Raw genomic sequence first — 243,080 nt, 5'->3', positions numbered from 1 at the left:
TGAAATCAATCTACTTTTTCATGATATTCTAATTTTATGACCAGCACCTGTATGTCTTAATTACTTTTTTGGGAGGCGGGGTTCCAGAAGTTAGGAATGTACTTTACGACCCGGAAGTGCGGGAACAGAATGTAGTAGACAAGAGAACGCTCCAGCTCCTCATCCCTCCCAGATCCAGCACAATGCAGCATTTCTTTTTTCCCCATTTCTCGTGGCACAAGTCGACTCGAGCTAATACTGCCCTCCGGTTTGAATCGATACATTTTTATCACATAATTACATAAAGACTCCGCTCGGATAGGATTCCTGTCATGACTGATTCGAGCGGCAATTTGAACCAGCACTGGTGGCATGACAGGTGCTGCAACTAATCTGATATTACGTGTGGGTGAGATCCAGAGGAATGGTTCATTTCCATATTTTATACTCGCAGACGTTTATCTTGTCACGCCGATAAACCGTTGTAAATTAACTTGTCAATGTAAGAGAAGGGATTATAATCACGAGAACGGGAGGCCGACTGCTCTTGATTTTGCTGTTGTTTCTGTTTGATGTTTACCAATATAAATAAACCAGTGATAAAAGAAAGATTGATCTTTTCTTTTTCAGCTTTTCCTCTGAGCTTCACCACATATGAAATCTGTGAGGATCATTTAGAAAAGAACAACAACAAAAACTCCCTTTGTTGCTGCTTGCAGAAGTGCTTACAATTTGGGACTTTCTGTCATCTTTCAGCAGCTTAATTCCCGCCTCTCTGCAAGTGGTGGACCTCTGACAGATCCCAGAAGTCTCGTGTTTGTTCAGAGAGAGCAGGGAGGCTGATGATGAAAAGAGGCTTCGCCAGTCATCGGGGACGCCTCTCGCTTGCAGATCTTCTAGCTCATCTAACAGCCCTGTGTCTGCTCTCGCTGAAGCCAGCTTCTGCAGAAACCTGCAGCAGAAGAGGTTAAACACAGCTTCCCGCAGTGGGAACCTATTCAGGGCTCATTGTACAGCGACAGTGGAAGGACTGAAGGTGTGCTATGCTTTATCCTTTGGAACAGAATATCTGTGTTTTGGTGGCTGGGTGCTTCAGGGTTAATTTTATATATGCTGGGATACCACAAACATCAGCTTTTTTTAGAGGTGAAACCTTCAAGGATCAGCTGCTTAGTCTCTAAGTGTAAGATGTGAATTAATTCCTGTCATCTAAACTGGATGCATTCATCATTTCTTGCTCATTACAGGCGATTAAAATGCTGAGAAGCTTAGGCTAAGGCCTTGGTTCAGTTTGCTGGCAGGAGCCAAAGTTGTTTGTTAATAATAGATGCTATTCTGGAGTGAAACAGAGTGGCAGAGGTGTGTGTTTTGGTGTGGGGGGGGAGGAGAAAGGCATAAATGGAAGGTTTTGTGAAACAAATACATTGAGGAGGGTGGGAGGCTGAGACACAGGGGTTGAGGATGAAGATGCAGGAGTGTGCAGCAGATAACTCAGAGATTTAGAGAGAGACAAGAGAAAATGCAGAGCTGGGGTGCAGAGGATCAGAAAATAGCTACTTTTGTATAGCAGTCCTACAGCCTCTTTTTCTTAGGTATTCAATGCACCTTCTCTGAGATGGTGAGCATGTGGAGGAGGCTTCAGCGAGGTGAGAGCCCTCAACTGGAGGTCAGCCGGCAGGCATAGCAGTGTGTAACCCTGCAGCAACATCAAAACCACATGGTTTCCTTCATCAGAGTGCAAGAGCTTGACCCACTTTCTAACCCCATTGTAATGTGTCACCAGGCCCCTGAGCGGCCTCTCCCCTCCTGGTACATCCTCATGACCCCACGCTGTAGTCAGTCTACTTTCCTGCACCATGCTGACAGCTGAAAGCTACTGTCATGTCTTTTTTGTGGAACTACAAACACAATTTAAAATCCCTGGCAAAATACAGTCTTGGCTCGTCCCCTGTTTAAACGTTGAACTAGGTCCACTGCTTTATTGACTTTGAGTTTGTCAGCTTCTGTCACTTTAAAACTCAATGTATGGACCTTGTGTTGTGCAAGAAACCCCAACCGAAGCATTTTTAAAGGTTAATTAAAGGACTCTGACAAAACACAGCTTAAGGTACACCAAGGTTTAAAAAATTGTTCAAACTCACAAAGGTAATTATTTTACAGTCCATTAGTGCTAAAAGTTATCTGATAACACAGCTGGAACAATCAGTTATTCTGTTTCTATTAAGCTTAGAATAATGGAGCGTTGCCAACCTTTTTACCTTTTACTTCATACTATTACTTAAAGGTTTACTTCAGCTCTTTCTTTGTGGGATCTCCTGGACCTTTTTGGTAAAAGTATTATGGCTAAACGCCCAGGGCAGCATGGTGTTGGGGGTTGAAAGGAGCACTAAAAAAGAAATATCAATAAAAGAAGCCAAATCATTTTTTTTTTCCAGTTGCACAATAAGTTGTATTTATGTCGACTATTTTTACCTCCAGTTCAAATGTCAGAAATGGTTTCTGTACAGGGCAGGTTGGTAATTTCTAATGGTGCACAAGGGGTCTTTACATTTTCAAATAATTTAGGGTGTATTTAATCATATGTAGCACTCAGAATGTGATTTGGATAAATGTACCACTTTTATCAGTCCTAGGAGTGTTAAAAGTTACAAACAGTTTTTAAGCTTTGAATTGTTCTGTTACTGAATTGAAAAATGCAGTTTTGGATCATGATGGATAATATCAGGGAAGCCTGTCTGGGGGGTTAGAGGACTGCTGGAGGACCGCTGGCACCCTTTGTCTACCAACCAACACACTGTCTGTGTCCTGATAGCTCCAAGTTTATAAATCAGGAGAGCATTGATTTTTTTTTATTATTATATTATATTCCCAATACAATTGTTCTTTTGAGATATTCAACCCCAGTAGTGGTATCTCTCTCTTCAGTTGGTATACTTTTTTCCAACCTTTTTTGAATTGTGTTCCCCTTTGGGCATTTTGTCTTACAATCAGTAGCCCTTACAGTTGAAACTATTGATGATTTTCCAAAAGTGGAACATACAATAACTAATTATAAGATAAAACATATTTTACCTAATCTTTTAATTTGAGCACTTCATTAATAGGCATTTAATGCTTTCCATCTCAAATAAAAAAATATATATAAATATGTTGCCTGGAGTTCAGTAAGGAATCAAAATAAATACAAAATAAAATCATATTATAATGTATTTTTAAAACTGGAGCTCGTCTAAGTATCTCCCTTATAAATACATTTAAACTTCATGAATTGGTAAATAATTACAGAAAAAAAATATATATTCAGACTAAATAAGTTTTATTTTGTTTTTATCAAGACACCTGATCGTGCTTGATGTGTGTCACAGCTGAAGGTATAATCAAACATGTAAGAAAAACATTTTTGCTGATAAAAACTTGCTTCTCACAAAGTAGAACAGATCCCAGCCATATTTTATTTTACTTTCCAAGAAATAATATTCAATATTTTCATGTACCCCTGTGCAGACCCCAAGTGTTCCACGCACCGTCGGTTGGGATTCACTGCCATACAGCACAAAGGTTCCTACCCTCAGACTGCCTGATCCTACAAAAAATCACAGTGAAATATTATATAATTTCATTATTTGTGAGCAGTGGTGCAAAAAATACACAAATTTGTTACTAGATGCTGCAGTTTAAAAACACTTTGGTAAAAATTAAAGTATCAACTTGACCTCTGTACTCAAATAAAGGGAAAGAGTATGTGCTCCAAAAACTACTTAAAGTATGAAAGTATAAAGTAACCTTTAAAAAAAACAGCCAGATGCCACTATGTGAATTTAAAGCTCAATTTTTCGACTATTTCGAAAAATTCTTTGAGATAGGGCCAAGGATGAGGGAGGTCTCGTTGGTCTCCATATCCCGATACGCTCTCGCCTGTGTCCAACCTTTCAGACATTTTAACATATTTTCCTGAATCCTACATTGTAGCATGATATAGACAATTCATGTTTGCAGTTTGAAGAACACCTGCTTGCTTCTGATGATTTCCTTTAGCTAACCAATGAGTGTTTGCGTTATATGACTCATCCACTTACACTAGTTTTCACTAGATGTGGATGGCACCAATGATCTGCATTGGATGGCGCACATGGCGTGAAATAAATATTTAGAAACATTAAACCGAAAACTAGAGTAAACCTTTTGGTCTCAGACTCAGACAAACAAAATAGTAGTCATTTGTACAAATGTTATAAAAACAGCACCAGCAACCAATGTGTTTGGCTATGTGATGTTTTAAGAACTTTACATAAATATCCATCATTGCTATTATTTTTATAGTTTAGTTTAGTTTAACCCCAACTTTGGGAATCAGTGATCTAAAGGATGACAGATTATTTTCTATCATAGAAATGACTCTTAGATATGACCTTTCCGATGTAGATTTTTTTTTTTCTGTCAGCCTTGGATCTTTTTTTGTCCTCCAATTATTCACCTTCACTGATTTAGAAAAAAAATCCATCAAACTTTAAAAGGTCTTCAGAGAGAAACCTAGAGAGCTTCATGTATAGAAAACTTTAAAAGATTCTAAGGCTGAGTTGCTCATTGGGCTTTCATTTCTTAATGGGATTTTTATTTGCATCTGACCAATGATGAATTTCCATCAACACGCCATCTGATAACACAATGGACTGCTTTTAATGGCAGTCATGTTATGGAGAAAAATTACCGTCCATCCTAGCCCTGTTGTGTTCAATCAGTGGTCAACTGTTTTATTTAGAGAGATCCTTGTGCCCACTACAACGAACTGAAGAGCCTTTTAGTGGCTCAGTTTGAGGGGAGTAATGGGAGAACCGAGCTCCTCCAACAAGTGTGTTTAGCACCTTCCACTGGCAGTGTTTCATTATCTCCAACCCAGCAGGCGGTGTTAGTCAAAGTCACACATGAGACATCATTTCTCTGGCAGGCATTGTTCCTGAGAGAACATGTAAAAAAAAGAAAAGAAAGAGATAGTGTTGAGCACAACCAAAACATCACCAGCATCATCCTGGAGGAGGAGGAGGAGGAGGAGGAGGAGGTGGAGGAGGAGGAGGAGGAGGAGGAGGAGGAGGAGGAGGAGGAGGAGGAGGAGGCGTTGAGTAAAATATGTACAGGCAATTCCAAAGACTATGCATTATTGAGAGGAGTAAATGGGTCTGGAATGAGCATCATGGCTCATTAATAGTGAATGTGATTACTGTTTCTGGGAACACAGCAGTCGGGACAAGAAGAAAGATCATTTAAACGGTCAAATCCAAACTAAAGGTCTGCTTGTTTACTCAGCACCAACTGTCACATGAAACCCATGACTAAAGCCGAAAAACAGTCTCTGCCAAGTGTCCTGTGGCGCTTACTAATGCCTTACCCTGAAAAGCTACTCCCCATCTCGACTGGTTCAGACTAACGTGTTTGCCGGCAGAGTTTGGAGACAGGTGCTTTTGTCAAAGCCGAGACAGAAAAAGAGCGAAAAGTTTGCTTAACATGGTTGATATGTGCTGAGTGAAGGTGACAATCCAGTCGGTGCCTGTGGAGCGACTCCCCTCCTGGTTGACAAACAGATTTAGTGAGACATCGTAATCCGGAGGCACATTTACAAGATCTAATTTGACATGAACCCAAATTATTGTGTTGCCCCCCTGGAGGGGTTCCCACGCTGAACGAACAGATGCCTTCCCCTCTTACTTATCCACTCTCTCTCTTTCTCAGCCTCCAATCTTTCTGTTACATATGCTTCAGGGTGATGGACGACTGGAAAGGCTGGCTGCAGTTTACGCCAGGCGAACTAGACACCATTAGGAACCATTTTCTGCCCATTTCCCTGATAGCTGCTATCTCTTATAGAAGTGATTTGCTCTCCTTCTCTGGACTGTGCGTTTCTCTGCCAATGATGGATCTCCCATTGATTCTCCGGTGCAGGAGATCACTGAAAGAGCAGTGCAGCAGCCAGCAAGATGTGCCAGGCGGCTCTCATCTATTTATCAACTGCTGGTGAAGGGGGACATTTAAAGCTTCAATCACAGTGATGTACTTGGAGTGCTAATCTTGTTATCACTTCAGGCTTATGATACCAGAGAATATGGTATTATTTGAGGTCATGTGTCCATATTATTATCTTAAGTGCCACCAGACATTTACAAGGTCTTGAAGAATGTATCATTCCCCCCTTTTCAGACTTATATCAATGCATCTCAACCAACACAACAGGAACATAACTTTGCCAAGGAAAGGAATGAAAAAAGAGGTTTATTTATTTTTTCATGTTTAGATTGCATGTTTATACAATCTTTTTACTTTAATATAACTAAATAAAATCTAGTAGGAGTAGGAGCTCACTTTCTGGTAGGACAGTGACCATTAACATTCAGCCAGAGATAGAATGCAGTGCCTTTGGAGATGGTCCAAATGCTGACATTTAGACGAGCAGGTAAAATACAGTCAGAGTTTAATGAAAAAGTTTAGTAAGGCAGCAAAAGCCAAACCGGAGCTATAGAGATATATAATAGATGATCTTGCAAAGAACGAGAGTAAACAGCAGATAGATAAAGGGAAGCTGGAAACTGGGATAAGGATGCTGAAGTCTTACAGGACAAGAAAGTGGAAAACTGAACAGAACTAAGCAGAATTAAAACCATCAAAATACGTGCCAGAAAATCAGAAATAATATTAAAAGGAATTAAAATACAGCAAAAGTATAACTTTCTCAAATGAAACAGGTTTCAAGAATTACAATAACAATCAGTAACTTTAGAATTGGCCTAGTAAAAGTCCAGAGGTCTCATTTATCAAGGATTTTGTGGGATCCATGCTAACAGAGTACTTTTAGTCGACCTCCCACAAGCCCACATTCAACCATTGTGGTGGATAGGCATAGTTTTGATCACTTGGTATCAGCAGTAATTTATAAGATCACCTTTTTTGCTCACCTGGTGAGTTGCAGTGAGTCGGTGATGGGGGATGTCTACTTTTTGCTGACCGCTTTAAACTTTGTTTTTGTTCTCTTTTGCCCTTGATCACGGCTGGAACCTGTGAATTCATTTTTTTGGATGCTGTATTGCATGTTTTAAAGATCAATAAAACAAAAGGATCTGAACTGAATCTTGGACCGAACCTTTGAATAGCGAGCACCTCAACAAGGATTCCCCTAATCAGCTGCTGCGGAAATAACCATATTTGAAGAAATAATAACTGAACTTTATAGTCCTACAATGGGGAAATTAATTCTCTGCATTTTAATCCATCCCATTGGGGAGCAGTGGGCTGCCATTTGCGGGCACCCGGGGAGCAGTTTGGGGATAAGGGTCCTGCTCAGGGACCCAGAGTGGAGACTGTTTAGATCGAACCGGGTACTTGCAACTTTCTCACCATGGAATGCATGGAATGCACTGCATTAAAGTCGTTGCATGTTTAAATAAGCCAGCTGATCAATTTTAGTAAGTGGTTACCAAAAGAGGAAAAAAAAACGTGGTTTAACCAACATATTGCTGTGTGAGGTTAAAAGTCAGATTGATATATTCAGTAGCTACCATTAATAAGATTAAGTATTATTAATAAAACCCTCAGAATCTAATATAGACTAATCATATTAACAATGACATCCAGGCAACATTTTGCTTATGGCTGACTGTGATATCCCAGATTTATGGATAAATTTACAGAATTATTTTATTCCTAAAAACAGATTCAGGCAGAGAGTCAATTAACTGATGATTATGTTTAACACCAATTTGCGCTTAGAGCTGACAGGAACCACAGAGTGGTTAACAGCTGTAATTAATTAGAAAACAAACAAAACAAAGCCCCTGATGATCTGGCAAAGCAGCCCACCTATAAGGTTTAAAGCTACGGTGTGAAATAATCACAGGGATTTACTGACAGAAATGTAACATAAGTATGTAATTTAATATCTTCTATGAACTGAAAGTCTCAATCTTTGTGTTGTCTTAGAAATTGCAGTTTATAATTATAATTTCATAGGAGTCGGTTCCCATTTGTGGAGGCAAAATACTAGTTTGAGCTAAACAAATTAGTGACTGTAGAGATCGCCATTACAATGTGACTGCAGAAAGCTAGGGCTACTGCTCTTTTTATTTGCTATGAGTTAAGGGGCTCGCATCTTTTTCCTTAGCTTAGTCCATCTTTTGTTTTTTTGTTTTTGGTAAAACGGGGATGAATTATCATGACAACAGAGGTAAGGGGAGATGGCATTCCTGAACTCAAGAAGGAGCATCAGGGAAGCAGTAAAATAACACCAGTTCAGAAAGTTTCAGAACCTGGACAAGGCTGCCTGACCGGTTCTGAACTCGTCCCTCGTCAGGAATGCTGTTCCTGCTCACCTCCTATACTGCTAAGCTCAGGAGGAGGGCGGAGGAGCACAGTGGGGGATTTGGAGAAGCCTGCCAGGCAAATAGATACCTGAAGGAGAGCCTACGGCTGGCCCAGGCTAAGAATAAAAGTCATTCCAAAAAAGTTCAAAACAAACCACTGGACTTTGCTTTCTAAGTTTGAAGACGTTTTGCTACCATCCAGGAAGCTTTTTCAATTCAAAATGACAGATTTGGAATTGAGCTCAAAGCTTTATTTAGTAGCCCAACAAGTTGTTTTGGCTTAGAAAACATGCAAATTGAACCAGAAGAACAGGTTCGCCCCTTAGGACTGGGGAGTCGTTTTGGGTTCTTTGTTAAACTGCATTACCTGATACCGGTCTACGTTTCTGAAAAGGGGGGTTGTTAAGGGCAGTTGTTGGTTTGGCAACCCAGGTGAGATGTTTTGTCCCCTTCATGGGGGTGGGGGGTTGAGATGAAAGCAGGAAGGAATCAACTGTATCTCTGCACTGTAGGTTTTTGTGAGCTGAAACCTGAGTCCACCCCCTCTGTTTAAGGTTGGTTTTTCTTTCTTAACGTAACTGGCTTCCTTCAAACCCCTATCAAACCCCCTGTCTTCTTTGTCCAAAATGTGAGCATTGTGGTCCTCTGATGAGTGTCTCTTGTCCATAAGGTTCAAGCGGACAGCAGAGTCCTGTCCAGAGGAGGTAGCTCTTCTGTGTTGGGCCATGCGTCTGTGATCAGAGCATTCCTCATTGCATTGCACTGCATACACCACTCCTCTCATCTTTGCTCTTGGGGTTTTGTTTTTTGGATGCACTAGTCTCTGTTTAAGAGTCAAGCCAAACAAGAGTTGCTTGGGTTGAAATCTACTTGGATTTTGTGTTTGGAGAAAATCCTCCTTTAACTTTCTTGGTAGGACAAGGAAACAGTCCATCAAGGGTCAAATTTGAACAGCTTTTTTAAAAACCACCCACAATCTTCTTAAGAGGATTCTCAGCTTCATCCTTTTGTTAAAATTATTTTCTCTATCTTCCATTTTGATAAAAAGAAAAGCTTTAATCATCTGCCTCATTCACTTAAACTCAATTCATGATACTTTCTCATCTCCTAATTTGTATACAGGACTGTCTCAGAAAATTAGAATATTGTGATAAAGTTCTTTATTTTCTGTAATGCAGTTAAAAATCATGAAATGTCATACATTCTGGATTCATTACAAATCAACTGAAATATTGCAAGCCTTTTATTGTTTTAATATCGCTGATTATGGCGTACAGCTGAAGAAACCCAAATATCCTATCTCAAAATATTAGAATATCGTGAAAAAGTATACTAGTAGGCTATTCAACTAATCACTTGAATCGTCCAATTACCTCGAAACTCCTGCAAGGGTTTCCTGAGCCTTGAAAAACACTCAGCTTGGTTCAGTAAACTAAATCACAAGTATGGGGAAGACTGCTGATCTGGCTGCTGTACAGAAGACCATCATTGACACCCTCCATCAGGAGGGTAAGACACAAAAAGAAATTTCTCAAAGAGCAGGCTGTTCACAGAGTGCAGTTTCAAAGCACATTCACAAAAAGTGTGTTGGAAGGGGGAAATGTGGCAGGAAACGCTGCACAACCAAGAGAGGTGACCGCAGCCTTACCAGCATTGTGAAGAAGAGCCGCTTCCAGAATGTGGGGGAGCTTCAAAGACAGTGGACTGAAGCTGGAGTCCAGGTATCAAAAGCCACTGTTCACAGACGTGTCTGGGAAATGGGTTACAATAGCCGTATTCCCATGGTCACTTCTGAACTCAAGACAACGGAAGAAGCGTCTGACTTGGGCAATGGAAAAGAAGCATTGGACAGTTGCAGAGTGGTCCAAAGTCCTCTTTTCAGACCAAAGCAAGTTTTGTTTGTCATTTGGTAGTCAAGGCGCCAGAGTCTGGAGAAAGGCTGGAGAGGCGCAAAATCCAAGTTGCTTGAAATCCAGTGTGAAGTTCCCACAGTCAGCGATGGTTTGGGGAGCCATGTCAGCTGCTGGTGTTGGTCCACTGTGTTTCATCAAGTCCAGAGTAAATGCAGCTGTGTACCAAGAGTTTTTAGAGCACTACATGCTTCCATCTGCTGAAAAGCTCTATGGAGATGATGATTTCATTTTCCAGCATGATCTGGCACCTGCCCACAGTGCCAAAACCACCAGTAACTGGTGTACTGACCATGGCACTACTGTCCTTGATTGGCCTGCCAATTCCCCTGATCTGAACCCCATAGAGAACTGTGGAGTATTGTGAAGAAGAAGCTGACAGACACCAGACCCAACAATGCAAATGAGCTAAAGGCCGCCATTGAAGCATCCTGGGCATCCATAACACCTCAGCAATGCCACAGGCTGATTGCCTCCATGCCACGCTGCATTGATGCAGTAATCTGTGCAAAAGGATTCCCAACCAAGTACTGAGTGCATTAATGGACATTTTCAAATGTTTGATTTTGTTTTGCTTTTATAATTTTCTTTTTTTACTTGGTCTGAGGAAATATTCTAATATTTTGAGATAGGATATTTGGGTTTCTTCAGCTGTACGCCATAATCAGCGATATTAAAACAATAAAAGGCTTGCGATATTTCAGTTGATTTGTAATGAATCCAGAATGTATGACATTTCATGATTTTTAATTGCATTACAGAAAATAAAGAACTTTATCACAATATTCTAATTTTCTGAGACAGTCCTGTACATGTCAATGTACATGAGACAACCATATTAAATAATTTATGGATCTGATGCTGTGATCTAAAGTAAACAAACCTCATTATCACTTGACAAGAAGGGTAAAGTGGGTGTTGCCAAGGCCATTTTGTACCATGACGGCCTTCATGTTTTTGGAGGGGAGAAGCGGTAAGGTACAGTTTCATTCAGCCACAGTCTGACCATTAGATGTTGCTGAAAATTACAAAGCTTTAATGTAGGCAAGAATGGTTGCATGTAGACTGAAGCTAAATTCATTTTTTCCTGATCTTTCGACATTTATTTAAAATATATATATATATATATAATTAATATTTATTATTTTATTATTAATTATTATTTATTTTAAATATATATATATATATATATATATATATATATATATATATATATATATACACTATATTGCCAAAAGTATTTGCTCACCTGCCTTGACTCACATATGAGCTTAAGTGACATCCCGTTCCTAATCCATAGGGTTCAATATGACGTCGGTCCACCCTTTGCAGCTAGAACAGCTTCAACTCTTCTGGGAAGGCTGTCCACAAGGTTTAGGAGTGTGTTTATGGGAATTTTTGACCATTCTTCCAGAAGCGCATTTGTGAGGTCGCACACTGATGTTGGACGAGAAGGCCTGGCTCTCAGTCTCCGCTCTAATTCATCCCAAAGGTGTTCTATCGGGTTGAGGTCAGGACTCTGTGCAGGCCAGTCAAGTTCATCCACACCAGACTCTGTCATCCATGTCTTTATGGACCTTGCTTTGTGCACTGGTGCACAGTCATGTTGGAAGAGGAAGGGGCCAGCTCCAAACTGTTCCCACAAAGTTGGGAGCATGGAATTGTCCAAAATGTCTTGGTATGCTGAAGCATTCAGAGTTCCTTTCACTGGAACTAAGGGGCCAAGCCCAGCTCCTGAAAAACAACCCCACACCATAATCCCCCCTCCAACAAACTTTACACTTGGCACAATGCAGTCAGACAAGTACCGTTCTCCTGGCAACCGCCAAACCCAGACCCGTCCATCAGATTGCCAGATGGAGAAGCGCGATTCGTCACTCCAGAGAACGCGTCTCCACTGCTCTAGAGTCCAGTGGCGGCGTGCTTTACACCACCGCATCCGACGCTTTGCATTGCACTTGGTGATGTATGGCTTGGATGCAGCTGCTCGACCATGGAAACCCATTCCATGAAGCTCTCTGCGCACTGTTCTTGAGCCAATTTTGAAGGCCACATGAAGTTTGGAGGTCTGTAGTGATTGACTCTGCAGAAAGTTGGCGACCTCTTCGCACTATGCGCGTCAGCATCCGCTGACCCCGCTCCGTCAGTTTACGTGGCCTACCACTTCGTGGCTGAGTTGCTGTCGTTCCCAAACACTTCCATTTTCTTATAATACAGCTGACAGTTGACTGTGGAATATTTAGGAGCGAGGAAATTTCACGACTGGATTTGTTGCACAGGTGGCATCCTATCACAGTTCCACGCTGGAATTCACTGAGCTCCTGAGAGCGACCCATTCTTTCACAAATGTTTGTAAAAACAGTCTGCATGCCTAGGTGCTTGAATTTATACACCTGTGGCCATGGAAGTGATTGGAACACCTGATTCCAATAATTTGGATGGGTGAGCAAATACTTTTGGCAATATAGTGTATATATAAATAAAATTATCTCTTTAGAGTCCTAAAATGGGGAAATTTATTCTCTGCATTTTGACCCATCCCCTTGTTGAGCAGTGGGCTACCATTGTATGGCGCCCTGGGAGCAATCAGGGGTTAAGGGTCCTTTGCTCAGGAACCCAGAGTGGAGGCTTTGGGATCGAACTGGATACTTGCAGCCCTCTCAGAACTCAAGCACACTCCACCTAGGCCTCATCCGTTTTTACAGCACTAGTGGTTGATTTTTTGGTACAGTGGGCTGACAGAAAAGGGGGTATGAGAGAGAGAGAGGGGGAGAGACATGCAGCAAAGGACCACCTTTCAGATTCGAACCCCGGGTCAGCCTCTTTGAGGACTAAGGCCTTCATACATGGGTCGTGCACGCTGACCACTGCTCCTCCGAACCACTAAACGATTCAGAGGAACTATGTACACACACCGCCATTTTTAGGTTCATATTTATAGAAAAAAAAAATATGAAAGAAAGGAATTTACTACCAGTGTCACATTTAAACCCCAAAGCTTATAACTTGGTCAAATATGAGAAGTTCTACGGGTATGGATAAATTTCCAAAGCATTGTAGCTATTACTCTGTTAATCCATGTCTCCATTTCACATTCATATTGGTGAATATCCACTTACAGAAATCAGCATGGCCTTAGGCCTTAAATAACCAGCTCATGGAGGGATTATGAAAAGACCATGTTTCTGAGTGTTAATCGTATTTGTTGCACTCAGTGGAGCAAGTGTGTCTTATAAGATGATGCATAAATCCACAGCATGACATGTAACATGGATTTTACACTGACTGGGATCTGACTGATCAGCTGATCAGACAGAGCAGTTGGAAGTGGTCCTCGTATTCAAGAAGGCATCTTCATTTAACCGGCAGTCTATTTTCATTATAAAGTCTGCAGGCTGATCATATCTCTGCACTGCCACACAGGAATTTGAAATGTAGATGCAGGGGCTTCGCTTCCTTTTGATGGCAGTTCACCTTCAGCTACCGACTGGAGTGAGAACGTGACAGGGATGCAGAAATAAAGCAATAATCAAACAGAGGTGGATTTGTGAATGACAAGTGATGACCGATGATAGACTGATACAGGGAGGAGAGGAAAAAACAAAGCAACGAGATAAGAGTGAGCGCATTGGATGGATGAACAAATGTGGAAGAACGTCGGCGTTTGAAATGTTTGCACATCTGCAGCAAATCCATAATGTAACCTAATGCTGCTGGAAGCATCCAACAAGCTAAGCAGACAAGCGGCTGTTTCCGCTGTGTGAGCACAATTCTTCAAAACAGAAAACACAGTGGTTAAAAAATGTTTCTCTTTTTGTCTGCAAATAGAGCAAAAACACATTAAAATGGCTTTCTGATACAAAGAGAGGAAAACATGTAAGTTGGAATAGAGAGTGTTAGATGTTAAAACATAGATTATTATTATCTGGTGGGAATTCTTTATTAAACAACTGTTCAAATCTTTAATTTTAAGAATTACGTTTTAGGCATAAAAAGAAAACAGGTCAAGCCATTTTTAATTTAAGTAACATGGTTCCCCACCCAGAGCGCTCACTCATTTGGGGCGGCACTGGCACTCAATACAATGTATCTATAGTTTGACTCCAAAAGCACCTTTTCTTTTGTTTGCATGTCCAGGTGGGAGCAGCACTGCAGTGAGGCTAGACACAGACCTTAATTCATGGCTTCTAACTTTTTGATAATTCAAAGATTATTACGCTGTTATATAAGAACTTTTGGGTGTGTTCACTCATTTCTAGTTGGAGTTGTAAAAATATAGCCTGATCAGTTTGAACTTTTGTATCTTTTACCCTGAATTGAGTTTTTTTTAAGGTACTATTTGAGATTTCTGAAACCTTTAGTCTTGTTTTTAAGCGTATTTTACAAAATTTTGATTACCTTAAGTTGATATTTACATTACAACTGCCTTAATTTGGAGTGCTGGCTTAGTGGTTAGACCAGTGCGTTTGTGCTCTGAGAAGTTTGCAAATACAGAGTTCGATTCCCACAGACTGAAATCTGGTTCCTGGGCAAGACCCTTAACCCCACACTGCTCCCTGGGTGCCACACAGTGGCAGCCCACTGCTCCCCAAGGGGATGGGTCAAATGCAGAGTGAATTTCCCCATTGTTGGACAATAAATGGATTTACATTTTTTTTTTTGTAAAACTTAAACTCAACATTGACAAATAAACTAAAACTGAATTTTTATATTCTTTCACCTATGTACATATATGACGTAATGTATATAGTTAAAAAATACATTTTAGATCAATAATTTGTTATCAGATTTCCCTCTCTGGTTTTTAGTTCTAATTATTACTTATTTTTTTGTATTTTTTGCTGCTCTACTATGGGCTCCGGTGGTATTAGCTGGATGTTTAATGTCACACAGCCCTGGTTGATACTGTAAGCTGTTTATAGGTGAGAATTTTCAGACAGAAACTAACTCATGCTTCATGGAACTAATCTGCCATGTCTGGACTTTTTAATCTGTCTCCAAACAGCTGAAAGGCAAATTCAATTAAAAAAGACATGCAATAAAAAAATAAATAAATAAATCTGCAAAGATAACTTAGATTAGGCTATTTCAGAATCTATGGAAATTCCACAACCGCATCAATTCCTAATGTAACCCTGATCATTCATCAAAAAGTAAAAATCTTTTCTAGGTATATTTGAGATAAATGTGTGCAAACTAAAATCTGGAAGAGTGTGCCTAAAAGGCAAAAAAAATATGGTAATCATTGTTATATGTGCCTGGTGTTGTGATTTTGTGTTCTATTTAATTCCCAGCCAGCTGGGAATTTATATTTCTGATACTTTAAGATGTTTATTGCCTTCCCCCGGTAGGGGTGGTAAAATATCTTATTTAATCAGATATTATTTTGGCTGTTATATATTGTTTATGAACACATCCCCTACTAGCTGTGTGTTAGAACAATAACTGAAAGAGTGAATCGAGCACGGTCATGGTCATGTTCAAACAGTTAATTCTGCACATACACTACCGTTCAAAAGTTTGGGGTCACATTAAAATGTCCTTATTTTTGAAGGAAAAGCATTGTACTTTTCAATGAAGATAACATATACACCTATGTAGATATTGCACCAAAAACCAGACATTTGCAGTCATTTATCACATTAGCAATGCACAGAGTGTATTTCTTTAAAGTTAAGACTAGTTTAAAGTTATCTTCATTGAAAAGTACAGTGCTTTTCCTTCAAAAATAAGGACATTTCAATGTGACCCCAAACTTTTGAACGGTAGTGTATATGAAACAAATTCACCACAACTTCTGTACAAAATATAAGTTTATTAACAAAAATCATTCAGCTCCAAGTCAAACATGTTTCAGTTTAAAACTCTTAACTAAGACTAGTGAAACTCAACTAAACTACTATGTACAAAGAGGAACGGGAAACATGTTTGAAAACCATATTACAGTTTAAGATGGATCTTGTGTTTTAAACCATAGTTTATCTGGAAGAATTTGGGATGTGATCAAATTAGCTTTTCTCTAATTTAGAGAAATTAGAATGTTTTCAAACAATGCAAATCCATAAGGTAAATAAAACAATATTTGGCCAAATAATGTTTTATTGAATGATTTGCTTAATCAAGAACCAATAACCTTTAGGGAAACAATTCTTTACCCGCTTTGAAATATCAAGCAGCGACTAGACATCAGGATTCCATTCAATGACTCTTGGTCATACTTGGTAATGGAAATGTAATGAACATACAAGGAGCACATGAACACTAATGTTATATCAGCGTTTAAACCCTTAGTGAAATAAAGCTTGTTCAAGCTTCAACAACAGCTCACAACATATTTCAGTAGCATAGCGTACCATGCAATCTATCCTGTTAGCTTTGTCTTTACTCATCAGTAAACACATGAAATGATCATCATCATTAAAAGAGATATTATTTGTTCTGTCCCTAATTTTGCCAGACCTGCAAACCTTTTTGTCCATTTCCATTTGCAGACATCCCAAGTTCCAAAAACTCATTTGAAATTAGCATCCATGGACAGATACGCTGCACAGGTTTCACCAGCAACCTCCTCCCCACACCCCGCTCTCTCTTGTTGTCTGCGCAATCGCAGTCATTCTCATCCCCACATAGTGCACAAATTATTGTTTTGCCTGATCGCTCTCACTCGCATGAAAAAAACACCACCTCCCTCAGTCTAAAATCCAGGGTAATTTATCCGACTCGCGGGCATCCGTGAACAACTATCTACACTGCAAAAACAATCCAGAAATAAGTAAAAAATGGCTTAAATTAAGTATATTTAGCCTTAATTTGAGCAGGTAAATAAGATGATTTGCCAATGGAATGAGTATTTTCACTCTTAAAATAAGATAGTTAGATAATATTTACTTGAAATAAGACGATAAAATAGTTTTTTCTTATTTTAAAAGGAAATTGTCTTGTTCCATTGGCAAAGTGTCTTACTTACCTCCTCAAATCAAGGAAAAACACACTTATTTTAAGAAAAAATAACTTATTGAGATTTATATTTTTTGCAGTGTATATCAGGGAGACTCTCTGAACTTCCGGGAGACTTGGGATGTCTGCATTTAGAAGGCTTGAGATTCTTCCAGCTGCAGCTCAGTAGTCAGGTCACAGCAACCAGGGGTTTCTTTGTCTCAGTGGCTTACATCAAGGCAGGCTTCTCATCCAGTCTAGATCTATAAGTTCTGAAACTCAAGAGAAATGTCTTGCAAAAAGTCTGTTTTGCAGCATTTTGGTTCTGAAAGTTTCTGACTTATCCTTGATGATTCTGGAGATCTGGGTCCTGGGCCTTGGATCTCCATCTTGTTGGAGATCCTGCTGAAGTGGACCACAGCTTCATGGGCAAGAGAGCAGGAAAAGAGAAAGAATCCTGTGTGTTCTCTGTTTTTCTTGTCCTCACAGAGAGGGGGCTGGCAAGTCACACCTCTGTGGGCGGTCTTGTGGAAGAGTTGGCTGAAAAGGGGGGGTGGTTGGAGAGATCTTACAGCTGGTTATTCACCAAACTTGTGTTCTCTTCTCGGGTCACCGTGTCAAGATGAAATATTGACACTTGTTCCAAATGTAAAAAAAAAAACATGATCATGGCTTATGGTCAGGTTCCAATTTTGAGCTCTTGAAAATTTGTTTTCTTTTTGGAATCATATCAGTGAAGTTTAGTTGAAATGATTCAGTGAAATAAAAAAAAACCCTTCATACTACAGAAGAGAGGCCTTTCTTTCCCTGGACTGAATGTTATATTGATCTTGGGCCATAATCGATCCATTTGAACTGTTATTTTTCCAAGGTGGAATGATGATAAAACATCTTAGGAGCACAGTTTTCAATTTGCCCTGCATTTTCTCTAATTCAGTGTTAAAACACAAATAGGCACTTACACCTGGATAAATTTTCATCAACAAGTTTAATTAATCCTTTTTAAATGTTTTAGTCATCAGACTATACATATATATATATATATATATATATATATATATATTTTGAATATATTGTGTCCCAAGTGAAGCAAGTTGAGAGCATCATGAGCCGAGGGAGATCACGAGGAGTGCAATTCTTTAAGGTTAACACCTTCAGGTTTGACAGAAGCTGCAGCTGTTTGTGAGAATGATACAAAGTTTTATGGAGCTAGCAATAATAATTCTGTCTGCGTGAATATTTCAGGCTGAGGCTTTCATGAGTAAACAGTATCATCTGGAAAACCTGGTGATGGAAGTTGATGAGTCATACTATGCAAATTGATAGTCTCACTATCATTTTGCATAATGTAAATTGAAGGATGACATATTACTACAAATCAAAAAACTGCCCTTCAAAGTAGTAAGTAGATGGCTGAACCCTTGGTGTCCCCATAAGACAACAACCCCAATCATTATTGATGATGGATGAATGAGTTAGAGTTACACTACAACCTCAGCTCTATTTGAATATTCAGACTTAAATGTCAGTTTCTGTGACGGGAAACAACTATTCTTATAAGAATCTATTCAATAGAGTTGAAGGCTGTATGTTGTTTGAAAGAAATGTATTTTGTATTATGAATCTGCCCCCCAATACTCTGGATGTTGTGCTCTGTGAACACAATGAATAAACTGTATATTTTAAGATTTTTCTTTTATATACTCTCAATCTTTTATTGTGAGTGTCCTTCGTTCTCAGGGAGAACTAGAATATAGATAAACCCTTTTTTTTTTTTTTATATAAAAAGTTTGAGTCAAATATCCAATCAGGACCTTGCTCATGGGTATAGATCATTCTAACCTTGAATTGGGAACATATTCAATCTTGTGCCTCCAAATTTATTTAACACCGTGATGGAGGGTGTATGTGCACTTCTTACTGAGGCTGTTTGTCTTGGTAAATAACTAACTTTTAAAATAGGTCATCAGTCTGTCTGCAGTGCTGCAACTGTTGTGATTTGGTGGTCTGAAGGATTTTTACTGTCCCTGGAAACCTGTTTCAGTCATTAGACACAGGATGGTGTTCTGATTGAGGAGAAACTTCCGCTGAGGGAGAAAGACAGCTGAGCTTTCTATTTTTAGGCTGCAGACAGGTTCTGGGAGAGCCGATAATGGGACCAGAGTTGAGACATCCAGACAGGACAGGAAAACAAAGGGTAAATCACAAAAAGCTAGAAATCAAACTTCTAAGTGGCTTGACATTTCCAAGAAGAGACCCTTAGATGTTGATGTTTGCATGCTGGCAGGCAGGAGCGCCGTGCCCTGACATCTGCAGCAGCAGTCCTGGTGTTCAGGGAAGGTGGTGGTGGTGGGGGGAACTCAGTCTCTTTCTCCATCTCTCACACACACATGCTCTCTCTCCTCTGTTACCTTGGCAACATACTTTCTGCATAGAAATAGCATCTCTTGCTGTGTGCCCCCCCTACAACACACACACACTAAGCAGACTTTAAGAGATTTCAATGTGTCTTGAACAGATTTGACCTACAGAAATGGAGTTATTACTGTTCAACCTGTCTTACAAGCAAATTGGCTGTGTGAAGAGGCAATTTAGGACTTAAGGGGGAGATTCTCACTGACAGGCTCTCATTTTACAACAGGAGATGTAGAGGAAGGTGTAACTTACAATGAAGCTCTGCATTTTAAGGGCAAAGATCTCTCCCTCAACTAAAATCAAGTCTATATTATCCAACACCAGATCCTATGCAGCTGCAAGCGTCAGCTTGACAAGGAGGAGGAAAAATCTCTCCAGGGGAGTTATTAGGAAAATGTAAAACAAACGTTAAACCACTGCAGAGAGAGCTGCAGTTTCAACATCTCAACCACACACACAGATAAAGGTTTAGTGTTATCTCACTCACTCGGCCTCAGCGTGATAAACCTGCGTTTGCTCGCTGTCAGAACAGCCAGACGAGCTAATGAAAGAAAATTCAGGGGCTGAGATTGCTGGTGAGATCCAGCTCAGCTGCAAATAAACCAGGGTTTGACCAAATCGGGTGGCGGTGGGGGGAGGATGGAGAGAACAGTGGCCAGATAAACATGCGGGGAAAGTTTTTTTTTACATTTCTTTTTAAAAAAGGGTTTGAACCCCTAGGAGAAGAAGCTGTAATGAAATAAGCATCTGAAAGAGAGCAGGTGTTGAAGGCTTGACAGACTTCAGCTGCATAACAAGTAGCGCATTCACTCTTCTCCCCCTGCTTTTGTCAATCAAAACATCCAGTGCTGTAAATAAATGCTCCCTCAGAAGAAGGGGAGAAGAAGAGACAGATATCCCCAAGAGGAATCAGCTTTACATACCCTGACTTGCTTTCTCACTCGCGAACAAAAACAAGAGGGGGGGAGGGGGAGGCTTGAACGTCACTCCAGTCAAAGTAACTCCCAGGTAGAGAAGAGGGAGAAAAGAAACTGAGCTTGGTTGTGAATTTAAAGCAGGTGCATCAAGCTCCAACTCCGAGGCTAAAAAGGCCAATGATGCATCAAGAATGCAAGGAGGTGAAATTTGTTGATTTCCTCAACTGGCAGACCGGGACGACAGGAGTTTTCTAATAAGGAAAGGCTCAGGACAAAACTCTGAATACCACCGAGAGCTAACAGTTTTAGTTTTTTTAAAGTATTTACACGTTTTGTCTCATCACAGTCTAAACATTGTACATTTTAAGAACAATGCCGCATTGCATTAGAGATTTTTCAACTCAACTCACCTGCTCATTCTGAAGCAAATTATTCCCACAGCATGATGCTGCCAACACCACATTTCGTTGTGGGGATGGCGTGTTCAGGGTAGTTAACTTGCTGCCAGACAATGTTTTACATCCAGTTTTAAAAAATGTTTTCTGATGTAACCCAAACGAAGCTTGCTCCACATGTTTGTGCCTAAATGGATACCATATCTAACCTATCAGCTGAGGTACACAGTGGTATCCTGGTAATTTATGCGGGATAAATAGTGTTCCATCATACATTCAAAGCTTAAAACATTGTCTGAAAATCCTAAGCTGACCCAAATGCATTCACAACCACTTCCGGGAACACTTCCGGGACTTCTCTGCTGTGTTCCTTGGTATGTTTACCTACTGAGATAATATATAAACATATCATTACTTTTTGGCTAACCTTTTATGGCAGTTAGTTTGACGCAAGTTTATTTATACATACTATAATAAACAAATCTATTTAGATCTTTTACTTAAATATTCCATTAAACATCTTAAGATGTGAATGTGAAATTGTTTTAGAGGTATGAATATTTTTTAAAAGCACAGCATTTTTACTTTGAAATAAGCAGTTGGTGACTGAATGGCTGGAGATCAGCACCATGGATAGCACTGGCACTGCTGTTTGGAGCCTGTAGAAGTGAGGGGGGGGCGGCGGCAAAGAGCAGGATCTTAGCGGGACGCTGACATAGCCAATTGTGCTAATCCTGCTGGCTGTGCAGAAAAAGGGGAATGGACTTACAGAGAGTCAGAAAGTGCCAGTGGAGCCCCAGGAGAGGTGGACGGAAATCCTCCTGAAGGGAAACAGCTTTTAGGAGGTGATCCTGAGCTCAAAACGAATTAAAACTGACACAAGTTGTCCTTGTGGTCGGTGAGATTTAGTTTAGTTTGATCCTGAAATGAAATACACTGATGCAAGGTGTTTTGTGGTTTTCTGTTCTCGCTAATAACATCTGTTGTTGATAAGAAGCGATAAGATTGAACTTTGAAAATTGTCAGCTTTTTTTAAAAACTCAGCTGCAAACCTGTTTTCACCCAGTGAAGATGAATTCAACTTGTTTTCTAAATGGCTTTATATGCACATGTTCAGGATGCAAACCTGGAGATTTCAAATGATGCTTTATGTGTTTTTTAATCAGCCTCCTGGCTTTAATTTTTCTACTCTAGACTTACTGTGTGACATTTTCATCAGGGGTTTTCTGATATTTACTTGATTCTCACACAGCCGGCTCTGCACCACCTGCTGAAACTCAGGAGGGAGTCTCTTTTCGCCCACCACTGGATTTTTTTTTCAAAACAACACCGTGATGATTTCAAACTTAGCTTTAATGGTTCAGATGTGTTTTTTTTTTTTTTGCTCTGGCCTAAAGCTTCATTGTGATTCTAATGCAGACCAGAGACGGCTGCAGGCTCTTCTAGGGCCCTAAACAGAGTTATACTGAGGTGTCCCAATTACAATTTAAACCTTTATACTGAACATGCTTGCATTTTTAAAACTTTTTTAGCTTTTCTCAAACATCTCTACATTTAATGTAATTACCTTTACAATATACTGCTGGTATTGTAATGATATAAAATGTCCTCAGTAGGGGGGACCCTCATCTTTGTTAGTTTTCTTGTACTTTCATCTGTCCCTTGAGCAGATGTGTGTTCCATTCTGCAAACAGAATAGACAAGAAACCTAAAGAAGCATTAGGAAAACTGTACCTGCAGATGGATTTCAAAGGATCCTCAGCCTATTATGGAGATGTGGGGCCTGTTATCCTATTCAATTTTAGACGTTTAATGTCACTTTATTACTAATTACATTTAGATAAAGTTACATTTTGTTTTTTTCAGGTGTACAGCATATATACTTACATAACCTTCAATGTGATAACACTATAACCACCATAGTATTTGAATGCTTCTCAAATAGTAAACTCTGGATCGCAACTTATCTGAAGGGACTGCTTAACAAGAAAAAAACAAGCCTTCAAAAAGGGGAGATATGGAATTAGTGAGGAGTATTAAGAAGTAACTTAAGGTCAAGATAAGAGAAAGCAGTGAGGCCATAGGAAGAGGCTGGAAAGCAATCTCTAGCAGAACAATATCAGAGATATGTGGTCAGGGATGAAGAGGATCACATGCTTCAAGCAGGAGGAGGATCAGACAGATGGAAGTCTGGAGACAGCCAATTAACAGAATTCTTTCTTAAATTGGTTCAGTTCAGGAACAGCTGGAACTGCTGGAGATTTCTTCACAAAGAATAATTCTACATAAAGTGAAGAACATTATGGACAACAGTTAGCACCTTCTTCTGAAGATTGTTAAACAGCAGCAGTGTGTCTCCAGTAAGAGGCTTCTCCAGATCCAGTGCAAGACAGACAGCTACAGAAGATCCTCCTGCCTATAACTATCAACACCTGCAACTCTTTCAAAAACTGCCAGTGAGTTTCAATTCAAAACACTTTATTTCTCCCAAAGGGAAATTAAAAGCTGCAATAACTCATTTTGTATTTAATTTTTTTTAACCAGCTGTAGGTGTCGATATTTCTAGACAGGAAGGAGTTGCTGCAACATTTAATTTCCCCTTTGTAATTATTTAAGTGTTTTTTATTTTTATTGAATCATCACACAAGTAAACATTCCCTGTTGAAAGAATTACAATACAAAGGAGGTAGAAAGAGCATCCCACTATTTATTGTCGGATATAGTTTGGGATGTGTGATGCTATAGTTCCATCATCCAAGTGAGCCTTCTTAAAGTGCAGGGGATCATGGGGGTTTGAAATACCAGGACCTTCTAAAGGTAAACCGGTGAACCTTAGATTGCATCATGGGGCCATGGAGGACAGTACTACTATGATTTTAAGATAATTATTATAGTTAAACAAATTTATATTATACCGTCAATATTTGAATAGTGCCATAAAGATTACATAGTTTAAAACGGAGCATACAGCCCAAAGCCGAACCAAAATAGCTGTAGCAGCACAGGACGCATATGTACCTGCTGCTGTTCATTTTTGTAAGAAGAGATAAAAAAATGCATTTTTGGAAGGCAAAGACCTCCTGATTGGCTAAGACCAAACTTTGGTAGGCGGGCACTAGGTGTCTCTTGTCCAACTAACTTGGAAAGCTCTGCTGGATGTCGAAATTTTCCCAGAAAGGATTTTATAGCATGCAGACTAAAAACATGTAAATTAAACAGAGTGATGAAAGATAGCATCCGCTAAAGACCTAATTTACTTGTTCCTCAATCAAAATAACACCAATTGTTTGCCGATACAAGAAAGGAAAGCTGATCCTTTAGTGTAAATTTGCATTTGAGTCCCCCTTGGTAACCAGCATAATCTTCCTACAGAGACCTTCCCAGAAATAAAACCAGAGAAAAACAGAGTAGTTTGACAGAGTTGGAATGACCCATTTTATTGTGGGCTGTTGAAATACATGGATGTAAATACCAACAAAAGGAAGATAATGGTTGACATCTGTACATTACATTCTAACAAAGAAGTGATGCTCTCGCAGTCTTTTCCACCTACACGTCAGACCCCTTTAACTGTGACCGCCGCCGAGTATGATTATATTACTCATTCATCTGTGTTAAGACAGTTTATATAAAATATAAAGAAACTCGTTGACTAAAAGTTTAATTGGTTAACACTTTAAATCACACCTCTACCTATGTCTACTTAATCTTAATACAGCCATACAATACAAGTATACAAGGTTATTTTGTGGTTAGAGAAAAGTACAACCAAAGACGGTGTGGAAATGCAAACATACAGTTGGGTTTTAAACTCCTCCTAGGTGTGTATCAGGTGGAACAAGGCTGCGGCCTTTTTTAGGTCATAGGTGGGGTCTTAAAATGTAGGAAAATAAAAGAGGAAAAACTGTTTGACTTAACACAGCCTGAGAACAGTGTACAATATGCACACTTGGAGGGAAATTAAAACAACAAAATAAAAGTACTAATATATACCGCAGTTTCTCTGACTTCTCAGGTAAAAATAAATCTCTGATTTTTGCCCTTGGGTTCCATCTTCTGGTAACAAAGTGCCAATAGAGCAATGAAGTGGTGCAGGTAGGGGGTAGGGTCTGCACCAGGTTCCTCTTCCAACATGCCAGCAGGGAAAAAAGGGCTTTAGGTGAGGAGGAAACAACAAACAAAGTTTCAGTGTTTTATGTCTTTTAAACTGTCAGACTTTTTCCATGTTTTTTTCTTTTTGTTTGTTTTATAAATCATTAAAGTCTCAAGGGTTGTCATCACATCTTCTAAAGGTTGTTTTTTTCCCCCGCCTGGGCAACTGGACGCTGACGAAGGGGCTCTCACTGGTTGTTTTTGGCTTTTGCGTGTGTGAGAATGTGAGACTTGAGGTTGGTCGACTGGGCAAATTTCTTATTGCAGCCGTCGAAGGGGCACACGTAGGGTCGGTCCCCGGTGTGGATCCTCACATGTGTGCGCAGGTTGAAGTCTAGAGAAAACCTTTTCCCGCAGCCTTCAAAGGTACACTGGAAGAAAAAAAAATAAAAAACCTCTTATTAACCTCAAGAAACAGCAGAGTCCTTGTTTTGTTTTCAAAGACAAATGCAATCTTTAAGGTATCATTGTCAGGAATAGCTAAATTAGGGATAGAAACAACCAGCAGCAATCATAGCGGAATGGTTTAAATTGACGCAAATATGGTTAAAAAAATAAAATAAAACAATGTTCAATGACTATTTAATACCATTTCTAATAACCTGCTTCATATTTAAAATCCAGTGCAATAACTATATAAATATAAATACCCATTTAATACCCTGATCAAAAACCCACTGCAATAATCCTGTTAAGAGACTTCAGCTGTAATATACATATATATGGACGCACTGTGTCTGTGTATATATATATATATATTTTTTTTTTTTTCTTTCTGCACTGTGAGATCAATAAATTCAATTAAGTTCATATCCATACAACTGCCTGCAAAGTGCTTTAATTGCTCTATTCTGCTTATAGTGACTATCTGAAAAATTCAAGAAGAGATTCTAGAAAGATGCTGTTTGCAGATAGAACTATAGATGGGTGATATTGAATTATTTGTGTATTTAATTTTAATCTATTTAATTAAATGTTTGTTAAAGAAAGAAAGCATTGAACATTATATGATTGATTATAATCCTCACTGCAAACAAAGGCTGAAAATAACAAAATGAATGCATGGGCCATTTCAACATTAAGTAATGTGATTAGAGCACTAAACAGCAACAAATTAGTTTTGTGCTTTTTTTTTTTATAGATACCGATATTCCTATGCTGTAGAACAGATGTTGGAGAAAATGCTTAAAGTCACAGTTTCTACCAAACCTTTTTAGGTTTTTAAATATTTAATTGGCAGTTTGATCACTTAAAAAGTCTTTGTTAATATAAGGAAACAAAACAAAAAAGGAAAAAGAAATCATGAATCACGATTTGTTATAAAACAGGGAAAAACTTCTAAGAGTCATCATGCAAATCCAATGTGAGGCTGTAGATAAAAGCATGAAGAAGGCGAGCAAGGTAAGGCAATAAACAAGCCCTGATGCCGACCTGGAAGGGTTTCTCCCCCGTGTGAACGAGCTGGTGGCGTTTGAGCTTGGAGCTCTCGACGAAAGCCTTGCCGCACTCTGCGCAGACGTGAACACGAGGTCCGTGGGTATGCAGATGCTTCCTCATTGCCGAGTTATCCCTGAACATCTTTGTGCAGCCCTGGGGGGGAAATCAAATGAAGCACGGCGCAGAGTTGACAAACAAATAATGGGAGGTTCGCTGCAGAGAGGATGTCGATATTCTATTGATGCGTCAGGGGGTTATGTTTCCCTTTCATACAAATGTCAGCGACAAGTGCTCTCAGCGTTTTGTAGAGCTTTTGGAAAGAGGCTCTGAAAAGCGTAGAACAACAGATCTATACCACACTGAAGTGGTGATGCTCTGTTAACAGCCAAACTAAAAGAGCAGGCTGCTCGCAGAGCAAAGAAAACCATTTACATTAACGGCTCCACATAAAAGCTGATTGAAATTGTGCATCAGAGCACTCAAGTGCTATCAATGCTTTTGAAAAACCTTTATTAAAAAATAAAAAAGGAGAGACAAAACAACAAACGGAAGCATTAAACTTGTGCAAACAGCAAATTTTGTTTTGATAAGAGTTTCTGTGAGATGCAGGAACTTTAGACTCACTTTATGAGGACAGGCTATCGTCCGAGGAGCATCATCTTCTTTAACCTTTCTGGGCTTCATTCTAATGGGGGCGGGAGGACATACATGATTAGAGGCATTTAAAAATAAACAAAAGGCATTCTGTTTAAGAAATCTATTGGCAAAATTAAAAACTGTCCCCTTTTTCTCTAAATCAGCTCCATCTGTTCAGCACCACAAACAAAGTCAGACCAAGGACAGAAATAGACCCTTTAATGTATAAAAGATAATTTCCATTCCTTATGCTGATTTCAAAACTACTTCCTCAATTAAAGAACCCACAGTCCTTTTTTAGAAAATCTCCTTCATGTCAGAAAAGAAATCCTCAGAGTCGTTCAAAATCAGAATCAGAAGGTCGGAAAATCAGAAGCCGTGATTGGTCGGGAGAGCTTGTTTGCTGCATCTCCACTTCAAAGTCAACCGCAAGCGTCACTGTTTCAGCTCAGGAACCAAAGATGATGCCGGTAGCTAATGGGAGCAATTCAGGAAAGATCTAAAGGAAAAGCATTCCAGCAAATTCTGTACATTTATGAGTTCATAGATCTAAACCTCAGTCAGCAGCCTGTATTTAGACAGACCAAACTTTCTATTGTTTGTTAGGCTGCTGCCTCAGCTCGTTTTACAATAAACGTGCCGTTTTATCCATATTTGACGAGTTACTTATAGTTTGCCTTTAGCTGCCTCTTTTTTGCAAAAACAAAAATTCAGCTGAGCCTTTCCTTTCCCTTTTCAATTCCTTCTTGATTTTATCTTGTAAAGTAATTACACTGTATACTGCTGGTATGTTCTGACATGTTTAAGCGTTTTGCTGTGAGAAATCCTATAGTTTCGTAGCCTCATATTTCTGCTCTCCTGCAGTCTCTGGGAGAGTTGAAGTTGCAAGACATGGGCAAGACATTTCAAATGTGCACTGGGTTACATTACACTAAATTAAGTTGGATGTTTAGCAACTATTTTAAAGTAGTTTTAAATTGTTATTTTTCAGTTAAATCAGGTCCAAATTTACTATTTTCTAGGAGACTGGGAAATGTCACTTTCATTTGAATATGAACCAGGGGTCCATTGAGCTTTAATGTCATAGTAACTTGAAAACCTAATTCTGATCAAGGTAGGACAAACCAAATTTAAACAAAATGTTATCAAGGTAAAAATGACCATAAAATATTTAACATTTTAACCCTCTACCATATTAATGGACAATAATAAAAACCATCAATGCATATCCAGACTGTGCTGTGATCCTGAAGGAACTGGTCCAACAAACAGGGGAGCAGGGTAAATGCTAGAGCTCTGTAACCTACAACTCATGCCTGGAGGAAGGTTGAAAATGGTACACAAGTTAAAATCTACTTACAAAAAAACGGATACTTCTAGAACCTTCCAGGACCACTAAAGCTAAGGTTTCTGGATATAATTACAAGAAGACAGAGCTTATTACAATAAAATCCCCAACTTTTTATGCTTTCTATGCTATTCTCTAACAACAAAAAGCAACAACTAACAACTTCACAAGACATTTAATTTAAACCCTGTAACATCTGCATTTCAGATCTAAAAAAAAAATTTTTATGTTCAGGAACACCAATAAGCTAGTATCTATACTTAAATAATAAATAAGGGTTGATAATACATGGTGAAGTCAAATTAGGTAGACAATTTTAAGATCTGTCCAGGGAGAACAGACGAAAAATATCCTTCTGCCTAATTCTGTGTAAAGTGCAAAATATCGTTTTTAGTATATATACATATATATATAATAACTAAAAATAATATTTTGCATACCACACAGGGCATTATTGATTTCACTAAACAGAGTTTGTTCATCCTTCATAAAAAACATAACATGTTAAGGAAAGTAGGAAACAATCCAAACGTCACCATGGTAAAAATGCATATTTTGACCTTTCAAAAAACAGCAGAAGAAAGCCCTCAGTGGGTCTGTGTTGACAGTGTAAACACGCCTGTTTGCCGCTGGGAGGCGCTGAAGCAGAAACACTCACCTGGCAAATTCAGCCAGCTGTTTGGGGTCTGAGAGGTCGATCCCCGGGATGCCACCAGGGGGCAGCTTCTTCCCCGTCATGTACTCGGAGTAATCCGGAGGAGAGTTCTCCCCGACGATCTGCTCCTCCACCACTGACTCATGGTCAATGTCTTTATTGTCATCTAGGAAGACATTACAGAGACTGAACCGATAACATATTGGTGGGACCCTGCCTACGAGCCCCGGGAGTTAGAAAACATCTGCTGCAGCATCCAGGCCACCTGATTATGTTAACAAGCACTTCAGCTCAGCATAATTACTGAATAACATTAATACATTTACCATTTCCACCCAGCTGGAGTAATCACTAAATAGCTGTTTTATTTTAAGCAACAATTTGTATAATCTTGTGCAAACGCTTACTTGTAAGTTATTTTTAAATCATGACTGAACTACGACTGAATTTCATCATGGTATTTAAATTAATGTTTTTTTTTTATTAAACAATACAAAACAGATTAAATAAAAGTTAAATGAGATTAAGATTGTAATTTTTCATTAGTGATTTGATTAACGACATGAATAAACAGATTGACAACAAAAAGAAATGCAAAAGCACTGTCATTTTAAAATAATCATTTAAATATTGCCACTAAAAATAAATTATAGGTGTTTGAATCTGTGAAAATAAATTTACTAAAATAAAAACTCACAAGTTCAGCGAAGTAAATTACCTTTTAAATCTTAAACACACCATTAAGTGGGAAAAATGTGTTAATAGTACTCTTCAGCATCCAGCAGAGAGCACTAAAAATAGAGTAGCGCATTAAGAAGATAACTAGGCTAGGGAACTTTTTTGAAATAATTAATGAATGTATTAAATTGAAGCTCTACAGTGTTTTCTTAAAGCTGCTTTTATAAAAGGTGACTAATTATTAACTGATAGCTTAGCACACCGTTGCTTTTAAAGCTACATGGTGGTGAACTGTCAGCAATAGTAACCACGCAGGGCTAACGGCTAATATAATATACCGAATGCATAGCACTTAATTACAAGAAAATCATCGTTATAAAGCCTAAATCCCTGCTAATAGTCGCCCCGAGGGCCCAGCGGCTATAAGTGCTGATAAAGTGCGCCAAAGCTTTGAGGCCTGCAGTCCTGTCGGAGCCAGCTCTCTCCAGTCCAGCAGCACGGCCGCCATCTCTGCCCGGCCGCGTCTATCGCCATCTTTTCGGGGCCGCCGCCATACTTACGAGTCTCGGGGAATATGGCGGCGCCCAGCAACACTTAAAACATGGCCTCCCTTCAAAACAAAAACATTTCCATATGCTATAGCTTGGTTTTTCATCGAAAAACCAGATTAAACGCTGCTTTTCACAACGACGCGAGTGAACACTCCAGGAAATAGTCTGGTGCAGCAGGACAACGCCCTGGTAACGAGGCCTCATTGCAATGGAGCTTACACACACAGTTAGGCTAAAGTTACTCACCCGATGCCCACATTGTAACAGAAAATTCTCCTTCTAGAGTCTTTATTTGCACCTGCTTCTGTTCCCATTTTCTCCCCCCAGCCTCGGCGCCACTTAAATAGCTCTTTTTGCCTGCTTTCTTTCCACCAGTGCCTCCTCCTCGCTTCACCCGACCCACTGAGCTCTTCCCAGCCACAGTCACTAAAGTCTGCTCGATGTATTCATCCTCGACCCCCGGAGCTGGTACCGGGATGAGGATCTGATCCTCGAATCCGCCCCTGCCGTCCGTGTGCAGGTCCGAATCGTCGCCGCCGACCACCTCCTCTCGGGTCTGGACCAGGATAACCTCCGAATGGTGGTGGATCGAGCTGGGGTCGTCTGTGACCAGCGGTTGCAGCGCGATCATGGGCTGCCCGTCGTCATCGTCGTCATCCCCGCCGACCACCGTGGTCTCGATAGTCTCCACCGGTATCGTTTCTACTTCTATTTCGTGCAGCTCCACGATCTCGGCCGGCATCTCCGAGCCGTCTGTCTCAATGTACAGAGTATCTCCGGATGCCATGTTGAAATCCGCCAGTTTGACTGTCTCATTCACGCCTTTTTGTGCTCCTTGTGTTTGGACCACATAAACACTCGCTCACACACCCCCTCGGTCCGCGGCTGCCTCCGTCTCTTCCCCCTGTTCTTCGATAACAACTCTCCACTCCGTTACAAGCCAGTTCTCGTCGCCACTATGCTCTGTCATAGCAATCATCGCGAGATTTCGTTGTCCAAACGAGAACGGTTTTGCTTTGGTATGGGAGATTCCAAATCCTCTGGATTTAATATTTTAACTTTTTTCCATAGCTTCCTAAACTTTATAAAAAGTCTTTTATTACAATTGCCTAACTTATCATTAAATGTGTATCCCATTAACTTTTTATATGTTTAACTTTTCAGAATGCCCACTATGTCTGGAATTATTTTTAATTTAAATTTGTTTAAATATTACCAGTTTATTCTTTGGAATACCAATAAAATCATGTGTTTTATTTACAAAGCATAGACATATTGAAACGAACTGTGCATTCAGAACTAATTTGCATACATTTTTCATGCTTTCCTTGCAAGGAATACAGAACACTATAGGTGCTAAGAAATTGAAAAACATAATATATGTAAACATCTTTACAAATCAGACACTATTATATTGATGTATTCATTATTCATAAAAATTCATAAAAAAATTCATAAAAATAAGAAAGGATTTAAATAATGGGATTTACTCTATTTTTTAAAGTTTTTATTTCTGTGTTGGGTGCTGCAATGCACACTGCTATAATTTAAACGATCACTGTCGCTCATCAAACAAACTTTAACACCAGACTTGTTTATCTGTAGGACAAGTTAACGTCTGACCATTCACCTCATAGTTTTCCCCACACACCCAACCTTTATCTTTCAGGATCTAAAGTGTCACAAAAAAGAAAATAAAAAAAATGTTATTTATTGGTTAATTGAATGTATGATTAAATAATGAAATAGAGAAAGCATAAACATATAAATAAGTAATTGAATGAAATAAATTAAAAAGAGAGTTATTTAAAATGTTTTTCATTTTGTGAAAAAGCTCAAACGTAACTCCTTAAAGTCAGTGAGTGGGACTAAAACTTTAACCAATCAGATTTTAGAACCTTTAACTTTAGCCTTGAGACAGTTAAGTACACAGCAACCATATTTACTTCATAAAATTACTAAATAAATTTTGAAATAAACTGCTCATCCTTTAAAAATACATTTCAACGAATTTTTTACTTAACAATTTCAATATGGATCTAGAATAAAAGACACAGTAGTTTCAATGTATATACCGGTACCTGTTATTTATTTCTTTTATACTACGATGTCACTTTTGGCCCTCCATTCTGCACTGCATGTAAAGAAGAGAAAATGTCCCAGTCTGAGGCGTGAATTTGACACACCTTGTATTGCTTTATCTTTTCTGCTGTATGTTGTGACTGACATAAAAGTTTTATGAGGTACCATTTTTAGTTTTCTTGTTCCATTAAGTCAGCCCAGTTTTATTAAAACTCCTACTGTGGTAACTGTGTTCATACTTTCACAAGTTTCCCCAATTAGAAATTTTACAGTTGTGAGATGTAGCATCTTATGAGGCAAAAATGTGAGGTATCAAACTGTTTAATGCTTATATGCATTTACATTTAATCAAATCCAGAAATCACAGTGTATGAATTTGTAACTATTTATTTGTTTGATAAAGTGTGTCTTTGGAGGGAGCTTAAACTCTGTGTTTCTGAGCGACAGCCCAGAAACCTGACTGATCAAGGGAAGATCTGTGTGGAGGAGTGGGCCAAAATCCCATCTGCAGCATGTGTAAACCTGTGAAAAACTACAGGAAACTTTTAACCTCTGTAACTGCAAACAAAGGCCACTGCAACAAATATTATAAAGATGTTCGCCCCCAAAATTTGTCCACTAAACCTTTTATTAAGACAGCATGGATGTTTAAATGTATGCATCTATTTGTTAGCAAGGCTGTAGGAAAGTATAGTTAGTCTTTATTTAGAAAATATGGATGTTGTGCTCATTCCAGTGTAGATTGACACTGAGGTTCTGGCGCCTATCCGTTTTTGGCCACCCCTTAGTGTACTGGCCACTGGCCACCATTATTAAAGTAATTATAAGTAATTTTGCTCTTCTTGTTCTGTAAGATGAACAAAAAGAAAAAAAAAAAAAAAAACAAGACCAAAAGCACAAAAGAAACATGACACCTATATTTATCCAAGACATTGTTCACAGTTTTATTTTAATTCATTTGAAACTCATTGTGTTTCTTCCCCCCCCACCCCCGTCAAACCAGGAAGCACGTTGTTAGAAGGGGAGACAAGAAAATGAACAACACTGCACCATATCCTTGCAGCCAATAAACATTTTTTATTAACAACGTGATCACAAATACTCTGGTGTTTAAATCTGGTGTTTTGTTTTTCTTTTTTTTTTCTTTCATTTTTACCTTAGAAGATTGCATTATAAAAGAAGTTTATTGGTTTCATGTTGAAGCCTATTTTTCTATTCTTTTTTTCAGCTTCTGCTGTGGTTCCAAATGTATTTGTATTGGCGAAAAGGATAAACAACATGTTTAAATTCCGGGAATAAAAGCAGAAAATGGGAACTGCTAGTAAATATTTCTCAAACAAAACTAAATAAACACCATATGAAATAAAAATGCTTTACACTGACGCTCAATAAAACATTATCATTACTATCATGTATATTATCATCAAAAATTCCCCATTGTTGCAGGTGTTTAAAAGCACCTCATTTCTGCCAGTTATTTTATGATAGTAATAATACAAAATTATATTAACAAAACATATTCAAATAAACTCCAAGAAAAAAAAAAACAAATAAAAATAAGTTTAGATTTTGTGAATTTCCTTTGGGGTCAAAGGCAGAGGGAAGAGGTGGGCAGACAAACAGACAAAAATTGTTAATAAAACAGAGTAATCAGTGCGAGAAAGTGGCCCGTTCAGGTCTTTTTGTCCAAACAAACAAACCAAATGTTACACAGACACGTCGGAGGTGTTACGGGTGCCGCGTTGCTTCAACACCACAGCTGAAAAACGATGAGTAGATATCACAGTTTGGGCCTCGGACTTTTCGTCCTCCTTGTCTTCAGGGCCTCAGCAGCGGCTAAAGGGGCATTGGTTTTGGAAAAAAAGCCGTCCGGGTCTTAAAGATTATGTCGTGCTAACTCGACTGAGTTCATTTCTAAGGGCTGTGAGGAGAGAAAAGATGTGAAATCTTAAGTTAGGGTTAAAATGCAGGACGGTAGGTTTCAATACATTCATATTGCAACATGTTTATATACATATATATATATATATATATATATATATATATATATATATATATATATATATATATATGTTGCAATATGAATGGAGATGAGTTAACAGCACTCTGCTTCAGGGTCTTCCCTGTTTAGATGAAGCCTTAGCTTCAGATCCCAGGATAAACTGAATTTATCCGAAAGCTATTTAAAGAACAATTTCTTGCAGGTATTTTATATTTTCATCCATTTTAATTGTATTGCATGAATTAGAGGACAGATACAGCTTATGAGATGTTTCTTTTTTTCTTTCTTTGTACATGGAATAATACCACTGTAAATGGAACCTACTGGTAAAGATGTGTTTAAAACATCTTGACACTAAATTTTTTTTTAATGGTGAGGGATAACCTAAAAGATTTTAGGACATAAAAAATTTTTTTTTTCATTTGTTTAAGGGTGTTAACTAAGAGGGTAGTTAAGATGTGATGTTTTGGTTTGTTTTCTTTTTACTTAAATCACCCATTCTTATTATTTAAATACATGAAACTAAAGAACACTATTTTAAGTTGATTAGGAAGTAAAAAAACATACTTACATTTTCCCTGGATAACAAATAAGAATTAAAAAAAACATTTTATCTTAAAGAAAAAAGTAAAGAAGAGAACGTAACAATGACCTAAACCACTGGATGAGCCAGGAAAAAGCAAGTTTCCCAGCTAAAACTATGCACCTTTGGAATCAGAGCAACAATAATTAAACATTAAGTTTTGCTTTAACTAAACATTGCTCAAAAATGTTATAGTATTTAATATTATAAAATAAGATTCCACAAAACAGGTGTCTAAATGTGATGAGAAACGTGTTTCTCTCCTTTCAAAGCTGATTTATTTTTACTGTATTTTAGCTACAATATCCACATATTAGCAGAAAATAAAATGGTTAAAAAACATTTGTTTAGATGGCAAACATTCGGATCAGGTTATTGCATTTTTCATATTTATTTTTCTTACAATCTAGTGCTACCTAGTGGTTACAACTGCACATAACTTGCAAAGGCATATTCCATGGACGAATAAAGACATTCCTGTTTACAGTTATGAAGGGAAAAGAAAACATACCATCAATGATCTCATCTTTCACTTTATGCAGTTCACGAAAAACTTCATCCAAGATTTCCTGTAGAGCAATAGCAGAAAAATTAGCCTTCTCTTTTCCTACGTTGGACATACTGTTTTACACAAAACAGATGTGTACATATAGTATGAGTGTTTTCTGCATGCCGAGATGACAGAGCAGTGTTCTTCACCTCACCTGCTTCATCCTATCAAGATCTAACGAGTCGGAGTCACTGACACTTCCTGCTGTTCGTAACCTGCGTGATAAAAAGGGGATATTTTTAGAAAATCATCTGTCTAACTGACTGCTGCTCTCCTTAAAGCTCTAGTGAAATAAAGTGCAAAGCTTCCAGCTCTCACCTCGAAACCATTGACCTGTCTGCAGAGTTAACTCGGTCCCAGGGCTTCTTCGCACCATCTGTGTGACAAAAGCAAAACTGGATCAAATAACTGGCAGGAATTCATTGGAAATCACCGATAGACTAATTTCTCCCATGGGTCACATGATATGTTACTGTGTAGTTTGTGCTTTCCTGGTCTTTGCTCTCCTACCTGTGGAATTCTGCGCACCCCGAGTATTGGGCGAAGGAGAGTTTGCATCATCCTAAATTAATACAGACGTGGGGGGGGAAAAAAGATAAGAAAAGCTGTATCAATGTCATCACTTCAAGTATAATGCTTTGATAGTTTTAAACAATTTTATTCCATTAGGTTTTCCAATCCACTTACATTTTGGCTGTCGTCAGGCTTCTCTGAAGCCGCTTTCCTTCTGGGGGAAAGAAGAAGCCTTAATTAAGAATGACATGTTTTACATAAATAAAAAAATGACTATAGTTTTTGTTTACTAAAAAGAACGGGGGGGGGGGGGACTGTTCCGGCTGTTTTTGCGCAACTGTTTGAATAGAACATAGTCTTGTGGAGCTTTTGAGTTGATTGCTCTGACCTTCGTGCCAGGAGGGCGTTCATCTCCTCCATCAGTCCTCCACTACCACCACTTGTTCGGTTGGCTTCATTTTTGCTACCTGAAGAGCTGTCCTCAGACTGACATGGAGAAAGAACAGGTAAACAACTGTTTGTTACTTTTAAAAACACCTTAGAAAGCTACTTAGTTTAGATAAGAAGATATAACTCTGGTATAAAATCCTTTGAAGATTTAAATGCTGAGTTCTCACTCTTTGGACACGGCGTAGTTTGGCTCCAGCGATCATTGCAGCGAGACCTGTCGGTGCAGGGGCCTCGTCTCCCTGGTTACCGCCTCCTATAGGAAGCGGTGGAGGTAGAGGAGGCTGAGGGGCCGCTGCTGATGGCGGCGGGGGGCCCGGTGGCGGTGGAGGAGGGGGAGGGCCTCCCATGTTTACAGGTGGAGGTACTACAGGTGGGGGTACGGAGAGCACAGCAGGGTGGCCTTGGAAAGGAGAACCTGGAAACAATTAAACAGAAAGGAAACTTTTTATTTGCCTCAGGATGCTGTTAACGACGGCTTAATCTTGGGATGTTTGTGTGTGTCTACCTGAGTTAGAGGACCGTCGTTCCCGCTCCATCTGCGCCTGCATCTGCTGCTGCTGTTCCATCATTTGCCTGAAGGCAAAATAAAAAGAAGAAAGAAACAAAAACAGCTGCTCACTCAGCATCAGAACAATCTAATCATTAAATGTTTGATTAACAACTGAAGCAGCTGAGAAAACCATTTCACACATAAAGAGAAGCTTCTAAAAAGCAGAGGACTGTTAGAAATGCTGTTTCTTTTCTGCTCAGCACATACAAACTTACAGAAGCATCCAAATAACTCATCATCCTGTTGTCTCAATAATTGACTAGATTTAAAGCTTTTTTACTATAATAATTAACTCCATTAGTTTTCAACTCAGATCACAGTCCTAGCCTCTGCAAAGCAGGCATCCCAAAGCATGATGCTTCCACCACCATGTTTCACTGGCGAGATTCTTTTTGTTGAGTGTGCAGTTGAGTCATACATTATGTCGAAGAACTGCTCATTTCTCCGTGAGAAAACCAAACTACGTTTTGAATTATCAGGAACTTTCCCTGAAGCTGAAATGCAACTAATAAAAATAAGCAATTAGATGTTTTTTTGGGGAGTGTAATGCACCATTCTTGGTCAGATTGGGTATTTAAATCAAATTCAGGCACATTCAGTATAATTCTGCAGCGTACTCATGTTGGTTCTTTAATAATAATGTATTTTAATATCATAAATCAATCATTTAATTCCCTTTTAATCACAGAGAAAACCTAACCTGCAACACTCCCCTTATTTCAAAGTGCTTTCTCATGAAAATGCATTTTTTTTCTCCCTCTATTGAAGTCTTTTTCCTGTATTCGCCCTTTTGTAAAGCACAAAGCATATGAATGTCACACCCCAGGAGAGAAGGGAAGGAGACAGCTCGTGGGGAGAAAGCAGAGTTATCCAGCTGTTAGTTGGACAGGAGAAGGACTGAGACAACAGAGCTGCAGCAGCAGAGATCTGAAACACGTGGTGTATGCGCACACATCTCCTGCCACAATCACAGCCCTAATCCTGGGAATGGTTCAGCAGATATTGGATGTGGCTGAGCTATAACTCTCTTTCTACAGTATGTGTTCCTCTAAGCCATGGCGTTTGAATCAGCCAATTAGCAAAGCAGAAGTAGGTTCAAAACGGAAACAAAGACTTAGTCCGTCCGTTCATCTTTGAGCTGTAAATATTTCAGATGTCAGCCCTAAATGCCACCTCATTGCTGCAGGGTTCTAAATATAGCTGTGAATCTTTGCTTTCTTTGCAGCAGCTCAGTCTTCTCTGTCTTTCTGTTTTTTCTGTGTTTTCCTCTTATAAGGAGAGAGTAGCTAAATATTACATGAATGCAAGGCAAAGTGAATGTTGGTGCTGTTTATTTATGTCTAGTTAGAGAACAAATGAAATAAGCGGTCAGAGTGATAAAGAACTATCAATCAGGTAAAGCTGTAACACTTTTAAAATCCAGTGTTAGTGTCTTGGTTTGGCATCACTGTTTCAGTTTAGTCTTAATCTGAAAACTTCTCCATAAATAACTGAAAATGATGTAAAAACCTGCAGAGACGGAAGATCATCACATCACATTACATCAAGAATGAATGGTCTAAATGATTGCTGATGTCTGATATACTTTAAAATATTACTTCACCAAATTAGTAAATGGGATGGAACACATTCCAAGCGCTCTAAATGAGTAAAAACTAATTTAATCAGATTCCAAATTCCTGCATTTAAGCATAACAACCATGCAGAACTGTTAGATCATTGCTTCTTTTGATCGATTATTGGTTTTCAAACTTTTTCCATTTGCCTTTTTCTTCTACTTGTGCATAGTAGCTATTTTTCACTAGCCTGGTTAATTGTTTTTAACTGAAACATGTTTAAAAAAAGAAGCTGCAGACATAATCACTTTTTTACCAAGTTCCTGTTGTGTTCTAAGTAACCATGTCTCACCTTGCTCTTTGAGCTTCGATCTCATCTGACGTGGGGCCGTTCTGAACCTGACGCTGGAGAGCTGGACCTGCAGCAATTCACAAAAGCAAAGGCAAAAAGAGAAGCACAGATAAGGCAAAGCTGTACTTAATAATCCATTACCAGCGCATTAATGTTCATTATAATTAGTGCCAGTTAAGACAATTAACCACCCAGTGACAGAGAATGAATTAGGAATTAACAATTTTATCCCCTTCTTGTGTGGTACTGTTTGATAAAAACAGAATAATTATTAATGCACAGCTAAAATGAAAGTAGATTGAGTCATCTTGTTCTTTGAAGCCAAGTTAAACACCACAGAAATGTGCGCTTTTGCATATCATTCATAACGGATTATTTCTCTAGTTTCTGCAGCAGCATGAGATAATTTTGCAAGATATTCACTACCCCTTTCAGGATTTCTACATCACAACAACAAACCTTTGCTTCTTCTACTGAGATTTTAGATGGTGGATATAATTGCGAAATCTAAGTAAAGCAGTGCATGATTGTGAGAACACATGCAAACTGCAAAGACATAACCATCATACCAGGCATAATACTAACTATAAAAAAAAGTAAAGTGGTTAATCCCGATTAAACTCACGGAAGTTTGGGAGTGCGACATGACAAAAGTCAAGGGGTATGAATACCTTCACAGGCGGCAAGAATTACTAGAGTTTCTAAGATACTATCAACGAGTCTCCTCCTTATTGCTGCTCCTCCTTTTAAAGTTTGTGCTGCAGGGTGCCTGCAATGTAATCCCTTTAACACATTACGCAGATCCGCAGATGAAGAAGCAGATAGGATGTGTGATTAATTCAAGACACGATAAGATGGGTGCAAAAGCCACTTCAGCTGAGGGATTACAATGAAATGAGGGATTCATCATCTTTTTACAACAAAGCCTCTGATTTGACTGAACCCTCTTTAGCAACATTATTAAATGTCACTCCAATGAGCCATTGCAAATATTGTCCTATATAAGGAAATGCTTCTTTAAAGGAAGAAGTCTGATTGTGATTAATGGATCTTAAAGTTCACAGTTCCCCTTTAGAGATCTCATGGATTTTTTTTAACACAAAGCTATGAAACAGGACCGAACTAAAGACCCCAGCCTGCTTTGTCTAATGAAAAGTGCGCTTTACATAATAGAGTTACAGCTCCACAATCGGGCTGCTTTCAGGGTCAGTACTCTCTCCAACGCTTCCCACTCTGATGGAAGTGGCTTTGCTTCGGCGGGGCTACAGTACTAATGGCAACCACTGATCAAATAACATAGATCCAAAAATAGCACAGGCTGAACTAAAGACATGAGTCAAACCTGGTGTCAGATGCTTTAACCTGATTGTAGACATCTGTATTTCCAGTGTTTACCTTACAAACAAAGAGGTTTGCTACTATATTTCTGCTCATGTGCTGCCATCTATTAAGGACAGAAACTTCAAAACAAGGTTTTTCTTCTAATCAAGTTGATTTTAAGTTTACTTGACCCTCTTAATGTTACATCTAAAGTTTTAGTTTAAGGGACATTAGGAAACAGAGACATCAGACATGTGTTTTGTTTTCTGTTGAATGTTCAGCCCTGTTTCCCCATTATTCCCTGATACTTAACTATTCCCTTAAGTGTACCTTATTAACTGTTAATTGGTTTCCAAACAGTTCTTTTTTTGGTCTGATACATATTTAAATAAAGTTAAGACAGCATGCAAACACTTGTGAATGAGAGTATATTCTATCTTCTCTTTTATTTTATATTGCCAGGTAAATTATTTTAATGATTTGAAGGATTTATTCTGTTGCAGTCCCTTAAACAAATAAAAAAATAAGGTTGTATGCTGATGACGTAGTGGTTTCTGTTTCTGAATGCCTGCTGATGCTCTGCAAGAGCTAACAAAAGTTATTTGATTATTTGTGGAAAAATGTTTTTCTTTAGCCATGACAGTTAATATATCTATAATCAGAAACTCAAAGGTGCAGCCCTCCTGGAAAGCCTTCAGCAGCGAAAAGGTAGGAATCATAAAACCTCAATTTTCCAGGAGGGGTGTGTTCCCACTTCAAAATACATGAAAAAGGATGTATCTGACGATGTGGGAAGAGCAACTTGCAACTCTGATCCTGTTGAAAAACATTTTGAAATACATGCTTAAGAAAAAGGATAATTACATAAAAAAAAAACTTTAACAATGTGTGATTGAGTGCAGTTGTAAAGTTGAAGTTTCAGGTTGATAACTTCGTACAGCAGCCCATCTAAAGGCATGAATATAAATAGGAATGTCTTGAGTTTTTTATCAACCCTGACCTAAAATTCAGTATTGTCACTTACGTAACTGAAGATTAATGATACCTTTATTAAAAAGCTTGTTTTTCCTGATAATTTGTATTTAAATAAGTCTTTCACACATAAGATGACACAGCTTTCTGTATTTGTAAGAAAATAATCCTATGTAATAGTTTTAAAAGCACATATAGTTATACAGCTGGTCACACAGCAGATCAATAAAACAAAATTGAACTTTTCTGCCCAATTTAGCCAGCTGTGTCCCTATAGTTCACTTGTGTCTGATGCAGTTTAAGAGCCTTAAATTTTTCTCTACCTCTCTACCTAAACAGAAGTCTTTGTTGAATCAAAAATAAGGTGTTTTAACATTTTATTTATTTGGCTGTTTGTGCTCTACAGCACTGCATCTCTTTTAATATTTTTGTATTTACCTTGTAGATAATTAAGTACCACAGCTGCTACTGCCTATCAAGACCAATAACCATGGTTCTACTAGTTCAGGTTAGGCAGAGACATGCTTGGTGAGCGTCTCGATAGATCTATTTACTCTAGACTTTGTCTTTCAATAACCATAGATTTTCAGCACACACAAATGTAGATAAAGTTGAATAAAAAAGTAAAGCATGGTTTAACCCAGACAGGAACACATAGCAGACATGTTTTTACCTACATGACATTCTGAAGAAGAGAAAGCGGCCGTGGCAGAGACAGAGACACTGACAAACGCACTCTCCTCTGACCATCTCTTGCCTTAAGCTACCTACTCTCTTCGTCATCTTCATTGTCCCCGTCCATCATTCCCCTCCCCACGCTTCTCCCTCTTCTCACCTGCCTTTCTTCCCTCCCTCCTCTACTCGGCCAACGGTATCCCCTGTCATCTTCATGTAACTGACACCAGCAGCAGCAGCCGAGTAGCGAGCATCTCTGGTTAACGTTTCAAAAGGTCGGGTTTGTCTGTAGGCAGCAGAGAGCCGTCCAATTCTGTGCATTATATCAGATTAATCTCACTCATCAGGGCTACTAAGCAAGCTATTGTATTATAATGTTAAGAGTTCATTATTTTATTTGATAAAACTTCCCAATTTTAGAGGAAAAATTAGTTGAATAAACATCCTTTATGCTTTAAATTGTAAAATAATCATAAAGGTTTCTGAGATAAGATATAGATACATTTTTGAACATCAGAAATATATCACATTAATGATATTTGAAGAATCCTTACATAAGATTACAGAAGATTTTTATCATCGCTATGTGGGAACGTACTTTGTTTTAATTGTTTAACATTTATATGTAATAAATATAGTTTATATAAAATACATTTTATGTAGTAAATACTATATATTTATGAATATTTAAAATAGATTTTTGATACTATGTAATCCATACTGTACTATCCTAGAACATAGATGCTACTTTACAAATGTCTGCTAAATAACATTGAACCAGATAAGTTTACCACCTTTTTTTTGTCTGTTTTTATTTAATATCCTATTTAGCTTGAAAAGGAAAAATGCTTCTGTTCATTTATAGAAGATAACCTTATAAAAAGTTTTACAAAACAATGTTTTTTATGTCCACTTCTGTTATATTTAATCAACTTAAAACAATTATGATGTCAGAGCTAGTAAGAAGACCAAAATAATGTTTGTCTGGGTTTATGTAGCTCAGCTTCAGAAGTTAATCCATCATAAACTGCAGAATTTCCTCTAATTTTGGACAAAGAGGTCATGCTTAAACCCTCCCTCACCACTAGAGGGAGTAGAAGACACATCAGCTTTGACAGCAAGAAAACAATTTCCTTATAACTTTCACCTAATATATCACCTATGCCAGGTCAGTGAGTGGGATTTTCATCTTTTTGCAAACATGAAACTATTAAAATATAAGTAATAATGTTGGTCTTTCTGTATAGTGCATACATGTGTAATACACGCATCATGTCATCTATTGGTGAACTTGTGTTTGGCTCCTGCCACTTAAGCCACTCTGCACCCCCGTCCCATGTCATTAAGCAGATGAAAAGGTCCGCTCTCCAGCACAGGACCCAGGGGAGATCTTCTCAATGACTCATTCAAATTAACAGGCTGGAGGGGGACGGTGGGGGACTCACACACTACTACTGCTGCTGCTGCTGCTGCTGGGGAAATGAGTGGCAAGCTGTGAAAGTCATTCTGTCTCTGTCTTGTTCTGCTGCTCCACACTTTATACTTGCCTGTTTCTCCCTTTGGGACTAACTCCGACGTGCAGAGAGAGTACTGCAGGACAAATTGCACATCTCACATGGGTATTCAATGCTGAAGGACTAGTATTTCAAACGGGACAAGATATATTTCATAAAGCAAAGACAAACAGGAGCAGTGCAAGTAACAGTTCCCGTCAAGCCTGATTGCTCCCAGTGAAACACAGCTTCTTTCAATGTTATCAATGCTGTAGTGTCCCTCAGTTCTCTAATGTCAAAGTTAATAACACTATTTAGAGTTTGTTAGAGGGCACTGTTACAAAACTCAGCTGCACTTTGACCACTATTATAACGCTTGAATAGGCTGCTGAACTCTTTAGGTCAGCATCTAAGGTCCATTTGCAGAGGATGCTGTGTCATGAAGCAGGCAGCAGTTATGGACTAAAACCTTCATTGATATACGCTTAAGGTCTTAGAATATAGCTGACAGGAAATAAAAGAGACTAAAGCTTTAAGAAACTTAATCAAAATTAATGGACTAGGGAATACACGCGAAGGATGACCATAACCTCACAATCACAACTACTCTTCTTAAAAAAAAAAAACATAAAAATCTTAAATAGGCTTTCTCAGAACACCAGTAACATAAAAAAAGTGATTTATATCACTAAACATCCCAGTAGACACTATTAATCATATTCTAAGAGGTTGTCAATCCCCTCCAAATCACTATTTTTTTCTGAGGTTTTAAGAATTATTTATTCAAGTTTGTTATTTAGACAATAAATCAAAATTCCTATCATGACGAGAAATTTGTCACAGTAATAATAAATGAGTTAAAGCGCACCTCCTTAGGAAACAACCTCTGCTTTAATTTCTGTCCTATTCAGGAGAATAAAATTGCTGTAAGTATTTCCAAAAATATTTTTTGTGAACTGTATACAATTATTTCAAATGGTATAAACGTGTAAGTCCCTAATAAGTAATAAAAAACATGATGGCCTTTATTTTGTTTTGTGCAAACTGATACTACCTAAAGAAAATATAACAAAATCTGTGGAAAATTAAAAAAACAGCAACATCAGAGCATCAGTAGTGAGCCTATCTGAATGTAAAGCACACCTCCGTCCTGAGCGCTGAGTACGTTGAGGGCAAAGAGCATGGCGTTGGAGAAGGTGGTGGCTTCCTCTTTGCTGGCAAAATTGAGGCCGTAGACCTGCCTGGCGTCCCTCCATTGGTGAAAGGTCGGGGTGGCTTGGTTGTACTTGAGACCCTTCACTATTGAATAGTTGATGACCACCTGCAAAAAAAAAAAAAAAAAGAACGAAGCGAGTTAGGGGAGGTCAGGAAACCCAAATAATAATTAATGTTAACCACAAAAAATGAAACAGCATCAGTGCTGCAACAAAACAACTAAATGGGTTTGATTGGTATGTAAATAATCCATTTTTTTTTCTCTCTCTAAAATAATTTTTACCTAACATTAAGTTTCTTATTCTAAGCATCAGTCATCATCAGTCTAACTAGTAAAATTAATGAATGAAAATAAAAAGTGATCTCCACCACTACAAAAAAACCTGGACTAATGTTTTCTTTTAGTTTAGTCATCACACACAGACACTTTTATATCTGTTTATCTATTACCACATCTACAACATAAATATCTACACTTTTCCCTGTTAGAGAAACCTCTCAGTGTGAATCCAGGACAGCCTAAACGTGTTCAGGCCTCCTACAGTCTAATAAATGTCACTCTTCTTGTCACCTGCTGGTCCTGCAGCTTGACGCCCACCACTCTGAAGGTGTTACTGGCAGTGTTGTGGTAGATGTTGATGCGGCTAAACCCCTGCTGGCCCGGCTTGATGGGGACCCACTTCTTGCTGGTGTCATCATAGACCATGACGGAGGCCCGGGCCTGGCAGATACTCTGCTCACTGAGAACCATGAAGGGACACAGAGAGGAACAAAAGGTTCAGAGTGATTCTTACTTTCAGGTTTGTCAAAAATGGTGGTTTCCTTTAAATTTTAGTATATCTTCTCTACATAAAATAATAAAAATGTCAAAATATAGCATATACAGCTTGTTTCATCCTCTGATACTTGGAATAATACATGATAGAGTGAAGCATCCCTAAACCATTATTTTCCTTGAACGCTGTGTTTGGTTCAAACATGACCTCTGTTATGACCTTCAAGTTATTTTCCTATCTTGGTGACAAACATGCTAGAGAGGGAAATGTTTCCTTCTTGCACACCACTTGTGCAGGTGACATCTTGTTTCTTTGGAGCTTCTTTTAGCGTCTTCAATTTGTTTCTAATGTACACTATCTTCTCTATAGAGTTCAAACTCTTTTGAGAGCTACAGTAGTCTTTCTGAGGGCGTCAGGCAGATCTTTGAATCTCACCGTGTGTTCACTCTCACCTCATCAGGCAAACCTGCACCAAACTCACTGTCTTTAAACAAAAACATGTTTATAAAATATAAGACACGGGGTCAGTTTATTTTGTGATTCCTGTTAATTCTTAGAAATTAAGAAAAGCATGTAAAAAGTTCACATAGCTGTTCATAAATCAGTTGGTTGTTGGACTGCAGATGAATTTTATTAGGTAAATATTATTGCTATAGCCCAGAGGTCTTCAACAGGGGGTCCGGACCCCTAGGGGGTCCGCGTAGGTACTGCATGGGGGTCGCGAAAGTCTTGGTTGATTACTTTTTTTTAATATTCCCTCCTGCAATTTTTTCGCACTAATCAAAATGTCTTTAAATACACATTAACATGAATTCAACACACTGTAGTAAACAGATAAATGAAAGCAGAAGATGTCTTTCAGTCATCAATGCACACATTCAGCGACACACAGGAGCTCTTTAAAACCTGGACACCGTTTCATTCACAACACCTGTCCCATCAACCAGGAATCAGAATCGGAAATACTTTAATAATCCCAGGGAGAAATTACTTTCGTTACATGACTCCATATGTAATAGAGTGACTATAGGACCAGTTTGATATAACACAATTTCATACAATATATATAATTAGGGGGTCCCCGCTCCATTTCGCAATAAGTTTGGGGGTCCTTGGCGAAAACGTTGAAGACCCCTGCTACAGCCATTTGTGTTAGCCAGATACTGTACTACTTTTTTCCATTCTGCTCCTTTTCATTCAGCTGTTTTATATTGTGTTGTTGGGGTTCTGTTTTCTGTAATGAATGAGATAAATCGATAGAAAGAAAGAAAGAAAGTGTTTTACACAACATGAAAAATGAACACAGTTATTTTCAGCAATAAAAACTATAAATAACTTTCTGTGGCTCGTTACTTTTTTAACATGACATTTATCAACCAAACAGATTTCTAGAGGATTGGGTAAGGTCTAGCTACATGCATTATTTAAATACATTCTCATTTTGAATGCTTTAGTCTGCCATCTCCACCACAGAGAGCTGAAGCCCCTGATTTAAAGTCTTTAAACTGGAACATAATGCTGCATGTATCCTTCCAGTCCAAAGCTCCAGCCTGAAGGTTCAGGGTAATATTAACATTTGTACATCCCTATCCGAACTCTTCAGGAATCATTTCCTTCTGTTACTTTGATACACAGTGGAAATTAAGAGCAAAAAGGGTGAATAGAAAAAGAAGAACAGAAGTTGTGAAGAAGGAAATACTCTATGTTTGTGTTTCTTCATCACCTTGCTTAAAAAACAGAATAACAGGTGATTCAGATGATGTGAAACAGTTCTCTAGTATAAATGTAGCAACACATAAGCAAATCCTAGAAACAAACACAACTCCATAAAAAAAAACAGCAGGAGATGAGAGTGTAGGAACAGGACAGATAATCTAAACATGCCAATAATTTCACAATGCAACACCTGAAATGACCGCGGTCAAAAAATACATATTTTGAACATAAAATAAGAGTGGAGGCTTCTTATTTTGAGCAATGGTTCCAAACAAAGTAAGATCACAACAGCTTTTTGGTTTATTATATACAAAAGAGATTGAAACACTAAGGCAAAAATATATGACAGCTGGTTGCTTATTTTATAGTTAAACTTCGGAAAGTTTCAAAAATCATTCTGATAAATTGGTGAAACTTATCAATTGGATCATTAATGATAGATATATCGACAAACAATGGTTAAAGCTTAAAGACATTATCAATTATATGCCAGACTCTGAAATCAAAGAGCTAAACCTTAGAGTCCTGTTGCCTTTCCAACTAATATCTCCAAAGAAATCTAGAAATGTATTAATTTAACTGAAATTTTCAGAGCAACAGCTTGCAACACTAATGAAACCTGAGCTTATTTCACCATTTTTGCACATATTAGAGATAGACGTTAAAAATAATATAGACAGAGTAAAGAAACTTCACTTTTAAATAAAAAGAAAAACAGCGTAAACAGAGAATCAGAGTCAAAGCCATAAATATTCCTCAACATCTTTACATTATCTCCTGCTTAATCGAGCTGGAGGCATCAGTATGCATCTCCTGCTTTATATCTTACCGTCTGCTCTTAGAACGTATCGTGATTCACTTTCAAGTGCACTCAAGATCAGCTCCAGCAGAGCAATGATGTGTTTAATTTATTTTGGTGAACTCGCAGAGTCCATTCATTTTTTAAACACCGTTCTAGGCAGCTGGCTATAAAAAGGCACTGCGGACCCAGGAAGCATGAATAAATGAGGTTCTTGTGCTAAAAGCGACCGGAGAAGACACGCAGGAGATGACTGAGCGCAAGAAAAAAAGAGAGGAGATAAAGCAAAAGATGAGAATTTTATTCTCTTATGAAAAGCAGACTTGAACGCAGACAGGAAGGCCTCCGGTCCATATGACTGGAATGTTCAGCAACTGCTGTGCAGAGCATGAAAACATGAAATGCTCATGAATTTAACATGACGATGCACAATCATTGCACACATTCATGGATGTAAATTCAAGGCACACAGTTTAAATGTCATCACCGGAGCTCAGGGCTCCTCCAAACTGTGCAACATTAATACCAAACCTACCGGGAAAGACAGAGCTACTGCTGAACACTTTCCTCCAATCATTATCACAGATATATTAAACAGAAGGGGGAAATATCCTTGGCATAACAACAGATTAAAATGAATGTGTTATTTTAAAGATCTGGATTAAACATAATCTGCTTCTTCTAAAAAGCAGAAGGATGCACACAATGCGTTACACTGGGGTGTTTAAAATCATTTGTGAGCCTCTTTTACAAACAATTTTTTGGAAATAATATGTTTATGTGTAAAACAAGATGCAGCATAAATCAGCCAGGGATCGGCTGACGTTTGAAAGGTTCAACACAGCAAGAGAAAGCAGTTGGGAATTTACGAATGGGAAAAATGTTTGGGCATGGCTGTAAATGTCATCACCTTGTTTACTGAATTGTGAAATGCCTGCAGAGATGTGCAGAGGGTCTGTGATGTCAAACACGTGAATTATTCATTCAGATTGCTGATTTTCTAATGATTCCTCAAGTTGTCATACATTTTAATCTCTTAAGAATAGTAGATGATGATTATACAGATACAATCCTTCCACTGAGTGTCTTTCCTGTTTGCTTCAGCTGCAGCTGAAACATTTTTCCACTCTAATCCTCTTTCAATCATAAATTAATCCTGTTTATAGCGGCAGGTGTTGGTAAAATGTTATACGTCTGATATAACCCGTCACAGGTTTCCTCTCTAACCCATGGTGTCAAAGTATGAAGTTCCTCTCTGTCTCTATTTCTGGTTCTTCCTGATTGGTTGCAATAAAATTGTCCTCCTCCTGGATCATCTACTGATTTGAAATGAGTGGCGCAGCCATATCTGTCACAGTAAAGGGACATGCTGTCGACTCACAGGAATCTCAGGGAAAAAAAGGGTCTTCATAATTAAAACCTGCATGCATCAAAACAAGACAACCCTGAAGCGGGATTCTTAAATAGCACTTTGATCTCTTCTTCATTGGATGATTTGGCAGAAGTTAAATTCCTGCAATAACTGCTTGGTAATATTCTGACTGGAGGCTGTTTTTCTTACACGTCTGCTTAATTTAGATGCAGCCACTGAAATCGTACTTGTCTTAGAACTATTGAAGCTGAGAACAACATTTCTATTATTTTATTTCTTTATTTTTAGGGTTTAGACAACTTCAATAAATTCCAAAAGTGTTCATAAGTTTTAAACTGACTTTTATTTAACATTTTGTCACATTATGACTCTAAACAGATAACACAAATATGAATATCTAGGGAATTTTAAAAAAACACACCACCTCAAAGTATTCAAACCATGAAATAAAAGGAAAATCCAACATCTTTAATCAAAATCTGAAAAATGTGTTCCCTTTGAATGAGGTATAAGTACAGTATGCAGCTTTAAGCGTATGCGTTTCTCTGTCAGGTTTCTCACAGCAGTCTGTACAGGTAGGCTCAGCTATCCACAGGAAATGATTACAGCGCTTTATATCCTGCAGACATCACAGCATCAAAGCCACTCTGTTGTTGCTCCACTTTCTGAAGGCCATGCTGCTCAAGGGAACGTTGTACAGACAACAAAGATAAATTGGACTAAAATAGTTGCACACATGGCTGTATGCTAATTCCTGTACTCAGGCAGTAAAGATTCATATCTACACACACTCCTGTTCTGGTGCATTAACACTGGCAAGGAATTAAACAACTAGTAGATGTTCTCAAATTATAACTCCAAGATGAAAACAAACTACCTGCTGTTTAAAATAATAGATAAATGTTACAGCTTATTTTTTTTTTTATTCTGTAAGACCAGCCAGATACTCAAAATGTGGTGCTGTATGGAAATAAACAGAATGAGGAAAACAAAACACTAGTAATTTGAATTAATTAGAATTAGACTTAGACAACTTTTATCATCATTTTGTATACACACAGTGTATACAAAATTATTTTTAGACAGTAAATAACAGTGTATATCGCTTTTCGGACAGTAAATGAACATTTCCATTACATAAAGTGCAACAGTGATCCAATGTAAACATTGTGGAAGAAAAAAACATGGTGCAAAAAGCTTTGATATGAAAGTTCAGAGCACTAATATGTATGGTGCAAATATGCAGAATTTTGGTTAGTTGCTATCAGTGTGATGCGGAGTCTGTGACATGATTTATTGTTCTTCAACGATTCAGCAGTCTGATGGCGGTGGGGAAGAAACTGTTGCAGAATCTATTGAATCTGCATTGAATGCTGCACAGCCTCTTCCCAGAGGGCAGCAGGGAGAACAGTCCATGGTGGGACTGTGAGAGGTCATTGATGATGTTACAGGCTTTGGAGATGCAGCCCTGGGATGAAATGTCTTTAATGGAGGGAAGAGGAGCACTGATGGTCTTCTCTGCTCTCCTCACCACTCTTTTCACCTTCTTCCAGACTGAGGCGCTGCAGCCTCCACACCACACGGAGACAGCTGGTCAGAACGCTCTCTATGGTGCTTCTGTAGAAGGAGGTGAGTGGGTGGGGAGAGGTGGGCTCTCCTTATCCTCCGCAGGAAGTACAAGCGCTTTTGTAGATCAGATGCTGTGGGATGATGGTGTTGAAAGCTGATCTGAAGTCAAGGAATAGCATCCGAACGTGGGCGCTCTTCTCCTCCAGGTGTGCCAGACTCAGGTGGAGAACAGAGGAGATGCCATCTTCAGTAGAGCTGTTCCATCAGTAGGCCAACTGGAATCGGTCGAAAGATGGGGGGCAGACTGGAGTCGATGTGCTCTTTAACCAGCTTTTCGGAGCCCTTCACCATGATTGGATTCAGTGTAATTGAGTGAGTGAGGTGACCTGAGGTTTCTTTGGGACCGGAATGTTGGTGGCAGACTTGAAGCATGCTGGCACTATGGATTGGTCCAGCAAGGTGTTAAAAATGTTTGTGAGGACACTGGCCGGCTGACAGACTCATGCACACGGGTGCACACTCATTGTACACCTGCCCAGAGTGGCTGTATAAGAGTCCAGAAACCACATTTTGTGACCGAATCCCTGGCACTGGCGGTCGTAGATGCAGGATCTATGCCTAGATTTTAGCGTTCTAATCAGCAAATTTTGTGTATTTGTCTGGAGCTGTAATAGGCCACTGCCTTCAGGCTCAGCCATCTTAAAAAAAGGTATTTGGAATTGGTGGTAAAGTAGTAATAGCATACAAAAACTAACAAAACATAAAATAAGTCACTTTTGTCCAGGCCTACTTTGTCAAATGTGTTTAAAAACAACAAAAATACTGTATAAAAAAGAGCAGCGGTACAAAACAAGTGGTGCGATCTTAAAAACGTAAAACTGTGAGGGCAAAGATTCATGATGTGTGAAGCTGCCGCGTAATTCAGAGGAGTTGTTAGAGGAGCAACTTAATGAGTCACTGCAGCTTGCTTCCAGGGTCACTAAGTCCTTCACTGTCGAAAACAAGCTCTGCCTGATTCTGTTGAGGCTTGCAAATGGGATGCATGGTCACTAGAAGGCATTGAAACATTATTTTAAACAGACAGAGAACCAAAAAAGTTATTTACTTAAAAAAAGAAGATCCAAAAAATCATTCTTATCTTATTCTCACTGCAAGCATTATGCAAATATATTGTACATTTAAATGGACCGACACAAAAAGCAAGAAAAAACCTTAAAGTTAATGGCAAATAGAGCACCTACATCCCATTTCTCATTGGGTTTAATATGCTGTCAGGCCATCTGTTGATTTATTAAAAGCCTAAAATGTTTTAGAAGAGCTAACCATAAGGGGTGTGTTTATGAAGATATTTGATAAACTTTTGCTGCAAGCTCCTCGCTAATTCACCTTAAAGCATTTAAGGGAGTTAAAGTCAGGAATCTTACATTTTTGATGTGGAAAACTATTCAAATATTTAGTGCAACAGGACATGGAGTCAAAAAGGGGTCAAAATGTTTGTAAACTTCTAAATCTTAGTTTAAACTGAAAAAAAAAAATTGAAGTTGGTATATTGAATTCCCGCAAAGCAATAATTGATGCAATCTGCTGGGTTTCCATTGATAGAATATTTTAAATCCAATTAAAAATATAACTTTGATTAAAAACTGGGCTAAAATAAAATCAATATCCTTGATTCTGACTGATTTGACTAAATTGACTTTTTAGTGATTTGCCTGTAAAGACACAAAAGAACATTTCCCAGGACTAAAATCTATAGAAATCTATAGAAAGTAAGCTGTTCTGTTGTAGCACACTTGGATCTCATGCGTCCTTAGGCCTCACCGGATGCCCCATGGCAGCGCTCCTGCTGTCTCTCTGCTGCTCTAGAGACAAGTGTCATACTTTCTACCACGAAATACAGCACAATGCAGTTGGTGACGTACAGGTAGAGGACATTTGTAGATCTGTAGCTACTCACAGAAGAAAGGTGACCTCTGTGCAACATGCAGGTCTGCACACACTGACATAATTATGTGGTTTTCTATGACCTATAGCTGCAGTTGCCATCATTCCCAATTCTGGAATACTTTCTGTCTTATTTACTGAGCTCCTGAGAGCAACCTATTCTTTCACGAATGTTTGGAGAAGCAGCCATGGAGTGGCCATGAAGTTTAAACTCTATGAGTAGCAGTCTGGGTTCATCTGCTTCTAATTGTGTGCAATCTAAGTATCTAACTGTCTTTTCCCAAATTCCCTTGTTAAATCCTTCCTATCTGCAACTCTGTTTAAAAAAATCATGAACTCAAAATTTAGTTGGGTGTAAAGAAAGAAACATTTACATTGGATATGCTTAATGTCTCCGCATCTTGTTGCATTAAGTTTTTTTGTATTTTTTTGCAGAATTTGTGGGTGAAGAAAAACAGAAAGGCTCTTTGTGTCCTGTGGCCGCCTGCTTACGAGCAAACAGTGAAATCTCCGGGCAGAACAACTGACACCGTAAATGGTTTGTCTCTTTACTAAAGTCCCTCACAAAATGTTCTCTGTTTTAGTAGATGCCGCTCGGTTGGGGAGCAGCCAGAAATGTGGCGCATTGAAACTTCTTCTGTATGCCAGCAAATGTGTTTGTTTCTGTCTTTGTGAGAGCTGCATAAAACATCAAAGCCACATGAATGGAGAAAGAGGAAGAACAGCTGACACCTGAAAGATTTATAAGTGCTTAAGCAACATGACAGAGTCTCTGCTAATCCTGAACATAGACTGAAAATTGGATAAACTGTGTTAAAATGTCTCTACAGTCCCAGCTTAGGGGCAAATAGCACATTAGCACTTCTTAATTAACATATTCATTTCTGCACCAAACAACAATCTCCATTAAAGTGACTCCAGCAATAGCAGAATGGGTTCCTGCAGCTGTGGATGTAAAAATACTGCACATATTGCTGGTGTCAGCTGTTATCACTCTGCAGAAACCTCCCTGAACCTCAGAAACCTCCAGTGCCTTAAGTACACACAAGCAAAAATAAGATGATAGATGGCTCCCAAAGTATTTTCCACCTTGCGTTAGGATCCAGCCCCACTTTATTTGGAGCAATAACATCTGTGAGTCTATTTTCCATCTAGAGATTTAGATCTTTGCCCATTTTTCTTTTTTAAACTACTGCAGACTGTAATTTCTTAGTGGATCATTTCTGCAGGCAGCTAGTAGCTCTGGATTTTTATCACACTTTGTTTATCTTTATTTACATTTCAGATTTTTTTTTTTTATAACATGCAGTATTTCAACCTTTGTGGGATGCATGAAATATCTCTGTTATGTGAGCTGATCCTTCAGTTCAGCATTAAAGTTTAAATGTTCCTCTCATGTTTAAGTGCAAAAACTTAAAGAATATAAACCATCATGCTTCTTGGTGGCCAGTAATGTAAGCGTTCTGCATGCTAAAGCTGTATGTGGTGCTGAGCTGTGGAAAAAAGCAGAGGTGGTGAGAGCAGCATAGAAAACTCTGGAGAGGGTAAGAAATGTGTCATTGCTGACATAGCTGACTTTCACACAGCCAGTCTGCTTTAATACTAACAGTTATAAAACAAAGCAAATGGGTCAATTGCAGAGAAGAAGTCTAAAAATAACCGTCCCTGAATGAACCAGGGTCCAGGTCTGCAAATCATGCTGGATCATTTCTGGAGCCACGACAGGGGAAAAAAACCCTCCCAAAACGTGAACACAGAACTGAACTGTGCTGCGAGCAATGATGTGTGCACCAGTCTGACAAAGTAACCATAATCAATGATGGACATGATCCTGCAGATCAATCTCAGAGGACTATTCAATCCGTGCACGCTTTGGAATCGCTGTAGGACACAGATGTTAACTATAAGTTAGAGAAAACTGTTTTTAGAGCCTCCACTCACATGCATGCAGCGTCACATGCTCCCAGTTTACTCTGTTGGATCTACGCTACTGCATGCTAATCTGTTGGCATGACAACTAGAGTGGGATATTCGCTTGGCCTAGAAAATATGGCTTTGCAGAAAAGATGAATGAGCAGCGAGACATGAATAAAAGACAGCCTCAGACAGCACACCCTAATTACAGACACTGCTATGTTTGCAGTAAGACTGCACATTGTCCTTTTCTCTCTGACTAGCCATCTCTGGATGCAGCACCTCAGTGTGGATGGGTGCATCCTACCCCATACATCAGAAAACGTTAATACTTTAGAGGTTATCTGGGATAGCCAAAAAGTACAAGAGCAATTTTGGCTGCCATAAAAACAGATCCTAATTTATAGTTTTCATTATTGCTGAAAGCTTTCCAACACGGTGCACAGACTTTAGGAGCTTTCTCACCTCCCATGTGACAGTATATGACTTCAGTCTATCAGCATATCAGTTCTCAGTTTAAAATGACTCAAATGATTTCCCAAAAAAACTGAATTAAAAAAATGTTTTATTTGAAATAGTTTTTCAAATAATCCCAGTTCAGTATGGAATAATTATGTGGTTATATGTAAGGCTTTAAATTGGATAGGTAATAAAATCCAAACTATTATGAAAACACTAAAATAATAATTAAATACCAGCTTAATTTGATACCAACTTCATCAGCAATTCCTATATGGCGAAAGTCCACATGCGCGAGAAATACTCCTACGAGCAGGTTCACAGACGCTCATAAACTACTACTCACATGAACATTTAACAAGTTACATGCACAGAGTACCACGGGGCCCCAATATATCGCATATGTCAGTGCTTGTTCCTTCTCTTTGCAGGTGAGGTTTGATTTAAATGCGCTCAAAGCCTCTCTCCTCCTCACGTGTGCACCTGTTTCTGCTCAAGTTTTGAAACTTTGAAGGCGTTACGCATCGGATAAAGCATCCCGATGGTAATTGGCCACTTTTCAGGAAATCCTACCTCTTGAGGCTTTACTCTTCTTGCCTCTTCCTACTAGTAAAGCAACTTCAGGCTAACCGCCTCTCTTCCAGGGATGGATGTTGATAAATAAAGTCAACATTAGATATAAGATTTTTCTGGATGAATATTGGGTTTGACTGGCTATAGGGCATTAAAAATGGTTAAAGGAAATCTAGAAAAAAAGCTTAGGTCATATATCCCTTGGTACTTTATTGGCACTTGTAACATGTTAAACATGCGTGAGACGTTATGTAGTTTATAAGCCTCTGCATGAAGTAAAGCTGCTCATAGGAGTATTTCTGGCATGTGTTGACCTTTGGCAGACCGCTGATGCCATACTCCTGATCTGTTTTCCAAACATATTGTCACATTGACAAATACATCCCTACATCGTTTTATATAGTCCAGACTAATCCTTTCATTTCAAAAAAAGAAAGACAAAAAGATGTTCATCTCTTTTTGTACCTCTGTGGTTATTATCAGCCCAGCTTTCTTTCTGTTTGTGTGACTTTGCAAAGATATTCAAATCCCCTGATGTAACAGAAGCATCAGCAGACATACAGTAACACAAGGTCACTGGGTCCCTGACTAGTTAACTGCTGCCCCATAAAAACAAGGGACTTATTTGTGAAATCCAAGAGACTGGTGATTAGAAAACAAACAAGTTTTTTTTTTTTTTTTAACTGCAAATGAATGAACTATCCCAGGTGTGTTGAAGAGCTCAGAAATACTCTACTGGGTCAAAGTCTCTGCAGATCCTTAACGGGCTTTTACATTTTGGCAGCTTTGCCCAAATTGTTGCTTTTCTGCACTTTTATAAATCTATGTTTATCTGTCTCTTAGTCTTGACCGTATAAAAAGTCCTGATCTGAGACTGATACCAACTTGTTTGATTGCACAGATTATTTATCTGATTTTTCTGGTGCATTGTTTTAAAGTTTGCCCATCTTTGGCTTTATAGAACAGATACTCTCAGAAATGTTTGCACCCCTATAATGGGAAATAAACCATGAGGAATCGTTTTAAAACATTAATTAAACTGTGTTATACGTTACCCAGCTGAAAAGCAGGACTATTTTTTGTTTTGTTTTGTTTTTTATTTATTTATTTATTTATTATTTTGAACTTTTACGGAATGTGTTATACATTCTGTTAACTTTTAATGATAATAAAAACAGAAGTCTTCCAAACTCCTCCAATAGTTTATCATCAAGGCTTTAACCATTAAATAATTATTCAATTATTAAAATAATTGTCAACTAATTTTGTGTTTAAGTCATTGTTAACTGCAATCTAAAATCTGGTAAGTTAACCTTACTGAAATGAATCTTGGAAACGGATTGCCTTGAAAAATATAAAGATTACTGCAAGTTTTATATTTTGTTCACTTAAGATCTACTTGTTCAGTGTACTGAAGACTTTTTTGTATGAACTTTTCGTAAAGCTTAATCAACTAGGCCCTGTGTATCAATTTCAGTGAAGAAGCAAAAAGAAAGCCATTCATTTTCAGGAAGCCTACTGTTTGGAGGGCCAAGTGCTCTCCAGATGTCTTTATGAAATCACTTTGATACGCTTGTATTCTTTTACGTAATTGTTAACACTTTCACAAGTTACAGATCCCATCACTCATGTTCTTCCAACTTGGCAATACAGTTACGTTTAATCCATCAATTTCCCATCTCATCTCAGACGTCCCACCTTTAATCCATGGACCGAATTTAGATATTTAGAATTATCAAGCATTTTCTGTCCAACACAACACATATGTAGGATGAGTAAAAACATCAAGTTGATGAAAAGTTCACTTAAAGTCTTTCATTAAACTGAGTTAAATTAAATGTTGTATTTGAAAGTATTTTTTACTTTTTGTTTCGAAGATTAAATATTCAGCTTTACCGAGGGCAAATTCTGTCAAACTAAAATGCTTATAAAAATAAAGCATCTTTTGCTATGTAATTAGAAATCAATTAATCTAAAGATGAAGAAAAGAAAAAAAAATTACTAGTTTTAGCCTTTTAACTAGACAGGATTTACCAAAAAGTATGGCAGTGAATCAATGTGGGGGTAGCATCATGCTGTGAAGTTGTTACATATTATCATAAAACTGATGTTTTTAATGGACGGAGATGTGAAATATAAGAGGACCTGCTGGGACGCTGAAGATGAAGAGGCATTTCACCTTTTAGTTCAACCATTAGTCTTATCCAAAATGAATAAATGTATTGAAATGAAGTGGACGTAAACATCCTGTGGGGATGTCATGCTGGCAGACCCGTTCTGGGGGTTTATTGGTGATAATGCTCTGCCCCCAACATTCCTTCTGTTGAACTGTGCACAATAGAAATCACAGTAATGGTTTGAATTTATTTATTCTGGTTTATCTAGGCCTGATTTTTTTATCAGAGGTCAATACTTTATGCATTTTGAGGTAGACTTCACAAACTACAATATGTATCCTAGAGATGCAATATGTATGCCACACAGTTCAATAATTCAATAATTGTTTGTGTGCTTCTTAAGGTTGCCTTGCAGACAGAAACAGGAAGTCTGTTGATGGTTTAACCGTTTAATAACCATTGAGAAAAATATCCTTTGATTGCACAATGCCCACTGGGGAGTTTATTTCCATTCAGCTCATTTAGGGTAACAACAGAGGACGCTGATCTGCCTGTAGAACCTTTTTATTTATGGCTAACCAGAGAATAAGCATTATTTTGTCAAAACAATCTATGTGCAAATCTTTTTTTTAACAAATTATTGAAAAACAATACTTTAAAGGGGTTCTAGAATGATTATATAGGGTATTTGATGCTGGTCCTTAAAGGAATAGTACACCCAAAACATGATTAGCCTTCATTTTCTACTCACCTCCATGCTGAACAACACTCTGGAGTACTTTTTTGATATCTCAAATGCATCTGGAGATCTGGGAGGCTTCTTGCTGTCTGCTGACATTCAAATAATGGAGGTCTATTGTGCCCGAGACAGAAAGGTCCATAAAAGTCCACAAAAACGTGTCAATATTCCTCCATACTGGTTGTCCAATGTATTCCAAGTGTCCTGAGTGGGTAGCATCCAGAATTTACTCGAAACGAAGTCATTTAGAATGTTTTTAGAGCATAAACAGTAGTGTATAGGATTTCCTGAAAGCGCGCACATGTGCGCTCCCGACGCTACGGAAGCCGGCAGACCAAACCAGCGCATTCAGCTCGGCAAAGAACTCATGCTCTTCCTCAACACTGAAGTCCTCAGACATTTTTCTTTCGTTGTTTCTTTCTTTGCACGGGTAAACAGCACATTTCTTCTGCTATGCTTGCATTATCGGCAGAGCAGACGCGAATGAACACTTTCATCTGGTTTGGTCTGCCGGCTTCCGTAGCGTCATGAACGCGCCGGCGCGCGCTTTCAGGAAATCCCATACACTACTGTTTATGCTCTAAAAACATTCTTTATGACTTCGTTTCGAGTAAATTCTGGATGCTACCCACTCAGGACACTTGGAATACATTGGACGTTGGAGTATGGAGGAATATTGACACATTTTTGTGAACTTTTATGGACCTTTCTGTCTCGGGCACCGTAGACCTCCATTATTTGAATGTCAGCAGACAGCAAGAAGCCTCCCAGATCTCCAGATGCATTTGAGATATCAAAAAAGTACTCCAGAGTGTTGTTCAGCATGGGGGTGAGTAGAAAATGAAGGCTAATCATGTTTTGGGTGTACTATTCCTTTAAGGTCTCTGAATAGGGTGTGTATCATTGGTGGGGCTGAAAATGGCATATTTGCTGTTCTATGAGCTCTAATGCAAGCCCGGTTATAAGCCCTAGAATGAAACGACAGGTTTTCTTCCTTTTATGGTATGTTCATGAATATTTAGATGAGCTGTGCGCTGATTGGTTGGTTTACGACGAGCAAAGCTGCTGAGCAAAGACGCATCATAGCAGCTAGCACTCACTCAATGAAACATCAAAATTGTTGATATGGTAGGGTGAACAGACTTCCTCTTTTTCCTGGACATGTCCTACTTTTCATACCTAAAAAAATTACCGGGGGAATTTCAAAATCAATGGGATTTTGGTCGACTAACCCCCCGCTCTGACCCGCACAGTGCTCCGTACATACACACTTCATTATTCTTCACCTTTACTAGATGTGGACATACTTTTGAATATTCTGCTGTAAAATGAGTCTTGTATTTTTGTTTTTTACTGGAGGATTCAACCTATTTCACAAGATGCATAGCTTTGAGTGGTAACTAGGTGACTGTCAGAGAGTAAACCGAAACTTATTGGCTTATTTTTCTGACTAATCCAATCAGCGCTCTGACAATCAGTCGCCTGGAACGGTTGTTGAACAGAGCATCGCTTTGGAAAGATACACTGCACACATTTCACAAGTAACCTCCTCCTCACACCCCGCTCTCTCTTGTTGTGCCTGCCCAACTGGTGGCTGATGGCTCTCTGCTGAGGTCTGGTCCAGTCAGCGGCCCAACAGTCGACGCTTCATACCCCCCCTCCCTTGGGCCATTGAACCAGTGGGCTGGTCTGGATGTCAGTTTCAGGGGGTGACAAAAGTACAGGCCAGAACCAAATAAGGCAACATCCCCGAATTGACGTCAATTCGGTGCTTCGTTTGAATTTGCCCGTTTTATTAGGGAGAGTTTAAAATTGTGAGCAGTGAAAGGAGTTGTCAATGGGGTTTTAACTTCTCTGTACGTCCATTTCACCCACTGAACTATCGTTATTCATCTATGACAAGCTAAACTTGGCTTTGCATTCTATGGCTCCTTTAAAGAAACTTTAAAGTATATATTTTTTCCAAAGTATTGTCTGGTTTATTTTCACGCCCAGACATTCCTCTGGTTTGTTGCCTATTTTTTCTTATTATCTCTGCCTAATTATATTTCAACACGATGTTTCATTTCATTTCTACAATGTGAGGCTGGACTCCTCTGTCCAACCGAAGCAGTGAGGTGGGATCCAACTATAATTTGCAGCACTTAGAGACACACAAGACACTTAAAAATACATGACAGGTGAAAAGAGAGAAGGTGCATGTTCATGTGGAAAAATAGGAAAAAAAATAGTAAGCAGGAGCATTATGGGAGCAGTAAAGTTGGGCTGTTTTTAAAGAAGGTAAAAAAAAAGTGGAGACACCCTAAGGCCTGGTTTTGCTCTGGGAGGCCATTTAACTACTTTTTTTATTGTAGTACTAAAACACTGCAACACACAGTGCAGACAATTCACATATGAGCCATTTTACAGCTCAACGTTTTCCGAGAACCATTAGACTGAGTGCTTTCCTTCAAACACCACACTCAGATGTTGGTGGATTATACAGACATACAGACAGAATTCTGTATCTGATCCATCCTGCTCAACAAAAACTTCCCAGTTTGGACATGGTGACACTTCTGCTTGTGCTACGAAACAACGGCCAGTGAATGGAAGGTTGGACATTCACAGCAACCTTCATTTCTAATCTGTCAGGTCTCCTCTGGGAATCCTAGAAAACCAAAAGCCTCCCCTCTCATCCTAAAACATAATCCCGAGGCAATAACTCACTTTAAATCACCTCTTGAGTTAAAGTCAAAAGCTTTTAAGGTGAGCATGCAGAGAAGGCTGCAGAGGACGATATCCCAGGACGAAAGAGAAGGCAGGCGCTTGCTCCTGGAAGTGCTTTGACAGGGGAACCAAGGTGAAAACATTTCTACATGGATATGCTCACTCATGCACAAATTGACTGTATCCTCACATATGAAGCCATGTTCGTGGCATTTTGATCTGCCCAGCCTTCACTGAGGAATTTGACCTCTTCACCCTGAAGCAGAGCCTGAACTGGGAGGATGAATCCACTGTTTTTTACATATACCATAACCCAGAGCAGACTCCCTGCAACCTACTCCTTCACCAGCAGACGAAATGAGACCCTGGAATTCCCACACCGGAGAACCCCCCCCCACCCAAAAAAAAAAAACAACAACAACACAATAACTACATTAAAATAAAATTCAATTATTTAATTAGAATTCTATACCATGCAAATTCTTAATTTACTCCAATTTCATTAAATCTTTGGGGAAAGAAGGTTAGTGTTACTGGGAGAGTCCCAGTATGGCGTTCTGTAGATACATCCACCGTATGTTTAGCTGGGGTTGATTGGATTGCCCAGCACTGGTTGTCATGGTTTTCAAGCTATCATGTGGTGATCCTGTGGTAACCATGACGCCCATGGCTGGTGAAAATTTCCCAGCATTCCCTCAAAGCTTCTTTCCAAGACATATGGCACACCCAAAAACCACGAATAAAATCTATTTTATTTCATGCGGTCAAACCATCATCCTTTTTCTTCCTTAATTTCACCTCCTCCTCTTTAACTCAGGGTCATATAAACCTCTTCTTCCGTATTTCCCATCAGCTTTCTCCCCATTCATCCCCATCCCCCCGCTGCTTCCTCCCCCCTCCTCTCTCTCATTTTATTTCCATCATCTGTTATTCTCAATCTCCCTCTCATTTGAATTCTCTGGAGATTTTTTATTCTGTCAGATTTATTTTTATCAACTCATAATCCTATGCAAAAAAATCACAAAAACATGCCAAAGTACTAACAGTGTTAGAGTGAGGTTTTAATATCTGATATTCCAATGTGTAAAATCTGTCTGTAGAGCTCATTATTACTTACAGTACATAATATAAGCAGAGGAGATCAAATGAGATGTTAACCTTAAACTTTGCAGCAGAACCCCTCTCACATCAGTAAAAAGACACATCATTGTCTATGATGTGGCTTCTGAGAGCAAAGACAATGTTTTTATATTGTATTTATCTTGGTTTAATCAATTTTGCAATAGTAAAACCCGCATTTTCACCATTTCCAATTGAATCTATAGAAAAAAAATTACCCAAAGTGCATATTAATGTTCTGTTTAGGGCTGCCACTAACGATTATTTAGCAAATTGATTAATTGATTAATTTTTCGAATAACTGATTACCGGTAATAATCGGATTGCCGAAGGTTCCTTAAAGAAGATGTTTTACGAAATCAAACAAGTAAAACGTTTCTACTTGAGGAGTTCTGGAAGCAGCATATTAAGAGATGCAACTTTTTTCATCTTAAATGCAAAATGTATATAATATTTTTTTTTTTTACAATTTTAATATAATTTCTTACAGTCCCTATACTCCACTTAATGATTAATCGATTACTAAATTAGTTGACGATTATTTCAATAATTGATTAATCCGATTAACTGTTTTAAGCCTCGTTCTGTTACTTCTTTATGTTGTTCTTCAAAAGTTTTAGATGATTGGAAACTCAGTTTTTAGGCTTATTTCAGCTTTATAAGCAGATCAACACCACCAGCAAGGATACATGTGTTATTTTAAATGTTTAAACCATAAACATAAAGGATAGAAAACTATGTTATAGTACTGTTGCATTATGAATAGCTTAGAGCTTCTGAAAATTCAAAAATACAGCTTCTTAAAGGATTAGCATGTTATATAAGACAAAAGGCTTGTATATACAGTTATATGATCAACTGAACTACTCAATAATGGGGGAACTAGCTCTTCATTGGCACCCACTAAAAATGAGAAAAGTCGTTGCTAAAGACATAACTCTTGCAAACACTGCTGTATGCAAAAAATATAATTAAAAAGTTAGGTGGAAGAAAACAGTGCAGCAGCAATAGGGATTAGAAGGTCTTTAGTTAGCTTTTGTCTATAACCAACTTACCCAGACATAAACACTTGAAATATATCATGCATGTGATAAATCTAATCAAAATTAGTATAAGAATCTATCTTTTTCATATTGATCCAATTAAATAATAATGTCCAACACCTTCTTATGTTTACAGATCGAAATATAAATTACCTCTTTGAATAAAAATCACAACCTTGTGTGATCTGAAAACAGCACATGGACCAGCATCCATGTGCATTAAAGCATCATGTGTATCCATTGCATTAAATCGGATTTGCTAAATGCGATTGCTTGAATTACTTTCCTGGACACATCGGATTTATAATTTCCAAAGAGGCACATAAATATTCCTGAATGTCTAAACAAAGAACATTGTGTAGGTGCAGCGAGTAGTGTGCAGCCGTTGGCCATGTGTTCAAAGAGGGCCCATCGCTGATTCATACTCAGCAAATAGAACCTTATTCTCCTGATCTGGGACGGATCGCATAAATGTTTGATATCAAGTTAAAGAAAGGTGTTCTGCTTCTAAATTCAAGAGTATATTCATATTCCCTCCTTTGGAGTCATTAATCATTTCGTAGAAAGTTTTCCTCCTTTTCTTGGTACATGGTTCAGCTTTGACTTCAGTGTTATATCAGGGATCTCTGCCAGGCTGTAATAGTGACACGCTTTAACCTAAAATAGCTGCTTTACCAGCAATGAGGCCTGTCCAGCCTAAAAGCAGCTTAGTGGGGAAAAACTCTGAGTCCCTTAAAGCTGTGCTAATCAGAGCTGTTAGAGGAGGAATTGTCAAATATATTTCATATTGGATTACAAGGACATCCCAAGCTCTCATTGCCAAGGGTTGAATTTTTTTGTTTGTTAATCCCTAAATCAATCAAAACTATGAATTCACATAATTTTTGTTCACCTAAAACACTTTCCCCTCAATTGCACCTTTGTGCACTTTTTTGTAGTTTTATAAAAGTAGATAGTAACATTTGCTTAGATACATGAATCTGCATAATTCCTTCATTTCCTGTTAGATTTAAAACTCGCTCGATTGTTGTCGGTTTGTCACTTAATGTCAGAACTGGAAGGTCAGACCTTGCAGAAAAATGGAATTTAGCACCATTGTTTATTTCCTGTATCCCAAAGCTTAGCTTAGTGCAACACCTGACTGCAAAAGCTCGATCCAGAACAATCATATCCCACCAAGACAAAGAGAGGGGAAGCTGTTGCTGATCTGAGCATGCGTCTTCAGCAACCACAAGAGCATGACGCCAGCCGTTGGCTGACGGATGCAACAAGCCACCCCGAACACTTCCAGTTTTGATTGGAGAGAAAGAATGACAACAGAAGAGACAGAAGTAGACACAGAGAGAACAAAAGAGCCCCACAGGCTCCCAAATAGACGACTACATGTCCATTAATGGCAAATCTCACTCAATTGCAGCAATATCAGCTTATCTGTTGTGGACTTGTCCAGCCTCTTTACAGGCAATCAATGCCCCCTAGTTCTCTCAATGCCCTAACACTTTTCTGCACAGCTAGCTAATACATTACAACATCCAGCCCCATCCCCCTGCAAGGGCAGTCAGGCACTCAGAGCAGCACTCACCATGTACAGAACTGCCCTTATATGCTGCAGCAGCAGCTGGAGGATCTGTTGGCGAAAAAAACCCATTGTGTGGCATTAACTAAATTCTGTGTGCAACCGATAAGAGAGTTGCAGTGATGGAAGCCATGGGATTTATCTTCAAGACATGACATTTTTCTCATCAATTAGCTTTAAACACCTTCCTTTGGTTGGAAAACCTACCTGACTTTGAACTCGGCGAGCTGCGGCTGCACACCAGGTTCAGCACAGTAGATCTGGGGGAAGTAGAATCGATGAGACGGAAGGTTGATATCCATGGTGAATGATGCAAGCCTTTAAGGTAAAATCCTATTATATGCAAAACAATAAAAAATAAAGAGAGAACTAAACAGACAATCTTGTCTTTGTCTGTCCTGATATCTGTCGCCGACACTCCCAGTAAAGGTCGAAGTCAGGCAGGGAGATAACGATCACCTTCTCCACGAATGGTTGCAAAGGTTGGAGAATGCTACCGCCAAAAAGGCAACCCTTTTCTCTTCATCTCCTCCATGCACTGAACAAGCAGTCACCTCTGCTGTCTGGCACCAAACAGGCACACTAACCTATTTCCCCACTAGCAGCTACACTATACTCAGCAGCTGTGTGAACGAGAACAAAGATAGCAGCTCTGAAACAGGCTGGCTCCCAAAGAGGTAAGAGGAGAAAATGCAGGATTTTAGTCACCAAATCATCCTTTAGAGGGGAAAGATGCAACCATAGGAGAAAAAAAAAGTGACAAAAAGAAGAATTTGGATGAAAGATTTTCCTGAAATACAAGGGCTCTCCTCAGCCACGTACAGAAGACTGAATGGAGAATGAGAGTCCTTTGGTTTTTATGCTTCAGAGGCAGAAGAAAGAAGAGGGTGGGGGAGTCAAAGAGATGGAGACCGAGAGAGAGAATCCCGGTGTTGTGAGGCGTTGCCCTCGTACTGCCTCTCCCCTCACTGTCTCATTGGATTACCTCCTCCCTTTCTGTGCCCCCCTCCCATCCTCCATCCCTTCTCTTCCCAGCTGTGACAGGAGGGAGATGGGCAACCAGCCCTGGAGGCTGCTAGCCCCCACCCCTCCTCCTGCTCCTCCCACTCTCGCCACCTGATTGGTCAGGGTGGGGATGCGTAAGCCCTGGTGGAGAGAAGGAACGAGGTTGAAGAGGACGAGCAACAGATTTTAATTCATCCGATGGGCCCTCTTTGCTTCCTCGCGTATTATTTGACGTGGCGTGCCAGGCTGGGGCGGAGCACACACACACACACACACACACACACACACACACACACACACACACACCACTATACACACACCAACCAGTATCTATATACACACAGTGATCCATCAGCTTATACTTGATGTTCATTAACCTAAAGTGACGCAGGTTGAGAGCGGAAAATAAACAAGTCCATCTGTTCTGCACATATTAAGTGTGAGCAGTGAAAGGATTGGGTAACTCTCCTTTATTATTAAAATGTGTTAAATAAATCAACAAAAGCTTATAAAAGTAAGCAGCAGTGTATAATGTAGATGTATTTGTGCATTTGATTCTCTTTGTTCCACTTTTTGGATAAATCTTCTGATTTAAATCGCAGGCTCAACATTAAAAGCAGTTTACCAACAAATCCATCCCGTTTAAACTGCAGAGCTACTTTCTTCTCAGAAAGTAAACCGCTGGTGGGTTTCAGCTCCGCTCACTTCACTAACATGTTTCTCGCTGATCAGCCGGAAAGGGTTTCCATTGATCATGTAGAATTGCTGGATGACACAGTTTGTCCTGAAATCGATGTGGGCAACAGTGCAGTTTAGGGTTTTGGACTGGTCTCCACAGGGGTGCCCTTAAATTAAAATTAAAACTATTAGACTTAAAAATCTAGTAGAGAAACAAATATCTATCGCTTGTAAAAAAAAAATAAAAAATAAAATCATAGTTTAAAGTTTTTTTTTTTGGAAAACTAGACTTTAACTACCAGCTTCAGCTGGTTTATCAGTCTTCCTCTGTGTTTTGGAATCTGATGGCAGATCGCTTTGAACAGATGGAGAAGTGGTGGAGTTACTAGTAATGACTTGGCCACATTCACATCTTTATATTAATCATACATCAGAGAACCAAAAATATGGCAGATATGTGTCAGGTCTGTTTTGTTGCCTGACAACAACATTAGAGCGTTAGCTCTTGTGTTTAAATTCAGCTCAGACTGTCGTAAAGTATTGCTCTAGGCCGCATGGTGCATTCTTTAACAGATCCGACCCTCTCAGGTTACATCGGCGTGTTTTTGAGAAGGGTAGTTTGCTGTATACTGACCTGAACAATTATTTATTATACACCAAAGTTTGAATTTAAGGCTGGAGATAATGACAACGAGACATATTTGTGCAGAATTTTTGGTCATGTGCTGTATGCATGGTGAGTTAGAGTTTTGCTTAGTTGCTTAGTTCATGATGAAACAGGCTTCATTTGGAGGCAACCAGATTTCCGTAGGGCAATAGAGGAGTAAAAATGCAACATGGGCATTAGATCAAAACTGTTTTGATTAACCATATCTTTAAAGCATGGATAAAGCATAGCATATTCATCAATTTTCCATCACGCTTTATCCCTGCTGGGGTCATGAAGGGTGCTGGTGCCTATCTCCAGCTGTCTACAGGCAAGAGGCCCTAATACACCCTGGACAGGTCACCAGTCCATTGTAGGGCAACACAGAGAAACACAGGACTAACAACCATTCATGCACACATTCACACCTAAGGAGAATTTAGAGACACCAATTAACCTAACAGTCATGTTTTTAGACTGTGGGAGGAAGTAGCAGTACCCAGAGAGAACCCATGCATGCTCAGGGAGAACACGCAAACTCCATGCAGAAAGACCCGGGCCGGAAATCAAACCCAGAACCTTCTTGCTGCAAGTTCTACCGCTACTGCATCACTAAGCAGCATAGCACATATATAAACTCATTGGGTTAGTGTTTTGCAAATAACATTCAAACCAAGATCCTGTCCAGGGCATCACTGAGCTCCTGCACAGTCTGAAATGCAACCTGGTAGTGTTGGATGTACATCCCAGAAATTTTTCATTTGATTTGCTGCTGGTTTTATATATATATATATATACATAAATACCGGTATATAAATTCCTAAAGTCTTTCAGTAGTTGACATTTTGCTCCATTTGAAAGACCAAGAAGTTTAATTCTGTTGGAATTGTTAGAAACTCCTAGACATGGGACTGATAATCTGTTCTCAAAATCTCCCACGCATCTTTTTTTAACCGCATTACTGGATTCAGACCGCGACTGAGCTGCAACTCCTCTTAAAAGTACATGATTACAAGTTTCATCAAGTAATGGATACCTACATTTGAGGAGCAGATCAACTGAAAAACAAAAGAAATGTAATTAAACCTATTGTTTGTATGCCTGGTTTATTATTAGATACAGTTGTTCAGACAACTCAAAAAGTCCTGTTTGGAAAGAGCAAAGAGGAGAGACAGATGGACAGATCAGGAAACAGTGTAACGGCTTGGTGAGGTGGAAATGAGATGCCTGGTGAGAAGAGAAAAGTGAGACCAGAATATGGAGGAGGGAAATGATGGGGACAGGAAAGAAAAAGAACAAGTAGATGAAGGTAAAGGGACCACTAGCTGAGTCTGTGTGCACCCATCCCCCACTGTGGTCTGCAGGGTCAGAGCCAGCAGCAGCAGGCTGCATTCTAATATTAAGCTACACAACTCTGCTTGGAGTGAGTAAACACAACCCTCTGTGTGAGCATGTGTGCACTGCAGCCAGTTACTCTAACCTGCCTATTAACGCTCAGCAGGAGGGATGGACGGCCTTCTGTCTGACACACAGCATGAAAGAGGAAGAGTTCCCCACACAGGACAAAATGCTGATAAGAGTGAAAATCTCTGCAACATAGGAAGTTGGTCCAGAAGTCAAAAGACAATCTTTGGAGGAATTTAAGGGGGAAAAAAGCTAATTTATCTGGGGTAAGAGGCTGGAGGTGGTGTTATAAAGTATAGGAGCCATTTTTTATTTTTATTTTTTAAAGCAATTAAAAAAAGAAACTTAAACAATTTTTATTGTCATTTCGTATACACAGAGTGTATACACAACGAAATTTCGTTTAGCACAGCTTTCAGAACATTTCCATTTCATAAAGTGCAGCTGTGATCAAATGATAACAGTGTGGGAGAAAATAAAACATGGTGCAATATGGAAGTTCAGAGCATGAAATATTTAAGGTGCAAATATGCAGAATTTTGGTGTGGTGTTATCAGTGTGATGCAGAGTCTGTGACATGATTAAGAGTTTTCTTTACAGTTAAGCTGTCTGACAGCGGTGGGTAAGAAACTGTTGCAATATCTGCTGGTCCTGCATTGAATGCTGCGAAGCCTCTTTCCAGAGGGCAGCAGGGAGAACAGTCCATGGTGGTGGTGTGAGGGGTCAGTTATAATGTTACAGGCTCGGGACACGCATCCTTAGTGAAGCGGTTCCATCGGTAAGCGAAATGGAACGGGTGGAATGTAGGGGTAAGACTGGAGACGACGTGTTCCACATAAAGGACGAAGTTATTATACCAGGAATTAAAAAGTTCCAAACAAAAATATGAATATATTTGGGGGGGTTTAAACAGAGTAAAATACTTTTTAATTCTGCTCTTTAAGATAGTAAAGTGTAACACATTCCACTAAAACAATAAAAAAAGAAAGTTGGGATATAAAATTGTTAGCCCCCCTAAAAACGTTTAAAGATATTTTTAAAGATATTTTATCACGTGCTATAACTTTCTAATGGTGAAAGCTTGTTAAATTAATTAAATCCTACTGGTTTCACCTCATAAACAAAAAGCATCATGCATAAAATAGAAAACATCAGTCAGGTTTTAAAGGACGGGGTTAAGTGTGTTATCGCTTTTTTTCAATATAAACTGGATTAACTCCATAAATTAAAGGAGAACCAGGAAGCCAGCCTGGCAAAGGTAGTGAGATTTGTCTCTGGAGACCCCAGACCACCAGCCAAGGTTAATGAAAAATGGAAAACAAAGTTTTTAAGAAGTTATATATATATATATAGATATATATATATATCTATATATATATATATAGATATATATATATATAAGCCCATAACCCAAGAAACAACCCCAACCACCCACCCGTCTTCCATGAAACACAAAAATATATGGAGGTGAAACTATTATAAAATCAGTCAGTCATAATCTTTTATGTATTGGGGTCAACTGAAATGCCAGGAGTTGTTAAGAATAACATTTTTCATGTAAATGCGACAATCTAGGTTAAATAAAGGTTAAATAAAAGATTAGTGCTAATATATTAGCTAATATTAAATTCTGCTTCATAATTTGAAACATAAATGTGACCAAAAAGACAGAAAAACTGAATCCTTCTGTAAGATGGCAAATAACAGCATCCCCATCTACATTATATAAGTATTAAAAAGCCTAAAAATCAGAATTTTCCAGCTTTCAAACCAAGATGTTTTAGCTGAAAGCATTTTTTTTCTTTTTTCTGCAATTTATGACAATTTTTTGGGAGCTCACAAACAAACATGTACTATGGTTAAAAAAAAAAGAAAAAAGAAAGACCTTCATTAGCAAAGCATTTTAAAACCCCACTGACTGGACCACCCACTGGTTCTAAATCAAGATCCCAACATAACTGAGAATATGTTGAAATAATATGATTTCATGTCTATTTTGCTCCCATGCAATTCCTCATAATGTAATCTGCCTTTCATCCCTTCATCTCTGCGAATCCACCCGTTAGTAAAGTGATGAGGAGGGAAAGAAGGGATTAAATTATGATGAGAGGTGTGTGACGGAGAGAAGATCTCTCACGTTTTCTGTCACACAACCACTGCATGACTCAGACGAGCCGTGCTGTTTAGAATACGCCACACCGATGGGGGATCAGAAGAGATTGCTGAAAAGGAAGAAAAAGAGCTTTCCTTCTCTTTCACAAAGATTTGATTATCCATCTGTGAAGCCCCCCCGCACACATCTCGATGCCTCAGCATACTTAATTATGACTCATAAACTAGGCTGCTTTCACCTAAAATGAACTGTTTTCATTATGGCAAATGACAAGCACATGTATTCACACCTGCAGCTGGATGCAGGGTAATAAAATCATTCTCTATGAACCCATTTAATACATAAGGTATATATTTGTTGCATATATATATATTTCTATTAATAGTCAACAGGTCAAAATGGAACCAGTGATTACAAACTCCACCAGTATTTGAGACAAACTACATCCTTTATTTCAGCTCCAGAATCTGACGTGGACAAAATCATTCCTCCTCCTTGAAATGCTTCACTTTTTAATCAGAAACAACATTTTCTATAAGGATCTCATCAGAACACCAAGAAGTAGCACATAATTGGGACGTGGAAGGAAGGTGATAATAGTTCCATTGAACACCAGTGTTTAACTCTCTCTGTAGTTTCTCAATTGAATTAGGTTCTGCACTTTGACCGGGCCTTTAGGCTTGGACCTAGTCCATTTGATTGCAGCTTTGGCTGCATTTTAATGGCCGTCCTCGTGCTGCTAGGGGAACCTTATACTCCATTCACACTACCCTCTGAAAAAAGAATTGTGCTGAGTTAGTTCGGACCGAGCTTGCATCAGGTAACTGTGCCGTGCTCGGTTGCTTATGACCGTTTACACACCGCGCTAGCACGGTTCCTCACCTCCTAGTGACGATCTACAGTACTACTGCTCCCTAGAGGGTAACAAACAAATCAACATGGCAGTGCCCATTCAGAATGTTTGTTTATAATTGTGATATTTTGTTGTTTGCGGAGAGTCAGGCGAAGAAGGCAGACTTTGGTGGATTTACTTGACAGGGTCGGCTTTTGGGAAGTGGATACGACAAACGATAGTCTAATCAGGGCTTACAGATGCAGGAAACAATGACAGACGTTGAGAATCACTGGATATCACGTGGCAAGGTAGGGAAGCTAGTATTTTAATGAATGTCTTAAATTACATTATTACGGAGGCTGACTGTAAGGAGATGATGCGGTCTGCTCATTCGCTCTTTGTTATCTGAGAACCGAGCCAGAACTGAACCGTGCCCAGCCCTACTGATGAACTATTACCAGTTCATTGCGATTCACTTGTGTCTGGCACAGTCAGGTTCAGTTGTGCGTGCCATTTACACTCAACAGTTATCTCGGTCACCGTGCTCGGACCGATCTCGGCACGGTTTCAAAAGAGTAGTGTACAAAGGGCTTTAGTCTTCTGCAACCATCAGATGGTTACCTTCCAGGACTGTTTAGCTTCAGCCTCCATCTGTGTCCATTATGCATCCCCACAGCATAATGGTGCCACCATGCTGTTCATTAAGGATATAGTTTGTTTAAAGCACAGTTATTTGTCCTGACTTTGAATTGTGTGTAAATGCATCATAAGCTGTGGATTTTTTGCAGCTCCTCCAGAGTCACCATTGGCCTCATAGCTCTTTCTACAATTAAAGTTTTCCTTTCCAGGCCTTACCTCAGTAGGTTTTGCAGTTGTTCCATATGCTTTCAGTTTTGACAGTTTGTTCATCAAATATCTCCAACAAACCTACAAGGAAAGTTTGTTTTCTTGGATTGCACACTTTTTAGGGTTTGGCCTCTATAAAGGACTTGAAATCCATGTATAATGTTCACATCTACAGAGGTCTTTTTAGAACTGGTCCAACATCAATTCAGCAAACACCGTCCTATTATAGTCACACAGATACCACCAATTGCTTCTGCCAACACACATCCAGTACTTCTATTGACACTGGCTCAATAAAATCAACAATTTGCTTTTAGGGTTTCATGAGACAATCCAAAATGAAACGGTAAGCCGGCGTTAACAAACTGAAATGAAACCAACTAACTAACTGTTAGTTTTGTGCTTTGTGTCAGGAGTTGGCATATGGATATTATCTTCTGAAACATCACTTTGCATGAGGAAAGTTCTTAAAATTAGAATACTATATTACTCTATTATGGTTTTTCTTGTGTGACTGTACTAAACACAAAACAAGGCATCAGGTTAAAGGTGAATATTAAACAGCATAACACTGATGGCTATTTAGAAACCAGCTGATGACCTGCATTGAATCAAACCATCTCTAGCAGCAGACTTGCTACATCATCTCTTACTTGGCATTTTATGTTTCAGAAGTGAACCTCGAGCGTAAATCATCAGGTTCTCGTGTTCAGATTGAAGTCGGACTGAATAAAAATGATCAACATTCAGCTGCAGGGAAGTGGTGCTTTGTTTGGAGCTGCAGTCGATGTTGCCACCTAGAGAAAAGCTGCATGCAGTACAGACTCCTGTAAACCACAGCGACCTGCACCCCTTTAAAAAGGCAAAGAGCTGCATTTTACATGATGCCTAATGTGCTCCACAAAAATGACAATGAGCTTTTGGTTTAGTTACTGAACGATGAAACTGACGCAACAAAGAGATACATGAACATAATTCACAAGAACAATTCACATTTCTTTACACTGATATGAGCAACTAATAGGACTGGTGTCTAACCTGCAGAGTTACTGTCAGTTTCATCAATTAAATAAAAAAAGTATTGACCATCACTATAGTTTCCTTTAAGTTGTAGCTTTGAATGTCACTATTTCAGAGTTGATCTATCACACAATTTGCATGAAAAGCATTAGATTTTGGTTATAAAGCCAAAAAAATCCAAGGGACAAGAGTCTTTGCATGGCACTGTCACACTTTATCCATAACCTTCAATCTTTAAAGCTTTCGATTGAATATTCCTCATTTCTACACTCAGAAATACGCTTTCCAATGACTCATTTTAAGATAACCAGCTTAAAGCTGATTTCCACACCAGTCACATCATGGTAACTAACTCCTGTACTGTGACTATTAGCCAAACCCCACCCAAAGTACTTGCACCAGCACTGCAGCTGATTGGGTGGAGAATTTGGCTTTCAGCTACATGTCTCCTGATAGGTTATCACAGCCAACCAGTAAACCCAGTGCTTCCATCCCAGAGACAGGGTAGTCTCAGTGCACTGGAGAGTATACTGTGAGCTGATTGGCTCCCAGGCTGGGAGGTGTGTGAGGCCATGCAGGTCTAAATCCCTGCATGCGCACATGATGACTTTATGACATAAAAAAAAGCTATGAAATCAAATGGGTGTGCATGTATATAATCTGATTGCTGTCTGATTATTTCCACCTGCTGACAGCCTCCATCTGACACATGGCAGCAGATTTTCCTCTCAGCTGATCCATCTACAATCTCCAGCCTGTTAGACTCTCTGTGCACATTTATTTATTTCCTTATTTTCCGTTTTCTAATTAAAGTTGAAAAACGTGCATGATAATTACAATCCTTAATGTTTGTACAGCAGATCCACATCTCGTCCTCTTACCTCATCTTCCTCCGCTGTCCTTCTCAATGATCCCCCTTTTTAAGTGATTTGGGGTCTTTATTTTGGTCCCTGATAATAACAGTAATAGTACAGGATAAGGATCCACCAGCAGAGAGAATAGGAACCAAGAAGCGCAGCCTCCAGTCTGTGCAGATGTTGGAGGATGTCAGGGTGTGGGGATAAAGCTGCTCCACTCTTTCTTTTGGTCGGTGTCTCATAGAAATAGCGGATCATTGAGCGGCTGTCTGTCAGGAGGCTGCTCGGTCTATCGGAGCCATTTCAGAGGAGGCATGAAGCCGGGAGGAGTGGCTGTCAGCGGCGGTGCCATCTTTCCCTGCCTCTGGAAGGGAGGCTGGATGCAGAGGAGGGGGGTGGAAGGAGCGCAGCATCTGAAATATGCATGGATGGGTGGGTTTGTTTGGCACAGCAGCGCCCTCATTTGGCTGATGGCGGAACTGAGCTGGAAGGAAGCGCAGCAGGGGCGCCACCAATGGGTGGCCAGCTGGCACCCTGGACCCAAGAAGGCCAGTTCTGCTTTATAAATAAAAATAGATAATAATATTTGGATGTGTTTTTATTTACTAAAAGAAAAGGGAAATAATTACACTGGTTAAATAAATATTTTTTTCCATCCATCCATCTACTTCAGCTTATCCGGAGTTGGGTCTCATCAGATCAGTAGGGAGGCCCAGACGTCCCTCTCCAGCCACTCCAGGGGTACCTTAAGGTGCTCCCAGGCCAGCTGAGAAACAGAGTCCCTCCAGTGTGTCCTGGGTCTCCCCCTGGTCCTCCTCCCGGTGGGACGTGCATGGAACACCTCACCAGGGAGAGGCTCCTCTCGACATGGAGGAGCAGTGGTTCTACTCCCTGGATGACTGAGCTCCTTAACCTATCTCTAAGGGAGAGCCCAGAAACACACATATACACATTTTTTTATTTATTTATACAATTCTCTTTCTGTCTTTGTCATATCGTTGCACTGTATACTAGATTTTAAGAAAAGAATAGTAATTTCTATCTTTGGTTTGACTCCATTGTACAAGTGTAGGCTACTGGCTAAACATCAAAAAAAAAAAAAAAAAACTTATCAAATTTCCGTGTTTTTTTTTTTTTTCTCTTTGCTTTAAAAACTTAAAGCGGTTCTAAATAATCTTTCAGTTCTGGTAGATTTTGTTTTCCCCCCATTTGACAAAAGCTCTATTTTTCTTGGCTGGAGGAAGACCACATTTCCCATGAGGACCAGCCTGACAATCAGAATCCTGATCTCCGGGTTTCCTGCAGTTGGATTGAATTACACTTCTGTTTCCAGTGGCAGTGGGAAAGATAAATAGTGATGAGGTAATGATCTAACTGTGGCCAAACGTTGTCATATGACAATGTTGAAAATAAGAAACGTTTACCTTTGGTTTGTACCAAATTCCTGTACTGCCACGATCGCCCACCCCCCCCCCCTTCCCCACCTCACCCAACTTATTTGATGTGCTGATGAGTTTTAGAGCCATGAAACAGATGAATATAATGTTATGTTTGATAATTTCACAGTAAAACAAAACATTCCCAGCAGGAACTTGCAGCATTGCCTGAATATCAACCCTGCACAGTTTGCATGACTATACAGTCTCTCATGGAAATTTAGTTGCATCGACATCCGCCTTTATAATAAATGGGAAGAGGGGAAGTAACATAGGCTGTAAAGCAGTCTGTACATTAGTAGTTGTTCTGTGTGGCATGTTTACTGCTAGTGTTGTAGTCAAGACCTCTCCAAGGAGTACAGAGTTATGGCCTCTAAAGGTGTTGACCTTGTCTCGGTATTCCTTGGTCTTAGTTGGTCTCGACTACAACACTAGTTACTGCCATCCTCCTCTAAGTTGTCAGTGCCAGTGAGAGCGATAGAGACCCCCTTGCACCATGACAGTGTTAGGGTCTTTGGGTTTTTTTCTGTTTTTCTGGTGTGACTTTTCTGGTGGGTGGGCCAACCCATGTTTCTGCACACCTGAGGACATTTCTCAATCAAGATGGTTAGCTTGTATATAAGGAGGTGAAGGATCATCTATCTTTTCCCAGATGATTACCCCTGGTAGTTTTCAAGCCAAAGACATAAACCAGGAATATCCTTCTTGTTGAAATTTGTCTTCTTGTGAAATTCTTTCAATGTGGACTCTGCCAGTGAACCTCAGTTCATCTCTCATGAAAAGGGTCTCACCTGTGTGCTGCAGTTCTTAGTCTTCATCACCTGCCTGCTCGCTTTCCAGCACATCGCCTCTTACAAGTACCAGCATTTTCAGATCTCACTCTCCTTCTGTGGGACCTCTAGAGTACAGTCTGCAAAGCCCACTGAATCAAACCCCTACAGATTCATGCTACCTCCCATTTACCTCTCAAGTAAGCAAATCAGTCATTTGTCATCAACCAACTCCTTCCTGATCAGTTTACTTTCTCCCCTCAGACCAATTAGAAATTCCTCTGACTTCCTGCAGTTCTCTGCTTCCAGATTCTTGTTGCTCTTGTAAATAAAACGTAAAAACTCTGTGTGATTCTGAATGTGGGACAGAGGTGTCATGTATTTAGTTGCAAGTCGACGTATAATCAGAAAAGTTATGAAAATGTTTTTTTAAGGTTGAAAATGTACTCAGTGTTGGTTTAAACATTTATTTAAGGATGAAGATTTCAACTCAGTGTTTCTGAGCAGGGTGGAGCTAGGGGGTGCTGTGGCAGGCAGATTATAGATTTAAACATATGTATGTAGGTCTTCATGAAAATCTAAAGTTTGCTAAGTGATTTATTTGGAAGATACTAATACATTTACCTGTTGGCTCACCTATGTGCTCGTCCTCATTTTCACTTACCGGTGGTGAGTCTGACATAGTGGAAAAAATGTAAATCTTTGGGAAAGTAAATTTGTTCAGGGATGTAAACTCAGGGGCGAAATGATCTTGCACATGCTCTTGCACGCATTTAATAGGCGTGCCCTCCAGGGAGCGGGTACAGGGTTGTGCATGTGCTTTTTTTTTTTTTTTAGTGGAGAGGGTGGGTCTTTTCAAAATTCACAAATATCCTCTAATATACCTTTAAGTCCAATTATATTGCTATTTATCTAACTGTAAAATCTTAAGCACATACAGGTGCTGGTCATAAAATTAGAATATCATGAAAAAGTAGATTGATTTCAGTAATTCCATTTAAAAAGTGAAACTTGTATATTATATTCATACATTACATACAAACTCATATATTTCAGATGTTTATTTTGTTTAATTTTGATGATTACAAATGACAACAAATGAAAATCTCAAATTCATCATATCAGAAAATTAGAATATTACTGAAGACCAATAAAAACAAAGGATTTATAGAAATGTTGGCCAACTGAAAAGTATGAACATGAAAAGTATGAGCATGTACAGCACTCAGTATTTAGTTGGGCCTCCTTTGGCCTGTATTACTGCAGCAATGCGGCGTGGCATGGAGTCGATCAGTCTGTGGCACTGCTCAGGTGTTATGATAGCCCAGGTTGCTCTAATAGTGGCTTTTAGCTCTTCTGAATTGTTGGGTCTGGTGTATTGCATCTTCTTCTTCACAATACCCCATAGATTTTCTATGGGGTTAAGGTCAGGAGAGTTTGCTGGCCAATTAAGAACAGGGATACCATGGTCCTTCAACCAGGTACTGGTAGCTTTGGCACTGTGTGCAGGTGCCAAGTCCTGTTGGAAAATGAAATCTGCATCTCCAAAAAGTTGGTCAGCTGCAGGAAGCATGAAGTGCTCTAAAACTTCCTGGTATGTGGCTGCGTTGACCCTGGACCTCAGAAAACACAATGGACCAACACCAGCAGATGACATGGCACCCCAAACCATCACTGACTGTGGAAACTTTACACTGGACTTCAAGCAACGTGGATGAAGTGCCTCTCTTCTTTTCCTCCAGACTCTGGGACCTTGATTTCCAAAGGAAATGCAAAATTTACTTTCATCAGAGAACATGACTTTGGACCACTCACCAGCAGTCCAGTCCTGTTTCTCTTTAGCCCAGGCAAGACGCTTCTGACGCTGTCTGTGGTTCAAGAGTGGCTTGACACAAGGAATGCGACAGCAGAAACCCATGTCTTTCATACGTCTGTGTGTGGTGGTTCTTGAAGCACTCACTCCAGCTGCAGTCCACTCTTTGTGAATCTCCCCCACATTTTTGAATGGGTTTTGTTTCACAATCCTCTCCAGGGTGCGGTTATCTCTCTTGCTTGTACACTTTTTTCGACCACATCTTTTCCTTCCCTTCGCCTCTCTATTAATGTGCTTGGACACTGAGCTCTGTGAACAGCCAGCCTCTTTAGCGATGACCTTTTGTGTCTTGCCCTCCTTGTGCAAGGTGTCGATGGTCGTCTTTTGGACAACTGTCAAGTCAGCAGTCTTCCCCATGATTGTGTAGCCTATAGAACTAGACTGAAAGACCATTTAAAGGCTTTTGCAGGTGGTTTGAGTTAATTAGCTGATTAGAGTGTGGTACCAGGGGCCATCAATTTTGAACCTTTTCACAATATTCTAATTTTCTGATATGATGAATTTGAGATTTTCATTTGTTGTCATTTGTAATCATCAAAATTAAACAAAATAAACATCTGAAATATATGAGTTTGTATGTAATGTATGAATATAATATACAAGTTTCACTTTTTAAATGGAATTACTGAAATCAATCTACTTTTTCATGATATTCTAATTTTATGACCAGCACCTGTAGAGCAACCTGGGCTATCATAACACCTGAGCAGTGCCACAGACTGATCGACTCCATGCCACGCCGCATTGCTGCAGTAATACAGGCCAAAGGAGGCCCAACTAAATACTGAGTGCTGTACATGCTCATACTTTTCATGTTCATACTTTTCAGTTGGCCAACATTTCTATAAATCCTTTGTTTTTATTGGTCTTCAGTAATATTCTAATTTTCTGATATGATGAATTTGAGATTTTCATTTGTTGTCATTTGTAATCATCAAAATTAAACAAAATAAACATCTGAAATATATGAGTTTGTATGTAATGTATGAATATAATATACAAGTTTCACTTTTTAAATGGAATTACTGAAATCAATCTACTTTTTCATGATATTCTAATTTTATGACCAGCACCTGTAATAGTGGCTTTTAGCTCTTCTGAATTGTTGGGTCTGGTGTATTGCATCTTCTTCTTCACAATACCCCATAGATTTTCTATGGGGTTAAGGTCAGGAGAGTTTGCTGGCCAATTAAGAACAGGGATACCATGGTGCCTTCAACCAGGTACTGGTAGCTTTGGCACTGTGTGCAGGTGCCAAGTCCTGTTGGAAAATGAAATCTGCATCTCCAAAAAGTTGGTCAGCTGCAGGAAGCATGAAGTGCTCTAAAACTTCCTGGTATGTGGCTGCGTTGACCCTGGACCTCAGAAAACACAATGGACCAACACCAGCAGATGACATGGCACCCCAAACCATCACTGACTGTGGAAACTTTACACTGGACTTCAAGCAACGTGGATGAAGTGCCTCTCTTCTTTTCCTCCAGACTCTGGGACCTTGATTTCCAAAGGAAATGCAAAATTTACTTTCATCAGAGAACATGACTTTGGACCACTCACCAGCAGTCCAGTCCTGTTTCTCTTTAGCCCAGGCAAGACGCTTCTGACGCTGTCTGTGGTTCAAGAGTGGCTTGACACAAGGAATGCGACAGCAGAAACCCATGTCTTTCATACGTCTGTGTGTGGTGGTTCTTGAAGCACTCACTCCAGCTGCAGTCCACTCTTTGTGAATCTCCCCCACATTTTTGAATGGGTTTTGTTTCACAATCCTCTCCAGGGTGCGGTTATCTCTCTTGCTTGTACACTTTTTTCGACCACATCTTTTCCTTCCCTTCGCCTCTCTATTAATGTGCTTGGACACTGAGCTCTGTGAACAGCCAGCCTCTTTAGCGATGACCTTTTGTGTCTTGCCCTCCTTGTGCAAGGTGTCGATGGTCGTCTTTTGGACAACTGTCAAGTCAGCAGTCTTCCCCATGATTGTGTAGCCTATAGAACTAGACTGAAAGACCATTTAAAGGCTTTTGCAGGTGGTTTGAGTTAATTAGCTGATTAGAGTGTGGCACCAGGGGCCATCAATTTTGAACCTTTTCACAATATTCTAATTTTCTGATATGATGAATTTGAGATTTTCATTTGTTGTCATTTGTAATCATCAAAATTAAACAAAATAAACATCTGAAATATATGAGTTTGTATGTAATGTATGAATATAATATACAAGTTTCACTTTTTAAATGGAATTACTGAAATCAATCTACTTTTTCATGATATTCTAATTTTATGACCAGCACCTGTAGCTTCCTCCTAATCATCATGCAAAGCAGGCTTTTGTTCTCATTATTTAAAGTCATTGGAGCAGTGTTACATAAGCTCATGTTTTCTTCCTTGGCTTGTTGAAAATGTTGCATCACTTGAAGGGGAACGAAGCCCGGAGTTCATCAAGCTCTCTGCAAGACGCTTTATTTAGAGATCATAGCTTTTTATTGTCTCTCCTGTATGAGAACAGACATACGGAGGTGGGGTGGAAACTATCATCAAACATCAAATACACAAAAGACATCAGAGCACACAGATGAGTCAGTCTCCCTGACATTACACTGTCTGAACAAATTATTGTTTTCAGAGCTATAAAGGAGAAGGCGGGAGTCCAGGAAAACAATGAACAGGTTTGACCACCTGACCAATAAAACTAGCCTGCAATAAAAATAAAAATGCAATAAAAAAAAACCTTTGCTATTCTCAAAATGAATGAACCTAAAGCACAACATTTGATGTAGTCAGACGAATTAACCACAGATATGCAATTTTAAGTTATTTGGTGTTTTTTTTTTATCTCAGTAACAGGCAAATATCCATAAAAATGCTTACATTTCAGGAAAACTGGATATTTTTTAAGGTTAATAAAAACCTTTCAATATCAGTTCGGAATGTCAGCTTGGGTCAGTAACATATCTGAAAATACTGGCTGGGTGACTTGACTGGGCTGATGTAGCTGGATGTCTCCTGCTCTGAGCTCTGGCTGGTTACGGTTTTCTGCAGGTTCAAGGTGAAGGACGGGGTTGATTTCTTTATCTGAGGCTGGATGCTCCTCTTGGTTGAAGGGGGCCCAGGGCCGGTCCCCGGCCCACTGTGGGCAGGCATTGCAGACACTGACTTGGCCTCCTCAGAAGACCCAGTCTTTCTTGCGAGGGGGCTCAGATAGATCTGCATAGTCACTAAGTTAAGTGGTGAAATGTGGTGAGGAGGCCAGGAGAATGAAGAGGGATATATATGAAGGGACATTATAAAAGGGGGAGGGATTGAAAAGGCAAATGATTGGGGAAGGAAGTGAAGGGGGGGAGGATGCACAAGTTATGGTATGAAGTGAAAAATGAAAACCAGAAAGAAGAGCTCACACACAGTTCTATCAACTACACTGTTCGGTTATTGCTCTAAGAGACAGAGCCTACCTTTGCAGTGAGTCACCCGCCTTGTTCCTGCAACAAAACAGGAGGGAAAATAATTAGCCTGCCGTCCCTGTGGCATCAGTAAATCCTTTCTCTGGTTGTGGAGAGTCACTCTCTCTTTCCTGGCATTTTTCCATTCAGAAAATACAAATCTGGAGGCACAATGAGCGTTTCCTTACCTACGCTTACAGTGGGCTCGCTGGACTTGTTGCTCCTGGAATATTGACATTTACAATTAGTAAGAGGAACAATACAGTAGTCATGTGTAAAAAAAAAAAAAATGGGTAAATGAGCATCACAAGATAAAACAAGTAAAAACACATTAAAAGTTTTTCTTTAGGTGCTTCTTACAAAATTTTTCATTTCGTTTTAGTCTAATCTGAGCATCGTCTCTCCTACATGGTTTGTGTCAAACTTTAAGCGATGCCTCCTACAGCTTTCTCCAAGCCACTCTTTCTTTATGCCAGAGTTATAATAGCTTTCCTGTTGACAGATTCTCCTACATGAGCTGTGGATCGTTGCTGCATCCCCCAGAGTCATCTGATTTTCTGATTAATCTCCCTCCCTCTATATCCAGTCACTTTGGGCGAAATGGAGAACACAGTTCTGCTTGCTTTTCTTTAGAGGTATTAAAATAAAATGTAGTTGAATACAAATGCACTCTTTCCCAGGCTTTGTGCAAAATGCTGTTTTCTAAATGTCATGTATTTTCTGTTCACACTTCATAAATGCATTTTACTTTGTGTTGATCCATTGCTTAAAATCCTGATAAAACACTCATTATCTGTGGGTGTAAAATGAGAAAACATCAGAAAGTTGGAGGAGCATGCATATTACGCTCCAGGAGCCCTATAACTGAAGTAACATTAAATCTTTGCCCTACTGCTGACTGATCAGTCTTACCCTTCGGGAGCTTTCTTGCAGACTGGGGCTGCAGCCGTTGGCCCCTTTTTTGTGGTTTTGCATGGACTGTCCTTCACACTACCTGGTGGGCTCCTTACACCACTAGAAAGAATAAAAACATATTTGATATTTGATTGAAATCCTTAGAAAAGATCATTACGGAATCAATTTGCTGCAATTAAGGATTCTTTTTTCATCTTGCATCATTGTAATTAGAAACTGAAAGCCTAAATTGAGTTTTGATTTACATCTCTATGTGTAATCATACCAGAACACCACAGACAGGGATTAGGGTGCCATGGAGAGAGAGCGTCAGGTTTTCTGACTGCACTATCTAATGTCAGAATCATTTGAAAGGTAATTGAGAGGAATTGGTTGCTGCTTTGATTTAAAGGCCAGTGCAGGGCTAATTATTGAGCATCCATGTGTGTCTCTGAGATAATGAAGGGTGTCTGCTGATTGCAACTTCTATAATGAAACACGAAGCTTCACACTGATTAGGGTGCTTTCCCATCAACGGTGTCTGTAGCAGCTTCCTCTCTTGTTTAATTGAGTTCATCATTGTCTGCTCAGAAGGAAGGAAATGAGCAGCTACCCTAGAGGTGGCGTAGGGCTGTAGTTCCTGGCTGTGGCACTGGAGGGCACTGTTGAGCTCTTTTTGAGGGTTGGAGCACTGGATGACACCATGGGGGTCCTGGTGGGCAGAGCCAGGGAGACAGGCCTGGCTGTGGAAACATAAACAAAGAAGAGAAGCTTGAAGCATATTTCAGAGTCACTCCCAAAGCAGAAGTATTAAAGTCATTTGTAATCATAAGTATTTGCACATTTCAAATTGAAGTTGTAGAGAGAAATACATTGTTCTAACTTTTAAAATTTCAAAATAAAGTTACACCGCTTCAAATAGTTGATTATACTTTTTTTAAAAATATCATCATACAGAAGACATCATGTTTCAGCGACTATTTGACTTCCTAATTTATTTACTACTGTTTAGTCCCTCCAGGAGGTTATTTTGTGATTGTTGCCTAAATTGACATGTTTCACAGGCATCTTGTTGAGTAATTTTATGTCACAGTTGAACATATTCTTTAAGCTTCTTACTGTAATATAATCTAACGACAAAGTTAAATTGCTGCATATGATTTTTAACATATTTACTATTAAAAGGACAGATAAAATTGTCATTTTCTCAAAATAGCATCTTTTTACAGATAAGTTGTGAGGAGTCATCAAAGTGTGAAAGATGAATTTTATATTGATCATTAAAGTTATTACTTCTTACATCTAGATCAACAGAAATATTGAAGAAAATTATTCCTTTTAATCCTTTTTCTCCTGTGTCTCTTTTACATATAATTATCCAGTCTGTCCTTTTGCAAAAATGTACAACTGTTTTATTTAGTTGTTTTTTTGTCTAAAATATAGCGAGGTCACAGTCTGATATATCCATTATTGTCACTACTAAATACTGGAGAAGGGAACCTGAAAAGTAATTTGATTGAAATGCATCATTCATAAAGGACACAGAAAATCAACAATTTTTTTTATCATAAGTCTATAATCTAACCAGGTTTTTTGTTTTAACTGGAGCTCTCTTTTCTTAATGAAAGTCAACTAAATAAAAAAGCTCACATACATCATATTGAAAACTGTTCACAAGTGCTTATCAATAATGAAACATTTGTTCATTATTATTGATAAGCTTTAAACTCTTCAGTTTAAAGACCAATCACAGATCTCTGCTCACCTTTTGCTCCTGGTGTTCTCCTTCCTCCAGCTGCGGTAGCTGCCGCCTGGTGCTCCTCAGAAATGTTGAGCCTCTTGAGAACATCAGCCAGCGCCAGCTTCAGCAGCTGGATCTCATCCTCCTGCATCTGCATCCTTTGCTCCAGGTATGTGAGCCGGTCGGCCACGTCCAGGCCGCTGGCTGCAGAGCTGCGGTCATCTGAAAGACGCAGAGGGAATTCAGAATGTGAATGATGGATTTTCTCTCGATATCTCTGGGTTTTGAACCTACAAATTGAGAGTTTCAAATACACCAATGGCAATATTTATTGCTATCATTTTCTATCACATTACATAACAAGTAAGACAAGATGGCTACTGCACTACAAAGAGCATGTGTGAACATCTAAAACCTCTCTGTTTTTGCCTCATAAAGTACAAATCTGCAGAGATAATCCTAAAGGCTTTGATTAAAGATTAATCTGGGTAAAATGACAAAAAATTCAATATTTTAGCAGTAGAAAAAGGACAAAGACTAATAAAATTTATAATTCACGGCCATGTAACAGATGTCTGCACAATAATGTCCCAAAACTGTTGGACAACCCGGATCATCCATATTGCCATCATGCAACACAGTGTAAACAACAATAAAATCAAAGCAATATCCAGCTAAAAAAGGTATTAATTGTTGCAGTGTTTCTGTCATAAAATCCTTCTTAATTGTTTTTCTAACAGCATCACCAAAGGAACAATGGTTCATAGTTTGGTACCATAACAGCTGCTGGATGCTGATGACAAGCTAGGGTATCTTTGCTGGTCTCTGGCACCGTCTTCAACCTGCCCAGACGTCCTCCTCCTCTTCTTCTCTTCTCGCGTACAAACTCTTTCAGTTATCTGTGCTCCTCTGGCCCTTATCAGGTATCCCCGCTCTGCCTCCATCTGATTTACCAGGCTCTTCTAGGATCGCAGTTCTTTCACTCCATTCATACCGTTTCCAGAGATTGCTTCTTACAAGGTGTTCAGTTTCTATTATCCAAATCGACAGTTTCTGTTCCTGGCTCCCTCTTGGACACTATGTTGATTTATTGAGGCTAAGCCTCTAGCTCAGGATGTGTGCCTATAAAGGTGGGGGTTGGTAATGCTTTAAAACGTCCAATTCGCCCTTAATTGTCTCTGCCCATGTGCATGTGGACTCGCATGAGCATGATTGCATGTGGATGTGTATGGGAGTGCAGAGTACAATGTTAATCCCAATCCCAATGTTAATCTCTTTGACTCCGCCCAAACAGATAATCCCATGTCAATATATGAGGGGAGGAACAAAGTAGAAACCTCAGGGCTGGATTTGAAAATGCATATTGAAGCTATAGACAACATAAAGGTTTACATTACATTTACTTTGCAGAAAAGATCATGAGGGTTAGAAATTATAATGGAGAATGTGTCAAAATAGGAAGTATTGTTCCTTTCAGCAAGATCTAAATCAAGAAAAAGTTGGTAATCTCTGGTTCTATGTCACCATGGTTCTCAAACTGTGGAGTGAGGGCTGCTGGTGGTACGTCTGCTGTTAATGTTACCCTACAGATATTTTAGTATCATCTGCTGTATTGCATTATTAACTGCAATATAAAGTCAGTTGATTCTGTTAATTTTCCATTTTCCAAATGTAAACATCTGAGTAAAAATAGGTAGTTGCATATAGCAGAAAATATTTTCTTTTGCATTACGTTCTTTATGTTTGACACAACAGACTGAAAAAGTCCAAATTCACGTACTGCTGAACTACTGTTTGAAAATGCCAACCCAGATTACAGTTCTGGAAGAATTCATTGTTTGTGATGGTGGTATTGTTATAAAAAGTTTCACTTTAATAAAGAGAAAGTTTGGTTTTCTAAAAACGTAATTACGTAACTATGTGGATCAGTGTCCTGAAAGTTACATTGTGAAGTACAGTGACCAGATGTCCCCAGGAACAGTCCCAGATTTGGACCACCTTTTCACAGCTAAACCTGTCCCTGCAAAGATCCCTGATTTGACCGTTTTTTTGAAAGGGAAAGTGTTGCATGTAGACCGTTAGTACGGTTGAAAGAGCACCTGAGCAGGTTGTGTGCAGAAACAGCTGTTAGCTAGCTGTCTTTTGTTAACATAAATATGAGGGGGAAAAAAAAAAAAATATGAAAGATGAAAGTGCGCATTCAGCGTCTGCTCTGCCGATAATGCAAGCGTAGAAGAAGAAATGTGCTGTTTACCTGTGCAAAGAAAGAAACAACGAAAGAAAAATGTCTGAGGACTTCAGTGTTGAGGAAGAGCATGAGTTCTTTGCCGAGCTGAATGCGCTGGTTTGGTCTGCCGGCTTCCGTAGCGTCGTGAACGCGCATGTGCGCGCTTTCAGGAAATCCTATACACTACTGTTTATGCTCTAAAAACATTCTAAATGACTTCGTTTCGAGTAAATTCTGGACGCTACCCACTCAGGACACTTGGAATACATTGGACGAGCAGTATGGAGGAATATTGACACGTTTTTTGTGGACTTTTATGGACCTTTCTGCCTCGGGCGCCATAGACCTCCATTATTTGAATGTCAGCAGACAGCAAGAAGCCTCCCAGATCTCCAGATGCATTTGAGATATCAAAAAAGTACTCCAGAGTGTTGTTCAGCATGGGGGTGAGTAGAAAATGAAGGCTGATCATGTTTTGGGTGTACTATTCCTTTAAATTGAGTTAAAATAACTGTTTTCTATCAAAATTCAGCGGTGAAAATTAGAGTATTTTTATTTTATTGGTGTTGGAACAAAAAACATTTAGCAGATGAAAACTGGGATCGTATCTCAATACCACTGAAGCTATCAACTTGTAAAAAAAAAAATTATCCATAGGACCAATCAGTAACCATGTCTGTTCCATTGCATATCATCAATAGAATTTCTTTGAGTATTAGGTCTTCAGTACGGGGGCCATAACAGAGGCCAGGACATGATCTACAGGGGCACTGGCCCCCGTTGGCCCCTGTGTAGAACCGCCCATGAGAAGAGGAGCGAGGAAGACTGATAGAGAGCAGATGAGGACAAGGCAGAGAAATCTACTTAGAAGTGTAATGCAGAGGGCAGACTAAAATCAGAAGAGGGCTAGAAATAATCTCAGTAACCAGCCAGACACACCTGGATTAATCAGCTTTTCCAGTAATGAAAGACAGGAAACAAAGGCTGCTGAATTTCAGGAAGTAGTGGAGCTGTGCATAGAACAATAAACCTGCTTCTTTGAGATGCATATGCATCTGATGTGGTCAGTCGTCAGTTGATAGTAATAAATATATTGTAATAATTAGTATAATAGTAATGAATTCTGGTACAGTAATAAATATATCATCCTTTACCTGCTGGCTTGGCCGCTACTTGTTTTTGATTCATGTTAACATAGAAAAACCTCATTCTCATAGGTATGTACATGTGAACAGAAGGAATGTTTGATATATTTAAAGAGGTGGAGGATCTATGTCTCCATAGACAGCCAAAGGGAAAGGCTAAGTGTTGGGGAAATCTTTGGATATGCATTTCTGGTTTATCTTTTCCTCATGTCACTCTCTCTTTAGAGCTCCTTAGACCTCACAAAATTGGAAAGCCCTGGTAACCCCCCATGACCACTCCACTCCTACCCCTTTCCTCCAGAGGCACTCCTTGTTTTTTGTCGCTAAAATATTAATAAATATGTAAAAGTAAATGAAACAATTACTGTCTCTGTTTCCTACTTTCATCTTGATGAGTATTTCTTTTTTTCTATAAGATGGAAATATCCCCAGATTTGATTTCAGAAATCTGGTTACCTTACTGTGCAGGAGCTTGTTAGCTAAATTGGTTTTAGTTGTGCTCTTTAAAGAAAGGCTGAATAATAAAGGTGAAAAAATAATAAAGCAATAAATATTTTAAAGCTTAATTTAAAACCCATATGCAGCTTTGCAAGAAGCACTAGCTAAAAATGTCATCTAAAAACCAACTTGTTGGTTTGTGAAGTTGTCTAGCTTCAAACATTTGCATCATCCTACATTTTAGAACTCTTTTCTATCTTTTGGTGCTACTTTTTAAACATAACACGTTTTTCCTCCTAACAATCATAATCTGCTGTTAGTGAGGACATAAAGCATTGAGCCAGCAGTAATCTGCCTCTCACTGAGGACCGTGATCCTCTGTCAGCTCGTGATCTCCTGTGTCTCCTCCTGTCCTGGCCATGACTTCATCCTCGTGCCACATCCATACACTCCATATGGGATTGGGATTAGAATAGCACAATAATCCTGGTGCTGTAAAAGAGAATTAGCAAAACCCCAAGCTCAAACCCTGCACTAACTTAGCAGCAAATAATACATAGTCAGGTCTCTTGGATTTATGTCCTCCGAATGTAATCGTAGACTCATAAATTAAGTGCATTCAGGTTTCATACATCTGTTTTTGACACGTTAAATGTTAAGAAAGAGACATAACGGCTTGTTTTAATCTCTGTCTGCAGATGGTATTGTTTAAATGATAGAACAGCATCTGCTAAAATACTCTGCAAAAACAGACACACTGACGCTAGTTGTGCACAATCATCCTTCATTTATCACTGAAATGAATCCCTGCAAGGAAAATGACACACTGCAAAGCCTGTTCATCTGAGTCACATCTACATTCATTGAGTGTGGGGCATGCAACCAATACTAAGCATCATTTAAGTGATATCAAAGCTTCAGGAATATGTAAGATTATGGAATATTTCAAGGGTGCCATTATTCCTACTGACTTACATTATGCAAGGAACATAATACTTAGAGTATTTTTAAAGTTTGGTGTAAAGAGGATATTTACTTATAGGGATTTGAATTTCAGCAAATAAAATTTGTTTTTAATCTTTCATAGTCATGTATTTTTTCTATTTTTTAGTTCTTTTCCTTTGAACGAAACAGATATTTAATAAACCAAACTTAAAAAATAAAAAAACAAGACAACAGATTGCTTTGAGCCACATCTCCGTGCACACCTCCGAAGATCTGTAAAGCAAAATTAAATCGACTGATCTTTTGTCCAGCAATGGGTGCAGAGAAAGGGACCACCTGAGTTTAACTGAACTGGTACATTTTTAGTCATCTTTTACTTTAAACTCACACATTTTTACCTGTCATGAAATCAGTGTCACTGTGATAGCTCTCCTTTAGAGAAGGTCTTCTCAGCAGGCTTTGGGCCGTCTCCTCCATCTGCAGGCTGTGGTTATCCATCTCCTCCATGTGTGCGTCTCCTTCTGCTGTGACTCCTTGCATGGCCCAGGCTGAAGGTGTGGGTGTATTTTGGTCTAAACTTCCCTGCAGAGCTGATTCACCGTCCCCAGTCACCCAGCTCTCCCCACCTGCTGCTTTCCCTCCCTCACCTAATATCCTGTAAGGCCTATGTGAGCAGGGTGATGTCACTCAAAGGACAGATTAAAGACCGGGTAATCCACCTGAAGCTCAAGGGGAGGACAGGAGTGTGCAGGAGTCTTTATTTTTTTTTCATTAGGTCGATAAAAAACAGCGATAAGGATCAAAGTGTCACATTTAAGGTGCTAAAATTCCTGGCTACTGCTTCATAGGAGACAACACAGTTCCTGACCTCTGTCCTGAAGAAAAACATACTCCTGACAGAGAGGGGCTGGAGAATCTGCTGTTGCATGCAAACTTACAGACAAGCACTAAATTAAACTCCCAAAAAGCTTACGTGAAGCTGCCATCCGGTGTGGTCAGCCAGGGCCTACTGTAAGGATGATGAGATCCACAGATTAGGGAGCAGAATTTGATTAATTGCAGTCATCAGGAAGACAATAAGCCGGATGTGGTAATTAGCCTAACAGGGGAAAGAAACAGCACTAGATGAAAGCTAGTTAGGTGATTACATTTGCCCCCCCTCCATTGTTTTTGTCTATTTTCCATTTTGCTGGATCGATTCTTCTTGTAGCAGATTTACCTGTTTGCTGACGTATCAAGACTTTGCAAAGGAAGTTGTCGATTCATGAGAATGAAAGCATGATAAATACGTTGTGTATGCGTTGATACAATTCTAAGGTTTCACGTTCCTCAAATGCTCGTTTTCTCTCCCCCATTATTAATGTCCCTTTTCTTAAGTCATCTTTTTCTGTCAGACTTCCTGTCGAGTCAGTTCTCATTTCGCACTGGGAGAGGAGGGTTTTTTTTCTTCTCCCAAACATAATCCAAGACTGTGGGGTTTTTTAGTTAGTTTAAAACATTTAACTTTAATAATTTTTTTTTGACATCTTCTGTGGATGATTAATCTAAAACGGTGCATAATTGAGGTGTCCTTTGCACCCAAGTCAACACACACAAAAGTATTTTACCCAAATTTTAAGATTTTTTTTCATTTATTACATAAATTTCTATTTAATTTTAAAGCAAACACATCAAATGATGTATATTCATAAGTTAAATATAGCTTATTTATTCAAACTACACAGTTGTCAGCTTTGGTTGTTTATAATTAATGAAATATATTTACTAAATATAATAGTATTGAGTGTATTTGTTTCAAAAACAGTTTATTCTTTAAACTGCATACATATCAGCGTACCTTTATCAAAATCAAACAATAAATTATGTATTTTTTTTTTTAAATAATGTTAGTAAGTAAGTGTACTTCATAAACTAAAATGCATAAACCTGATGATTACATACTTCAAATAAATAAGCTTTATTATACATTATTTAATAGGTTTGTGTTAAACTTATCTAAAAAAAATAAAATAAATGGGAATTTATGTAATGATATTAGATAAATCTTAAAATTTGGGTGAAATATTTTTGAAATAATACTCTGTGAAGCCACCTTTTTGTCCATTGGATGTTTTTACACACAGGGAAAATTATTGAATCTTTCCTATTTGCAAAGCAGCTGAAGTTCAGTCAGATTGGTTGGCAAACACCTACAGTAAATTTTCAGGTCTTTGCATAAGAGCATAATCATCTGGACTCACAATAAGTAGCTCTTGATTTGTTTCAGATCATCCTGTTGGAAATGTAACCCTTTGTAAGAGGAAATGTTCTGTAGTATCAAGTTTTTTCTTTCAGGGCTGCCCTGGATTTGCCTCTATCAGTTTCTTTGTTGTATGTAAAGCAACCCCACAGCATGATGTTACCACCACCATGCTTTGCTAAGAGTTTCCCCCCACAAACACACAAACCCAAAAACTTTGGATTTTAGATTGATGTGACCAGAGCCCATCTTCTTTGCGTTCCCATATCAACTACAGATCTTGCTTCATTTGACTTTCTTTAATAAAAGTGCATTTCTCCTTACCACTATTCTATTCGAAGAAAGACAACAAAAATTCAAAATTTTTAAGAAAATCCTGTATCCTTTTACGTTCCACTTTGAAATCATAACTCACTCTAACAGCTGTATTAGAGCCTAAACAGCTGATCCTAAACTGGTTGTGCTTTTAGCTTAAATCCCTTCAGGGTGTTTCATCATAGGTCATTAAAAACAATTATCTGCTCAGCTTCCTGCACGTTTGTAAGGCTCTGAACTTCAAAAACAAAACTAAAAGGAGGGAGCTGAATCCTTCCTCCTAACATGTTCATATGCACTGAAAAATATGGTCAGTGAGTGCAAATTATAGCCATAAACTCGGGAGTTTGGAAGAGAATTAAACAGCCCTCTGATGCAGGTCTCTCATTGGTGCCCTCCTGTGGACATGATCGGTATTACAGCCAAATATGCAGTTTCTATAATAAGAGCTCAATAAAATAATAGTTGGATACATTTGCTTAGGAGAAGGGATATACTTCGGTGTAAATAAAGTTTTAATCAAATTGATCTTAAACTAACTGCAAACCAACCAATATGTGATGATTAAATAAAAACATCCAGAGTCATTTTCACAAAGGACTTAAGATTTTATAAATATTCTCTCAACATTACATTAAATCAGTTGGGATGATATAGTCTTTCAAATAAAATAAAAAAATTCCAAGAGATCTTCAGAGAACATGATTAAGTGACAGAAATCCGATACACATAACTCTCTCTACTCCAAAAATATCTAAAACTGTATAATCCCACATTTTTGCCAAATATATCAAAATATATGCCAACAATAAGCATCAATACAGGCCACAGAGAAAGCAGAATCTCACAGGTTGGTCAGGTGCTTTTGTGTAATGGAGTGAACACACACACACGCAAACACACACCTATCAGCGAAGGTTACTCAGTGTTTCACGTCGTACTTCGCTAAAACTTCGTATTCCTGAGTGCTTGCTCAGCCTTGTTGTCATGGAAATAAGGATACAGCTGTCTCCATTCGAAAGCCTGTGGTTAATTTAGTTAGGACATGACAGCAGGCTATCTGAGTCAATGTGTTATTGCAAGGCTGACCAGCACATGGGAAGGGCAACACATGACTTACTGAGCTTTGCTCGGAAGTGCCTGCATCTATTACAGCAGCGAGAAGATAGGGATGCAAGGGAAGATGCTGCTGAATAGATAAGAGACGTTCATTGTGCAGCATCTACATACGTGCATGGCCTGACCTCCTAGGAGCTAAAGGATTAATGTACGTTCTCATGTATAAGGAGGGAAAAGCTGCTTCACCAATTAACCTGAGCACAACAGAAACAGACGTTTTTGATGATGTTATAGGTCAATAGAAAAAAATCTAAAGGAGCAGTTCATGAACATGTAGCTTGGTTTTGTTAAAAGTTACAAGCAGTCAATATCTTAACTGTAGACAGCCTCATCATTTCATTTAAACATTTATAAAAATTAGCTGGCAGCAAGGTGCAGACCAAAACCAAATGAGACTAAACTTTAAAAAATATATAGATATTTGAAAAAAACATAAATTCATTAACTTTAAATCTACAATCTGAAATTAATGCAAACTTGCATTAAACAAACTCAGAAACAAAAAAAAATTTTCTGATATTTTGGGCTTATCTTTTTCTATCATCCTGGTCTTCAAATATTTTTTTTTTTTTTTTTTTTTGTCCAAACGTAAACGTAAGTAGCGTTTCAGTAGCTTGGAGGCAATTTGTGGCCCCGAGAATGAATTTATGGAAAGAAACATGTCACTTAAACATGCGTTTCACGGGGAAGATACAGTGTAACACACCTTATCATATCCAGCAGAGTTAAATATTCATCTCATGACTATAAAGTTTAGAAGAAAAAAAAAAGCTAAAAAAGCTTTGCTGTTTGGACTTGATCCCTCTCTGCAACTAGCACTTAAGTTCAGCCCCTTTGACCAATTAAATTAGCTTTAGGGATGATATGACTGCTTATATTGTTTTAACAGAACACGGAACCATCCCTTTAAAGTCCATCCTTCTGTTGCATCGCTCAGGCTGTTATTGGACCAAACCAGACCTCCTTTACAGCAAAGGTGCTTTAGGCCAAGCTGCTCTGGTCTCACCAAAGCTAAACTATACTTACACTTCTGCTATCAGACTCACTCAGTTTCTAAGGTTACAAATAAACTATTTCTGTCTTGAAGCACAAATACAGGGCTAGGATATACATAATTAGTCCCAAATAACTTAAACTGACATCTTAATATATTCAATTGATTTCTCTATTTAAATATTCTTTTCTTACTTTAAATATAACCGCTACAGATCTTGCAAGAAAACAAAAAATACAACACTGTGCATTGGCCGCCTGCTTGTTTAGAAAAAAAGGGCGAGAGAGCATGCCTGGTGATTCCTGGGGTTTAGACATCTATGGGCTCCTGCAGGGGAGCTCCTTGCTAGCTCCTGAGACGGCCCCCGCCTCTCTTTGTTTTGTCAAACATGGACTGAGAAACAACCTGATATCAACTAAACAGAAAGAAGAAGTAATGCATATTTTTTTTTCAAGATTTGTTGAGCTCATTCTTCAAAAATAGTAACTCTAAAAATATATTGCATGTGCCGTCTTAGTAAATCGCCTTAATAAAATATTCTTAAGGAAGAGGAATTTTAAAGTTGGAAAGTATAACTTGAGTAATTCAAATAGAAAGGGGAATTATAGATGGCTCTAGATTGGGGGGTGGGGATTTACAGCTGTAGAGTACTGGAACGCACACCGACCGGAAAACAGCTGCAGGTTGAAGGCAATGGAAGAGCACATGGTTCGTGACCAGAAAAAAGTTCATCATAAAGTACAGACCCCACCCCCCCCCCAATAATATCCACCAACCGTACCCTTTAAATCCAAACACACATCTATCACAGTGCTACGTTTGCCTGCACGGCGACTCAGGACTGCATCCTGAAGCCTTCTGCACATCTAGTCACATTAACAGTGTGAATACAAACATAAATATATATATTTATATATATATAGCAGGTATTTATTTATGAGAGCATAAAAAAAAAGGAATGACTCTTGATCTATACTGATCTAAAACTGAGACTTTGTACTAACGTACTCACAGCGATTACATCCCTAATGTCTCCTTCTAAAAAGGAAAAAAAAAAGCAGCTCTGCCATTTACATCCTGCCAATTCTTTAGCATCAGCAATGTAAAATAAAGAGGCGATCGTGTTTTATTGTGAAGGAGCGCTTTAGTGCAACAAAATAGGGGGAGACAAGTGCTGGAGAAGAAGAAGCAAGAGGGGGGGAGATGGGGAAGTTAAAACTAGTGCCTCATCCTTTGTTTGGTGTCCGCTGGGTTGTGAGAAAAGAAAAAAAAAAAAACATTGAAAAGCCGAATGGACTGAATGGGCTCAGTGGCAGAGAGATGTTTTAACAATACCAAACTAAACAGCTACAGGAGGGGTGAATACTTTTGCTTTTATGTTCTGAACCATCATGTAAACTCTAGACATGTGCAGCCAAAAGCAGCGTAGCATAGCATAGCTCCCCATTTACCTCAATTAAGTTCCTCAGTCATAAAAAAAAAAAAAAAAAAAAGCGAAGTCCGACTTATTTTGGGACGGCAGATATCCTTGCTTTACAGCAGATGTAAGGAGATCTGCTGTAGAACCTATTTTATAAGTAATATATGGTCATTTTCATCCTCAGCTTACCTTGAAACTAGTGAATTATTTTCACAGAAAGCTCCACTTCATCTAAAGCTGCTTGCTTGGTTTGATTAACTAAATATCACCATATTTATCCCCTAAACACACACATACACACACGGACGCACACACCCAATGTGCAGAGTCAAATGAAGGGAAAAGGATGACACTCTCCATTAGCTGCTCCCTCAGCCATGCTTGTCGAGCGGCGTTAACACACAGCTGACAGGGTTAGGTTGTTTCCCTGGAAGCACCTGAGCGCCGCGCCGGACCGTGGCTCTGCCGGCGGCTCTCAAATGGAACAAACATGATTGTTGCATGTTCTGACTGGAGCCCCCCCCACCCCACTCGACGTCTCTGGCAGAAAAGGCATGGTGGGGTTGAGGAGGTGGGGGGTTACGCTTCTATGGAAACCAATAAGCTAAGAAAAATGGAGTCGGATGGATTTACCGGCTGAGATTCCCTACAACATTCTAACTTCTTGGTATTTAACTAAAGGGATCTGTGCTTCATAATGCGTACATGCAAACCCCCCCCACCCACCCACCCTTTCCCATTGATTGCAAAGTCCTTCAGCTGCCTCCCTCTGTGCAGGAGGCGCAGAATTGGGACGACTGATTCCAAGGTGCTCTACTGCAGGTTCTTTAAGATGCGTCCGTATCTGAAGTCGTAGACGTGCCGGCAGAGGTACACCAGCTCGGGGTCGACGTCTGTGGGCACGCAGCGGTGGGAGGGAGGGGCGAAGTCAGGGCGGAAGGGCACCATGCTGGCCCTGCCAGGTGGGGCACCTTCAGCACGCCGCTTCACCAAGGCACAAAATCTAAGAAAAAGTTAGAAAGGTAAGAGAGCATTTAATCCCAGGAAAGCGACGCTGAGAAGATCTGGGTTTTTTTACTCACCGACAGTACTGGGCCAGAGGGAGAACATAGCATCTGTCTTCTATGCAGGCCACACTATTTTCATCTTGATGCCGAGAGGCGAAAATCTCATTCTGAAAGAAACAGTGGGCGTAAAGCGTCACATCACCACACTTTAGCATGCTGTGCCAAAAGAGGGGCTGAAGAAACAACAGCAACACTTTGCAGCAGTCAGCTCAGAGCAAACTAGGAAATGGTGGGGTTTCTTTATGTGGCGAGGCCAGATGCAAAGCAAACCCTCCTCTGCTGAGCAAGAGACAGCTGCAGACTTTCACTAGAAACTGCTCCTCTCCTTGTTCAGAGGTCAAACAGATAGCATGATTTATATTTTTTTTGATTTTGCCACTGCAGTTAGGTTGGAAAACCAACCCGATATCAACAAACTCAGAGCTGCTGAGGAAGAAATAATGATGTCTCCAGCAAGAGTCGCTGTCCACACTACTATACACCAAAGCAGCCTTCATATTGATGCTACTTGTTAAAATATGCACTGCAATAGGCTCATCTCTAAACAACAAATGCTTTTATGGCACAAAAAACAGGTTGCACAACTGTCCTCTTCCCACTGGGAGAAATTATCTCCTGGCTGCAGCCTGCCGCCGCCTCACCTCACAGTGTGCTCTGGGATCCCGGCCTCCCTGGGTGTGCTCAGGCCTGTAGTACCAAAAAAGGCTCATCATCAGCTCTCCTGAGGAAGATCAACACAAATATCAGCTGAACATTTTCTGCCATGCATTCTTGCACTTAAACATCAGTCTGTGAACTGCACCACTAGGAAAAACAGTAAAGGGGCGTTAGACCACCTGGTTAAACTGGAACCCACAGATTATGAATGAAAAGCTGGATAGAATAAATAATCTTTATGGATTTTCTGTAATTTGCTTTGCTAATTTTACTTTAAAATTACATTTCTAACAGATTTATCAAATGTGGGTTTTGTTTATTAAGCAATTTATACACCAACCAAAGTAACCAAAGAGATTTACAGCCAGGTCCATTGATTTAGTTTTAAACATTTCATTTTTCTTAAAAATACATATTTTATATGTCTGAGTTACCATTTCAAATTAAATCCAACTTAAGCATATCTTTCATTACCTTAGCGGGTAATTGGCCATAAAGCAGCAGCAAGACCAACACATTTCCGTTCCACATGGAAAGCTAAAGATGCGTTTAAATATAAATTTATCCCGTTAATTTCCCTTTCCTGGGGCTTCAGTGCCGATCAGAGGCAGATATTTAAACTTTCACTGGGATTTGTTAAAGACACGGGGCATTGACCCACATTCCACCACCAGGCGAGTTTACAAATGTATTTATTTTTTTTTTAAATTCATTACTTAATCACTTAAAGAAGGAACCTTTGAAACTTTAAGTCAAGTCTTAGAAGAACGATGGTCGCTTTTGATGGGCCATCTTTATAAATAGTGCTTGATACCTGAGATAAAGAAAGTGGAATTTACAGTATCCAACAACGTCAGGATAGGGTACGTTACTGGTTGTTTTGTTTTTTAATTAAAGCAAAAATTTTAAAGAATTAAAAAGAATATGATAATGTATAAAAAAGTTAATGTTTGTCAGTCCTAAAAACTAATTTCCCATAGCTTGATTTACACATAAGGGAAATAGTAGTTTTCATCATGAGATTTCAAGGATAATAAAACTCCAATTTAAACGTTTAATTATTATAATATTACAGAACTTGATTTCAAATTAAAATGGAAACATAAGTTTGACCTGAAAACAGGACTTTGAATAACCAAGCAGGATTGATTAATGAACCAGACTGAGACAACTTAGAGGCTCGGGAGACCTTGGGAGGTGTTTTAAGAGGCTAATTAGATTCTACACCATTAATTTTCTATATTCAGCTTCTTAATATCTTAAATCTTTTTTCGCTGCACCTGAAATTCTTCATCATAAACAGACCATGCAGTCAGTTTCATGCATCCAGCATCCAGAGGCGAGTAGCTATTCCCAAGTGCATATTGGGGAAGTAGGCAAATTGAGCATCACTTTAAGTAATTTTATTGTTAGATGATAACTAAAGAGGCATTACGGAGTTTTCTAATGATACTGCCACCTATGGCCAAAACACAGAACTGCAGCATTCTTCTCCTCATTATCGTAGCTTGTATATAATACGTTTTTTTTTTTTTTACTTTCTTCACTTTAAGTGAAGTAGCCATTGGTGTCTGAGATGAGCTGGATGCCGGTTGAGTATCCACAAAAACCATCTTATTTTGCTTTGATTGTTTGCTAGGTTGGAAGTTTTAAACATGGACACGCTTGGCGTCAAACAATGTAGGAACTTCCGAACCAAAGTAAAATCCGGAAAATAGCCTACAGGCTTATAGATGCACAGGTGCTGAACTACTGGGGTGTCAGTTTGCTCATTAAACAATGTTTTCATCATAAAGGGTCAAATAAAAAGGCCATTTTAAAGATATGTTTACGTAAGTAAAAACCTAAATAATGTCTCTTTAATGTTGTAGCAGTTGTTCACACATGATAAAGATGCTCTTTAAAGAGCAAAACTCCTAAGAGAATTAGACTATTTCTGCTCATCCTGCAGGAAAATAATTCTGTTGCAGTCTAAATAACCTGGTATAATTTATGTTCTACTTTTAAATCTGCAGAAACAGAATGAAGGAGAATTTAAGGCAACCAAGCTTTCTAGACCTTTTAAATGCACCCTTTATTTATGTGAAGTTGTTACTCAGGAAAAAAAAAATCCTACTTTGTCTTTGTGTAGCTGATGGATCATTTGCAGCTTGACTTCAACCCCCCCCTTCTTGTTTTTTCTTCTCACCTGTTTTAGGGTCTTCCCACAATGCAGATATCTTAGCAACATATGGGAGGGACTTTTTCCTGGGACCAGATCGTAGTAGGACAGTGTCTCTGACACGAATCACTTCACCGTCCCTTTCCACTCCTTCATAACACATCCTCATTGCAGCCTCATCTTCCCCCTGATATTACAAACAGAAGATTCTCTTCATAAAAAAAAAAAAAAAATGAAGGAAAAAAAAATCACCAATGTTTTCCTAAAAAGGGGAGCAACCTACCGCAATAAAGACCTCCCTCTCAGTGGGGATGCCAACGGGCCGCCAGCCATTTGTGGCACGTCTACGGCTGATCTTCTTCTGTTTACTGCTGCCAAGGCTCGGCACTGGGGTGGCCTGTTTCGTAAGGAGGTGGGTGTGGCCCACGGAGGAGCCATTGGAGGCCTTTGTGCTCTGAGGGCATTCCTTAGCTAGCATTATCCTGGCCTGGGGCTGATCTCGGCCAGACAGGGGGGTCAACAGGTGGGCTTTATTCTGTGTTGAACTGGGCACACTGGATAGTGGACATTTGGAGATCGGTAGAGTAGGGGGAACCAGTAATGAGGGGCTGTGGTCACCCTGTAGGGTCGTGTAAGCCTCTGAAAAAAGAATGGAAGTTTAATATATTTTAAAAACATATATACAAATATATCACCCAAGGTAATTTTATTTAATAGTACAGAGTAAATTGGTCTGGTCTTACCTGAATCTAACTCTGACAACTACAAGAATAACTAACAAAGAACCCATCAGAACCTAGAGATCATTAAACGTAGGACCTTAACTATCTTAAATTAAACTGCTTAGTACACCATAAAACCCTCTACAGATCTCTCCTAATTTTTGCTTAGTTGTTAGACTTAAATAATTCAGGTTTGGACAGCATGCTGGAAATTTCAGAACCATTAACTTTTCTCTCTAACAGAAAATGATAAAGTCTGAAAATTAACTTATGACCCAGCTCAAGTACTTTGCGTTATGCAATGGGAGAAGAGCTAACTTCAAATCCAGGTGGCTCCTAAAAGAAAATGGTAGGAGTTGGAGTGACCTAGTCAAAGCCTGGACCTAAATCCCACTGACTCGTCACCGCAATGACCTTAAACAGACAGCTCCAGAAACCCAATCAGTTTGGTTAATTTATAAAATCTCTGCATACATTTCTGAAACATTAAACACTCACTTCCTAAGAACATTTTTCCTAATAAAATAATCTTTTGGGGTCTTGCTTTTCTCTGTGTCTTGTGTCTAATGTGGGATGTAAATAATTATCTTAACTTAAGAATTTAAATATCACAAAAACAGCAGAAATCTGTGAGGGGGAAAATACTCTTTCCCATTGTAATACACGGTCAAATCCAACTGATTTAAATTCAAGTAAATCTAGTTTATTTATATAGCGCCAATTTCCAACAATGTATTTCCTAAGGTTTAGACCTACCCCAAAGTTGACAGAGTGAATTATATTCAGAGAACAGACTTCTGAGTTCTTGGGTGCATCTTTCAGGCTACATTTTTGACTTCTGTTTATGTGTAAACATGCAAAGCCTGCAGGCACAGAAGCAGGTTTCTCCTCCCATCATTCTACACACAGTCAGTTAGAGGAAAACCTGTTAGAGTGTCATGATCTGCACAGCTGGTAGAGGCACATCTCAAACGAAGGCGCTGTCCTGTATTTTATGAAAACTAAAGCTGCCTCAGTGCAAACATCCCCAGCTTTTTCCTCCCTGTCCCACTGAGTTAATCCCAGCAGTAAAATAAAGACCCCAATAAAGAAAACCTGCTGTCTAAAAAAGAACACAGCCATAAATTTGTTCAACACTGACACGCTATTTGCCTAAAGAAAATAGCTACTTATGTTTTCTTTGATGTGGGTTACAATCACATCTTGATTTACTTAAAAAATCAGACATGACAGATTTTAATTTATCTGTTTTAGAGTTACAGTCAGAGTTTTTAAAGAAGTAAACATTTGTAAGAATCCGATTCATCTCCAGACTTTAAAGGTTTAGAGGACGATCTTTTATTTCCGGGTGGATCATCTAAATAAGTGGTCCGTCCTACATGCTCGTCCTGTTATCTATTTCTGCAGACGCACACTTTTAGGGGTATATCTGTGTTGAGCTTCAGACAGTCATCGAAGCTCACTTTTCTGGCCTCGGTTCTTTGAAAATTGGTGAGGGTGGTAAGAGAAAAAGTATTTACTGCCATAGGAAGTTGCTACCTGACAGTGGCGACTAATAACAAAGATGGTACAGGCACCATGCAGTGGAGGCGGAGTTACGTGACCAACTCTTACCTAATTAAATAGATATTGCAGGGTTTAGCCACAAAGGCAGAGATGGGAGGGAGGCTTAATGCCTGATATTCATCATAGCTGTAAAGAATTGTGGCAAATTTTTAGTGCCCTTTACAAAAATACTTGAATCATAACAGAAAGGACATTAGCAAATATTGAAACGTCTTTAGGAAGCTAGAGCTTGGAAACAACTTGAGCTTTCAAATACTAAATGACCGTAAACATACCTCAGAAAATAGCTATAAGTCAGACAAATACTGAGGGCAGAGCTAAAAATAATGGATATAAATATCCATTTTCTACTGTATTTAAACATGCTTTAAATAGTAGTAGTTAATTTACACCGAGGCTTCATCTGTAGATTTATGTTCACTCACCTGTTTTAATGCTGTGTGTGCATCCAGTACAGCCAGCACTGAAAGAACAACTTCTACCCGTCACCGGAGGCAGTGATCTGTAGCTGTAGCCGCTGATCCCGCAGGCATCGCCATAACAGGGGGAAGCCACAGAGTTGCAGTAGGCAGGGTGGCCTAAGCCCGATGGGTGCGACACCTGACCTCCCAGGAGCTTGGATCCAGTAATATGGCTGGGGCACAAACTGGTGGAGCTGAAGTTGAGGGGCCGTGTGGCCAGGGCAGCTGAAGTCTGGCCAGTGTGCGTTGGGTGGGTGATGTGGACGTAGTAGCCAGGGAAGCAGTGGTCAGCAGTGCAGAGGCATGGGTGGGGGGTGAGGGCGAGTGCTCTGTGGGGGTGGGAATGTGTGAGAGATTGGGAGGTTACTAGGCACTCTGGCTTCACGGGGGTCATGGCTGACTTTATAGACTGGTCATCTGAGTCTGCGTAGGGTTGCTGGCCAAGGAAGCAGGCCAGACGGTGGCAGTACTCCACAGACCCCTCTGGGGGACAGCAGTAGTATGGGCTCAGTTCTGTCTCCAGCTGTTCTTCCTTCACCTGCTTTAGAGAGTATCCAAGCATGCTACGAGACTGATAACCTGGTTTGGTCAGGCGGTGGGTGCAGCTGCCCGTCTCCCACTCCACCTTGGGCTCAAAGTCCGCTTTCTTCTTGCAGGCTGTGCAGGCGCCGTGCAGGGGAGAGCGCTTTTTACCTTTCTGCTTTTGCAACTGGCGCTTGTTTTGGAGTTTATCTCTATGGTTCTGCTTTGGTGTCGAGTCCGCAGCAGGAGCCATAGAGTCAGATGTGACCGTTGCAGTGGGAGTGGCCTTTACTCTCTGTTTACTGGTAGCAGACGAGCTTGTTAGCTTCAGCAGGGCTGCAGCATTGAGTCCAGCTAGCCGTCTTGGTGCAGGTGAATCTAAACACTCCTGGCTCATCCAAACAGCTTCATCACCCCGACTGGCTTTAGCCTTCTTGCTCAGCTTAGCACTTTGACAAAGCTCAACCTTGTTGGGTGTAGAGACTTTATTAATGTTCCCTCTTGATACTTTAAGACTTCCAGGGAGACTTCTGGTTGGATCCAAAGGAACTGCTCCATCCAGAGTTTCCTCCTGCCTCCTGGCCAGTTTGGCAGCTGGTTGAGCATCAGTGGCTCTTTCAAGTAGTAAACTGTTCACTGCCTCAGCGTTGAGAGACGCCAGTCTACGTTTGCGTGGTTGTAAGTCTGTCAGTTCTGAATGATCAGCAAGATGTTTTGATTTCAGTTTGTTTTTTGGTAAGGACTTCGTTTTTAATCCATCTCTGGTTTTACCCATTTTGGATTTAGTTTTGGGCCTGTCTCTTCTTTCTTTACCTTTAGCCCGAACCTTTTCACGTGAGCCTTCTTCTAGGCGAGTAAGGAGAACATGGCACTTACGTTCCTCCTCAGAATTCCCAGCTCGACCTCGCAGAGGGTACAACTTTCTGACCCGTTTCTTCTCTCGTCTTTGGTCAAGCTTCCGGCTCTCGTCTGACCTTCTTCGTTCTTTTTTCTCCTTCATTGTGTTGGGCTCTTTGCCTTCCTTTTTTCTTATGATCCCACTTATCTTCTTTGTCCTGCCGAAACGTAATGTACGCTCAGGGCTGTCGGTGCCCGTGGTGCCACCATGAGGCCAGGTATGGCTGGTATCCCACCAGTCAGAACTGGTCTGGTTCTGCCTGAGGGAAGCTGACTGCCTTGCGTGAGTCATCACATCTTTTTCCAAAGAGCCTGGGGAAAAGAAACAGAGGTTGGATGAAAAACTATTTTTTTTGCACATACAGATCTCAGCATCTACAGAACACACCCAAAATTGAACATCTACTTCACTTAGTTCTCTCTTTCTTTATTGTTTTAATAGTTATTCCAGTAGAACCAACAAGTTCATTTCTTTTAGTAATTCATTTCGAAGACCAAAAGTCATTAGAAACATTTCATCCACAAAGAATAAAGTTAAAGGTTTATATCGGTTATTTTTAATGATTATAGCTAACAGCTAAAGAAGCTCTGTAATGTATTTTTTTTACAGAAAGGCAGAATAATACATTAAACTAATAAAACACAGGAGAGAGGGACGGGCAGATGGACCTGTGGCTTCAGTTAGGTGTTAAAGAATCCCAGGTTGCATTAATATCAGCCTTCAGCTTCACTGTGCTGTTGGGTCTTGAATGTCTTGTTTCCCTCCTGACATTGCTCTCTAGATTCTCTGAGTTTCAGGTCAGGAGAGCTGAATGGCTGCTCCAACACATCGTTACTAGGGCTGTGCGATGTGTCTGAAAAACTGCCTTTTATATCAGGGGATAAGGACATTTTCTATTAACATCAATGATACGTCTAGTGTGATGTATATTGTTGCTGTTTTATGGCCCAGGACTAATTGTTGCTATCCTCGTTAAACTAGGGAGTCGTTATGCGACTCAACAATAGAGGGAAATAAACTGCTCTGAAATGTTCTTGGTAAACGGAAACACAGTGGACCAAGAGCAGCAGAATACATGACTGGAAACTTCAACTGGATCTCATGGAATCCGTGCTTCATCCTGAACCTGTGACCTTGATTTCCAACCAAAATATGAAGTATTCTTTGATTTGTTTGACTGAACACTAATACAGTTAGGGCTGAAACAATTAATCAGATTAATTGTGATTAATTAATTTAGTAATTGATTAATCGTTAACTGGAGTTTAGAGACTGTAAAATATGCCTTTAGCTGACAGAGCGACCCATTTAGAGCAGTAATTATATCAAAATTGTAAAAAAAAAAAAAATAAACATTTGCATTTAAGCTAAAGATGTTTTTGTCAGTTAATATGCTCTATCCAGAACCCCTTATGTGGAGAAGATTTAGTTTCACCTGGTTTAATTTCGTAAAAAACTTCTTTAAGGAACCTTTGGCTATCAGTTTATTTGTTGATTAATCAAAAAATTGACAACAGATTAATCAATTTGCTAAATAATCGTTACTTGCAGCCTTAAACACAGTCCTTTATTTTTTTAGCCCAGGTGAGATTTTTCCTTTTACTTTAGCTTCAACACAGTGACAGTTTCAGCTCACATCATGTTTGTGATGTGATCCTGTCAACAACTTCAAAGTTCTTGACTTGATTTTGCTGCCTAATCCTGTTGCTCTCCCACTTTTTCCTTCCACTACACTTTCCATTTAGATGTTTGGATACAAACAATAAAACACTCAACTCCTTTTGAAATTAATGTTCGTTTTTTTTTTTCTGGGCAGCAGTGAAGTCAGCAGCCTTTACATGAATGTGTCCAGTGTAAAAGAATATCCACGCATCAGATTTGTTATTTATAAATTGGTCTTACATGCAAGTCATTTTTAAGAACATTAGTATCAGGTTTATAATTAACCCTAAGCCAAATTATTTAAAGCAAGAACATAAAATTCTTGAAAATATATCCCCATGCATAATTAGTCTATAAGCTGATTACTGGCATTGTTTGTTTAGTTAAGTTTTGATATATTGCAATGCACAGGAATCAAGAGGACTCTAAACTACACAAAGCTAAATGGAGGATGAGTTTTATTTTGTCTGTAGATATTGAAAGCATAAGCAAAACAAAGTAACATGAGACCAAATGCTTCAAGAGTCTTAGCGACATTCCCCACTTCACTGATGCCTGTTCTCGTTAAACTTTAGTGACACGATCATATGGTTGAAGTCCACATATTAAAACGTGCGCTTGTTATCCTGAGTTTTATGTTTTTAAAGCAGTAGAAAAAAAGCACTCCTGCTTTCACTTGTCTCATTATCAGCCAGCATGCACATGCAGCAAGCAAGCAACAGCTTGTTAGAGCCAGTATTTTAGTCTCTAATGTTTCGTTTGATAAGTGATCCAAGAAAAAAAAAAAACTACTTAAAGAAAATCTAATATGGCTCTTTGAGCAGTTTGGGTTGCCGACCCCTGGTCTAGATTAAATAAAAATGACTTTTTATCTTTTTTTTTTTTTGATGAGCAATAAATAATGCTACTCTTAGGTAGTTTGGCTTTTAAAATACAGTTTTCAATTTATATTTTAAATTGAAATGAAACTTTATAACATACTGTTGATGACTTAAAATATTGGTCAACTCATCTCGGAAAAAGAAAATCATATTACTCTTTAGTTGCATTCCTAAGTTATGTTGTATTGCCTGAAGTCGAACTCATTTACAAAGCATATCTCCACAGGATCCTTCTTCATGATACCCAAACTGTTTAATAAAGCTGCACAGACAGTATGATGTTTGTCTAAATCCATGAACTTACTGATTATCACTGAAATTCAGCACATTTACTTAAAAGCTATAACAAGAGTCTGGGGTTCTGGAGCAAAACGATCCAGGAAAAGTAATGGTAATGTTATATTTCTATTAGCTTCACTCAGCTGCTTTTACATAAGTGGACAATTATAAAGCTGACGGCCCATTATTAAGTTTCAAAGCAGAAATGCAGTCGAACCTGCTACTAACTGCATTTAAAGAGATCATCTTATGCACATTTCTACTGGAATAGATTTTCTTACGCTTCATTGTTCAGGGCATATTTTTCCCCTCATAATGTAATAATGCAACGTTTATTGCCCCAATTTGAAAAGCTTCATTTGAGCTGTGTAAGGTTGGACTCTTAATAAAAAGGCTCATCTGTTCTGTGTTGTGGCAAAGGCAGTGGGTGGAGACGGCAAAAACCAGCTGGGTAGTAGATGCTTTTTATAGGAAGAAGAGAGAGATTTCTACTAGCAGGCCCTGAAGAGAAATGCTTCTAGAGCGCTGGTGAGAAAATATATATGTACTTTAAGGCAATAGTTATAAAGACTGTCTAACAGCTGTCAGAAAGCAACATGGTTTGTTTTCACGGTTCTAATTGACAGCAGAAATGAAACGAGACCTTCCTTCTGTGCTCTGACCATTTTAAGATATACTTTTTTTCTGTAAAACAGAAGCGCAAAGAGTGGGTCTATCCGGGGGAGAGCGATAACATTAGCCGATGTTTGAGCCAGAGACGGGTGGATTATGATTAAGAACCTGCTAATGTCACTCCCAGCGCTTCTCTTCCAACTTCACCTCCGACCTGAGATGTTGTTGAATTAAGAGAAATTTTTAAAATATTCAGAAAAGAATTGGAGGCTGATGTGGAGCTTAAATAATAGATTGCTGCTGTTCCAGATGATCATCTAAGACTAATTATTAGCTTCTGTAATACCGAATCAGAGCCTAGATGGTTCTGCACTCTTTATTAGGTCTTTTATAGGTTTGTGGTTTCATATTGTTTTTTGGCTGGCAGTTGTAAGAACTAGTGTTGCGCTGATGCCATTTTTTTGGCCCCGTTATCCGATACCCAATACCTGGCTGTGCAGTATTGGCCGATACCATACAGATACCATCTGTTTGAAATTGATGTGTGTATATATGAAGAACTGCATACTACTTGGATGTACAATAAGTGCCATCATGGCTTTGTCAAGCAGCTGCCTACCTTTGTGAAGCAGCAAAAAATACAAATACAAAGTGAATCCAGTAGAACTTTTTATTGCCTACCTGGAACGGGTGACAATAGCTGAATAAAGTTTTGGCTCTCAAAATGGTATCAGTGCCCTATTTGTTGGTACTCACCGATACGGATACCACCATTTTAGTGCTGGATCGGGGCCCTGCCCAATACTGGTATCAGTATCAGTGCAACACTAGAGAAGTAAGGGTGGAGTCGCTAGCTATGCCTTTAAGACTATAGTAGATAATTTCTTGTAAAAGCGGTGGAGGATTCAGTTAAAGTATTATAAGCTAATTCATATCTTATAAATTAATAACTGGTTATACTATCTGTACCAGAGGCTTTTAAAGCAGTGTTTCTCCTCTGTATGTTTTTTATCGGGGCGTCATATTAGCTGCCACCTTCCAGCTCATAGTCTGAGTCTAAGGCTAGATCTGCTGTGGATGGTTCTGACCTTTAAAGGGGAACGCCGTTTTTTTTTTTTTTTTTTTTATATTTGGCCCTTGATTTTACGTTATTGGATCATGTTCTACTCAACCATGTGCCGGCTACCATTCATTCATCCTGTCCGCTGAACTGCAGCTAGTTTTACTCACACTCCTGGAAGATGTCTAGTGCTACTACCACAGATGATCTCGCTCTTGAAATGGAATTGAACGATTCAGATTAGCTAGCCAAATTAATATAAGGGCTAGAGCGTAGCCGCCTGTGGCCCGGGCTGCCTGTCACAACTCCAGTCTGCATGCGGGGATGACGTCATACACACTCCGCTTTGTTTTTAAAACATATAAATATTAAAAAATATAACCGCAGATGTCTGGGGGACAGTGATTCGCCTACATGTTATGAATGCTGTCTTACCATAAAGAATAAATTATGAACAGTTTAGTTTGTGCCTTCAAGTCGATCGCCCATAGGAAGACGGTACTTGGATTTAACAAAACTGAATTTCTTCAGAACGGCTCCAAATGACACAAGACTCATATGGGTGAGTAGAACATGATGTAATAACGTAAAATCAAGGGCCAAATGTAAAAAAAACGGTGTGTGATGCTTCCTTACTCCTCAGCATCACTACCTGAGCTCAAACTGGACAATTGTTCCGCCACATAAACCAATTCCAGACTACATCTTCTGGAAAACCCAGCAATGTTTTCACCAATCTTCATTATAAAATGTAGAACTAGCTGTAAAAGTATTCTCCCTCTGACATCAGCACACAGAGATGGGTTTTAGCATGGAGCTATTAAATGTGGAGCTTTAAATTGTAATATTTGTTAAAATAAGCCTGTTTGACGAATAATAACTCAGAAACACCTGATACATCTTGCTGCATGATTTTAATGCAAAATTACATTAAATCAATATCATGTCATCAAAACTAACGTGTTTAATGTGTGATTTGACAGAGAAACACTGAATAGGGAATATATATAGAAAAACCTCAATAAAATACATAATTGGTGGTTGTAACGTAACAATTTCCTTAAAAAACGAAGTCAAGAGATATCCCTGTTTTTCTGCCGCACTGACATCGAGAGTGATTTTAGAAGAAGCATATAAAGCTGTGATTCTGTGTCTATCCCAGCAAATAATAAGCTAATATTTATTAATTATGAGGCAAGTTTAGCTGCTATGGCAGCTCAGAAGGAAATGTTTCTGTACTTAGCAAACATTTTAACAGGCTATGAGCTACATGCAGATTTTCAAGCCACAGCAAAAACTTTTGCGTAAAAATCACAGAAATAAACATTTTTTTCTAGTTTTAAAAGAGCTTTTTGTTCTAGGCACTTATGTTCCATAATTAGTCTCAATAGGATAATGAAATCCTCCCCCATACAAGCAATTGACATGCATTCTTATCCACATGATGGTCTATTCCCCTCTAGTTAGAGATGTGAAGAGATACAGCTGCTGTCATCGTACAATTGTTAAGCATAAAAGACAATTACACCAGTTTGTGTTTTTAAGTTTAATCTGTGTTGGACTAAACAAAAGCTGCAGACTGCTTAAAGTCCATATTCAATCCATATTTGTCTGCAGTTTGAACACGTTATAGGTTAACAACTTCTCTGTACTGACAGCTCTTTAAGAGTCGAATGCTGACAGGACTATTCAGACATGTCGGTTTCTGTCCGCCCCAATCTGACTGGGCTTGTGTTGCCTGAATGAGAGGAGTCCATGTGTGAAGCTGGCAGGAGTAAGGCAAGGTTTAGCTGCAGGGAAGCAGGTTGTTCAGATAGTCTGAAACAGAATCAGTGATCTTAAAGCGTCTGCACAGTGCCCCTCCTCACTAAATATTTACAATACCAAATGGCTTCAGGAAATGATGCCCTTGCCATCTCCCTGCAAAAGATAATCTGGCCGTTTATGATTGTAAAAAAAAAAAAACAGGTACAGGATAGTTGTTCATGTAGAGTTGCTGGGAAAGATGAGGATAAAAGCTTGAGAAGTTAAAAGCAGCTTTGGGTTATAAAACAAAATCCTGATCTTAGATGATATGGCGGTACTGCTCATATGTCTAAAGTGACCAACAATGGAAGCACAGCTGAGATAGACTGATACATTGGCCGGTTGATATATTTTGGCTGATAATATTGTTTTTTTCATGTACCGGTATCAGTCAAATATATGGGTGTTCAGCTATTGAAAAGGAGCAGGATTAGTAATAACAAAAAAGTAAAAAAAAAAAACAACAATCCACAGGACTTTGTTTCCAAGTAGAGGCTGAAATTTCCCGTGGGATGGGAGTCAGTATTAGTAACGATCACGTAATTGGGACGGTACAGGATTAAACATTAACGGGAGCAGACGGGAGCGGGAGCAAACCAATAGTAACTAAAAAAAACTAGGATCGATGCAAAAAATAAAATAAAATAAAATAGAAAGAAAAAAAATCCAGTACTGGCGCCGCCATTTTGTAGTTTTTATCCTTGAAGCCTACACTATAATGCGAGTCAAAAAAACTACATGATCCAAAAACCAACAGTGCTTCTGCTCTGAGTTTTTCATCCGCGCTGAAAAACAACAATGGAGGGACCAACAGTTAGTGGTGAACTCGACTTCAAAAAGTTTGAAAAAAGTGAAATCTTATTGAAGACAACAAGAATGGGAGTGGTGCAGGAGCGGGAATCATTCTGAATGGGAGCGGGATGGGAATGGAAGTAATTTCACCAGGAGTGGGACGGGACAGGATTTAGATTTCTACTCTGGCCCGGGATCGGGACGGGACACAATTTTTTTCTGTGGGAGTGGGACGGGACAGGAGTGAAAATCCACTCCCGTGTCAGTCTCTATTTCCAAGTTTGAAGAAGTTTCGCTTCCCATCCAGGAAGCTTTTGACTGACACGGTAAGATAAATTTGGATGTATATGCAGCAATGCCTCGAGAGCACATGCATTGCTGTTCTCTCCATTTGTTATTCATTGCTATTGTTTAGTTTGATGAGTTACTAGATGATTGTTTTGTATGTTTTGTTTAAATTGAGACTTGAGTAACGTTTGCAAACATTGTAGTCAATATCCCGGCCAAGGAGGTTATGTTTTTGGTCGAGTTTGTTGGTTCTAAGCAGGATTACTTCAAAAGCTATGAATGGTTTTTAAAGACATTCAAGAAATAATCCGTTCAATTTTGTTGATGATCCAGAGAATAATTTGGATGCAGGATTCTTTTTCTTTTTTTAAGGGTTCTTCAACATTGTGAGATAGAGATATTTGGCAGAACAAGCACCCTGAACCCTGAACCAGAGGGTGGCAGCAGTGAGTATTGACAGCCTCAGTATCGGACTCAACAAGTCAAGAATTGTTACCGTATTTTCACGACCATAATGCGCACCGTACTAAAAGGCGCAGTCTCTGTTATGTGTCCCATTTCTGTATTTAACACACACATAAGGCGCACCGGACTATAGGGCGCGTTTTTTATATACAGGTACATGTCCTCTACTACCTTTAAATACCTCTACTGCGTATTTAAAAATACAGCGGGGGCAAAACTGAGTATGACTGTGCTTTATTCATGTATTTATTACAAAGTATTAATCAAACCTGGCAGCTGGCCGTGAGACAGACACATCTCAGATGACACAGCGCTGTGATCACTCCTAAATTAACTTAAAATCCTGAAACCTGCCGACGGAATATGTTCGCTTTTATGGGTGCCTGCAGTTTAAATTATTTAGATGAAAAATACCTGCCAGCCACTGCATGAACCCGGAGGCTGCCCAGCCTAGAGGCTGCTGATGAAAGGATTTCTCCTGTCGGCGCACCGCTGGTATATGGGGGTCTGAGCGCCTCCGACAGAAATAGATAATCTGGATGAACTGACTGCAATTATTAAGTTTTCAGGTGGACTTTCTCACTTAAAAACATATTAAAACTACTTTATTCCCACTGATCACAGCAAATATAGCTGCAAGATTTAGATTATTTAGATGAAAAAACACCTGCCAGCCACCGCGGTGAAGAGGAGGAGACCCGCCCAGAGGCTGCTGTTGAATTAAGTTTTCAGGTAGAAAAATAGAGCGGGAGCAAAACTGAGTATGATTGTGCTTTATTCATGTATTTATTACAAAGTATTAATCAAACCCATCAAAGTCATCATCCTCTGTTTCTGAATAAAACAGCTGCGCTAAAATTTCCCCTTCTTCGCTGTCAGTCACTTTCCGTGCAGCGCAGCTCCTCAGAAATAATGCCGGCTTTTGCAAAAGCTTGAACAACAGAGCCAGCAGACACGTTAGTCCATCTACAATCCATCCGCAAACGGTGGCGTAACTTGCCCGGCGCTGCCTTCCACTTATCCTGAAACTGTGGTCTCCGTCTGTCATCCATCGCTCCCACGCCGCTCGCAGCCTTACTTTGAACGGCCGCTTCACACTAGCCTGGGTGCCATTCCGAACTTAGTCCCGCCCACAAAGTTTGAGGTCGGGGAAGTTCGGTCTGGCTCTGCTCCATAGTAGCGCGAGTATTAAAGCCCACTGTCAGGCGATCCAATCAAATTGTCAGGGCGGGCTTTATACGATGATGGACAGATGACAAACAGTAACGTAATCAACCACGTGACCAATGCGCGTTTGGGTGACAACAATAATGGCTGCCGCTGGAGAGTTGAGGTGAGTAGATTCTGCTATTATGTCTGTTCTAGAAGATATGGACAGCAAATTAATTTTAAAAGAGGAACAGAGAAACGCGATCAAGTCTCATATTCTTATTATAGGCGTGAAACTGCACGCTTTGATTTTTGTGGACAACAACTATGCCTCGCTTAACATACGTGACGCACTCCGTTGCTCTTATTGGTTGTAGGTCTATCCAATTGAGTGCAGAGGCATTTTTTTTCCTGGTTCGTTCGAAACACGCCCCATAATCACAGCTCTATGGAGCAGTATCAGACTCATATTCTGCCTAGAATTGAGTCGGACTACGTCAGGCTAGCTTCACACTGATGTCGAGCGGTTGAAGCTCCTTTGTCAGACCCCCCGGGATAACGGCGAGCACAGTATCCATTTGATTCACCTTTTTTTCCACATCGGCTGTGAGATGGGCACGCAGCGATGGTGATGCGTAGAAAAAACCACCTGGTCTCCTCACATAGGCTACACCTCCCTCAGCTACGCTTTCATCATCTCCTCATCCATCCAGCCTTTTCCATTTGCGTTAATATCATATGTCATCAGAGCGCTGTGTCTGTCTCGCTGTCAGCTCCCAGATCAGCTTCTCTGATTGGTTGATGCGGCGCGTCCAGCAGCAAAACTTCAATTTTTCCATCTCGAGCAGCAGCAGCGCGTTGGCAGATGCTTGAACGCTCCTGCTGCTCAAAACGCGCTGCAGGACCTTTTGCTGCACCTATACGCGCATCAACCATTTACTTTGCATGTAAACTCGCTGCTTCTGCTGCACCTGCTGGGTCCGGTTCACACCGATGTTGAGCGGTTGAACAGCGAGCACAGGGTTAATTTGTTTCCCCATGTTTTTCACATCAGCTGTGAGATGGGCACGCATGGAGTTACATATTAACAGTGATGGTGATGAGTGGAAAAAAAAAATACCTGGTCTCCTTACATTCAGCCACTCTTTCATCATCTCCTCAATGAGGTGGTCTCAAAAGTCGCAGTTACAACACACATAGGGCGCACCGCACCATAGGGCGCACCGCACATTTTGAGGGAAAAAAAAGACGTTTAAGTGCGCCTTATAGTCGGGAAAATACGGTATATTGAGGACAAAAACACAAAAAGAAAAGGGATCCATGCCTCGCTCGAAGTCTTGATAAGCAGATTTTGTTTGTTAGTGAATCGTTTGTATTAAGTGCATCTCTGGTTCAATAAAATCAAACTAACATTTGAAATTAATCCAGATCATTTTCAAGTTTTAGCTATATGTGTAGGTCAAAGTATGGGGGGAAATTAGCTGCTTGGTGGAGGTCTGTGCTTTCCAATTGCTTTTTTAGGTTTTATCATGTAAATAGAGGTAGAAAAAACAACTGTTCAACTAGTTGCTCTCTGAAAAATTGTTCTTTAAAAAACTTTTAAAAATAACTATGTGGCAGAAAATCAACATGGCATCATGCTAAGCCCACTTAAGTGTACCATGGTAGTGGCAGTATCATTCTGTGGGGATGCTTTCCTTCAATCGGAATAGGTAGAAACGTTAGAGCTAATAAGGACGTATTTACCCGGTAGCTAATGTTGGATCTAGGTTATCTGGCCTTTAAAAGAAGGTAAAAGTGGAGCTTAAATTAAAAAAAAGTGGAAATCTACAGGTATGCCTTCAAAAAGCAACATGACAAATTATCTACATTCTTCCTAACTGAGCTTTAGCAGCATTGGAAGGAAGAATGGTCAAAATTTTCCAAAGCTGGTGGAGAAACACTATTAGAGCCCTGCTGCTTGTTTCACAGTAAAAACTCCTAGGAACATAGGAGTCTTCTCAGAAAATAAATATCCTCCATCTTTCCGTTATTTTTTGCTTGTGTGACCTTGTAGGTTGAGGGCGACATTCAGGTCTCAGAGGACCTTTTTAAAGGATGCTTTTAATTTTGTTCCAGTAAAATTCATTAAATATCCTGCCACATAAATGGCTCTGGCACCTGAAAAATCAATCGCTATCTTCCACTTTTTCCAAGTGCCTCTCTCATATCACTCAATCAACAATTTCCAGTGTGAGGCTGACCCAATCAAACACTCATCCTCCAGTGTGATTTCAAACCCCAAACACAATGCTGCTCAATATTTCATGGTGAAACCTCCCCTGGATGCTATTCTCTTCTGTGGATGCTCTCTGACCAAAATGCTCTTTAGTTCTTTAAACACAGTTGGGCCTGGTGATCCTCAGGAAGTAATTTCCCATTTATGGGAAGATCAATCACCCTGTGCCCTGTCTCTAATTGGTCGGAAAGCAGAGCCTTAGATGCTCTCAGGGCATCAAACAGCAGACGCACCAGGACTCCTTTGCTATACTCACATTTGGACAGTTTCTCAAGGCTTCACTTGAGATCAAATGGAGTCGACAAAAAGAAAGACATTCTGTTAGAAAATACTCTGGTTCCTGACAAGCTTAATAGTTTGAAAGCCATAAGTTAATAGATTTTACAGCATGCCTTTAATCTACTCAGCATATAAAGATGAAAAATTCCCCACCACTTCTAATTTTATTGGTTCATTAATGCTAGCTTCATATTCTTTTAAGATCTCTGAATATTTTACTATGGATGTCACAATAGAAAATCATTAAAGGAACCATTAACACAAATTTTACTTGTACAATCCTTCTGAAATAAAATAAAAATAAACAGGTATTTTTTTCCTCGAGAGGGTGCGCAGGAGAATTTGACTTGTGTGCATGTGTGCATCGTTTCCCGGTTTCTTAAACAATAGGTTAAAAGTTACACAAGCAGCAACATTGTCTGCACCCACTGTCTGCAGGTAAGCTCCTGATTGTTGGACTTGCTAGAACCACGCCCGCTAATGTAATCACCATTCCAGGACAGACGTCGATACAGATGAAGGAACAAAATTATGCTATGTGGACGCCGCTGTTAAGTGGATGTTTCAACAAAAAGCCCATAAAAACCACAAAAAAAAAAAGAAAAAAAAGCACGGCACTGCTCAACATTGGATTTTCTGACACCCAACGCACCGTTTTTTAATAATAAAACACCTTCAATAAATATATTATATTTAGGTACAGACTTCATCCCTTGTATAAATTGTTTAGTTTGATATAAAGAGATAAAGCTTTAGATTAAGATAAAAGAAATGGTTATGATCTATTTCAGTTAGTAACAATAATAATAATGAGAAATTTATCCCCAGGCTGTGGGGATCAAACCGGGTACTTGCAATCTTCTCAGAGTACAAGCCGACTGCTCTTACCACTAGGTCAACCCCACCACCACGAAGAAATTTTTTTGACCATTAAGTTTTGAATTTACCCAAATTAAGATTTTTGGATCATAGGTTACAATTGTGTTGGCTAGGGCTGAAACAATTAATTGTGACTAATAAATCAATTAAGAAAATTGTCAACTCATTCTAGAATTGTATAGTCATTAACTTAGTTAATACAGACCTACATTTCCTTAGCTGAAAGAACAATCCACTTAGAGGATTTTAAGCCAGAATTGTAAAACTCTACAAACATTTAGCATTTTCGATTAACTTCTTTTTGGCTTTATTAAGAGACAAGATGATTCGTCAGGTTTCTGGATATCTCTTTTTACCGCAAATTCTTGTCTTTAACAGAATTTAGCTATTCTACAAATGTTTTAGGGTATTTTTAAGCAGGCATTTAACTTTTTTTTCCCACTTAAGTGAGCACAGCAACAGACCCCGACTTTTGCAACAGATCTGAAGAACATTTTATTAACCCTTAATTTGAGAAGGTAAATAAGATGACTTGCCAATAAAAAGGGTATTTTTACTCCTAAAATCAGATAATTACATAATATGCACCTGAAATAAGACTATTTTAAATAAAATTATTTTAAATGCAAATTATCTTGTTCCATTGGCAAAGTGTCTTACTTACCTCCTCAATTCAAGAAAATTTTACTTATCTAAGAAAAAATTACTTTAGATTTCAATTTTTTGCAGTGTATTCAGCTCAGTTCGTTTCATCACACAGAGAAAGATCAAAAATCAGTGGTGAAAAAAGTCAAGGTTGTTAATGAGGAAATAAAGAATTAGTCTGTGATGACATTAAAAGCAAAAACAAACTTAAAATAACTCAAAAGTCCATTTAATCAACAAAGAAATCCAACATTAGACCTGTGCTTGAATGCACCATAGAAGTGCTGTATGGAAACGCATAACCAAAAAAAAAAAAAAAAAAAGTTGTCTAAGATAATCAACGGATTTTACCAGAAACAGAACCAATGTTTGCTCATGTGTCTGATGGCTTGGATTTGGACTTTAATTAGTTATTTTTGTTTATATCTATAGGTGATGTTTACTTGCATCTTGTGGTTGTTTCAGGTTAGTACCTAATGGGTATCAAAAAACTGACTGAAACCATTGGGGCAGCCCACCTTTCTTTTTCCATAGACAATGTGGCAAAAAAAAAAAAAAAAAACTGGTCACAAAATGAATGGAAAAAAAAAAGACTAGTAAAAAGTGAGTGTCCAAACACCACTGTGTCTTGGTGTTGCTTCTAAAACATTCCACATTGGAACATGGAGTTCAGCCCTTTAGTTCCACACTTTTGCATGTGTACTAATCAAAAACAAAGCTTTTTTTGTTGAATATATGCCTGCCAAAACAAAAAGGCTGACAATCTACAGTGTGAACTTCTTCATACTTATCTTTTCTAGCCTTTCATGGAATTTGTCATTAGTAACCAATAACCGTTTCTTCCAAAGTATAAATATGACATGTCATGGAGGCACATTTCTCTTAGTCATTATCACCCGTACTGGATAAAAACTTATCCATCTTAATATAACCAGTGGGCAGGATGAAAAGCAAGGTAAATGATCTCTAATGCTCACCTCTGGGGATGTCCAGCAAAAAGTGCTAACCATTAAATGGAATATTAACTGTGTTTAACAAAACATCCAATTCTAAATCAAGTCCTATAATAATTCTTGATGATCAATATATTCTTAAATGGGTTTTTTTCCCCACAGTTGTTACAGCCCCTATTGTCTGCTATTACTTTATCAATTGCTGCTGAATGTGAATATAAGACTAGAATCACTATCCTGCAAATGCAGTCAGTTAACGGGTAAAAAAAATGTTTTTAATACCAGCCATCCAGTTTGAGATCAGAGAGGATTATTTCTAATGGACTGATTGCTGAAATTATTCATAAATGGGATCTACATGCCCACCAGTTGTGTGAACATAAAAGATTTAATTTACCCACAACTACATAAATAAATTAAGCTTGTTTGTTTTTTGTTTTGTTTTGCTGGAATACTTTTTAACTAAGAAATTATGCATGCAAGAATGCATTTTCTGTGATTTACCCATCTTCACTAAAGGAGGCAATAAATGGTGCTGTCACTGCTTTTCTCAGCAGTGACACCAATCCAACCCTCTCTTCTTCTTAGACTCATTGTTTGAACCTTTTTTCTTTGCTTGGCTTTAAAATCTGCACCACGAAGCTTCTTCAATACTCGAAACAGAGGCTCTAAAGACAATACTTCAAAATGCTTTGTGATGAGGAGGACGAAGAGATCTGAGGCAACATCAGGGGAGCAACAATCTCGTCTGCTGAGTCAGGTCAGTTCGCATTAAAAAAAAAGAAAAAGAAACTGGCAGATATTTAGACTCCACATCTGTCCATCATTGATTTCAGATTCACCTCCTCTGTTGGATTCATGACTCAGGTTGTCTAACTTTTGTAACCATGGTAACTGTTTATGCATAGTGTACAGATGTGCACCATTAAGAGAACAAAAAGGTGACAGGTCTCTGAGGTGACAAATGAAACTGAATCTGATATTGGTGTAAACTTGCATCTGCTGCACCTTGCTTTGTTTAAAATAGCAGTTAAGTGATAAAAGTTTTTGGTTTCTATGGTTTATATGTGTCATCTGACCTGAATATGACATTTGCACGTTAAGCCTCCACATTGCATAACAGAACTCAATTGCTTACTTGAGTGTGGATCTGCTAAATGACTAAAACAGGAGATAGATAATGTAAAATCCCCATGACCTGAGGAACAGCTGTTTAACTTTTTTTCATGATGTCACAAATTTCAAGATTACAATTTTCAAATGAAAATTTGAAAATTTGTTTAACTTAAAAAATATGAAAAGATACATCATAGAGTATTGCTTTCTTTCACTGTCTCATGTTAGGTAAGACCAAACCTTAGGGTTAGCCTAATTATTTCTTTTTGCCAAATGTCAAAATATATATATATATATTGGGATTTAGTCAAATTATTTTAATTCAGAATTTACATATGATTTAATTGTTTAGCTAATAGATAATCTGAAATGATGACGATATAGGCTAAAGTTAATTAAATGCCACACCTGAAGGTTATAATGAGGCAAACCTTCAAACAAACTGCTTTGTAATAAAGATAAGAGAAAAACATAAGGACCCCCATTCAGACCTCCTAATCTAAATTCCAGATACCTAAAAGTTCCTCCATCTGATCAAAATATGAACAGCATAGGAAGTTCCAGTCATTGTACTTTTCAGTAAGAACGGGAATACTGTTCAGTGAGAAATGTTTTGTGAAATCCGAGTAACATCCCCATTTAAACACAGGTACTTCATAAATGTCCTGATTTAAGGTTCTGTTAGAGTATCCTTATCAGCAAAGAAATTAGTCTTGCACTGACATGGGCTGAAAGGCCGCTCAGGGATGAAGAAGCCACCATGCCAAATGCAACATAAGTCAGATTGTATTCAGGGATAAGATGTATTAGAGGAAAGGTGTTAACAAAACTGCTCTAAGTCAGGTTTGTATGCCACGTAATGCTCCAAAATTGCATCAAACTATTGTGAGAATCTTGGTGAAGGATACCAAACATGTCAAACCGGTGTATTACAGATTAAAAGGGAAATAAAGCAAAAGTGTGCTCATCCTGACTGACCGAAAAGGCTGAAATTGTATTTAGTCATTTCAAACAATGTATGAATAGATTGTTTTAACCACATTTGAGCTGATCAGTATCAGACATATACTTAATTTTTAACTGCTATGGAAAGCATTTTCTTAACTTAGTGAGAATAGAGTCCAACCGACTGGACAAATTATTAAAAGTATGAATATATCAAATATATAAAGTATGAATTCTTGACATTTGAAATGTGATATTCTAATAAATATTGCATTCAAGCAGTTGTTTGCGAATGCCCTGTAACACACTGAGAACTGTGGCCTCAGACTTAGTGAAGCTGACTCTCTTTCCAGCTGCTTTGCACCCCGCTGTGCGCTGCTTCAGCCCACCCCGAGAGTCAAAAGCACGTCTACAGAAAGATGGGTCCCTAAGGTAGCCAAACGAGGCTTCCTCCTCAACACAACCACCTTGATATCCTGTCCATAAATACCATGAAAAGGACAGCTGGCGGAGTGAATTACCCTAAATTCATCCCATTAGAATCCTGCTTCAAAGGAATTTTAATTAATATTTCCTTAAAAAGATTGAAGTATAAAATAAAGCATGAATGTTCTCTGGTAAGAGAGCAGAGCTGTCTCTTCTAGTTAGCCTTTTCAGTGGAAATCAATTAAATGAATAGATTTGCTGATAAAGATGGCTAACTGATCAATCAGAGCTCCCTTTGTTAGTCCTCAATCAACAAAAGAGAAAGAACCTGCAGAGGAGAAACTAGAGAGAATATATGGTGTATAGCAGCTAACAGTTCTGGTTAGAGGAGAGGAAAGGAGCAGACAGCTAGAGATCCATCTAATCTCTGACAGGGAGGACACAAATTTACTCAGTGTGGATTTCAGAAAGCAAGACAGCGATAAAAGCTCATGGTCACAGAGTTTTAATAACAGCCTGTTGTTGAGGCAGACGGCAATCAGGATAACAGGTCCTGGCCGAGCCTTGCAGGCCCCGTCCGGTGTATCTACAGGTTGCCGAGCAACGGGACGGAGAAGCATTTGTTTTAAAACAGCAAAACGGAGATCATCTGCATATATAAATAAGTGTCAAACAGATTACATTGTTGACTCACACCAGAAGGAACCACAGATGCGTTAGCGGCTCTGTACCCAACAAGAACTATGAAAGGTTGAGAAGTTTAAGCAGCTTCCAAACGATGAATCTCTAAAGCTAGACTCAGTCAGAGAAACGTTGCTCAAGGCAAACACAGGAAGGCACTTTAACTTATTTAAATATAGCAAAAACTGACTCAATTTTAAAAGATACTTTAATTAAATTCTCTCTCTTTTATAGATGGATGAAGATCTCCTCCTCTGGCTAGCAGGTTGCCTATGTTATGTGTTAAAGCTCCGTTTTATTCTTTCCTCTTAAAAGAAACTAAGGAGGCTTTTGGAAAGGGTACTTGGTTAAAAATGTTATTTCATTTCAATGTATTTATATTTTTTACCACATATGTACACTTAGTTTTAAGTTTTTGTTTAGTTTATATTCATATTATCCAAAAGAAGTCATAATTAAACATTGTTTTTTTTTTTTTACGTTATAACAAATTTCTAAATTATTTAACTGTTTTTTTGTGAAAACAAAAACCCAGTAGCATGTTATTGTTAGGTGGTAGGGTCAGGAAGGAATTGATATATGCCTTTTAAACATTTAAAAACAAATCATTTATAAAATATCATTATGAATCTTGCTTAAAGTGGGATTAAGCTATAAAACAATATCCTATTTCTAACATCTTGCTTTGTCCTGCTGCTCAATCAATCTGAAAAGGCGAAACCATTGCCTAAAACCAAATAAGACATAGGGATCTACGCTAATAAACACACTAGACAATGAGAGTATTATTCAGAGAGGCACTCTAGAGGACCATGGTAACTGTTGACAAAACAATACCAGTCCTGCGCACAACAAAGAGTCAAAAGAAATTCTTAAGTGTCGTCTGCATCAAGCCACATATGACAGAACGCTAATATGTAGAAGAAAGTGCTCTGCTTAGATGAGGACAAAATTAAACCCAATGACCTAAATTCCCTCGAAGACACCCATGGCAGTGGCAGCATTATGCTGTGGGAATGCAGTTATTAGCAAGAACAGAGAAGCTGGGCAAAGTAGATGTGAAATATGAAAGTCTAGAAAACCTTTTTTTAGGCTCTAAAAACCCTGAAACAGGGGTAGAAGTTCACCTTTTAACAGTTTGGATCAGAGCGAGTTCATTTGTACCTGTGGTCGAGTCCAAGTTCAGATTAAATTCCAGTTTAGAATAGGGATGGGGATCGTTAATATTTATTGATATCGATACCTTTATCGATACTCCTTATCGATCCGAGTCTTTATCGATACCACTATCGATACTTTTCTGTTATTTGGTGGAAAGACGATGCAACAAATTTTTTTTAACAGAACTGGTATTGCTTTTATTGCTTAACAAGTGAGCATAACAAAAACGTTTCTAGCCTTCAATAAACATGGCTAATGTAATAGGCCACTTCGAAATGACATAAAACTAACTAAAATATATTTTCACAATTGTTGGTTAATGTATTGTCTACTGTCACTTTAAATCATGTTTTTAGTGAATAGGAAAATATTTAACAAATAAATAATTGTATTTTAAATTAAATGTAATTTTTAATAAATGTTGGCATCAGTAGTTTAATTATATATTCTAAAATAATTAGAGCAATATACAACTGTATTACTCATGTTTCTCGCCAAAAACTAAATTTCCCGTTTTCTTTACGTTACACTTGAACTCATCATGATAACATAATTGTCGTTTTACTGAGCCAATCTGAACACATCATCACGCAGCACGTCTGAAACTTTATTTACTTTTCAAGCTAACTAGCTTGTATGCTTCCGATTACAAGACGGATTTCACAATTACTATTTTTAACTGACCGGACAAGCTACAAAGTCTTTGTGCGCTTACCAGTGGTACTCTGAGTGGATGATTAAGACGGGCCCGACTGTGGTGCGGCGGCAGCAGCCGGAGGAGGAGGAGTCTTTTCCGTTCAGCCATTCTCGAGTCGCGAGCAAAGTTAAGTGCCAGACTTCACTTGTTTTACTTTTAATATCTGTTTGCTTACAATTTCATTCCAAAACATTGGTGGACATGCTGCAGTGATTGGATTGATTAGATTTAAATGCTGTGACGCGACTCGAGGGACACACAATTATGTTATAGGACCTCCGGGAGAAAAAAAAAAAAACGACCAGACTCGATAGTGGTATCGATAAGCCCAAACGTTATTGATTTTCGGGTTTTGAAAAAAGTGGAACCGGGTCTTTGATGGAACCGGGTTTCGATCCCCATCCCTAGTTAAGAATCAGCATCATTTTCCTGAGTCATTTTCACACATTGCAAGATCAAACTGAGGGAAACTTTTATTGCAAATGAAAAAAAAGATTCAGAATCATGTGCAAAGCTGGTAGACAATAGACTCTCCTTCAGGTACTGATTTCAAACAGGCCTCGCTTTCAAGGATATTATTTGTAAAATATTTCAAGAACTATGCATATTTTCATTCCAATTCACACCAATGATCTACTTGCTGTTGGTCTGTCTTTTAAATTGAATAAAACGAGATGTTTGTAGTTTTAATGTAACAAAGGCTTAAAAGCTACAGTATGATGGCTTTCTTTTCTTTTGCTTTTCTTTTTACCTCTAAACTTATTCCAATATTATCTTTCAGATAAAAAAAACAACCTGACTGATAATGAATAGGGTAACACAAACTTGTTCATTTAAATTCCTTAAACAAACTACAATAAGCAACTTTAAAGAGCAGAATGCCATTAAGGGTTCACAGGCTAGGTTAAATACACAGTAATAAATCCTTAATGACAGAGCTGCTGTATTATGGGCTTTGTAGTTCTTTTTTCCCCCCCCCAAGCATAATAACACCAGACTGCGACTGTCATCATTACAAAGCAGAGAACAATCAAAGACCAGCAGTGCATTTCTGAAAGCAATGAAATGTTGCAGGAAATCCCTATGTTTCATTTAAGGTTTAATATGGATAATATGACTTTTTAGTGCCTAAAAACGTTTTTAGCAGTGACCTTTAAAAAAATGCAACTTTCCCAAAAATACACAAAAAGATAAACAAAATGCCACTCTGTGCGCTGTTTTTTTTATTTATATCTGAGATTTAGATCAGGATTACACCTCTGTCCATTCCTACTGTTTAAGATCATTGTTTTGCAGATGACTGCTTGGGTCACGGACATATTGACAACTGTATGATTTATATCTTTGGAAAGGAAATCAGAAATCAAAGCTCATTAGAAGCTGAGCCAGGCCAAGCATGGAGAACTTACAGTTTTTTTTTTTTTTTTTCCCAGGCAGGGGATTCAAACCTTAAAACCACCATCCTGTGAGGTAACAGCCCTACAGGCAGATTTTTAAAGCCAGCCTGTAAATTACAGTATACCTTCACAGATGACAGGTTTCCCTTCCTCAAGGTGAAGCTAAAAGAAGTGAGGAAATATACCAGCAGAATAGTAAGTTATAAAGAAGAGCAAAGATAGATTACTACTTTTTTAAGTTCATTAAATGTTTTAGGAACTTTCTTTTACCTATATGTGCATCAAAAAGGCAAAATACATTATTTCTAATTGGAAAAGACAAGATATCATGCTCTTTAAAGTAAGGCAGGTGTTTTTAGGGGCCTCTTACAATCAGAAAATGTCAAATAGTACTTTTTTTCCTTTTTAATAAGAGATGTGTACCCATTACTACAATCTGGGTGTTTTTAACCCTTTATAGGGAAAGATACCATTTATGATCATTTGCATACTCCTTACAAATGGAGTCCCCTCCATCCCTCAGTGAGGTCTAGAAGCACAAGACATATATCCAGCCATTCAGCAAAGATACGTCTACATGTTTGTAGATCTTATTTTGGCATTTGACCAATTAGAAGAGCCCTTGAATGATATATTACCTGCTGTAAATTAGGTTTAAAAAAAAGTTAAGTCAATTAAATGCTATAAAGCCAACTGAAAAGTTAAAAAGTTTAGTTAATAAGCCAGTTAACATTATATCTAGGTTTATAAACTGAAAAATGTAAGTACCAGTATCAGCATTAACCTCAAATGTTATGTTGTACCAAAAAAAAAATGTGTTTCTTTATTTGGGCAAGTTGACATTTCTTATTACATTAATTTTTGTCATCAAAATATCCATATTTTTGAATGTTACAAAAGGTAATGAGGTCTTGTCCTGGATTCCAATAACCCTATTTGCTTAAAATGTTGATTTTCAAAGTGTTTCACTGAGTGCCCTATAAAGGGCACTTATTACAGATTTATCACAAAAAAACAAATCCAAGAAAAATCACTTTTCCATAAACAAAACAAAAAGCTCGTCATCATTCAGAGGCTTATGAGTCAAAGATAATCAGCAGCCTGAATAATCCACCACCCTGTTACACCTGTATTACACCGCAACTACTCGCTTCTAACTGCAAGTTTGGGCAATCGCAGCAATCCCCCGCCACGCAGAAATAAAACAAACAATAAATAAACAATCAAGCGTCCAGGTGAGGCAGCCGGGCGCTCCTTACTTCATATTTTCGGGCTGAACCCGCAGCCTGGCGCACCGAGGAGGAAACATTAGGTCCGGGTTTGTCTCTGCAGCAGGGATCTGGATGGGCTACCGATGCACAAATCCACGCAATTACACCAAGAGTGTAGAAAAATGCAAAGGCAGGCCCAGGAATAGAGCAGGATGGAGTGGAAGTAGCCAGGCTCCAAATACGGGAGGAGAGGGGAGCGCTTCACCCGAAGGCATACCAACTAAAGGGCACACTCTCTCCTCTATAGATATGTTTTATTTATTATTTTTATTTAAACACACATGTTTGCAGTCCGGGTTGTGTATTACTCACACGGTGGCTGGTCCTGGTGGAGCGCTGGGAGGCTCGCAGCGGTTCCTCCGTGTGTCGCTTCTGCTGCACGAAGCGGAAAAATGGGCTCCGCGCTCCGCTGCCGGAGCAACTTCACACATCCAGGAGCAGAGGAGGTGCTTTTTATTTCTTAGCGAGGCAGAGGCAAGGGGAGGGAGACTTAAAACATTAAAAAATAATACTAATAAAAAAGCGTCGAGTGAATCCACAGGGAAGGAGGGCGGCGAGACGGGGAGTCAGGACTGGTGCGCGAACTGGGAGAGCTGGGGAGGAGCGGAGCGGAGAGGACGGTCGGTGGCGCTGCCTCCCTCTCTCTCTCTCTCTACTGTTCTGTTTCTGTGTGTTGGATGTTTGCTCTTCCTGGTTGGGCTTTTACTGAAACTTAACCGAAAGGCAGAACTGGCTTCACGGATCCACAGCTGTTCCTCTGGCCAGGAGGTGCGGGGCGACGGGAAACCAAATATGTGGCCCCTGGCGGCCCCCCGCCTTAACTACCGCGATCAAACCACTTAGAGTCAACCAGAGTTCAAAACATATTCAAACACTTTGATCAATAGAGTCCTATACGATGAATATAAGATTTAAAAGCTTAATCCCACATTTCACACGTTTAATGGTGATCCTGTTACAGTACTGGATAAAATTACTAATAATAAACACATTCATATGAGAAAAAAAAAAGATTTCACTACTGCCTGTCCACATTTTATTATATCCTGCAAAACTAAAAAAAAAAATCAATACTTTATTGTGTTTATGTGGTGAAATAACTCGAAGGACTTCCTGAACTGCAATATTTATGTCTAGAACTGCAATTCTCCAAGCTCCAAGTGAGATACAATCCTTTTATAGAGATAGTAAAGGTATAAATATAACTCGGGGCAATTACATGATCATCCACATCATTGCATCAATTTACATGTTTCCTGCACTAATCTAAATCTTATTGAGCTACAGGAAGGAAACATCAAAGTACATGCTGGTTTGTGTGATTTCATAAAGAAAGTGGAAGTAGTTATTAGTTTTATTGCATATGGTGAATAAGAAAAAAAATCTTCTCACAATCATAGCAAACATAGGGAAGGTTTTCAGATTCGGATCTCTGGCAAACAGATTATTCAAGCCTTTTTAAATAAATGGACAAAAAGCTGGAAAATTAAGTGAGGTAAAAATTACTATTGGTCATTACTTACAAGATGTTTGTAATTCTTATAATTTTCTTATTATAATTTCTTCCTAAAAGCTTCTTTCTATATATTAACAGCTTGAAACAGAAATGAATGTGTCCAATCAGCTAATTACATTTTACACATCTATATAAAAAGAGACTGCAAAATTCCCTTTATTCTTTGGCAAGCAGTATGTGATCACATTACCATGTTATGTTTGTTTTAGGGATAACAATCCTCCCTTTTCTCCAAAATTGAATATTGCTCCAATCTTTCCTATTTTATGGTCAAACAATTTTCATTCATTTCTTGAAACACAAATAAATTGTGTGTTTCCCAAAAGGCTTAATGTGTCAAATTACTTACAGTTACAAGTTTAAATGTTTCTTTTATAAAATATTGACAATAACGTGTCTTCTTTGTATTTAAATAACTGGAAATGTAATGAATGCCACAGTCCTGGTTCTGTTACGTTTTCTTTTGAGTATTCAGTTTTACTTTAAACCATGTTTTCTAGTTTTAGTGGTTTCATTCTTATTTTGTTGTCTTTTCTGGTTATTTTTCAGGTTTTTATTTGTTGCCCTCTGCTGCCCTCTAGTGTTCTCCTTTTTCCCTAACTCCTTTCCAGTCTGCTCTGTTCACACCAGCTCCCAATCTGCTTGTTAGTCCTCTCTTTGTTCAGTCTCCCATAAATACACTCCTGGTGCAGTTCCTCAGCGCTGGTTCCTCGTCAAACTTCGACCTACACCGTCTTACAGTGTTTTTCCTTCCCATGATTGTTTTCACCTGATGTCCCATGGTTTCTGGTTTAACTTTTTTCTTGTTGGATTTTTAGATTCCTGCCTCAGTTGTTTGTTTACCTCTCATTAAATCTACAAAAACTCACCTCTGCCTCACTGTCTCTGCATTTGGGTCCTCAAACCACAACCAAATCCTGACAATGAAAATCTTTTAAGTAATGGAGCAGGCAGATTTCAGGGAGGTTTAGAGACATTAGGAAACCTTTGGAGAGTTGAACCATTGCTAGATGACGACCCTAAAATGGTCCACCATGTCTGGGATCTTTAGTTACAAAAGGGAACCACTGATTGCTTTTCCTGGCCGATCATCTATCTCTAAAAAGCAAAACAGGTGTTATAATGTCACAAAGCAACTTCAATGCTCCAACCACACTTTCCCATCTTATTATTTATATTTACTATATATTTAACAGCACATGAGGACGTGCTCTAAAATAAAAAAGGACATTTTAGAGCACATTTGTCAAACTCAAGACCTGAAGGCCAAATCCAATCCATTACAGCAATTTGTGCCGTGCTCACCAGCCAAAAAAGGTATATCATGTCTACAAAGTCTACACAGTGGCTTAATGAGAAATAAATAAGAATAAGCATATAATTCCAGGGCTTTCTGCTGTTTCAAAACAACATAAAATCAAAATTAAATTTATACAGAGTGAGACCTGGGTTACATCATTGACAGTCGCTCACTTTGATGGAGAAAGGTAACGTAGCAAACAATTAGTTTATAAAACACTGACCACCTTTTAAATTTTTTGCATGTCAAAGTTCTAGTTTACTAAGATTTTACCAAAGTATGTCATTCTTTCTAAACAGATTTTAATGAATAGGTAAATGTGTAAAGAAAAACCCTGAGAATGACCATTTGAGCAGCAGTAAGACAGTTTTCCCTTGTTTGCATGGCTGCAAAGTGTCAGCCAAAGGTCCTCCATGATTTAAAACAAACAGTTGTCATGGAGACGCCATGACCCATAGGTGCCACTCTTTAGTACTCTTCTCTAACAGAGTTTCATGTTCAAGCCCTCTTAAAATCCTGCTCCCAATGAGCAGTGATAAAATAAACTTTGGTCTCCATTTATTTGTTTTTTGTTATAGTTTTACTTATTTATAAGTTATTTTTTATTTTCCTGACCAGTTTTAGTATCAAAACCCCTTTTTTATCAGACTTTTTCAGTCTATTGACTAAAATTTTATTTCAGCAGGCTGCTCCCAAACATCACGACTCAGCTCCGGTCATTTAAAATAATATTTCATTTTTGCATAAAAAAAGCTGCTAAGACAATAGTTTCACCACAGTTTTAGACAACAAAATGAAAACTGCTTCCTCATTTTTTTTCTTTGTAGGCACTTCCTTATTAATAAAACTCCACATATGCAATTCTCATTAAGAAAGGTATGATTCTTTAATCACCAACATTTTCAGCAGTGGCTTAAATAATAGATATAGAAACATAGATTAATAAACAAAAATTAGAAAAAAAAATGGAAACTTAAATAGATTATGAATAGGGTTTCAGATGATTGTTTAGCTGCTCAGTGCAGTAGTGGCACTGCTGCCTTGCAGCAAGAAGGTTTCAGGTTCGATTCCCGGCCCGGGGTCTTTCTACATGAAGTTTGCATGTTCTCCCTGTGCATGTGTGGGTTCTCTCCAGGTACTCCAGCTTCCTCCCACAGTCCAAAAACATGACTGTCAGGTTAATTGGCTTCTCTAAAGTCTCCTTAGTTGTGAGTGTGTGCGTGAATGGTTGGTTGTTTGTTGTTGCGTTATTGTCTTGTCTTGTTTGTCTCCATGTTGCCCTGCGATGGACTAGTGACCTGTCCAGGGTGTATCCCGTTTCTCGCCCATAGACAGCTAGAGATAGGCACCAGCACCCTTCGTGACCCCAGCTGGGATTAAGCGTGACGGAAAATGGATCGCCAATTGCTGCTCTAGTAATTTTTTCTTAACATGCTCTTATTCCCAGTAAATACGTTTCCCATATTACTGCAGTAATATCTATTTAATGATTCTTACATAATCAGTATCAATAGTTTCAGTTATCTTCATGTGTATGCCATGTTGCACCACAAAACTTTTATGTTTTTTCTTCTTGTAAAATATAACGGCATAGATTTGCATTTCGTATTCTATCCCGCCTGTAGATTGCTTCTGATTTACCTTTCATTCATGCCACAGAGGTGCTTAAAAAGCTTTTTTCCCTTCGGCAGAGTGTTATGTAAGCTAAAAGAATCATACCCTGCCATTAATGAATCAGCGTCTTTGCCACTTATTCCCAACGCCAGACCTTTTTCAAGAGTAGAAACAGATCAAATAATAATGATAAATGGGGGAAAAGCTGCACATACATGCTGCATGATCCTAAATATATACAGATCGAATCAATTCAAATTCAATTTCAAAAGTATAGGCTGATCCTTTAGTGCTGTGGGACAGCAGTCTGAGAGATCCTGTCTCTGTGCATCGTCAAACAACCAATATGTCAGAGTTTCACAGGAGCGGATCTAATCAGCTTCTTTATAACATATGAAGAGATAGAAACAAAAGTAGCAGGGTGGTTTGGATGTTAGAGCATGGCCTCACTGCCTCACTGTGTGGGAATCCATTTTATTAAACAGACTTTTCTATGGAAAACTATTTGTACCTTTTTAAGCATTTCTTCTCCCTTTGCTTTTAGTTCAAAATGTATAAAAATGAAAAAGCTATCAAACCAACCTGTTTCTATGGCCTCTGAACTTAATACCTGGTTGTTCCATCTACCATTAAGCATTTGCAAAAAAAATAAAAAGGAAAATTATTTATATCCAATCACTTTGGAGAACTTTGCTGCACTCCTCTTAGTAAAAGGATCTTTAATTGATCAACTTTGGATGGCAGCAGCTTTTTAAAGGTCCGACTGGAACGCCATGTTTTTTAGGTTTAAATCTAGATTTGACTACGCCTCTCTAAATCCTTTTGCTTAGTTTTCATATTTTTATTTTGGGCTTTTTGACCTTTCTCTCGTGGACTTGATATATAACCCCAGTGTTTGAGCATAAGGTTATGAAGTACTGGCTTTTGGGTGGGTAGTAGTTTTAGACTGGAAACTCCCCCCATAGGAGCAATTTATGCAAAGTTTCTCAGGCTGAATCTGAATACATCAGACTGGTAAGGACTCTTTAGCCAAAGTGAATGTGGATAAGCAGCTGAAATTATAAATGCTGTTTGATTAGGGCTGAAAGAGGAAGCAGGATCCTATCATAATGTAATCATCATGAAAAAAATACATTTTTTATTTACTCTTTTTTCTTATCAAAATTAGTTTGATGATCTGAAACATCTGATTGTTACTGAAAGCGAATGCTAGAATAAATCTCTAAGGGTGTATATATTTTTTCTGTATTACAAAAAAGCAGAAGAAAAAAGTATTTTTTAAACACATTACTAAAAGCAGCACTGCAATTCACAAGATGTTGATGCGGAATAAACTGTTGAAACTATGAAAACTTTCCACAATTTCCAGGAGAAATTGTAAGCAATCTCTGTGTGTAAATCCCTCCTCATCTGCTGAATAAATACAGAGATGCCTGCCAGTTCTTCAAAATGCCTCAGAAAACAAAGGAGAAAGCCAAAAAGGAACATTGCCTTTCTATTTTGTCCAACTTTACCAGAAAGGCAACCCGAGTCCATCAGCAGGAATCAGCTGTTAGGAATCTTAAAACAATGTTCAGGCAGATATAAGCCATATTAAATCTCTGCTGAACAGCATCAACTAAGCTCGCCAAATGAATAAGATAAGAGAAAAACAGCCACACATTCAAGCACATTTTATTTAGTAACAAACATGCTCAGTCCTGAGCCAGAGGTCGAGCTTTTCCAGCTTTGCAACCAAAACACTTCATTACCTTCTCATTACAGCAGACACCATCAGTTTGTCTCTGGATGGTGTCTTCCACCCAGATACTGAGCGAGGATTATTACCCCTGGTCCAATGCTGTAATGTTTCCAAACAGAAGGAATAAAACAGCATCTGATCCCCACTGCCTCAGCCTCACAGGTATTCCTTTATCCCCAACTGCCACGTGTCATAGATGTTCGTGCCTTCTATAAGGCCTGCACCATAGACTGCTACCACACTGCACCTGTGTGACATGGCATGAGGTTCACCACTGGTGAGACAACAAATCCTCTGGAGTCACAAACATATGAACCCTAAATAAAGTTTAATATTTTAGCTTTACCTTAATTGGACCATTTAGTCATTTGCAAAGCTTTTTATTGAGCTTTAATATATTTCAAACCACACAATATAGTAATGAAAAAAATGTATTTATCTTATTTTGTTTTAGTCTCCTTTCTAGTGATGTTCAGTCAAGGGCTAAAAAAAATTAATCATATTAATCTATTTTTGAAATGATCATCAACTTACTAATCGATTAATATGTAAAAGACTGTAAAATATGCCTTAAGCTGACAGAGTAGAAATATCAAAATTGTAAAAAAAAAATTATAATATATATATATATATATATATATATATATATATATATATATATATATATATATAAACATTTTGCAATTAAGATGAAAAAAAATATTTTCGTTTCTTTTGTAAGAAACTTATTTTTTAAGAAACCTTTGGCTATCAGATTATTAGTTGATTAATCGGAAAAAATAATCGACAGATTAATCAATTTGCAAAATAATCATACAGCTCTATTTCAGTCTATGCTTCCCATTCAATCATAAGTCAATCTGCTCCTTTGGATTGCACTTACAGATTTCTGCTGCAACCAAAAAAATCCAGTTCATAAAAATAAAAACAAAAAATAAAAACCTGAAAAATATTCTTTTTTTTTTTTGTTAGATCAAATTTAATTAATTGAACAGTGAAAACCTCCTTGCCTTTTGCACTGCTGAGGAGAACCTATTAGCAGTCTGTGCTCAGCACTGCCCCCTATCAGTGTGGCATGTTACGTTTTGCCTTACGCTGTCCATTTTCACACTACATTTATTCATTAAAAAGACTAAAATATGCCATAAATGATTGCAGATTTGCAATATAAGGGGATGTAGCAATGTCTCTGAGTGACAGCATCATCAGACGTGAGGCAAAGCTATTCACTGCGTCTTCCATGTATTAGAATCCATGCATACCTTCAGAACTTTCCCAAATTCCTACCTCTCCTGATTTAGCATTTTCACTTGGAGTTATTTATTAAAGGGGTCAGTAAGAACAGGAGACTATCAGAGAGCGTAGACTTTACATGTAACCCAAGACATAAAATGAATTCTCCAGAAATTCAAGTCTGCTGCCTGCTTGGTCTGCTTTTAGTACTCACATCCATAGAAACGGCCCTCAGGACTTGCTCTGCAGTAACAGGCTGACCTCTCTGTACCAGCTACTGATATTTAGAGGCTCTGAAATGACCATTGTTTATGTTTTATTAGGGATATAATGGTGTTGTCACTGCAGGCGGAGACTGTCACTGGGGAGCAGAAGAGTGCTACAGATGGAAAACTTTGTCTCCCAACAGGAAGAGGACATCGTGAAAAGGTCAGCATGACAGCCCATTTTCTCTAATAAATTAGAGGCAAACAGGATCAAACTAAAGTAGCTGAACACAAACCATGATGTCCTGGGTTTTAGCCCTGCTTTTGGGTAAACACACACCCACTTCGACACAATCATGGAGCGGCAGCCCCAACAATCCAGGAACCTTTTAAACAACTACATTTTTTTTGCTCTTTTAATTTTAGCACATACTGTTAATGAAATCCGATGTAGGGCTTGTATATTCAAATGGCAGTTTCCCAACATTTACCTGTAAATTTAAAGCAAAAATGTAGAACATGAGCACTATGACATACGTAATGTAATCTATATAAGTATGTATATTTTTTGTGTGCGTGAATATTGGATAAAAAGCAAGTTTAACAGGAAGGTTACTCCATTTGAAGTTAATTTAACTGCAATTAGAGGGAGGGAAATAATTTTTCCCTTTTCGTACCTTTCAGAGAATTTACACTGCCGCACTGTGTAACTCCAAAACATCCTGCTTTCTCTTGCTATTGACAGATTTTACTTTGTATTTTCCCCTCAAATCAGACATGTTTTACTTTGTAGCTGCGTCCCTTTGCTGTCAGACCCATGGAATTGCTACTGAACTAAATAAGACCTGAGGTCAACCTCAGTCGAAGCAACGCAAGCCCCCTTGCAGGAAAATCATGTCAGTTGTGTTCATTCTTTATAAGCACTAAACGCCAAAATTTTCTGTCGGACTCGACTCAAATTTGGAGACGGAATGTTCAGGGCTTAATAGTTAAGTTAGTTTATCATCTAAAATCGTTCATATTGGCGTGCTGATAAAAATACACTGCTTCTGTTAATATTACATCAATTGGTCTTTCTCATACCCATTGTTAACTATTGGTCACGGTTTCAGTAACATAACTTCAAACCTTTTCTTACATTCTACACCACAAAATAAGTTAAAGAGGTATGATTCAGTCTGATATCAGTGTCAGTCATTGCTTTCTCAAAGATGTATTATCAGTATCATATATATGTAAAAGAAAAAAAAATGGAACAGTTGTATGGGGACATCCCTATAATTTTGGCCACTCCACTAGGAGTTCCACACTCGCTTGCCTCCATTTTTTTCGACTGTTTACCAATTCTGCACAGGCACAGTTTTACCTTTATTCATGTGGTCTCTCTATGGAAAATATACACAGCAGGGCTTTATTTCCTAACAAAATGAGCAAAAACAAAGCGTGAAAAACTAAAATCACAAAAACTCAGCAGGATGTGGCATTTCTTTTTAGGAAAAAAAATCTTTGTAAGCAACCAAAAGTGAACAACATAAACACCATTAACCAAGCCATTTAATTTAATACAGCCATACAAAGATAATCTCATAAAGGCTCATCCCTATGTTTGAGACCATCAATGGAAAATCAGATTCAAATAACTCTGGTGTATACACCAAGCCTTCAGGCACACAACTTTGTATAAACAACAAAGCAATATTTACAGTTTAAAACCATGCAGTTAGAAGAAAAAACTGCATTAAGTCTTCTGAAGTTCTGATACTGACAGAATCTATAAATCAAAAGCTACAATTGAGTCAAAGAAAGACAGCTAGAGGGTTGCATCCATAAAATTAGACTTAAAATTAGTTTGAGTAATGGATACAGGTAGGTAATTCTATTGAAAAATGGCCAATCCACCTTTTTAGAGCAACTGATTAAACATAGTGGCGCAGGATGTTTCACCCAGACAAGACCGATTTTGCAAGGAGTATCAGTTCAAAGCTAGGAGTCTTACTTTAGTCTCTCACCGACTCTGATTAACATATTTCCCAGCAGTCAGAGCAGCTAATAGAGACAAAGTACACCGCGCTCCCCACAGCTGCTCAGCCTCTGTAGACATATGCTTTCCTCAAATCATTTTTTCTTTAAATCTGCTTGAAAAAAAAATCTTTGGATAAATGTTTGATATTCCACCATGGCTTATTTAAAACCGAATGACTATTTTATAATCGCAAAACTCCATGTCAAGCAAAATTACACAGTATGCCGCTAGGCTGGAAAATAAGATAATAAAAAATAAAAAAAAAATCAGAACCTTTATAAGTTGCTTGAGGCTCCTTCCCTCCTTATTGTCCATTTAGTGGGTTTTAGTGTATATAAGTAGATATTAAAGCCTTTTCTGAAAGGTTTTTACCACACACCGTTGTGCAATCATCATGAAAACGGACATTGTCAACTTGGACGAGATCAGAAATCATTGCGAGAACGAACTTGGAACTAAAATCTCAGAAGACACTTTCAATGAGATTTAGTCTTGCACAAAACGTGCCACTGTGCACTCTTTTTACGTTTACGGTTGTGCATCTCTTGCACTGGAGTAAAGTAAGGATCTCTTCCATATACTCAAATATTGACAGCATTGTATCAGACGTCATATTAATGTTGCAGATTTGAGTTATATGTTTTGATCTTGCCATATGTTGAAAGGCCATTGGTCTGACAAATTTGATGTACTGTCAAAAGTCTTTGGAGTGACTTTACGGCCCTGTGCAATGATAGCATTATTTTGGTACCAAACAAGGAAGTAGATTTAACTAAGAAATAACAGAACGTTATGGCATTTGTTTCTCTGCTTGCATGAAGGTGGATTTTACTTCACTGGAAGTCAAGTGCGCCACCTACTGTCGCTCAGTGGTTGAAAGATGTAAAGCTATTTTTGCACTTGGAAAAAAAAAAATCTAATTTGCTATAAGGCACTCAGACTAACATCAATCTGTTTGGGAAACCTTTGTATCATACTCCCTCCAACATTGCAATAAATTGAAAGATTCTATGGTTTTAATTTAAAAGTGTGAGCATTCACAAAGACACACTTTGTTGGCCTTGAACACCTTAGAATGTAGATATAGCTATTCTTAATTTATTTAATCACCTACTGTTTTAATTTGTTTAATCTGATGCCTAACTACATTTAACAAACAAAAACTGAAGTGTACCGTTGGTACGGGTTCTTTTGTTTCATTGTTATTACTATTATTGTTTGTATTTTTGGGTCCAGTAGGGATGGGAGGGGGGTGGTTTTTGAGTAACGTTTTATAGTTTCTACCTCTGACCTCTCAATAAAAAGATTTATCAAAAATAAATAAAGTAGATATTAAAGCCTAAGCAAACAAAAAAAGATAGGGATTTTTCCCCCCTTCTGCTCCAGGAAAGCAAGGATGTTTGCAGAATAAAAAAATAAAGACACAACCAGCCCCGATTCAAAGGTTTTAGAGAAGGATCATTGGCCCAGCAAACACAGATTACCTCACCGACACATTTAAACCTGATCACAGGCATTAAAGTGTCAGAAGCCACCTAGACCTGCCGGAGCAATGAACACAACATCAGCAATCAGGGCAGAGATTAAATAATAAAGAGGCCATGCAAGGTTAATTTAAAAAATACAGCTAAAGTACGGTATCATCCTGTTAAAAACCTGACCAAAACGCCAGCTGCCAACACTCGGAAGGTAAAAACAGGAGCCGTGAAACTGCTTCGACAGATCTAATTAGATAAAAGCATCCACCAGGAGAACAAATAAATAAAAACAATCTTTTCTTAATGAAATCGGGCAACCATGACAATAGTCCTGCTCATGATCAGAAGGAGTTTCTGAAGAAATCTACTACACAGAAGTACCGTAAACACACATATATATAAAAAACTTGAAAATAACTGTGGTGTATGAAAGATCCAAGAGTTACAAAGAATTAAAGGGCAAATGAAGGTGAAAGCAAATAAGATATGCTTTTTGTTAAAGTTGCAAATAAAAAATAAAAAAAAGGTAGAGACTTATATTTTAAGAATCAATTACTGAAAAAACAAACAAAACAAAAAAAAACCCATAAAGTTATATTTTTCCAAAAACTGCTCTGCAGCTTTTTACGTCTAGTAGCTGCAATGTCCCTCAAGGGCAAACAGGCTGATATTTCACCCAAAGTGTACATTTTATTTTGCCTTTTAACTGCTACTCTGTTGATTTTTGGGCTATAATCACGCTGATAAATCTTTGGTGGAGTATCAGTTAAACACCGCAAAGGATTGCAAGACTTCAGCAAAGAAGCAGAAGCCCCTGTGAGCAATTCACCCAACTCAACTGATTTCGATTTGAATAAGGGTCATAGAGGTATGAATATAGGTGAAAAAGAGCTGCTCCTTATAAGTATAAGAGCTAAAGATCTTCAAGAAGATATAAAAAATGATCAAACAGGAGCTGCAGAAACAGTATGTTTAAAGATAACATTTTGAATATTGTCTTTGCTTTACCCTTCAGGCAAAGACATGTGTTCAGCCTTTTTGTCATGGTTATCCTTCAACAAAATGTTTAGAAAATATCAGATACAAAGCTGCACGAATATCAGGTACAAAGCTGCACGAATAACGTTTAAAAGAAGCAAATGTCAACAAGCAGAGTGAATCATTTTTACTTTAAAAAAAACGAAGGATTAATAAAAAGCAGTTTGTATTAAAAGCAAAAACCTTGGTTTTGTTTTTGTTGTTTTGTTACGGATCCAAAGCACCTTGGATGAAGTAGATGTGCTGAAGACTAACATCATTATATTCAGACAGAAGCAGGTGGTCTACTGTGAAACCTGTTGACGCTGTGACACATGTCTGAAAAAGCTGACCAATGGAAGCGGGGGGACGGAAACAACAGTAACAATCCTCCCTCAAACAACAGACTTTCTATATTGTGTCTCCTTGAAACATGTGGACTTAATATATTATACAGACATCATAGCTTTCCGTTTTTAAATCATTTTTGGTTTTCTTTTTCCTTTTAACTCGCTTTTTCTCAAAATTGTTAGACCAAGGAATGCTCTTTTTTATATATGCAAAGTGTTTTAATATAATTTTCGGTTTTATTTCTTTTATTTACCCCATTTTTCACACACTGGAAAAAATGGAAATCTAGATCAAGTCATTTTTTCTTAAAATAAGTGTATTTGTTCTTGAATTGACGAGATAAAAGAGACATTTTGCCAACAGAACAAGACTATTTAGATTTAAAATAAAACACAATTGAATTGTCTTTTTTCAAATGCATTTTATCGAATTATCTTATTTTAAGAGTAACAGCACTCATTCCATTGGCAAACTATCTCATTTACCTACTTAAATTAAGGGTAAATACACATAATTTCAGACATTTTTACTTATTTCTAGATTATTTTTCCAGTGCAGCAATTTGAAAAATTCTCTATTTTTCAGTGTTACATCTATACTGGATGAAGAATGATTGCTGGACTCAAATATCCATCCTGGGATTGTAAAAGCAAAAAGTCCTTCATCTGCTCTCTTTAATTCACCCTGCAAAACAACAAAAATATACCCTTTTCCCATTCTAGCATCAAACTAATATTTTCAAAGCTAGTTGCGCTGGGCATTTTTGTCCTACCTGCTCCATCACAAATATTCATTCCCATCAGAACAAAGAATGTTTCCTTTCTTAACTTCTCCCTCCCAAACGAGGAGGAAATGAGGTGTCATTCTTTAGATACCAGACCAAATGAGTCGTGAAGGTCCCAACCCAAGCCCATCCTTTAGTAATGTCAGCATCAAGCCCAGAAACCAACAAAATGTCATACGATACCCAAAACTGGGCAACCGTAGGGGTTAAAAACAACCAACACCCTCATAATATCGCATAAAGTATGTCTGTCAACATAATAGTGCATGAATTTATGTGTATTTACACTCAACAAAAATATAAATGCAACACTTTTGGTTTTGCACCCTTTTTTAATTAGATTAACTTAAAGATCTAAACTTTTTCCCCATTAACAATCTAACCATTTCCCTTAATTATTGTTCACAAATGAGTCTAAATCTGTGATAGTGAGCACTACTTCTTTGCTGAGATAATCCATCCCACCTCACAGGTATGCCATATCAAGATGCCGATTAGTGCGCAGGTGTGCAACAGACTGCCCACAATAAAAGGCCACTCTAAACGGTACAGTTTTCTTTTTTTATTGGGAAGAGGGAGAAAACCAGTCAGTATCTGATGTGACCCCATATTTTGAGGACTATTGAGGTAGAGGATTTTTCACTCCCCTCAAGGGCAGCTTTTTGGAGCCCAGTTGGTCAAACCAGTAAATTATCTAAAAACTGCTTGCAAAAAATCTTATACTTAAATCAAAACTGTAAGATAAAATATTGTTATAATCTTGTAAGAACTGTTATACAACTTGCTCTATTCCAACGGCTGTTCGTAACAAACAAAAATGTGTTGATAAAGATCTCTGAAAAAACTGCAAGAAAGTCTGTCTGGAAGCAGATTAAAGATAACACAAAAGCTAAATAAAGACACTAGCACAATACTTTACATCTGTACCATTCATCACCCAACTGCCTCATTATCCATAATCAGATTTTGTGCAGATAATCATCTGGACAGTTGCACTAAAACCACCAAATGCAAAATAATTGCGCAGGATTATTAGTCAATACAGAGAGCCAGGACTTAAAACATACAGTTGTTTCTACATTATTTTTAACAATAAGTCATAATCACCTGTAATTTATGGGTATTTCATCTTTCATTTCAGCTTTGAAATGTTCTGCTGGCAGAGATCCATTTCTAATTCGCTCTGGATTGCCTTTATGGCTCACTTATTAGTCCAGCATAGCTATGAAATAGCAGGTCCAGACAAGAGTCATTAGACAACTTCCACATTAAATTTTATGACACTTGCTTTATATCAGTAAAATGGGGCGCGGTCTGTTGGCTCAAAGAGAAAATCCGCAAAAGATTCATCGTGTAGTGAAGAATAAGTCGGTTAAAAAATACCTCTGAAAGATTAATGTTCAACCACAACAGAGATGGGCCCGGCAGATCAGTGCCTGCAGGACTGCTGTATGTCAGCTCTGAGAGCTACATTTGGCACACAACAGAGCATACAGTTAGGCTTAAAGCTAGGAAAACCTCTTTGGATTTAAAGGTGTAAGTATCAACCCATAATAGACTTTTTTTGTATGCAAAAAACAAAAACAAATGAATACCTTCCTGTATAGCCCTATGAGTAGCTCTGTAACTGCAAGGTGCCCAGGCCTGTGGCTTAAAAAAAAAAAAAGACACCATTAACCCACCACCACCTTTGACAGCTAGTATGAGGTGCTGAAAAACTGTGAGACTATGTGCCCTCCCCCTGCATGCAGGCAGCAGCGCTGCTTAGCAGAAGACGGTACATCAGATAGGACTTCAGCACATTCACTTTCACTGTCAGAGTGGCTAGGTGAGCCCAAGAGGCGTGTTTCCTGTTGTTGTTCCTGATTGACCCTGATTCGTTCTCTCTTTTAAAGTGAACCACTCCAGAGTATTTCTAGAAGCAGACCAAGACTAAATCCATAGCTAGGTCTGAGTTCTGCTGTGTGGACCACGGAGCGGAGCAAGATGTAAACACACCATAAACCTAAAAAGGATTATTCTAAATTTCTCAGACTTTTTATTCTATTTTGAAAAGCCTGAGAAAACAGATCACCACATTCCTGCAACTGCTCTAATGTTTATTCATATGATTTTTCTGACTTTAATAATATTTTTTGTATTTGTCATTTGGAATTTCTGGGGTGTTTTATCTGCAGCCTTAGCCAGGACACCATTGGAAAATATATTTACAATCTCAATAAGTTATTCTTTTAATTTTTTTTTCTCCTTTTATACTCTTTTAGTAAAATATTTCAATGATTCATGTTTATTTTGTGTTTTTCTAATTTCGCTGTTATATTTAGCATTTAACATGCTAACTGGAGGCCTTGGCTTTTATTACTCTAATTCTGGTCATTAAACAGTCTGATTTATGTGGTTCGGATACGTACAGTCATTGTATCTCTACTGGTACAAAATTCTTACCATCTTCTCTGTGATAAAACTGTTTGAATATCTGCTTGAAGCCATTGCTGATGGCATAGACTGGTCAACCAGAAGACTTCAGATCAGCCACAACTCATATCTGTTTTAATAAACCAGTATATTTTTCTTTTTTGGTTTATCCCACATTTACTGCCATGCTGAACCCTGGCATTAAAAAAAAAGCCACTCCCGTTTATGATTAGAATCCTCATTATTTGTGAACCATGTGGATAGAAATACAAACTCACGCTTTTTTAGAAACTTCTCCTTTAACTGAAACCTACATATCTACTTCCTCTGACTAGAGTGGACAAACCACTGAAGGGCCACTTTCCTTATCACCTAAAAAGATTGAGGGGAAACGATGTAGGTCATTCTTCCCAGAATTGTTCTAACCATACTTTTACTAAACAAGTTCAATACATATTCTACAAACATTTAAAGAACTTTGATACAACCAAAAACATCAATGCAGTTCAATAAGATTAAATGGGAGGAGAAAGGTAAATGACGCACCTAAGAAAACCAGCACAGCTTTACAATATCAGTGCAGGGGACAGATAAATAGAGTAAATATAGAAGAAGGTGATCTGTTCAGCTGAAAATAAAATGGAACAAACTGCATCACCAACACATCATTACACCATGCTGTGGAAATACTAGTTCTTCTTAGCAGGGAGAAGGAAGCTGATCAGATGTGATAAGAAGTTGGATAAACATCCTAGAAGTTTGACAGGACAAAAACCACAAACATACAAGCTGATCAAAAATGAATCGACTGGATGAAACCCAAAGGTGTGAAGTAACAAAGTACAAATACTTCGTTACTAGTACACTTTTTAGGTATCTATACTTTACTCCATAGCTTTTTTTCCCTTCTACTTCTGACTTCTACTCTTTACATTTTCACACAAGTATCTGTACTTTCTATAAAGCTTTGTATTAAGCGGAAAAATCAACAGCACAGCGTTCACAGCCCAGTGTGATGCATTCACGAGCATCAGAGAGCTATGGTGCATTCAGGAGCATGGGACATTTCATACTTACAAGGAAAAAGACAAACGGAAAAGAACTTAACTCATACAATAATGTATTCATACAATAATGTACTCATACAATAATGTACTCATACAATGATGTATTCATACAATAATTTACTCATACAATAATGTATTTATTCAGAAACATTGTGGGCTTTCCTACAATACTGAATGCTCTATAACTGTATATCTGTTATTTTTTGATTATGCACATCTGCTAGGTTTTTATTCAAAAAAAAAAAAAAACTATAATATTACAAGCAGCAAATTTTCAAAGTTTTTCAAAAGCCTGTTTAAAAGCTCCAAATGAGGCTTCAGATCAGACAGCGACAATTACGCTGTTATTGTTTTACAGGCAGAATTTGCATTTGCTAACCCTTGTCCTTTAACTACTGATGGATATACAGGAATACAGTCACAGTGTCAAATCCTCTGAGATAGCATGGGATGCAATTTTTGGCAATTTCTATTTTTTTTTATTATTGTTATTTATAAATTTAATGTATAACATGAATACATAAATACCTGATTTTATTTCAGTGTTAAATTCTGTTTAAAGTAACGTGACTGGTTTAATGTTTATAAATATTTATTACACGCACGTCATGTGCGCCATGCAATGCAGATAATTGGTGCCATCCACATCTAGTGAAAACTAGTGTAATTGGATGAGTCATATAATGCAAACACTCATTGGTTAGCTAAAGGAAATCATCAGAAGCAAGCAGGTGTTCTTCAAACTGCAAACGTGAATTGTCTATTTAGAATTGTCAACAATGTCGGATTCAGAAAAGGATGTTGAACTGTCTTAAAGGTCGGACACAGGCGAGAGCGTATCGGGAGATGGAGACCAACAAGTCCTCCCTCATCCTTGGCCCTATCTCAAAGAATTGTGTTTTTAAACTGCAGTATCTATACTTCTACTTAAGTAACAAATCTGAGTACTTTTGACACCACTGATTAAAAGAGCCGAGTCAAAGCACAGAAGTAAATGCAAGAATATGAAAAGCTGTAGGGCACAGTTCATCATCAAATCTGGTTGATGGAAAAAAAACAATGAAAAAAAAAAATCTAAAAGCCAACAGTGAGACAATTAGAAGAGGCATTCTCAAGAAGACAGGCATCTGATCTGATATTACTGCACTAAAAGAGGAAGGGTATAAATGTGATACTCTAAATGAAAATACACTCTTGGTGAAATAAAAACAACATGGTTTATGCCCAGGATGCTCCCTAATAAAGAACTAATCAGTATCTTTTAAACCTCTCTGGGAGCTCAATTTAAATACAGCTAGAGGCCAAGAGAAGATTAATTATGCTTTATTTGGAAATATAGACTTTTTGCATTTCATTTACAGCCCATTACTTTGTCGTCATGGTGTGTTTTAAATGAATAAAAGTCTGATAGCAAACTTTTAGAGGTATTCTAGACCTTTGTTATTATGTCTATATGATGCTGCTGCCTAGTTTGTACTATGAAAACAAGGACAAAATGGTCCAAATCAATCCTAATCATATAATATTTAACATCGTTCACAGGAAATTAAATGATTTCTAAGTAACTCTGAGTAGATGGCAAAGAAGCCTTTTTATTGGACTAAATAGGATGAATACCAGCAGATGTAGTGGTGCCATTTAGATTTGGCTGATCTTATAAAGAGCTCCTGGGCTATATCTTGGTTCTAGTCCTAAGAGAAAAAAAACTATGAAGTGATCAACAGGAATAACTCCATACATCACTTTCTGCTTTCAGTGCAGAGGATCAGCCAATTCCCCCTGGAGGTTTATCTGTCAAGTCTTATAACAGCATAACCCGTTTATACGAGCTCCCTGGCAGAGCAGACAAACTACAATGTGGGCTAATTGCTCTGGCATTTGTGAAGCCTCTCCATCCACCTGAGCAAAGAGAGCAAAATCAGCACCCAGTTACGGTGGTTTTGTTCAGTGGGTTCACAATAGCTCGTTAGAGGCTCCTCGATTCACAGCAGGTAAACACATCATGACCCAAAAAAAGCCACTATCATAAAGACTATTGCCAAAACATTAACACCACTTGACATTTCTAGGCAGCTAAAGAGTTTTGTTTGCTTTTCCTGAAGGCAGTTCTTATGAAATCAGAATAATAATGGAAAATATATGGACAATTCAATGGTTTGTTGTCTTTAGTTCTGACAATTGAGGCTTATCATTTTCTTCTTTTTGAAAAACAAAAAATAAGATGTTTTGTTTTCAAACAACTATTTAAAAAACAAATTGGATCCATGCTTTATTACCCTGTCCAAGGTCTGCTTTTCCAATTATTCGAAATCATTCAACTTTGACAGGATAATTTGCTTGAAACAAAGAAATATAACAAGTATTTGGTAAAATGGCTTCTATTCTAACCAGTAAAAAGCTTTAACATTCATCAATCAGCTTTATTGGCCACAAAACAAAGAACCTGACATTGTTACAGATTGAACAAACTAGAGGAAATAAAACGAGGGATTAAAACATATGCATGTGCACATTAAAAAATATGGCCAGAATATTTGATTTTTTTGCCCATTCTTTTTTTATTAAATATATTTTCCAGATTCTGGTTACGTTTTACTCTTAAATAACCCCATAATATCAGCTATTAACTGCTGTGGTAGGCTAAATTTTAACGCTGGATCTTTCTATCATTTGAAAGTTTTTTTTTTTGTTTTTTTTTTTATACCCCAGTAAATGACATTTTAGTTTATATAGATCACATTTTCACTAGCTTAAGATACCTGACAGCCACAGAACCTGTGGAGTGAAGAAAACCCATCATTAGAACCCTTCAGGCAGCTTCAAGTAGGCTAAAACTCGCCAAAAGCCACACATTCTGCCTTGCACTACAAAAATGTTGTGAAAATGAGTAAAAATGTCTTTAAATAAGAGTTTTTACCTCAATTTGAGTAGGAAAATAAGATGATCTACCAATGGAATGATCATCTTTAACGCTTAAAATAAGGTGTGTGTGTGTGTGTGTGTTGGTCAAGTAGACTTGACCAAAGCGCCCAATTCAAGAGAAAAATGTACCTATTAAAAAAAAAAATTCTTATTTAGATTTATATTTTTTAGAGTGTGACCTAAGGAAATCAAGGATAAACCAGTTATGCACAACTTTGCATCGGTGCATTATTTAAAATCTCAATAAAATATATTTCTGATGGTTGCTGTGTGATAAACCATAAAAAAAGTTAAAGGGGTGTTAATACTTCTGCAAGGCTTTCCCAGGTCCATGTTCAACCCATGCACAAACCACCCCCTCCCCAACATGCAGACACACTGGCTTCCAGGTAAACAACATGGATCAATTAACCCTTTATAGGGCAAGTTACCGTTTTCCATCACTTGCATACCCATTACAAATGGAGTATCCCACTGTCCCTCAGTTAGGTCTAGAAGCACAAGATCAATATCCAGCAATTCAGCGAGGATACATCTACATGGCTGTACATCTTATTTTGGAATTTGACCAATTAGACCCTTGTATGGTATATTACAGTTGAAAAAAGTTAAGTCAAGAAAAAAGTTAAGAAAGCTGATTGAAAAGTTAAAAATTTAATAAGCCCAGTTAACAATTATATTGTAAATGTAAGTGCCAGTATCAGCATTAATGCCTCCAATGTTGTACCAAAAAAAAAAGTGTTTCTTTCACCATGTGTTTTTTTTATTAATTTCTTATAGAATCACATTTGTTTTTCTTATTATATTCGGGCAAATTGGAGTTTATTTTTATTAAATCGACATTAATTTTAGCCATCAAAATATCCATATTTTTTCAATGTTACAAAGGTAATAAGGTCTTCTCCTGGATTCCAATAAAAACTATTGGCTTGAACATTTGATTTTCAAAGCATTGCACTGAGAGTTAATGAGATCCCATACAGTTATGTGAAATGGTGATATTTCAAGGTTTTAGTTTTATTATTATGGCCTGTTTGTTCTGGTTCTGGAAGTGGCACCAAAGAGGGCGTTAGGAAGTGGGAGGGGGTCCAATTGTGCAACACTCCTCCCAGGGAATCTCCTCCATCATCCTGCCTGGTTTCTACCTTATCCCATGAGGTTGGTTGGTTGAAATAGATACAAAAAAAGCAAAAAGACTCATAATAAATAAATGGATAAATAAAAACAAATAAATAAAACAGCGAGAAGAGGGAAGGTAATGGGAAGCAGTCGCTCCTTACCGTCAGGTTGGTGTGTGTGGCTCCACAGCCTCTCCTTCCTTCTCGAGTGTATGAAGATAAAAAACTATTCAAACCAAAAGGTAATCCTCATCCGACTGGAAAATCCACGATGGAGAGAATTAGCTGCGATATCAGCGAGCTTTCCACTACATACAGCCTCAGCTGAAAGGAGCCAGTGAGTGAGTTCTCCGCTCCTTCCCCCCGATCAGAGCTCCCTGCTCCTCCGTGCTCCTCCTGCTGCTCCTGCTGGTGGTGGTCTCTCCTCTGTAACGCTATCCCGTCCACTCCTCCAACATAACCTTTATCGTTTCGCAGAAGGTCGCTTTAAATCCGCGCATTAACGCCAAGCTTTCAGTTTGCGCACCAGCTACTGAACAACAAGCAGCAGAGCGCAGCGGCGGCGCAACACGACTGGCTGCCAGACTGGGTGGGCTGAGCCCCCCTCCGACAAATCCTCAGAAAAAAAAAAACACAACAAAAAAACAGGATCTTCCCAGGCTTCTTTTAAAATATGAGGAGCAAATGAGCTTTGCATAACAACAAGCAGTCCGCCAACATCCTACTTTGTTTATGCTGAAGCATGTGATGGCAGCATGGCGTGCCTTTTTTTAAAGGGGAACCAACGCCAAAGTGCAGGCAGCTGGGCTGGGCAGGGTGGGAGGAGATCCTAAAAGCTTCCCTCTGGACTTTCCGAAGGATGCGCTTCACAGTAACATGGGTCTCAAATTTAGGGCCGAGCTCAGGTGTAACTGAACTTTTTCCTCCTTTAGAAGTCTCCTCCCCACAAGCACTGGGGGCCCCAGGCAGGGGCGTAGCCAGAAAATTTTTATAAGGGTGGCCAGGCGATAACAAATGTACACTGAGGGGTGGCCCAAAAGTGCAATGGCATAAGGGGCTGGTTATACTCCTTCAGCTGTGTGTCGCTGTGAGCTTGACGCAGACATTTTTGATTTATGCTCAATATTAAATCGTGGTCTGCGCTATATGCTGTGGGTCTAGATATGGCCGAGGTGATGAGGAAGTGGGGGGAATTTTAGTCAGACGACGGAGGGACCTGACGGAGAAAAAGAGCGGAGAGCCAAGTTAAAAAAGGGTCCCATGTCACGGATTGGTTGAGGTTTGAGGACTCAAATGCAGAGGCAGAGAGGCCGAGGAGATTTCTTGCAGTTTAATTGAAGAAAACAGTAAACAAAGGCAGGAATCCAAAAATCCAACTTAAAATGTTAAGCAAACCATAACCATGGAGACATCAGGGGAAACTGAACATGTGGAGCCAAGGAGAGACGAGGTAGGAAGAAAACAGCCTAGAGAAACCAGCAACGACAAGGAAACAACAAGAAGTGACAGCAGAGGGAGAGCATATAGCTGACTGAGACAAAGGCAGGGCTAACGAGCAGATAAGGAGCAGGTGTGAGTGGAGGCAACGAGGAAGCCAAGGGAAAAGGAACACACACACACACACACGAGGGGAACAGAGGATAACAAAGAAAATCCTGAGAACTAAAATTTGTCCAGAAAATACAACGAAATAGGAATTAAACCAATAAAACTAGAAAACATGGAGCAAAGTAAAGCATAACAGAACCAAGACCGTGACATTCTCGTGCACCTCGCTCTTCTAGCGGGTCAAACTTCACGAGTTGTTTTCCGCAATTTCGGTCATGACAACAAAACAAGCCGGCCTCCTGTCTGCAGCACTGTCTGCGGTCAGTTACAATTTGGTAGACGTGCAGCAGAGTGCCTGCGGAGGGGGCAGGGTCGGCTTTTTGTTCACTGCGACACCTACGCAGAGGACCTGGTTTGGAAGTATAAATCAACCTTTAATATCGGTAAGCAGAGACTGCATTTGCTTACGGGCCCCCAACTTCTTAGGGGCCCCGTCACTGACACCTGGTTGGCCCCCTTGGTGCAAAAAAATCCTCTCTAAACCCACCGGATTTTAACATGAATGACCAGACCTTATTTATATCCCAAGACCTGCCAGATGTCAACATGATGGTGAGCCGTTTAAATACGACACCGATAGCAAAGCAGACAGTGGTACATTTATTACTATGTTAATAACTGTGTATAGTTCATTAGACGGTTGGTAAAAAAATACGTTCATATAATATCTTTCAAATTGCAATAAAGATCTTAAAAGAACAATGTATTCGAGTGTTTTATTTTTTACACTACGACTTGGAATTATGAGCAATCCAGAGTGTTGTACTTCATATGAGGCCCACCCAGATAATGTTGCTTACGGGACCATTGTTGTGTCGTTACGCCATTGCAAAAGTAGATAGGCGCCAGAATCTCAGGGTCAATCTATACTGTTCCAAACGGAAAATGAACAACCACAACATCCATATTTTCTACATAAAGACTAACTATACTTCCCACAGCCTTTGCTAATAAATAGACGCATATATTATAACATCCATGGTGTCTAAATGAAAGGTTCTGAATAAAATTTATATGCACATGTATGAATATATCTACATTAAATGGATTAGTTATTATTAAAGCAGTTATTTATTTGGGATTTCATTGAAGACTCATAGATGACTTGCAGAAAAATAATTTTCTCTTTACTCTACAAGACAAAATCTAATTCTGAAAAGATAAAATATTCTGTATTTACCATCTTTAATCTTTTTATATTGATGTGCATATTTAACCAAAGTGTTTTTGTTATCAAGTAACTGTTCACTTATAAAAAATTTAAATGTTAAATAAGTCAGAATATTCCACTCAAGAGTATTGCTGCTGCCACCGTCTGTATTAGAGGGAGAAAACCCCACAGGGGTGAGCAATGATTGGCTGAGGGTGGCCATGGCCACCCCTGGCCCCCCATCTAACTCCGCCCCTGGCCCTGGGGGGCCTGAAATCAAACAGAATAGGCTAGTCCCCTAACTCCACTTGGGTCATAAAGTCACTGGCATTGCTGGATAATATGAGGTCGGGATCTACAGTAAGAGTCTTCCCATTCCTTTCTTTTTATCACACACCTCTTCCCTTCTACTCAGACTAAGACATTTTTTTGTTTATTTTATTGTGTTACCTTCTGCTGTTGATTGCTAGCACAAACCATCCATTTTAGCCCAGAGAGTCAGAAGCACCCACAACTAAATTGGCCCTTTCACAAGCCAACAATCTCCACTGGTAACTGGGATTGCTGTGGAAAACAACCAGGACAGGTCAGGCAAACTCAGCAGAGGGGCTCCAGGGTGTAGGGCCACAAATACCAGGAATCTAAATATAGATCAATGATGCGACATCTCCACGTCGTTGTTTAAAACTTTATGTAGTTGCAATTGAAATTCTTTCTTTCTTTATTTTTTTTCAGGCAACTGAAAAAATGTGTTGATAAAGCAATATATGTATTTCTAGTCAAAAAGGTGATAGTGTGTCAACCACATTGGTTGACCATTTAAGGATGGGTGTGGCCAGCGATGCAACACCATCAGCAGAGTTGTTGTAGTAATAAATTAATAAATATATAGTTCTACTCAACTTTAAATAAGTTACCAATGCAGTCTGATGTCTGCATAGTGTCTGAAATGCTAAGTGGTAAGACACTTAAAGGTATTGTGGAGGATTTTCGTGAATTTTTTACACAGTCCAACCCTTTCCACTTAAAAAAAAATGCATGTTTTGTTTAAAGGTTGCTGTTCATATAGCTCATAAAAGCTTACTGTGCCTGAACGTCCGCACTAACCCTTACTTCCCTCAATCACTATATAGAGCGGGGACTATATAGGGGACTTTATAGTGAATTCAGTCAACTAACCGCTCAGGCAGATGGTCACTGCTTTTTGCTCCGTTGGTCACATACCTCCTCCTTCACTGCGCGGTGCCTGCGTCATCTTTGTTATTAGTTGCCAATGTCAAGTATTGACAGCTTCTTTAGAAGCCTTAAGGCTGGGTATACACTGTACAATATTTTCAATCATTGTACTCAGCCACAACTCAAACTGTACGACGAAACCGCAGGGTTTAAAAGTTCACTGCTCCCGATGTATGTTTTTACACTGTGCAGTCCGATGCTCTGATGCGATCTGACTACTCAAACTGCATGTCCAAAAACCACACATTGGACTCACCGCCGAGAGATGGCGCTGGTCAGACTTGTCAATCTGGAAGAAGAAGAGGAATTCCCTTCTTTGCACATACAAGGTGCTTGAGGCTCTGGACGCTCATATCTCTGCTTAAACACCAGGATTTAATCATGAACACCTTATGAGGGCTGAGTGAAATTCAAAAATATTTAATTTTCTCCTGACCTTACGATTCCTGATTGTGAGGTGATCATGACAAGCTAATAACCTCTAGTTACCCCCTGTATACCACACAATGCAGGACGCACAATAAGGCTAAAACTTGGCGTCAAATTCTCGCACGACTGGAGAACTGGCACAAAAAAGGGCCAAAACTTGTACAGTGTATGCCCAGCTTAAATGGAAAATATAAGTTATCTAAAGCTGTTCTTTTGAATATTATGTTTCTGTATATTCACGATTCAGGAATATTACATATCTGTTTACTTCTTTTAAATAAAAATCACCTCAAGTTTTATATCATTATTAAAAAAGAAAAAAATAAGTAATGGGTTAAGGGGACCAATCAGTTATTATGTCCTTTCCAGTTGGTAACGGCCAGGACGAGCTCTACAGGGGCACTGGCCCCCATTGGCCCTTTTCTAGAATCACCCATGCCCGGACAAAGTTCAAACCATTACTACCATCTGCAAAGACCATATTATGCCTTATATGATTAAAGGAATGACTTCACAGTTGTCCAGTGAACACACTTTATTACCCTTCATATGGTGCTAAGCCATGATAGCTCAGTACTGTAGAGCAGAGGTCTTCAACAGGGGGTGCGCAACCCCAAGGGGGTCCCCGGAGGTACTGCATTGGGGTCACGAAAGTTTTGACGGTTTATACTTTTTTTTATATTCCCCTGCAATTTTTTCCACTAATTGAAATATCTTTAAATACACATTAATATGAATTCAACACACTGTAGTAAACAGATAAATGGAGGCAGAAGATCAATGCACACATTCAGCAACACGAAGGAGCTGTTTCAAGCTGGGCAACGTTTCATTCACAACACCTGTCCCATCAACGAGGAAACAGAATCAGAAATACTTTAATAACCCCAGGGCAAAACTACTTTCATTACATTACTCCATCTGTAATAGAGAGACTATAGCGGCAGTTTAATATAACACAATTTCATACAATATATATAATTAGGGGGTCCCCGCTCCATCTCACCATCAGTTTGGGGGTCCTTGGCAAACATTGAAGACCCCTGCTGTAGAGGATTCATGTAAATCATGGTCTTTTCTAGTATCATGTCAACTATTTTGATTTAAATCAGTGTGAACAATTATAACAGTTTTTAGAACATTTGATGGGTTGAAACACTAAAAACTCGTGTTGACAAATAAACAGCTCACTAGATGACCTGGTTTACAGAGCTACGAACCTTTAGCAGTGCTAATAAATGGTTTATACCTTTAACTATCACCATGTTCTGCTAATGTGGAAGCCATGTTAGATAGTGAACAGGGGTCGGCAACCTCTGGCTCTAGCTCCTAACCATCTAATGGCACTTAATAGTTGCTAAATTAAGAATTAAAGAACCAAACATTGTTTTTTAATATGGTATAATAACATGCATCCTCTTTGAAAGGTCAACAGGTTCTTCAAAGTATAACTGAGTTTTCTCAACACAATAATATAGAAGAACCACCGATATGTTTTTAGATCTATTTTTCTTTTCATTACCTTGGCAACTATGTTTTTTTGTTTTTCACAAATAGCCAAATCTCATAAAGGAAAATCCATGCATTTTACAAATTTCTAAACCTAAAACTACAAATATATGGCAACAGATTTTGTAAAGCATATTTAAAGTTTGAAATGTTATGTAACATTTGCGGCTCTAAATGACTATTATTTTGATGGACACGGGAACAAATGGCTCTTTGGACCTTAAAAAATGCAGATCCCTATTTTGGACAACCACTGTCTTTTTAACATCGTAATACTAATTTAAGGGAGCATATTTGCAATCAAGAGAAAAAAAGTGGTATCTTGATATATTTATGGAATGTTGGGTCCAGTTCAGAGAAGTAGCTGTCATGATGGGTTCACTAAAAGCGACCCAAGAATGCAGATCACCACTGACGGACACAAGGATGGAAGTTTAACAGTTTATTTATGGACAAACACACAGAATATACTGGTTCAGGTTCGGGGCCTGGATTCTGGTTCACCGGAGTCTGCGTGAGAGATAGTTCAGTTAGCGTTGTCAACGGAGGTTTGATTTCCTGAAGTTTACTGATTGTACCTTGAGGGTTCTTGAGGTTAGCTTTGGGAGAGTCACTGTTGGTTCTGGAGAAGAGTTCATCAGCAGAGTCCGTTTGCTGCTTCAGCGTCTCACGTCTAATTTGAACAGACCTTGGCTTTGGGTTTTCCAGCTCTAGTCCAGAGCTGCTTGGAGGTTCTCTGTGAATCTTCAGGTTTGGCTCTGAGGGTCGGCTCGGCAGGTTAGCTCTTCCTGAGCTTTCACAGAGGAGGCACAGGTTTCCTGGAAAACAGAAACAGGGATTAGAATCCAAGCTGGATTCAAAAGTCATCGAAATACTCTGAGGATCTAGGCTTAAGCGCTGACCAACTGGAACAACACTGCGGCGTTGAGGCAAGGTCTGAAGACAGCTTAAGTAGTGGATCCTCTGATGATCTTGACGAGCTGCAGCTGTGCAGGAGGCTCCCTCAGAGGATCCATGGCGGACTCTGCTGGAGAAAGGTGGAATTTCTCCAGCTCCCAACAGTACCCCTGCCTCAACGACCGCCCCTTGGCGGTCCGGAAGAGGTTGATTGGCAGGAACGCTCGTACTCCTCGATAAGGGCTGGATCGAGGATGTACGAGCCTGGAACCCACTGGCGATCCTCCAGTCCGTAGCCCTCCCAGTCGACGAGGTACTGCCAACCGCGACCTCGTCGACGGGAGTCCACGATGCGGCGAACCGTGAAGGCCGGATGACCATCGACCTCCAGGACGGGTGGTGGGGAGTCGGACGGTGGGCACAGAGGGCTCGAGGAGACAGGCTTGATCTGAGACACGTGGAAGGTAGGGTGGATTCGGGGGGACTGAGGTAGTTGAAGACGGACGGCTGAAGGGTTGATGACTCGAGTGATCCTGTAGGGTCCGATGAATCTAGGGGAGAGTTTTCGAGACATCCCCTTGAGGGGGATGTCTCGAGTGGACAGCCATACCTCCTGGCCCTCGGTGTACGCGGGGGCGGGACGTCTCCTGGCGTCGGCGAAGCGTTTTGTTGACTCAGATGACCGGTTGAGAGTGGCTATGGTTTCCCTCCAGATCTTTTGACAACGGCGGATGTGTTGGTTGACGGACTGCACCGAAATCTCTCTCTCGTCAGCGGGAAAAAGAGGTGGTTGATAGCCGAGACTGACCTGAAATGGGGATTGTCCAGTAGATGCAGATTTGAGGGAGTTATGAGCGTATTCTATCCAAGGAAGAAATTGGCTCCAGTCCACGGGGTTGTTTGATGTGAGGCAGCGAAGGGTGGATTCCAATTGCTGATTCATACGCTCAGTCTGACCATTCGATTGGGGCTGATAACCAGAGGTGAGAGAGGGTTTGCAGCCGAGAGCGGAACAGAAAGCCTTCCAGACCTGGGAGATGAACTGTGGACCTCTGTCCGAGAGGATCTCTTGGGGAATGCCGTGTAACCGGAAAACATGTTTGATGAGAAGCTGGGCTGTCTGGAAGGCCGTGGGAAGTTTTCTGAGGGAATAAGATGGCAAGACTTCGAGAAACGGTCAACAATAGTGAATATGGTGGACATACCTCGAGAGACAGGGAGGCCGGTGACGAAATCAATGGCGATATGGGACCAAGGACGCGAGGGAACAGGAAGTGGTTGAAGCAGGCCAGAAGGATGTTGGTGTGAGGCTTTGTTACGAGCACATGTGGGGCAAGCCAACACATACTCCTTAACGTCCCTGTGGAGAGTGGGCCACCAGAAGCGTCTGGAGATGAGAGCTACAGTCCTACTGACTCCTGGGTGAGCAGAAAATTTGGCGGCATGCATCCACTGGATGAGACGGGACCTGACGGAAGATGGAACATAGGTTCGGTTAGAAGGACCGTTACCTGGATCGGGTTCAGTGGCCAGGGCTGAGTTGATGAGGTCAGTTATTTCCCAGTTGACCACTCCCACTGTACAGGAAGCCGGAAGAACAGGTTCAGGTGTCTCGGAATGATCGACGGAGTAGAGACGAGAGAGAGAATCGGGCTTCACGTTCTTGGATCCGGGTCTGTAGGAGATGATGAGATTGAACCGAGAAAAGAAGATTGACCACCTGGATTGGCAGGGATTAGCTTGTTTGGTTGACTGGATGTAAGCCAGGTTCTTGTGGTCTGTCCATACAAGAACCGGGTGCTCAGCTCCCTCCAGCCAATGCCTCCATTCCTCCAACGCCAGTTTGATGGCCAGAAGTTCTCGGTCACCCACATCATAATTTTGCTCAGCGGAAGAAAGTCTACGGGAGAAGAAAGCACAAGGGTGTATCTTTTGATCAGAGTCGAGTCTCTGGGATAGGACTGCTCCAACACCGGAATCTGAAGCATCCACCTCAAGGATAAACTGCTTAGCCGGATCAGGTTGAATAAGGACTGGTGCTCTGGAAAACAATGACTTTAGTTTTTCAAATGCAGCTTGAGCCTCGGGAGTCCACTGAAAACTGCGTTTGACAGAGCTCAGAGAAGTTAATGGAAGGGCTGTCTGGCTGTAGTTTCTGATAAACCGACGATAGAAGTTAGCAAAACCCAAAAACCTTTGTAGCTGTTTGCGGTTCTCAGGAACTGGCCAGTCTAAAACTGCCTTAATTTTGTCCTCAGAAGGTTTTACCTGGCCGCCCTCGAGCACAAACCCCAAAAAGGTGACTGAAGGTTGATGAAATTCGCACTTCTCGGCTTTCACGAACAGCTTGTTTTCCAGCAGTCTCTGTAAGACAAGGCGGACATGTTTCTTGTGTTCATCGAGGTTTTTGGAGTAGATGAGTATGTCGTCAATGTACACGAAAACAAACACATTGAGAAAGTCTCTGAGAACATCATTTACGAGGGCCTGGAAGCAGGCTGGAGCGTTAGTTAGCCCAAAGGGCATGACTAGATATTCGAATTGGCCCAAGGGTGTTTTGAAGGCAGTTTTCCATTCGTCGCCTTCACGGATCCTAAGGAGATGATAAGCGTTTCGTAGGTCCAGTTTAGAAAACACAGTAGCTCCCTGTACGGGTTCAAAAGCAGAGGCAAGGAGAGGCAGTGGGTATTTGTTTTTAATAGTAATCTGGTTCAAACCTCGATAGTCAATACATGGTCTCGGGGAACCATCCTTCTTCCCTACGAAGAAGAACCCGGCGCCCAATTGAGAGGATGATGGGCGAATTATTCCAGCAGCTAATGACTCGTTGATGTATTTTTCCATTGTTTCTCTCTCGGGCTTGGAAATATTATACAGTCTGCTGCTAGGTAGAGGAGCACCAGGTAAAAGTTCGATGGCGCAATCGTATGGTCTGTGTGGAGGTAGGGACGTCGCACTGACCTTACTGAAGACAGGGGCTAGGTCATGGTACTCAGAAGGAACTGAAGAAAGGTCAGGAGAGTCCATCTCCCCCCCACCTCTAGGAGACCCCACCAAGGGGGCAGCAGAATGAAGGCATGTCTCGTGGCATGAGATGGACCATGATTCCAGGTGACGTTCAGTCCAGTTAATGTGAGGATTATGCTTCTCCAACCATTCGAAACCAAGCACCAGCGGGGAACATGCAGAGGGACAAACAAAAAATGTTATTGTCTCTCGGTGGTTACCTGACAGAAGTAGCTCGAGGGGCTGAGTTTGGTGGGTAACTTGATGGAGTCTTTTTCCGTCAATAGCGGATACACTGAGAGGCTGAGTCAGTGGAATGGTTTCAATTTGGAGTTGCTGGACGAGGTTAGAATCGATTAGGTTACGTTCGCAGCCTGAGTCGATGAATGCAGAGAAAGAGAGGCTTTGATTAGCACAGAAAAGCGTGGCAGGCAGCAACAGTCGAGGAGATTTCTTAGTGTTTATTTGGCCCGCCAGACTCCTCAGATCCTCTGGCGGGCCAAGGCTTTTGATTTAGCCGGGCAGGAAGCAATGAAGTGTCCACTCTCACCACAGTAGATACATAGTTTGCTTAGAAAACGCCTTTGTCTCTCCTCTGGAGTGAGCCTGGTGTGTCCCACCTGCATGGCTTTGACATCCCTTTCGCCCGAATGAGAGGCCTGAACAGGCAACGGTAGAGTCTGGGACTTAGGCCTCTGAATGGGCAGCTGCTCTGTAGAGGGAGAACAAACAGTCACGTTATGTGAGGCAGGAAAAAGTGTACCCTGCTTCTTAGAACTGTTTCGGGCACAGATTCTATTATCCAATCGAATGGAGAGGCGAATTAAATCTTCGAGGGTAGCAGGTTCGTCGAGGGTTGCGAGCTCATCTTTAATGTGCTCGTTTAATGCCATGAAAAAGGCTCCCTTTAAGGCGCTTTGGTTCCATCCGGAAGCTGCCGCTTTAACCCGGAAGTTAATGGAAAATTCTGCCACCGAAGAGTTTCCCTGTTTAAGGTTGAAAAGAGCTCTAGAATCAATAGTTTGGTCAGTTTCTTGGTTGAATACCTGGGTAAATTCGGAAATGAAATCAGAGTAGTAGCAGTTTAAGCTACCGTCAGCGGCAAATCTTGCCTGAGCCCATTCTAAGGCTCTTCCTGTTAACTGCGAGAGAATGAAAGTTACCTTCTTGTGATCCGTGGAAAAACAGCCAGGGGAGTTCTGAAAAATCAACCGACATTGAAATAAAAATCCTTTGCAATCTTTCATGTTACCAGAACATCTTTCTGGGAGACTAGGACGGAACTCTGATGACGTCACAGCTGGTGACCTCGGAGGAGGGACTGGACCCGGAAATGGTTGCTGTACTGGCGCAGCATTAGCGCTGTTCACGTAGTTAGCATAGCCTTGAATAGCTTGATTCTGTCTTTCAATGTGGGTGTTTAACTCACGTAGAGCCAGGCCGTGTCCATGAATTTGGGCAGCCTGTTCCTCTAGTCGACGGATGTAGTGATCTGCTGGGCCTTGAGTTTGGCCGCAGTGTTCTGTCATGATGGGTTCACTAAAAGCGACCTAAGAATGCAGAACACCACTGACGGACACAAGGATGAAAGTTTAACAGTTTATTTATGGACAAACACACAGAATATACTGGTTCAGGTTCGGGGCCTGGATTCTGGTTCACCGGAGTCTGTGTGAGAGATAGTTCAGTTAGCGTTGTCAACGGAGGTTTGATTTCCTGAAGTTTACTGATTGTACCTTGAGGGTTCTTGAGGTTAGCTTTGGGAGAGTCACTGTTGGTTCTGGAGAAGAGTTCATCAGCAGAGTCCGTTTGCTGCTTCAGCGTCTCACGTCTAATTTGAACAGACCTTGGCTTTGGGTTTTCCAGCTCTAGTCCAGAGCTGCTTGGAGGTTCTCTGTGAATCTTCAGGTTTGGCTCTGAGGGTCGGCTCGGCAGGTTAGCTCTTCCTGAGCTTTCACAGAGGAGGCACAGGTTTCCTGGAAAACAGAAACAGGGATTAGAATCCAAGCTGGATTCAAAAGTCATCGAAATACTCTGAGGATCTAGGCTTAAGCGCTGACCAACTGGAACAACACTGCGGCGTTGAGGCAAGGTCTGAAGACAGCTTAAGTAGTGGATCCTCTGATGATCTTGACGAGCTGCAGCTGTGCAGGAGGCTCCCTCAGAGGATCCACGGCGGACTCTGCTGGAGAAAGGTGGAATTTCTCCAGCTCCCAACAGTAGCCTTGTGCGGGATTAACAAAATAACACATAGCTTAATGTAATTAGGCTTTGCAAACTGTAAAAGTTGCTTTTTATTGTTCCCCTCTATGCATGAGTATATTACTGCAGTCATAACAATTTCATCTGAAGAAAAAAATATCATCCAACCCATGCATTTATTAACTTCAATATTTGCATAAAGAAGAAAGAGGAAACTGAGAAATATTCTTTATGATTAAGTTCACCCTTGTGCATATTTTGAGCTCAGTAGCACTATAAGGAGTTACCATGGAAATCAAATTTAAAAAATGAAATATTCAAAACGAGGTCCTTATCTGAAGTCTTGTTCATTCAATAATAATTATAAAAAACAATAAGTGACATATGATTTCAATCAGAGTGTTTCTAGACTTAGAAACTGTTTAATTCATCAATGGCTCTCAAAATAACAATAAAACGCACAAAAACAAAATATACCAAAAAAAATTGTCGAAAAGAAAGCATGGAGGTTGTTGGTGTTGCACTCAGGCCAGGAAACTTTACTGAAGATACTAACAACTTTCCAATAGGCATAAAGCAAGATTGCTGTAAAAGCCTTTATAGAAACTAGACAGTGATTACCTGCTTTACCAGACCTTGTTGCATTTTTATTTACATGACCTTGTTATCAGCTGATTCATTCAGACATCCTATCCCCATGTCCTTTTTTAAATTGGCTATTCTTGATACAAGACGGTTCCCTCACAGGGTGGCTGGACTCCCTATTAGGAGAAGGTTAGGAGCTCCCTCACCTGGAGAAACATCCCATCTAAGTAAAGCTCCTCCAAATCCAAAGGAGTCAGTCGGTTTGGTTCAGGTGTGAATGCTTCCTGAACACTTTCCTTCGGTGACTTCGAAGGTATACACTGTATATATATATATATATATATACACTGTACCAGAGACTGCACCTTACCTGCACTACCTCAGCCTGGAACAAACTATTGCTGCTGTTTTTATTGCTTTTTATTGTAATGTTTATATTTCATATTTATATTTATCTTACCACTGTTACCTGTCATGTCCCGCACTTTATGTCAGTTTTTAAATGTCAGTCTTGTATATTTCTCGTATATTTGTATATTGCAGAGAGTAAACGTAATTTCATTTCCCTTGTATGTCTTGTACATATGTAGAAAATGACAATAAAAGCTGACTTGACTTGACTTGTATGTCCCACAATCATTTTGTATACAAAACGAAATTTCAATACATACAGCTTTTCAACAGTGAATGAGCAGCTTAGCAGCGGAATGAACATTTCCATTTATAAAGTGCAACAGTGATCAAAATGTAAATAAATATGGTTCAAAATACAGTAGAACACTAAGCTGAATTCTATTTAAAGGGATTTGAAAATATAAATGAAAATCCCTTTATTGTACCACAATGGTGAAATTCGCTCTCTGCATTTAACCCATCTCCTTGGGGAGCAGTGGGCTGCCATTGTGTGGCACCCGGGGAGCAGTGTGGGGTTAAGGCTCTTCCTCAGGAACCCAGAGTACCGGCTCTGGAGATCAAACGGGGTACTTTCAACCTTCTCATGCTCTAACCACTAGGCCAACATTCCCCCTAGAATAATGTAGTGCAAGCATGATGTGTACATGTAGTGCAAGCATGATGTGTACAGTGTGATGCAGAGTCTTGATTTGTGACTTAAATAGAGTTTTCAACAGTTCAACAGTCTGATGGGGAAGAAGCTGTTACAGAATCTGCTGGTCTTGCATTGAATGCTGCAAAGCCTCTTCCCAGGGGGCAGCAGGGAGAACAGTCCATGGTGGGGTGGGATGAAATGCCTTTAATGGAGGGAAGGGGAGCCCTGATGATCTTCTCTGCTGTACTCACCACTTTTATCACGTTCTTCCAGTCTGAGGTGCTGCAGCCTTCACACCACACAGTGAGACAGCTGGTCAGAAAGCTCTCTATGCTGCTTCTGTAGAAGGGGGTGAGGATGGGTGGGGGCAGATGGGCTCTTCTCATCCTCCACAGGAAGTAAAAGCGCTTTTGTGCCCTTTTGACCATTTAGGTGGTGTTTACATTCCAGGTGAGTTTGTCTGTGATGTGCACCCCCAGGAATTTGGTGCTGCTGATCACCTCTACAGCTGAGCTATGGATGAGCAGTGGAGCGTGGTTAGGCTGGTTCTTCCTGAAATTGTCAATGATCTCCTTCGTCTTCTCCATGTTCAGGATCAGGCTGTTATCTCTGCTCCAGCCCAGACAGTGATGACAGTAAGTCCAAACATTTGGGGAAACCCTGGAATGCAATGTAGAACCCCTTTTATAGGGATGTTTGGGTATCCATTATAGATCCGTGTTGTCTTCACAACCCCAACTCAGATAAGCTGAGGATGATGACTGCAGTTCAAAAACACCAAGGTCATTGGTAAACATGAGCAATATAGCTTTCATCGCTTGCCTGGGGATAGTGTAGTGCGTTGGCAGTGGTTAACCAGAATTCAGAGGAAAGATTTCATTAGCCGTAGAGAGAGGTATGCAGTCGACATTTCCTGCCTGATGATCTGGTACAGATACCAGGGGGAAAGAGCTGCTTAAAAAGGATGCTATTCCCATTTTATTTTAGTGTAACAACTACGCTTTTCCCTAAAATAGTGCGATCTGCTCTTATTATCCATATCCAAAGAATCTCTATAGACTATCTTGGATCACCACTGTTCTCTTTGGGTAACCTAGCAGGTTTTAAAAAGCATTTAGTTGTGTGGACAGAGGTGGGGATTGAATACCCTTTTGCATTGATTTGGGCATTATGCTTTGGATTAGTGTCCAGCTAAAAAATAAGCCTACAAAAAAGACAGATTAACTGTTTTCAGGCAGAGGCCACTATAGTTCCTGTTCTGTAAAATGTTCTGTTTTCTAGTCCATGATGCTACACAATTATATGTTTTCCCAGAGCTTTTGAAAGGAAAGGTATGTGGCACAACAGATTCACACTTAACTGGGGTCATTAGATGCTTTTCGTCATTTTTTCTATCTATCTATCAAACCTTCCTGGAGCGATTGTCTCTAATTCTTAGCTTTCATCTAATTGTTTGCAGTTACAATTCCATTATAGAGCTCTGTCTGTATGTATGAGGTGGTTGGAAAGATAAGGTATTTGAAAGGAAATTATCCCAAACAAATATTTGGCTCATTAATCTAAATCTAGTTGGTTGTTGTGGAACATAAGCTACTCCAACATGCCTCTCCTTGCTGAAACTATCACTGAGTGAGCTAATTTTTTACCTAAAGGAAGGCAGGTGAAGGAAAATTATTTAATTAAAAAATGTAACTAAAAATGTACAATTTTAAGTCCAAATAGAATCCAAACAACACATTGTGTGTTTGGAGAAGAAGACAGGATGATCTGTCCAGAAGTTGACTAAATGAGAGATATTTAAGCCGAAGAGCTGATTATTGAACAAGGAGCAGGTGGTTGATTAAAAACATGGAGTCGTGGATGTGGAAGACAGGTGCCTGAATTTCAACTGAGAAAATGGTAGAAAATGGCTGATCGAGTATAACAAAATTTAATAATTATATAGAGAGAGAATAAAACAAAAGGTAATCTTATAAATAAATAAGAATTTAAATAAATCAAGAAAGTGATTAATATGAAATTAAAGCTTTAAAAAAACAAATTTAACAAGCATAAAGTATATGTCATGCTATATTTATAACTAGTAAAAAACATGGGTTATTAATACTACTGCTTAAACAGTTTTAAAAGTCCTTTTTACATTGATTTTAGGTCAGTTTTTGGGGGGCACCAAAATTATGGTACTGGTGATTAAATATAAAATTCATAAGACTTTGCCTTTTCCAATGATTTAACATTCTTAATGGTAGCGTTCTTTTAATCTTTATTAGTGTTATATGGCCCTACAACAAATAGAAATGTTATAAAATTAAGGAAGCTTGGTTCTAATAAGTGTAGAATTATCCTAAACCTTTTATTTACATGTAACACTTTTTGGTAAAATAAAATGAAAACGCAAGGTCTTATGAATATTATTCCTCCCATTTCTCTTGGTAGATCAAAAATAAATCACGTATTTCAATTCCCCCCTTCCGTTTCTGTAACTTAGTGTCACAGTTATAATTAACATCAATGATAAGCTTTTTAATAGCTGCCACGAAGCTAAGAGTTAATCACAAGAGTCAAACACATCTTTTATTTTCATTAATCAGTAATCAAATGTAGTTCCTCCATAAATCAGAGACTTTTTGTACAGTGGCTGATTAGCAGGCTATGCATTATAATAGCTCTTCCACATTAGGTCTTTAATTAAAGCATATATCCAGAACATTTAACCAGATTTGATCAAATGTTCATGTCAAAATCATGTTTCTTATTTGTCAGAAACCCTTTTTATTGACAAAAATTTAACTGTGCTTAAGAATTATCAAATCCTGGCTTTTGACCAGAAGAGTAAGATTTGCCCAATGATACAAAACTGAGCATTTTTTCTGGGTTTAGATTGTCTCATTAAAGTCAGATTATATTTAGACTGCAAACCAACAGGCTCTTAGCTCTTTGTGTTTCTGTATAAAACAGTATAGTAAAGGTTAAATTGAAAAAAAGAAACACAGAACAAATAATGAGGAACAGTTTATTTAGTTTATGACTCTAGTAAGAATTATTTAGAACAGTGTATTGTTTTAATCTGTATTCAGCAGTTGCTGGGTGGTTGTAAAAGTACAACTTCCCCTGCTGTCCAGGCTGATTGTGCAACACAGGGCTTACCAAATTGCTGTCAGTGTGGGGCTTCATCGTAGTTACATGCACTCTCTGGGATTCATAATCAAGCTGAATCAGGATGTTGGGCTTAGTTAAAGAAAGCGAAAGCTAACAAGACAGTCCCAAACACAAAATGAGACAAGTTGGAACATGACCGGGTCCTGCACCAACACCATGAGATCCAGAAGCCCCTGCCCCATTAAAGTGCTTCCTCTGTTTGTTCATCGTACACACAGGGGAAGCTGCAGTGATTGGGCTATTTTCTTCTATTCAATAAAACTCACACGAGTGAATCAAGTTAAAGTCTCAGGAAACAGAAGTTGAAGAGAGATCTACAATTTATCCTATGATAAAGCTTTTACAGGGTTTCTGTATAAAAAAATCATTAAAAGTCATTAAATTATTATTTTTTAAATTAAGGCCTTAATTGGCATTAAAATTCATTAAATGCGATCATCGTAGCATTTAAAATGCTTTATTAAAAAAAAATAGATAAAAATTTCTAAAAACAATTTCGACAATTCGGGACATGGCTGCATGTCGATGGTCGAGATGAAGAAGGATTTTGCTGTGTTATTTATATTAAAACATATATATACTGCTATGTATATATCTATATATATATATACAAATAAATTATTTCTAAGAGCAATAACCAAGCAATAAAAGTTAATTAAGAGTTAAGATTTAATCATTCCTGTTTAAAATCTGTATTATATTATGCTGTAAAGGTGTATGTTGTATTACTCTAAGAAGAAAATAATGTTTTATATTTCAATATTTATATCTGCTTATATTAAGCTGAATCCATCGATCAATCCATTTCCTATACCTCACTTATCCTGATAGATTGGTCAAGGGGATTGTCTCTATGTCCAGCAGTCAATAGGATGGAGGCTGGGTACAACCAGGATCTGTGGACAGTGCATTCCATTTCCAAATACACATGCATACTTCAACAGTTGCAATAAAGTTTTCTAAATAAGAAGAAAAAAAAAGGAACATGTCAATTGGGAGTATAGCAGAAAATATTAAATGCTATAGACAGTTTTTTAAGACCAGGTACTAGAAAAAACTTGCTGCTCTCTGAAGAAAGACATTGCTCTCTAGATAATGTTTTAAAAAGCTCAGAGGTAAGACTCTAATTGCTCCCAGCCTTCCATGTTTCCAACAGCCTATTGTTTTCTCGTTTGTATAATCAGCATAGCCAATTACCAATCTAGATTTCTTCCCTCTTTGAGAATTTGATAACAAGGTTGCACGGTCAGTGATGCAGTAAGATAAGGAAAGACAAAATTAATTTCATGACTTTGCCTCTTGCCCGGGAGATACTTCGCTGCCTCGCACTCTGAAAAGAGCACAGAAAAGAGACATTTTCTTGGATTACTTTGAAAAATGTGTCAGACTTTTGTTGACCTATTTGGATTGAGAATGTTTGTTTCCTGCATAGGATTCGTAGGGAATATGTTTCTCATTGTTTCCATTTTCAAAACCAAAGTATCAAACATTAAATCTTTTGAGCTTTTTCTCCTGGGACTCGCTTCAGCCAACCTAGAAGAAATTGCCATCATAAACATCTATGACGTTGACATTCTTGAGACTTTTTCCACAACCAGCACCTGGGTGTGTCGTCTTCTTAAGTTCATGACTACTTTTGGCGAAATTGCCAGCATCTTCTTCACTGTCGTCATTAGCATCTACCGCTACCAGAAGCTGAGAGACATCAACAGCAGGGGCAGTCTCCCGATTTGCCTGGACAGCATCATATCTGCCTGGATGTTGAGTGGAGTTTGTGTGATGATTTCCACCCTCCTCAGTCTACCAATGTTAGTCATTAGTGTTCAAGGATCCGTAGAAAACATCACGGAAAACCTTGGCAGCTGCTCTACTGATTTTTTTCACTGTGGTGAGAATTATTGTCCCACCCGCAACCAAGTGTATAAATACTTGATCATGCTCCTGTGCCACCTGCTGCCCCTAATCATTGTCACCATCACCAGCTGCCTGACCATCACGGTGCTCCTGAAAAAGAGGAATACAGTGACGCCGCAGAATGGTGTTAGATACCCTAACCACCACAGTGGGGAAAGTCATGGACTTCATCGAAGTACAGTGGCTGTGGTGGCAGCCATGGGATTATTTCAGGTAGACTGGAGTCTTTATCTAATCCTTCAGTGGACTTTTAGCCTGAGTGACTGTCCTATTTGGTCTGAAATTGAGTTTTTTATCTCAACATCCTATGTGTCTATTAGTCCATATGTGTATGGCATAGGAAGTCATTTGTTTTCACTTGGGAAATGTAAACAATTGCTTAGGCTTTAAACTGGATTTAAATGGGCTATATGCCAAACTCTTTCCTAAACTTCAGCTGGCTCCTATGTTTTTTGTCTTTCATTACTGGACAGACTGATTAATCCAGGTATGTCTGACTTCAGTAACCATGACGACACTGGCCAGACACCCCTGGATTAAACAGTCTGTCCAGTAATGAAGAAGAGGAAAGAGAGGAGCTGGCTGAAGCTCAGGAAGTAGTGCAGTTTGGCATATTGCTTGATCATTGGAATGAAAGTTAAAAAAAGTCTCCTTTTTATAGAAGCTTAGTAAAATACTAAACCTTTAGAAGCATCATTAGTGGATGAGATAGATTTACATTCACTGCAAAACTATTGCCATGTTTGGGAAAAATATTGTTCTCTAATTTCTTAACAAGATTTCACCCTCTTTGCATTATATTTTGTCTAAGCAGCAGAAACTTTCCAACCAGCCCAGTAGTTGGATGACGTGCAGAGCACCTTAAATGAACTGAGTCTGCTTCTATCTGGAAGACTACTTAGTGTCTATATGTTGTTTTAAAGCAGCAAAGATGTTTTCATCTTAAAGCTCTTGATGACATCAATGCAGAACTCTTGTTGGGATTTGTTTGACATAGGTAAAATCCCAGCAGCACAAATCATCCAACAGTTAGTTTGGATGTACAAGTCAGATCAAGAATAACCCAATTATAATTGTTCAATATGTACTATAATGTAATTACCTATTAAACATGTACACTGCAACTGTCTTATTTCCTTTACTTTCATAATTTATACCCAAATATTTGTATTTTACTGAGCAACATCAATATAGAAGCTTTTTTATTTTTTCTTAATCTAACTTTATATTTCTTTTTAAACTATCTTGGTTTTGCCACTGTGGAGAAATACTGAAAATGATGTATCTATTTACTGCATTTATCCCCAACCTGGTACCCATATAAACGTGGACTGGTATTTTTGCACATATGAAAGGAAATAAGACAATTATAAGCTCTATTTAACCATGAATTCATCCTTGTTTTGTGTTTTACCATCACACGCAAGCTTTAGAGTGACCTTAGAAAGTCTATGGGTCAACAACACTAAGGAAGTTTTTTTTTATTGTTTGCATTTATTTGTGAATATATGACCGACTGTTCTGACTCAAAGAGCAGCTTTTGATATTCAAAACACCGTAAGGTAGCATAATTGAATGGATAACCAAGTTTTCTTATAGTTTTTGATTTGGGATAGTCTAACACGTGAGTTGCATTTTTTTTTTCTTATGAACAGACCAATGCATGTTGGGCTTATGGTCACTGAGCGCCGCCATCTTGTTAAACCCCTAGGCCAATCAGATTTGATGGCATTTTGTTAAGCCTGTCTACTTTGATTTAGTTGGGATGTCAAATATCTACTCCTGTAAGTTTGTAAATAGAAAATAATCCGCCCTTCCATGGAATTAGTTCATACGGACATTTTTGTTTTTTTGTGTTCAAAGCCATTTGAGCCACGCTAAACCCAAGTGACCGATAGATGTGTCCGAGAGGAGCGGCTCGCCCATTGGCTACTGGAGCTCTACCGCCTTGCTGGATGTGTGACGTCATATTGCCGATATGTGCGCGCGCGCGCGCGTGTGTGTGTGCTTCACAGAGGGTGAGAATGGAGATGAGATCTAAAAGGTTGAAGTGAAGGAAACCCACAGGAAGAAAGGCGAAGTGTCACGCCTTGCACAGTTCAGACCCAGACCAACTTGCTTAGAGTTGTCTCTACAGGCTCGCGGACGAGGAGCTCGAGGTGAGAATAAGAAGGAAATAATTATTATTAGAATGATGATGGTAAAATGAGCTCTTGGAGGTGGCTGGGCTCCCTCTTCCCTCGCGCTGGCGGTTTGGGAATCACGCGCCATTGAAGAGTGGGGGGGTGATACGCGATGTGCACGCGCTTCTGGCTCAGCGGCGTGCACAGGTCGGTCGATGGGAGCTCAGCGGCGTGGCTCTCGGCCTCCATTTGCCTGTTTGTGTTTATGTTCGAGGAATTTACCGAGGCTCGTTTGGGCGACCGGGAAGACGCGCAACAGTTGGAGTCCCGCCGCGGACGTTATCTTTCCACGGCGGCGGTGTGACACGAGGTGTGTGGCGGGGGTGCTGGGAGGGGGGGGCTTTTCACCAAACGGGCAACTTTTCCAACTCTGAGCGGCGGAGGGCGGCCTTCCTCCCCGCTGCTGCAGCGTGTGAGAAAGAAAGGTTGTTGTTTGACTACCGATATTAACAGCTCGTCTTTCTAACTAACCCTGGTGACATTTGTTATTAAAGGCTGTAACAACACCGGTAGTTACTCTAATCTTTGCTAACACCTTTGTTGTGAAGCGTTTCTCTGCTGGTGTGAGTGTGGGGGCTTGATGACTGCCGTTAACTAGGTTGATTTTATTTAAAGGTGATTTGATCGTAGGGGAATATAGACGTCAAATAAAAGAGGTTTCTTCTATTTATTCCTCGGGTTTCAAATAAAGATCATTTTAGTAAACAAACAATTTGAATCCTGTTAAATATTGCAAGAAGAAACTTGGCCCTCCCGATGAAACACTGAGTAAATTGACAAAAAAAAAACTGCTTTAAGGAAGTTAAATGTTTACTAATATAAATTTTACACTTGGTAGAACTTATCAACATTGGCAGGTCCTAAAAGACCACATGTGGCCTGTGTTTATAACTTTTTCAGGGTGGGAATGATTTGCTGTCTTTTTATGTTTTTTTTTTTTATTTTCTTATAAAGAAAAAAATAGCCCTTAATAAGGGATTTGTATTTGCATATTTTGCAAACATTCTCAATGAGTTTTGAATATGTGCAATTTGGGAAGATGTTTTCATAAAGCCGGGCATAGACTGTGTGATATTTTCAATATTTGCACGCATTTACAGCTCAAACTGTACCATGAAAGTGCAGAGTTTAAAAGTTTGCATCTCACGATGTATGTTCTCACACTTTGGGTCGACGCTCTGATGCAATCTACCTGCTCACACTGTACATCCAAAAACCACAAGTTGGACTTAGTGCCAAGACATGGGGCTGGTCGGTCTCGTCTGTTTAGAAGAAGAACTTACTCGTTTGCACATGTGCAGTGCTGGAGGTTTTGGTAAATCGGCTCGTAGCTCTGCATCAACACCAGGGTTTGCCCACCAACACTTTACGGCAGTCAACTGAATTTCAAACATGTTTGATTTTCTCCAGATCTTACGGTTCTTTGTCGGGAGGTAGTCACGAGATTTTCAATCACTGTGCGATGTTTTCAATTGTTGCATGCAGTTACAGCTCAAACTGTTCAACAAAAGTTCACAGCTCACGATGCACATTCTCGCGCTGTGGGCCCGACGCTCTGATGCGATCTATCTGCTCACACTGTACGTCCAAAAACCTCAAGACGGACCGATCACCGACAGATGGTGCTGGTCGGACTCGTCATTCTGGAGAAGAACTCCCTTGTTGGCACATGCGCAGTGCTGGAGGTTTTGGTAAATCGCCTTGTAGACGCTAGTAGCTCTCCATCAACACCAGGATTTGTCCACTAACACTTTACGATGGCGACTGAATTTCAAACATGTTTGATTTTCTCCCGACTTTACCATTCCTGATTGGGAGGGGGTCACGAGAGGCTGATCACCCCTTGTACACGACGCAGGACTCAGGATGAGGCTGAAACTCGGCCTGATCAAAAAATTCTCGCACAACTGGGGAATCGCCTGAAAAGGGCAAAAAAATCGTACAGTGTATGTCAGGCTTTATTGGGCGTAGTGATTTCTGTAACCCGGTGTCCCCATTTCATATTGTGGCTCTTTTTGTATTGCACCCATGCTTACTTACATTTCTGTACCTGTGTATTTAACTAGTAATTCACATTGTGGGGTTGTTTCATGTTTCTGGTGGTAGTTGCATTGCTTTTCTCATTATTTGATCACATTTTGTCCAGTTAAAGCAATCCCTGCCTCAGTGTATTCCTCAAGTCAAAATCGCTCAGTACCAGTCAGTATGGAGAATCTAGGTACAACAGTCTTAAGGGCTTGGTACTGATTTTGTATTTTGATTTGAGCCAACACTTAAATATACTTTCTGCTCCAAACCAGTGTATGTTTACAGTCGGAATCAAACTGAAAAAGTAAACATTTAATTAAGACAACAATTTTGTTTTGTTTTTTTCTTGATTCTCTAGCTTTTACTTCCATTCATCCTCCCTTTATTACCAACCAGCTTCCCGATCCTGCTGAAGAAAGCTACGCCGCAGCATTCTGCTAGCACCGCTGTGTTTCACAATGCAGAGGGTCTGTTCAGGGTGTTGTGCAACATTGGTTAAAAAGCTCCACACTATGGTCAGAAAATCGTGTCGGACGAGGTGGTGGCGTTTAGCGCTTATTGTAAGTCAATGGGGATGTTCACACCTGACACGATTTTACGCAAGGGGGCTGTGTAGGGCCAACTAATATTAACCCCAGGTTTATATTAAACGGACTAGGCACAAATACTGCAACAATTTCATGGGTCTGAGGGTGAAAGAAATGCAGTTTAAAAGTGAAACGAATCTGCTTTGGGGAAAAATACAAAATAAAGTCTGTTAATCAGAAAAAAATAATGAGTTTGGGAGTCGTGTGTGTATGTGTGTGTATATGTATATATATATATATATATATATATATATATACATAAGTGGGAGAGACTCGTGCAAAAAGCAATGAATGAAACTTAAAAAAAAATAGTGATCCTCTTTGAGCCTAGCAAAAACAACTGGGACAGAAGTTTATATATATAAAAAAATAATAATAACTTTAGGAGATCAAACGGACATAGTAAAACAGTTATCCTCTTTGAGCCTCACGAAATAACGGGCAGATAGAGCAAGGTAGTGCGGTTAGTCTTAGGCTTTATCTTCTTTTTGTACACACATAGTGTATACGAAAATAAATTTTGTTCAGTACAGCTATTAAGACATGTAAAATGTAAACAAACGACTATATGATTTACAGTTTCCAACAGCTCTTTCACCTCTTTGAAGAAAAAAAAAAAGATCCATATTTTGACATGGATCTCCGTATTATTTCATTATAGGCATATGAACATTCTCTGTTCTGGTTTGAGATGCTGCATGGACTCGTTAAGTGAGGCTTTGCTTCATAGCTGCGCTGGTATTTTTTTAAATTGTTTTTTCATAAACTTTTCATGATCTGTCCAAGTCAAATGGGAAGTGGTTTTAATTCGTGTATAGTACACAGAGAGAAGTAAAAAAAATTAAAATAAGGTGGGGGGGCAGATATAGTCGCAGTCTCCCTACGCAGTCATCGGGACACAGATTAAAAAGTCGTACGCAGCCGTGGTATTCTGGCCTTTATGCACCAACGAGATATAATTGTGGTTTTGTTGCCTTTTTCTGCTTTGAGTTGATTGAACGGTTTTGCATGAGAAATTTAAAGCTTGGTACATTCGTTTAAAACCAAACTCCGCTTTTTATTTTTCCAGAATCTTATCAGTGATGCAAGTATTGTTTTTACTTGCCACACTTTTTATTTTGTAAAAACCTAAAAAAAAAAAAACTCTCCCTTTCCTTTATGAATTTGTTTTTGTTTTAGCCTGACAGATGGGGGGGTGGGGGGGGGGGTTAAGGAGTATGTTGTCAGTAGTGTATGATCTGCACAAAGCATTAAGGCTTTTTAACTGTTTTTCTTGTTTTTATTTTTATTTTATTTTTTTAGGGGCCCTAAGCAGTGTGATCATCAGTGATGTCTGACTCTGACTCTGGGCAAGCATCCATGGAGGTCACCCATAAATTGCAGGAAGGGGAGAACATCTCCAACCTGCCGGATATTCTGCCCATAGACCGCCCTGCTTCATCACCTCAGTCCTGCTTAACCAGACCAGGGCCTGATCTTACCGGCCAAATGGAAAGTAAAGCCATCTCCATGGCGAGCAATGAATGTAGCTCCGCTCGTTATTCACCTGCTGAAGCAAGCCCAGCCAAGCCTGATGTTGCACCTTCATCTACTCTGGAAGAGCGTTTTGACCAAAGCCCTGCTACCTCACAGATAGAATCTGCAACAGACTCTCTAAAGAGCCCAGAACCCAGCTTGATTTCCATTTCTAATTCTCCACCTTGGGTTTCTATGTTGTCTTCTACCACCTTTGGCTGTTCAGACTCTGTGAAAGACTTTCCTGCTGTGTTGTCTTACAAAGGTGTCAGTGTCACGCTGGAGAATAACGGCATATGGAGTCAGTTCAGCAAGCTAGGAACTGAGATGATCCTCACCAAACAGGGTCGTCGAATGTTCCCTTACTGCCGGTACCGCATTTCTGGTCTAGACCCTGATCGGATGTACAGTCTTGTCCTGTCGATTGTTCCATCGGCTCAGTACAGGTATCGGTGGAACGCATCTAAATGGGAGGTCCACGGGCCGACAGAGCACCAACCCCAGAGGCTGATCCGGGCCTTTCCTCACCATTACTCCCCCTGTCTGGGCTCAGAGTGGATGAACTGCCTGGTGTCGTTCTATAAACTCAAGCTGACTAATTGCTTCCAGGACCAAGATGGTCATATGATCCTGCACTCCATGCATCGCTACATTCCCAGGCTTCACGTTATTCCAATTCTCGACGGGGAGCCCCCCTCAGCAGACAGACCTATGGTGATGGGACCTGAGAGCATCACCTTCACATTCCCCCAGACTGAATTCATGGCCGTGACAACCTATCAAAACTTCAGAATCACCCAGCTGAAAATCAATCACAACCCATTTGCCAAGGGTTTCAGGGAGGACGGGAACAACCCCCGTCTTAACAGAGTACTTCCACCCGCTGCAAGGACAGAAACCAGAACTGAGGTTCTGACACTTGCTGAGCCCATCTACCAGCCACAGGAGGTGACAGATTTGAGGTAAGCTGGTCATTTTTTCCTGTTTCTAAAATAATTCTAAGTAACAAAAAGCATTGCTTCAGTCTGAACCAATATGTTTGGATTTTCCATGATAGATTCAAGGTTTAAAATGCACTTCCACTACTATTTAGTGAAATGTTCCATAGCATGTTGGAGAGAAATCACATGTAAGAACAGCTATGATTGATAATTGAACAACTCATCAGATGTAAATGATATTGGTCATTTAAAATTGTCAAAGTCCTAATCACCAAGCTAAGTTGATTTAAAGACTTCCAAAGTCGTCGTCCTAGAACCTAATCAGGCACTGAGCATGATGCTACCCCCTCCATGCTTGGGTGATGAAAGTATTGCTGCAACTATCAATTATTGTGCAACTCGATTATTCTGTCAATTATTTTTACGATTTTATTTGATTAATAATCGGATAGCCAAAGGTTCCTTAAAGAAGACTTTTGCTAAATCAAACCAGGTGAAACTAAAACTTATCCACATGAGGAGTTCTGGATAGAGAATATTTAAAGCGAAAAAGATTTTTATCTTAAATGTGAAATGTTTACATACATAATCTTTATAATTTAGGTATAATAACTGTTCTAAGTGGGTCGCTCTGTCTGCTAAAGGCTTTTTTTTTTTACAGTCCATACTCCAGTTAATGATTAATTGATTACTAAATTCGTTGACGATTATTTGACCCTCAATATTTATCGATTTTAGTGGCTGGCCAATATAATCCCATATTAATTTTTTGGGCGATATCAGATCAATTTCTGATACCTATATCGGATCAGGATTGCCCTATTATAGATTGATAAATCATAGAGAAAAAAATGAAGGAAAACAGGAACAGTTAGTACTTGGGCTGTATGATTTTGCCTAAAATCAAAACAGCCATTGTTTTCAACCAATATTGCAATATTCTTTTTATTTTCCTTTGCACTAATCACAAGCTTGTCGTGGTTTGACTCCATGGTGTCAGTGTTTTCATTACGTTAAAAGCTTGCTCGTCCAAAGTCCATTGTGGCAGGACTTTACTGTAACCTTTGTTAGAAAAAGTGCTTACTTCTTGCATGCAAAGATCTGCTTGCTAGCTGGAAGTTTTTCTTTTCCTTTTTTGTGGCAGCAAACCCTCTTTAAACATATTACCACCAACTGAAAGGCTGGAGTACGGGAAAAAAATAGTCTAAGTTTTCACATGTACTGGAGCTTTTTTAATCTTATGATGCTTAAAGAGCATTGTGATCTTAGATAGAAATAAAAGAACTGATCATAAGATGGACAATTTAAACTTTGATAGCAATAGAATAGGAATTTGATGTATTGGTGTTTTAAAGTCGTAGGGAAGTCATATTTAAATGTCAAATCATTCTGGCTTAAACATGTATATAAATGTACGGTACTCTTTATCAGACCATATTGTCCCAAAAGTTAGAACATTTCTATTTAAAAAAAAAAAAAAATCCTGTCTTAAAATCTGTGGGGGGGTTTTTCTGTTATTTTATGCAGGCCAGTTAGTTATACATCAGCTTGTACACCTAAATTCGGCCAATCATATATCAACTGTCATCTGTCAATCAAATTTTTTTGGTAATAGCATCTTGATTCATATGTCGCAGCTAATATACGCAGCGGTTAAAATATATATCGTATATACTGTAGATCTGGGCTCTAACAATAGGTGTTAGTTATTCACATGAACAGTTTAATTGTAATTCAATATATTAAAATATTTCAGAGCTTTAGAAACAAGCATTAAAGGTTAAAAATCAAACCTATACCTAATGGGGAGATGCTTTATACATTCCAGTCAAAGACCACTAGGGGAACAGCTAAAAGACAAACCAAGGCTAGTTGCTCTAATTTTCTCACAATACATTCAGCTTTTTTCCCATTTAAATGTAAACGTGTTTATAACCAGCCACTGTTTAATAACTGAAACACAGATGATTGCCTCATAGCTGTCATAATTGTACAAGTTGATGTAGTTGTTCATCGTTGGCATAGCAGTGAAATGACAGATTATGTTTGGTTTGATTGATTGAAGTCAGCGGTGAAGCTAGGCATTCTCATCATCAGGGGCTTAGCCCACAAAATCTCTCATCATTACCATGGCGATTTGGTCTGCCAAAAGACATAAGATTGAGTATGTTGGGTGGTCATAAAAACTAATTAAAAATTTTGGAGTTACATATCTAAAAGTTTATCCTGGGCACATGCTTTAAGCCTGGCGTACACTGCAATTTTCGTGGCGATTTTCCAGTCATGCAAGAATCATTCGATCAGGCCGACTTTCAGCCTGATAGTGCGTTGTGTAGTGTACAGGGGGTTACGAGTGGCGATCAGCCTCTCATAACCACCTCCTGATCAGGAATAGGGAGCTCGGGAGAATGCTTGATTTTCTCCTGACGGTCAAGGCCAAATCAGATCTAGATGGGATTGGGCACGCGCAAAGAAGGATTCTTTTTTTTTTATTTTCCTCTCAGATGTAAACACAGCAGCATGGCAGGGATGCAATGAGTGAAATGCAGCTCTGTCTGCAAAATTGACGGACCTGTCTGCCTGTCATAATTCCCCCTCTGATAAACCAGAACCACGAGAAACATATTATTTAAAATAGAATTTATTATTTAAAATAGAATTTTACTTGAAACTTGATTTGATATATTTAAGTATCTCACATAATTATAGAGGAGTAATTAGAGCCATGTTAAAATCGGAGCATGTTTGGGGGGCAGGGGTGAGCGGGAGGTGTTGGAGGCTGAGGCCACAATGTCACCTTGTCAGCTGGTCTGACTAGTGTAACATTTTTAACATTTAAGCTTAAATGGTATAACTTTTAACATCAGAGGGAATATTGAGGTGAAATCAGGACACACTGACAGCCCAAATGCATAGTAGTTTATTTCAAATGCATTGATGTATAAAATCTAGAATAAAACCTAAAAAAACAACAACTACTAGATCCATTTTAGGAGACGGGGTTTAACAGCATTTAAAATTCAGTGGGGGGGGAAAAATTATCCGTCCAAAACCCAAGGACATAAGCTTGTAGGTCACCACAAGAAAGAGTGGCCTGCTGGTCAGTAATCAATAAAGAAAAATGTTTCTCTGAAAGAAATCTGCCAAAACATTTAAGTTTTGTGCCAAAGATTCAAAGAGTATGACTTATACCGGACAGGAGGACTCAATTGTACTCTTAAACCTGTGAGCGGGACTGAACTGTACACCGTTTCAAACGCTGCCATGAGTTCAAGCAGCACCAGGATGATTTGGTCTCCAGGATCAACATTATCAACATTATCTCCAGGATCAACATTATCAACATTATCTCCAGGATCAACATTATAGCTACTGAAGACCAGACTGAAGATTTTCAAAAATGAAACTTGTTTCTAAAAGGACTGTAGTTGATTAAAAAAGCTTTATATTCATGTATTTTAGATGGAAAGGTCAGCGAGGTTAGCTGTTGCAGTGGGGGCCTGGTACCCACAAGTTTACATTCGACAAGGTGAGTCGTAAAGTAAAACACATGATAACGAGAAGAAAAAAAGTTTGGTCAAATATAACAAAAACAAATTGAGGAAACTGTAGGAACAACGGAATACACATAAAAACATCTAAAAAGCTGATCAGGCATAAAGGAAGGGCTTCAAGGCAGTAAAGATGTTTGTGTTGCTTTTCCTACAGTTCCTACATTTTCTATTTATTTTACCATAAGTGGACAGATAATACAATTTTTGAATCAAGACCTCTTTTACAATGCTTTGAAATGCGTTCAGATATTTTGTCTGATGGTTGCTTTTTAAGCCACCATCGTAGCTTCAGTGGGTATCTACTGAAGCTACGCACTACAAAGTTAGGGGTTGATCTGAGCTTTTGAATCCACAGAATAATTGGATGTAGCGCTCTCCATATTAAATGTATAGTGGGGGATGTTCTTTTTCCGGGTGGATCATCAAAACAAGTGGTGCTCCTAATTGTCAATCATTCTGGTGATATGTTTACATAAGGCCATCCTACGTGCTCGTCCTACGTCTGACACAGTGGAAAAACTGCAAATCTTTTGGAAAGTAAGCTTGTATGAGCGATGCAAACAGCAACTTTTAAACAGAGCGGGCATGAGGAGAAATGGGCTCATACATGCTCTCTCTTATTAGGTGTTCTCTCTCTGGAGCAGGTACAGGGGTTGTGTTTTTTTTTTTGTTTTTGTTTTTTTTAAGTGTAGCGGGTTAGTTTGATAAACCAGACTAAATGTGAAATTAAATGTGTAATTTAGTCTGGCCCTGAGGAATGAGACATCGGAAGATTGTTGATGATAGCAACTCATTGTCTTTCAAACCATGTCTGTGCCTATTGGCCAACGCTCTGACCAATAAGCACAACTGACTGTGACGTAGTAAGCGTGACAGAAAGCTGGTGGGTAGTGTAAACAAACAGCCTGTCAGTAAAACAGCGAATACGTCCTCTTCAAAAATGAATGAGCGTAGAGCCTCTTCCTGCTCATGTTTCAACGAAAATCCCAAGTCTAATCTTTCTAAAACTGATTCCAAAGCAGAGTCAAAAATCGCCATCAGAGCCAGCGGTCCTTCACACATGACTCTCCAGAGAGAAGGCCGCTGCAGACGGGCTGCGGTTAGCCCTGGCTGGTGTTAGCCCCGGAGGTCCGCTGTTTGCCGCGGTCCTCTCAGTTTTGGAAATAGTTTTTTTTTATTACACATTAAATCGGTAAATGGACCATATAGTGACTCTTTAAAGTATAATATTCTCGTCTCAAATGATCTTAAAACGTTCTTTTATTGAACAACAGCAACAGAAAGAGAACTTTTAACTTTCAATGGAGCGCTCCATTGAAAGCTGCTGCTGCCGCAGTGCACGCTACTGTTCAATAGTTGTTGCCATCTTCCTTCTTGTGCTTTCTCCAGTGTTGCACAGCTTTGTTGTCACGCCCTCAAAACCCCTCCCGCTTTGCATCCAAAAATACAAAATACATCTTTGCGTTGTGGTTGGCCCACCAGTTCTAGGGCCTGGGGCATTGATTGAGGCTAGACCACTTGATTTTGGTCAATGGCGGGTGGGGCTAGTTTACTAGGCTAGTAGAGGGTGGGTCTTTTCAAAAAGTCACGAAAATCTTCCACTATACCTTTAACATGCAGTAAGATACTTTGTTTTCCAATATGTCAGAGTTGGACTGAATATTAAATAAATTAATTGATGAGAGTAATGAAATAGTGTAGCTGGTGGACAAAACCCAGAAGGCATTTTTACCAAACTGACACATGGTGTTGGAGGGATCATGCTGAGGGGATGCTGTTATTCAGCTGGGAGAGGTTTGTTGATGGGAAGGAGAGGGGACTTAAGCCCAGGACGGTCCTGGAAATCAAACCATTTAGAGGTCGTAGACGGCTTGTGGAAGTACACTTATGCATATGTGATTCAAATCATACCAAATGAATATTTGAAGATTGTCCTAGATAAGGTGAAAGGATGCCAAGCTAAACTTTTAAAAGAAATAATTTTTATAAGAAAAATTACCATACTAAACCCTTTACATTCGTTAAACAGATGCTTGTTGTTAGTAAAAACAGATGTGCACCAGGGGGCAGATCAGCCTTTTCTGTTAACCTGTTGGTGTCACCAAGGTGTAAGAATGTACTACAGACATTTACTAAAATCTTTTGCTATTCTTAATTTGCTAATTAATAATCCCTTTTGTTTATTTAGCGCAAAAAGTCAAGGTCCCTCAGCTCCATCTACAAATGCACAAGAAACGAGACTGGTGCTGAAGCCTATTATGTCCAAAACATCTGGTAATGGGGACAGATACGTTCCTTGTATGAGGGGCAAACATGCACTGGGTGATATTCTGCTCATCCAGAACCAGTCCGACGTTGAACCTAAGAAAGGAGGCCCCATCGGCACCATCACAGAGAACTCAGGATCCATGATTCCCCCTAAATCAAGATCCAACAATTGTAGTTCCTCAAAGGCAGCCCCAGGAACCTCAACTCGGTTTTACAGGAGGAGGACGATGAAGAAACGTAGGAATCTGCACCTTAAAAGATCTTGGAAACGTGCGGCTATCACTCCCAAAGAAACCAACAGCCAATCGTTGAAAGTTGCCATGGAGCCAGAGCTGGATGACATCGAAGGCCTGCTGTTTGTGTCGTTCACCTCTAAGGTAAAACTAGCAGTAAGGCAAATACTAATAAGAGTCGTGTTTCGTTGGATTAAGATCGCATTTGCTACCATCATCAGGAAAATTTGCTTTTTGGGACTACTGAGATATCTCTGCTGAAAAGTACTTAAATTACTTTGTGACAGGAAGCACTTGAGGTTCACTTCAAAGACAAGTTTGTAGACGACTCTTCATCCGAACCTCCTGTCACCTTACCTGAACCGATGGAGACCAAGCAGTCTGGTAAGAACATGAACAATATTTTTCTTTTTTTTTTTTTTTTTAAATACACTGTGTGCTGAATTATTAGGCAAGTTGTATTTTTGAGGATTATATTCATTATTTGGCCACAATTGTGTTCTCGATCAACCCAAAAGACTCCTTAATATCAAAGTTTCATATTTTTGGAAATTGGTGTTTTTTTTTTTTTTTTTTTGGCCATTTTATGAGGATGTCTGTGTGTGCAGGTAAATATTACTGTGCAGAATTATTAGGCAACGTAATAAAAAAACAAATGTATACCCATCTCACTTGCTTATTTTCACCAAGTAAACCAATATAACAACTCAAAACTCATAAATAAACATTTGCAACATTCAAAAACAAAAAACAAATCAGTGACCAATATAGCCACCTTTCTTCACCATGAAAAAAGCCTTCCATCCATAGATTCTGTCAGTGTCTTGATCTGTTTGAGATCCACATTGCGTGCAGCAGCCACCACAGCCTCCCAGACACTGTTCAGAGAGGTGGACTGTTTTCCCTCCCTGTAGATCTCACATTTCATGAAGGACCACAAGTTCTCCATGGGGTTCAAATCAGGTGAACAAGGGGGCAATGTCATTATTTTTTCTCCTTTTAGACTTTTTCTGGCCAGCCACGCTGTGGTGTATTTTGATGCGTGTGACGGAGCATTGTCCTGCATGAATATCATGTTTTTCTTGAATGGTTCTTCTTGTACCACTGTTTGAAGAAGGTGTCTTCCAGTAACTGGCAGTAGTTCTGGGAGTTGATCTTGACTCCATCATCAACCCGAAAACGTCCCACAAGCTCATCTTTAATGATACAGCCCATACCAGTACCCCACCTCCACCTTGCTGGCATCTGAGTCGATAAGGAACTTGCTGCCCTTTACTGATCCAGCCTGGTGCCCATCCATCTGGACCATCAAGACTCACTCTCATTTCGTCACACCAAACACCTGGGAGAAATCAGTCTTCAGATATTTCTTGGCCCAATCTTGACGTTTTGTCTTGTATGTCTTGTTCAAAGGTGGCCTTTTTTCGGCTTTCCTTACCCTGGCCAGGTCCCTGAGTATTGGGCACCTTGAGTATTGGGCACCTTGAGTATTGAGCACCTTGTGCTTCTCGGCACTCCAGACATGTTGCAGCTCTAAAATATGGCACAACTGGTGGCTAGCGGCTTCCTGGCAGCTTCACGCTTGATCCTTTTCAATTCATGGGGAATTATTTTGCGTCTTCTTTTTTTCTACTTGTTCTTGTGTCGCTATTGGCTATTTGCCACGAACCTCTTGATTGTGCGATGATCCTGCTTCAAAAGCTCGCCAATTTCCAAACTGCTGCACCCCTCTGAAAGACATCTGACAATTTTTTTACTTTCAGAGTCTTTCAAATCTCTTTTCTGATCCATTTTGCCAAAGGAAAGGAAGTTGCCTAATAATTAAGCACGCCTTATATATGGTGTTGATGTCATTAGGCCACACCCCTTCTCATTACAGAGATGCACACAGCCTGATTTACTTAATTGGTAGTTGGCTTTCAAGCCTATACAGCTTGGACTAGGAAAACATGTATGAAAACGATGATGTGGTCGAAATATTCATTTGTCTAATAATTCTGCACACAGTGTATACAGTACAAATGTATGTACTGCTTGTAAAAATAATTTTTTTTTTTCACAATTAAGCTGCTTTTAACAAGAGATCGACCAATACAGTTTTGTTTAGGCCGATACCAATTATTTACACAACTGTCTAACGTTTCGCGGATAAATGCGTCTGATATCTTTGGGGCTGATTCTCAGAGTCGGTATTGCAATAGCTTATTCATAAACAGCTTGTTTTAAAGAGGCATGACTTGAGTTTTCTTATGATGCTGCCACCTGTGGCCAAACACTGAACTGCAGCACTCTTTTGCTATTTTTCAGCATGGGCAATCATGTTATTTATTTCAATTTTTGAAATTAAAATTGGTGTCCGAGTTAAGCTGGATTCATCTTGATATGATGAATTTGTTTGCTAGATTTGACCCATTCAACATGGATGCACTTGACGTACCATCCTCAGAACAGTGCAGGAAATTCCGAACCGAAGTAAATTCACGAAAGTCGGCTACAGGCTTATAAATGCATCTGCGCCAAACTACTAAGGAGTCGGTCTGCTCATCAAACAATGTTTTTGTCATTAAGGGTCAAAGAAGAAGGCTATTTTAAGTCAATTTAAAGTAAATTTTCAGTAAAAAAAAAGTATATCTCTTTAAACTAAAAATATTCTATAATTATTCTATTATTAACATTTTATAAATATTTTTAAAGATGTTTTGGGTTCAAGATCTCTCTCTCTCTTTTTTTTTTTTTATTATTTTATTATTTTTGCTGTTCCCTGTTCATGGGGGCGGTGCTTCAGTGAAATCAGGTCTAGAAGGATGACTGAGGCTGTGTCTGAATGTCCGCCCTAACCAATATATTGAGCACTATATAGTGTTTACGGCATTTTAGATGAGTGTCCACATTTCTAGTGGATGAAGAAGTAGTAGACTTGAAATTACCCACAACGCACCTGGAAAAGTAACGATCATCCATGGTTACTAGACAAGCAGATGTATCCCGAAATGCTTTGCGAGAACAGCTCTCATCATAAAGCATCATGGAATTTGTTTTCACAACGGCTAAGGTAACAATGATGGCGCAGGTACCGTGCGCGGGAGGCAGAGTCGCGTGACCAATGGGGAGTGAAAAGTAGTGATCATCTGTCCACTATATAGTCCCGGCTCTATATAGAGATTAAGGGGTTTAGGAGTTAGGGCAGACGTTCAGACACAGCCTGAGACTAGGTGTCTGGACAAAATATTCCCAACTGTTGCATTCAGTAACTGTGGGAACTAGAAATATCTTTAAAGCCTAATCAATAATTTTTGTTTATGTGATTTGGAATTGAAAAAAATGTTTCTGTTACTTCCAGTTTCAATAATTTTTTTAGTTCTAAAGTTTTATTTTGATTCAGATCTTTCCCCTTCTAGTTAAATATTTTTGTCTTAAAGTTTGAGTTTTTCAGTTTAAAATGTTTTCTACTTTCAGCTGAAACAGAATTTGCCTCAAATTTAGCTCCATAGAAATGCAGGGAAGCTACATTATATCCATTCCACTTGGTCTGAATGCACTTAATTATTGGTCAACGTGTGCCCACTTCAAACGATTGTCGTATCGGTGTATCTCTAACTTTAAATAAGCTTTTCTGTTAATGGTTCTGCAGAAGTCTTCTGTGACGGCTCGTTGGAGGAAACTCAAGAAACTGTGGAGGAGAAAACTGCTCGACTGGCGTCTCTCCTTCTGGAGGACCTGAGCAAACTCAAACAGAGACAAGTCATCCATCCAGTGCTGCAAGAGGGTGAGTTCATTTAAACAACACAGCAGGTAGAAAGTATTGGGACTATATGAATTTATTGACCAGTTGACTCTGAATCTGTATCCAGTGGGCTTAAAGTTAAGCTCCTTAGACCCAACCTCGCCTGTTGACTTGAAGTATCTGGGTGTTTGTCTTCCACAACCTCCTTCAAGCCTGCACAGCCAGGGTAGCGCAGCAGCTAAATCTCCTGCTGGTAAGTTAGACAGATGTGGGATGGAAATTTTTCTGTCAAATACCAATCAGACCATTTTAGCAAGTTCTGGCTCACAATTCGATTAAAGTAAGTTGAGTCATTTGAAATGTGAGAACGTCTCCTCACTGGAATATCCGCTCATCAGCTGCTTACACTGCAAGAAAGCCTACATTATCTCTAGATCTGATAATGTTACATACAGGATTACTGCTTAAGTACAGAAAAGGGCTGCAGATTAAGGATCTTATGGAATGCTTGAAGATTAGAGGATGCATTTATGGACTTAAACACCTAGTGACACAACAGGGGGAAAATAGAAACAATTTCCTACTAAATTAATTGAAATCATAAGCATTTAATATGTCTTGTTGAGTCACCAAGAAAATTAACTATTTAAATCCTCATCTGATTTTCTTAAAAAATACAGTAAAGTAGAAACTCTAAATTCATAATGCCATAAAATAAATAGCCATTACATCATGGATTAATAATTTAAAGACTGAAAATAAATCTTTTATTTTGTAAAGTTAAAGTACAAAGGAAGATTAAAGCCGGAGCTGATGAAAGGATTAAATGGATTAATTGAATTGATAAGGTTTAAACCTTCAATATTAGAAGTACTTTTATAAAACACAATATATAACACAAAATTGTCTCACCGCTGAAATTGGCTAAATGAAAAAACTTACCTATGGGTTCTGTTGATTTCATAAACCAGCTGAATTAGCAGCGAGTTCCTTTCAGTTGTTACGCACACCCAGAATCAATATGGAAATCATTTCACCTTCAGCTTCACCCAAACAAGTAAACTGCAAATCCCTGGAAAGGCTATAGGCGGGAACTAGTCCATGTCTATCTACTGTTTGTCTTTTATCTGTGTGGGAATCGGTTAAAGGGCTGAATCATTCAGGTCTGATTTAGTACAGCCACTTGAGTCGACCTGACATTAAAATGATTCCCCTCGTGATTCACACCTTGTTTTGATGGTTGTCTCAAGCTTGTCAGGACCTGGAACTGAAACCTTTTACATAAATAGATTTGCATATGTTGGAGTTGATGGTCAAATTCATTGATACTTTATTAATTCTAGAAAGGGGATTTCCGTTTTGGTACATTCCAACCCAGAAGAAAAAAATCACAGAAAAGACAAAATATTATACATGGAGAGATGCGACGTCTGAGGCCCTGGTGCCATCAGAGGCGCTGCTCTTACAGTTAAAGAAATCATATCTCACACTTTATCGTTAGCAGGACGCAATATGAGTTTGCAAAAAAGAAAAAAAAAAAAACAGCACAAGGAGCAGCAGGGATAATATTTGTATTCCTGTGAATTCAATGTGATCATTTCTACCTCCAGTTTAGATACTGGGCAGATTTTTATCTAGAAAAATATCAATAATGAACTCAGACGGCAAAAGAGACATAAAACAATTAGAATGGTTGACAAATGTTTCTAGCTCTGAAAACCGTTAACTTTTACTGAGAAAATCTCAAAAGCTCTGTGTCCTTGTAGGAGAAAGAGAGAACATAAAAAATATTCTTCTTCTTATACATAATTTCCTGTAACTCTGGCTGTCAGTTTTGTATGGGTGCATATTGGCTTCATCAGCTTGAATGTTTTACTCCTAATTTACACTGGCTCAGCTGCAGTGTGAACTCTGGTGCCGTGTGTTTCATTACCATGGCAACATTATTTTAGGCACAGGGGGGGAAAAAAATGCCAAATTTCAATTCTCCTAATTAGGCCAAAACCGACAAGTAGATAAAGTCTAGGAAGCACTGAAAGTGACAGATATAAAAGTGAAATGTCCCAATAGATAACCACTACAAGACTGCTTGTAGGTATAAAAAAAACAGGTTAAATATTTTGCAAGAGAATAGAGAAAACAAAAAGGTCAATTAAATTATAAAAGATGCTTAAGACAATACAGAGGACATTAAATAAATGTTTTTTTTTTTTTTTTTTTTTTTACTGACTAGTACATGTTAGGTGTATTGGTTGCTTTTGTTTTATCTCACTTTCAGTCTGAATGTTTGAGCGTCACTTCACTGTTTGGTAAAATGGAAAAATCTATGGAAATACTTGGATGCCAAAAACCTTCCATAGTATAAATAGATTTGGTCTGAATTCTGAATATATCCCTGGCTTTTATACTCATTATTCTTGGATGCAGAGTAAACTAAAGATTATCCATCTTGCATATCACCAACATAAATAGTATGCTGAAGTATGGTTAAAATCTGGAAACACAGATACAATGTTAATGTCATTCATATAGAGGCATTGACTGAACTTTCCCTATGTTTTATTAGCTCTTGTGCATCCATCTGCTGTGGAGGTGAAAAATACAATTGTATTGTAGTGAGGCTGTAATTGATAATCCAATCCGGGACTTACAGCTAATATTTTAGGTACTGGCTCTAAACAAGGTGTATTTTGCTGACACTACCTCCTTTATTTGTTTACTTTTTAAAAGGGATGGGACGAGCAGAAAGCTCTGGTTTGTATTAAATGCAAGAATCAGTGCATATTTGTTTATGTTTAAATAATAAATATGTACGTGTCCTAAATTATTCTACCAAACATATTTTTTTACATTCCTTATAAAGAGAAACTGTTAACGTTACCTTCTCCTCTTTTTACTGGTAATTTATCTCACCCCTATTTCTCATTTTTTGTTAAAATTGTCTGTTGATGTTAGAAAAAAAAAAAGGTTTAATATAGCATCTAGTATGATTCGTGAAGAGAAACCCAGCTTAATGCCTCTCAGCTTTCAGCTGGGACCTTTTTTTCTGTTGTCACCCCCCTCAAACAATTACCAGCTAAGCTCATCATCTAATTAGTTTTACCATTAAAGTCGCCTTTGGAAACGTTTCGCAGCTGTCTTTATTGACCAAATGCCGTCGACTTTTAGGGATTAATGGAGCCACTCGTGCTTTGACTTCATGTCTGAAGGGCCAAACATTGCTTGGATCAGTAATTCATTATTTGTCCCTTGCAGATGAGGAGTTACCCTTTATCTCCAGAACAGGAAAAACAAGGGATGTAACCAAAATAAAGGGATGGCGGAACAAGTTCACGAAAAACCCAGAAACACCCACTTCTAATAGTGAAGGTAAGAATTGTTTCTCTTGTAGCTTTGGGGTTACTTTTTTTTTTTTCAATCAAGCAGTGGGATTAGTGTAGTTGTCTTAATTACTAAAAGATCAACTCAGCTGAAACCAGTAGCTTAATTCGTTTGTGTCTGATTCATTATTCTTTCTAAACTGTTTTTTTTCCCTTCCTTCCTTAAGGATTACCAAAGAACCTGTCTGCCTTCTGCAGCAACATGTTGGATGAGTACTTGGAGAGCGAAGCTCAACAAATCAGTGAACGGGCTGCTGCCTTCTCCACACTACCAGAGGATGCTGTGTCCTATCAGCTGCCTGAGAAGGGCTCCAGTTATGTGAAAACTCTGGACAGCGCACTCAAGCACCGAAATGCTTCCTCCAATGCATCTGTTGGGACCAACAAACCTTGTCCTCTTTCTCGCAAAACTTTACCTAACTCTTCTCCGGCGGCTAACCCCAATTCTGGGACCACCCCTAAAACTTCAGATCCAGATGGTTCTGCTGGCCGTAGTTACGCTAATGGCAATTCACAAAGGTAGGAGCAAGGCATATGTCCCTCGCTGATGCTTAGCATTTTCTTACATTTCTCTTCTTTATTTGTTAATAGTCAGGTTCTTCTGCTGTAAAGTGCAAAGAAAAGAGGTAAGGCAGATTCAGGGCTGCAACTGTAGATAACTTTGCTTATCAATAAATCAGGGTATTATTTATTTTATTTTATTGATTAATAACCAGATGGCAAAAAGTGCTTTGTTCTTCACCTGGTTCCAATTCTGTAAAAAATATCAAACTGCCTTTTACACGGGGTTTGGATGGAGCACCTTTACTGACATAGAAGGTTTTTTTATGTTAGATATAAGATGTGTATAGTTTATGTACTTGCACCGTGTTTTTGAGGCTAGTAGCAGAAGAGAAGAAGCTATTTTTGAGTTCGGGTCCTAATGGACAGCAGCCTCCAGTCAGTGTCAAACTCTGAAACAGCTTTTGTTCAAGGAGGGATGAGTCAGCTACAATCCTACCTGCAATTTAGACTGAGAATGTATGAAGATTTTAATTTATTTAAAAAGAATTTAGTTATATCACCAGGCTTTATTTTGCAGTGCAACATAAAACATCTTTATCAGTCACTGATAGGTGATCTTCAGTCACCCAGTTTGAGGCAAACCAGAGCACTGATTTATGTCATAATGCACTCCATATTTATGCATGTTCATGTTCATCACAGCCATAACATACATTGTCGGATGCATTAAAATGAATAGGTGAGGCTGAAAGTTGCTGATTTATGCAGAAGGGAAAAAACTGTAAAGTGATCTAATGACCTCAAGGCTTTACAGACTTTTACATGATTGAAGGATTTTTTTTTTGTTTTTCAGTCAGTATTTTGGTTCTATTCAAATTGGACACAGTCTCATACATTTAAAAGTAAGACCAGTGAAAAGCGATCTGAAGATAAAATAACTAATAATCACAATGTCAGTTCATTGGATAACATTGTTATACCTTTAATTATCAGTATCATTTAGTTTAGCAGCAGCTATATTTGAAACTTAAACCTTATTTAACTCTGTATATAACCTTTTTTCTGTGCATCGAGCTTTTACTTTTTAATCAGTCAAAAATTTCCCATCAGTTGGTGTTTTTAATGTATTATTGACTTTGAATTTTGGTTCATTTTGTTCTGTCTGCTTCAGATTGCCAATCAGCCAGCCAGGAGCCACTCAGAGGCCCATGTTGGGCTTCAGTCCGAGCCAGGGCCCTTCACACAAGACTGCAGGCTTTTCAAGGTTCCAGCTCAAACTGATGGAAATGGAAACCGCTGCGTTGAACCAGAACCTAAGCAAAACACATCTTACTCCGGAAAGACTTTCTTCAGCTCTGTCTGTGATAATGAGTAAAGAGGTAAAATAAAAGGCTCATCAGATGGATAGCTGCCAGTGCTGACTAATGGGATAAAAGTGCCTCTTCTAAACCGCCTCTTTCTGTCAATCAGAGCATGCCTTCTGAGATCCCATTTCAAGATGTTACTGTTGGACCTCATTGTGGTCAGGAGTTCTGCAGACTGGGCTGTGTGTGTCATAGCCTGCAACAGCACAGCGCAGTCTCCAACCACTGCAGACAGCCTGACTGCATGTTTGCCTGTAGCTGCTCCAAATGTAAGATCCTTCAGCTCTTTTCTTTTATTCTTGTTCTGACTGTGTTAGGTGGTGCTGATACTTAAACATTTACACATTTTGTCTCGTATAACTGGGAAGTGGAAGAAGAGGGTAACACGGTTTGAACGTTTTAAATAGGTTATATATTAAACATGTAGGCATCATATGTATTGAATCAATTCTTTAGAGGTCTCTTGCAAATTCTGCAAGTTTTGGATGTCTCTGTTTCAGCTTAGCTGCATTAACTAACTATGATATTATTAATTCTTTATAGAGCTAAATCTTTATGATTTAGGTGTTTTAGATAATTGGTTCTTGAAAACGTTCTACAATCCTTCTGTCAAGAACTGCATTTGCGGATTTCTTCTTTACCCTCTCTGCACCTCTTGGTGTTAAAAATTGTGATTGTATAGAGCACGTCTCTAAAAAACTGTTTTTTAAGTTTGATTGGCCAGGAAACTCTAGAAAGGACTTCGATCTGACTTCTGTAGTACAATCTAACCCTCTTTTCAACTTCTTCACAACTTTCACCTTGACCTATTTGATGTGGTCTATAGATTCCACTTTGCTGTTTATTGTTTTTTTATACATTCATAAAGAAAACTGAGAAACTCAAAGAGCTGGCTTTATATTAAGATTAATTTAAACACAGGCAGGCTCAGCATATTGGTTTTAATCTTGGGTGTTAATTAAACAGGGTTGAATATAAAAGTTCATTCGGTCATATTGCAAAAGACTGTTTTGGCCTGAACTAAAGGTTTGCAAATATAAAAAAACGCATGCAAACTCTTAAAAACACACAAAACAGATTTACTTGAGTGTTCTCTCTAAAACGAGCACAACAGCAATATTGTATTTGTTTTCACGAATATGCACAACTATGATGATAATCAGAGTTTACAAAATACTGGGAGGAGGGTGTTAAAAGGTAATTACCAACTACCTACAACTCGGTTTATAAAAGAAATGAATCTGATTGCAAGTTCAGTTTATGTCTATATTGTTCATCTCCGAAAGTAACATGCAGCATTGCTCGCAAAAATGTCTGCAGTCATTGTGCCTATAAGAAGGCATTGAAGCTCAGTCAAAGATGGCAGAAAGAGAGAAAGTCTATTCATATTTTGACATGATAAGACTCTTAGAAATGACAGGAGAACGGACATACCAATCCAGCAATGCCAAGGTTTGATCTCAGGCAATGTGGTGCCAGTTCATAGTTAAAATGAATGAGCTCAAAGTTCAGTCCGCACAGATGAAAATGATCTTGCTCACATTCAAAGTTCAAATTTTTTCAAAAATTAGCTACGTTCACAAACCTATCAATTAACTAGTCCAGGTTCATTTAGTAAATTAAGCCATAATCCGGCACACTAGAACATATTTCTCTCTTTAAATGTTTGATTAAAAAATTAAAAATATTTGATGCATTTTAAGGTTTACTGTGCGTGCAGTGAAGCCTTTATTTAGCCGAATAACACAGAACTTCAGGAACACACAGGAACATTCAGGTTCTGCTGAAAAGATCTGTATCAAATAGATTTTTTATATTCTCATTCAGTAGCAGATTTTCCCAAGATAGCTCAGATGCTCGATGTGTTGCTTTAAATTTGAAGTGAACGTGGCTGACCTACAGACTCATCTAAGCACTCTACAAAACTGGCATCAGAAATAACAGTACATGAGTCGGAAGCACGCAAACTAGTACTAGCATTAGACATGCTGGTCTGTCCTGCTGTTTGCCATATCAAGTGTCGTAAAACCCGACAATGAAAAGTGGTGTTATCATTGAATGTGAATGTGAGCTGTGTTTCGCTCATTATTCTCAGAGGGAACATCGCTCTTGTTCTTTACTTCAAAACTGATCCGTTCGGTTCACTGTCCACTAAAAATATGAACGTATTCAGTGAAGGTCGTTCATTGAACGTATTCATGAACAAAACTGATCGCAGGGCTCGAATAGGAGCTACAGGATTACAATTAATGCAAACAATTAAAGCAGAGGTCAGATTAAAGCAGCATGACTATAGACCAACACCATGACTGGCTGTAGATACTCTGCCATGTTTACAAACAAAAACAACTGAACATTAATGGCCACCAGTGCAGTGTTTTCGCTGAAAAAAGAATGCAAAAAAATGTAAAAAAGTAACGATAGCCTTTAAAGAAACATAGCAGAGTCATGATCCTCCTACTACCCCCTGTTTTCTTGGTCTTTTTGAGCAGTAGTAACATTTGGCTATTGATCACCTGATTCTTGGGAAGTGGGGGAAAAAAAACATTTACATTGCAATTTTGCAGAATGTACTAATTTCAGTATAGGTGAAAACCCCAATTATTCGCAGCACAGTTTTTATTGTTTTTGTTTTTTTTATAGCTACAGTTTGCCTAATTTGATGGTTAATGGTAAGACAGCTAATATTGCATGCGTCACCAATCGTGCACAGTATTCGTAGATGACACCCACCAATACAATACTTTGATTGCGCAACCAATTTAGCACTCCTAGTTCGGGATCTCAGTAGTTCAGGGTCCATATTTGTGAAGTAAATGTATTTATTGAAAAGTGAAAAGATTTTCCTTTTTGCAGAAACAAAAAAATTAAATGTATATCTGTCCACCAGCTTCTATTTAAGATTGAGGAAAAAGTCAACTGAAGGATTTTGTCCTCTTCTATATCTCTCATAGATATGGAACAATGGGCCCAGCCTCACTTTGTTGGTAAACTGTGGAACCGCAGCGTTCTAGATGAGGATCTAGAGCCGCTTTACACTCCAAAAACTGCACGGAAGGTCCAGAAAACCTGGACTTATTGTCCTGCACCCCCGGTACAATAGCATTCTGCTCCTCTATTGGATCATGTTTTTCTCATCCATAGCCATGCTGTTAATAGTGATTAAAAATGAAAATGATTGTAGATACGCGAGGAGGATAAAGATCCCGTCTATAAGTATCTGGAGAGCAAGATGACGTGTGCCCGCGTCAGGGAGTATAACAGCCTGCCACCACCCGTCATGACCTTGCACACTGCACTCTCACAACAGGACAACGCAACGCAGAATGCTGATAAACAGGAGAGTATTGTTGAAGCCACAGATCCAAAACCAGGTAAGGAATTATTCGATACAAAAACACTAAAAGGCTGCTGTCTAATTTCATATCTCTTATAATGCATACGTGCATCATGGTTACTTCTGTGCTAATGCTCTAGAAACACCTCTGGATACCACAGCTGTAGGAAGGAAAGTCAAAAAGCAAATCCAGATCCAATCATTGTGTCAGTGGAAGAAGGATGGGAAAATGGTGCTGAAGGGTCTGTGTGAACGCCTGAACCAGGACCGGCTCCACCAGCGTTTCTGCATCGGACCTTACTGCGTCCACCCTGTGTCCAGACTTGTCTTAAAGAAACCCAACGTCACCTTGATCACCTACAGGGTAGGTTTATGACGTGATGTGGCCCATGGTCAGTGGCAATCTAATTTAAAGTGTGTTGTAGAGTGACCAGATTATTTTATTTTATCCTAAATTCTCCTAGATGCAAATCAGTAAAGCAAAAAAAGGGAGCAGCTGTAAGGAGGAATCTGTTGAAGGTGAGAAGTGTGACGACGGACGCGTCGATGGACATGCTAAGGAAGAAGTAGCGGAGGAACGACTAAATGGAACGACTCCCACTGGGAGGCTGAGAGCCCAGAAAAAACCCTCAGGCTGTAAAGCCTCTGGACTCATCCAGGTACTCTAAATCAAGGCCATGCACTTTGCTAAGGGTGTATTTTCATTTAGTCCTTAATTATATCAGTTTGATTTTCAAAGAAACATAAGTCTCAAGATATTTTTTTCTAATTTAGCTGCAGTTACTGTAATGGGATCTGCTTGGCTGATACTAAAAAATATCCTTGTGCAGACAAAAGATTTGAGTTAACAAAGGCGTTTGGATTCCAATGGACATTAGTGAATAAAAGAGGCACTGGTTTTATGTTAAAGAAGCTTTCTCAGTCTGAGATGTTGAGAAATCTAAATTGGAGCTAAATTGTAAAGCAGAGGATTTAGTTTTTGTACATCAAGGTGTTTGAAACTTCATTAATCATCATAAAGAATAATTGTGGTTTATGTTCTCTATTTTTCTATCCTTTTTCATACTAAAATGTGACTTTTGCAAATTACTTACTGGTTAATAACTGCAAGAATAATCCATGGTTTAATAAAAGCTGTTTCTATAAAGTGCCACCACTAGGTGAATGTTATATAAACAATTTTAAACATTCAACCTACTTACCTGAAATTCAACTTCCAGGTGAAACCACATGTGTGAAACAATCATTTTCGTAAACAAATTTCTAAGACGATAGCTTATGCTTTCTTTGTCCACTGCTTTTACCCATCGCCCCAAGCATTAATCCCTTGGCTCTCAGTGTGGCATTAATTATGAAATTATTTACAACCACTTTCACCAATGATTAGAGGTCATTTGCAGGTTTCGGTGTAAACGGCTCAAATAAAGTACATATGCCGGCTTTTAATGGACATGCGCACATGGCTCATTGGGGGTTATTGAAGCAATAGGAAGGAGGTTACAGAGGAAGGTGGAGCTTCAACATCATAGTTGAAAGAAAAAAAAAAATCAGTTCACGGGTAAAACATGAAACCGGTGTAATTAGGAAGCTTTTTTTTTTTTTTTTTTTTATGACCCGGTTTCAAAAACAATTGTTTACGCTCTCCCACAACGCAGCCTTCGTTTGGATGCAGAGCTTAAACAAAAAACACCTTTACATTTCCACCTAATTTCTATGTGGATGGAGCCCAAGTTCATTAGCTAAATGTTATCAGGGTTTTTGTGCATTTTAGTGATGAGCTCCTCCTCGGAACAGGCTTTTATTGTATGTTGTTCAACCTCAAACCTTTCATCTAAGGTTTATCTGCAGGAAGACACAGAGCCAGTCATGTTTTTCCATGCTTTAAAGAATGAGCAAGACTTTTTAAACTCTAGCTCTCCTGATATTCCACCTGATTTCTAATGGTTAATTATGAGATATTGACGCTTTATGATTTATTTTAACTATTCCTGCCGATACCCTAATGCAGATATGTGTTTTGTTGCAGGTCAATGATAAATACTACAATCACGCTACGGTGCTGCTGGGTAGAATGGGCTCTCTGCATCCAGCTAACCGCCTGGCAGCCCACGTCACCGGCAGACTGCAAGTGGATAAAAAGCCTGAGAAGAAACTGTCCAAGAACACAGCCAACACACCGCAACCACTGCATCTAAAGGCTGCAAACGCCTTTATCCCTCTGGCTATGGACCAGAAGACAATACAGCATCCAAAAGGTGAGATTTTCTCCATCTTCCATCTCAGCTCCAGATCACTGTAATTATTGTCGGTTTGCAGTTTAAACCCATCACACCGCTGTCAAGCTTGTGTTTTGGACAAATCCAGCAGATCTGTCATGTTGTTTTGTTTCTAACTCCTTCTCCATGTTCTCTTTTTTCCTCAGCTGATTTACTCAAACCAAACTCTTTAAGTAACATTCCAAACAACATGGCGCAAGATTCACAGAAGTCCCAGTGCCCAAGCCCCTCTGCCCAGCTGTTCATCCCAGTCCAGCCAAACATCCACAGCAGCTCTACGTCCTCACCCGTCTCGCTCACAGTCTCTCCGTCTCTGAAAAGCCCCAGCTTCCTGGCTGAGAGCGGGACATACTCATTCAGAATCTGCCCTCCATCCACCCAGGCCGGTGGAGGCCAGCAGCCGCCCGGCGTAGCCCTGCCGGGAGGCTTCACCCTCATCCAGCTTCCAAAACCCGGAGCTGAAGGAGCCACAGAACAAGCGAGGTCGGCGAACTCTGCAAGCAACGATTCATCCGAGAACAAAGGCAGAGCTCCTAATCTAAACCAGCTGATGGAGTGTGTTGGTTTTGACACCTTCAGCAAAGTCCGGAACTTACTAAGCAGCAACGTGCTCGATGCTGACCCCTCCTCTGGTCGGCCTTCTGAGGAGAAGATGGAGTCAGAGGGGAACAGTGAGGAAGATGAGCTGCTGCAGACGGACAGTCAGTACTTTGATATGTCCCCAGAAGAATTAAGCTCCTCCGACTTTTCAGACGATGATGAATATGAAGAAGAGGTAAGACCTTAGTTTCCATTTGTTAATGTTCCGTATTTTCGTATCGTCGTGTGACTCTTAAACTCCATTTTCTTCAGAACGAGATGGTGGACATTGAAACTGTAGATGGAAAACAAGTAGAGTCCATTTCTAAACTACAGGAGCAGGCTTCTGTGGGATTACAACAGTCGAGGTAAATTTGGACCTTTTCTCGTTGAAACATCACAAATCCTGACACATGACTAAACTTCACTGCCTGTGTTTGACTTCAGGGATTCTGCAGATGGTTACACACATGTGAAGGAGCTCAATGAACCGGTAGGTAACATATATTCATAACAAACCTGATAATCTTTCTTACTCCTTCTGAACATTTCTAAATAACCAAACCCTATCCTCCTGGAGTTAAGTGCACTGATTCTGTTGTTATTTATCAAAAGGCTGAGATGAATGCTGAGCACCAAAACAAGAGGGTACGCAGGACCCACTCGATTTTGGAGAAGCAGAGACGATGTGAACAGCGAGTCCTGTTCGACAGACTGCAGAGTCTTCTGAAGCTGGATCACAGATCCTCCAGGCTTCACGTGCTTGAAGTGGTCAGTAGTGGAATCCTAAGACTTGATCCCCGTAACTGCACCCTGCTAAAGATGATTGTTAAGATTGTATGTTTAAGACCACAGATTCTTCTGTCTGGACTTTGACTAGGCCATTCTAACATGCTGATAACCTTACGTACGTTTTCATCCTGTCATCACAATGATAAATCAAAATGAATAGTTTGAAAACTTCCTAGAATGGCTGAATTTTCAGAATACTGATTTTTTTTTTTTTGTGCTAACAGAGCAGTTCTCCATAACTTAACAATCCCTTTTTCTATATATTACAGCTAATGAAACCACAACCCCCCACCCCTCCCTTTATAATAAAGGGAAAAAACATACAAAAAATGGCAGATTTTCAATGGCTCGCTGTGTAAAATTATGTTAGCAACTTTTTCCCACTTGTTTAAAAAAGTATATTTCTATTTAGTCAGTTTATTTTAGAAATCCACTGCCATTAGCCAATGGAAAAATAAGGCCAACACTTGCTTTTGCTATTATATCTAATTATTTGTGATTAATAGATTATTGAAATAATCTTCAACTAATTTAGTAATTGATTAATTGTTAACTGGAGTTTAGAGACTGTAAAATATGCCTTTGGGTGACAGATCAACCAACCCTTTAACATTATTTTACCAAAATGAAAAAGAAAAAGTATAACATTTTGCATTTAAGGTAAAAGCTTATTCTTCTGTTAATATGCTGAATCCAGAACTCTTTAAGTGGAAAGATTTTAGTTTGACCTGGTGTGATTTTGTAACAAATCTTATTTAAGGAACCTTTGGTAATCTGATTATTAATCGATTAGTCAAAAAAATAATTAACAGATGAATCGATTTGCAAAATAACCGTTAGTTGCAGCCCTAATCTATATAAAAGAAGAAAACTGGCTCTTCTTTTTGTAAGAAAGAGCCATTGTCGAGTGTCTAAAGATTTCCCCGCAATAGAGCATTAATTAATTTATCAAATGGATTAACTGAAGTTCCTGTGGACAGTTTTGTGCTGAAAATCAGCTCTTTATTAACATGTGTAGTGATGAAGTCCTATTTTCAGTGGGTGTGGGGCTTAGATTGCTGTACCATCTGTCCAGATAACTATAAAAAAGATTACAAGTATTTTTTTATGATCACTTCTATGGTTCTTTTTTTTATACCATGCTTTTTTAGCTTCTACACTGGTGCATCATTTAAACTTCCAGTGAAAACACTTAAAGGTTTGTGGTTTTAGTTCTGATTAGATATAGAAGTTCATGAGGGGTGCTGTTTTTTTAAAGGGCATTTTAGACGCCTGTATTGATTTGAGGTGTCAATGGGTTTAGCTAGTTACAGCTTTTTTTTTTTAGCATATTTAATATTTGAATGCATATATTATCCCTTTTTCTTTATGTTTCCAGGCTCTGAAAGAAATTAAAAACCTGCTCAAGGCGTCCTGGTGTCTTGAGACGGAGAGACGGCGGCTCACTCGGGACCAGTCTGTCCTGTTAAAGAGGCTCTCTGTGTTGGCTGGTAAATAGTTTGTTTGATCAACAGATTTCATCTTTGTCTCAGAGTGGGAGATGCAGCCGCTCACGGTGTTTGTTGTTCTTCAATCCTTCGTGTTTAGGGAAGCCCGAGAACCTGATTCAGAAAAAGCTGAAGGAGATCTTTGAGCGGCAGAAACAGCGCGAGAGGAATATGAAATGGAAGCCTTTCTTTTCTCATCTGCTGCAGAGCAAAGCTGCTCTTCTTCAAGCCACTGCTTCTTCTCCTGATTCCGAGTCGTCCTCTCCTCCGCAGCATGATCTCAGCCCCGAGGTTCAAACCAACCAGTCGGACACTGCAAAAAAAACCTTTCAGATGTTACTCTCTATGTTTCATTCTTCAAAAAAGATGGAAAAGACCCCAGAGCAGCTGGCTGGGGACAAACGTTTGCAATCTCAACCTAAAGTCTTGCAGACTGGGGTTCAGCGGAAAAAACCCGGAGCTTCAAAACATCCACCTTCACAGCTAGATGGGAACCAGAAATCTTCTGGAAACTCGGGGCAGAGCACTGGGGCTGCTTCTGGAACAACGGACCAACAGTTGTTGGATACAAACAATCCTGGATCATCAGGAGTTGTAAAAAGAACCATAGTCGTCCCTTCAAGGCCGTTTGCAGTTCCTCTGATTCGATCTAAAACTGGCAGACTCATACTCCCCTCCTCCCTGAAACCACGTAAGCTAACAATAACCTTTTGATCTACAGGTGCTGGTCATAAAATTAGAATATCATGAAAAAGTAGATTGATTTCAGTAATTCCATTTAAAAAGTGAAACTTGTATATTATATTCATACATTACATACAAACTCATATATTTCAGATGTTTATTTTGTTTAATTTTGATGATTACAAATGACAACAAATGAAAATCTCAAATTCATCATATCAGAAAATTAGAATATTGTGAAAAGGTTCAAAATTGATGGCCCCTGGTGCCACACTCTAATCAGCTAATTAACTCAAACCACCTGCAAAAGCCTTTAAATGGTCTTTCAGTCTAGTTCTATAGGCTACACAATCATGGGGAAGACTGCTGACTTGACAGTTGTCCAAAAGACGACCATCGACACCTTGCACAAGGAGGGCAAGACACAAAAGGTCATCGCTAAAGAGGCTGGCTGTTCACAGAGCTCAGTGTCCAAGCACATTAATAGAGAGGCGAAGGGAAGGAAAAGATGTGGTCGAAAAAAGTGTACAAGCAAGAGAGATAACCGCACCCTGGAGAGGATTGTGAAACAAAACCCATTCAAAAATGTGGGGGAGATTCACAAAGAGTGGACTGCAGCTGGAGTGAGTGCTTCAAGAACCACCACACACAGACGTATGAAAGACATGGGTTTCTGCTGTCGCATTCCTTGTGTCAAGCCACTCTTGAACCACAGACAGCGTCAGAAGCGTCTTGCCTGGGCTAAAGAGAAACAGGACTGGACTGCTGGTGAGTGGTCCAAAGTCATGTTCTCTGATGAAAGTAAATTTTGCATTTCCTTTGGAAATCAAGGTCCCAGAGTCTGGAGGAAAAGAAGAGAGGCACTTCATCCACGTTGCTTGAAGTCCAGTGTAAAGTTTCCACAGTCAGTGATGGTTTGGGGTGCCATGTCATCTGCTGGTGTTGGTCCATTGTGTTTTCTGAGGTCCAGGGTCAACGCAGCCACATACCAGGAAGTTTTAGAGCACTTCATGCTTCCTGCAGCTGACCAACTTTTTGGAGATGCAGATTTCATTTTCCAACAGGACTTGGCACCTGCACACAGTGCCAAAGCTACCAGTACCTGGTTGAAGGACCATGGTATCCCTGTTCTTAATTGGCCAGCAAACTCTCCTGACCTTAACCCCATAGAAAATCTATGGGGTATTGTGAAGAAGAAGATGCAATACACCAGACCCAACAATTCAGAAGAGCTAAAAGCCACTATTAGAGCAACCTGGGCTATCATAACACCTGAGCAGTGCCACAGACTGATCGACTCCATGCCACGCCGCATTGCTGCAGTAATACAGGCCAAAGGAGGCCCAACTAAATACTAAGTGCTGTACATGCTCATACTTTTCATGTTCATACTTTTCAGTTGGCCAACATTTCTATAAATCCTTTGTTTTTATTGGTCTTCAGTAATATTCTAATTTTCTGATATGATGAATTTGAGATTTTCATTTGTTGTCATTTGTAATCATCAAAATTAAACAAAATAAACATCTGAAATATATGAGTTTGTATGTAATGTATGAATATAATATACAAGTTTCACTTTTTAAATGGAATTACTGAAATCAATCTACTTTTTCATGATATTCTAATTTTATGACCAGCACCTGTATAAGTTTGCCTCTCAGTGTTACATTAATTTCACAGTCAATTCAAGCAACTATTTGCATTTACCAGCCATGTATTAGTTCTACCTTGCTCCGGGTAGCTCCCTTTATGCTACCAGAACTACCCTACTATCCATGTCACAGTTTTAACAAGGTCTCAGAATTGCTCTGTAGACTTTAACGTCTATTTTTACTTGATAACGTCACACAGCTGCTGCAGACTCTTTGGTTTCACCTCATCCCAAAAGACAGTGAGACTAAACCAGTAGAGGTGATGTTTAGTGTCTGACCCTGTCATCAGACCGTTTGTTGGGTTTTAGTGAGCAGGGATGAGGGTACCCCAGATTCCAGTTTTTAGATGACAGAAAGATCCGGTTAGTTCTGTGGATGTGGTCCGTCAGCTTGCTGCTCAATCATTCTGCATACTTTGGTTGTAACAAGAAACTGTTAAAGCTTCTGTTCCCCCATCCAGTTGACCCATTATTCTCTGACACAAGGCCTATTTTAATCAGCCAATTGATGCCAAATTTATTTATTTTTTGTAAAGCCAAAAGGTTCTTTGTATTTCTAAAATAAAATGGATTTGTGGTTTAATCAGTAATTACTGATAAATACCCAAACACATGAAAACATTAGGCGTACTTACCGTTCCCTTAAACTTTCTATTTTTGTTTGAAAGCCCATTTAGAAATAAACCTCAATTCCTCCCTGTGATAAGTTTAGCTTTGATTGTTTGATAACTTGTTCTATCTCCTCACAGTGGGGAATGGTGGCTACACTCTGATGCTGATGCGGTCCAAGAGGGCGATACCGGCGTACCAGCCCAGCTCTTCAGCGACTGCAGAACCTTTGAGACCGAACCCTTCCAAGAGATCAGAGAACTCCACCTCTTCTTCTAAGCAGCCTCAGGAAGCCAGAAGTGTGACAATGGACGAATCTGAACCTTCGGATTCCCTTCCAAAGAGTTCAGGTGTTACACCTTTAGTCAACCTACTAGGCCCTCAGGAGAACCAAGAAGGGTCCCTTCCCTTCCTGATAAATGTTTCAACGGCTGGCCTATGTTTGAAACCTGTAGGTCAGGTTCCTCCTGCTACTGAACCACAGCAGAATTCCAGCCCTCTGTTTGTCAGCTTCCAAAGCGGCGGCCCTTCGGATAGCCAGACTGACATAGAACAGACCAGGGTAAGTGCTGCTGGGATACAGCAGGTATCCGAGCTGGAACAAAACGCTTTCACTGTGAAGGACATTAGAAACGGGGTACTGGACGCCTCAGGAGAAAGGGGAGTCGGAGACAAACCCGTCCTGGTCAAACGAGGCAGAGGACGACCTAGTGGGAAGAAAAAAGCACAAGGTCGAGCTTTGGCTGTAAAGCGAGCACGAAGTCCAGACTCCCTCGTCAAATTTTCTATCTCCAGTTCAACAAACTCACAAGGGGCCGCGTTAACCTCCAGGCCGTTAACACGTGGCTCTCTGGGAAAGGACTTCCCCAGCGAAAAGAAACGCTCCTGGAAAGATTTGGAAAAGGAACTGGAACCAGAACTGGAACCGGAGCTGGAGTTTGTGTAGTTTCAGGTGTTAAATGGACCTTCTCAGTTTGGTGCCTCGCAGCTCTCTGTTCAAACCGGACAGTTTGCCTCCTTCTGTTGTTAACTGGTGTCAGCATTAAATAAGTTTCACCACGCGTGCCTGTTTAAATAATGAATAAATAAACCATCAGGGCCTTTCTTTTCCACTATACACTGCTGCTGCTGCTGTCTTTCAATGTTTTTTTAGATACGGTCATGAACTGCTATCAAACTGTAGAGTAGAGCTGAACACCAAGAAAATTACTGACCTGCTGAATGTAGAAGCAAAGTGTCAGCTTTACATCAGAACGCTTTCTAAGATAAAATTATTGTGACTTAACCCTTTTTTTTATGGATTACTAACTTAATTATGCTTTACATAAACTTGTCTGCTAGGGTTTTCAGAGTGTTCTAAACTTCAGAAGGGACAGTACTACCCAACCATTTTTATCGTCACAAGAAAATATTTTTTTAGTTGCACTTTATGTTTCCTGTAGAACTAAAACAATAAGATGTTTATTTCTCTATTCTGTATGAATTTAATCTGTTAGAAATAGCCTCTGTGAATATTTTGTTCGCTTTTGTTGTTTTTTTAATGGAAAACTTTGGTTATGCTTATTTTGAAACACTGGTTTGTTAATTTGATTAATAAAATATTTGGTCTTGAAATGGAAGTTTTTTAATTTTATGTTGGAAAGCAGTTTGCCATATAAAGGAGCATGCTTTTTGAAGTTCTTCAGAAAGGACAACCACAATTGGAAGGATTTTATTTTACAGAAAAATTAGATAATGCAAAGTCTCTAAAAAAAAAAACATAAATTCTAAGGTATTTATTCTGCAGTTCAGCTGAAAAATTGTTCTCTCATGTAATGGGTTCCTTTTTTTGTCTCCCCTTCGAGATTCTGACTGAGGAATGTTCAAGATCTCCATCTTAGTCAGTTCTGGGTCTTAAGTTCTCATTGGATGTTCCAGGAAAAGGAGGCCTCCAGTGGACTTTGCTGGTCAGATACCAGAACCACTTTAACTGCCTCATTTTAAAGAGAATAAGCAGAAGTTTTTACGACAAGCTCCCCCTGCTAATGGAGCCTCTCAACTAATCTTAACTGATTTCAGTCAGAATATAGAGGTGCAGGTAAACCCATATTTGCTCTTACTTCAGCAGATCAAAGCAGTGCCAGCTTTGCTTCAAATGAAGCCTTCATCTCCTGCTCTTTGCTGCCATCGCTTGTGAACAGACGCCTCGATACATAAACCTGAAGATTTTGATAGAATATCATCTTAACAGGCAATGATGAGATCCTGAGGTTCACAAACCAGACATCTACCTCTGCTATGCCATTAGATTCTGTCCACACACAAAGCAAAGTAAAACTACATGAAGCAATGTGGATTTGAGAGCATATCTGGGTTCATTAAGATGCAGAGAAATAAAATATGCCTGGCTATACCTCTCTAGCAGAGTGTTGTCTGCTTTGATGAACATCTGAAGAAATGTAACCCCAGAGCATGATCCCTCCACCACCATGTTTTACAACAATGCTTTTTATTTAGTGATTGTTCAGTAATTGTCCAGCATTAGAGCTCAATGTTCCAACTCCAAAATTGATCAATCTAAAGCCTATTCTGCCATAAGCCTTGACAGTATTTTCAGTGAAGCAGATCAGATGGCAAAAATGACCACTCAGTGAGGAGGAATGTTCTCAGAAAACGTGGAAATATTGCAGCACCTGAACATCAGAAATGAAGCTTCAGCACATAAGGAACGACCAAAGAGACCACAGTCAAAAGCATTTCAACCTGTGGGAGGGAGAGGCTGATATTGTTGGAGGATGTTTGATAGATTACAGTCACACAGCAGCTAAAAAAAAAAACATAAACTAAACAAAAAATAATTAAAAAATGTTTGAAAACTTCCCAAATTAGACACAGGAACTTTAAATCTTTTCAAAATATTTTATTATTCAGCAAATAAAATTTTATCTTGACTTAAAACTGGAAAAATATCTCACAATAAGAAAAAAACTTTTTTAAACTAGTCAGTCCAAATTAATGTTTTTACTGGTATATTTTTTATGTTAAGAAATATATATAAAAAACTAATCTGCTTCCCTTTTCAAATGTTTGGTATCCTTGAAGGACTAAATGATTTCAGTTGAAAAAAATGGAGCATCTAGTTGTTCTCTGCATTAATTGCTTTTAACCTTTAATGCCCCCTCATTCTATAGAGAAAGGAATACAGTGTTTGATTTCTGGAGAAAGTGCAAATTATCTTGAACCAGAAAAACAGTAAACTATTAAAACTTTACCAATCCTAAATGAGGATGGAAGGCAAAAGCTTTAAAAAGGGGAGAAAATCCTTTGATTAGGTCCAAGTTGAAGAGTGAATCATAACAGCCATTGTAAAAAGTCTAAATAGGACCCTGAATTACTTATCCATCAGGAGCCGACTGATGTGTGCGATTATGGAGCCTTTTAGTCTCCAACAGCAGCCTGGAGCGCACAAACATCCGCCAATCAGATGCCGGGCTGGCTCCCTATTCCTCTGTAATCCCATTAAACCAACAGAAGTCCAACAAAGGGAATCATTGATGTAATCATGGGACCTGCAGTTCACATTAAAGCCATTCAGTTCCGCAGGTCTGCGTTCAGACGCAGCGTATTTTGCGCAGAAGTGAGTGCTCTGGAGCAGGATAAACCCCACAGAGATTAGGATCCACATGTCCCTGCAGCTCCAGCGCTGTCACACTTTAAGAGTTTACTCCTAGAAGAGGATCTGTCTCCTGCTCCTGGTTTTTATTACCTGAGGAAGGAATCACCATGCCTGGCGATGGGTTCACCATCACAAGCCGCATCAGGAATCTACTGCGCACTCCATCAATGAAGAACAAGAAGAAATGCAAGGAAAACCTCTCCAGCAAGGTAGGAACTCACCCAAAGTTCCTCCTAGAACTCGATTTGTAGCTGACAGCATCCAGGTGTATAGCGCATCCAGTGAAAGACTTTAAATATCTAAATTTCAAGCAAAGAGAACACTGCAAAAAAACTGAAACTTAAGTAAGTCAGTTTTTCTTAAAATAAGTGCATTTTTTCGCTGAGCAGGTAAGTGAGATACTTTGCAAATGGAATAAGAAAATTTACATTTATAATAAAGAAAAAAAAATGCAGTCTCCTATTTGAAGTGCATAATATCAATCTGATTTTAAGGATACAAATGCACTTTCAACTAGGAGAATTTCTTATTTACCTACTCAAATTAAGGCTAAATACACTTATTTTAAGACATTTTCACAAATTTATAGATAATTTCTGTAGTGTGTTATTGGAATCCAGGACAAGGCTTTATTACCTTTGTAACGTTAAAAAAATATGTATATTTTGATGGCATAAATTAATGTCAATGTAACAAGAAACGCCAACTTGCCCGTATAAATTAAAAAAAAATTGCTTCTATAAGAAATTTATAAAAAACACTCTAAGAGTAAAAGAAATGGCTCCATTTGTAAGGGGCATGCAAGTGATCAAAAATGATAACTTTCCCTATAAAGGGTTAAAACAAAGTTAAAGGGTGTATCTGTGGAGTGCAAGATGGTCCAAAACATGACCTGGGGTCCATTTATGATCACTGAAACATAAGCAGATTGAATAAGGAGCAAAACAGGTTTCATATTTTATTAATGACTTTGCTTTCAGTCTTCTTGATTTTTGTTTCATTATAAGACCATAAGCATTCAGTGCTTTCTACTCGCAGATAACCAATATCTGATCATTAAAATGAGCTCAGACCTAAAAGTCACCTGCTTGTTATTGTTTAGATTAGGCTAAAATAGCACTCAGACCAGTGGAATGAGAAAATTAAACAACATTTCACAATCTTCATTTTTTATTAAGAGAAACAGGAAAAACACAACATAAGTTTTGAATCTGCAAAGATCAATTTTCTTAAGAAATCAGGAAGTATATGTATATTTTTTTAATTCTTTGTAAAATAAAACCCATTTGCTTTATTATTGAACAGGTAAAATCAAAAAGTTGACAAAAGATTTTTTTGTTTTTAAAGGAAGTTTTTGTTTTTAGATCAAAAATTTTTATATATTTTTTTTCAAACTGGCGAATACATTTGTTCCTCTACAACACATGTGTCAAACTCAAGGCCTGCGGGCCAGATGTGGCCCGCCACGTCATTTTATGTGGCCCGCTAGAACTCCCACAGCTGTCATTTTGATGGTTCTGAGATTTTAAAGGGAAAGAACTATATTTAAGATTATGTTGCTCATGTTAACTGACTTTTCCAGTTTCTATATTTCCTTCATTTTCCCTTTTTTTTTTTTTTATACAATTAAAACGTAAAAAATAAATATGGTTAATTCTACCTCGATCCCCCACAACCGCCATTTTGACGGCTCTATTAGTTGCATTGTAAATTTCGTTGTCTAGCAACCAACATTCTACCTTGAACTTTTTGGCTAATATGAAAAAAGTGGCGTTCAGAAGAAACCTAACAGCGAAACAGGTTTTAGAAATGCTTCAAAATATCGATGATAGTGATTCGGGCGGAGGGGGAGAGACCGACGAGGAGGACTAGGTAGGAAGCGGCTGTGTGACACGTGTGTGTTAGAACAACAAGCAAGCATATGTTTTCTATGCAACTGTAATTGTCACTTGAATAAGTTATAATAAATAATGAGTTATTTAACATTAAGGGGTCGTTACATTTATTTTACATTACATTCAATTACATTTAGTTACATTTATAAGTTACATCTGGCCCTTTAAGGACAGCAATTACGCTGATGTGGCCCTCATTGAAAATGAGTTTGACACCCCTGCTCTACAACCTAACAGTGAGGTTTAGATATGTGTATAGTAAAACCAGAACTGGTGCTTTTTATATTTCAATATAATTTATTTAGAATGCCACATGGCACGACACATTATATATCAAGGCACTTTACAGAGTTATTTTGTAATTTGGAACTCTATTTTATTTTATAATAATATTGTTACCACCATACAAGAGATATGTAAACAAACTCATCTGCTGGTTGCTTCTTAGGACCTTAAGTCTAATTTGAAATAGGTTGAAATCTATTAATTTATCTTTGTTTTATAGACATTCAAAGCAACCAACGTTTCTAGGTTTGTGATACAATCATTTTAATTATCAATTTATTAGAAATCTGCTTTAACTTGGAGTGATCCCCAGATTAAATTCCGTTTAGGCTTGTGTAAAATGTTTGGTTGGCTTTACAGGCCAAGAACAAACAGCAGGGTTATGATTATGTTGGCCTAATATTGTTCCAATCAGCTGTTTAATCTGTTAATATGAAAGCATGTTTGTTAATAGAACACCGTAAACCCATTTGCATTCACTTTACCCTTCAACAGCACTTTTAAATCACTCTTTGTATGTGATGAAAAAAGTTAATTGAAAATACAAATATGAAGAGCAGCTCATAGTTCAACATTCAAGAAGTACTGAAGGACATTATAGAAAAAAAAAAACATTTCCTTTAAAGGGCCTTGAAAAGTCTTAAGCCAGAGAAATTATTTTCCCCTTAAATTTTCTATATTGTTTATACATAAGTTCAGTTTTTTATGTTTTATTGTTGTGCATCTCCATGTTGTCTGATGTATTTTAGTTCCATTGCATCCCATCTTGTCACTGCTTTGCATTACATCCACTGAACCTGATGCTTAGATATGCAACTATTGGCTTCCATCTGTCTATCCATTTAAAAAAAGAGTAATTTGCTCTACAGGTGACTTTGGAGAAGGTGCTGGGGATCACCACTTCAGGAAACAGTGGATTGACCTGCGATCCCCGATCTGGACTTGTGGCGTATCCTGCAGGGTGAGACAGTTATCCTAACATCTGCTCTTTGACTTATCAGCAGCAGACATGGTTGCTTATCATATCTACCTCTGGCAGACGTTTAGTGTGCACTTTTCTGTGATCAGGTATTATCTTCAAATTATCTGAGGGGATCTTAGGAAGAGGAAGGCCCATTGGACTCCCTCAATCAGAGAAAGTCCAAATCGTATTCATGGCTTCCTTAGGGACATCCTTTATGTCTCTGTGAGATAAACAGCTGAAGTTCTCTTTTCGGTTAAGGTCCAGGTTTTGGACTGGAATGTTAACATTGGTCTGGTTCTGAAACGCTACCCACCTCTTAACATGCTGCCTTCTTTTCAAAGAGTGTCATCATAGCTCAAAGCATTCTATGCGCACTATTAAAACTTGAGACTAATGTGATAATAATTCCCCTACCATGACACTTGTGTGATCATGCTTCAGAATGTAGTGTAGATTATGTTTAGTGTCTGAGTCTCATCTGATAAACTGCAAGAGGTCACTATTGCCTTGATCATCTGACTAAATGTTTTACCATTTCTCTTTAGGTCAGTTAGTATATTATTTGGGAACATTAAAGAAAAACATAATTTTTCTGACAACAGGATTTTATCCTTAGAATTTGACCTTATTAGACCTCCATTTCTAAAACCTGGAATTGGAAACTGTGGAGCTTGATCATCGAAATAGCTAAATGTGGACTGACTGACAATTTGGATATTCATAGATCTATATGAGATACAGCAGCATGTATAAAACTGCTCCACTGGGCCTCAATGATTCAGGATCCTGAGATGTTTTTGCAGAGCAGGTCATGTAAAGGTGTACCTCTGGTAGCTTTTTTTTTTTTTAAATGAGGACTAAACAGAACTTAAGGTCAAGATAAAAGAAAGCAGGAGGCATACAGGAAAAGGATGGAAAACAAACCCCAGCAAAACAATATCAGAGATATGTGGTCAGGGATAAAGAAGATCACAGGCTTCAAGCAGAAGGATGATTAGACAGATGAAAGTCTGGACAGAGATGATGAACTGAATACATTCTTCAATAGATTCTGTTCAGGACCAAGCTCAGCATCTTCCTCTCCTGCCCACAGTCAAATGGACATCCTGCCCTTCTCTGGCATCACCTCTCCTGCTTCTATGAGTTTGTAATCAGTCAAATCAGAAGATGGTTCTGCTCTCTCCACCTTTCACCTGTCTATCCCTGGGAGTCAAGTGGAGAGGCAACTGGAGAGACTGAGTCATAACACCGTACTAAACTGAATAAAGGACGACCCTGATTATAGGATCACCCCCTCTTTCTATAACCCATTTTTAGGAACAAAACAAAAAGACCAAAAAAAAAAATTTACTTGGTCTAAAGAAACTTTTTTTATATTAAAGTGCTCACAATTTCATTGAAATAATATTGCATTGAAAGATTTGTGCAATTAAACAATTAAAAAGTTTTTAAAAACACAGTAACAAAAAATTTAATTGAAATCTTGCAACACATCAACTCGAATGCAATCTGAACTTTGCTCATGGAACATCTCACAAACCTGCATGAGGCTTTTACCCACAGGTCTCCTCTGTCTCGCTGCAATTGCTGTCACTCCTACTCTCACTCTGCAGCTCTGCAATTTTTTGAAAAGCTTTTCTTTGCTTATATTAGGCGCAATAACTCCGCCTCCAATGTCTGCAAACATGTCTGACTGTTGATCCACTCCGTTTTGGGCAGCGACTCTCCATTTGTACAATCCTTGTCCCATTTTCTCTGTTGTGACAGAAAGATGAGCAGCCACAGTGAGGTCACTGGCTTTACAAAACCAGACAACTGTCAGCCAGTATAATTGATTATACCCCGATTATAAGATGACCACACATTTTCACACCGTTTTTAACAAAAAAGACTGTCTTATATTCGGGCCAATACGGTAAGTTACCAGGTGCTGATGATGTCATCCCCCGAGTCCTGAAGGCCTGTGCAGAGCAGATCTGTGGGATTCAACAGCATCTCTTCAACATTAGTCTGACCCTGAAGAACGTTCTAGTGATGAGGAAGATCTCCTCCTTTGTTTCAGTACCAAAGAAGACTAAAGCCAACAGTCCTCAGTGACTATAGACCTGTTGCCCTGACATCCCACATCATAAAGGTCCTAGAGAGACTTCTGTTGGTTTGCCTCAGCAAACAAACAAGCTGCTTTCAAGACCCCCTGCAGTTTGCTTATCGCCATGGAGTTGGAGTTGATGATGTCATCATAAACCTGCATCAACAAACCCACTGTCATTTAGACAGGGTAGACAGTACTGTGAGGATCATGTTTTCTGATTTCTCCATTGCATTTAATACAATTTAAACTAACTTACTTTATGAGAAACTCCAGAAGACTCAGGTAGAGGATTAACAATCACCTGGATCAAAGACTACCTGACAAAAAGACCACAGTTTGTTAGACTGAAGAGTCAGCTCTAGTAGTTAGGGACACAGGAACACCACAGAGGACGGTACTTTCTCCATTCCTTTTTACTCTGTACACCTCTGACTTCCAGTGAGACTTTGACTGAGTCATGTCATCTGCAGAAATACGCAGATAACTCTGCATCAAAGATGGATAAGAATCTGAACACAGAGAGCTTGTGAACCTCTTTTTGACATGGTGTGGAAACAATAATCTGACCCTGAATGTCAACAAAAGAAGGGAGATTATTGTAGATTTCAGAAGAAATAAGAACAAGTTGAATCCTGTTAACATCATGGGAGAAGAAGGACTTGATTGAGAAGTATAAATACCTTGGTGTTCAGCTGGACAACAAACTAGACTGGAAACACAACTGTGAAGCCGTCTACAAGAAGGTACAGAGCAGATTATACTTCCTAAGGAAACTTAGGTCCTTCTGCGTCTGCAGCAAGATGCAATATATCTTGTATAAGTCTGTTGTGGAGATCGTGATCTCTTCTTCCATCCTCTGCTGGGGTAACAGCATTAGAGCTAATGACTTAAAAAAGCTCAGCAAGCTAATTAAGAAGGTCAGCTCTGTTCTAAGAAATCCTCTAGAAAATCTGGAGAAATTTCACAAAGAAAAATTCTTCATAAAGTGAAGAACATTATGGACAACAGTGAGCCTTCTCTTCAGAAGATTGTTAAAGAACAACAGAGTGTCTTCGGTAAGAGGCTTCTCTAGATCCGGTGCAATACACACCGATACAAAACATCCTTCCTGCCGACAGCTATCAACACCTTACAACACCTGCTAACACTATGAGTAAAATATAACATCATGAGTTACTGCAACATTTAATTGCCCTTTGGGATTAATAAAGCATTTTGAATTGAATTGAATTTTGTGTTTTAAATCTGCAACAAAAAATACTAATCAGTTTTATCATTAAAAACATAAAAAAAATAGTTCTGCAAAGTAATTTTAAAATCTAACACTTTGTTAGTATGAGATGTGTATGTATGTCCAGGTCTGAGCTCTTCTGTATCAATATATGTGAATAAGATTCCTGTCAGTTTAAGCATTAAACTTTCTAAATGGAGCTCAATCTGGCATTCCACCTGCTGTCCCACTTTAAATCTGTACAGGCTGTGGCGGTAGGAATGTAGTCTGCTGGCATGGCTCTCAAGAACTAGCTGTTCTGAAACAGGATGACTGCTAATCTGTGAGATTCCAATGAGCAAAGTGCAAAGAGGAAGGGCTTCTAACAGGAGGCATTGTTCTGTCTGAGTGATTTGAATATGGAAGAAGAAAAGGCATTAAAAATGTCTACTTGTCCTGCTTGTTTCCAATGTACAAAATCATCAGTGACACAGTTGGGGGTTGCACCACTAATGACTCACATCTAACAACATCAGACATTGGCTGCCTTAACTTTGGATGAATCTTGTTTTAGTATGTGTCTAAAAAAGGGTTTTATCCAGATTTCCAATTGAGTCTCAAACTCTTATGTCCTTATATTTGAGTTGTTCTTCTTCTTTTCTCTCTGAAGGTGTGTGGTGGTCTTGCTGAACCCCAAAAAGAACAGACAGCACCACATTATAAATACTTCCAGGTAAGTGTTGTCGAAATCTGAACTGCACTGATAAAAATGGAACATAAACCATTAATATTTCACAAAACCTCAGATGATGGTAAATGCTTTGATTCACTTTTCCAGGAAAACAATCACAGCTCTATCATTTTCCCCTGATGGAAAGTACCTGGTGACGGGAGAGGTCAGTTTAAATTCCTCTTATTTACCTGAATAAATTCCTTTAACAGTAGAAATGTTGCTGCACTTTAACTTGAATCAAACAGGCTACATTTCTGCACAGAGGTGGTAGTTTTCATGTTTTATCCCTCCAAGATGGAGGGTTGTCGCTGAATACAAATTTGCTGATGTTGATCCATCTGTCTCCATGGGTATAAAGTTTGTTGTGTCTCAGTCTAACATGTCTCGTCAGTGAAGCGTTTTTACTCCAGTGTGTTGCTGTTACAACGTGGGCCTCAGCTCAATGGGCTACCTTAATCCTCCCCTGCCAACCAAAGCCGATTACAGACTTTTCTCTGCAAGTGGATGGACACGCGCTGGTTGCTATGCCTACGGAAAATCAAAGTTCAAAAGACCAAAAACGCACCAACTGTTTACACCCTTTTTAAACGTTGCACCTTTCAATCTGAGGTACTTGGGGATGCGACCCTACAGGCCTCTTCGCTTTGAGCTGTTTAATCTGCTGTCAAGAGATTCAGAGTTTTATTTGTACCGTTTTAGCTCAAGGCTGAACAAAAGCATCACTGCTTTTTTACACAGTGTGATTCAAGTCTTTAAAAAGTTGATGTTACCCATGAGTTAATGATCTGATATCGCTCACACTTCCTCTTTTATCAAGCAGAGGCTCATTTGCATACAAGGCAAAGCTGACAGAATGCAGCCTATCTGTCTCGTCTTTCCTTGTTTTCTTTCCGTCTTTTTTGCATGCAGGACAGACTTTCTTTAGCTTAGTATCCTTCAGACTGGCAGTCCCCACACCAATTGATTGCAGCCTTAATAAAAAGGACAACACAAATACCCTGCCAACCTTTTGATCCCTTGGAGGCAAACGTGCTGGCAGTTAGAGTCAACTATTTTCAGTCAGAGGACAGGGAGGATTAGCTCTTAGAGGCACAGTTAGACTGGATGGACAGGTGAGTGATGGATTTCACAGGCAAATTTTTCTTCTTTTTTTTTTTCTAAAAGCAAACACACAAAAAACAGCAAAGGTATGAAATAAAGCGGTGCATTAATACTTGCATACTGTCCTGTTTTCCTTCTTCTGTATTTCCTTTCATCAGAGTGGTCACTTACCAGCAGTGAGACTGTGGGATGTTGCAGAGCGAAGGCAGGTGGCCGAGCTCCAGAAGCACAAATATGGCGTCTCGTGTGTGGCCTTCTCCCACAACAACAAATACATAGTCAGTGTGGGGAACCAGCATGACATGATGGTTAACGTCTGGGCCTGGAAGGTTTGTCTCGAGCTCCTCTATGAACAGTTTCTGTCAGTCCGAACTGGTCTAATCAGAGTAAACTAAGATGCTGCTATGAGGCTGTTTTATTTGCACTGTGTAAATCCAGCTGAAAAACAAATTACTATGGAGAAAAATAAAAAAAGAATAGATCAAAAAACAAAAAAAATTAATAAAGGCCAATAACCTGGAAACATATTAAAACTGAAAGCAGATAAGATTACCTTTGATTCAAATCACAGCTGAGTTTTTTTTTTTTTTATAAAATGATGACTAAATCCTTTATCTTTAGTTTTCAAGTAAAAAAACTAACAAGTATCTGTTCATACATTCATCCAACTTGGCACAAACAAAAAGCATAACAGATCATAATGCTGCCACCACCGTGGCTCACACTATATGTGATATATGTCTTTACGGTTATGTTCTTTGTAATAGTTTTTTTTTTTTAACCAAACATATTTTTGAAATGATGAGTAAAATGTGCAAGTTTTGTTAATTTAATCCAGGGATTCCCAAAGTAACGTGCGTGCCCCGCAGGGGTACATTAGCTGCCGCTAAGGGGGGAGCAAGACGAAACATGTAATAAGGGGCTGATAGTTACACAATTGTATTTCTTTCCTCACATAATAAAGAGCAGTAAATAAACATTTCCTTTGTAAACATTTACATTCAAACTGTAACTTTAACAGAAATAGAATTTCTTCACAGGAAAAGGTATTAAATTAGAGTATGTTCTTTTTATAAGTTTCATTTTAAGATGCATAATAGAAGAAGTTTTTCTTCTAAGCATTGTAGTACATTGCTAGTATGTTTCCAAGCAAACAGCACTGTGACTCTGAACCCTATGCTGATCCCACATCATGCCCACACTGCTGCTGCTAGGAAAATTAAAGGTAGGCGCGATATCTTGAATATGCTCAAGCATGAGCTGTAATATGTTTTATGGGAGCAGCTATTTAAAAGATGGAGTTTTTGCCCATATTCAGGAGCCGGGAAACCAGCAACAGGTGGAGGCGGGGGATGAGGGCTGCTGAGATAATAACTCTCATTCTGTTATTGTTACTACAGTACATACCTCTCGATCAAAGTTCTTTCAGTCGTTATTGGAAAAAAATCAAACTCAGCTTCTTATGATTTTTATTTTAAAGCGTAAATAAATTGTGAGTCAGATGTAGATTGAGAAGCAGGTACATGAAATAAACATAGGGAGAACAGTTAGATTAACTGTTTTTTGTAGAGTTTGACTGATCAGAGTCCGTCTCTTGTTCTCCTGAAAGTAAATCCTTAAAATCCTGTTGCGGATCTTTGCAATTTTATTCCAATTCATTTCTAATTGGATTTCCATACTATGTGTTATGATAAGCGGGTGAAGTTCATTTAACTGCAGTTTTTTTGCCTTTAATATGGCTATAAAAAATATTTGATTTGTTTAGAAAGCATTTTCTTTTTTTGAATGTGTGGGGAGATGGGGATGCGTCAACCTAGCTGGGACTGAGAAGGTGGTGTGCAGCCAAAATAGGTGTCGGAACCCATGCTTTAATCCATAAAAAAACAAACAAAAACAAAACAAAAAAAACACAATAAACTCTTTGTCTTTCAAAGTGCATTTGTTCTATATCGGCACAATAGAAAAAAGACAGATTATATTTAATCAACCATAAACTTTATGTTGATGAAAAAGTTACTGATCCAAACTCTGTTTAAAATAAATGTAGAAAAATAAGTTGTAAACTAAGGTCCTCTCATAAACTTTACAGCACTCTTCAAAGGTAAATTAACAACTGCAAAAGCATACATTTAATATTCCAGCGCAAATCTGTGAGAATCAATCCATCCATCCATATCCATCCATCCATCCATCCATCCATCCATCCATCCATCCATCCATCCATCCATCCATCCATCCATCCATCCATCAATCCATCCATCCATCCATCCATCCATCAATCCATCCATCCATCCATCCATCCATCCATCCATCCATCCATCCATCCATCCATCCATCCATCCATCCATCCATCCATCCATCCATCCATCCATCCATCCATCCATCCATCCATCCAAATGTCTTTTAATCGTCAACTTTCACCTTAAAGTGCCCTTATTTTAACAATTGGTCTAAAATTGACCCATTTCCTCCCACTTCCAGCCTTTGTGCTCAAAGGCCGAGTGGCTCCCAACTTCTTTATTGTTTAACACACAAACAATGAGCAGGGACAGATCTCCCATGAAGCTCTAAACAAGAACAGAAACGTCAAGTTAGACTTTAGAATATTTCTAGACCTGGATTTTTCAGTGAATTCGTCAATCGTAAATCTGGTATTTTTTTTTCTGTTACAGAAAGATGTAGTCGTGGCTGCAAACAAGGTGTCAAGTAAGGTGACAGGTGTGTCTTTCTCTGAAGACAGCTCCTACTTTGTAACTGTGGGAAACAGACACGTCAGGTTCTGGTATCTGGACCACTGTAAGGCCAATAAGGTATCAAAGGATGCTTTGCTGTTTGATATTCAGTTTTCCATTTCATTTAGATCATGTTGATGCCTGCTTTCCTTAGTCCATATTTCATAACCGGTCCTAACTTCACCCTTTCATATACAGACCAGAGCTGCCATCCCTCTGCTGGGCCGCTCAGGGCTACTGGGGGAGCTGAGGAACAACTTCTTCTCTGATGTGGCTTGTGGGAGAGGCTCCAAGTCGGACTCCACTTTCTGCATTACCTCCTCAGGTCTGCTGTGTGAGTTTAACAGCAAGAGAATGCTGGACAAGTGGGTGGATCTGAAGGTGAGTCACATCAGCCTTGTTTTGACCCAATGACTCAGTTTCCTGTCCAAAAACTAAAAAACCTGCACGGCTTTTCTACATGATGCAGCTAAATGTGACTTGTTGGAGCTGTTGGGTCTGGTCCAAGCACTCTGCATCTTAGTCATCCAATCATTATTATACTTTTGATTGCTTTTCAGCCATTAATACTCTAAATGAGTGATCCGGTAATAGCAAATGTATCATCTCTGATACATGTCTGAGGTAATTTCTTCTTCAGCACAGTCTCAGTGATGGAGAAAATTGATCAAACTCATTTATCATTTACTTGTTTTTCGCTCTGTTGCAGCGGATCTAAGCACAACAAGTGGCAAACATCAATTTTAGTAGAGTCAAAGATGGCTGCCTATGTCTGAGGTGGAAATATCATGAAAGACAAATTAAAACAAATTTTTTTAAATCAAAAACTGGTGAAAAAATTGAATTACTATGATTAATGGTTATGTGTAATACTGCAGGCTTTCAAATACATGGATTAGAGCATGAGTAGTTTTTTGTGATGGGTGGTTCTTAAATTAGAGTAAAAAATGTATTATACATTTAAGCAAATTAATTAGTAAGGACATTGTTTATTAACCTCATAATGTAATACTTCTGTGTTTAGATAAATTACCCCACATTTTCATTATAATGATTGATGGAAATGATTAATGTAGTCCTCTATCACTTTCTTAAAAAGTGATGAATTAGATAAAAGATGTTAGTAAGCTATTATGCCTTTGGCTAAGCTTCTGGAAAAAAAGAGGTAAAAAAAACTGCAAAAAGTTTTAAATAAAGGTTTTACATTTTATAGCTGGTTAAAAGGTCTGAACAAGACATTTAAGTCAAACAATAGTTTCAAAGGCATTTCAAATGCAGCATTTGCAACCTATATATTTCATTAGTTTCTCTATATTTGTATTTATGCATTCAGCAGACTTATTATGGCTGTTCAGAACACTGTATATTCACTTTCTCTCCATGTGTCTCTCTCAGACTGGCATGGCTCAGTCCCTGTCTCTGTCTGAAGACATGATCTTCTGTGGCTGCGCTGATGGAACGGTACGAGCCTTCAGCCCCTCCGACCTCCACTTTGTCTGCACGCTGCCGCGGCCTCACCCGCTTGGAGCTGACGTCTCAGCCGTCACCGAGGCCAGGTGAGGAGCAGCTCAGGGGTAACTGAGCACTTTCATGGCAGCCATCCAATGCAAGGCCAGATCGAAGGCTCTATTTATAGAGCTTCCTGTCTCAAATGGCATCAATTCACAGTCTGAAAGTCTCCCAAATGGCTCTTGTTTGTTTTGTAAAAACACTAAGCTGAAATTTACTCTATTTATTTCACAGCTGTTTTTCTAACCCTTTATTTCACCTTTTCCTCTTGTAGCCATTTATTTAACATCAAAATAGAAGGCCGATACCCTGATGTCACTGCGGTCACCTATGATCCTGTGAGCCGCTGGCTCAGCTGTGTGTACAACGACCACAGTTTGTATGTGTGGGATGTTAGAGAGGTGCACCGGGTTGGGAAAGTGAACTCTGCCCTTTTCCACGCTGCCTCCGTTTGGGACTTACAGGTAAACACATGCACATGCAGAATTGAGTCCCAATAATGACCTCTCAGTTGCCCCTTAACAACAAAGCAGTAGAGTGAATGATTAGGTTATTGATGGATATCGAAGGATCAGATAACTTCCTGCATTTCATTCACATTATATTACATTAAAACCACAAACATCAAGCTATCGTCTTCTGCTTTGACATGATAAACCAAATCACCATAAATAAACCATGCGTTTATATTCAGCCACCTTTACACTTCCTGCTTTAATCCGGAAACCTAAATAGTCACCAGATTATTCATTAGAGTCCAACTGGGTTCATTGATCTATGCACAAACGCTGCTTTTCTAGCAAAAACAGCAGGTTATGATTTAACTTCCTTACCGACAGGACTTTCTTAATACATTCTCTGCAAAGGTAGAGTTTCATTTTCCTTCTTCTGTAATTCCTTGCTGACATCATATGTGGGAAATTACCCTCCATTATATGACTGAGGGTACAAAACTATGGCCTTGTTATTACTGTGTTTCTGTCTACATCACTGCAAAAAATAAAAATAACACTGATTGTTTCACATAAATGGTAAATGGTGAGCCTTGAAAGTGTTTGCTGTGACAGCATCCTGCAGATTTAGATGAATATCCCCCGGTCTTGTTATCCTCTCAGGTGTTCCCGGATGTTCCTGGAGGGCCGGCTGCAGGACTGTCATCCAGTACATTCTTCACTTGTTCAGCTGACAGCACCATAAGAATATGGAAGATGGAGGACTCCACACAACCTCCTCTTAACTCGCAGAACATCCTCAGCCATGCAAGTTTAACCTATATGTCTCTTGCTCTTCTTTTAATGTATTGAAACTTTGAGTTTTGCCATGATTTACTGGATCTGTACTCATTATTTTGCAGGATCTGTTGAAGAACATCTACATTGATGGAAACACAGGCGCCCTGCTGGATCCAGAATGTAACGTGAACGCAGACAAATCAGGAGACGTGCAGACAGCAGAAACCAGAGCGGGCATCAGGACCATCTGTATCAGTCCAGACGGCAAACACCTGGCATCTGGAGACCGCAACGGGATGCTGAGGTGATTTATGGGAGAAAAAGCAGCAGCCAGCTGATAGACTTCAGTGACCTTCTCTCTGTAACGTAATATTACTGTTGAGCAGGGTTCACGACCTTACCAACATGGAGGAGATTCTTAAAGTGGAAGCCCATGATGCTGAGATCCTCTGTCTGGAGTACAGTAAACCTGAAACAGGTGGGCCTATATGAATATAATGATGGACGGTTTTAAGATGAATGTGAACTGGCAGGGTATTAACGCTGTTTCCTTACTGTCAGGTCTGAAGCTGCTTGCCACAGCCAGCAGGGACCGTCTGATCCACGTCTTGGATGCAGATGATAGCTACAGCCTGGTGCAGACGCTCGACGAGCACTCCTCATCCATAACAGCCGTCCGATTTGCCTGTGAGCCACTTGAGAAGCAGCAGACATCTTGATGGCTAATCTTGTCGTAATCCCTCTAGTTATCACCTCACAGTCAGACACAAAGTCCCACTTTTGTGAGCTCAGAGCAGCTCTTCTTCACATAATTAATGAAATGTAGATGCAATGTTAATTTGAGGGTTTATTTGTATACTGGATCAGAGTCATCCTCTCACATGCACCTAACATAGGTGCATTAGTTTATTGTTTAGTCTGTAATTTCGCTGATGGTGGGCTATCTCTAGATTTTTCCACAGGTTGTAAATCACGATAAACACCAATAACAGCACTTTGATAAGAGCTTACTCATTTAATTAATCCTCCCATCATAAAGACCTTCCAATAAATACAGCAGTAAGTAATTGTACTTTGATCTCTAGCCAACGACAACAAGGTGAGGATGATCAGCTGTGGAGCAGACAAGAGCATCTACTTCCGCACGGCACACAAGGTAACGCCTGCGCAGCATTCTGTTATTACCTTTTATCTGACAAGAACTGTGGGACATGAAACAAGCTCTCACAGATGCGCATAGCTGATGGGGAAAGTGTTTACTCAGTATAAACTTGCCTTGAACGTAATTATGATTGCACAAATGAAACAATGTTTAAGAAAAAAAAATCACAGGAACCTTCATTTATGTAAAAACAAACAAATCAACTGATCTTTTCTAGTGAGTAATTACACCCTGCATTGCAACAGTATCAAAACACAATGTAGTTGAACAGGACCCAACTGTTTAAAACTTATACAGATCTGCTAACAATGCTGCCACCATGGAATGGTTTGATCAGGTGGATATGCACATTTGCGCTGTGTGGCATCTTTAGCCTACATTTGCATGCAGGCTAAAGGTTACATTAGAGTTTATTCAACATACTTGCTGCCTCCTTGCATGTCTTGTGTTGAACTGAAAACAGGATAACTTTCCTTCAATGAGAAAATTAGATTCTCCCGATTGAGCTCTGCAGCTCATCCAGAGTTGCCGCGGTTCTCTGGGTGATAAATGCTCCCCTTCTTTGGCCTGATGTTTTACCTAAACACTCATTTCTTTATGGGTTTGCAACGTAAGGGTGGTATATAGAGCATTGCTTTGTGAGATGACCAAAGCACAAATAATGTTTTATAACCTCCCCTCTTCTTTGAGCTTCTAAACTAATTTCTCTCTGACCTACCTGGTGCATTTACTGGCTGTAAATGCTTTTGTAAGGCACTGTAAAATGAGGACATGCTGAGTAAATCTGCTTTAGCTTCATTTAGTTTCATAAGTTACAGTATCTATCATAAACCTAAGACATGATTGTCTTGTCTGCTGGGTTTCATGGTGAACCAGTATACAGAAGTGACCCAGAGTTTAGTTACAGTGGCGGACTTCTTTTTGTCTTTGAAGAGAAACTGTGCAGGTTTTTGTCTAACTTTGACTTTTCATGCTGCAGACTGACAAAGGAACAGAGTTCAGGCGCTCTCACCACATGGTGAGGAAAACCACACTTTACGACATGAGTGTAGACGCCACCTGCAAGTACGCAGCTGTTGGCTGTCAGGACCGCTGCATCAGGTGAGTGTGTGAGGGCTCTGTGTGTGTTTGTTTTCTTAAGGCTCACATGGTTGGCAGTTGGAAACATCCTGAGGCTTGTTCTTGTTCTGAATGCAGGATTTTCAACATCAGCAGTGGCAAACAGAGAAAGCTGTACAAAGGATCGCTGAGTGGAGATGGCAGTCTCCTCAGGGTAACATTTCCTCTTTCACTTCACTCTGCAGAGACTGTTTATATATAGAGACACTTCAGGGGGAAAAAGAAGCTCTCTTTATTTGTTCCAAAAGGTTCAGATCGATCCATCAGGGCAATATGTGGCCACCAGCTGCTCCGATAAAAACATCAACATCTTTGACTTCTACACGGGGGAGTGTGTTGCCACGATGTTTGGACACTCAGGTAACGAGACCAGTGTCAAGATAACCTGGATGAGCTGCTATTACTTTTTATAAGAAACCAGATCAATCAGCTCACATGATACCATGCAATGCTTTTTTTTTTTTCAGAAATTATCACCGGGATGAAATTCACCAACGACTGCAAGCATTTAATCTCTGTATCAGGAGACAGGTGAGAGAGCTGTCTTTACTCCTCCTCACACTCAGACCTGTTGACACTTATTATAAATAGTGGCCATTTGTGACACGTTAACACGGCTGTAATACAATGTATTTTACTAGCTGACAAATAAGCCGCTGTCTTCAGTCTGTCAGGATAAAAATGTTGTGCTGGGTTAATTTAATTAAGCAAAATAAGGTGACACTTTAGATTTTTTAATTTGCACCCAGATAAACAAAACCAGCAGATTCTACAATCCTACATCCTAACCTGTCTGATATTTTTTGACTTTTCTACTATTTCACACAGAAAGTCTATGGATCTCATATTTTTCCTTTAAAAACACAATAAGATTTACCTCCAATTAACTTAAACACTGTAAATAGTCAGAAGCATGTATGTAAACTTCTGACCCATTAATGCAAAGACCTTAAGAAGGAATTTGATTTAATGTCAGATGATGAGTAAAATATTATCCAACACATGTCTATTTCTGGTTTTGGCCGTACTTAAAGTAAGGTAATAAAAGAAGGAAGAAATTAGGTTTAATTAGACCATTATTTTGTTGAGTTGAACTAGAGCTCAAACATTCAAAAACAAGCAAAGCCTTGCCTTTCATGTCGGTGTCAATGCTGCATGTTCAGCTGATAAAAGCCATCCTTCTCTCTAACATAGGCAGACATCTGATCATGTTTGCTGTGGTGTAGAACCCAACCAGAACCCATCTCCTACCACCAGATGTCCTTGCTCTAGCATCTGGTTGCCTTTTTTAGCAGTTGGCCATGCTGTTTCTCCTCATTAGAAAAATAGCAGTTGGCTTTCAGAAAGGTTTGAATGGCTTTGAAATGTTCATTAGTTTTTATTTTCATTTAGTTTTGACTTCTGATTTTAAATTCTATTTTAATTTGTGTTTTTGTATTTCTTAGCTAGTTTGTTTTAGTTTGTTTATGCTTAGGTTTTTTATGCTTAGGTTCAGTTTAGTTCTAAAAAAAAACAAATATAAACAAAACAGGCCACTGCTGCAACACAAATGACCTGACTGCTGCACCTGCCATCTGATGGCATAATGTGCGAAACAAAACATAAAAAAACAGCAACCAGAAGATACACATCATATTAATGCACTATGATAAAGAAAAAAACTGAAAACTGAGCATATTCTCATTAACTTCAGTTAGTTTTCATTTTAAAAACTGTAAAAATAAAAAAAAAAATAAAAAAAATCAAAGATAAAAAATGTTTTTTTTTTTGTTTTGTTGACAAATCCAGTTTTTATTACTATTTTAGTCAACTAAAATGTTTTTTAATTCCAGTTTTCGTTATTTTATTAGTTTTAGTTATAAATAATTATCCTTGGGTTGCAGCTGCTCCTATATAGTTTGATATCTTTAATATTTCATTATATCGTCACATTTTTTTCCCAACTACAGAAAGAAAAAGAAAAAAAGCATCCGTTTAATTTGTTTTTATTTTCTATTAGCTAGTTTATTTTAGCAAGAGTGTTTGATAAACTGGCAAACTGCCTAATCCTCATTAGTTGTTTTGCATAAGACCAAGGGGTGAGCAACAAGTGGCTCTTTGGACCCTCTACACTAGTTCTAAACAGGGGCTAAAAAAGATAAAGAACCAACTAATGGTTTTAAATGTAGTATAGTAACAAATACAATTCTTCAAGGCTTTTGTAGATTTTTATAAGTGACTCTTAAATTGATATTTATTTTGACAATAGAGGGACTTTAAAGAACAAGAAATATGTTTTAGATCTATATTTCTTGTTATTAGATGTAAAACTATGTGTTTATGTCTTTTTTTTTTTTACATAAGAATAATATCCCATAGAGGAAAATCCATGCTACCTATATGAAGTGTTTATGTTTTGTCAATTTATTAACCCTGTAAAGCCTGAACCATTAAATGATTGACATAATTATTATTTTCTTTTAAATTTTTGAATTAGTTAAATTAGAGAAGTTATCTCTTACATATCTTTAAATATTGATTTTTTAAATTTCTTATGTATTTTTTTTTAGCTTACCTCTTGTGTCTCAGTGTATACCTGCAGTTTTTCAACAATAAAAATATCCCTCGAAAAAGAGATTTTATCTCAAGGGACTTCCTGGTAAAATACAGGTTAAATAAAAATAAAAATAAATAAAATCAATCTGATGATGTAGAGGCCTCAAAAGGTTAAACATGACACACTTGGTGTTAAAGGATTCAACACTAAAAATACAAATAAACTGTTTATTCTTTAATCCAATGCCAACAGATGTGTTTTATTTAAAGGTGATGTAGGATTTCTGGCTCTAAAGGACTTTTATTTTGCTAAAATGGCTATTTGGGTTTGAAAGCTTGCAGACCTTTGCTCTAGACTTATAAGTCATTTTCAGTGTATTTGTGTGTTCAGCTGCAGCCCTCATATGTCCCAACGACTGTGTTACTAATTTCATCGTCACTCAGTATAGATGGAGTATGTCTGATAGCTGTGTTTGCCATCGCAGCTTTGATAATGTCACGATCATCAAGTTTTGGATCAGTTTAGGCTATGTCTGCAGATTTTTCATCTTTTTTTTAAACAAACACATTATTAACTGGATTTCCACATTAACTGCGTAAGATCTTTATATTTGAATCATTAACCGTAAGGGATAATAAAATAGATCAGAAATCCTGCGGCGTAGCAGCCATCATGTGGAATCAATTTCCAGCTTCTGCATTAGCGGAAATGACTCTGAAAATGTGTTTGCAGATGGTTTCCTCAGTAGTTAAAACGAGATGAAAACCTGAATATTTAATGCTTGTGTGCTTTTCTCCCCAAGCTGTGTCTTTGTCTGGCGCCTTGCTCCAGAGCTAACCATTGCCATGAAGGAGAGGCTTTACCAGCTGGAGAAACACCCAAACTCACCTCGCTGTGGAATCAGGTGATGAAACATATTTATCTCAAACACCTAAAACAGAACCAGTGACTTTATAATGAGATCCGTCATCTTCATAGTGATGCTCTACTCAATCCCATTATTATAACTCATTTGCTGCTGTACTGTAGGCGGGAGGTGTACAGCGCTCCCGCTCTGGTTGGTCTCTCCTCTGACAGCGATCAGGAGAACGAGGTGGAGGACGCAGAGGAGAATGAAGACACTAATAATCTGGATGACAGCAAAAGCAGCAGCTCCTCTAACAGCTGCCAGAGAGAGGAGGACACAGGTAGTCTAAAAATGAAAAGACCAACTTTAATTAATGGATTAGTCAATAAAAGAATGACCCAATCGACATTACCGGCTAATCATTACAGGTGCTGGTCATAAAATTAGAATATCATGAAAAAGTAGATTGATTTCAGTAATTCCATTTAAAAAGTGAAACTTGTATATTATATTCATACATTACATACAAACTCATATATTTCAGATGTTTATTTTGTTTAATTTTGATGATTACAAATGACAACAAATGAAAATCTCAAATTCATCATATCAGAAAATTAGAATATTGTGAAAAGGTTCAAAATTGATGGCCCCTGGTGCCACACTCTAATCAGCTAATTAACTCAAACCACCTGCAAAAGCCTTTAAATGGTCTTTCAGTCTAGTTCTATAGGCTACACAATCATGGGGAAGACTGCTGACTTGACAGTTGTCCAAAAGACGACCATCGACACCTTGCACAAGGAGGGCAAGACACAAAAGGTCATCGCTAAAGAGGCTGGCTGTTCACAGAGCTCAGTGTCCAAGCACATTAATAGAGAGGCGAAGGGAAGGAAAAGATGTGGTCGAAAAAAGTGTACAAGCAAGAGAGATAACCGCACCCTGGAGAGGATTGTGAAACAAAACCCATTCAAAAATGTGGGGGAGATTCACAAAGAGTGGACTGCAGCTGGAGTGAGTGCTTCAAGAACCACCACACACAGACGTATGAAAGACATGGGTTTCTGCTGTCGCATTCCTTGTGTCAAGCCACTCTTGAACCACAGACAGCGTCAGAAGCGGCTTGCCTGGGCTAAAGAGAAACAGGACTGGACTGCTGGTGAGTGGTCCAAAGTCATGTTCTCTGATGAAAGTAAATTTTGCATTTCCTTTGGAAATCAAGGTCCCAGAGTCTGGAGGAAAAGAAGAGAGGCACTTCATCCACGTTGCTTGAAGTCCAGTGTAAAGTTTCCACAGTCAGTGATGGTTTGGGGTGCCATGTCATCTGCTGGTGTTGGTCCATTGTGTTTTCTGAGGTCCAGGGTCAACGCAGCCACATACCAGGAAGTTTTAGAGCATTTCATGCTTCCTGCAGCTGACCAACTTTTTGGAGATGCAGATTTCATTTTCCAACAGGACTTGGCACCTGCACACAGTGCCAAAGCTACCAGTACCTGGTTGAAGGACCATGGTATCCCTGTTCTTAATTGGCCAGCAAACTCTCCTGACCTTAACCCCATAGAAAATCTATGGGGTATTGTGAAGAAGAAGATGCAATACACCAGACCCAACAATTCAGAAGAGCTAAAAGCCACTATTAGAGCAACCTGGGCTATCATAACACCTGAGCAGTGCCACAGACTGATCGACTCCATGCCACGCCGCATTGCTGCAGTAATACAGGCCAAAGGAGGCCCAACTAAATACTGAGTGCTGTACATGCTCATACTTTTCATGTTCATACTTTTCAGTTGGCCAACATTTCTATAAATCCTTTGTTTTTATTGGTCTTCAGTAATATTCTAATTTTCTGATATGATGAATTTGAGATTTTCATTTGTTGTCATTTGTAATCATCAAAATTAAACAAAATAAACATCTGAAATATATGAGTTTGTATGTAATGTATGAATATAATATACAAGTTTCACTTTTTAAATGGAATTACTTAAATCAATCTACTTTTTCATGATATTCTAATTTTATGACCAGCACCTGTATATTCCCATGTAGAGAGTGAGAAAATACAACAGCCTTGCAGAAGAGAAGTCATTATGACATGATTTTTCAACCTAATTATGATTTTCTTTCATCCAATATTAGGTTCAGAAGGAGAACAGCAGTGGGAGCACAGAAAGGTAACAAAGTTCATTCTAATTAAACTGAAAACTAAATCTCACAATTACTCAAATCAAAGCCACAAACATCTGAGTACTTTACCAGGATTTGATGCAACAGAATATCCTTGAAAAATCATCCAATGAAAGCTATTGAGTTCAGAGGGTCATGCTGTGGAGAAGCTGCCCCTGGCACAGCTAGGAGTTTACATACCACAGATATTACCTTAAGTGAAGACTGAGGATTACTGCTGGAAAAGCTGCAAAAAATATTGTTTGCCACATCAAACATAAAAAAAAATGTATTCTGGTCAGCTAAGAACCAAACTTTCCCAATAAACATGATGCATTACCCTGCTTCACAGCATCCAAACTGGGAGCATGGCAATGGCAGCATCATGCTGTGGGGATTGTTTTTTTATCCAGCAGAGGGATCTAAATACAGGAGAGCTGATGCTGTAGGATAGTTCCTCTTCATGATCATACTCTGCTTTGTGATAGTTTATCTAAAAGAAAACAAAACAGATTAAATATCTTAAGTCTGTTTTTGTAACACAACACAGTTTGAAGAAGCTGGTGTAATCTGAACGTATGTCTATGTGTTTTGACTGATATTGTCTTATGCAATCTTGTGTTGTTTGTCTTCCTGCCTCAGGACGACAGATGTAAATTAGCAACTATGCTATAATCTGGCTCATTTACAATCTGTACAGAAGTATAAGATTGTTCATTAATGTGCTCTGTCCTGATTAAATAAATAAATAAAATAAATCTAAAGCTTTGCACGTCAGCTGTTCTTTCCTGCTTCCTCTGTAGGAAGGAGCTGTCCCCCAAATCATTCCTGATCCCACTAAACGTCCACGGCGACGCTGGTCTCGTCGTATTGGCTCACTGGAACTGATGGTAAAATCCATGCTGGACTTGAGGCAGCTTGAGACATTTGCTCAAAAGAAAAGCACCAACTACCCCACACAGGAAAGAGACAGACAGAGCAGCTCCAGCTTTCAAGATCTTGAGGTAAGTGGAATTTTGTACCTGAAGAACAAGCAGTTTGGATTTAGATGGATGTTTTTCAAACCTGTGAGGCTGTTTCAGGATTATCATGTGGAGGAGAGATCCAGAAGGCGTCTAGCATGGCTGCCCTCAGCCTCGTCCAAGTGTGCCAAGGAGATGGATAGAGCAGTGACCTTCCCTGAGGAAAACGAAGAAGACACAAGTCCAGCAGAGAGGTATCTCATCAACAATGCCACTTTTTTTCTACCAAGGGGAAGAAATGCCCATTTATTCATTTTAGATGTTAAGTGTTTCTCCATTATTTTATTTATCATGCCCATGTATGTCCTGCAGTGATTACATGGTGGCAGAACAGCCCCGTACCCCACAGAGACAATTGATCCGCTCTGAGAGCCAGGACAGCCGCAGCCCAGACAGTGCCTGCTCGCTGGGCTATGACAGCAGGGAATCCAGCCCGGATCGCACCCTGGATGGTAAGGTCAACATTCATACCCCTTCAACTGTCCAGCCTATGAACAAAAAAAAAAAAAACTGCACTGTCCTCACACTGAAACATGGTGGTGGCAGCATCATGCTGTGGGGAAGTTTTTACTCAGCAGGGATTGGGAATATTCATTTGGTGATTTGTGTAGGTCAGTTTGGTTCCATTGAACTAAAATACATATTTTTGTTGTAGTAAAATGACAAAATGTGCCCAATGTGGGATTTAAAAGCTGAATGTGACATTTAGCGTCTTTAGAGCTGTACTTTATCTAAATACCAAATGCTAACGCTGGGGCAAAGTCATGAAGTAAATAGTTTCCCTTCATCTGATCTGTGCTTCCACTTGTATCAGTTCCTCACTCTGCTTTCATTTCCTGCAGATGTGGACTGTGTGAGTCAGGGCCGCTCTGATGAGGAGAATGAAGAAGAGGAGGAGGAGTCTGAGAGGAAGGCTGTGTTAGTAACCAGTATGGATGAAGCTCTGAGGACAGTGAATGACTTTTATGAGCCCAATCAGGAGGACTTCCTGAGGCAGAACTTTGAGACCCTGTCAGAAGGCTGCAGCTCAGGTAGGGCTGATCAGACCCACACACATCATTGGTAGATTTCCCTTTAATGCTTTTGCTTTGAGACAGAAGAGTGTCTGTTGAAACAAATCCTGGTGTAGATCATCGGTTTTTACGTCTAAGGCCGTTTAACGTATTGAACAATAGATCCCAGTTTGGGCTCAGCCTCAGGACTTTTTTTTTTTCTCTCACAATATCTTAATCTCTTTTACGGACCAACCATCCAGACACAGACATTGATTCCTCTCCTGGTCTCACCTCCACTTTCTGTTTCTGTCTCCATCTTTCTGTCCTTTTTTATTTCTTCCTGCAGCTGAGCAGAGCAGAGTCCCCAGACTCAGCATGTCTTCACGCTTCCTGGCCAAAGGACATAATAACAGGTACTGCTGACCGCCTCGGGCTCATCTGGACCCTTGGCTATGATTATAAACCCTTCTGGGTGCTGACAGGCTGCTCTGTTAAACAACCTACGTACCTTTGTGATCTATCTAAGCTGTCAGTTGGATGGTTGTCTCAAGTTAGAAATGAACTGCTTTTTTTATTTTGATAAAGTAGAAGATACTGATTATAGTTATTTCGGTACAGCACAGGAACACGTTTGATGTGTTTAAATTGAAATTTAATCTGACAAAACAGCACCAGGTAGTGATTAACAGTAGATAGGAAGGAAATAGAAACAGTTTTTCAGAGAGGAAAGTGTGGCATTGATTTGCAGGATGATTCTGTCAGCATTTTGTAGTATCAATATTTTCTGTTGTTACAGTTCATGTGTCATTTCACCTTGCTTTTTCTTTTCTTTTTTTACAAGATTTCAATCCATTCAGTGTATATCTGTGAACAGCAACTTTTAAATCTCGTTCAGATTCTAATTAGTATTTAGATCTCGACTGAATAATTCTAACACCTTAATATTCTGCTGAAATGGAGATTTCAGCCCCGGATTCAAGTCTTTTGCAGCTTCTGGTAGACCTTCTTGCAGGGTTGTTCTGCATCTAAGCTAAATCCATGTTCCCTTCAGCACCAAGTTTTATTATTGTTCACTTAAACTAAGGAAATAACAAAAACTAGAATCAAAAAGCATTTTGGTTGACTGAAAAACAAAACAAAATCTAGACCTAAACAAAAGCTGAAACTGTAATAGGAGTTTACAAAACAAATTAAAGGAATAGTGGAGGATTGTCTTTTTAAGGGGGGGTCATCAAAATAAGTGGTCCTCCTAACTGTCAATCATTCTTGTAATAAGGCCGTCCTACGTGCTCGTCTCCATTTTGACTTACCAGTCTTTTGTAAAGTAAGCTTGTATCAGCGATGTAAACAGAGCGTGCATCAGGAGGAATGGGTTTTTGCATGCTCTCACACGCATTCAATAGGTGTAATGGGTTGGGTTGTTCATGTGCATTTTTTTTTAAGTGGAGAGGGCAATGCTTTTCAGAAATTCACAAAAATCCTACACTATACCTTTAAAACCAACTGAATTTAATAAGAATATTAGTTTATTTATTTCAATGCGTTCATATGAGGTTTAGTTTCTAGTTGCTTTTTTTACGCCAGCAGATGGCAGGTACTGCAGTTAGGTCATTCTGTTTCTAATGGGATTTTATATCTTATTTTTTTGTGAGTCATGTTGCATAAAATAATAATAATAATAATAATAATAATAATAATAATAATAATAATCTAAGACTACTAAAAACCTATTTGAAACTAAGCATAAAAAAACTACGTTTTCTGACAAATACTAAAAAAGGAATTAAAACTAAAATAGGGATGATAATCAGAAGTCAAACTAAATAAAAAGAAAAACTAATCAACATTTCAAAACTCTATAAACCTTGATTGGCACTTAAAGGATTCCATGTCCCTGCAGCATGACGCCACCACCGTGCTTCACTGTAGGGATGATCTGTTTAGAGTTATCTGCAGTGCATTTATGCCAGAAAAATGAAAAACCCCAAATGTTTGAAACTTATTTTTCCTGTGTTCTCTACCTAACTTTGAGGCTTTCACAGAACTGCTTAATTATGTTCTAGTTTGGAATTTATCTAAAAATAAAAGATGATGAAAAGACACACCACAACTTTTAGATGTCCATTTGTTAATAAAAAGAAAAAACATATATCCTTTTCCTTCCATTTTGGAGTTAGGCTTAAAACTTTCTGCATCTCTATGTTGTAAATTCCATATAAATTACACTGCAGATGTAAGTTGGTAACATGATAAAATTGAAAGGTTGATGTGATCACTGGCTGATCCTTCGTTAAAGTTGCTCCACCAATCAAAATACAGAAGAGGATTTTTACGTGTGTGAGGGGTTAGACTGAGGGGAGCCACTGAGTGCAAATGCAGAAATGCAACAGGGAACTTGTTTAAGAGTAAACTTTTTAAACCTGGTTATTAAATAGAGGAATTTAAAGTATTCATTTATCTTGGACTGTCAGTAAAAGAGAAACTAATATTTCTAGAAGTTGCATAAGAAGAACCTCTGTGCAAAGCTCTAAATCTCACTGATTTCCACGGTGTGGCTTTAATTCTATTCCTGTGCCACAGCTTGATAAAGTCAGCCTTCCTACCAAAACACGCACAAGGAAAATAAATGTTTTCTTCTTTTTTGTCACTCTGCAATCACTTCCCTTCTATGTAGACCAGTAGCTCCATTTGCCAGAGTGACTGAATCAGGACAAGGACACAAATCTGCTGAGCCTCTGGTGTCGAAAGTTCGTCCCTTGATGGACGAGAGGAGAGAGATGGAAGACAGGATCCCCGCTTCCCCCATCAGACCCGAGAGGTAATGAGAAAACTCAGACTTCTAGTCAGAGAAATGTTTCAAACCGAGACAGGAATATTAAGAGCCTCACCTGGAAACTTTACAATCAAATGTAGGGTTTGTACAAGCATTTTATTTATTTTCATTAATGCCGTGTGTGATCTCAGCAGGCCTCCTGAGAAAAGTCCCCCTCCTAAACTTCGTCCACTGAAGAAAAAGACCTCGTGGTCCCCTGAATGGAGGAAGTCGACCCCCACATCAGCGACCTCCTCCATGCTGGATATACCAGCTGCTTTCCAGAAGTCGTTCTCTGCACAGAACCTATATGCATCCTGTAAGTTTTTCTTCTTTATCCGATCCTGTTACTGTGCTGTGACGTTTAATGTTTAAACCAGTTTGCCATGTTTGGTACCGTTTTTCTGATTGATCTTTTAGCAGAATTCACCTTACTCATGCTTAATATTTCAGTTTAAAAATTCACATCCATATAAAAAAAATTGAGATTATTTTTTATATGTAGAAAAATTATATAAATGTACTATATCATATTATCTTCTTTTCTTTTCCAGCTGCACGCTCCCCTGTGCCCTCTGGTGTCCAAAGGGAGCTGCAGAAGAGACCTCAGCAGCTGCTTTTGACTAATAGCGCCACCAATCCTTCCTTTTACTTCTCTTCCCCCTCCTCTGGATCACCACACACCCCACCCTCACCCCCAGCCTGGGAGAGCCCCAAACTAAAGCCCCAGCACTCCTACATGAACCCCACAGCTAGCTCAAAGGCCAAACGCAGCCGATCCACCTCTCCAAGAGACAGTCTACAGTCCTGCTCCCCCTGCTTCCCTGAAGGTAGGAGGTCACCCTGGGAGCTGGAGGTGGAGTCTAGCCGCCTCTCTTCATCATCTGGCATCCATCTCCCATCCTCCGACTCATCTGAATCGTCCCTTTCGTTGAGAGCTCTCTCAAAAAGCTCCTCTCTGGCTCAGCATCGTCAAACAGGAGCCCTTTTGACCCAGAGCACTCAGCCTTCCCGTATCCCGCTCCCGAAGCAGCCTCTGAGCCCTCGGCGCAGCCTGATCCTCGACGTGAAGCCGATCCCTGGTCTCAGGGCTTCTGTCTCTACTGCGGATATTTGCTGTGCTGTTTCACCGTCCCCTGATAAAACACAAGGTCAGACAATGAGAGAAGCACACACCCGTAGCTACACACTGATACATGGCTGAGGAGCTCCACATCTAACAAGATGTCCACATCTCTCCTGTTTTCAGCACGATGCAGACAGCTCTCTTTAAGTCTGGATCCTTCGCTGCCGAGTTCACTGCCAGTGAAGCAGAAGAGAGACACCTTTCCTGAGAGGTAAAGTAGATTTTAGAGAAGCACATCCTTTGGTATACATTGTCTTCTTTAACTTTTTCACATTGTGTTATATTACAGCTGAAAACGTATGTGTGTGTTCGGTGATTTCCTTTGATCGTGACAAGCAGGCTAGTGCATAACTTTGACATGCAAAAACCCCTAAAAAGGGTGTTCCAGAATCTAAAAAAGTTTGTATACCTTGATTTGAACCAGATTCTCTTATAGAACAAATCCTGTGTTTAACTCTATCCATCTTCCCAGTTAGTCTGACTAGCCTCTTTTTCCCAGCTAAACAAAAATAATGTTTTTCCATCTAGGCCAAAAAAAGAGAGGTATTCCCAGATTATCTTTTCCTCTTTTTGCTGTGCAAAATAAATAAAAAATATAGCCTTAAACTTAGTGCCACTGTGGAGCAGGCTCCTCATGTGCAGAGTCCACCCGGAGCTTAATTTCTGGCATTTGGAGGTTTTGCACATCTCTCTTTCTATATCTGTTGTAAATATCAACAAATGCATCCAATGCCACCAAATAAAATAAAAATGAAGTTGACTGCCTAAATCGTCTTAATCTTTGCTGTCTAGTATACTGTTTTTTTCAGCTAATTTCTCCTGATAAACCTTCATGGAGCAGCTAGTTTTGTGCTAACACTAAAAACACTAAAAACTAAAAACTGCACAACTCTATTCAATGATTATTCAACTTTTTCATCAACTGGATGCCATGGATTTTATTTTGTGGGATCAGAAAAAAACGGTAGAAATGAAGATCAATTAAACAGTTTTAAGATTAATATTTGATTTGATGCTGGATGAAAACTACAATTTCCTTCTATTTTACTGTTATGTTCTACATTGATGGTCTGTCACATATAGTCCCAATAAAATATAATGAAGTTTGTGGCTGTAAAGTAACACAATGTGGGAGAAAAATCCTTTTTCAAACTACTTTTAGGCTTTTCTATCTATAGGAACAACATTTTATCTGTAATTAAGACATTTTCACAATGTATTCCCAGTGTTACGGAGGGAGGTGCAGCGGCTAAAGAGCGCCCTCTGGTGTCAGAAGAAGACCGGATTTTGAGCCAACAGAAAGGTTTGACCTCTTAATCACTGCAGGCTCTATGTGCCTTTTTTGACTTTATTAATAACACTTTGTTTCCATCTGAAATTATGAGATCTGTATGCCTGCTTGAGAGAATTTCCCTCTGAGTGTGTTCTTCTCTCTGTAACCATATAAAGAAAGTACATACAAGTAGTTGAGAGACTTTTACACAGACATTAAGATTGTAGCTAAATGTTCCTGCATTTTTCCACTGATGTAAACCAAGGCAAACACGGCTTCATTTTGTTTAGAAAACAGCAAAACTGAAAAACAACTTCAAGTGATAACTGTCCTGCTGGAAGATATAGGGTGTGAAATTAATTTTCTCTCCATTTCACGGCTCCCACAGCTACTTCTTCTCTTTAATGCTCTTCAGACATAATGTTTTCTCTGCTTTGGGGCTACCACAGTCAACATGCTGTACTGTATCTGTGTATCTGCACGCTCTGATTTGCAGCACCCTGTGATAAACGTTAAGGCTGTTCTCTCCATCTCCTCGCTGTAGATCATTCAGTCACCCCTGAGACTTGCAGGCAAGCCGTCAACGATCTTCACCAGAGTTTGAGGGAAACGATTGTTCTGTACACTGCGGTGAGTGAGTTTGAATTGCATGTGATTAGTAAGAAGGGACTTTAATTTTCAACTTTAGGCAATAGAAGCTGAGAGATTGGCCCTTGGCTAATTCACTTTAACACATTATTTGCAAAAGTCTAGTGCCATTTGATAATTCTGAAATGATGAATTAGGGGAATAACTATCCCAGAAGATCTTTCACTGTCAAATATGGGGAGTACTGAGGCAGCAAAGGGGGGAATAATTTTCACAGTGACCATTAGGTGTACGGATGATCAAAGGGACTGAGATTATAGAAATATAGCATGAAATATTTCAATTTGAAGCAAATAACTGTACCATCAAATGTCCCATGAGACGATTAGATGCTATTTGAATAATAAGACGTACATTAAATCTTGATTTAAGCATTTAAATCTAGTATTAAATGATAAATATTCATTTAAAATTATACAAGTAAATAACCAAATATATATATGTTTTATATCAAATAATTTAAAAAGTCACACATTTGTAAAATGTAGGTTAAATTAATGATTAATGGTTGTTAAAAAGGCGTTTAGTGTTATTTTGAGGTCCACAGGCTGAAATGTTTAGGGGCACCTGATCCAGATTAAATGACCATAACTGCCTGTTTATAGGATTAGATGGATCCCTTTCATGGCTCCAACTAAGATTATTCAGAGTGCTATAATACACCAGCTAATATCACTGCTACATTACAAGCATGACTAACTCCCAGTGGATTTAACCTTCTGGTTTTAATCCATTTTTTCATTTGAGAAAAAGAATTCAGAGCGGCCCGTCTCTGGTTTTAGTCTAAGCATACTGTTTTGGACTTATGAGGCCCAGGCTCACTGTTTGTTGGATATATATGATAGAGAAACTAGAAGGGAGTATTGCCTGCTGAGACGGCACCCTGCATGTTTCTTGTCAGGGACAGGTTCTTCAGTGATGCTTAGCAGGATTTTTTCCACCAGGTACATAGGTACATAGCTCATGGCAAACTTTATACTGGACTTTAGTGGCTGTCCTTCAACAATGACTTCTCCTCCAAGTTATGAATCGCTGAAGCTCCTCCAGAGTTACCATTTGCCTTCTTGTCTAACTCCATTCTCCATTCTCGTCTCTCAGATTTTAGTTCACATAATTTCCTCCTCATACATGGGATCCTTTTTGTGTCTTGACTGTTTAGTCTCTGTAAGTTGACATGATAAGAGGAGCCAAAGTGGCAACAAAGAAAGAGATTAAAGACCTTTTTGTGAAGTTGAGGCATTCCCAAACCATTTTCCCACTTAAAAGATGTATGTATTTTTCAGCCACTTTGAAAACTGTTGCTATGAATTTAGAAAAGTTAGTGTCTTTAACCATGCCTGGTTTAATTAGATATCTTATATGGTTCAGTTCATCTCATCCCCCAGGCTGCATATCCATATCCATCCTATTCTACATCTAATGCTTACTCTGTGTTTTTACCACAGTTACTTAAAGACGACCAACCACAGAGTGAAGACCAAGAGGAGATGAGGAGCTTCCTGTCCGAGGCTCTGTTCAGGGTTAAGGCGGAGCTGCATTCGCTGCCTCTTAGTAGCTCAAAGAGCGAGGGGCCCCCAGCAGCCCCAGTGTTAAACTGCGATGGCGACAAAGCTCTGGCGCTGCTGGAGCAGTACACTGAGCTGCTTGTGAAATCTGTGGAGAGGAGGTTGGACACTAAGACCTGATTGATATTCTGACATGCGAAGAAGCTTTAGCACTGTGAACTGCACCATTTCTATTTGCACTAAACATTTCATGCACATGCTAACAATCCCCTTTAGAGAACATGAGAATGAGACTCTGAAATGTTTTTTAGTTGAAATGGACTTCGGACAAGTTGATTAACTTTTTTTTTTAAATATAAAGCATTTCAACTTGCAAAGCACCCTAGAATGTTAGGGAAACTGTAGGGCAATGTACATATTTATTAGGCAGATTATGGGGTTTCTGCTAGACTCTAATACTCTGGCCTTTTATATACACAAGTGTTATTTTATTTTGTGATTCCAGAGATACAATAATTTGGTCAGAATGGTAATGATTTTATGATAATTTTGATAACATTTCTACATTTCTAGGTCATGTCTGTGCCAACAGGTTCTTTATTATAGAATCGTTCTGTTCTCTATGCAGTTTGTACTTTTTATTGTTTACTATCGTTCACCTATATCCTATTTATACTTTGGTTTCCGTTTTATATGCTCTGAAATTTTTTTCTCCAAAAGATCTTGTGTTAATCTGTGTACAGTTTCAAGTTGCCAATAAATAAATGAACTTAAAAAATTAAAACAACTTCTTAATCAGATTTTTATTTAAGAACAATAAAACTGCATTGAACACCTTAGTTCAGCATGTTTACCTCAATAAAGCTTTTTATGATTTTTTATTTAATTGAAAGAATAACGTAGACAACTAAGCTCTTCAGACAGAAAACTAAAGATGCCATAAATGTTTCATTTCATATAGACTGGAGATCCTGTCTATGGTAGCTTTATTGAAGATATATGTAATATTTCATTGTTAATGCATTATGGAAAAACAGTTAACAATATTGAATATGTGCACATTCTGATTTATTTTTTCAATGTATTACATACATAAAAGAACACTAGTGGAATCAGAAATATAAGATAAAATGCTTAGTTATTTAGCTGTTTGTCATTATGCTGGTGCTATTAAATTATAGCTTAATATATCTAAGCTTAAAGCAACAAGATCTGATAATCCTATTAAGTAAAACATTTGTTTTCATTTAAATAAATACTAATGTTGTAGTACTTTGTAAAAAGAAGAAAAAAAAAGTGGAATAACATCACGGTATTCCTTTCATTTTTGAATTGGAAAAGCAATAATTCTATTAGTTCATACAGACTGGTTTAGTCATTCATATATATTTTTAACTTAGATTAAATAAAATGTTTCTCAAGTGTGAAATAAAACAAAGCAAAAAAAAAAAAAAAGGAAAGAAAATTATAATTGAGCATATATTTGTTCCAGTCAATTGAATTGAATAGAAAATCTGTTGGAGTTTCGTTCCTTCCTTAGGGAAGCGTCTCCACATTGACATAAGTAAGGACGACGTCATGCAGGATGTTGATCCGGGCGATTTGGTTTAGCTCTCTGACGCGGTGACGGAACTCAAACTGCGGGATGTTGTTCACCGCCACCCTGAAGGTCTCAGGAGTGCACAGGATCTTCATCTGGGAAAACACACAACATTTTTTGCTAAACTGGCAATTTTTATGAAATCTGCTGCTGAGTTAGGAGCCAAGCATTTGAAAAATCCCAGTCACTGCTTTAGTCAGACCCCTATAGGTTCTGCCTCACTTTCTTCTATTCATGCAGGCAGAAGGACTGCTGGACTCAGCTCCCCATATTAAACGCCTTTTGGTTGTTACATGTAATAATCATTGATGTTAGACAATAGGAGACCCCACTGACCTCCAACAGTCTCCCTGCAGTAAAGCAGCACTCTTATCTAGGATCCGGCTACACAAACGACTTCTCAACCTTTTCCAAACATTAGCCTGACATTAACTGTGAGAAAGTAACCTAGAGTCAGTGGCACTGACTGCCTATTGCAACAGTAGGTATTAAATTCTTGCAATATTTGCTGGCTGCTAAAGAGATGCCAGGAGTGTCTTTGTTTTTTATTGTAACCCTTTTAGAGGAGTGAGAACAAATGAATGTATTTCACTTAGGTCTTAAATCGTTGTGTCGGTCTTACTGGTTTTCTTACCTCAAAAGGGCTCCCAGCAGCGAAAGGGAAGGGTCCCTTTAGGTCCCTCTCTTCTGGGCCCCAGCGATCACCCACTTTGCTGTTCCGGACCACCACCTGCTTGCCCCCCTCGTTAAAGCGTGGGTTGATGTGAAAGGCGATGTCATTGCCTCTCAGGAAGTTCACAGTGAACCTAAGGGGAACCAGGCTGCTTATATTTTATCCTTTTATTTTCTGCATAACCTCCTGTACTAACTATCATGCATGGCATTTGGTGTCATGTCAGCTGCAAATGCCTTTAGGTTTTAAGTTGGGATTTAATGTGACTGATCAACACAGATCTTAAGAAGACAAATGATTGATTTTAGAAATAAAAGGCCAGAATTGGAGATGGGAATCCCCCGACCCATAATGGTGTAGGCATGTGTTTCTTTTTTACTTCCCTCATTGGAAAAACAGTATTAAGAGGTAAAATTTTCTTGAATATGATCAAATCTTCTCATTTTTAAATAGATCTGCCAAAAGGGTAGGCAGCAAGTTGCTTGCTAGAATCCTTAAAACTTGTTAAATACATTTCTTGAACTGACATATTGCTTAACATTAAAATAAGAAATTTTAGCAATAAATTGCTAAAACATAGCTGAAGTAGCAAAAAAAAGAGTTACTACTCAGGATAATTTTTTCTCTTCTCTTAGTATGTCTGTTAACCCTTTATACTGCAAATTACAGTTTTTCATCACTTGCATACTCCTTACAAATGTCCACCCCCAAATCTTATTTTGGCATTTGACCAATTAGATGAGCCCTTAAATAAAATAATATTACCTACTGTAAATTAAGTTAAAAAAAAGGTAACAAGTCAAGAAAAAAAAAGATAAAAGGCTAATTGAAAAGTTAAAAAGTAAAGTTAAACAGTTAATAAGCCTAATAAACCTTGATATTTAGGTTTTTAACAAAAAAATGTAAGTGCCAGTATAAGCATTAATGCCTCTAAGGTTATGTTGTACCAAAATAAGTGTCTATTTCACTCTCAGAGTATGTTTCATGAATTTCTTATAGAAGCCCTTATGTTATCTTATGTTTTCTTAATATATTCGGGCAAGTTGGCGTTTCTTGCCAACTTGACATTATTACATTGACATTATTATTATTTTTTTTATTATTATTTTTTTTTTTTTTTTTTTTACAAAATATCCATATTTTTTGAATGTTGCAAAGCTAATAATGTCTTGTCCTGGATTCCAATAACACTATTGGCTTGAAATTTATATTTTTAAAGTATGTAACTGAGTGCACTATAGAGGGTTAACAATGCTTTTGTCAAATTTATGAAAATTGAACAATTTGAATTGCCTCTAAGCAAAGCAAAACTAGGATTTAAAGGAGCAGCAAGATATAAATATACTGTAGGATTAACCTAAATAATCCTTATTTATCACCTGGGATGAAAATAACATTCTCTATGTTTTTCTCCATTCAAACCAAGAGGTACGGCCCAGATCTACTTTGGTGTAGCTTGTATCCAGTGTTTACTTTCTGGTGTCTGAGCCAATCATATGAGAGGTCCAGGGTTGCCAAAACAGAGGGCAGCATTTGGTATTTAATGTTGGCAAAAAGAGCAGCAGTCTGCAACCATGTAGAGAAGATAACTAAAAATAGTTTCAACAACACTCAAGCAGCCCTGGGTGTTTTTGTGTGAATACTTTTGAAGTATTTGCACAACAATTTTTCTGTGGCTGAACAGTCTTCACTGATCGTCTTTAACTTAACTGAGCTACGTCCTCATCTCTTTTGACTGGACAAGCATAAAGATACACTCTCAAAAGGAGAGAAGGAGCACTGTGTGTTTGATGTGCTACTCAGATTTAAGACATTTCATTATTATTAAGTCCGATCAAATAGATAAAGCCAAGCTTGAGTTTCTAGGTTAATATGTTAAACTTAACTTAATCTGTGGGAGGAAATGGAAACTGATTTTCAGGGTAATTCTCTGGGCCGAATAAAGACAAGGAATGGTTAACCTTAAACAGCCTTAAGAGAGACATCCATGACTATCTTCAGGTGGTTGTGTTGGTCTGTTCCATAAAATCCCAATGAAAAGGACATGTTAAAATAAGAGCTGTGAATGCATCTATGAGGCTCACATTTTAGCGTTTGGTTTGATGTGACCCAGGATCGTCATCATCATTTTGTCATATACTCCTCGAGCCAGGTTTAAGTTGTACGGCACACTCTGCATGGAGAGAGGGAGGTAACATATACCTTAATTAAAGCACAGCAACACCATTGTATTGCAGATTTATCTTTGGGTTCTTTAGTACTGACCATAGGTCCGGATGTGGGGGGAAGCCAGTGTAGAGGCATCATAGATGGGTTCTGTCCAGGCCATCCTGACTGTCCCGGGTTATAAGGCCAACCAGGGTGAGCTGGCCATCCTGGTACACTCGGATGGATGGTGGCTGCAGGGGCAACAGCAGGAGCTACGGCAGGAACCTGAGTTTGAATGGGAGCTGGTTGCTGGATCGGCTGGTACTGAGGGGCTGGCCAGCATGGCTGACAGGGCTGCTGAACTGATGGAGCTTGTACAGGCACTGCGGTTGGTGCTGGTGGTGTTATAACTTGATTTGGTGCCGAAACTGAAATCGGAGCTGGAACAGAAACTGGTGCTGGTTGTGAAGCGGGCCAGCAGGCCGTGTTTGGTTGGCCGGTCCAGCATGGCACTGGCTGGGTTGGCTGCCCAGGCCAGGTGGGGAATGCAGCTCCAGAAGGCGGTAGGTTGGGCCAAAGGCTGCTGGCCTGTGGGGCAGAACCAGAGGACGGGCAGCTGCCACACAGAGCGTCAGCATGCTGAGACGGAGGAGAGGGGGAGGATGGTGAGTGAGGGGGGTCAGGAGCCAGCAGGGAGATACGTGGAAGAGAAAGAGTGGACAGGATGGAGGAAACCAACTTGCAGATGCAAACGTAAGCAAAAATTTCAGCATTTATATTCACAAGGGGTAAAAGTATTATTCTTACCAGTGTGGCGATCTGAGAATTTGATGTGCTACTTACGTCCATGCTGCCTGTCAGAACAAATCTGGGTTCAGTTTACCTTTTCCAAATTCTCACAGAAAAAAGTCAATGAAATAACTGGAAGTTTTTGAATCTGTGAGTTAATGTAGCAACAAATATGGTATCCCACCCAAAAAAGGTTATTTGATAAGTAAAACCTACCAAACCTTCTGACTTAGATTTAAAGGTGCTGTCTTTTGAATATTTGCAGATTCTATAACCTAAACACAGTTGTCCTTTTCATAGTTTGTTATTAAAGTAGGAATAAATGTGCATTATTTTTTCACAGAGACATTTATGATTTGTGTTCCATGAAATATAAAGCTTAGAATAATCAATCAGGAGAAGAAAACCTGAGTGTGTTATGTCTGATTTTTTTAATCTAATTACGGTACACCAGAACGGATCCTAAAAAAACAATTAAACTCAAAACTCTTCAGCTGTTGTTGAATCCTTTGCTTTTTAAAGCAATATCTCATTTGACATTTTACAGTTAATTTAATTTCAACAGGCATCTACTGAAACTATCCCATGTGTTTACATTCACTGTATGAAACTAAAGAGAATGATGCTTATTGGGTGTTTGGTTTGCATTTATGTCTTGATCATTTCGGGGTTCTTTTTTATGATGTCGCCTTATTCGGCTGTTTATCACCATTATTGCGGTTTTACTCCATCAGTTCATCCCTTGTGTAAAGTTTGTTTGCTATTTTTTTGATTTCTGTGAATTTGGATGAACTTTTTTCAGTTTAATTTGCTCTATAAGTCTGCTTACCTTCCCTCAGTTTCGCTCCTCCACATTCCCTTTATTTAACTCACCTTAATTGGGAGCTTAAATAACTCAATTTCAGGTAATAATTAGGGTCCCTCAACCACCCCATGTATTGAGATGTTTACTTAATATTGACACAGACCATGCTTTGTGACGTCCTTTCTGCCGCCAGAGACACCCAGACAATAGGGATCTACCACCCTGGTACTTCATGTTCTCCCTCGGGCAACTTTCCCCTGTTTTTCTTCCAAAGTAATGGTTTTCTTTACTTAAATACTTCAATTATTGTTTTATCCGACCACAGGATGCTCTGAAAATTACATTTTTAACTGTAATGTGGCTAGTTAGATATGTTCTGAGTGGCCTTTTAGCTCAGGTCCAATACTTGCTTTATGGTCAACACCTTCATCACATCTTCTGCTTTTATTGGGTTGATAAAAGACTTTTAAAAATGGAATACATTCATAATAGGAGAGCAGAAATGTTCTCCAGAACTTATACATTCTGTTTGTACTCGAATAGGATTATTTTGAGCAGATGATTAAGGCATCATATATATATATATATATATATATATATATATATATATATATATATATATATATATATATATATATATATATATATATATATTTACGTAAAGCGTGTTTAGACAATCTTTTGGTGCAAGGAGAGAGCAATACATAATCCCCTAATCTGGAAAATAGAAGTATTTTAATCATCCTAGGTACCTTAAAGCACTAATGATTTAGCCTGAAGTCTGTGAGGAAACATGGTCATGTCTTATTAGATATATTTATGAAGGCAATTGGTTTTAACTTTAGCCTTTAGTTTTTGTTTAGCTGCCTCTGCTCTATTTTCCATTTTTTCAATCAGATTTTTTAAATTTATCTTGCTTTTAGATGAAAAACATCAATAATGGTATCGAAATAATGGTAAAATAACCCTTTTCTAAACAAAATAATTTATCAGAAATTTGGATTTTAGTGTTGCCATTAATGTTTTACTTAAATAAAAAAAGTAAGGTTGTTTTATAGATTGGTAGGGAATCTGCATAAGAAACAGATAAGAACTTTGGTTACCTTTCTTTGCGTTCGGTCCTCAGGTGCAGGTTGGAGCAGGTTGCAGGTTCTGCCGTGGTTCTGGATGTTTGACTGCATCTGAGCACAAATAAAAAGCCTTTTATAGCCCCAAATACTCACACCAACAGGCCCCTCCTCACCTCAGCATTCCTTTGCCAGACTAAAACAGCTTTCTATGTGTAAAAAAAATGCTTTTCTGTTCTCTTCAGGGTATTTCACACAGGTTTAATGTGTAACTGATGTTCAATATTTCTCATGCAAGTTTTAATGATCTTAAAATAAAAATGCAGGAAAGAAAGCAACAAAAGCACCAAAGTTGAATCTGTACATTTTTCATCTATTGTTGTGACTCCTATAAACATGCGAAACAATAAATAGGTGAAGTGTTATGGTTCCAGATGAATTTCTCTGTATTTACCAGAGGTTTTTAGACAGCACAATGATTTGTTTTTCATGCTGACAGTGGTCAGTTTCACCGTTTAGCAGTCATGGGACAGTGATGCACTCAAAGAGTAACACAATTATTGGAGATGGACGAGGAAGTCAGGACCTGCCGCTGTTTTCTCTATGGTCACATGACTCACACAGGGATGGCTGAAAGGTCACACATCGCCTCATGGTTCACCTCCACATTTATTTCATTGTTTCTCATCTGCTAAATCTCCTGCTTCTGCTTTAATACTCAATATTATTCCCCTCTCCACCAGCTTTGCTCCGTCCTTCATAAACATGACGGATTGCAGGGGTCAAACTCAGATGAAAAAATAGTTCTGTGATTATCCAATAAATCCCCACGGCAACAGCGTCATAATAACACACATGGATTCACACAGTCAATGTGCTTTGCATCACCTCGTTATTAGATTACCCGTCATCTGAGCTGAAAAATGTCTGAAACGGCAAATGCTCCTAGAATGATATAAACTACCAGCATTCCTACCAGCTGGTTTTACAATTTTAAACCCTGACTACACACAGAAATCAACAGTATGTTCACTGTAATTATTTTTGTCACTAATGGCCATGAAACTAAAAGACTTTTGTTTGGATTTTAACAAATAAATCTTAATGATGCAACAATGGCTGTTTGGTGAGCAATACCAGCAAAACAATCTGACAAGAAGAAAAGAAAGGTTTTTAAAGATCCAGTACCAAATTTTTAATTTTTTTACACAACAACTTTGTACTTCATTCTATTTTTGAGGGATATATGAAACAGGTCGTCACAGAATGCGGCAAAATTGCAAAGAGGAAGGAAGGGTCAACCCCAATCAGACAAGTCATGTTGTCCTCCATGAAGGTGAACCTTTGTCCTTGTTTCAAATGTTGTGCTTTTAGCTTCCAACAGGTCCATAATACCTCATGGTGGCTGCAGTTCTTCATCCCTCAGTCTGGGGAGGCTATCAGACAGTCAAAGGCTTATCATTATAATTTAGCTTAAGCAAAATAGAACACACCAAATAGGTAGTAGGGGAAAACAAATTTAACGTTAGATATATATAAGAAGAAGGAGCAAAAATCCTGGTCTCTGGGTGTGCAAAGCTGGAGGTATATCAGACTTACAGCTTTTACCTGTAAAATTTCCATTGTGGTGCTCTAGAGATTACGGAGTTGTTATGGATAATGTTGGGCTACCTTTCTAAATGTTGGTATCCTTCTAACATACACAAATGTTCCTCTAAAGGTGCTTGGCATTACATTTCTTTCTCATGCATACCTTCAGAACAAATCTTCACTGGGAAACATTCCGAAGCATACGGTCTACAGTTTGTTTCCTGTTTGGATCGTAAGCCTCCTGAGAGCATAAACTGCCAACATTAACTTCCTCAACCCTTCTAAGAACTCAATTTGGCCTCAGCTGCAGGACTAATTTGATGAAGAGCCGTGATAGGCACATACTGCATGCATAACAAATATAGCTCAGTTTCAACTTGAGAGCAAATTACAGTGCTTCACTCCAGTGGATGTTTACCATGTGGTTCTGACATGTGCCTGCTGATGAGAGTGAACAAGTAATGATGTCACTCAGAGGAGATCTTCTTTTTGTTGTATCAGCCAATGAGAGAAAAAGGAGGGAACCATGAGGCATGCTGCTGTTGGGCAGAAGATAGCTTTCTGGCAGGAGAAAGGCTTTCCAAAGTGACGATGGAGGCCTTAGCCTCTGATAAGCTCTGGGCCCTGTTCCAGAAATTGTAAGCTCCAAACTCCTCACATCCAGACGCTTGCTACCCTATCCCTTCATCATGTCTTTCTTCTTAAACACACAATAACTGAATGAGGGAAGTGCAAACAGGCAGTTCTGTGGGGTAATCCCACTGTGACTGGCATTTCTGATTTGGTTTGCTTTTGTGCCTTCTAAGACTGAGTGAAAGATGAAATCAGAGGGAGTGTGCGTAAGAGATAGTAAGAGTGAGAGAAAAGCTTTCAGATACAATATTGCTTCAGTTGCCATGGGGACTGTAGTATGTTTTTTCTTATTGTAGAGGCCTGAGTGTTTGTAAGAGCATATCTTTCTTTGAATGTCACATAGAGAGATTATTATTACAAATTACGACAGGGTCGTTCTCCACATACGTTCTTGTTGATGTGTGAGCCATAAACCACAATGTAGTAAACTGACCTTATAAAGCCATGCACTTCCATAGAGCACCACTGGATGGAGACATGAAAATTTACCTTGGGGCGGAGGCTCATGTGGAAGCTAACCCTAACAAAATGTTCTGCTATGCTCCTTTTGACAGCTGACATTTACAAAACAAACAAACACTCCCCATTAAGAGGCTTGATGATCAACTGAAACATCAGTTTGGAAAACTTCACTAACTGTTCTGACTGTCTTCTTTCAGCCAGCGTG

General features: G+C 39.0%; 8 protein-coding genes across 19 annotated transcripts; 3 read left to right on the top strand and 5 right to left on the bottom strand.

Moving 5' to 3' along the window:
• Positions 1-24,302: 24,302 nt before the first annotated feature.
• yy1b (YY1 transcription factor b) lies at positions 24,303-31,320 on the bottom strand. Of its 2 annotated transcripts, none has more exons than XM_038286058.1 (5): positions 30,598-31,320; positions 29,126-29,288; positions 27,108-27,168; positions 26,478-26,636; positions 24,303-25,417 (listed from the first exon to the last, which is right to left on the bottom strand). In XM_038286058.1, the coding sequence occupies exons 1-5, from the start codon at positions 31,136-31,138 to the stop codon at positions 25,235-25,237; spliced, it is 1,107 nt and encodes a 368-aa protein (XP_038141986.1). In that variant the 5' UTR covers positions 31,139-31,320; the 3' UTR covers positions 24,303-25,234. The 2 variants fall into 2 exon arrangements, with proteins under 2 accessions (XP_038141986.1, XP_038141987.1); XM_038286059.1 differs by having other exon boundaries at positions 29,126-29,276; positions 30,598-31,319.
• A 2,899-nt stretch (positions 31,321-34,219) lies between these two features.
• On the bottom strand, positions 34,220-74,886 carry evlb (Enah/Vasp-like b). 3 transcript variants are annotated; one of them, XM_038286099.1, is made up of 13 exons: positions 74,518-74,886; positions 45,236-45,404; positions 44,593-44,770; positions 38,990-39,056; positions 37,037-37,104; positions 36,699-36,946; positions 36,470-36,567; positions 36,256-36,295; positions 36,079-36,130; positions 35,887-35,944; positions 35,723-35,783; positions 35,530-35,587; positions 34,220-34,354 (listed from the first exon to the last, which is right to left on the bottom strand). In XM_038286099.1, the coding sequence occupies exons 1-13, from the start codon at positions 74,520-74,522 to the stop codon at positions 34,317-34,319; spliced, it is 1,140 nt and encodes a 379-aa protein (XP_038142027.1). In that variant the 5' UTR covers positions 74,523-74,886; the 3' UTR covers positions 34,220-34,316. The 3 variants fall into 3 exon arrangements, with proteins under 3 accessions (XP_038142027.1, XP_038142026.1, XP_038142025.1); XM_038286098.1 differs by lacking the exon at positions 74,518-74,886 and adding an exon at positions 65,297-66,113 and having other exon boundaries at positions 36,256-36,292; XM_038286097.1 differs by lacking the exon at positions 74,518-74,886 and adding an exon at positions 65,297-66,112.
• A 6,117-nt stretch (positions 74,887-81,003) lies between these two features.
• On the bottom strand, positions 81,004-90,048 carry LOC119784116 (echinoderm microtubule-associated protein-like 1). Of its 2 annotated transcripts, none has more exons than XM_038286018.1 (7): positions 89,795-90,048; positions 84,666-84,863; positions 83,514-83,643; positions 82,919-83,020; positions 82,195-82,229; positions 82,019-82,045; positions 81,004-81,784 (listed from the first exon to the last, which is right to left on the bottom strand). In XM_038286018.1, the coding sequence occupies exons 1-7, from the start codon at positions 89,934-89,936 to the stop codon at positions 81,510-81,512; spliced, it is 909 nt and encodes a 302-aa protein (XP_038141946.1). In that variant the 5' UTR covers positions 89,937-90,048; the 3' UTR covers positions 81,004-81,509. The 2 variants fall into 2 exon arrangements, with proteins under 2 accessions (XP_038141946.1, XP_038141945.1); XM_038286017.1 differs by lacking the exon at positions 89,795-90,048 and adding an exon at positions 85,417-85,839.
• A 3,580-nt stretch (positions 90,049-93,628) lies between these two features.
• On the bottom strand, positions 93,629-146,909 carry LOC119784162 (bromo adjacent homology domain-containing 1 protein). Of its 2 annotated transcripts, none has more exons than XM_038286095.1 (7): positions 146,207-146,909; positions 102,082-103,848; positions 99,652-100,007; positions 99,396-99,555; positions 97,192-97,271; positions 96,566-96,657; positions 93,629-96,486 (listed from the first exon to the last, which is right to left on the bottom strand). In XM_038286095.1, the coding sequence occupies exons 2-7, from the start codon at positions 103,826-103,828 to the stop codon at positions 96,297-96,299; spliced, it is 2,625 nt and encodes an 874-aa protein (XP_038142023.1). In that variant the 5' UTR covers positions 103,829-103,848; positions 146,207-146,909; the 3' UTR covers positions 93,629-96,296. The 2 variants fall into 2 exon arrangements, with proteins under 2 accessions (XP_038142023.1, XP_038142024.1); XM_038286096.1 differs by lacking the exon at positions 146,207-146,909 and adding an exon at positions 125,572-126,007.
• Positions 146,910-164,250: 17,341 nt separating this feature from the next.
• LOC119784138 lies at positions 164,251-165,177 on the top strand. Its single transcript, XM_038286053.1, has one exon. The coding sequence runs from the start codon at positions 164,251-164,253 to the stop codon at positions 165,175-165,177; it is 927 nt and encodes a 308-aa protein (XP_038141981.1).
• A 1,601-nt stretch (positions 165,178-166,778) lies between these two features.
• Positions 166,779-200,098, top strand: magl (MAX dimerization protein MGA-like). Of its 4 annotated transcripts, none has more exons than XM_038286070.1 (22): positions 166,779-166,946; positions 170,888-172,062; positions 177,784-178,240; positions 178,384-178,480; positions 181,728-181,862; positions 181,948-182,073; positions 185,076-185,189; positions 185,368-185,719; positions 186,876-187,083; positions 187,175-187,337; positions 190,023-190,162; positions 190,253-190,442; positions 190,546-190,769; positions 190,870-191,064; positions 192,432-192,660; positions 192,828-193,456; positions 193,534-193,628; positions 193,708-193,753; positions 193,876-194,031; positions 195,431-195,542; positions 195,640-196,230; positions 198,627-200,098. In XM_038286070.1, the coding sequence occupies exons 2-22, from the start codon at positions 170,915-170,917 to the stop codon at positions 199,430-199,432; spliced, it is 6,213 nt and encodes a 2,070-aa protein (XP_038141998.1). In that variant the 5' UTR covers positions 166,779-166,946; positions 170,888-170,914; the 3' UTR covers positions 199,433-200,098. The 4 variants fall into 4 exon arrangements, with proteins under 4 accessions (XP_038141998.1, XP_038142001.1, XP_038141999.1 ...); XM_038286071.1 differs by lacking the exon at positions 166,779-166,946 and adding an exon at positions 167,078-167,280; XM_038286072.1 differs by lacking the exon at positions 166,779-166,946 and adding an exon at positions 167,319-167,395.
• Positions 200,099-202,027: 1,929 nt separating this feature from the next.
• On the top strand, positions 202,028-233,448 carry LOC119784127 (mitogen-activated protein kinase-binding protein 1-like). Its single transcript, XM_038286038.1, has 33 exons — positions 202,028-202,350; positions 205,191-205,282; positions 209,258-209,320; positions 209,426-209,483; positions 210,580-210,750; positions 213,094-213,231; positions 213,352-213,534; positions 214,549-214,709; positions 214,937-215,126; positions 215,778-215,921; positions 216,017-216,198; positions 216,281-216,372; positions 216,456-216,581; positions 216,980-217,050; positions 218,036-218,157; positions 218,254-218,329; positions 218,424-218,535; positions 218,643-218,706; positions 221,514-221,615; positions 221,741-221,898; positions 223,701-223,735; positions 224,531-224,731; positions 224,813-224,943; positions 225,062-225,201; positions 225,592-225,780; positions 226,091-226,157; positions 228,419-228,562; positions 228,709-228,875; positions 229,111-229,707; positions 229,806-229,893; positions 230,909-230,985; positions 231,500-231,585; positions 233,049-233,448. Exons 1-33 carry the CDS (start codon positions 202,249-202,251, stop codon positions 233,286-233,288), a joined length of 4,569 nt encoding a protein of 1,522 aa, XP_038141966.1. The 5' UTR covers positions 202,028-202,248; the 3' UTR covers positions 233,289-233,448.
• A 478-nt stretch (positions 233,449-233,926) lies between these two features.
• LOC119784125 (galectin-3) lies at positions 233,927-240,304 on the bottom strand. Of its 4 annotated transcripts, none has more exons than XR_005280894.1 (6): positions 238,373-238,383; positions 237,647-238,267; positions 237,466-237,554; positions 235,343-235,514; positions 234,585-234,803; positions 233,927-234,521 (listed from the first exon to the last, which is right to left on the bottom strand). XR_005280894.1 is itself a non-coding variant. In XM_038286037.1 (6 exons), the coding sequence occupies exons 2-6, from the start codon at positions 238,376-238,378 to the stop codon at positions 234,645-234,647; spliced, it is 948 nt and encodes a 315-aa protein (XP_038141965.1). In that variant the 5' UTR covers positions 238,379-238,383; positions 240,227-240,304; the 3' UTR covers positions 233,928-234,644. The 4 variants fall into 4 exon arrangements, 3 of the variants coding, with proteins under 3 accessions (XP_038141963.1, XP_038141965.1, XP_038141964.1); XM_038286037.1 differs by adding an exon at positions 240,227-240,304 and having other exon boundaries at positions 233,928-234,803; positions 237,647-238,168; XM_038286036.1 differs by lacking the exon at positions 233,927-234,521 and adding an exon at positions 240,227-240,304 and having other exon boundaries at positions 234,645-234,803; positions 237,647-238,168; positions 238,337-238,383.
• Between the last annotated feature and the right edge of the window lie 2,776 nt (positions 240,305-243,080).

This window comes from Cyprinodon tularosa, unplaced genomic scaffold (assembly GCF_016077235.1).
Source record: "Cyprinodon tularosa strain WSP-4 unplaced genomic scaffold, ASM1607723v1 ctg22, whole genome shotgun sequence".
In the NCBI taxonomy this organism is placed as follows: Eukaryota; Metazoa; Chordata; class Actinopteri; order Cyprinodontiformes; family Cyprinodontidae; genus Cyprinodon; species Cyprinodon tularosa.
This window is presented reverse-complemented; position numbering and strand designations above follow the sequence as displayed.

Bases quoted from the DNA above. Each gene is read 5' to 3' on its own strand.
- yy1b (XM_038286058.1), bottom strand. From the start codon at position 31,138: ATGGCATCCGGAGATACTCTGTACATTGAGACAGACGGCTCGGAGATG. The intron at 27,169-29,125 runs GTGAGTGTTTCT...CGCCCCCATTAG, and splicing joins CAGCTGGCTGAATTTGCCAG to AATGAAGCCCAGAAAGGTTA. The intron at 25,418-26,477 runs GTCGGCATCAGG...TTTTTCTTCCAG, and splicing joins CGGGGGAGAAACCCTTCCAG to TGTACCTTTGAAGGCTGCGG.
- evlb (XM_038286097.1), bottom strand. From the start codon at position 65,391: ATGGATATCAACCTTCCGTCTCATCGATTCTACTTCCCCCAGATCTAC. The intron at 45,405-65,296 runs GTAGGTTTTCCA...CATGGTTCTCAG, and splicing joins CTCGCCGAGTTCAAAGTCAG to TGAGCAGAGTATCTGCCAGG. The intron at 34,355-35,529 runs GTATGTTTTCTT...CTCTCCTCACAG, and splicing joins GAAAGATGAGATCATTGATG to CCCTTAGAAATGAACTCAGT.
- LOC119784116 (XM_038286017.1), bottom strand. From the start codon at position 85,585: ATGGAGGCAGAGCGGGGATACCTGATAAGGGCCAGAGGAGCACAGATA. The intron at 82,230-82,918 runs GTAAGACTGATC...TCAATATTCCAG, and splicing joins TGCAAGAAAGCTCCCGAAGG to GAGCAACAAGTCCAGCGAGC. The intron at 82,046-82,194 runs GTAAGGAAACGC...GTTTTGTTGCAG, and splicing joins CGAGCCCACTGTAAGCGTAG to GAACAAGGCGGGTGACTCAC.
- LOC119784162 (XM_038286095.1), bottom strand. From the start codon at position 103,828: ATGACTCACGCAAGGCAGTCAGCTTCCCTCAGGCAGAACCAGACCAGT. The intron at 97,272-99,395 runs GTGAGAAGAAAA...GATCTTCCTCAG, and splicing joins GTGGGAAGACCCTAAAACAG to GAGAGCTGATGATGAGCCTT. The intron at 96,658-97,191 runs GTGAGGCGGCGG...TGTTTCTTTCAG, and splicing joins ATCCCAGAGCACACTGTGAG to AATGAGATTTTCGCCTCTCG.
- LOC119784138 (XM_038286053.1), top strand. From the start codon at position 164,251: ATGTGTCAGACTTTTGTTGACCTATTTGGATTGAGAATGTTTGTTTCC.
- magl (XM_038286070.1), top strand. From the start codon at position 170,915: ATGTCTGACTCTGACTCTGGGCAAGCATCCATGGAGGTCACCCATAAA. The intron at 185,190-185,367 runs GTAAGAATTGTT...TCCTTCCTTAAG, and splicing joins ACCCACTTCTAATAGTGAAG to GATTACCAAAGAACCTGTCT. The intron at 194,032-195,430 runs GTCAGTAGTGGA...TTATGTTTCCAG, and splicing joins GGCTTCACGTGCTTGAAGTG to GCTCTGAAAGAAATTAAAAA.
- LOC119784127 (XM_038286038.1), top strand. From the start codon at position 202,249: ATGCCTGGCGATGGGTTCACCATCACAAGCCGCATCAGGAATCTACTG. The intron at 209,321-209,425 runs GTAAGTGTTGTC...TCACTTTTCCAG, and splicing joins CACATTATAAATACTTCCAG to GAAAACAATCACAGCTCTAT. The intron at 221,616-221,740 runs GTGATGAAACAT...GCTGTACTGTAG, and splicing joins TCACCTCGCTGTGGAATCAG to GCGGGAGGTGTACAGCGCTC.
- LOC119784125 (XM_038286035.1), bottom strand. The intron at 237,555-237,646 runs GTCAGTACTAAA...CTCTCCATGCAG, and splicing joins CCCCCACATCCGGACCTATG to AGTGTGCCGTACAACTTAAA. The intron at 234,804-235,342 runs GTAAGAAAACCA...GTGTTTTCCCAG, and splicing joins CTGCTGGGAGCCCTTTTGAG to ATGAAGATCCTGTGCACTCC.